General features: G+C 38.9%; 6 protein-coding genes, 1 long non-coding RNA gene, 1 other non-coding gene and 2 pseudogenes across 21 annotated transcripts; 4 read left to right on the plus strand and 6 right to left on the minus strand.

The window, feature by feature from the left end:
• The first annotated feature begins 21,313 nt into the window (after window positions 1–21,313).
• LOC131491100 (alanine and glycine-rich protein-like) lies at window positions 21,314–25,849 on the plus strand. Its single transcript, XM_058693611.1, has 2 exons — window positions 21,314–21,343; window positions 25,274–25,849. The coding sequence occupies exons 1-2, from the start codon at window positions 21,314–21,316 to the stop codon at window positions 25,847–25,849; spliced, it is 606 nt and encodes a 201-aa protein (XP_058549594.1).
• On the plus strand, window positions 24,027–67,599 carry SSX2IP (SSX family member 2 interacting protein). 9 transcript variants are annotated; one of them, XM_058716781.1, is made up of 15 exons: window positions 25,683–25,845; window positions 30,002–30,053; window positions 45,064–45,195; window positions 46,100–46,269; window positions 46,738–46,950; window positions 49,220–49,330; window positions 50,928–51,063; window positions 52,878–52,953; window positions 53,024–53,213; window positions 56,576–56,726; window positions 58,446–58,582; window positions 58,910–59,083; window positions 62,774–62,888; window positions 63,420–63,585; window positions 66,739–67,599. In XM_058716781.1, exons 3-15 carry the CDS (start codon window positions 45,153–45,155, stop codon window positions 66,911–66,913), a joined length of 1,857 nt encoding a protein of 618 aa, XP_058572764.1. In that variant the 5' UTR covers window positions 25,683–25,845; window positions 30,002–30,053; window positions 45,064–45,152; the 3' UTR covers window positions 66,914–67,599. The 9 variants fall into 9 exon arrangements, with proteins under 9 accessions (XP_058572767.1, XP_058572768.1, XP_058572770.1 ...); XM_058716784.1 differs by lacking the exons at window positions 25,683–25,845; window positions 30,002–30,053 and adding an exon at window positions 24,027–24,178; XM_058716785.1 differs by lacking the exons at window positions 25,683–25,845; window positions 30,002–30,053 and adding an exon at window positions 25,430–25,601 and having other exon boundaries at window positions 58,913–59,083.
• On the minus strand, window positions 44,115–44,221 carry LOC131505770 (U6 spliceosomal RNA). The gene has a single exon (XR_009258546.1). It is a non-coding gene; the product is annotated as a U6 spliceosomal RNA (small nuclear RNA).
• A 15,266-nt stretch (window positions 67,600–82,865) lies between the features above and the next one.
• CTBS (chitobiase) lies at window positions 82,866–153,127 on the plus strand. Of its 6 annotated transcripts, none has more exons than XM_058716791.1 (11): window positions 82,866–83,065; window positions 87,499–87,751; window positions 93,449–94,030; window positions 95,020–95,359; window positions 129,547–129,685; window positions 130,158–130,366; window positions 147,555–147,723; window positions 149,136–149,233; window positions 149,518–149,679; window positions 151,359–151,433; window positions 152,098–153,127. In XM_058716791.1, exons 5-11 carry the CDS (start codon window positions 129,643–129,645, stop codon window positions 152,287–152,289), a joined length of 948 nt encoding a protein of 315 aa, XP_058572774.1. In that variant the 5' UTR covers window positions 82,866–83,065; window positions 87,499–87,751; window positions 93,449–94,030; window positions 95,020–95,359; window positions 129,547–129,642; the 3' UTR covers window positions 152,290–153,127. The 6 variants fall into 6 exon arrangements, with proteins under 6 accessions (XP_058572774.1, XP_058572775.1, XP_058572777.1 ...); XM_058716792.1 differs by having other exon boundaries at window positions 87,499–87,735; XM_058716794.1 differs by lacking the exon at window positions 87,499–87,751.
• LOC131504471 (diamine acetyltransferase 1-like) lies at window positions 134,413–135,252 on the minus strand (annotated as a pseudogene).
• Window positions 146,955–209,262, minus strand: SPATA1 (spermatogenesis associated 1). The gene is given in 17 exon segments (XM_058716789.1): window positions 146,955–147,703; window positions 150,943–150,987; window positions 151,572–151,641; window positions 153,636–153,666; window positions 153,668–153,723; window positions 154,455–154,553; window positions 156,041–156,219; window positions 159,301–159,426; window positions 160,057–160,168; window positions 164,600–164,660; window positions 165,368–165,479; window positions 182,086–182,314; window positions 182,409–182,462; window positions 185,291–185,408; window positions 186,842–186,948; window positions 201,833–202,006; window positions 207,847–209,262. Coding segments are annotated over 16 exon segments (1,530 nt in total). The 5' UTR covers window positions 201,935–202,006; window positions 207,847–209,262; the 3' UTR covers window positions 146,955–147,674.
• On the minus strand, window positions 191,944–201,823 carry LOC131504470 (proline-rich protein 3-like; annotated as a pseudogene).
• Window positions 209,263–210,612: 1,350 nt separating the features above from the next.
• LOC131504473 (uncharacterized) lies at window positions 210,613–211,298 on the minus strand. The gene is made up of 2 exons (XR_009258006.1): window positions 211,187–211,298; window positions 210,613–210,737 (listed from the first exon to the last, which is right to left on the minus strand). It is a non-coding gene; the product is annotated as an uncharacterized LOC131504473 (long non-coding RNA).
• Window positions 211,299–211,390: 92 nt separating this feature from the next.
• Window positions 211,391–220,035, plus strand: GNG5 (G protein subunit gamma 5). Its single transcript, XM_058716798.1, has 3 exons — window positions 211,391–211,598; window positions 215,143–215,283; window positions 219,811–220,035. Exons 1-2 carry the CDS (start codon window positions 211,518–211,520, stop codon window positions 215,266–215,268), a joined length of 207 nt encoding a protein of 68 aa, XP_058572781.1. The 5' UTR covers window positions 211,391–211,517; the 3' UTR covers window positions 215,269–215,283; window positions 219,811–220,035.
• Window positions 220,036–220,634: 599 nt separating this feature from the next.
• RPF1 (ribosome production factor 1 homolog) lies at window positions 220,635–240,854 on the minus strand. The gene is made up of 9 exons (XM_058716790.1): window positions 240,593–240,854; window positions 239,033–239,089; window positions 236,251–236,331; window positions 230,293–230,388; window positions 229,546–229,699; window positions 222,811–222,893; window positions 221,962–222,143; window positions 221,647–221,773; window positions 220,635–221,057 (listed from the first exon to the last, which is right to left on the minus strand). Exons 1-9 carry the CDS (start codon window positions 240,818–240,820, stop codon window positions 221,016–221,018), a joined length of 1,050 nt encoding a protein of 349 aa, XP_058572773.1. The 5' UTR covers window positions 240,821–240,854; the 3' UTR covers window positions 220,635–221,015.
• Window positions 240,855–248,315: the final 7,461 nt, after the last annotated feature.

A 248,315-nucleotide genomic window follows, 5' to 3' on the forward strand; every position in this document is an offset into this window, starting at 1 on the left:
TTCATATATTGAAAAAAAAACTCTAAGATCGCTTTCATTAGATTTTCATATTTGCTAGTCAAAAATATGAAGAGGGTAAAACTGGAGGCAGATTTGTTGCCTTTTCAGGGAAGGAAGAACCAACTGCCAAAAATGGAGGAAAGCCATAAATCTGGGCAGTGGCCTAGTGGAGAAAATGGGAAACAAAATAATCGATTGCAATTTAGTCAATGTATTAAAGGCTATGATGGTAACATAATGTGTGTTACCGACACTGTATAGAGTCACCTAAGAGTGACCCAGTTTGACCTGCAAGGGAGCCCTGACTTTGTGGCAAGGTACCTAATCTGGGGGAGAGAGGAAGACCCTGAGTCAGCAAACCATCTCCCCCTACCAGACATTCTGTGGTTCCACTTGTGCAGACTGGGACATGGTTCCCCAATTACTTACAAACACCATAGGGAGGTGCTTTATGGCTCTTAGTCAAAGCAGCTGCTTTTTCCCTCATTTATACTTTTTCTTGCGTAAATTTGCATGGACATAGTTTTCATCTCCTAAGAGGTTTGAATAGAGTGTGTCCGTAAAAAGGGGTAATCCTTATACTACACTTTAAGTATATGAGAAAAGGTATTTCTTCTTTTGTTTCATATATTGAATTTTCAAGATCACTAATCCCCAGAAGAAAGCTCACCTGAATACCCACTTTGTTTAAGTTTCACGTGGAAATAGTTTTGACCCTTAACTGTTGAAACATTATGCCATAGCAAGAAAAAACTCCCAGTAATTTCTATAAGAGAATCTTTCTTTTTAACCAGCGACCTGATTCAACTGGCTATAAACCCCGTAATTATCACTAATTAACAGAAATGTAACAAAGAACGTTTCAGCTTTTCATTTTGATGGAGAAAATGAGTGATCTTTAAAGGGAAAAATAATATTCTTTACCTTCGGTGAGCTAGAAATTCTGGGAATACATGAGATTGTGAAGTAAGGTAAATGCATGACCTTTTGGTCCCTTAACTGTTAGAATACAATGAATTCTTTTTCTCTTGGTCTTTAACTTGGGTTAAGAACTATAAGTTCAAGGAGATGTTTGTTGTGAGGAGGGAGTTTCTAATGGATCCAACGTGTAACCCAGCCTGAGTGTATGCCTGTTTAGACAGTGCCTTGGTAGTGGCAATGTTTTCAGCTATGGCAGCAGAATTTCTTTATCTTTGTAGGTCACCGGATTTGCGTTAGAATGATACTTTTAAAATTCATTAGACCAGTAATAACGCATTGGCATTTAACCTGATACTCAGATAGCACAATGCACTCTCCCCACCGTGCTCTGTTCACACAGTTACACACCAATAAAGGGCCTTTTCACTCTATTCTTTGCCTGTTAGCTGAAAGCCACCGTTTTTTTCTTAGTCACACATCTCCTAACTACACATTCTTTAGCCCATGATAACTAATGTTTCTGGCCAGAACCCTGGTTTAATGGTTTCCCAAACTCATACCCATAGACGGGTCAGGTTGGATTAGAAGACAAAGCACAGCCATATATTCCTCACTCTTGGTTGTGCCTGAGCTCATAGCACAGTGCCTGGCACCTGGACACTCGCAAATATTTATTTACCGCATGCACGAAAGGGTAAATCCATGCAACCGCCAGCATGGCATGATTGCTAAATGTAAAGCAAGGTGAGATGGCTCAGAACCAAAAGAACAAAATTTACTTTTACTAAGCTTCTATTTTGTCTTCCCAAACAAGGCCTTCCTCAAAACATGCACCTCCACCCAAAATTAGAAGTGCAGCAATTGGCGAATGCTATGTGGTTACATTTCTCTGGTCTGCCCTTACTAGTTTTGTTGGAACAGGTTTTATGTCTTTTTGGAAAATATTGAGGCAGGAATCTCCTTTGTACCTACAAGCCCACACTGACGAGTTCATCATTCTTTTGAGGGCTGAGCTGAAGGCAGACACCCAATATGATCCTCGTTCTGCACATTCTGAAACACGGCCAAGGCTGTCTTAACTAATTATGAGAATTTGAAAAGGCTAAGTAACTCAGCTATGTGGGGTTTTTTTTTTTCCATTCATACATTGTTGGAATGGAAGGAAAAATAATTGAAATACTTATGGACATCTTCCCCCATCATTTTCCTTCCCCCATTTAGTTAGCTACTCTTTCTCTATTGCCTCAGAGAAAGAATATGACTGGAGGAAGCGGAGAAGAGGGTAACTTTTTTCAGTATTTGAGTTTTAAAAGGGCACAGAAAAATATGTGAGGGAATATGGTTGAGTAAGAGCAAGGGCTCCCAAGGTTGCAAGAGGAGGCAGTGTCGAAAATGATAGATCTGTGGGAAACTGTCTTCCTAGGTCTTGAAGAAATGAGGCCCTGCATCAGCTCCTGGCCTCGGCCTGGACTGGGGGGGCAGTGGAGGGAGATGAAGCTGGACAAAACTCAACTAAGTTTTTAAGGTTCAGAAGAAGAGATTGGTGTCTCCTCTCCCAGGGAGAACCTCAGAAAGTAGGAAAATCCCAGGGAAGAAATGGTCTTGGAGAAACTCACAGATGGCTCACTGTGGTGGGAGAAGCAGTATGAGTTCCAAGGGCCTGAGATTGACCTAGAAGTAGGCTAGTGACCCACCCAATCTGAAGATGGGGAAAAGAGAGGACACAAAGGTGAATGGGTTAAATGGGATGATGGATGTCTCAGCAGATGGAAAGTGCAAACAGAAGACCTGAGGGTCAGATAGCCGCCCCCATCCCACACTGCCTGCCTCCAACACTTGGATCTCTAGACACTCTGCAACTTAGATACAACTACAGGGAACATTTTGAGAGTATCTTAGCACTGCCTGAGGTTCTTTTCTTGATTGCCTTGATAGAAAGTGGGATTAAAAGAGACATGTTCAGTTGTACAAAAATAAAGCTCTGGGGGTACATGGCTGGTTCAGTTGGTTAAGCATCCGATTTCGGCTCAGGTCATGATCACACGGTTCGTGGGTTCGAGCTCCACGTCAGGCTGTATGTTGACAGCTCAGGGCCTGCAGCCTGCTTTGGATTCTGTGTCTCCCTCTCTCTCTGCCCCTCCCCGTCTCATGCTCTGTCTCTCTGTCTCTCTCAAAAATGAATAAACGTTACCAAAAAATTTTTTTAAAATAAAGCTCTGTTTCTTATACACTTGTATTTGTAGGCTAAGATTTAGAACCAATACATTTAAGAAAATAAGAATTGGTTAACACTTATTGAACGACTTGTCATGTAGTGTACTGGGCATCATTTTAAGGGCTGTATGTGGGTTAATTGGTTTACAAGAGAGCTTCTTTGTGAACTTTGATTTGACTTTTATAATGTTCTTATATAAGAAAACTTTAAAATACTATAGTGTATTTCTTTTTATTTTATTTTATTTTTACTTTTATTTTTTTGTATGCTCCACACCCAATGTGGAGCTGGAAGTCATGACCCTGAGATCAAGAGTCACATACTCCACCAATTGAGCCAGCCAGGGGCCCCACTATACTGTATTTCTAACAAGAACAATTTCCATTTTATTATTTAGAGCTGGCTCATTTAAAACAAAGAATTTTAGGGGCGCCTGGGTGGCTCAGTCGGTTAAGCGGCCGACTTCGGCTCAGGTCGCGATCTCATGGTCCGTGAGTTGGAGCCCCGCGTCGGGCTCTGTGCTGATGGCTCAGAGCCTGGAGCCTGCTTCCGATTCTGTGTCTCCCTCTCTCTCTGACCCTCCCCCGTTCATGCTCTGTCTCTCTCTGTCTCAAAAATAAATAAACGTTAAAAAAAAAAAATTAAAAATAAATAAATAAATAAAACAAAGAATTTTATTATAGATAAATTCTAACACATACAAAAGTAGAGAGGATAATATGCAAAACCCCATGTACCCATCTCCCAAGTTAAATAATTATTAAGCATGACCAATCACGCTTTGTATTTTGAACCAAATCTTAGAAATCATATCATTTTATCTATGTTTATATTCGGTATGTGTCTCTAAAACATGAGGCTTCACTTCGTGAAATATCCAGTGTTCAAATATCCTCAATTGTCTCAAAACTTTTTTTAAACATTGTTGAAGTCAAGATCCAAACAAAGCCCACACATGGCATTTGGTTGATAGGTCCCTTATGTTTCTTTTATTCTTTAAGTTTCCCTTTCCTATTGTATTTTTTTCTTTTTTCTTTTTTTCTTTTCAGGGGGTGGGGGAAAGTCCATGTTACCCGTCTTGCAGATTTTTCCACATTGTGGGTTTTGCAGATCTCCACCTATTCATTTAGCATATTCCCATGACCACCGTTGATTCCTGAGTTATTGCTCATCTTCAGTCTCATTCTTCTGTCTCTTCACTCCTTCCTTCCAGCTTTACATATACCTACAATATAATAGAGCCCTGACTAAAACCAAAACCAATCTGTAACCACGGTTTGATGGTGGGAGGAAGTCATCTTTATTTTCAATGATTCTAGAGCTTTCACCTGTGAAGTCTAAATCTCATGTGTTTTACTGAATGAGAATTCCCCACTTTCACCCAACACTGTTGTCTAACCAGACATTTATTTGCAGATGACTCACCACTTGTCTCAAAAATCTACATTTAAACACAGATAACCATTAACACACCCGCAAAGCATTAATTTGTCTTGGCTTTTGTGTCCTACTCCTGTGTTTCTAATTTCATTTTGTTTACCAGACAATGTCTGGTGCCCTGGGATCTTCGATATGCTAATCTGTTCCCCATTCACCGTGGGATTGAGGTCATCCCTCAGGGAACAGGCTTTCATCTGATTAGACATATTGAATGGCTGATTTATTTCCATTCTGGTCTCCGTGGAGAAGACAGACAGCAGGCTTTCCCTTGGGAGAAGGTGGGGCTGGTTCTAGACAGCATTTGATATACTCACAGCTGAGAACTCTTGAGAACAAAGCCAGAGGGAGGGAGGGTGTTGTGTTTGATTCAGAGCAGGTAGTTGCAGTGTAGTAATCAGATAAGCTGTCCACCAGCTGACGTATTGTAGTTCACATGTGTGAACGCTGAAAGGTACTATTATTATTTTAGCTTTGACCTTGTGGGTGACAGCAGCATTGACTTCTATCCACTCATTTGGCCTCGAAGCTCTATTATCGCTAATGCTCTTCAAAGCCTAAATGAACTGTTATGTAAGGCATATATGTGCTAGTTGGCTAAATACGTCCTTAAACTGGCTTTGTTATAAATAATCCCCAGTTGCATATAGCTTCAAATCTATGTTATCTTTTTGGAGAGTACAGTTATTTTTATTGCATCTGAGTTCGGGTTTATAACAAGCGAATTTGCAAGCAGAAAAAAGCTTAGAGAAATGAAGACCCAGAACCATGTGCCTGGAGAAAGCACATTTCGTGATTGAATGTTAACTTTTGAAGGAAAATGTTGGTGCACTCAGAAGCAGAAACTGGTAAACATTGCTGGATCCACCAGCTAGGAGGACTATCAGAAGGTTGTTAGTCCATCTAAAACCATTGTGAAAATGCCTTTAAAGATTGGAGCGGAATGGAAAGGATGCTGCTTGGGAGGAGGGGAAGAATTCTTAACTTTACAGGCGTGGTGGTTTACAAAATGCTCTGTCTTACATTTTCGTATTTGAACTTCATGACCACCTTGTGGAGTGTGATACTGTGCCCACTGTTAAGAAAAGTAAAGGAGGTAAAGGGAGAGTAAATGACCTGCTCAAAATCAAAGTCAGTAAGTGGCAGCGTTTGAAAGTAGGTCTTTGGATACCATCTGCATGTCCCTACACTACAAAGTCAAGACCTTTGCCTCATGGGGCTCTGCCCCGTGCCCTTCCCATTGCTTCCCAGTGAGCTGTGTGCTGCCTTTCCTGGTTTCTGTAAAGATGACAGGAAGTGGCTTCTGTCCTTACTTTCTCTTGAAATACAGCTTATTATCAATCTGTTGATTTAGCAAGGCATGCTTGGCCAAGTCGTTTCTCCTCACTGGGCCTCACTTCCTTAATCCTTAAGATTTCGTCTACTTGAGAGAGAGGGGGACAGAGGCTGTGCTGTGAGCACAGAGCCCGATATGGGGCTCAAACTCACAAACTGTGAAATCAGGACCTGAGCCAAAGTTGGATGCTTAACCAACTGAGCCACACAGGCTCTCCTCTATTTTTTTTTTTTAATTAAAACTTAAAGCTTAAAGCAAATGTAAATAATAGCTACCATTTCTTGAGCACTATTTGGAATTAGGTACTGCACTTAATCTCTTACAGGAATTGTTGCTAACCCAGCACAGCTCTGCAATATTAACTATATTTTATGGTAGGCTTCTAAGCCACAGAGAAGCTAAGTAGCTCTCCCAAAGTCTAAACACCCCATCATCTCTCTCCTGTACCATTGAAATAGCCTCTTTTTTTTTTTTAATGCTTATTTATTTATTTATTTATTTTGAAGTGGGGGAGGGAGGGGCAAAGAGAGGGAGACAGAGAATCCCAAGCAGGCTCCATGCGGTCAGCACAGAGCCCACTGTGGGGCTCAAACTCACCAACGGTGAGATTATGACCTGAGCTAAAATCAAGAGTTGGATGCTTAACCAACTGAGCCACCCAGGTGCCCCTTTTGTGATAGCCTTTTAATTGGTCTTCTGGTTTCCACTTTGGCATCACTACTTCCATTTTCCACACAACACTCACAATAATCTTGTTAAAACTTTAACCAGATCAGGTTCCTGCCCTGATGGCTTCCCATCCCGCTTAGCCATCCAGAGTTCAAACTCTCAACCACTTTCCTCCTCTATACTCTCTGGTATTTAGAATAATGGCCCCCCAAAGATGTCTATATTCTAAATCCTGGAGCCTGTGAAATTGTTACATGGCAAAAGGGAATTTACAGGTTGGATTAAGTTAATGAACTTGAGGTGGAGAATGGCCTTTTGGCTTACCCTGGATTATCTGAGTGGGCCCAATGTAGTCACAAGGGTCCTTATGAGGAAAAGAAGGTGGCAGGGATGGGGTGGGAGACAGGGAGAGGTCATGGAGGGATTTGAAGATGCTAGGCTGCTGGCTTTGAATGTAGAAGAGGGAGTCACAAGCTAAGAAATGCCGGCAACCTCTAGAAGCTAGAAAAGGCAAGGAAACAGGTTCTCACTAAACCTTATGGAGGAAGTGTGGCCCTTCTGATACTTTGCTTTCAGCCCCCTGAACCCATGTTGGATTTCTGACCTCCACAACTATAAGATAATAAATGTTTGTTGTTTTAAGTCACTAAGATTCTAGTAATTTGTTATAGCAGCAATAGGAAACTAATACATACTTTATATACTAATACATACATACACATCAAGCTTGTTCTGGCTTTAGGGCTTTTGCATTTGTTCCCTCTGCCTGGAGTCCTCTGCCCTAAGATTTTAGAATGACCACCTCACCTAAGGCATCCTGCCTGCATGGCACTCTCTGTCACATACTTGGTGTTATTGTCTTAACTAATTTGTTTTCATTTTGTCTCACCCAACAGCAGATATAAGCCCCATGAGAGAAGTGTCTTTATCTGGGTTTATTTGTTGCTATATCCCTGATGTCTAGGACATTGTCACACAGTGTCCCTCTGTCCTACGAGAGGCAGACAGTAAGTGATTTTGGAGGAGAGTTAGCAACAGAAGTAATGGAGCATGTACATAAACTCAGGTCAGTTCACTTCTAAATATTTATAAGATGGAACTATTTTTAAGCCACCTCCTCTCACTGTAGATGATTTCTTCTTGAAACTTGCCAAATTTGGAAATGAGGGAGAAGTGAAACACATTCAGAAAAAAAAAATCTCACCATGCCTTTGTCTTCATGGTTGGCATTTTGTTAGTCGCCATGGAAGACTTCCAAGAAGGGAAAAGGACTAGGATTCATTTTAGAGGTCCTCGTTGACTACGACACTCTAAGATCTGTATGGTACATAGGTCATCTTTACTGTATACAGAGCAAATTCAGTATTTATATTTTACATTTATAATTAGAAAACTTGAATGTCCATTTAGCTCCTTTCCAAGAGGCCAAATAAAAAAAAAATCAAGTGATTCCTTACAAATAGAGATTTCTCTTTTTTCAAAACTCCCTTGTGAGAGTATTAACAGAAATATTAATATCATGCGTTTACATAGGGTAACATGGCTCTTCTAGAACATGTCTTCTGGCATTTGTCTGGGAAATATGGGAGTCGGCGGTTTATAGATGCCAATGAATTGTCCTAGGGTATCTCCAAAAGCTAGAAAATGTTAACAAGTGGAAGTGTTGCTTGGCCCTGAAGGCCTGGGCAGGAGTCTACACAGGCATTCCCCAATCTCAGCACCATATTGGTTGACCTAAGTGAGAGGTGGGGGGTGGGGGGGGGAGTGCAGAAAAGAAGGGGGAATGGCCCCAGGCATATAGCACTCTCCACTGCTAGCTTCCCAGGGGAAAGAGTACTTTCTCTTTCTCTGTCCTTCCATACGAAATCCCATGAATGGATATCATTGGGTTCTCTACCTGTCCCTTAACCAACTGCTATGGCCAGAGGGTGGGGTACTCTGCTTAGTCAAGATCAGGTCTCATGCTCACCTCCAAATTTAGGGTCAGAATCAATGCCCCTTAACTGCTTCAAGGAGACCTAAGGAGAAGTGCTTTCCTAAGAAAAACAGGATGTTGTTACCAGAAAAAGAAATCAATGCTGGGCAGGCAAAAGCAACATATGTCCTCTACCTTCCCCAATTGCTAAAGGTGGAGTTTCAGCCACCAAGACTTGAATAAGGGAGATATTTTTGAAGTGCTTTTTTTGGGTCCTCAGATAACACCATGCTACCACCAACCTACTTAAAAAGCATTAAAGAGCCATCTGGTCTGGGTTTGACTATTCTATCCATATTGCTTGCAGTTCTAGCTTAAATCCCTTGGCTTGTAAATCAGGTAGCAACATTTAAATATGCTGAATTCTGAAAATGCTGGGATTATAAATAGTTCATCATCTCTTATAATTGCAAACAGCAGTTCTGAGAACTTTAGCATCTCAAAACCTCCAGCAGGGTTTATGGGTTTTCCTGTTTTATTTTGTTTGTTTTGTATAGTTTAAAAAAGAGGATGTTTCATTTAAAAAAAAAATTACTCTTAAACAAACCATATAGCAAGACTATCTGTACAAATAAAACTCCAAATGCTTATTTTTTGTTTGTTTCTTTTTTTTTAAAGTAATCTCTACACCCAACATGGGTCTCCAACTCACAACCCCAAGATCAAGAGTTGCACGCTCTACTGACTGAACCAGCCAGACACCCTTGCTTATTTTTGTTCCTTAAGACTATGTTCGTTTGAATATTTCAGAATGTATTCATGTTTTTTGGTTGCCTACCCTAGTTTTGCGGAAAGTGAGTTAAATTTAAAGTGCTATTTCTCATGCAAATGAAAAGTGAAGGCTATTAATTGTATATTTTTGAAGTGCTTTTTTCTGGGTATTGCTCTGATTTGGATATGCATTTCATGTGCTGCTGATTTGCAACATATAAATTAGATCCCTCTTATCATTTTCTAAATTTTACTTTATAGGGCCCTTGCTTAATATTATTCCTTAATATTTTCTTTTTCATTATTTATATCTTATTGGATGAGGCATTGAAATTTATTTCGCAGATTTTACTTTGGTTATGGAATACATTTGTAATCTAAATATGCTGCAATCATGTCTTCTATGATTTGCCTGCCACCCACTTTTCCAGGTTCCAATACCACCTGAAGAACTATATTACAGGTATCCGTTGTTTTCATTTATCCTTCATCTCTTTTTCTTTGGTAAAAGCACCAGCTTTTTCACTGCTCCTCCTCTACTCCACGTGGATCTGGCGGGACTGCTGATTGTGGTAATGCTGCCTTGCTGAGGATTTTAGTAGGTGATCCAGGCTAGGCTAGTTGACCACATTCCTTAGAACACAGTAATTGGTCCAAGGTGGGCACATCATCTAAGCTGAAACAATCAAAACCTCTTCCCAGCACTTTCTGGAGTAGATACCATTCTCATCTCTCTTTGGTGACAAGCAATCAGATGTCACCCAAGAACTACGTGCATCCATGTTCCCTGCTTGATGGAGAAATTTTGTCTGCAGTCGGGTAGAATGAAGTCAAAGGTACTGAAGGGGGAAGAGGTGAGAGAAGGAGACAAGGAATGCAGACAAATATCTTTTCAGGACAACATAATGGAAACAATAATGGGCCAAGAGAGGTGAGCATATATTTAAAGAATTAATTATAGTGCAAGACCGTGGACTCTAAGCTAGGTAAGGAGGAAAAGAAGGTCTGGGGAATGGAGATAAACAGAGTGAAAGAGCAGTAGGGTCAAATGAACAAAGTGCCTAGTGGAGTAGAAGAATTTTTTGAGCTGAGGTATGAAGAGGCATGCACTGAAGTATAGAAGTAATATGCTTGAAACTGAGATGACTCAGGGGGACAGTTATAAATGACAAGGTGTAAGGATAACTGGCTTGGTGGCTGAAGTGATGTGGCAGAAGAAAAGATCACTGCAAATAAAGAGATTGGGGGAGGAAGAGGCCATGAGATTGGATAGACCATTCACTGTAGGAGAATGGCAGAGAGAAAGACAGTGAACCCGCTATTGCAATCTCCAAGAACTGTGTGGGAGTGATCTGGAGGACAGGAGAGGGCCACAGAGCAAGGGGGTCTGGAGAGAGGTGCAGTCTGATGGCATCAGTTTCAAAGCAGTTGATGGGGGACAGCAAGAAAGGGACAATGGTTTGGAAGTGGCAGGGAGAAGCAAGAAGTCTGCCTGTACCACCTTCTGGCCTGGTGGTACATGGAGTGTGAGAGAAAATGGCTGCCACTCATGAGTGCTACAGGGAATTCAGTGTCCTCAGAGAAAAGCCAGGTTTCCCCCAGAGCCAGAAGGTGAAGAGACTGGTCAGAGAAGAATGTGGGTATAGGGGACTTTCTGATGACAGAGCCATATGGGGATTCGAATTTGAGTGATGAATTTGACCTGGGAAGCTTAGGCATCTTGAATTCACTGAGATAAACATCTAGACAAGACGGGGTGCCCTGGTGGCAGCTTAAAGGAAAGGGATAATTAATTCTAATTATTCTTGGAACTTGACTCAGCCAATTCTTAGATGAGGAGGGAATAAGAATTCAATTCATTGGAATCCAATTGATTCTATAATGCTGTTCATCCTTTTTCCTTAATAGCTCAAGTTGGCCCTCTTCCAATCCCCACTGATTCTGTACTGACTTAGGTCTTCAGTATCCCTTCCCTGGGTTATTACAGTTGCCCCCTAATGGGTTGCTCTCACTGATCTTGCTTCTCTCTAATTCATTCTCCATATTTCTGCCAGAAGTCACTCATTTATTTCTAAGTCATTCATTTATTTTTTTTAAGTTTGTTTATTTATTGTGGGGGGTGGGCAGAGAGAGAGAGGGAGAGAGAGAATCCCAGGAAGGCCCTGCACTGGCAGCTCGATCTTACCAACAGTGAGATCATGACCTGAGCCCAAACCAAGAGTCAGACGCTTAACTGACCGAGCCACCCAGGATCCCCTCTAAGTCACCCATTTAATCAGGTACGTTCTCTGCTCTAAATCCACTGAGGGCTCTTCTAAATGCTTCAAGATAAGATCCAAACTTCTTAGCATGGGGATGCCCCTCAAGGAGCTGACCCTCATTCTGTCCTGCGGCCTCATGGGCCCCAATTCTCCCACAGGCTCAGGCTGTTCCCTTTGTCTGCAATGCTCAGTCCCCCATTTTCATTTGATTATCTTATATTCATTCTTCTCAGAGAGAATTCAAATCTTTGAAAGAATGTACAAGAAAAAATGGCAATCCTGGCTGTTCTGAGAAGGGAAACTGGGCAGCCTGGTAGGGTGGGGGAGGAGGGTAGAAGGGAAACCTTTCCTAGCATTCCCTTTTGTACATTTTGGATTTTATACTATATGAATGTATTGCCTCATCTTTAAAAGTAATGCAAATTAAAAAAACAAACAAACAGTTAAAGCATCAATAGACCAAATAAAAGATACATGTAAGTGTTTCCTCCTCTGTGAAGTCTTCCCTAACTTCACACTTCCTGCATTGAGCTATCACTGTGCTTTCCATAATCCTCTAGCACAGCATTTATCATTCTGTATTGTAATTATCTGCAAACAATTAAGCAGTCATAATACTCTCAGAACCTAGAAGCTCCTGGAAGAAAGGGACTTGGTCTTACTCTCTTTTGAATCTCTGGCACCTTCCACAGCTCTGGTACATAGCAGGTGCTCAGTAAATGTTTGTTAAATTTATGAGTGCGTAGAACTTCTGTGTAGAAGGGAAACCAAAGATATGGAAATAATCCTGATCATTTTATAAATGATGAAATGAGGCCTAGAGAAGTTACTTATTAAGGATTGGTAGCAGAATAAAATGAGAATCCAAGCTTTCTGGGGTCTAATTTTGGCCCTAGAATAAATTATAAGATTTTCTCTTTAAGATAGTGAACATGGTGTGAACTGTATCTAATTTGACCTGAGGCCCTGGATTTTCAGGAAATTTCTGATTTTCAGTAAACTACCGGTTTAATCTCCAAAGGACACTTTGGTCTTAAATTTGGTTTTAGAAATCATGTAACCTGGGCACCTGGGTGGCTCAGTCGGTTAGGCTTCCGACTTTGGCTAAGGTAATAATCTTTAGGTTTGTGGATTCGAGCCCCACGTTGGGCTCTGTGCTGGCAGCTCAGAGCCTGGAACCTGCTTCAGATTCTGTGTCTTCCTCTCTCTCAGCTCCTCCTCTGCTCGCACTCTCTCTCTCTCAAAAATAAATAAACATTAAAAAAATTTTTTAAATAAATAAAAATAAACATTTAAAAAGAAAAAAAAAAGAAATCATATAACCCAAGTAGTTCATAGGCCTGGCTTATATTAACAGAAAGTTCACAGGAGAATTTTGTAGTACATTTCTTTATCTTAAATGTGCTCTTAAAAGTTGTGTTTTAGGGGCACCTGGGTGGCGCAGTCGGTTGAGCGTCCGACTTCAGCCAGGTCACGATCTCGCGCTCCGTGAGTTCGAGCCCCGCTTCGGGCTCTGGGCGGATGGCTCGGAGCCTGGAGCCTGTTTCCGATTCTGTGTCTCCCTCTCTCTCTGCCCCTCCCCCGTTCATGCTCTGTCTCTCTCTGTCCCAAAAATAAATAAAAAACGTTGAAAAAAAAAAGTTGTGTTTTATGTTATGTTTTCTTCAAACACATAGTGTGGTAGGCAGAGCTGTACACAGTGTCCTTAAAGACGAAAGAAGGGCATAGAAAAAAGTGCCCGCGTCAACTCAAAATGGTATATTCAGTTCTCATTTGTTAACATTTATTTGCTGAATGTCCAGGGCATAAGAGCAGTGACCAAGGGCATTTTATTTTACATAGCAGTCATGTTTTTATGTGTAAAATGGTATTGTTAATGACTACCTGGACCAGATATTAAGTACCCTAGGGAGATCTTCTCGGGCTTCCAGATCAGTGGTCTTCAAACTTTTTGCTCATATACTTCCCTGAAAGAATTTTGAAAAACTTGTATCCCTCCCACATATTTGAATAAAGTTTATTTATCTTGAGTGTGTGTGTGTGTGTGTGTGTGTGTGTGAGAGAGAGAGAGAGAGAGAGAGAGAGAGAATCCCAAGCAGGCTCTGCACTATCAGTGTAGAGCCTGATGCAGGGATCGAACTCACCAACTGCCGCATGACCTGAGCTGAAATCAAGAGCTGGACACTTAACTGACTGAGCCACCCAGGCACCTTCCCTCCGACATTTTTATGTTGCCACTTATAATTTTTTATCATAAACTTGTAAAGGGTGTGGTTTCCAGCATAATGCAATTCATGATGTTTTAACATAAAGTTGTGAGGTGTTTTTAAAGGTGTCCCTAACAGCAACATGCAGAAGGTTGAAACTAGACCACTTTCTCACACCATTCACAAAAATAAACTCAAAATGGATAAAGGACCTGAATGTGAGACAGAAAACCTTCAAAACCCTAGAGGAGAAAGCAGGAAAAGACCTCTCTGACCTCAGTCGTAGCAATTTCTTACTTGACACATCCCCAAAGGCAAGGGAATTAAAAGCAAAAATGAACTACTGGGACATCATGAAGATAAAAAGCTTCTGCACAGCAAAGGAAACAACCAACAAAACTAAAAGGCAACCAAGGGAATGGGAAAAGATATTTGCAAATGACATATCGGACAAAGGGCTAGTATCCAAAATCTGTAAAGAGCTCACCAAACTCCACACCCGAAAAACAAATAATCCAGTGAAGAAATGGGCAGAAAACATGAATAGACACTTCTCTAAAGAAGACATCCGGATGGCCAACAGGCACATGAAAAGATGCTCAACGTCGCTCCTCATCAGGGAAATACAAATCAAAACCACACTCAGATATCACCTCACGCCAGTCAGAGTGGCCAAAATGAACAAATCAGGAGACTATAGATGCTGGCGAGGATGTGGAGAAACGGGAAGCCTCTTGCACTGTTGGTGGGAATGCAAATTGGTGCAGCCACTCTGGAAAACAGTGTGGAGGTTCCTCAAAAAATTAAAAATAGACCTACCCTATGACCCAGCAATAGCACTGCTAGGAATTTACCCAAGGGATACAGGAGTGCTGATGCATAGGGGCACTTGTACCCCAATGTTTATAGCAGCACTCTCAACAATAGCCAAATTATGGAAAGAGCCTAAATGTCCATCAACTGATGAATAGATAAAGAAATTGTGGTTTATATACACAATGGAGTACTATGTGGCAATGAGAAAGAATGAAATATGGCCCTTTGTAGCAACGTGGATGGAACTGGAGAGTGTGATGCTAAGTGAAATAAGCCATACAAAGAAAGACAGATACCATATGTTTTCACTCTTATGTGGATTCTGAGAAACTTAACAGAAACCCATGGGGGAGGGGAAGGAAAAAAAAAAAGAGGTTAGAGTGGGAGAGAGCCAAGCATAAGAGACTCTTAAAAAGTGAGAACAAACTGAGGGTTGATGGGGGGTGGGAGGGAGGGAAGGGTGGGTGATGGGTATTGAGGAGGGCACCTTTTGGGATGAGCACTGGGTGTTGTATGGAAACCAATTTGACAATAAATTTCAAAAATAAATAAATAAATAAATAAATAAATGAAGGTGTCCCAAAGAATTTAAAGCCCACAGTAATTTGTTACCCAACATTATTATTTCAATGTATATACACTAGCACTCCTTTAACAGTTAGAAAATTTAAATTTTTGCTTTTTATCCTTGAATTCGTATTTTCACTCCATTTTCCCCACAGAATGGTATCTTATTGTGTATTTTCATGCATGAAAAATTTTTCTTGACCATTACATCATTCTTTATAACAGACATTTTAACTATATATTGACATAATTTTACTTCCAGTGACTCTCTAGGTTCTAGGTGTTAAAAATGTCTCTGGATGGAGTTATCATTAAAATTATTAGTAGTACACAACTGATCAAACAGTGGCTATATTACAAATTGATAACTACCTTGAAACATTACAAAATGAGATTTTATTGAAAATGCATGTGTTAATGAAAGGGATTTCAAATCCTGTGGATTTGTGGATGAATATATTTATATTCTGCTTGTATGATTGGGTTCTGCTTCAATTCTATTCAATGCATTTGACACTGTATAGATAGAAACGCTGAAGTACTTTATCCACAGAAATGAGTAGATGGAAATGGGAGGAATTTGCTGTAGCAGTGTTACTCAGTTCTTCGAATTCTCAATTATATGCCAAGAGTCACATGATGATTTATCGTTTGAATTACTTGTAATGCTCTATCAGGCAACAGTTCTGTTCCTCACATTCCCTCTTTCTCAACACTAACACGGTCTTCAGATTTCCTGTGTTTTGCAAACCTGGGGTTAGTGCACCATAGGAAGAAGTGGGGTGTGTGAGAATGACTTTCTTTTGTTAAGTGGAAAAATGGCAATTAATTGTGGGAAGGGGGTGGAAGAGAGACTACAAGCCAGTTCTCAGGCAGATACATTTGAAGAAAAGTGTGGAAATGGAGGGTGTGGAATTGATTCCTTTCAAACTATCCATGTTCTGTACCACATGGAGAATCTTTGTGCCTATAGGCAGAGGGTGGTTACCTCAGTTTAAAAATTACCCCTGGGGTGCCTGGGTGGCTCAGTCGGTTAAGCATCTGACTTCAGCTCAGGTCATGATCTCACAGTCCCTGGGTTCGAGCCCTGCGTCAGGCTCTGTGCTGACAGCTCAGAGCCTGCAGCCTGTTTCAGATTCTGTGTCTCCCTCTCTCTCTGCCCCTCCCCCATTCATGCTCTCCCCATTCTCTCTCTCTCTCTCAAAAATAAACGTTAAAAAAATTTTTTTTAATAAAAAAACTACTCTTCACTAATTAGCAGCCTTTTGAACAAAAATGATAGGAGAGCAACAGAGATAAGGGCAGTCCTAAATAGGTTGGTAATGACATGGTGGTTAAGAAAAGAGCCCTGTGAACCCTAGCTCTGAAATTTACTTGCTGTGTGATCCTGGGCAAATTATTTAACCTCTCCCTGCTTAATTCCTAATCTGGAAATAAAGGCAATAATGATATCTACCTTATAGGGTTGTTGTGAGGATGAAATACATTCATATTTAAGGCTCTGAGAACAATGCTTAATCATTCAATAAATCATTAACATTAATACTAGGAAATTATTAAATCTTACATACGCATAAAGATGATAACTCCTAAGTAAGTTAAAAACTTGATATATACTTTGCTATGACTGAAGTGAACTGCTTTAATTTGTAAATTAAACGAAAACTGAAGTTTCCACAGCAAGTATGTGACAGAGCAAAGCATATATTTTTGCTAAGGGTTTGCATAGTCTTAACATTCAGACTATGCTGCCTTTTGAAACACAAGTGCACCAAAAATAAATGAAATAGAGAGTGTATGAGTTGTAAAGTTATTCTTCCTAGATCAAAAAATGGCCTATGTTAGGCAAAGTTTTAATATGCTTATTTCCAGCATATATTTCCAGGACTGAAAAGTGTTTGATATGTTCTCTTCTCATCTTCTATAACCACAGAAAATTTCCATTATTTCCATCTAGAATGCCACCCCTCCCCACTACACATATACTTATTACTAAATATATCATCCAACTTTCGGTCCTAGAGGTTTGGGGGTTTTGCCTTGCTACTGTTACCGGGGCCTCAGGCAGATCATGTTCATCAGTTGTATCTTTGTTAAATAAAAATTAGAGGGTTTTTTTCAATATTATTTTATTTCTCTAGTATTGCTAATTGCCTCCCCCATCACCCCATTCTAAATTTGGGTTTTATGTTTGATAGCATACACCATAAGTTGCAAAACATAACAAAGAGCTTGAAACCCCTCATTTGAATAACATCGACTTCAGGAACAGCTGTTAAGATAAAATAAATCCAAGAGAGCTCAGCAACCAAAATGCAATTGCTTTTCTTTTTAAAGGGACAGGCAGATTCACATATGATTTTCAGTCTTAAGCTGTTACTTTAAGTCAATACCATACTTTAATCGACATCAACGTTTTTGAAATCTGAAATTTTATGTGGGCAGTGTACCCAGCATATAGAAGATTCTATTCCATTATATTTCAACTTGAGCACTTATGTGATGACATCATTGATAGAGGTTTATAAAGCGAGAAATAAAATCAGGAGGCAAGCCTCCAGATTTCTTCCTCGCTAACAATGCAGGAAAAGAAATTTTGTCTGGCAAAATATAAATAATGAAATCAAAAGGAAATTTAAAAGTAACGTAAAATTGAAATGCTAGTTGCAGAATAAAAGGATATGAACTGTTCATTTCAACACCTCAGCCTTCTGTAACCCGATTCATATTAGAGAAAACTCTTCATTAAAATAGTTACAGAGGGGAGCCTTCGTGCCTCAGTTGGTTAAGGATCCACCTTTTGGTTTCAGCTCAGGCCATTATCTCATTGTCCGTGAGATTGAGCCCTCGGTTGGGCTCTGCACTGACAGTGTGGAGCCTGACTGGGATTCTCTCTCCCTCTCTCTGCCCCTCCCCTGATCATTCTCTCTCTCAAAATAAATAAACATTTAAAATAAATAGATAAATAAATAAATTAATAAATAAAATAGTTATATAAAAGTCTGGGTTTAAAATGAGGATAGGTAAAACCCTTTTAAGGATATCCAGCATATTTAAAATACTATCTTATAGAATGGATAAGTGATAAAGAGATTATTTGTTCTACAAAGATGTCATTTACCATACAAAAAGATTTATCATAATTTTCTTTGAAACACCTAGTTTCACTAGGAGCTTACATTATTTACATACGACTTTTCCTGGAAAATATCTGTAACATAAAGCAAGTACTAGGAAAAAAAAAAAAAACATAGTGTGGCCTAAAATTTTCAGAATAACAAAAAATTTTGTAAAAAGTTATATTTATCAATATGTTATAATTTTTCTGGCCTAATTAAGAAATAAAATATAATGTAGAAAAATGTTAATATCCTAGATATATATTATAATTCAAATGACAGAAAGTTCCATATTTTTGCTACTTTAATTATTCCACTCAATCAGTCCTTTGTAAATAATTCCCATACTTCATTTTTCACTGACTTTTTGCTCACTTGACTGTTTCCACTTGTGACACTTGAGTACATTTGTACCAATAAAATGAAATATCATACCCTCAGATTACTTTATGAGAATACTATCAGGATGCTTTGGGCTGCAAGGAACACACAGCCTAACTAGTAGCGACTTAGACCACAAAGCATTTATTGTTTACTAAACTGAATGTCCAGGGGAAGGAAGCCTCAGGCTGGTTTGGGAGCTCAGTAATGTCAATATGGACTCAGGTGGCTGGGCAGTATTTCAGCCCAGAAAGTCTGACTCAAGAGCCTGTGGTACAGTCTACTTCTTCCCTACAGGACTGTCATTGTCCTGTGTTCCTGGGAGATTCTGAGTTCCTGTTGTGAACAGGGACCTTATATCCCTCAATGCTTGGTCCATGGTAATCATTCAATAAATATTCACTGAGCCATTACGGAAATTTTCAAATAAGAGGAGGGAGACCAGGACTATGTGAAATAAAAGGGTGCGTTGGTGCAGAATTAAATCAGAACTGTTCAAGTCAAGGCTGGATTTTTGTGCTCTGTGGTTTTTAAATAGGTTTCAGTATAACTAAAAAGCATTTGGGGTCATTTATAGTCCCTCCACCCCCACTTCCTTGGAGGGTGTTTTGTTGGCTGATCGGTGCTCTGGGTTTAAATTTGCAAGTTTAGAAGAGTAGAATGAGCCAAACTGCTCTGAGAAAGGCTTAGAAGTCACCACAGTTTGCAAGGTTAGCTTTGTGCATGAGTGTGTATATGTACTGGAGGGGATGGGGTAGAGGGCCCGAGTAAAAACAAGGTGACCGAAGGAGAGACCCAACAAGAGATATGTGTGATTGGTAAGTTTTAATCTTTTTATTTTGTTATTATTTTTTAAATTCCAATACGGTTAGCATACAGTGGTATATTAGTTTCAGGTGTATAATATAGCAATTCAACAGTTCTAGACATTACTCAGTGCTTATCATAGTAAGTGAACTCTTAATCCCCTTCACCTATTTTACCCATCCCCCCACTTACCTCCCCTCTGGTAACCATCAGTTTGTTCTCTATAGTTAAGAGTCTGCTTTTTGGTGTATCTCTTTTTTCTTTGTTTTATTTCTTAAATTCCACATAGGAGTGAATTCATACAGTATTTGTCTTTCTCTGACTGACTTATTTCTCTTAACATTATGCTGTCTAGATCCATCCATGTTGTTGCAAGATTTCATTCTTTTTGTAGCCAAGTAATATTCCTTTATATATATATATATATATATATTCAGTAAAAATATAAAAAACGTTGTACTTAGTATGAGTAGATACTAAAGAAGATGAGTTTGTGTCAACGACTTATGTTAATGTGATCCAAATGTTTTATATCAGAATTCAAGACAGTCCCTATTAATGCTCAAAATGCTTGCCCATTGTGTGTGTGTGTGTGTGTGTGTTACACGCATGTTCACTGTATTTACTAAAGGAGGTATGTTTCTTTCCCAGAAATAAAGGTTTTGAGAACTACTCCAGTTGATATCTTACAACCTTTCTTGATAATATCTTATAATTGTTTGAGTGATTTATGCATAATCAAGTTTTGCATGGCATATTTTTAAATTAACAAATTGATTTGGGGACAAATGGGAGAGTTGGAAACCAAAGTGTTAGAGCTTAATAAATTCATCAGGCATTCTTGCTCAAAAAGAACCATTTCACCAAAAAAAAAATACTAGGGGTGCCTGGTTTGTTGAGTGTCTGACTCTTGATTTCAGCTCAGATCATGATCTCACAGTTTGTGAGATTGAGTCCCACTTTGGGCTCTGCACTGACAGTGCGGAGCCTGCTTGGGATTCTCTCTGTCTCCCTGTCTCTCTGCCTCTCCCCTGCTTGTGCTCTCACTCCCCAAGTAAATAAACTATTTAAAAAAAAAAATTAAAAAAAATACTAGAGCAAAACACTCAGCAGACTAGACAAAAATCTAAAGCACTAAGAATGGAATACCTGGAAGATTGTCAGGCATCAGGTAATTGCACACTGTTCTGTACGTTTGTATGTGGCAGAGTAGGGTGGGACAGGTGATGTGAAGGGACAGTTTTCTTTTCTGGAGATTTTCACCTGAGTGGAGATGAAAGGAAAAGGGCACCACAGCGGTCTGTTTCCCTGCAGACTTAGCCAGGACTTTGCAAGTGGCACAGGACTCTCATTTCAAGCCAGACTACAAGTGGCCAAAATCCAAAGGGATTTGCCAGGAATGAATCATGTTTGGAAATGCGGCATGATGTAGAGATTCAGTCAGATAGCTAAGGGAGCCAAATCCAGCCAAGTATAAGGCCACCTTTTAGAAGTCAGAAAGCAGAGCTGGTGGCTGGTCTCAGCTTTTTGTCAAGCTTGCAGGGTAAAGACTGCCACAGTTCTCTCTCCTCTATGGAGGACTCCCAGACCACTGAGCCCACAAGGAGGACTCTGAAGTTTTTGGGCCTTGGAACCTGTCCTACAGTATTTTGCAGTTAGTTACAAACAGCCTTAAATTGATCTTGTAAATAAAATGAGGCCATGGGTAAGAGAATTGCTAGCACAATATCCAGTAAGATTTTGTTTATCCACCCTGCCACCCCTGGAAAGATGGTCTTGTCCAGAACACAGAAATAATAAAAGTGTAGCCATTAAGAAGTGACTCAGCCCATCTTCTCATCTGTTACAGCCTACAGGCTCTGACAAGAAATATTCTCCTCTAGGTCCAGAAATGGCTGCTGTTATTGAAATAGTCCAGATGGTATGAATTACAACAGAAAGGCTTTATAAGTTTGTCCATTATTATCCAGATTTGAATATACACATTAATAGAAGCTGTGTGGCCTGAATGTTTGCTGTGGTATTTGAAACAGTGGTTTCTAAGGCATGCGTATGAGTAAATAGGGAGTGAATTATTAATTTTATACATATTCTAAAGTCAGAACCTATTTATTTCTGTAAAATAGAAATATTTTAAAGTTATAATAATACATTGTAATACTCGTAAATTTTTGTAATTTACAAGTAAATACTTGTAATTTCTTGTAAATACTTGTAATACTTGTAAAAATTCATGTATAACAGAAGCTAATAAAATGTAAAGCAAATGTTCCTTCCCTCCTATCTCCCTCCTTCCCTCCCAATCTCACTATTAATAGTTTGGTTAGCAACCCTCCAGGGCAGGCATGGAGGGGCTGCAAAGGCGAACACAACCAAGATCACTGTCTTCATGAGGCTTCCATTCCAGTCGGGGGGAGACAGACCATAAGCAAGGAAACAAGTAAACAAATAGAACCAAGCCCAAAGAAAGATTACTTTATATTTGAAAGTGGGGTCTGAATGATGAAAAAGAATCAGAGTTTTAAACCTTGTGGGAAGAAAACTGAATGGCAGGTTCAAGGGACAGAGTGCCACAAAGGGCACCACTGTGGCTGGGACTTTGTGTGCCATAGTGAGATTACCAAGAGGGGGATGGGAGCCAGATCGTGTGTGTATAATTGGTTAGGAAGTTCATGTCATGCTAAATACAACAAGAGGCCATTAAACGTTCTTAATCGGGGGTGGGGGACAGAAAGGATCTGATTTTCATTTTTGAAAAACTGATGTAGTAGGGGCATGTAGTAGGGGCAATGTCTGTAGTCTGCAGACATTTTGGAAGAGGTTCATTCACACATACACACAAACACATATACATTTAAATATACTTTTTCTGCAACTTGTTATTGGTGTACATTTTTAGAACTCCTCTTTGCAATTATGTTCCGAGTCAGTTTACTGCCTTAGAAAATCAAACACATCTTGTTTTTTGAACTTTATCTACTCAAATGCAGCAACTTAGTTGGAAAACACAGGTTTGGCATTTTAGCATGGCTCCAGAATGTGTTCATCAGATTTGGCTCTGAATAACTTTTGGATTGTCTCAAAAATCAGGTTTATTCTCAAAAAAAAAATTTTTTTTTCAATAAATTCAGTGCCTACTGGTGTGATACTTTTCCAGCAGCATCAATGGAATAGGTCATGTATACGGCCTGCCAAAGTGATTACTTTGAAATGAAAACCACTCATTTGAAGTTATGTTTATTTATTCACCCAATAAATATTGAGCACCAACAACTAAGTACCAGGCACTGTTTTAGGCACCGGGGATACATCAGTGAATAAGCATGTGAGGAGTATGCAGGTATGCAGAGCCCTACTCAGTGATGTCTGGGTTCTGGGTTGCTTTTCCTGAATTCTTCTTGTTTTTCTCTCACTATTGAGGGATATACCACAGCAGCTCCAAACACATCTTGCTCACTGGAGGATGGCCAAGGCAAGAGGTAAGGAAAAGAATTCTTATGGGTTCTCAGGGATAAAACTCTTCCTCCAAGTCCCACACCCTCTTACTTCACATTATTACCAGAATTAGGTCACATGCTCAGGTCCTAAACCAGTTAACAAAGAGGGACAGAGTATCGAGACAGGTTTAGACCAGTTGTTCTCAAAGTGTAATCTTAGGAACCCTGGAGGGGGGTGGCAATCCCCAAGACCCTTTCAGGAAGTGTGCAGTCAAATCAATTTTAATCATAATGCTACAATGTTATTTGCCCTTTTTACTACCATTCTTTTATGAGCGTGTAGTGAAGGTGACCTGAAATAGTGCAACAGATTGAACTCAGCAGATGGAATAATCAAACTGTCTTCCATTAGGCCAGACATTAAAGATATCTGCAAACTTTCAAATTAATATCACTCTTTACTATATTGGGGGAATATATACTTATTTTCCATTAAAATGTGCTTATTTGTTAAGATGTAATTTTTATTTTTTTAAATAAACATTTTAAATTTCTGTTTTAATTTCTAGTACGTTAAGTGTCAATATAACCTATATAAACAACAGCTCTTTGGGCCCCTCTATCATTTTTAGGAATGGAAAGAGGTTCCTGAAACCAAAAAATCGAAGACCACTGTTTTATTCAGACTGACCTGATTCATCCTTGGGGGTGGGGGCACGACTGAATTTCCAGACCTCAGCCTGACCCAAGCCTTCTTTTCTTTTTTTTTTTTTTTTTTTTTTTTTATTATTATTATTATTTTTAACGTTTATTTATTTTTCAGACAGAGAGAGACACAGCATGAACGGGGGAGGGGCAGAGAGAGAGGGAAACACAGAATCGGAAGCAGGCTCCAGGCTCTGAGCTATCAGCCCAGAGCCCGACGCGGGGCTCGAACCCGCGGACCGCGAGATCGTGACCTGAGCCGAAGTCGGAGGCTTAACCGACTGAGCCACCCAGGCGCCCCTCAAGCCTTCTTTTCTTAGAATCCAAGTCTGTTAGTGATTAGGTCACAATAGGGTGTGCCAGAGGCTGCTTTTTGAATTGCTTGAGCTCAACTCTTATACCTGTTGAAGAGTGAGCACTCCCTTTTTAACTGTGAGGGGAAATGGCCAAAATGAAGCCTTGGTATTTCAAGGAAAAACTGTCATATTAAGTTGCTTCTTAGGATGGGGAGGGGTGTGGGATTTTGAGGGATAGATAGTTGAAATTTCAAAACCCTTCTTGGGAACAGGACTAAGCCCCTCGCCCCCGTATCGGTAGCCTGGGTTAGGGGATAGGTAAGTAATCTTTGGTGATAATTGGTTTCTTCCTCCCCATCAGCCCTGCGCTAATAGCGAGCTTGCAATGATGGCCCCTAACAGGCTATTTGGCTGTCATTCACCTATGCTTAACAACATCTAGCCAGCCTCCTGATGGCTTAGGCCAAAAGCAAAGAGGATTTCATTGGACTCTGAAGCTGTCACCATGGTGTGCTCACTTTCTCGCCTTGATCTTTCATCCAGGATTGGGGGTCTGTGCGTGTACATTGGGGGCGGGGGAGGTGGGAGCACTACACCCTCCCTTGTTCTTCAGTGTTAATATTTGTTTTTGTCTCAATTTAGGTTTCCAAGAGCTCTCAGGAGCCTCCTTAAAATACCAAACCTGTTTCTCTCCTCTTGAGTAAATCCATTGGCTCCACTAAAAACAAACAAAATCCATCAAAGCACATCTTTGTGTTTTTTCTAACTCCGCTCCTATGCCTGCGAGCGACTTCACCATCTGATCTCTTTCCTTTCCCCGGCCCCTCTTCCTCCCTGGAGAATTTTAGGCTGCTATGGAAGAGGGGAGGAGCCGGTTTGACCCCCGCTACGGGAGCAACACAGGCATTCATTTTCTCTGCACATATTTTGCTGAGTGGGTGTGGGACATTTCTGCATAAACTTCTAGTTCACGAGTGCCATCGTCAGTTTTCTCGCTGTCTTCTGCCCAGGTCCGTTTCTTTGCCCTAATTTTACATGTAACTTTCCCCGGGTTGGGTTGTTTGCATCCATGATTCCCCCCACTTGAACCTCCCTTCCCCTGGGCCTGACCTAATTCTGGGTGCCGGCTGTTGTTCGGTTTATTTCTCCACTTTTGCCAGCGCACGTGGCTCTTCTAGGATGCTTCATTTCTGCTTCTAGGGTGGGTGTTGGGGTTCACTGGGGCTCGGAACACGTGCCTTGAAGCAGCCACGACCCGCTTCCCCCACGGAGCCCAGGGGCCCCAGCCCCGCGGGCGTAAGGAGGGGGCGGGGAGCAGGGCCCGGGTGAATCACAGGGCGTAACAGGTGCCGCAGCCGCAGCTGCGCCCGCATCCCTCTCCGGCTCTAGGGATAAGGTTTTCTTTTTCTCTAGGTTTTTTTGGAGGAGACTCTGGGGGCCAATGCAGGCCGCGGTTGTTCATCGCCTAGCAACCGGAGGAGCCAATGGGAGGCGGCTGAGCCTGCGGCGCCGGCGGCGCGGGGGCGGGGTGGGAACCTAGCGAACCTGCCCAGGCTGGGGGTGGCCACGAGGGGAGGAGCGGAGCCCGGCCAAGGGCGGGGAAGGCGGGAGCCCGAGGCGGAGGCGGGGCCGCCGGCGCGGGGCGCTGCGTGCCGCGGCGCCTGTGCGGGCCCCCAGGGCTGCGAGAGTCGGCTTAAGACGGCGAGCGGTGCCTCCCCCGCCGCTCTCGGGGGCGGTGACGGTGAGAATTCTTCTCCCCCCGCCACGCGAACGGGGATTGTGACGCGCCCGCCTGGAGAGGGGCGGGGGCACCGGCGGGGCCTGGGGTGGGCGCCGGCTGGGAGCCAGAGGGCGGGTGCGGAGGTGAGCGCCGGCACCTGGCTCGGCGCCCCGCTCCTCTGCGAGAGGCTTGGCGCGGCCGTTGGGGCCGTTGGAGGAGGCGGGCGAGCTTTGACCCCGGCCGTGGCTGGAGGAGGAGGTGGGAGGTAGGTGCCAGCGCGGGTCCGCTCCCGCCAGCGGTCGCAGCGCTGCGCCCCCGGGAGGAATCCGGACCGCGGAGCCCCAAATCCTCTCCCGGATGGAGAGAGGGTGGCGCCTGGCGTGGGATGACGAGCGACGTGGGGGAGGAGGGGATGGCCAGTTTGGGGCTGCGGTGTGTCGCTAGCGGAGGCTGCGGGGCATGCGGGCTTCGGGATTTGTTGGGGCGAGCCGCAAGAGGCAGTCCTTAGAATGAGTTACTGACTGAGCGGCCCGTGGCTGCTGCGGGGGAAGAGATCCCCGATAGAGGTCTAGTTAAAAGTCAAGGGGAAGAGCTTACATCATCCAAAAGGCAGGCAAGTGTGAAAATATTTTGGTGTAGAATTTTAACAGTAGAGAACGGTAAGCCGAATTGTGAGCTCCCTGCCCGCTTTTGAGCCTATGCTGATCGCCCTGTTTTGCAAGCCACTTGGGCCCAAGAAATGGAATCTGCTAAATAATTTGTTCCTAGCACGTGTAATGTGGCGATCTTTAGATTATTAGCTCATTTCAAGGTCCGTAGTTGTGATTGCCAGATTGTCATTACTTGCAACTCTGATACAGTTCTTGTTGAATCTGAGAGAATCGAGATTTCCCTTTCGTGGGTGGGGCATAATGGGGGAGAGGATTAGAAGAGGCACTCCTCCAAGAGTGGATCTAAACTGAGTGGAAGCGGCCTGGAGTTTGAAATTGCTAGGGCTTCCCTAACACAGATTAGAGTCTGGCTGTAGAGTTGGTGGTGAAAGATGGATGCCTTGGAACATTGCATGGCTCAGGAGGAATTGGTTTACTCTTTAGGTAGAAGAAAATTCTGGTAGCTTGATCTTGAGCTGAAAGGTAGGTATGACTTGACACATTTAGGAGATTGAATAAAACTTGAAAAGAGTGAGAGATCTGGAGAGTGACAAAAATGCTTTTAGAGTTAAACTTGAAGTCAAGCTATCTTGAAATTTAGAAGAAGTTAGAGGTAGATTTATGAACTTGGATTCAGAGAGAACTTCCATCAAAACTCCTCTCCTATAGCTATCATAACACAGAGGCCTAGGAATCTTATGTTATTCAAACTAAACAAGTAAAAAAGCTAATGACCAATTTGACCCACTGTTCTGTTTGCTGTCAGTGAAAGTTCCTCAAACAAAATGGTTCTTTGAAAAGAGGATTAGCAGCTGATAAAATGAAGGCTCGTTTGGTGACTTTGCAGGGCCTCTTCAGCCAAGTAGTTTTATCCCTTCCTTCCCTCCTCTTTCCCCATCTGTGCAATGAAGATAATAAAGCCCTAGGATTAAGTAACATGGGTGAAGCAGCTTGAAGATAACTGCAAAGACTGTTATTCTAGGCTGAAATGTGAAGATCTCCTCATAACACATTGTGCCTTGTGACAAGACTTGTTAAAGTACGTTCTGTTCCAGGCATGCCGAGGTGGCATATATATGAGAACTAAAACGTTAACTGTTCAGATGATTTGTCAGAAGCCTCAAGACCGGCACAAAGATTGTATATACTCATGGGTTCTCCTAAAAGCCCACCTAGCTTCTCTTTGACAAAGCAGGTTTTTAAAAGGTGGACATTATAAAAGTAGACAAAAGTAGCCTTATATATGTAGTATGTGCCTACAGATAAAAAGGTCAAAGACATTGCCCCACAAGTGTGTAATTTTAGTTCGTTTCACATCCTTAAATCGGAGCCAGTCCAAAGCTTTTTAAGTAGTGTTTCTTTTCATACATTTTGCAATAGCTGTGAATATGCCTTGTTGGTTTGTTGCGCTCAAGACACAAAGGGTTTTGATACTGTGAGGGGCTTTTTGTGTCTTTAGTGATGGTGATTATGATTAGCTGGTAATGAAGGTAGATGTTAATCTTGAATTCAGAGGTGACCTAGAGAGGTGCACCATTCACTCTTGCTAATGGAAAACAACCTAAAATCATTACTTTTGATAGTGGGTCAGTAGTATACATAGTACCAGCAGATGTACTGAATTATGCTTTAATAAACACTGAGCTGCTGCTTGCCAGACCTAAGGATAAAAAAGATGAGTGTTGCCTTGAGGAGTTTGTTTTGTAGGAAATTAACAGTGGAGGGAGGGAGAGAGCAAAAATAGAAAAGAAAAATTGCAACTAGGAATAGGCTTCAGAAAGGAGAATTTCGGCTGTGTTTTGACAGAGAAGGAGTTCACCTGGTAAGTGCATGGTGTCAAGTTCTGCCCAATATACTGTTGGGGAAATACTAGTGGATTGGTTGTTGGAGTCAGGTGGGGTGTGTTAGTGATAAGGTTAGAGAACAGAGCTATGACCTTTGACCAGTAGATGCTAGGGAGCTTTTAAATGGTTTTGTTTGGTTTTTTATACATTTTTTTTTTTAGTGTTTATTTATTTTTTGAGAGAGAGACAGAGTGTGAGCAGGGGAGGGGCAGAGAGAGAGGGAGACACAGAATCCAAAGCAGGTTCCAGGCTCTGAGCTGTCCGCACAGAGCCTGATGTGGGGCTCGAACTCACGAGCTGTGAGATCGTGACCTGAGCCGAAGTCAGACGCTTAACTGACTGAGCCACCCAGGCACCCCGCTTTTAAATGGTTTTTATCCAGGAGAATTATATTAGATTTTTAGAAGGGTATTTCTGCCAAAGTCAGTAATTTGAATGATCTGAAAATGTTGTGAATGTAGATAATCTAAGTAGAATCTAAGAGACCTCAGCCCTACTCAACAGTTAAATATAGTTAAAAATAATTTTTGAAGCCCCCAGAAACTGTAGGAAAGAAAAGTGATTATTCATAGAACCAATTTTTATCGAGGATGTTTTACTTTCAAGATTGGGGGAATAGGGATACAAAGATAAATAAGATATAGCTCCATTTTCAAGCAACTTGTAGTTCAGTAAGAGAAATAAAATTATAATGCAGTACAGAAACTAAGTGTCATTAAGGGCTGTTAAAAAACAAAGGCCCTAGCACTGTAGGATTCCGAGATGAGAGAAGACACAAATTGCCTTTTAAATTAAAAATAAGTTCTTGGGACACCCGGGTGGCTCAGTTGGTTAAGCTTCTGACTCTTGTTTTCAGCTCTGGTCCTGATCTCAGGGTTGTGAGCTTAAACCCCTAGTCGGGCTTCTTGCTGGGTGTGGAACCTGCTTAAGATATATTCTCTCTCTCTCTCTCTCTCTCTCTCTCTCTCTCTCCCCCTCCCTCCCTCCCTCCCTCTCCCCCTCCCTCTCTCCCTCTCTCCCTCTCTCCCTCTCCCCCCCTCCCCCCTTCCTCCCCTCTCTCCCCCTCCCCCTCTGTTCCTCTCCCTCTCCCCCCCATCCCCATCTCAAAAAAAAAAGTTCTTAAGTAGAAATTAAGCTACAGCCAGTTAGCCAATAATATTTACAGCTCTCATCTGTTAATTCTTGCTTCCTATATTCCCTTCCCTCCCTCTTAACTCTCCTGAGTCGAATTTTGGTTTTGACCATTCTACTACTACTTTGACCTTGGGCAAGTTATTACTTGACCTTATCTTCTCTGTCCTTAGTCATCTTATTTGTAAGTTAGGAATAATACATACTTCATAGAGTTGTGATTAAATAATATGTTAATATCCATAATGGTGCCTAGAAAAATAACTTACATTTATTATTTAGTATTTCTATTTGATATAAAAATGCTGCAATTGAATAAGAACTAACTTAAGGACAGAATGTTTTTATTTTTTTGAGTTGCTAGCAGATCTGTGAGCATCTAATAAAGTCTCCACATGTAAGGAACTCAGTTTTCACATTCTGGGAAACTAACCTTGAGTAAATGATTTATTGTCTCCTTTTCATATTTGCTCATCACTTTTCTGAAATCTGATTTCTTCACCTTTGTCATAAAGTCACGAATTGCCAAATCCACCATATTTTATTCAGATCTTGCCCTTTCATGGCCTTTGCTGCTGTTCATTACCCCCTCTTCTTTAAAAATTTCTTTTCCCTTAGCTTTCCTAGAGTCCACCCCCCCTACCCCAGTATTTATCTCCCCCAGTATATATCCAGGTTCCCTTCACTCACCTGCTACATGTTAATGTTCTTTAGAGTTCTTTCTGCTGCCTCTTCTTTTCTGTACACATATGTGCTGACGACTCCTAAATCTGCCCTGATGTCTTTTGATCTCCAGGCCCTAGAGTTTATCCCCGTTTGAATGTCTCATGAGGGCATCTCTAAACCCGGTAAGTTCTACACTGAGCTCATTATCACATACTTAACTACACCTGATTTTATTAATCTTATTCCTCTGTTCTCTTTAAGTGACACTGTTACCTGCCTAGTACCAAAGACAGATTTTCGCATAAGAATAAATGCCTCCCTTTTGTATACTTGTCATCGTGTTTGTCAGTCCAACTTCCAAAGTGTTTATCTGTCCTTCATGATCCTCATCATCATGGCTAAGTCCATCAGCCGGGCCCTGACCATTAATTGTGTAGTTGGCTATTAACATTTTTGTGCCAGGGCTGCCGAGAATGGAACCTTAATGTTTTGGAAACATCGAGTTGGGTTGAGATTGCTAGAAGAATATTGCTCTAAAGGAATCCTAGCACTACATACAATCATGTATAGGGTTTTAATGAGTGGCCAGTAGCTACTTACAATCCAAGATGAGTACCAGCTATTGCATATGCTTTTCATCTGAGAGTTAGTCTAGGTTGTAAAGGTCCCAGTCTTGAGTGTGTCAGTCCTTTGCCAATAGATTGTCATCTGCTTGTCTGTACTTTCCTGTCTAAAGTTTGGCACCTTCAACATTATTCTTTCTATTCTGTACCCAAGTCTTAGAAATATCCCCACACAAAAGATCTAGAATATAAAATGCAAGAAGACATCTTAGAAATCATCAATAAGTAAACCCATCATCAGCTGTGTTATTTTATAATGAAGAGATGGGCCTGCAGAATTCACATCATTTGCTTGGGATACGTGTTGAGTGTCAAGAGGAGGCCAGGATCTGTGAGGCTTTGGAATCATGAATAGCTAGTTTTTATTCTTACCTTCCATATTATTAAATAGCTGGATTTTCATTCCTGCTCCCAGGTTTGTAACTGGGCAAGTTAGTTTAATCTGTGTCAGATTCTTCCATCTATAAATGGTGTTCTGTCTGCTCCTTTCTAGAGCCATGGTAAGGATGGCATAGCTGATGAGCCACTCGGCTGAGAGTTGTTCTCTCCTACTGGTTTCTTGTAATTAACTGGCATAGGAGTTCCAGTTCTTCACTCCCTGTCCATGCATCCTTTGTAGATCTGTATGGCTTCATACATCTTTGAAACTATAGCCAAAACTGCTTGTTTTTATACTTTCAGGGGGAAGAATCACTAGCTTTAGATCCTGTGACTCAAAACAGCTTAATCCCTGCCTTAGGAGTTGTCAGGCTGAGGACCCAGGGCTCTTGGTGCCTCATAGCCAGACCAGGTAGAATTTAGTGTTTGACATATTTGAGGGACATTATATATTTAAAAAAAAATTAAAGGACTTCACATACAAAGAATTAGTTATATTCTTGGTTCAGGACACATTCTCATAATTAGTCTATTTATTTAGTTTTAATAATAGGCACCACCTAACATAACAGTAGTGCCTTGACAATAACCTCTGTATACCCATATAGGCCCTTCCAGCCCTTTTCCCTACCTGTCTCACCTGAGGCAACTGTTTACTGAATCTTATATTCATCATTCCCTTGGTGTCTTTTAAAATACAGTTTTATGGCATCTATGGGTTTTCCAAACACATACACAATTAACAACTATGTTACGTGCCCTGTCTTCTGAGACTTTTTTTTCACTTACTATAATGCAAAATTCATCCATGTGGTATTGCTGAGACTCCTCTATGTTGTGTGTCTCTGGGATTTTCTGATTGCTGCCTAATACTCTGTTTTGCATACATGCCCCACTTTTTTTTTCATTCTGTTGCTCTTGGGTGTTTGGGTTGCCCCAGGGTTATGCTCTTGTGCTACTTGGCTCATAAAGAATGTCACTATGGGGCGCCTGGGTGGTTCAGTCGGTTAAGCGGCCGACTTCAGCTCAGGTCACGATCTCGCAGTCCGTGAGTTCAAGCCCCGCGTCGGGCTCTGGGCTGACAGCTCAGAGCCTGGAGCCTGCTTCTGATTCTGTGTCTCCCTCTCTCTCTGGCCCTCCCCCGTTCATGCTCTGTCTCTCTCTGTCTCAAAAATAAATAAAACGTTAAAAAAAAAAAAAAAAAAGAATGTCACTATTTATGTTCATGCCCCTTTGCACAGAGATGCACAAGTTTCTCTTGGATTTATACCTATAAGGGGACTTGCTCGGTTGTAGAGTATATGAATGGGATATATGAATTTCAGCTGCCAAACTTTGTTTTTCAAAGGTTCTTGCTACCTTCCAAGGTTTGTTGAGCCTTAGCCAGGTTCTCTAGGACTGTTATTTTCAACCCTCATGTAGTACTCTGGAACACTTTTACATTATTCTCAAAAATCCATTCTGTAGCACCCATAGGTAAGAATTCCTTTTTGGTATTCCATATTCTAAGTGCATAAATAGAATACTAACTTACACTGAAACACATTCTGTAGAGTATAAGCCACGTTCTCAGGCTTGATGCATCAGAATCCTGTGGAGTTTCTGTTAAAACACTGATTTTCTGTGTCCCACTCCCACAGTTTCTGAATCTTTAGACCTGGAATGGGACTTGAGAATTTGCATTTTTAGCAAGTTCTAGATGCTACTGATGCCCATCCTGAGACCACAATTTGAGAACTATAACCAATGACTGAATTTGGGCTGAATCATTGAGAAAGCTCTTATACATGATTACACTATTACAGATTCATGAATTATGGTGGGTTTTTTGTTGTTGCTGTTTCCATTGCCTTTACTATGTGTTGTTACCGTAATTATTTTAGGAACAAAGTACTGATAAATGGTAACTTTTTTATTTGGACTTCTTAGCTGACTTTAAACCTTACAAAGTAAGATAAATTTTAAAACAGTGCTTCTCTTTTGTTCTTAACAATCCTCTTGTAAGAATATGATTGTTGCTTTCCTACATGTATACTGGAAGAATTTGAAATTGGTATACTGTCTCTAAATTAGCATGCTCTTTTTTTTTTAATGTTTTATTTATTTTTGAGACAGAGAGCATGAGCCGGGGAGGGGCAGAGAGAGAAGGAGACACAGAATCCGAAGCAGGCTCCAGGCTCTGAGATATCAGCACAGAGCCTGACGCGGGCTTGAACTCATGGACTGTGAGATCATGACCTGAGCCGAAGTCGGAGACGCTTAACCAACTGAGCCACCCAGGCGCCCCTAAATTATCATGCTCTTGATTCGTACACTAGATCACCTTGCTGCTTCTATGAGCTGGCACCAATCAAGATTGAATTGAAAGCCATTCTGAGATGCACTATGGCTTAAATGTGGGTTCTTGTCTGTCATCATACTAAAGTAGCATACCTCACACTAATATGTCATTGAACTAATTGACATTTATTCAGCAAATGTTTTACTGGATCCTACCTACCATGGCTCATGTATGATACATCATAGCAAAGCAGAGTACAAACAGTACAATGCCAGGCCTCTTGACCAGTAGGTCAGTTTAGGTAGTGGGAGACAAGTTTCATTACAGTGAGATCTGTGTTGTAAAAGCTAATGCAAAGTGGGGGCACATGGGTAGCTCAGTCGGTTAAGCATCCAACTTCAGTTCGAGGATTGGAGCCCTGCATCTGACTCTGTGCTGACAGCTCAGAGCCTGGAGCCTACTTCTCTCCCTCTCTCTCTGCCCCTTCCCTGCTCACTCATGCTCTGTCTCTCTTTCTCAAAGGTAAATATAAAAAAAAAAAAAAAGTTAATGCAAAGTGACCTGGAAACACAAACAGAAGGGAATGGCAGTTCCAGGAAAGCTTGGCAATTTGGGGTCTATATTCACTAGATTAAAAACAAAATTTTTGGGGGCGCCTGGGTGGCTCATTCGGTTAAGCATCCGACTTTGGCTCAGGTCATGATCTCGCGGTCTGTGGGTTCGAGCCCCGTGTCGGGCTCTGTGCTGACAGCTCAGAGCCTGGAGCCTGTTTCGGATTCTGTGTCTCCCTCTTTCTTTGACCCTCCCCCTGTTCATGCTCTCTCTCTCTCTCTCTCTCTGTCTCAAAAATAAATAAACATTAAAAAAAATTAAAAAAAATTTTAATTGCTATAACATGGAATGTTTTGTCTGTGCTTATATATTTCACATCCCAGTTGCTCAGTTGGAATAATTACTATCTTATTGTAATGTAGTCTCAAGGTGACTTGGCAGAAAAGTGAGTACTTATGTTTGTGTTCAGTTTGAAAAGCAGCTCATATACTGTGTTTTCCCTCCTCTCTTACAATAAAGACAGTAAGGTGTAATAATTCACGTGTTGGACTACTTGGGTTTGAATGTTGGCTTTGTCAGACTCTAGCTGTGTGACCTTGGGCAAGAAAACCCTCTGGGTCTTGGTTTTGTCATCTGTAATGGGGTGGGGGAAGATAACTATTTGGGCTGTTGTGAGATTGAATGAGTTATTATATTAAAATGCTTTAAATTTTTCCTAGTTAATGGTTTATCCTTAATAAATTGTTATTGTTGTTAGGGGCACCTGGTGGCTCAGTGGGTTAAGTGTCTGACTCTTGATTTCGTCTCAGGTCATGATCTCACAGTTTGTGAGTTCAAGCCCCACATCAGGCTCTGCACTGACAGTTTGAAGTTTGCTTGGAATTCTCTCTTTCTTCCCCTTCCGCTCTTTTTTCTCTCTCTCAAATAAATAGATAAACTTAAAAAAAAAAAGTTAATCTTGTTAGAATTAGGTAGAATCTCTTTTGCTAAACATACGGTTATGAAGACCATGTGTGCACATTTTTATAAAGAGGAAATTTTAATATGAATAGCTGTACTCAACTCCATATTAGGTCCCATGAGAAATGTAAAAAAATATAGTTAATAGACTCAAAATTCTTTAAAAGTCACCTAGTTCAGCCTCCTCATTTTGCAGATGTGGATACTGAAAACCAGAGAAATGATGACTAGGTCAAGGTTGCTCAGTGAATGACAGAAGTGGCCCCAAGAACCTTAGCCCCTGACACCTGGTCTAGTGCTGTTTCAATATCCTGTGCAGCTTCCTGAAGTGACACTGTCCTGAAACAAACTAACAATTCGATTGGGGAGCCATGACCAGAACAGATAAAAACATAAGCAGTGCAAGTCAGTGTATAATGAAGTATCAGGTGATGGGGAATATCTCTGAGTACATACCTTATGTAACTTAATAAACTGCTCTCCTGACGCAAGGAAGTACATCTTATTGCTGAGTCATAGAAGATCAATAGAGTAAGAGCATTCTTTTTTGAAAAGAATCTTAATAGTTATAAATCCGTGTCAATCTATTTCCCTTCTGTCTCCTACCAAATTGAGACTATAACTGAGCCAGAGGGATAGTCCCTTTTGCTAGGTGTGCCAGTACTCTGTCTTTACTCTTCACAGCAGTGCAGTGGGGGATGGTCTTCCCTGATGGGCTAGATCCCCATGGATATACTCCAACAAAGCAGGGCATCATTGTGAAGACTGCGTCACCGTTGCTCACTTGTACGTGTGAGTAGGTGGGATAGGTGCTAGAAATGTAACTGATTGGTGGAGAGAGCTTATCATTTGTCTAAGTTGATATTTCCACTAAAGGGTAGGGATGCTACCATCTGGGATTGAGGTGGGAGTACTTCCTCATACATTATCATTAATTGTGCATGAGCCCACTGCTTTTAAAGATACTACAAAATAATCCATGCTCCTAAAACACTCCAGCTATATCAAAATGTCCTATTAAAGAAGTGAATGGAGGTAGGGTCCACCCCGCCCTACACCCAGCCATCTCATCCCACAGGATTGTCATGTTAGTAACAGTTTGTAACTTTTCTAGACCTTTCTCCTAGAGTTGGGTAGTATTTATATAGTTTGATTTAATGAAACATGGTGATCATACTATTGATATTATCCATACTGGGGTTTTTTTTCATGCTGTACATGCAGATCTTCTTGAATAATCCCAAAGTAGCCCATCTTTTGGCTAAACTATCTGTATTGGCATTTAACTGCTTATTGACGGACGTTTAGATTGTCTCCAGTTTGTTGTCATTATGGTATGCTTGCTCATTTGTATGATGGGATATGTAGTAATAGAAGCCTTTTACAGATTGCAAATTTTTACAGACTGATAGATAGCCATCTAAAACTACAAACTACTGACCACTGCTAAAGTTCTGTTTCCCTTACATAATTGATTATCTGAGTAGCTGTAGGACTTTTGTATAATTTCTCACTGGTTTTTGCCCAACAGGGCTGCTTGCTTTTGTTTGTTAAGATACTACAGATGTTTATCATTGTAATTGCCTTTTAAAAACGTGGATTTTTTTTTCATCATTGTAAGGAAAACACATTCACTTACAGAAAACTTGGAAGACACAAAAAACTAACGATTACGCATAAGATCTGTGTGTAAATGAAAGGGATAAAGTCTGGCTCTTCCCCCTCCCTTTTCTACTCACAGGTTGTTCTCGTTTTCTAGTTTTTTCTGTTATAGCAAATTTCTATCTTTATAGAGCAGAATTTATATCTATCTCTATATACTCATATAGTTTTGGGAGTTTTTTAAAGACCAAATAAGGTCATGTTAGATAATTGTTCTGCAACTTTTTTTTTATTATTAACAAAATATCGTAAAATCTTTCCAAGTTAGTAAAGTATCTAATAATAGCTAACGTTTATTGAGTACTTACTGGGCACTTACCATGTAACCAAGACCTTATGTGAAGCCCTGCACATGCATAAACTTTTAATAAGGCTATTAAATAATTTTTAAAACTAAATATATTTACCCATCTAATAATCTTTTGAGACTAAAGACTCTATACTCTCCTTTTGCAAATGAGGGAAATGAAGTTCAGAGATTTCTGTCCAGGGCCACTTAGTTTGTGGGTGGTGGAACCGGGGTTTGAAACCCGGTGGTCTGGCTTTGGATCCTGTGCTCTTAACCATTATACCATACTGTTACTCATACTGCAGCAACAGTTAGTTCAAGGGTGTATATAAGAAGTTTAAAATATAGCATGTGGTTCCCTGCTTCCGAAGCTACTAAGAGGGTGGCTTTCTAATGGCAGATTCTGGCTTGGAGCTTCACCAAGATTGTATCCTTCAACCCAAAAGGATATGCACGAAATATTTGACCATAATTTGTGTCTTCACACTATGTTGTGCAGTCTTTGCCCAGTTGGAGATGTGGATTAATGAGTGGTGGCCTTTAATAATTGGTAGGAGTATTGCTTCCTGAGCCTTTCATCCACTAAAGCAGCAGCATGTGTTGGTTAAGAGAATGGGCTCTGGAGTCTAGGGAGGGGGTGGGTAGCCTTTCTGTGCCTTAATTTCCTTATCTGTAAAAAGGAAATGATACAGGATTGTTGTGAGAATTGACATATGTAAAACATTTAGAACAGCCTCTGGCACATGTTTGTTAAATCAGTTCCTTAACTACTAGCTATGCTGTGCTTAGTTCTTCACCTATTATGTCATTAAATACCCACAACCACCCTCCAAAAAGAGAGTGCTACCCCGTTTTCCAGGTGAGGAAACCAGCTGGAGAGACTTGGTCAGGATGTGATCCTAGTCTGTCTGGCTCAGGCCTGTGAGGCTTTCCCTGTTGGCACTGTACTCCCGAACTCTCAGGCCTCCTCGTAGCCACAGACTCAACAGAAGGGATGGTTAAGGGAATGCCACGTTTGGAGTTTCAGCCATCCAAATATCTATTCAAACTTAAGTTATGAGGAATTTGTTTCTGTGGAAAATTTCTATACTTTTAAACTGTGCCACTCAGATGAGTTACTTTAGATTTTAAATTTGTAAAAGATAGATTTTCTAAGTTGAATTTGGTGTGTTTCTACACTGATATGCAAACCTCAGTGGTTTTATGTAAGGTAGTAGAAGTATTTATAATGGAATTTAAATCTGTAGTCTTCTTTGGAGCAAAAATATAGATAGTAGTATTAGTTTTTAAAGTAATAACATTTGCTTTTTGAGAGTAATAACATCTATTTAAAATATGCTGATAACTGAATTTTTAATTTTTATGAGTGAATTTGTAAGATAGGACGAATACATAAAGACATAGTTTTAACAGTTTTCTTAACCTGACAATTTGGTGACTCTAACTTTGTGAGATATTAGCGAAGACTTTAATTAGCTGTTTGTGACAAATCCTGTGCAATATTTAGAAGCCTAGATGGTATAGTGAGTGTTACTACATTCCTGTAATGAAAAGCTATTATTTTCTGACACTTGATTGAAGTTTTAGAATTCCGATTAGGTAGGCAATTGCACCTTCTCAAGCTTGAATTTCAAGTGAACTTGAAAAGAACACTTAAAATATTGTACTGTGTGAAGGAAATCTTGTAATCAAGATACTACTTATGTTTCTGCTGAGCTCTTTTTCAGTTGGTAGTTGTGTTAGAGATTTGGGGGATGAAGAGAGTAATACTTTTCTCTGAAGGACTCACATCTTTTGCATCTTTTCCATTGCTGTTTTCCTTTGCTTCCCAGAATGAACATGTTAATTTATCATCAGTTATTGAGTATTGTTCTGTCTGTTAAGATCAGTGGAGGGAATACAAGAATGTAAAAATTGTAGTACGTGAGAGTCTAGCTAGGAACGATGACACAAATTAGTAAGTATACAGAGGACCTAGAGAATAGAGTTTCGTGAGCTGTGCAGAGGGGATGATGGTGGTTGTTCTGGGCTTTGAAGAAGCGTTAGTTTGGGGTTAGGTGAGAGACGAAAGCCCAGGTGGAGCACACAGGTTGGAAGTGAGTGGGCCGAATGTGGGATGCAGTTCATTATGAACATTTATTGAGCACCTGCTTTGTTTCAGGCACTGTTTGATACAAAGATCCCAACCCTATAGGAAAGTTCATAACTTCCTGTAGACGTTCATAAACTAGTCGTGGGAGGCATCTGCCTATAATAATATGGACAGATGAATTGCCCTACTGGATGATATTGTCGTAAAGGTGATTGTTGCACTTGTCGTATATGATGTCACTTTAGTTACGTTTCAGCTAGAGACATGTAAGTTATAGGAGGGACGCAAAATGTATACATATTTTTTTTACTTGCATTAGTCATCTATTGCTGCATAACAAATGACTCCAGAACTTCACAGCTTAAAACGACAGACATTTATTTCCCAATTTCTATCCATCACTAATTTGGGTGCCTCTGGCTCGGGATCCCTCGCTAGGCTGCTGTGAAGATGTTGACCAAGGCGGCAGTCATCAAGGTTTGACTGGGGGAGGATCTACTTCTAACCTCACTCCTGTGAGTCTAGGCAGGCTTCAGGTCTTCACTGGCTATTGGCTGGAGACATTGAGACATCAGCTCCTTGCCACATTGGCCTCTGCTCACAATATGACAGAAAAAGGGATCCAAGAGGCAGTGGGTGGTAAATGATCCTATACAGAAGCCACAGCCTTTTTATAACCCAAATATGGAAGAGAAATCTTGTCACCTCTTGGTGTATTCCCTTTGTTAGAAGCTAGCCACTGAATCCAGCCCACATTCAAGGAGCAAGGGTGCCCAAAGGTGTGCACACCAGGAAGCAGGGGTAACTGGGAGTCATCTTAGAGGTTGCCTACTCCCAAATTTTACAAGTGATTATTGTATATTGAGACCCCCCAGAGTCTTTTGTATAAAAGGAAGAGCAATAACCAGCCAAGGAACTTTTCTGATGGAAACAAAACAACAAAAAACAATGGGTGTAATTAACCTGAACTACAAATGTTTTTGCTAAACATCTACAAACTTTTGGTTTTGATGTTGTCTTAATATTTACTCTAGAATACAAAATGGTAAGATGAGTGATTCCACCCTCGTTAAACTTTCTATAGAACTGAATTCATTTCTGAGAATTGTTTTTAAGCCTTTTGAAAGCAGAGTATTTCTAAATGAGGAAAAAAGCTGTTGTTTATGGCATAGCAGAAAAGTTTACGCATATGCCTCAATTTAGGTAGTAGATATGTTCCTTTAAGGACTGTATGCTCTGAGTAGAATGATTTCAGGTGAACTATGGGATTCATTCTCTTTAAGAAATTTGATGGAAATCTTTTTTATTCTATTCTACTTTTAACTCTTGTCTTTCTATAGAGGTTTGCGTGAACAGTGTGGAAAGGTTACCTGGTGACAGAGTGAAAAGAGCAATTTTGAAGACAGATTTGTGTCCAGGCTTCACAACCAACCAGAAATGTGGCCTCAGGCAATCCTGTTGGCCTCTCTGAGCCCAAGTTTTCTGTCTGTAATATAGATAAATATATATGAAAGAAAATGCTTTGACATGAAGAATGATAAACTTATGAAACTTACTAAAGTCTTCATTTTTCATAAAGGGTACAGTTAATTTCAGATGTCTTATTATTTCCCAATTTTCTGTTAGGATTCTAACCTAGAAAATGCCACTAGACAATTCTTAAGTTCTGCATAATCATTTTACCCAGGAAAGACTAGAGTACCCTTGCTTATTTATACCCGAAATATGGCATTGGTACTTTGGCAACATATTAAGGAAGTCAAAGTAGTTCTTCAGAAAAGAGTAAGGTAACATTTTTACAGAAATTACTGCAGTTTTGCTGAAATTAGTAAGATTTTTTGTTATGTAGACTGACTTACTGGAATGTACATTGAGAAATACTTGGAATCAAGAAAGTTTTTTAGATGTCTATATATATATATGTTACCCACGAGGAGGGAATAAAACTCTCTGATGTAGAGGATAGGAGAAAGAATTTTTATGGATTACTTTATAGATGTTTTCTTTCTTTAATTTATTTCAAGGTTATTCCTCAACAATTTTAGATGAATGAAAGGACTTTTACGGGATGGTTAAATTCTTTAATCTTCAAGATTTGCTCATAAAATTCATTCATGAATTTCATCTGTCTTGGAATCCAGACAGCTTCCCTAACCAGTGGTATATGAAGAGAAATGGGGGTTGCAGTTTACTTGAATGTGAAATGATTTACTGTAGACCTTTTCCTTTTCTCCTTCTATAGTGAATCTATAATAACAATGCTAGTATAACCAAGTTTGTTCTTATGTGACTTGTCATGGGTGCTCATGGTTCACTGTGTAATGATTTGCTATGACTTGATTTATCTATTATGTGGAACTTTTCATTGTGTGTTTCAGCACTTGGCTTTAATGGGGTCCTTCTGGCTGCTTTTGAAGCTTTCAAAGTTGAAATACTTGTGATGGTGTTAGGTTTATGCAGAGCAGAGATATTCCTGTTAGCTTTTTTCTTTATCTTTTGAAGTTAATACTAATTTATTATAATATCTTTATAAAAAATAGTTGGTAACCTTACTGAAATTTAGCTGTGGTTGAGCTAGAAATAACTTGCTTAACTTAGTCTCTTGGTTTGGGGATGTATATTGATTAATAGTCTGGTTGGGCAACTTCTTTTATTACTAGCATTCTGGCGTATAATTTGGTGCATCATTGAACAGAAGAGGATACTTAGAAACTTTTAGATTGTGTGAAGTCAGATACTGTTGGTTAAGTTCTTTTTTTGGTAGAGCTTCAAAGTGGAATTTTGGTTTTTATTGTGAACATTTAACTAGACCTGAATATTTCACAGTTGGTTGTTTCTTATTGTTTTTGTTATTTTAATTAACAAATTCACTCTCTAAACCTGTAGACAGTGGACAGAGCTACATTCACAGAAGAAGAATAACTGACTTAAATTACAATTTTAAAGAATGGATGTATAGCAAACATTTTGGTGTTTGATCTTTCTGTTATGTATGAAGACAAAAGGTACTTAAGGCAGTATTGTGTCTTATTTAAAAAAAACAAAACAAAAACAAGAAGGGCTTGGGAAAGTGCCTATTTTCTTCTGATATGATGCCTCCCCTCTATGTAATGATTACAAAGAATTAACCCACTGAAAATTTGTGTTTTTATGAGGATATCTGCCTCCACATTTTCTCAGGATTTGTGTTCAGCTTTTATCATTAAGAGCAACAGTGCCTTTTGTTACATAGATTATGGAATCTCCTGTCATTTATCTCAAGCAGTCCAGATCTGTGTCCAGATGATGGTGATGGTGATGGTGATGATGACAACTCATAGTAATTATGTGTGTCCCATATGCCGAGTCGTGTGCTAAGTACTTCTTTATGTTCTTGAGCTCACTTAATCCTCAGGGAAAATCATGAAGTAAGCCATTATTATGTCATTTTACCAGTGAGGAAAGTAGGGCTTGGAGAGGTTAAGTAACTTAACCAAAGCAGAGCTGGGCTGGTATAGACGGGTTTATTGTCCCTTAGATCCTGTTTTGTTTATGGCTGCTAGCTCTGAAACCAAAAAGTGAAATCATTGTCTTTCTTGGTGCAGACCTTTATCCTGCTTATCCTGTTCCTGAAGGCACCCATTTAAGGACAGAGGGAAGTGCAAAATAGTTCAAGGTGCTCTTACTAAGGCACATGAGTAGAAAAATAGCAAAAATTGGTGCCGGATTGGGTACCACCTGTATGTGTGTGACATTGTAACATGTAATACAGCAGATAACATAATTTGCATTAGTATGTATTATAGGCTGCTATTATGACCTAGAAATCATCCTTGATTTCTCTTCTGTGTATTTTTCATCCCATCTTCCAAGTCCTGAAGATTCTATCTCCAAAACACATCGCTAATTTATCTACCTGTGTCTATTTCTGTTCAAGCTGTAATGTAAAAGTGTCTTCTTGCCTGAACTCATGCAGTAGCCTCATATCTTCCAGCCTCCATTATTGCCCACCTGCAATATATTCAGGGGGTAGAGGAGCTGAGGTGATCTTTTTCAAAGCCTAGAGAAGATCCTGTTGATTTACTGCCTAAATGCCTTCCATGGCTTTGCATTGCTCAAAGTATTTGAGAAAATCTACCTTCCTACCATCTGTCCTTGTGTACTTCAGAGATACTGGCCTTCTTTATGGTTTTCATTCTTACCAAGTTCGTTTCTTCTACCTGGGCTGGAACATCTTGTGGCTGACTGTGTATCATTTAGGTCTCAGTTTAAATGTCAACATTTCGATGCAGCCTTCCTTGATGAATCTAGATACCCCCACTCCAGGACCCTCAGGTTACTGTGCTTAGCTTTCTTTATAGTTCTTATCACTCTGTGTTAGGTTAATTTATTGTCTCATTATCTATTTCTACCCCCCCCCCCCCCCCCCCAGAATGTAAACTTGAGAGCAGGGCTTCCTCTGTGCCTAGAAGAGGGTGCCTGGCACACAGTAGCACAATTAAAAATATATTGAATGAATGAAAATTTTCCTCTCATTTCAGTATTACATTATGAATATTTCCATAATCTTAAATATTCAGAACGGGCTGCGAACTCTTTGTTTCATAGTCCAGATCCGGCCTTTTATTTGGCTTATTAAAAAATATTGTTTGGAGTGTAACTTACATCCAGTTAAGTGCACAGATCTTTAGTGTACAACTTGAAGGATTGTACTAATGTGTATACTTGTGCAGCCATCTCGGATCACTGTGGAAAAGGCTCTTTCACATCCTCCTTCCAGCCACTGCCCCTTCCACAGGGTACTTGCATAATTTTCTAATTAGCTTCTAACATTAGGAGATTACACAAAATTTCATTTGAATTTTTTTATGGTGTAGAAGTATTTATTTCTTCCATTTTTCTTTATAAAAAAGTGGAAATGATGGTAGGCTGAAACTTATATGAAAGGTTCTTATACTTAGTCCACCTCATTCATACATATTTCTGGCCTCTCATGTATTTGTTAACCATCCTAACTCCACATGGTTGTGTTTAAAGGTGTTCTGTTGTATAAATGTGTCATTTATTTAACCAGTCTCCTGTGGAACATACAAGCTATTACTGATTTCAAGAACAACTTGTAGATGAATCCTTGTACAAATCTTTTTTCTTTTACTTTCAGGTTTTTATTTTAATTCCAGTTAGTTAACGTAGAGTGTAATATTGGTTTCAGGTGTAGAATCCAGTGATTATCACTTAAATACAATGCTCAGTGCTCATCAGAAGTGCCCTTCTTAATGTCCATTACCCATCTAGCCCATCCCCCCACCCACCTCCCTCCATCACCCTCATTTTGTTCTCTGTAGTTAAGAGTCTTTTTTCCTGTTATGCCTCTCTCTCTTTTTTCTCCCCTCATGTTAATCTGTTTTGTTTCTTAAATTCCACATAAAAAATATGGAATGTTTCACAAATTTGTGTGTCATCCTTGCACAGGGGACATGCTAATCTTTTCTGTATTGTTCCAATTTTTGTATATGTGCTGTTGAAATGAGCATAAATCATTATTTTATCAGGGTGAAACTTTACAAGTAATTTTTCTAGGTCAAAATGTGTTTTCATTTTTAAGATTTGGTACATATTGCCAGATCGCTGGTAGTTGTATAAATTGGTGTGATCTTTGTGGCGAGCAGTGTATGGGAGTATGCTTTTTTCTACATCTGTGCCACCACTGGGAATTGCAATTAAAATTTTTTTTTTTTTGCTAATATAGTTAGTAAAAACAAAAAATGAGAATGCTATCTAAGAAGTTTTTCTTTCTCTTATCTGTATAAATGCTTTGTACTTTATCTTAGAGAATATAATATAGAAATATCTATTAGTACAACAATGCTGTACCTAGATTTATATTCTGAGTCAAATCATGTACTGTGTACTTTGTATATGAAAAAATATGAATACTTTACTAGAACTCTTTATTCCTGATTCTTTTTTTAATTAAAAACATTTTTTTTTAATGTTTATTTAGTTTTGAGAGAGAGGCAGACAGTGTGTGAATTGGGGAAGGTCAGAGAGAGAGAGGGACACACAGAATCCGAAGTAAGCTCCAGGCTCTGAGCTGTCAGCACAGAGCCTGACGCAGGGCTCTAAGTCATGAACCGTGAAATCATAACCTGAGCCAAAGTTGGATGCTTAACCAACTGAGCCACCCAGGCATCCCTCTTTACTCCTGATTCTTAAACACACATACACACACGTGCATACATGGCCACAGATTATCATTCTGCTCTACCATGGGAGTGCCAGAGTAAATAATGCAAAATGCTTCTTTTTACACATTGATTTTATATTTGCTTTTATTTTTGGTTAAATGCTGTTATTTTATGATTTGCTTTTTAAGGAGATGCCTACATAGAAGAGTGACAGCAGCTGGACTGAATGTTTCACTGCTGAACTGGTTCCTCAGGTACCCTGGCTCTGGTGATTGCTATGGGAGAGTGGATGACTGTTACAGATCCAGATCTGTCTTCAGGTACCTGAGTCTAAAATAAGTATAAGCTAAATCAGTAATTGTAAAGGTGGATTTTTAAATGAAACTGTAAAATGATTTACCACAGATATTGAAGATGTGACTAGAGAGAGACATAAATAATTGTAAAATATCTAAATTTTTATTTTGAGAAAAATTATCTGGGAAAGCTAAGAATTGTGCCATACTTAAGTGGGATTAAATGCCTTTGACGGATGATGAGTTTGATTGTTACTATTTTTGAGAGAAATGTTTATGCATTTGAAATGAGTTTATTGGCTACTTCAGTACACTTTGATTTATTCCTTTAATATATAAACTTTGACATAGGTGGTTTTTTTCTGTTATTTTTATAAATCTGAAATAGTATAAACTAAGAATCTATTGTATCTTAACATGCCTCCTAAGGGCACTTGATAGTTGTATCTTTTTGAAAAAAAAGTACAGTTGACTCTTGAATAACATGGATTTGAGCTTTGTGGGTCCACTTATACAAGAATTTTTTTTGATAAATGTACCATGCTGCATATTTATTTTCTCTTATGGTTTTTTAAATAACACTTTTTTTTCTCTAGTTTCCTTTTTTGGAAGAATACAGTATATAATACATGTAACGTACAAAATATGTGTTAACTGCTTATGTTATTCGTAAGGCTTCTGGTCAACAGTAGGCTATTAGTAGTTAAATTTTGGTGAATCAGAAGTTATATACAGATTTTTCAGCTGTGTTGGAAGTCAGTGCAGTGTTCAAGGGTCAATTTTGTGTAGTTTTCTTACAAAAACCAGCTTTGTCTGAATTTGAAAATTTAAAAAAATATTTATATAATTCAACATCTTTGGTAACGGAGATAGTTTTCTTTGCATGTGTTTTATAAATTGTTTAAGTAAATACCTTTTATTCTTTCAGAAAGCAAAAATATCTGTCAATATACCTCAGAAACAAAGATGTCTCCATCAAGTTTATACTCACAGCAAGTGCTATGTTCTTCAATACCTTTATCAAAAAATGTGCACAGTTTTTTCAGTGCCTTCTGCACAGAGGAGAATATTGAACAAAGTGTTTCATATCTTGATCAGGTAAAAAAAAATGTTTTGTGAGAAGAATAGCATAAATCATGTTATATAATAGAACATATCGAAGTTATGAGAAAAACACTTGTTAAGCGCATGTATGTTGTTATGTATCGGCCTGGGACTTAAACACACTAGAAATGCAGAGAACCACCGTGATCATCTAGTCTGGATACATGGTAAATGTTTTTGTCAGGAGCAGGTTGGCCTGCACATCACCCTAGGGGCTCTTCCACTTGGAGTGTCTCCCTTATTTTACTGATGCAGAAACCTGAGTGCCTTGCTCCAGGATACAGGCAATTGCAGAGCAGAGGCTAAAAGAGCCCAGTTCTCTCTGTTCTTTGTCCTTTGGGATATTTACAGTTTTCTTAACTCAGGGTAGTTTTTATGATTTCTCAGAAAATATTTCTGTCTTTTGTTTCTATACTTAGTTGTCTGATAACCAACTTTGAGGAAAACATTTTCTCCTACCAGGAATTGACTACTTTCGGTTTTCCTTCATTATATGAAGAATCCAAAGGTAAAGACACAAAGAGAGAATTAAATATAGTTGCTGTTTTAAATTGTATGAATGAGCTACTTGTACTTCAGCGGAAGAACCTTCTAGCTCAGGAAAATGTAGAAACACAGAATCTGAAACTGGGAAGTGATATGGACCATCTGCAGAACTGCTATGCAAAACTTAAGGTAGAAATTGCATGTCAACCTGTATTTCAATAAGGCAGATATCTCATAAGCTAAGCCAAATGATAACAATGTTTTCTGTTTAATATTTTTAGGTCTCTGTACATCCTATGGTGCCTACAGGCTAGAGATTATTTTGACAGGGGAGCTGTGGTGGGCTGGAGGGGGTAGTTGGAATACCCTCCAGGTTATAAAAAGGCTGTGGGTTGTGGATAGTACTTTAATTTTAATCAGAGAGGCCTATGGAAGGTCTTATGAATTAGAGTGACTCAGAGTTGTAAGCCTAAGAAGGCAGTAATTCTGCATTAAAACTTTTTATATCTGGATAACCTTGGCTGAGTGTTTTTTAAGTAGATAGTGAATAATCGTGCAATGATATTGATAACCGGGGGCTGTTTAGCCTTTCCCCTAAGGAGTGTTCGCTTATTAGGACAGCCCAGAGTATAGAGTGTTTTCCAGGAAGTCTTCTAATTCAGGGTTTGACCTGGGCCAAAATCAGGTATTTCTCTGTGGACAGAAGTGTGTTCAGTGGCAAAAGTTGCTGATCTCTCCTAGTATATGATTCATTCAATTTGTTGAGGAGAATTTATTGAGTATTTTGTGTGCTAGGCTCAATGGGTTTACAGAGGAGTGAACCCCAGTCCCTGCTCTCAAGGAGATTGTAGTCCAGTGGAAGGCGATACATTGAACTAAGATTATTTGCATCATTAATTGTTCTTGGAGGTAAAAGGAGGCTTCACAGAGACTTAACACTGATCTCAGGTTTGAGGAATAAGTAGAGATTTGCTAATGTTTGGAAAAGACATTCTAGGCAGAGGGTGCAACCTGTTTAAAGCATAGAGGTATGAGAGAGGATTTTACTTTTAGGAAACAGATAATAGCCCTGTAGGACCTGAACGATATGATTATAATGAAGACGGATAGGTGAGGCTGGGACCCAGGCGTCAGATGATGTGAGCGCATTGTGCAGAAACCTGGAGGCACCAAGGAATGTAAGAGAAGGCATCGTGGGCATCATGTAGAGATACCAGTCTGGCAGTAGGGTGGAGAAATTATGGGAGAGGTGTAGATTTGTGTTTGGGGTGGAAGTAGGGAGCCTAGAAGGCATGGTGGAAAGGACAGCTGTTAGCAGGCCTTAGCAGCTGCTAAGGCCAGAAAGGTTTTGCCAGTGGAGATGGTAAAAGGGAGATATTAAGCAAACTTAGGAGGTAAAATGGGTAGAATTCTATGAAAAATTGAATTGGGGGAGTAAAGAGAGTCATGAATTAAGATACCAGCCAGGTCTCTGTCAGCTTTACAGAGGATGATGGTATGATTTACTGAATTAAGTGATATAGCAGGGGGGTATACAGATTTGCAGGGATGATAGTGAGTTCAGGTAAAGCATTGATAATTACTCAGAGTGAATCTGATTTGACATATGTGGGACATGTCAACTGGCCCAGTGCCTTTAAGTTCAGCCATTCCAAATGGTCTGGCATGATAGGAAGCTTTCAGCACTCCAGAGAAGAAGGTGCCAAAAATTCTGACAGCCTTAGTTATCCAAGTTGTATTCCTAAATTTTATAAATTCCTAAATCATCTTGAGATCCATTGTTAAAGAGATTGTGCAAGTTGTCATTTATGGTCACTTATGCCATAAGTTGAGTGGGTTTCCTATTTTATAAAGATAAGAGGCTTTTAAAAATATTCCAATGGTCTCATGCAGAACTTGGCACATTTCCTCACGGAATGTGTGGAATGAATTCAAAGTGAGCATCTTATCCCATACTGATTCCAGCAATGCTGCCGTTCCTCTCTGGAGGAAATCTTCAGAGGTTCCCACTTGCAAGGGAGAACTAGTATTGTGCTGAGCCTCACTTTTTTTGACCTGAAGGGTTGCTGCTTGCTTGGTCACCCATCTTCTTTAGACTTAGCTCCAAATCACTTTGGTTCTTTCTCAAAGAGTGTGCTGTAGCAATGTTACAAAGTACTAAAAGGAAATTTTAAAAGTGTCCAGTGGCAGCATCACTTGAATAAGTAAAGAGCCTTTCAGGGGATCCGCTTTGAAACTCTTTTGTCAGATACATACAACATTTTGGAATTTAAATAAATTTATAACTTTATAGTATTGTTTGAGAATAATTGTTTTAACTAAACATTTTGTGTGCCATTGAACTGCAGTTTTAGCTAGCGAACCCTAGTATGTGTACATTGTTTAGACTGTTCTTCTAAAAATTCATTTGCTCTGAGTCTGTGTTAATTTTAATCAGGATTGCATGTGGATGTTTTAGGAGCAACTGGAAACCTCCAGGAGAGAAATGATTGGGCTTCAGGAAAGAGACAGACAGTTACAGTGCAAGAACCGGAATTTGCATCAGCTACTGAAAAATGAAAAAGATGAAGTGAGTTGTCAGTTATTGAAGACAAAGTTTGAGTGAATTTTTTTTTTCTTTTTTGATTTGAGGTGACCATAACGGCTACTTTAAAACAAGTATCATTAATTCATCCTTTGTCAAATTGGTATGGTGGACCTCTTTCTACAGCACTGCAGCATATTTAACTGAGGTCAGGAACTCTCTGTGTCATCCCTGCTCCAAGAGGATTCATTTGGTTTAGTGTAGTGGTCCGTAGCTTGTGACAGCCAGTGTCCTGTAATGTCTGCCTGGACTCAAATGCATTGATAGTTTTTCCGAGGGGCAGGGGTGCTTTAAATGCAGATCTTTTATTCTCTGCTATATCTCTGTTTAATATCTGGCATCCCTCTTCTTTATCTTAAATCCATTATTCATACAGTCAAGCAGTTACTTGACTAAATGGACACAAGAGTTATTGGTTTTTAAAAAAAGGAATTCACATTTAAAAATCTTATTTCTGGTTGCTAATGATACCATAATTATAATCTCACTTCTGCTATAGTGGTTACTTAGTATTTAGATCTATAGAGTTCATGCATTTGAAATTATTTTTTAATTTATATATGAAGAAACCATTATGTTCTTGCTCTGCAGTTTTTGATCCCTGACCACTTGATAACTGTAAAAATACAATATTTTCAGTGTTGTGTATGTTTTTTTAAACTATAATTAAGGACTTCTAAGGGAGCATATTTCTTTAATGACCTTATAGTGATTTAGACAGATTTTATCATATTTGACTCGTAATATATTCCGTTAGTGGATAATGAAATATCTTAGTTAAACTGCAAGATTGCTTATACATTTTCTTGAGTTATTTCCCAGAAAATGTTGACTTGATGTGCTGATTACACTTAAGTGGTTTGAATGTAGTTAGTCTTTAGTAAGGATTGAGTTAAATGTGATCATCTTCACCGGAGATTAAAAATGTTATTATAGAATAGAACATGCTTTCTATCAAGGGTTGCCTGAGAAACCATAGTAGATCTAAACATTGAACAGTAGGGCATGGCATATCGTGGGTACTCAGCAAATATTTGAACTGGATTCTGTCTGCTATTTGGGCTTACTCTAATTTGAGAACTGTTTGTGATCAGATAAATGAACCTGTTTAAAAACAAAACAAAAAAATAAACCTGTTTACATGCTGTGATGTGCTATGGCTAATTTGTCACAGATTTATAGGGAATAAAGTGGTTCAAGTAAGTAATGTAAGGAAGTCACTACAAATGATCAATTGATTCTTGTTTCAGATGAAGCTCTGATCACTTTCATACTTCTGTAAGAGTTTCTGGCTTCTAAATGATCAGACTCTAAATGTAGAGTAAAAAGGGTAGAAAAAGATAATTTCGAAAGTTATGAGTTCTGGAAGTTTCAGAATTAAACAATAAAAACTTTGTGGTTCACTTAATGATACTTTTCAAAGTGATTTCCAGTGGTTATTGAGAAGAAAGAATAATCCTAGAGTAAGCTATTTTATGAGGAGGTGAATGCTAGGACTTCTATTCTCTTTTGAATTTATAAATTTTAACTGGGGGATTGTCAATCATAAAGGGACTCATTTGATGGAAAATGCTTTTTTCAGGTACAAAAATTACAAAATATCATTGCAAGTAGAGCTACTCAATATAATCATGATATGAAGAGAAAAGAACGTGAATATAATAAATTAAAGGAGCGTCTGCATCAACTTGTTATGAACAAGAAGGATAAAAAAATAGGTAAGAAACAACTGGCTGAGATAGAGCAAAGTAAATGCATAAGCTAATATCCTAAGAAAGAAATGTGAATAGACAGAGCACAACAACCCATGAAGTGTTATTTTTATGCTTTATGCATAAAATGTCTCTAGACGGTATATATCCACATAAACTAGAAATTGAGACAACTCGTTAGTGAAAAGTAAATAATTTTGCTTTGCTTCCTTAGTTGCATATAAGAATTACGTATTTTTTTTTAATACGGCAGTTGTGGTTCCATAGAGAAAAAACTAAGCCAGAGGATATTCTAATCTTCTATAGCAAAGAACTGATAATATGAAAAGGCAAGATGAGTTTCTGAGTACCAAAAAAAGTATATGATTTTAGAAATAACTTTGCAAGATTATTCTTCACATCAAATCATCTATGTCATTTCCTTTAAATGTAGCTGTGCATTTTTGAAGCAGCTGGTCTAAAGAAGGGACTGTGGACATTATGCTTTTGTTTGTGCCTACGTTTTTTTTTTTCTTTCTTTCTAGTGTTACTCTTGTGAAAATTAATTTACAGCTTACGTCATCCAAGCATAATTTCAGGTACATGACATAGATTACAAAGTAGAACCATGCACACAAAAGTCGAGCTACACGCAAGGTTTTACTGGCCTGGTGAGATGCAGAACAGGAAATGTGTGCATTTAGTTATTGAAGAGTGGTTCCCACATGGGCTGCAGGTTGTCCTCTAACCTGCATGCTACAGTAATACCCTAAACCGTGGTTTCAGAAACGGAGCTCAGTTGGATTTGCTGACATGACAGCTGATGAGCAGATGTCCCAAGCTGTCACATGGTGGGCCGTGTCCGCTGTCAGCAGGCAGCTCACTATTGACTCAGTTATTCAGCTATCTTATTTTAAACATTACTGAAAAATGGAAGTGTGGTAAGCTATTAAGACAAGGTGGGAAATCTTTAGGTAATCAAACTTAAACTTCATTGGTTAACCTCACGTTCATCCGTGAATTAAATAAAGAGCAAGATGAAATGCCGGCAGTATGAAGTGTACTAATTAGAGAAGTTTATTGAAGATTTAACTCTGGTAACAGAGCTCTTATTTGGTGGGAATCTGGCTGTCTTCTAGTCCAAACCTAACTGGAAGTGGTATTTTCATAATGATTTTATTAAGCCTAAAGCTACAGTAACTTACTGTCATCCTCTTTCCTTCTTATGCCAACTGCTTCCGTCTCCCCCTAGGATAGAAGAGAAATTAATACTGTCAGGGGCTTTGGCTCCTTTGATGATGATGACAACGCGGGGCTTGGCAGACTTATTCTATAAAGATTCTAATAGTAAATGTGTTCAGGTTTGTGGAGTCTGTGGCCTTTTGTCACAGCTATTCATCCCTGCACTTGTGGTGTAAGAGTATATAAACAAATGGTGTGGCTGTGTTGTAATAAAACTTTATTTCAAAAATCAGGCATCTGGCCTGCAGGCCATAGTTTGCCAACCCCGAAGATAAAATTAATAATGATAATGTAATATTTATCAAGTACTTTAAGTGTTTTAACAACATCTTTTACTCTTCACAACAACTCTTTGGTAGATATTTTCATTATTCCCACTGTATTGATGAAGAAACAGGCTTAGCAGGTAAATAACTTGTCAAGATCTCAGTGTTTATCAGTAATGGAGAACTGGAACTTGAAATCCTGGACTTTCTGAGCCCAAATCCTAATCTGCACCAGGTTGACTTAGGTCTCCAGTATGTATATAGTGTGTTAGGGTTTTATACACTTATATGTATGTTAAGAATTGGTTTTGTTTTGCATGTTCATGTTTGTAGCTATGGAAGTTTTAAATTATGTGGGGAGAGCTGATGGAAAAAGAGGCTCCTGGAGGACGGGTAAAACTGAGGCCAGGTAAGTTCCAATTTAAATTGATACATTTCATCAGACTTTTCTTTCTATAACTGCATTTTCATGCTGACAGTTTCTTTCTCAGGAATGAAGATGAAATGTATAAAATTCTCTTGAATGATTATGAATATCGTCAGAAACAAATCCTAATGGAAAATGCTGAACTTAAGAAGGTTCTTCAGCAAATGAAAAAGGAAATGATTTCTCTTCTTTCTCCCCAAAAGCAGAAACCTAGAGAAAGAGCAGATGATAGTACAGGAACTGTAAGTGGCTCTTTCCTCTCTAATACAGTTTTGGATTGCTGAGTCGAACAATTAAAACATTAGATAGGTATTCCCAGTGGGGGACATTACTGGTGTTTTGGACAGGACACTCACTGCTGTACTACCCCCAATCACTGTGACAACCCAAAAAATTGTCCGGTATGTTTCTAGACATGCCCTGGGAAATGAAGGAGATGATTTTCCAAGGACTTGATCTTTTCCCAAAACACTGTGTTAAGCTCTTTATGAGCATTGTCTCGTTTCATTCTTAAAATTTGATGCTTTTCATATTATAATTATCCCCCATTTTATAGCTGAGGAAACTGAGGCACCTTAGTCTAATTAACCTAGTATCACACAGGACAAAATCAGGATTTAAATCCAAGTCTGCCTTACCCCAGAGTTCATGTATTTAAGTACTGTGCTGAATATCCTCTAAGTAGTTTAGTTGAGGTGTTATGTGTTTAAGCATGCTTTGCTTTCCAGAGAGTGAAACATTTATTAACTTTGGGAACCAGCTAATCATTCAGTCCATAAATTTGCTGTCTGGTCCCTGGAAAGAAAAAGCTAAAAGGACTTTGACTTTTTCCTTTGTCTTAGTTAGGGCTGTTATAACAAACTACCATGGACTAGGTGGTTAAAAACAACAGAAATTTATTTTTTACAGTTCTGGAGCCGGGAAGTTCAAAAATCTAGGTGCCCATAGGGCCAGTGTCTGTGAGAGATGTCTTCCAGGTTGCAGATTGCTGACTCCTTGTACCCTCACATGCCCAGAAACAGGAGGATTGCTCACCAGAATCCCTTTGTAGGGGCACTCCTCCCATTCGCGAGGGCTCTACTTTTCATGGCCTACTCACTTCCCAGAGGCCCCACCTCCGCATACCCACACATTGGGTGTTAGGATTTCAACACAGATTTGAGAGAACACATTCAGTCCATTGCATTCTTCAGAAGCTCTTCTGGGGAGAAGGGGCATGTAGAAAAGTAACTGTTAAACTTGTTAAGAGCTATAATAGGGTGGTGCAGTGTGCAGAACAAAGCAAGTGAGGCAGTCAAGGAAGGCATCAGAGAGCAAGTGAATTTGAGTTGGTTCTTAAAAATAAGTAGGTGTATGTTTTAGGAGTAGAAAGCATGTGATGCAAGGGGAATGATACGTGCAGAGGTCTGAAAGAACAAGTCACATCGTGGTGAAAACTTCTTTTAACTTAATTGCTTTCCATGTTTAAATTCCGGATTCAACCAAGTAACTAAAATCTGAAAATAGCAATGTTGATGGAAAATGCTAATTGTCAGCAAGTCCATCAGAACTTGTTTTTAAACCTACATTTGGGGACTGTTTACTTTGTGGTGTCACAGATCAGTCCTGCTGATAAGCCTACCCTCTTCTACCTCTTTTTTTCTTTCTTTTTAAAAAAAATCATTATCTGAGGCACCTGGGTGGCTCAGTCATTAAACATCTGACTTCAGCTCAGGTCATGATCTCACAGTTCATAAGTTCGAGCCTTGATTCTCTCTCTCTCTTTTCTGCCCCTCCTGGGATGCTCTTTCTCTCTCTCTGCCCCTCGCTCACTTGCACACATGCGTTCTCTCTCTCTCTCTCAGAAAAAAAAAAAAAAAAAAAATCATTACCTAGATGTTCTTTTTAAACTCTCCAGTTTGGGACCTTCTTGACCTTTATATTGAGTTAGCCTTTTCTCTCAAAGTCTATCACTTTTTGGTTCATTGTGAAAATCCACAAATGCCTTCCCAGAGCTAGCATAGTTTCTGTTACTCCTGTAGTTTCTTCAGGTTTTGGCCCAACCTTTACAAACAGTACCAGCTTTCAGTCAGCAAGAGTAAGTAGTAAATCAAGGAGACCTTCCTCAGATACTTAAATTTCCCTCTCCTCACCGCCACTCATCCAGTGGGTTAGTATCCTGTGTAATTCTTAATAATGCAAATGTTTAAGTTTGGAGAAGTACCCTTAATTAAGTAGATTTCTTGGTTTTAAAAAGTCTGTTTTTCTAGATCTTTTTTCTCTTATAATTTAAATCAGTCCTTTTAAGGACTTTGGAGCATTTTAGTAAGGGAGTAAGGTATAACCTTAGAATGCCTAGGTACCATTCAGGTTTCACTTATTAGTTATTTTCTTACTTAATTGTAGCCAAAATATATACCCAAGATTCAAGGTAACTTTTTATTTTCATTTTGTGGTTTCAGCATTTAATTTAGTCTGGGGAGTGTTAAGCGATTATTATTATTAATGTTTTAAGTAATGGATTTATAGTATTCTGGTATGCTTTAACACATAGAAGGTATAGCTTCTTGGAAGAATTACTGGCAAGTAGCTCCAGAGGATTGATTGGCAAGAAGCAGAGTCATAGTGAGCTCCACGCTGGGCCCTCCCCCAACCTGCTTCCCCTGGGAGACCTTGACTTTGGCAGCCATTGCTGACCTCACACTATTGATACAGCTCTCCACACTGAGTCACTCGCTCATTCCTGCTGCATCTGCATGCAGGAACAGCCTAACCAGCATTTCTTCTCATCTTCTATGTTTTTTCTTTTTTCCCCCAGCAAGATATTTACTGTTCAGTTTAGTAAAGTAGATCTCTGTCCACTTTCTTGGATGTTAATAATAAAATAGGACCATGCAGATTGTTATGCAGACATATATATATATCTGCATATATATATAATATATGTATATATACCTGCACATTATATACATATTATTATTGTCTAATAATATATATTATTGTTTATGTAGCTATAGATTATTTCGATATATTTTAATACTGTTTTCCTATGTTCTTTATCCTGCTTTGATTCTGTGTGATCATATGTCCGTGGTTGCTGTATTTTCCTATGATTAATGTGCTGGTAGAGTAAAAAGGAAAATAATCTCTGGTTTTATTTTTTAAAAATTATACGAAAAAAATAGGATTCACAGTTACTTTGTAGATAACTTCACTGGTTTATTTATTTAAACAGCCTAGGACTGGAGATAAGTTGATCTAACTTCAGATCTCCAATCTGCCTCTTGGCTGTGTGATATCGGGCAGTGTGTCTACTTCTGAAAGCCTCATTTTTCCCACATTATAACATGATTTGAGGGTTAATTAATATATGAGAGCATCTAACACATCACTGGACAAGTAATGAATAACTTCTTCACACAGCTCCTTGACTCTCATCACTAGATTCAAATTCACATTTGAAGAGACTTGAATTGGACAATTTCTATCTTAAATATTAGGTCACATATGCTTAAGATATGGTGCAGAAATGATTTTGATAAGGATCTCTGATAATTACTACTGCCTGAGTATCTAGAGCCATTTTAAGATACTGGTCTTTCCCTTTCACCTCTCTCGCTTGTAGGTTATCTCTGATGCTGAGGAAGATGCTGGGGAACTGAGTAGGGAGAGTATGTGGGACCTTTCCTGTGAAACTGTGAGAGAGCAGCTTACCAACAGCATCAGAAAGCAGTGGAGAATTTTGAAAAGTCATGTAGAAAAGCTTGATAACCAAGGTAACTTACTGTCTCAGTGCATGCAAAGTGAGTTGACACTCAGCTGTTAATTTCAGTCACTTAGAAAGCCACGTTATGGGCTCAGCTGTGAAGTACTCGAACTCAGTTTGGTAGTTTGATAATCAAGCTTCTATCTACTTCTAGAGGTGAGGTTTGAACCCCACTGAGAAAATACTTTGCCTTCAGAGTGAATCTTTCTCTGAGTGCAGTATACAGTTGAATGAAGTGAACTGAGTGTCTTACTAAATCTTGGAAATTAAGAATTATTAATCATGATGTGGTATAAATATAAACCTGTTGCTTATTATTTCTAGATACTTGCATACTTCTAGGTTCCTAATAATTTATTTTTAAATTATTTTCAAGATAATAGAGGTTTAAAGTATCAATTAGGAAGTATATGAAGTAGAATATTCAGGTTTCTGTTCCCTATAGCTAACACTCAACAGTTTGGTGCATATCTTTCTTGATTTTTCTGTAGGCATTTACAAAATTTATTTAAAAATATATAAAAAAACAGGACACCTGGGTGGTTCAGTCATTTGAGCGTCCAACTCTTGATTTCGACTTAGGTCATGATTCCAGGATTGTGGGATCAAGCCCTTGTGTTGGGCTTCTCTTGTGCTCTCCCTCTTTGAATAAATAAGTAAATAAATAAATAAGCAAACAAACACATGAAAAAAATATATAAGTATATGAAAAACAAAAACCGAATACTATGTATTCTTTCTACACTTTTTTTCACTTAAGAGTGTATTATTTTAGACACCATTTCCTGTCACCGTAGATAGTATAAATTTACATTGATGAATGTATTCTTAACATTTTATATTTTTTGAAGGTTGCATGCTTTTAAACCAAGAAAATTAAGGTTTCTGCTCAGTAAATGAAGTCTGTTGAAAGAAAATTTATTCTAAATGTCAGAAGTCACAAACTCACTGACAGTTGTCTTTAGTAGTAAAGACTAATCAACAAAATTCTGTACCAAAATTAATTTACATGAGATTTTGTTGATTTCAGTCCCAGTCTATTAGTAAATAGCAAGTATATTTGGACTTTTTATTTGTTAAATTTAATACTGGAGAGCAAGATTTGTAGTGCTGCATTGATCTTTGAAGAAGTGTTGAAAGTAGTTTATGAATTTGTTAATTATTTTTCTCCTCTGTGAATATAGGTTGTCCGTTTTTAATTAGGACATAATCTTGAATAAATACAGATTACAAATTAAATGTTCATAGCAGAACTAGTAAAGATATCATTTGAGTCCAAAAATAGTATGAATTTGTAGTTGTCCTGAATCCCTTATAGTTGCTTTGCTTTTTAAATTTTTTCATGGTGGTAAAATACCATAAATTTAATTTTATTATTATAGCTTATGAAATTTTTAGAGGGCAAAGGGAATAGGTACCTTTTAGAAAACCTGTTGAGATTCTAGAAAAATTCTGAGAGCTTTTTTTTTTTTAAATTTTTTTAACATTTACTTTTGAGAGAGAGAGAGCACCAGCTGGGGGAGGGGCAGAGAGAGAGGGAGACACAGAATCCTAAGCAGCCCCCAGGCTCTGACCTGTCAGCACAGAGCCCAATGTGGGGCTCGAACGCACCAACTGTGAGATCATGACCTGAGTTAAAGTCGGACTATTAACTGACTGAGCAACCCAGGCGCCCCATAAACTGAGTGGAGGCTGTAAAACCTATGTCAAATTACTGGTTTTATGTTAGTTTCAAAGGTACACTTAGAAGGTTTCAATGATGAAGACGTAATCTCACGACAAGACCACGAACAAGAAACTGAAAAACTCGAGTTGGAAATTCAACAGTGTAAAGAAATGATTAAAACTCAGCAGCAGCTTTTACAGGTAAATGTGAGTTACCTTTTAAAGCTGTTTTCCCCTGTAAAGGGCCAGGATTTTACTGAATCTTACTAGATTTTTATTCCTTTATTTCAGAAGATACGTAGTATTTGACATTTTTCTGCTTTAAACTAAGTTCTGGGCTTACTAACAGGGACGTTATGTACAATTCCTGAGGCGGGGCTTTGCCAAGTGGAAAATGAGAGTCCTCCATTAACTTGCTGATTCTTCATCATTTCTGTCCTTCCCCAAAAGTTTGACCTGCCATCCCTTGCTTTAACTGGGGGTGCTGCGGGGATCTTCTGGAACTTACTATGTTTTAAAATTTAATAGCAGCAGCTTGCTACTGCATGTGATGACGACACCACTTCACTGCTTCGAGACTGCTACTTGTTGGAAGAAAAGGAGCGCCTCAAGGAAGAGTGGTCCCTATTTAGAGAGCAAAAAAAGAATTTTGAAAAGGAAAGACGAAGCTTTACAGAAGCGGCTATCCGCCTAGGATTGGAGGTATCTTAAACAATTAACTTTCCTTGTAGAGCTTTTGCAAGTTCTGGGGAGGCCCGGCAGAATGTATCGAAGTTCTGCTTTCATTGTTTTTTTGCCATCCAGTTGTTCCCTAAAGTATTTCACCAGCGATCTTATAAATAACAAACTGGAAAGGATTGTAAGCATGTGAACTATTATAGAAGGGTGTCGTTTTGCCTTTACCAGATTTGGGAATTGAAACTTTTTTTTTTGGAAAACTCTAAGCATCCATTATCCCCTTCTGGTTGGCTTTCTACTGGTCAGTGTTTAGCTTCACACAGGAGATCTCTCTGGGACATTTGTTATCTTCCCACTGTCCGTGGGCATCAAAAAGCAGTACAAAAGTTCTCCCTCTCCCCCTCACCCAGGGATGTGTGCATACACCTTCTACAGCTTGCTTTTTGACTTAACGATATATTAACCTACGTATTTCCCTTTCAAAAGTTACACAAGTAATGTGTGAACATGGTTTAAAAAATAACTCCTACAAAAAACCACAAACTGAACTAATGTCCTCCATTCTTACCACCAGTTTCATTCCTCAGAAGTCACCACTGTTTGAACTTCGTAGTTCTTCTGAGAAGTACTGTTTTAACCTTAGTGTATTTCAGCTTTTGTTTTCTTGATAACAATCTATTGATTCCCGGCTATGAAAGATAAGGAATGTAGTGTCCTTACCGCAACTCCCATCTATGCTGTTCCTCATCTCTATATATGACTTCTTCATACATACTTCATACTTTTTTAAAACCACTTTTAAAAAATGGTTTCTTTTGGTTGACTTTTTTAAATAATATGTTTGATGCTTGCATTTCACGTGTGCTTGACTTGAGGCAGTACCATATCCCCGCAATGAAAGATGAAGACATTCTTGTACTTACCCTTGTTCCCCTTCTCTTGCCCTTCTACTTCCCAAGTTTTGTCTATGGTTATTATTTCTCATCGTTGGGTGTTACCACATTTGTCCTCTGCCCTACAGTGTAATCCAGGTGTATGTACTTTAAGGTTGAGACTTAAAAATGGAAAAACATTGATGACATCATGATTCTGTAAATACTATTCATTCTGTAACCTACTAATATGTTTGATCACATAGAAAATACTCTATGTTAGTAAGACTTTGCCACCTTGGAGAGAATCTTTCGTGTACCACTGTGTAGTGAATCTTTTGACTTTCTTTATAGCTTAGGATTTCCTGAATCACATTCAGTTTGTAGCTCACACTATCTACTTTCTTGGGTTCCTTTTTCAATTTGCTGTATTAGCTTCTTGAGTAATTTTTTTGTAAGTATTGTATGAGTAAAAAATATTCTGAATTCTGCACTCATAGGTGATTGGTTTGGCTGCATATAGAATTCAGTTTCCCATTATTCCATTTCTTCTGCTGTTTGGTTTGGCTAATAAGCAGCCCGATTATCATATAACTTACAGGCAATACTTTGTAGATAATCCTGTGCTTTATTTTTTTCCTTCTCTTCTTCTTTTCTCCTTTTTATATTCTTAAAGTTCCAAAATTTTATGAGGATATATCTAGGTAATTTAGCCTGAAGACACTGTATTTCTTCAATTTGGAATATTTTCTTTGATTCTGTATTTTTTCCCTTGCATTCTCAAACATTTCTATTAGACAAATGGTTGGCCTTCTGACTACATCCATAGGTTGACTTTATGTCCTGAATTTAAGGGTATTCTCTCACCTTTATCTTGTACATCACCAACCTGATATTCAGCACCATCAGTTTTAACCTTTCATTTCATCCAAGGAGTTTTTATTTTAGAATTTATCTTTCAAGTCTTTGGTGTCCTCATTTTTTTTCTTTTTGTAGAGCATTATATTATTTTACAGGTGTTCATAAATCTGGTCATTTGTGTTAGAATATTTTTTCGAAAGGCTCTTGAACTGTTACCTATAGTCAGGTCTCTTTATGTTGGCTCTTTTTCTTTCATGCTCTTCGTTTTCTTCAAATGTCTGGGGACGCATGATTTTGTATTAGTGTTTATGAATGAAAGATATATGCTGTTTAGCTGACATGGGTTTCCTCCACACTTGTGAAAATTGATCTTATCAATAGCTACCTTTCTCGGAAAATAAAATCCGTTTGCGCCAGCATTTTCTCCTGTCTTACAGGACCCTTTTTCTGAATCCCTGTATCCGTCCTATTCCGGGAGATCCTCTAGCTACTTTTTGTACCACTCCCAGTTCTCTGCAAGACAGTCTGTCTGCCTCTGGTCAGTGGGGCCAGTGAAGGATGGGAAGGAAGCACGAGAGACCTGAGGGATGAGGGAGAATTGAGGATTATCATTGGCTGTTGGGAAGGGGAAGGTCTGACGTGTGCCCTCTTGTGGTTTAGTGGTGGTGGCTGCCGGTGCTGGTAGATGGTTGGAGGCTGAGAGCGATGCCTGGTGAGGTCATAGCTTCTTTTTCTCACGTGATTAATTTACAGTGGGTATTTTTCTGTCATTTGTAATTTTATACTTACAATGTTCTGTGTGTTCAAAAATTCTAATGTGCTATCTTTTTTCTTTGCATTATCCATTTGAATTTATTTAAAATAGATGTGAAAATAACAGTTGGTTTTTAGGTGAGATGGGTAAATTTTTATTTTTATTTTATTTTATTTTATTTTTTTTAATATATGAAATTTATTGTCAAATTGGTTTCCATACAACACCCAGTGCTCATCCCAAAAGGTGCCCTCCTCAATACCCATCACCCACCCTTCCCTCCCTCCCACCCCCCATCAACCCTCAGTTTGTTCTCAGTTTTTAACAGTCTCTTATGCTTTGGCTCTCTCCCACTCTAACCTCTTTTTTTTTTTTTTTTTTTTTTTTCCCTTCCCCTCCCCCATGGGTTTCTGTTACCTTTCTCAGGATCCACATAAGAGTGAAACCATATGGTATCTGTCTTTCTCTGTATGGCTTATTTCACTTAGCATCACACTCTCCAGTTCCATCCACGTTGCTACAAAGGGCCATATTTCATTCTTTCTCATTGCCACCTAGTACTCCATTGTGTATATAAACCACGGTTTCTTTATCCATTCATCAGTTGATGGACATTTAGGCTCTTTCCATAATTTGGCTATTGTTGAGAGTGCTGCTATAAACATTGGGGTACAAGTGCCCCTATGCATCAGTACTCCCGTATCCCTTGGATAAATTCCTAGCAGTGCTATTGCTGGATCATAGGGTAGGTCTATTTTTAATTTTCTGAGGAACCTCCACACTGTTTTCCAGAGTGGCTGCACCAATTTGCATTCCCACCAACAGTGCAAGAGGGTTCCCATTTCTCCACATCCTCTCTAGTATCTATAGTCTCCTGATTTGTTCATTTTGGCCACTCTGACTGGCGTGAGGTGATATCTGAGTGTGGTTTTGATTTGTATTTCCCTGATGAGGAGCGACGTTGAACATCTTTTCATGTGCCTGTTGGCCATCCGGATGTCTTCTTTAGAGAAGTGTCTATTCATGTTTTCTGCCCAATTTTTATTTTTTAAATACGATTTTCTTAAATGAAGTTTTTCTTAGTTTTTTAGGTTAATTCATTTGACTTACAAAATATAGATGGTAGCCAGAAAGCAAACACCAACAGCTACAGAAATCATGGGAAGTGGCACCGGTGTGAATGTTGAAATACTGATCAGTATTTCTTTGGTTTGCTTGTTATGACAGAGAAAGGCATTTGAAGAAGAAAGAGCCAGTTGGTTAAAGCAACAGTTTTTAAATATGACTACCTTTGACCACCAGAACTCAGAAAATATGAAACTTTTCAGTGCCTTCTCAGGAAGTGAGTACTCCATTAACCCTTTAATCTGAAAGTGCATGTCAATAAAATACTGTAAATTATTAATATAAAACTTTGGGGATCACCAAATACTTAAAAAAAATTTTTTTTTTAGTTTATTTTGAGAAAGACACAGCGTTAGTAGGGGAGGGGCAGAGAGAGAGAGAGAGAGAGAGAGAAAATCCCAAGCAGGTTCTGCACCATCAACGCACAGCCCAATGTGGGGCATAAACTCACAAAACCGCAAGATCGTGACCTGAGCCGAAACCAAGTCAGGCACTTAACCACCTGAGCCATCCAGGCACCCCTGGAGATCACCAAATATTTTTAAAACTAAATCCTTCTAAATGTTTATGGAATATGCATAAGAGATGGCAAGATTAACAAGACTAGAGTCAAGGGCTCGAGTGAACACCCACATTAACTTGTTCTATCTCACACCTCACTACCCTTCAGGTGATCATAGTTAATCACCTTCACTATATTTGATACCTCACCATAGGGACTGCCTTTTTTTCTTCTTTCTTTTAACAGGTTCTGATCGGGACAGTCTTACAATGCACTCAAGGCCACAGCAAAAGAAGCCTCAGAATATGTCTAACGGGTCTCCAGTTTGCACATCTAAACTTACTAAGTCTCTTCCCACTTCTCCTTCTACTTCAGACTTTTGCCAGACTCGTTCCTGTGCATCTGAACATAGGTATTGGTCTATGGGTGATCTTTGCACATATCTGTACCATTGCTAGAGTTGCACTGCTGAGGGAAAGGTGGCATATCTGTAGTGTTAGCAACAATAGTGGCTTTGGAGAGGAATTTAGTAGATTGATTCATTCTACAAGTATTTATTGGGTAGCCATTATATAAGGGCAGTGTTAGGTGCTGGGAATGCAGTAGCAAACAAAGTAGATCCTGGTCCCTGTCTTCTGGGAGCTAAAAAATTTGTTCCCTATCCCCAGGAAACCCACATACTTCTATTACCTGATGCATTTTGGTATTTTTCTCTGTCTCAAATTGTTAAATCATATTCTAAGGTATAATATCAATATTCTACCTCAGAGCCTGTTCCAAGATTAAGTAGATAGAACATTCCTAGCGACAGAGGAATAGCAAAGAACAAAGGGATACCTTGGAAAGTGTGGTGGTGATCTTTCCTTTTTAACCAAAGCAGAGGACAGTGGCATGAGGATGTGCCAGTTTGGTAGGTGCCCCAGAAAGCAGGGGCACACTTGCCTGTGGTAGTGAGATACTGGTGTGGAGCTAAGTGTTGAAGAAGCCTACTAGCGCTCGGACCAAGAATTGTTAAATAAATGAATTTCAGAACAAAAATATGAAGGTTAAAAAGGATAAGACACTGTACATATTGTTGAGTTTTAAAAGGTTTAAGACTCTAAATATTGAGGGGCAAAAAAGAGCCTGGGGAAGAGTCCTCCAGGCAAGTGTAGGGACCCCTGAGGTGTAGGTCACTGGTGTGTTTGTGGAGGGCAAGTGTTGTTAGCTAGCAAGACCAAGAGGTAGGAGGTAGTTAGTAGTGGGAGGTAGGCAAGGATCACATCCTGTAAGGTCCTGGGGGAGTAGGGTTAAAAAGTTTATTATGCAAGAGTTCAAATATATACCAATGTAGAGAGAATAAGGTCATGGTGCCCTTTATAGCCATCACCCGGCTTCAACAATTACCAACTTATGACCGTGTTGTTCATACATAACCCCACTCTGCTGCCCCCATACACATACACACACCTGGCAGTTCATTTGTAAGGTTTTTTTTGTTGCTGTTTTTGTTTTTGTTTTTGAGAGGGAGCACGCATGAGAGCAGGGGAGAGGGGCAGAGGGAAAGAATCTTAAGCAGGCTCCACCCTCAGCACGGAGCCCAACACGGGACTTGATCCCACAACCCTGGGATCATAACTTAAGCCAAAATCACAAGTCAGACATCACGAGTTAGACGCTCAGCTGACTGATCCACCCAGGTGCCCCTCATTTGTAAAGTCTTTCAATCTCTATTTGTAGGTCAGATACTGTTCTAAGGGCAAGAGATAAAGCATTGGAGATTTGTAAGCAGTGGAAAAGATATGTTTTGAAAAGATGACTGTTTTATTGTTTGGAAAACAGACTGTAGGAGTGAGTCCTGTAGGTCAGGAGATGCAGTTAGGAGACATTAATGGAGTCAAGGTGAGGTGACGGTAGTTTAGACAAGGGTCATAACGTGAAGGTAGAAATGACTGGATTTGGGATATATTTTGCTTTTCAGCCAACAGACTGACTAATGGGGGGAGTATCGGAAGTGAAAGTTGAATTTACAATCAAAAGATACTGTAAGTTCAGAGTATTTTCTCATACGGAGTGTTATTAAGCTCCCAAATTTGACCAATTAGAGTGCTCTATGTAAATAACAAATTCTAGTCACCATTTTCAAATAATACATTCTTATATCTGAGAGAGAACATAGCATTTGTCTTGGTTATTTTTATGTGTCTAAAATTCTTTTAAATCTAATTTTTAGTTATGAAATATTTGACATAACATTCCTTGAAGACATTATTTTGTGTTTAGTAAAGATAAGTCCAACATTTAGTACCTATATAATAGGGGGTTATGAGATTTCAGTGATGATACATATAAAGCATTTAAAACAGTACTTGGTCCATTATAAGCCCTCAGCAGGCTATAAACATAAAAATATATGTAAATATAAATGGTTTATAAAAGTGCTTTTCTGTTTCATATATTCCAAGGGCTACACTAAACAACATCAGTGGCATAGAAATAGAACTTTTGAGCATCAAGAAGCTCCATTGAGCTATTAATATTTGTGGTTACTGGCCTCTGAATATAAAACACAGAAAAGAGTTGTGTAACTAGTTTCAGGAGAGAAGCTGTTGCAGCTTGACATAGTTCTTAAAATTTTAAGTTATTTGGAAAATTTGGACTCCTTGCTCCTGAAGCACCTTAGATCTGGGTTTGTAATAAGATGATTGCCACATCGAGGTTGAGTTAGTAAACCAAAGTCACAAAAAATGCACATTTAGGGGGGAAAAACCCGTTTTTGGGGAAAAAAGATACTCAGTTGATAAAAATATATTATTTGTTGGCTTAACCCTTTAGATTCGAAAGTAATCATTTAACCAGCTATTTTTGTTTTGAGATGATCACAGAGCATAGCTCTCAGATTGTGTCATTGAAGGGTAGCAGCTGTGTCCACATTCAGAACCTAAGAGTGTTACTCCCTGACACTTACAATTAATTCAGCACTGGTGTATGCACTTAATGTGTGTTAACTCAGTTCCATCCAACCCTGTGAGATAGATACTATTATTATTTCCATTTTACAACTGAGGAAGCTGAAGAAACAGTGACATAGTAAGTGGTTCAGCTGGTGTACGGACCTAAACCATCTGACTTCAGAGTCTGGACTCCTTACTACTTTTGTAGGCACTCATTAAATAGCTGTGTGGGTAAATGGGTGGGTAGAGGAAAACGTGCGTGTACAAATGGATGTGTATATAAAAAAACAGATTACAAAATAGTGGCAGGAAGATGGGGACATGGAGGGACATTGGCTTTCAAAGCCCACGTGTCCTGTATCTGACTTAGGCATTAGTTGGGTAGAGCGCTTCAGAGTAAACCAAAGAGATAAATAAAATAAGTGGGTAAACAGAAAAATAATAGCTGGATAGATACGATAAAAGTGATAAATTAGGCCATTTTGAAACATCTCTTTGTTCCCTATCTGTGTATCTTCACAATTGACTTAGCATCGGACAAGGGAGCAATCTGACTTTAGACATTCAAGCCTAGCTTAAGTATAAAAGAAAGAGGAGACGATTATTAAGATCTGCCTTTCTTTTCCTAATAGTTCAGTCAACGTACCGAATATAACTCCTGAAGAAACTAAACCAAATCAGGTTGGAAGAGAATGTGCAAATCAGAAGTGGAGCATGGCATCGAGACCTGAGTCACAGGAAGGTTGCTATAGTGGGTGCTCCTTGACCTACACCAACTCCCATGTAGAAAAAGATGACTTACCTTAGACGTGTGGACTGGAACTGTTTTCATTAACACGTTCATCAGATTTCACATCTAAGTTGCAACAGGGTGTGTCATAAAGTCAGTCATCTCTACTAATTTAAGGTGGTCTGAGTTGTTTGTTTGGACTTTCCTGTTCCTCCCCCAAAGAGCTAAAATGTTAAATCTATTTAAAAGGATATAAAAGCTTTGGATAATGTATTTTTAGTAACAGAAGCATCTGGTTCTGTGAATAAAGGAATGTATATGTTTGGTCGAAAACAGAAGCACTAGAATGAGTTTCCTCTTATAGGTATTAAAAATAGCACTTTTAGGAAACTGATTATTGTAAATGTTTAATTTTGTCTCCTATATAGTTGGCATTGGAAGTTTAGCCTTTACTTGAATGTATACTGTAGATTTTTAACAAAGCAAGTTCTATATTTATTATGTTTAGTGTGATTTGAAATTTCCTCTTTCATATGTTTTAAATAAAGTGAAATTTATGTATGTTTTGTACATAGATATACATGATTATGTTAAGAGGCTTTAAGATTTAAAAATTTTACACATCCATAATTATAGTATTTCATGCCAATAAAATTTTTTTAGTGGTATTCTGTTTACAGATGTATTAGAGCCATTGCCACATTATGTTTAAGAATTTTTTGAATGCATCTGAGCAATAAATACTCAAAAGCTGTTCCATGAAGCTGACTTCTTCAGATAAATAACATTACTGATATTACATTTTTGAGATTTCTACAGCAGTAGACTTTTATATATGTAGGATATTATAATTTTTCAAAGGACTTTTGATTATAGGATAATAGAGGCAAGATAAGTACCCTTGAATAAAACAAGTTAAGAATATTGGTTTAAGATACGTGGGATGATAGAAGATATTTAAGATATCAGAATGGTGATCTTCTCTTTACTGGATGGGGACTAGCACTGCAACATCTGTACCAGCTCGGGCTTTGTATAGTTGCCAGTAATTTTTAAATAATTTTTCAATGGAGTGTTTGCCACTAATGATAAAGAAATCTGACAATGTAAAAAGCATCAGATTTTATCCAAATATAATACTCTGGATAAACTTGTGTCATCTCATTTCCAGAACTGATTGCATGTTTCTTCTTGTTATCGATGATAATAAATGTAGGCCCAGGTTCTTTCCCAGAATTTGTATCAAAAAGCTTCAGTGCCTAACCCTGTTTGTCTTTGTACATAGAAGCCTATACAGATCCCAGTTCTAGCTAGATACTGTAAAGCTTATCTGCCTTCCCATTTTCTAGTAGTTCAACCACTTATATACACTCACCCTGTTATGGGTGTTCCATTTAAATCCATCATGCTAAGAAAAGAAACAGTCTTATTTTTGTCATCGTTCACTGGATCTAAGAGTTTGTGTAGCAGCCTTTTTTTTCAGGGCTGATAGAATATCTTATAAGACAGTGAACTACTTGTAACACAATAGCCACATTTTATAGTCTCAAAAAACTGGCTCTTAGAAAGCAAAGCAGTCACTGCCTTCCGTTCGATGCATGGTCACTTCTTCACAGTTTAAAGTATTAGAAATGATACAAAATTTCTGAGATTGTACCATATTCCAAAGGAGGAAACAACTGAGTTAGTTTGTTTTTTTTTAACTATTGAGCAATAATATGATCAAAGAAAGGCAATCAAATTTAGAAATAGTCATTGATCCATTTATCAAGAATTTTTTTGGCAGGAGTTTCCATGATCTACTTTGCCAGGAAAGAACATTTTAATTTTTAAAATAAATCTTACTGCAGAGAATAATGCACTTGACAAAAATGGATTTCTACAAAGCAGCATCTATTTTTTGTTCTGTTTCCATTCTAAGCTGGTTGAATTCTCATATTGGAAGGAACAATCTCATGAGACTTACTTTGAAATAAAAGGTGTGAAAGAAACAGTAAAAGAAACAGTAAAATGAAAGCCAGGTTCCTTACGTATTTAATAAAAATCTGCATAGATCTGCTAGACATTACAGCTTTTACTGAACAGCATCCGTTTTTGCTTTACTGTGAGTTGCAACTCCCAGTGATTCCCACTCACGCTTAACTTCCCCGATGATTGGAATGCCTTCTGTGTTGGAAAACTCCTGACTTCACACATACAACTCCTAGAATTTTGTTTCCCTTCCCCTTCTCTAGGTATTTGCAAGGTACTAATAATTCAGCTATGCTTCGGTTTTACATTAAGCCATGATTACATGATGGCACCACAGGGAGCCTCAGCTTCAAAGTCCTCCTGATAAATGTTTTCTTGTTCATCAATATGTAACTGAAATCTTGTTTGTTTTTACATGGCATATCCATTTTGAATTTTCAAAGGACAAAAACGGTAAAGAAAATTTAAGAGAAAAATTTTATTTCCTACTCTTAAACTTTTGTATCTTGAATTTATGATGATGAGAAATTTAGAAGAAGAATCATAGCAGAAAATTAAGATTAAAATTTAACTTAATAAGTAGGTTTTTTGTTTTCTTGTTTTGCTTTGTTTGTTGAAGCAATGTATGTAAAATGTTTAGATGCACAGAATAGTCCACAGCAAATTGTTTTCCTTCTGGTGCAATTAAAAACAGTTGTTACTTGAAAAGAGTTCCACGTTTCCTACCTTTGCTTACCAGACGTGTGTATAGGCTTGTGGGAACACGGCTTTTGTAGGAAAACACATTCCATGGTGCATGATGAGAGTGCCCCAGGAAGCCAGGAGAGGTTGTGTGTGTATAACCAGAACGATGTGACCTAGGAAGCCCTTCATGCGATTGCCCTATTGTAAAAATCTTCAAAGTATGTTTCTAGGTTTGGATTTAAGGTAAGTATGGCTCATGAAGGCTAGTAAATATATTTTTCCCTATATTTGTCCTTAATTTTTTTCAATCTTCATAAGCATTTATGAAGTACCTGTTGTATTCAGGGCTTACTCTACTACATTCTTAGATACTGGGGTAGGAAGACAAAGTGCACGCACTCTGCCACCAAGAGCCTCTGAGCTGAATGGAAGACTGGCTATGTAAACCAAAATTATAATAAAGAAATAGCATTTACTGCTATTCATTCAGTCTCAATAAAACTTGGACTGGTGGTTCTGTTGCAGAACCGTATATGTCCATTTCACGACAGTGACATGGCTGGGCTTCTAATTAAAGAGTCTGCATGATTTCCTATGGGAAGTACTGTGTAATTAATACCGTTTTGTTTTGCTGGGTTTCCATTTTTTTTTTTTTTTTTTTTTTTTACAATCAAAATACTGACCTGCAAAGCGGTGTAAGATTTTCTGCCCACAAGACCATTTAGTACTATATAATAGAAAATGCATTTGCAAAGATTTGGGACATGTTGATAAGGGTCCTGAAGTAGGTCATTCTGGTCCCTTTTCTAAATATAATTTTTCAGGCTGGATATGAAAGTGGAGTGGATAAATTGTTATTTTGATAATTGATAAATTATTTAATACCAAACTATAAATTGATTACTGATTAATTATTGACAAATTGATAATATTTGATGGATTATTTGATTAATATAAAAACTTTCACTTGACTGGTTAAGATTGTAAATTTTTAACATTTACACAAAACTGAATTCAGAGGGGTTCAGAAGGTTTTGGAAGGTTTGTGATTAGACGCTGGTAAAAGGTCCACCTCAATATTGATATATTTAAGATTCAGAAATACTTGTACCAGTATAATGCTTAACACATGGTAAGATAATTTTTTAATGAGACATAAAATACTAAATTAAATGTATCACAGTACTTCATTGTCAGGAATACACTATAAAATTCTTAAGAATGTAAGAACCTTGTTTTATGATTGGGGCCGGGGGGATGGGGTCCTATTTCCAACCCCATCTAGCTTGATTCTTAGCACAGACTATTAGACCATCTTACAAATAAAAAACACTAAGTCGGTATGGCTCAATACAAAAGCTTAATTATTGGTCAACATGAAATTCTTGTTGATGTGAATTGGGTAGTCTTCCTCCATCTTTAGGTATGCCATCTGGAACTCATGGCCTCAGATGCTGTCAAATCAGGAAAACCACAGTCTAGCAGGTGGTCGTGGATGTTTTTACAGACCAGACCTGAAAAAGACCTGCCTTCTACCTACATTGCTTTGTCCAACACCTAGACGTCTGGAATCAGCCTCACTACCAACAAGACTAGGTGGTATAGAAAATGCAGCTGTTTGATGGGCATTGATGGTTTGCTACCTAATGCAGGTGTGTGTGTGTGTGTGTGTGTGTGTGTGTGTGTGTGTGTGTGAGAGAGAGAGATATTTCATCCATTCAGTCATTTACTTCAAAAAATAACCAGCAAAACCTATTACCTGGTGCAAGGGGTTTATTGCTGATTATTAAAGTCACATATTGTTAATTTTGGGGAGTGTATTTTAAGGAATGTATTTAAGGCTTCTTTTATACTCTCTATAAAGAGAGTATATATTTTCATACTATAAAGTTTTAAGGAATTCAGATGGTAGTTTTACAGTTATTAAAATATCCACATTGCACAGAACATTCACAATTTCTTTTGATTCCTTGAGAGAATATTAATCTTTCTGTTTTTGAACAGTTAGTAAGAGACTCAGAATCTAAGATCATGTAGCTAGTAAGTGGTAAAATTGGAACTTAAAACCCAGATTTTTTTTTTAATATTTACTTATTTTTGAGAGAGAGTGTAAGCAGATGAGGGGCAGAGAGAGAGAGGGAGACAGAGAATCCCAAGCAGGCTCTGTGCTGTCAGCAACGAGCCAGACACGGGGCTCAAACTCACGAACTGCGAGATCATGACCTGAGCCGAAATCGAGTTGAATGCCTAACCAACAGCCATCCAGGTGCCACAAAACCCAGATCTTTCTGAGCCCTAAATTTCCAGCTTATTCTAGACTGCTACAGGACTTTTTGGTATCCGTTTTTAGGTGAAATTACTCGATTCTTTACCCATAATTCGCCACTCTATAATTTTCTGCACTAAAGTGTTGGTCATTCATTCCCAGTGCAAGGCTCACTTTTGTTTTTGTGAATGGTTACCATGGCAGTTATTCTGAATTGGACATTTACCTTTTCAAGACAGGGGCATTAAGGATCTAATTCAAATAGCTCATCCCATGTAAATAGAGGCCACTGAGGAATCCCAAGATATACCTACACGGCCTGCTTTTTCTGCCGTCTTTGTTCACTCTTGGCAATGTTAGTGTTTGTGTGCCATGTCCCTCTGTGACTACAGTCACAGTGACCAAAAACACTTTTATTGTGCACAGGTAATAGGTTTTTTATTTATTTATTTTTTATTTTTGAGACACAGACAGCATGAGCCCGGGAGGGGCAGAGGGAGAGGGAGACACAGAATCTGAAGCAGGCTTCAGGCTCTGAGCCGTCAGCACAGAGCCCGATGTGGGGCTCGAACTCACAGACAGTGAGATCATGACCTGAGCTGAAGTCGGACGCTTAACTGACTGAGCCACACAGGCGCCCCGGTAATAGAGAGTTTTTAAATGTCACTGTGTGGTGAAACGTGGGGCATTTGTGGTTACAAATTTGTGGCACCGCAGTTACAACTGGCGGTGGTGCAAAGCAGTGGGAACATCACATATGGTCCCTCTTCCAACTTCTCGGCTGCCACCTTAGCATGAAAGCTGTCATAGTAGGCAAATAAATTAAAATGATTGCATTAGCATAAAACTTTATTATGGTCCCGGAAATTGAATTTCATGCATTTTTACATGCCTCAAGATACTCTTCCTTTGAGGGTGGCAGTAGTGAGCTTGACCAGGCATGGGCTTGACCAGGCACCATCCCAGCTGCTAGAATGGTGTGCCAGGGGCATAACCAGCAATTCCAATCCCATCACGGCAAACTCATGTTTGACCCTGTAGATAAGTGATGGAAACCCAATTGGAAGTAACTGAGGCAAAAGAATTTGGCAGCCTATCTTACAAACCACCGAAGAAACACTGGTGACGTGCCCCAACAGAACAGGATGCCAAATCCGCAGTTGGAAATACAGGGCAAAGGGTCCCTCCCATCAGGAGAAGGAGCTGGCAAGGCCTGTGGAGGCCGCCGGAACCTCAGGCCCATGGGCAGACTCCAGTCCCCACAGCATGTGAGCAGAAACCCAGTCTTAGGGACCAGGCCAGTGTTTCTCATCCACAGCTATGTGGGAGAAATCAGTGACAGTAAAGTATTCATGCTCGCAAATGAATTCCTTTTATCAGTGTTTCTTAGAGCAAATTCGAGCTTATCCCTATTGTCATTCCCACACACTTGAACTTCATTACGTTTCTTGACAGCAACAGAGGCTGACTGGAAAAAACACAGTAGCCTGGGCAGCAAGATTGCTATCAAGAGAAGACCACTGCAGGAGCCCACATTTCACCACCTCAAAGACTGGAGCACATACAATGTGCTCTCAGGCTACCAACGGGCTGCTGGTGTTGGTCAATTTGCCCCAGAACTAGATGGTTCTCAAGCTACATGTTGAAATTCATCACTTCTGCCTCAAAGTCATAGAATATTCTTCCCATTGAGGTTTGGAAAGAGTCGTCCAAAGCTTTTTGCTTAGCCTACATTTTCTCCTGGAATTCCTCAGAAAGATGGTCTGACCCATTGCTGGCTAACCATGGGCAGTAGGAAAGAGGTCTGAAATGAGGTCGCCAAAGTCAGGATATTGGGATTACGTTATTTACTTTCTGGAAGCGGCCTGTGCACGCTGCCCTCTTAGGAGACACCGGGGCAAAGTAAAGCGAGATGAATGGGGGCAGTGGTGCTGATGGCAGGTGACAGAAGCAGGCCGGAAGATTGTAGCTCTAAAGTCCACTTTGTGCTCTGTCGACATGAAGAGGGGAGAACAGGCCTACCTCTTCAAATAATCACCTGTGCAGAAATCCTGTCTTCAGCTCCCCAAAGCTGAGTGTGTGTTCAGAGGATGAACTATTGTTACAGAATTGGCTCAATTTAATATCCGGGGAAACGGAGCTAGCACTGGTTCAGTTTGGTGAGGCTCTTTCTTTCCCCAAGGGCAGGATTATATTTTATGACATCTCTGTATTGGCAGAGTTCTCTGTCCCAACAATTACTGCTGCAACTAGACAGGAAGCTCTGGAGAGGAGGGTCTCTGAGAAGCCTGCAACAGAAGGGCTGTACCCCAGGGGTCCTGCAGGGTGGCTTGAGCTCCAATCCCAGACAGTGGTCTTCGGAACTGCTCCTTGAACCTGTGGACCCAGGGACAGGAACTGCAGCCTGCAAGATTCAGCCCTGGACACCCTGCATCACTTGCCTGGGGAGTTTAAAAACTATCTTCCTTCACACCTGGGGACTTACTTTTTCTCTAAGAGAGGAACCTAATGTGAAAACTCTCACTCCTTTGTTTTGTTTTTGTTTTCTGTTTTGTTTTTCTTCTAAGATTTTGTTTATATTCCAATTAGTCAACATAAGTGCAGTATTGGTTTCAGGAGCAGAATTTAGTGATTTATCACATATATACAACACCCAGTGCTAATCACAAAGTGCCCTTAATGCCTGTCACCCATTTAGCCCAACCCCCCCCCCCATCAACCCTCAATTTGTTCTCTATAGTTAAAAGTCTCTTATGGTTTGCCTGTTTTTATCTTGTTTTTCCTTCTCTTCCCCTATGTTCATCTGTTTTGTTTCTTAAATTCCACATATGAGTAAAAGCATATGCTATTTGTCTTTGACTGACTGACTGATTTCACTTAGCATAAAACGTTATAGTTCCATCCACATCTTTGCAAATGGCAAGATTTCATTCTTTTTGATGACTAATATTCCATCGTGTGTGTGTGTATACATGATGTGTATATACAATGGAATGTATGCGTGTGTGTGTGTGTGTGTGTGTGTGTGTGTGTGTACCACATTTTTATCCATTCATCAGTCGATGGATATTTGAGCTCTTTCCATAATTTGGCTATTGACAGTGCTGCTGTAAACATTGGGGTGCATGTACCCCTTCAAATCAGTATTTTTGACTCTTGGATAAATATCTAGTAGTGCAATTGTTGGATATAGGGTAGGTAGTTCTATCTTTAACTTTCTGAGGACACTTCACACTGTTTTCCAGAATGGCTGCACCAGTTTGCATTTCCGTAAACAATGGAAATTCATCCTTGCCAACATTTGTTTTTTCCTGTGTTGTTAATTTTAGCCATTTTGAAAGGTGTGAGGTGGTATCTCATTGCAGTTTTGATTTGTATTTCCCTGATGAGTGATGTTGAGTATTTGTTCATGTGTCTATTAGCCATTTGTATATCTTCTTTGGAGAAGTGTCTGTTCATGTCTTCTGCCCATTTCTTAACTGGGTTATTTTTTGGGTGTTGAATTTGATAAGTTATTTATGGTTTTTGGTGCAACTGTAAGTGGGATCGATTCCTTGATTTCTCTTTCTACTGCTTCATTTTTGGTGTATAGAAATGCAACAGATTCTGTATGTTGATTTTGCATCCTGTGACTTAGCTGAATTCATATATCAGTTCTAGCAATTTTTTGATGAAATCTTTCAGGTTTTCCATGTAGAGTATTGTGTTGTTTGTGAAGAGTGAAAAGTTTGACTTCTTCCTTGCCAGTGTGGATGCCTTTGATTTCTTTTTGTTGTCTGAATGCTGAGGCTAGAACTTCCAGTACTATGTTGAACAACAGTGGTGAGAATGGACATCCCTCTCATGTTCCTGACCTTAGGGGGAAGCTCAGTTTTTCCCCATTGAGGATATTAGTTGTGGGTCTTTCATAGATGGCCTTTATAATGTTGAGGTATGTTCTTTCCATCCCTACTTTCTTGAGGGTTTTTATCAAGAAAGATGCTATATTTTGTCAATTGCTTTTTCTGCATCTATTGAGGGAATCATATAGTTCTTATCCTGTCTTTTATTAATATAGTGTATCATGTTGATTGATTTGCTGATATTGAACCACCCCTGCAGCCCAGGAATGAATCCCACTTGATCCTGGTGAATAATTCTTTTAATGCATTGCTGGATTTGATTTGCTAGTATCTTGTTGAGAATTTTTACATTGATGTTCATCAGGGATATTGCTCTGTAATTCTCCTTTTTAAGTGGGGTCTTTCATTTTCAAATCAAGGTAATGCTGGCCTCATAGAGTGAGTTTGGAAGTTTTCCTTCCACTATATTTTTTGGAACAGTTTCAAAAGAGTAGATATTAATGCTTCTTTAACTGTTTGGTAGAATTCCCCTGGGAAGCCATCTGACCCTAGACTCTTGTTTGTTGGGAGATTTTTTATTACTAATTCAGTTTCTTTACTGTTTATGGGTCTGTTCAAATTTCCTGTTTCTTCCTGTTTCAGTTTTGGTAGTGTATGTTTCTAGGAATTTATCCATTTCTTCCAAATTTCCCAATTTGTTGGCATATAATTGCTCATAATAGTCTCTTGTAATTGTATTTCTGAGGTGCTGCTTGTGATCTCTCCTCTTTCATTTGTGATTTTATCTATTTTTGTCCTTTCTCTTTTTGAGAAGTCTGGCTAGGGGTTTATCAGTTTTGTTAATTCTTTCAAAGAACAATCTCCAAGTTTGGTTGATCTGTTCTACTGTTTTTTTTGTGATTTCTATATCATTTATTTCTGCTCTAATCTTTATTATTGCCTTCTTTTGCTGGTTTTGGGATTTATTTGCTCGTCTTTTGCCAGTTCCTTTAGATGTAAGGTTAAGTTGTGTGTTTGAGACATTTATTCCTTCTTGAGAAAGGCCTGTATTGCTATATACTTCCCTCTTAGAACCAAACTTTGCTGCATCCCAAAAGTTTTGGACTGTCATGTTTTCATTTTCACTTGGAATGTGAAAATGAAATGAAAAAATGTATTTTTTTATTCTTTGATTTCCTGGTTAACCCATTCATTCTTTAGTAGGATGCTCTTTAACCTCCATGTATTTGTGGTCTTTCCAAATTTTTTTCTTGTGGTTGACGTCAAGTTCCATATCAGTGTGGTCTGAAGATATGCATGCGATGATCTCAGTCTTTTTGTACTGGTTGAGGCCTGATTTGTGACACAGTATGTAGTCTGTTCTGGAGAATGTTCCATGTGCACTCAAAAATAATGTGCATTCTGCTGTGTTAGGGTAAAATCCTCTGAATATATCTGTTAAGTGCATGTACTCCAGTATGTCATTCAAGGCCATTGTTTCTTTGTTGATCTTCTGCTTAGATGATCTGTCCATTGCTGTAAGTAAGGTGTTAAAGTCCCCTACTATTATTGTATTATTATCAATGAGTTTCTTTGAGTTTGTTATTAATTGATTTGTATATTTGGCTGCTTTAAAGTTGGGGACATAAATATTTACAATTATTAAATCTTCTTGTTGAATAGACCTTTTTATTATGATATAGTGCCCATCTTCATCCCTTATTATAGCCTTTGGTTTAAAATCTGATGTGTCTGATGTATTCCAGCTTTCTTTTGATGTCCATGTAGCATGATAAATGGTTCTCCACCTCCTCACTTTCCATCTGGATGTGTCCTTGGGTCTAAAATGAGTTTCTAGTAAACAGCATATTGATGGGTCTTGTTTTGTTTTTGTTTTGTGTTTTTTTTTTTTACCCATTATGATACTCTCTGTCTTTTGATTGGAGCATTTAACCCATTTACATTCAGAGTCATTATTGATAGATATTTACTTAGTGTAATACCTGTAAAGTTGCTGTTCCTATAGATTGTTTCTTCCTTATCTTTGTTGCTTTTGGTCTCTCTTTCCCACTCAAAGAGTCCCCTTTAATAATTCTTGCAGAGCTGGTTTAGTATTCACAAACTGTTTGGTTTTTGCTTGTCTTAGAAACTCTTTATCTCTCCTTCTATTCTGAATGACAGCCATGCTGGATAAAGCATTCTTGGCTGCATATTTTTCCCATTTGCACATTGAATATATCATGCCACTCCCTTCTGGCCTGCCAAGTTTCTGTGGACAGGTCTGCTGCTAACCTTATGTGTCTATCCTTTAGGTTAAGGACCTTTTATCCTAGCTGCTTTCAGAATTCTCTATCATGTATTTTGCAAGTTTCACTATAATATGTCTCGGTGTTCATCTGTTTTTATCAATTTTTAGAGGAGGTCTCTATGCCTCTTGGGCTTGAATGTCTGTTTCCTTCCCCAAATTAGGGAAGTTCTCAGCTATATTTTGTTCAAATAAACCTGTCCCTTTTTCCCCTCTCTTCTTCTGGGATGCCTATGATATGGATATCATTGTGCTTTACGGAATTGCTCATTTCCCTAAATCTACATTTGTGATCTAATAGTTTTCTTTCACTCTCCTTATTGGCTTCATTATTTTCCACAATTTTATCTTCTGTATCACCTATTGAATCCTCTGCTACTTCTGTCCTCATTGTGATTACATCCAGTCGGTTTTGCATCTCAATTGTAGCATTTTTTTAAAATATTAGCATGAATAGTTTTTAGGTCTTTTATCTCTGTCACAAGGGTTTCTCTGGTGTCTTCTATGCCTTTTTCCAAGGTCAGCTAGTATTCTTATGACTGTTGTTCTAAATTCTTGTTGAGATATATTATGTATATCTGTTTTAAGTTCATCCCTGGCTGTGGTTTCTTCTTGATCTTTCTTTGGGGGAAAATTCCTCCATCTTGTCATTTTGTCTAGGTTCCTGTCTTTTACATGTTATGAAACCTTGCTATACTTCCTGATCCTGAGAGTAATGCTACATTACGAAGGGGCTAAACACCATCCAGGGCCTGGTGCTTCAGGAAGTGTCTCTGGTGTATGCTGTGTGCGCTCTTCTGCTGTGATGTGGCTGCTCTTTCCCTCAAGGCAGTCTTCTGCAGAGCTCTCCTTGCTTGCACTGGGGAGCGATTGGACTTGAAATTGGTGTGTTTTGGTTTTGAAAACTCTCACTTCTAATGTGAAAACTCTCACTTTAGGTGAATGACTTCGATAAATATGTGAAAATAAAATCCCCAACAGGATTCTAAAAGAATTCTCCTTTCTCGGATTTTTTTTTTTCTCCCAGGGATGGTGTATTCATTCACCTTGTCCTGTCCCCCAGCAGTCATCTCTAAATGATTCCACTTCCTCTGTTCAAGTCTGGGGAACCTATCTCCTCCTGCCCATGTACATCCTAGGGGGCAGAGGACAGTGCCCTGGCAGTCCAGTTTGGCCCCCGAAAGGGGTTGGTCTGCCCTTTTCTGATAATAAAATCAAATTCAGCTAACAGGAGGGATGTGATTCTCTTATGTTTGAGTGTGTGCTGTATACACAGCCAATGTATGCACAAATAAGGAAAGGACAAGGCAAACTGTGATTAATCAAAAGATTCTTTTTTTTTTAAGTTTATTTTTGCAGAGAGACAGAGACAGAGCATGAGTGGGGGAGGGGCAGAGAGAGGGGGAGACACAGAATCCGAAGCAGGCTCCAGGCTCTGAGCTGTCAGCACAGAGCCCGACGCGGGGCTCGAACTCACAGACTGAGATCACGACCTGAGCCAAATTCGGATGCTCAACCGACTGAGCCACCCAGGCGCCCCATTAATCAAAAGATTCTCACTGCTTGGTCAGGTCATCTTTTCTGGGATCACGTATATATATCCAAGTCTTACAGATTGCTTCCGTGTCCTAACCTAGCTCAGTGCTCAGTTTCTGAAGCTGATCAAGAAAGCAGCAATGTGCAGACCAGAAGGTGTTTTGTGTCAAACTGACCAGTCAGTATTTATAAAGTCCAGGTCAGAGTATCTCTCCAAACAGTCTCTTAGTGACTACCAGTTCTGAGACATACAGAAAGAATCTTAATTTCAAGTGACTCATTTAACATAGAAGCAGCCTATTAAGTTGTCTATTTTGAAATTTCAGTGTATAAAATTTTTAAACGGCGTCTAAATGAGTGTTCAGCTCTATTATGGCATGTGAAGAACATTGCTTTAAAAAAAAAAAAGATTCTCAATGCATAAAGAATAATGGGGTCATCCTCCCACTACCAAACATTTAGAGCAGAGCCTAAGATCCTCTACCCCTTTCTCCGTGTCTCCTACGTGGGGACACTCACACCCTGGAACAATTCCAAGGGAACTCTCTTTTCCCATCTCCTGCTGGAGATGGGTGCAAGGACAGGTTGGTTATGGACTATATTCCAGTCCTGGGCCTATCATGGCCAAGCTGTGTGCCTTCAGGCAAGTTTTCCAACTTCTCTGAGCCTTGTTTTTTCAACTGCCAAAAAGACGATTCCAGCACCGTCCTTGATTGACAAGTACGAGACACTGCCACTATGGTGGAAGGATCATCTAGTTCAATGTTGAGTCATGTCTCTGTCAAGCTGCCCATACCCCTCACTCAGAGGTTTCAACATTAATGCAGGAGAATCAAACATAAGGAGGTACAGTGCTTTCAAGTTGAGAAAATTTGCAAATGTAGCTTCAAGGCTCATTTGGGCCCCACAACAATCATGGAAACACAACCTCCGGGTAACATTACTATCCCCTGCTAGAGATGAACAAACTGAGATTAGGTGAGGTCAGGTAATCCACTCCTGAGCACAATGCTAACATGTAGCATAAGAAGAACCCAGGCCTTCAACTCTGGGTATTATAGATTTTCTCTTATTCTCCAAAAAAGACAGGTCAGACCAGGCATGGCCCAGCCAGTTTTATGAGTGTCAAGTAGGTGGTGACTTTTACTTCCTAAAGCCTTTATTTCACCCAAGCAGAACTAGAAGGGGAACTCGGTCCTTCTTTGTGTTTCCACGGGGAAAACTCTCTACTAGGCATTGCTGAGTAATGTGGATCTCATGAGATTTTATATCAGTTTGAGATGGAGATGAAGGCCTGAGGATTTGACCTTGTACCCCGATGCCCCACAACATCCTCACCTCCACAGACTAGTCTCTTACAATCCCGTCTCTCTGCCTCAGCCTGGGCCAAGTAGTCCAGAGACAGGGAGGGAGTTTACATGTGATGTCACATGTAAGCACTGAAGTTGATTCTCTACTCCCAAACCAATGACTGTAACCAACATCCAATCACACCCAGGAAAGAGGGACAACTTCAGACTTCCCAGAAAGAAGAGTTTTGCTTGACAACAGATGTTGGCGAGGATGCAGAGAAAGAGGAATCCTTTTGCACTGCTGGTGGGAATGCAAACTGGGGCAGCCACTCTGGAAAATAGTATGGAGGTTCCTCAAAAAATTAAAAGTAGAACTACCCTAGGACCCAGCAATTGCACTACTAGGTATTTGTCCAAAGGACACAGGAGTGCTGTTTCGAAGGGGCACATGTACCCCAATGTTTATAACCGCTCTATCAACAACAGCCAAGAGCCCAAATGTCCATTGACTGATGAATGGATAAAGATGTGCTATATATACAATGGAATATTACTCGGCAATCAAAAAGAATGAAATCTTGACATTTGTAACAATGTGGATGGAACTACAGTGTATTATGATAGGTGAAATTAGAGAAAAACAAATATATGACTTCACTCATGTGGAATTTAAGATACAAAACAAATGAAGATAAGAGAAGCAAAACTAATATAACAGGGAGAGGGATGGGGCACCTGGGTGGCTCAGCCGGTTGAGTATCTGACTTTGGCTCTGGTCATGATTTGTGGGTTTGAGTCCCACGTTGGGCTCTGTGCCAACAGCTCAGAGCCTGGAGCCTGCTTCGGATTCTGTGTCTCCCCCTCTCTCTGCCCGTACCCCTCTCATGCTCTGTCTCTCTCTCAGAAATAAGAAAACATTAAAAAAAATTGTTTTTAATTAAAAAACAGGGAGGGGGACAAAACATAAGAGACTCTTAAGTACAGAAAACAAACTGAAGGTTTCTGGAGGGTTTGGGGCGGGAGGACATTAAGGAGGACACTTGCTGGGATGAGCACTGGGTGTTATATGTAGGTGATGAATCACTGGATTCTACTCCTGAAATCATTATTACACTATATACTAACTTGGATATAACATAACATAACATAACATATAACATAAAAAAGAGGAGAAAAAAAAAGGAGTCTGGCTTGGAGGCCCAAATCTAGCAGGAAGGGGGTGGGGATTGTCTTGAAGCTACATTTGTAAAGCAAGCATGCTGTTTTCATGATGGGACAAAGTGTGTGGAGGAAAAAGAAGACAAAGTGACCAAAGAGACTTCAGCATTCTTCCAGGTGCAAGAAATGGGGCCAAGATATTCCTGCTCTCTGGGGCTCACAGCCTAGAGGTGGGAGATCACACAGGATGAGCCAAACAACATGGAATAAGCTTGGGAGAAGGTGCCAGGCAGGGGCTGGAGCCGCACCACATGACAAAATACTTAGAACCTTCTAGTTATTTAAAGCTAACAGACCAATTTTCCTTTCCTTCCAACCTCACTGGCCACCACCATCTACTTCCCTCCTGTAAAGGGGCAACTTTGGCTCATGTGAAAAAGACAAGCTTCCTTAGGACTAGAATAACTGGTTTATCAAGCCAAGAAGCAGCCAGGCCTGGTTTTTAAGGGCAGAAGGCCCTTCCTCTCTTGTCTTTTGGCCTGTCTTCTCTTCCCATGGGCCAGTTCAACACGAGGCCTGACTCCTCAAATAGCATTAACCAGTTTGTTTAAATACACACTCACCATTATATATAATATTGGGTACAGAAAAAAAGACTACTAGAAACACTTTTAAACACATGCTTATCTTTGAATGGTGAGATTACAGCTGTTTTATTTATTTTCCTTATGAGTTTCTGTGCTTTCCAAATTTTTATTTACAATGAATAAACATTACTTTGGAGAACAGAAAATAATTGGTGTTGCAAAAAAAAAAAAAAAAAAGCCAACAGGAGTGGAGGGAAATATGAATACACAGGCAAGGAGGTGAGAAATGGAAACCCAAACCCAAACCAAATCTTGGAAAACCAGGGCAGGTCCCTGAAGGGTGCAAGTTCTTCCGCATCCCTGCTAGACAAGCCTCCGGCCCCTCCTGCTGCCGCGCGCCCCGCCCCTCGCGGGCCCGCACCTGTTCCGCCAGAGGGCACCCTGGGACCGCCGCCCGGCGTCCTCGCCCCAGCAGCTAGATCTCTTGCAGGGGAGAGTCGTCCTCCCACCGCCGCGGACCCACCAGCGGGAAGGCGGGACACCCGTGCACAGCGAAGCAGGCTCTGTACACAGTGGTCATTGGCGCACCACACCTCACTCTGCCGGCAGGTAAACACCGTCCCGCGCAGCTCAAGGGCCGCCTGCGCCCCCGCCCCCGGGGCCTTTCCAGCGGCCCGCGGGTCCGGGTTGCCTCGGGCTTCTGCGCTGGAGTCTTCCTTCTGGCCCTCGCACCAGCCTCCTGCTTGGAGGCAGGGGAGCCCGGCCGGCCGGGTCACCTCTGCGCCCCCAAGGCACACGCGGGGCGGGGGAGGTGCTCGCGACTGGACTCCACCGCTCCCAAGAGTGATTGCTTTGTCTTTTGCCATTAAACAAAAATCAAAATTAGCTCCTGGGGGGCTCAGTTGGTTAGGCACACGACTTTGCTCACATCATGATCTCGGTCGGTGGGTTCGAGCCCAGAGTTGGGCTTGGTGCTGACAGCTCAGGGCCTGGAGCCTGCTTCTGGATTCTGTGTCTTCCTCTCCCTCTGCCCCTCCCCTGCTCACACTCTCTCCCTTCTCTGTCTCTCTCTCAAAAATAAACATTAAAAATTAAAAAAAAAAAATTAGGGAAGTAAAACATAGTAATATGTCGTTATGGCAAATCCAAATTATGTGTATATTAAAAAAATCGGTCTCCCTTCACTACCACTTTACCAACTCTCCTCTCCATAAATAACTAGCAATAGGTTCTTATAAATGCACTTCTATACATGTAGTAAGTATATCGTTGTGGAGATCTGTATGTTTGTCCGTGCGTCCATTCGTGCCTGGAAGATGGATCAAAATGTTAACCGTGGTCATTTGTCGGTGGTAGAATTAGAATGATTTCTATTTTCTCCGTGTTCTGCAGGGAAAATGTTTGAGGCAGGGGAGTCGTTACCATTTTTGAAACCCCTCCCCTCTTAAGACCGTCCGCACCTGCACATAAACAGACCTAACTCCCGCTGGCAGCTCTGAGACTCTTGCGTGGAGAGACTCCTGGTGATCCTGTCCTGGCTTCACCAAGCAGCGCTGTGGGTCCCCTAGTAACAACTTGAGGGTTGTGTCTCCGTGATTAATGACTATGATGGACTAGGCTAGGCTCCTGCCTACATATTTACCAGCTTTAAGAGCAGATTCATCCGGAAAGTGTGGGCTGCTGGTTTCTGCGAAATAACAATAGAATCCCAATGATAGTTTTATCAAAACACTGTGGATTAAGAACCCATAGGAAGGGGCATTTTTTTTTTCTTTGTGATTCTTGAAAAGCGATTTTGAAAGTTTTCTGTGATTTTGGAGGCCTGAGAACCCAAGTTCTGAATTCAAGCTTGTTCTAACTAACGCTGACTCTTTATTGTCTTTGAGCGTCATGTGGTAATTACCAGTTTCCTCCTTTCTCCTTCCTGGTTTCTGAAAAGCAGAAAAGGGTTTGGTGCTGTGTTCTAAACACACGGAGCCTGACCAGGTCTTTTGAGGATCTTTGTGAGGAGTAGATGTATAAAGCCGAGAGGCTCCCCTTCAAGACTGCCTTTCAAGGGTGGTCGGATTTGAGTTCTGTAGATGTAACCAATATTAAAAATACATATATTTTGTTTATTAAACATTTTTGTTAATGTTTGTTTATTTTTGAGAGAAAGAGAGCACGATCAGGGGAGGGGAGGGGAAGAGAGAGAGATACACACACAGAATCCGAAGCAGGCTCCAGGCTCTGAGCTGTCAGCACCGAGCCCGACATGGAGCTTGAACTCACGAACTGTGAGATCATGACCTGAGCCAGAGTCAGATGCTTAAGCCACTGAGCCACCCAGGCGCCCAGCACTACTGTTTTTATAAAAGAAAGGATGCATTGATATAAAAGGGACATGATCTCAGAATAAAGGACTGTCTTAAAGAGTAAACTTTGCTTTGTAAAACGTTTTACCGTATTTTCTTTAATTTTTCACGTTTCCAAAGTGAAAGTGTCACCGGCTTGCATTTTGCCCATTTTCATGTGTTAGCCACTAGAGCACAAGACCTGTAGTTCAATCTTTATTTGATCAGAGCTTTTCTTGCACTATTTTAGGGCAGTCATGCTGAGTATTAGTGAACATTGTTAAGTACATGGAGGTGAGAAGTAGTAGACATTTGGGTGAGATTATACTAATTAGAACTTTACACGAATCCTATGATCCTATACTAATCCTGGATCCAAACCTTCCAACTTAGACAAGTGTACCACCATTTAGTATTTCAGTTTTAGATTGCTTTTGTTGTTTCTGTTGGGGTTGGACTTTTAGTGCTTGCTAGATCATTGAAGGTCCTTCTACTTGGATTCTCCTCAGTTGAAGGCATTTTGCTAATGATCACCCAAAGAACTGAGTCTTTTGATACCATATTCTTTGGCGTAAAGTATTTTCCAAATTATAATCAGCGAATTTCAAGGAAACAAGTTTTGAAAGTGGGTTATACTAGCCAGCTGCTTAAAATCAGAAGGGGAGGGGAGGGGGGAGAGGAGCAAGGAGTGAAGGCAGAGGAGAGGGGAACAACAAGAAGAATCAATTAAAATGAAAGGGATGCTGTATGCCATTTTTTTAACCTTTTCTAGAATTGAAGCAGATATTAGGACCAACAATCAACCTCCCATTTCTTTTTTTTTTTAATTTATTTATTTAAAAAAAAATTTTTTTTTTTTTAACATTTATTTATTTTTGGGACAGAGACAGAGCATGAATGGGGGAGGGGCAGAAAGAGAGGAAGACACAGAATCGGAAGCAGGCTCCAGGCTCTGAGCCATCAGCCCAGAGCCCGACGCGGGGCTCGAACTCACGGACCGCGAGATCGTGACCTGAGCTGAAGTCGGACTCTTAACCGACTGAGCCACCCAGGCGCCCCCAACCTCCCATTTCTTAAAAGTAATCAGGCCATTAAATCACCCTGCAGTTGAAAGCAGTTTGTAGACGAGGCGCCCTCTGATCTGCATCCCTCACCACACATACCTCAGCCTGCTGACGTTGCCCAGCCCCAGACCTGGTGACATAATGACAAGGCAGCTCCCTGGATGTCGAGGGAGGCGGGAGGTTTTCCGGGCACAGGCTCTACTGTATTACAGAGTAGTAATGGAAACCACAACCTTCAATATGACTTTTCCCCCCGAACCTAGCATTAGCTGGTGTTAAAATATTTCAGCCAGGGAAAGCAAAAGCTTTTAGTGGTTTTACCTTGTCTTGAAAGGGAGAGTTTGACCCAGGTCCTAGATGTCTGGGAAGAGGATGCATTTGCAACTTCAACTCTCTTGAGCTTCAATTTCCAAAGAACCTTCCATCAGAATAGACTTGCAGAGAACTCACACCACATTGGCACTCTCCAGTCTTCATCCTCGACTCTGTTCCCTCATTCTTTTCTGGTCAAGCCATCCCAAACTGTGTCTGCAGCCGTCACATAGACGCACACTCCTGAGTTGGTACTTTTATCCCTGACTTGTTTCCAGAGCTCCAGACGTATATTTGTGTCTGTTTGCTGAATGTCTTCTACCCAACAGGCACCTGCAGCTCAGCATATTCCAGATCAAACCAATCAATTCTCTCCATCACTGGGAGCAGCCTCCTTCGCCTTCTCTATCCCTTTCTTTATTTTGGTGAGCCACATCGTCATTTATCAGATTGTTCAGGCTGAAAACCTTGGTGTCCTCCCCCCCCCCCCCCATTTCCTAATTGTCACTAAGGTCCATCCTCCTGTACCCTAGCGTGTCTCACTCTCCCTTCTCTTTTTCTCCACCTCACTGTCACAGCCCTGGTCCAGGCCTTCATCAGCTCTCACCCGCACTGGGAAACTGCCTTCTAACTGATCTTGGGGTCACAGTAGCATCTCACCAGAAGAGCTCGCCTGCACAGCTGTCAGAGGATCCCTGGAAAACATTGCTCAGTTTCCATCTGTCTCTCACTTAAACCTATCTGATGGCTCTCATTGCCAGTATGATAAGGTCCAAACTTCTGGTCACATCACATCAAGTTCTTCCCATCTGGTTCCCGGCCATCCCGGTGTCTTCCTGGGACACCCTCTACCATGTGTCATGCAGGAGAGACTACGGTCTGCCCGCCACCCCACCCCCCCCCCCAATTTATGTTCTCTCCTGCTTCTGGATTAAAATAATGACAATTGCTGGGGCTCCTGGGTGGCTCAGTCAGTTAAGCATCCAGACTTCGGCTCAGGTCATGATCTTGTGGTTTGTGAGTTCGAGCCCCGCATCAGGCTCTATGCTGACCGCTCAGAGCCTGGAGCCTGCTTCGGATTCTGCCCCTCCCCCACACTTGCTCGCTCGCTCTCTTGCTTTCTCTCTCTCTCTCTCTCTCAAAAATAAACATTTAAAAAATACAATGACAATTGCTAATTCCTGTTACAGTCTTTCTTGCAATTCAATGTGGCCAGGTGACAAAGTTCTGGATAGTGGAATGAAGCAAAAGTATCATGAGAAAGTTTCCAAGAACTTTTGCAGGAGGACATGACCTTTACCCCTCCTCTGTTCCCCCTTTTTCCATCCTACAGTCTGGAACAACAGTGTGACAGTTTCCATCTTGGACCATGAAGATGCGGGGGACACCCCAGGGAAAGGAAAGCAGCAAGCCGGGAGGTGCCACGGAGCAGAATTGCTACAGCCCTGACTGCCTACATCTGGAATTTTCAGTGATAGATGAACTTCTAACTTGGTTGACCCACTGTTATTCTGAGTCTCTGTCCCTTGCTGCTGAGCCTACGCCTAACCAACATCGAATCTGCTAGTAGGTAGAAGATGCTCTAGGTAACCTCATGTTTGTCTTTTCCTTTCTCTGCGCTCCAGAGAAGCCAGCCAACCCCGTGGTCTTTCAACTTTTCACTCTTTCCATAAACGTTTATTGCCATAGCATCTTGGCTTTCCGATGTTTTGGTTTCCATAGACACCTTTTGTCCCAGGTGACCTCCAGTGATCATTTAAATAATGCTTTTGCCACTGCGCACCGTAGACAGGTGGGGTTTGCAAACTCTATCTGACTGGCAGAGTTCCTTCCGGAACCATAACTTCAAGGCCTTCTGGAAATGCGGCTTCGTTCCCAGTTCTGCAGAACAGGCAAGCACACCGGGAACGGCTGTGGCCTGGGTCAGTCCGGAGTGTCCAGCTCATTGTTCTCTGTCCATCCCCTGCGACACCTCTCCCTTCCATAGACTTCCTTCCATAGACTTCCCAAGGTGTTTCATGCCTCCTTTAGGTCACTTCTGCATTTTCCCTCTGCCTTGAATCTTGCCCTTCCCCCACCCTCACTTCCTGTGGGTTTATGCTCATCTCCTAGGATCCAAATCCAGTGCCACCCTTGGCAGAACAAGTGGGTCCTGCCTGCTGCGCGGTCTAAGTAGCACTTTGGACATCCTTCGGAAATTGTCCTGGCTGAGTCATGCTCCCTGGCTTACAGCTCTCTCTTCTCTACTAGAGCGTGAGCTCCTCGGGGGCTGCGTTATCGGCACCCGTGTGCCTGTGCCCTTCTCTGCATTCCTCTTTGTATTCTCAGGCACAGGGCAGGCACTGAGGAAATATTTGCTGAACTAGTGAATACTGATGAGGGCTCCAGAAAAAGCTATCTCCTCCCCCCAGACCGTTTAGGGTTGACAGTACAGACTCCTGAGCACAGAACTGCTCGTGTAGTCATCTCAGCTCCTCCACTTGCCAGCTGAGGGCATCTCAGGCGCATTATGTAACCTCCCTGTTGAATGAGTTCAGTAAACCCTACAGGGTTCTTGTGAAGATTAAGTAACAGTTTCTGTGGAGCACTTAGCACACAGTACCTGGCCCACAGATAGAACTCAGCAAACACCGGCCATTATCGTTTTGTGGTTGTCTCTCTCTTTCATGCTGGTTCCCTCTTCTCTCCTCTGTCTGTACTTTGCTTTTCAATAATGTTTTGACACAACAAACATCTTCTGAGCCCCAGGACTGTGCCAGGACAAACAGTCACCGTGCTGGGGAGCACACTGGCTTTGGGGGAGGTAGACACATAAACCCTGAGCTGCAGCAAAGCTGAATGATGGAGGTTCTCCCCAGTTTTTGTGGAAGCACAGGGAAGGGGAGAGGGCAGGTCAGGAAATGATTCACAGAGGAGGTGGTCCTCCAGTTGACGCTCGAAACGGGAGTGGGAGGGAGAGGTACCTGCTGGGCAGTGAGGGGAGTGTGTAAAGGTGTGCAGATGGCCAGCACAGTGTGGCCTGGGGAGCTGCCAGTGGTTCAGAAGACTAGGCCCACGGTTCTCACACTGGAGCGTGCATCACAATCCCCTGGAAGCCTTGGTAGATTGCTTGGCCTCTTTACCAGTGTTTCAGATTTATCAAGTCTGGGGTAAGTGCATTTTTTTTTTAATGTTTATTTATTTTTGAGAGAGAGAGGGAAAGAGAGAGAGAGACTGAGCCGGGGATGGGGAGGGGCAGAGAGAGAGGGAGACACAGAATCCGAAGCAGGTTCCAGGCTCTGAGCTGTCAGCACAGAGCCCGATGCAGGGCTCGAACTCACGAACCGTGAGATCATGACCTGAGCCAAAGTAGGACGCTTAACCCACTGAGCCACCTAGGCACCACTGAGATTTTGCATTTTTAATACACTTCTGTGTTGCACTCCTGTTGCTGGCCAGGGACCCCCTCTGGGTGGGGGCGAGGCACAGGGATGGTGGGAAGAAGAGAGGATTTAAGACACCAGCTCAGCAGTTTAGTTTTTTTTTTTTTAACTTATTTATTTTGAGAGAGACAGAATGAGCAGGGGAGGGGTAGAGAGAGGAAGAGAGAGAATCCCAAGCAGGCTCCGCACTGTCAGCACAGAGCCTGATGCGGGACTCCATCTCCTGAACCATGAGATCACGACCTGAGCCGAAATCAAGGGTCGGACACTTAACCAATGGAGCCACCCAGGCATCCCAGGAATTTAGATTCTATAACAATGGTGACAGCCAGAACTATGAAAGCGTTTTAAGGGGAAGAGCATCCAATCAGATCGGTGTGGCGCAAGTAGGTTTTAAGGGCACACGACTTCAGAAGGGAAGGCAGGTGAGCAGTTGAATCCTGGTGAGTTGTGGGTGGTCTGGGCCGTGCTGGGCATGGAGCCCGTCTGTGCAGAAGCCCCAGCCTCCCAGCCCCGGCCTCTCTCCCCTTGCTGCTCTTTTCTCCTGCTCACAAAGGAAGAGGTGCATCCCTCTTTTCCAGGGCCACCATGCTGTCTCCTCCGGACAGACCGTCTTCCAAACATCTTCAGTTGTTCCCCGACCTCTTCCTGTTGGGCGTAGTTGAAGCCAAACCTTCACATGCACCCCAGCTTCTAGAATCACACTACCCATCGGCTCCTTTTGGCTGCTATTCTTGCTGCAAAATTTATTTATTCTGTATTTCGGTATAGTTGATATACAATGTTCCATTAGCTTCAGGTGAGCAACATAGTGATTCTACACGTTTATAGAACATGCTGTGCTCACCATCTGTCCCCATACAGCGCTGTTAAAGTACCGTTGACTATATTCCCTGTTGTACCTTTCATCCCAGTGACGTATTCATTCCGTAGCTGGAAGCTTGTACCTGCCCCCTCCCCCACCCTCCCCCCCCCCCCCACCAATCTGCTTCACCCATTTTGCCCCCCCATCCAACCTCCTCTTTTCTGCCAGCCATCAGTTTGTTTTGTAGTTGTGGGTCCATTTCTGCTTTTTGTTTGCTTATTCATTTGTCTTTTTTTAGAGTTCACATATTGAAATGTGGATAACTTTGTTTTTTTAACCAAAAACTTCTCAGTGAATGGTCATGCCCGCCCCATTTCTTCACCCCAGGGCTTGACTGCCTCAGTCTCATTTGCACCTGCCTAAACAATGAAATGCAACTTGTTTTTCTTGTTTGCTTTAATAGCATCACCACTACTCCCACCAACATGTCTTTTTTTTTTTTTTTTTTAAGTTTTACTTTATTTGAGGGAGACAGAGAGAGTGTGAGTGGCGGAGGGGCAGAGAGAGCAGGGATAGAGAGAATCCCAAGCAGACTCTGAGCCGCCATTGCAGAACCCAAGGCAGGGCTCGAACTCCCGAAACTGTGAGATCATGACCTGAGCCGAAACCAAGAGTCGGATGCTTAACCAACTGAGTCACCCAGGTGCCCACCCCAACCTCCCCGCCACCAACATGTCTTAAAGAGAACCCACATAAAAAGCTCTGACAAAAATAGTTAATAAATGTGGAAAATGCCTGAACAGAATTGAGTTTTTAGTCCTCCAGGCCTTTGTCAACCTTTCTACTGCAAAACAGCTTACAGGAAATCTGTATGTGGTGGGAATATTTTATTGTCCCTGATTCAGCCGACACAATCCGATTTGTCTGAACTGATGAAATCAGAAGAAAATGGAGACTTATGTTAAGTGTCATTCCACAGAGACATTATGTCTTATACTCTCCTGGTCTGTGTACAGCCCAGTTCCTTAGAAACACGATTTCTTCACCTTTGCACTAACGACGGTAAAGAAGTGGTCATGAATTGTCCACCATTTGTTTCTACATTCTAAATTTTTTAAAGGCTTGAAATAAAAATGGGGCCTTTGGGGGTCTGGGAGCAGAAGCTAAGACTGCTCTTAAAGGTTCTTCATTAACAGTTCTGCACTGACAGTGCCTGGGATTCTCCCTTTCTCTCTGCCCCTCCCCAACTTGCTCGCTCTTGAAATAAATAACCTTAAGACAAAACAAAACAAGGGGCGCCTGGGTGGCTCAGTTGGTTGAGCGTCGGACTTCGGCTCAGGTCATGATCTCACGGTTTGTGGGTTCGAGCCCTGTGTCGGGCTCTGTGCCGACAGCTCGGAGCCTGGAGCCTGATTCGGATTCTGTGTACCCCTCTGTCTCCATCCCACCCCTGCTTGTGCTCTGTGTCTGTCTTTCAAAAATGAATAAACATAAAAAAAAAAGTTAAAAAAAAAAAGGCAAAACAAAACAAAAGGTTCTTCATTCAAATGTTGTAACAAAACACGAAATGTTCACTGAATCCAGTTCACTCTCTTGAATGTGTAACAGGGACTGGCTTCCTTCCTGAAGAGGCTGTTTTCTGAGTGTTGCTTATAGCCAGAGATCTCACTTTTCTGTTTTGAACTTTCCCCCTTCTACTGGACCATTTCTCTTTTTGCTGTAAATCCTTGAGCCCATGTAGTCTTTTCACAGGTATCTTCCAACAGTGAGGGAGCTGAAATATCCCCCAAATAAATTTCTGACTCATAATGTCAATGAATCTGAAGAGCTGGGAAGTTACAGAAAGCAGGCAGAGAGGCCCTTCTCTTATTAGTAAGTGTTCCCCTTTAAATGTTTCTCCTCCACTTTCTTCCTTCTGTGGCTTTGCAAAAATCCACAGCTTTCTCAGCCATTCGTGTTCTTCCCTGGGAGCAAAAGTGAAGATTCTATTTTTCTAGTCCAGGAGAGCACCAGCAACTCTTCCTTGTAAGCATCTTCTTGGGTGAAGGGCTTCTCTCTTTTTTAAGCCAGCAACTTCCTCTTTTAAACACAATTCTGGATTTACTCACTGTATTTGTTGAGAGGACACAGAGCAAAAACCCTGTGATCTTAACCCCCAAGCTCTTCCTCCCCAGAGAGCTCCCAGGGAGGCAGGAGGAAGGGTAAGAGACTCCCCGGGAATCCGTGCTGGGAGAGCAGAACCTGGGCTGTGTTCCTGGAGGGAGCCCCGGAAGCCCAGTGGGACAGGAGTGGAGGAGGGGTGGGGAGAGGACAGGGAGGTGTTTGCCCCCCTCCAACTCTGGGGACCCTCTCCAAATCAGAAGAGAAGATTGGTCACATTATTTTATGCTTGAGGCAACCCGGTGAGATCCACGTGTTCATGTTTCTGGTCTATTTGTTCTCTCAACTGGAAAGAATTTAGAAGTCTGAAAAAAACTGCCAGAATATTGTCTCCTTCACTCTGGCTCCTGCCAACTTAATTTGAAATTGGCTTTCTCAGTTCTCTCTTTCCCATCTGGGAAGAACCCAGACAGATTTCTGCTTGCAGATGGTAAAACTCTGCCCCACATCCACGCGAGATCTGCTTCTTCTAGTCCAAATTAGGAGGTTGGCTCAAAATGATGTTGGTGACTTTTCGGGCCACACTGGGGATTGTCCCAAGGGCAATTAGACGGCTGCCCAGGGCCTGATGGTTTTCCTAAAGACTTGCAGTTTTTCAGAAAGGGCGCGGTAGGGAATTGGAGAGAAACTATAATAAGAGAAAGTCTGAAATACCCTGGAACGTCTTCAGGTATGACATCATGGAAGTATTGCCAGTTCTTAGAAAGTTATCCCAAGGCTGAGCACACTATAGGCTCAGTCAGACACTTGCTAAATATTTATAGGATGAATGAATAAACACACTACTAGAATGAACTAAATAAACACTCAATAAATACGAGGGATGTTCTTTATGTTTTCTTTCATTTGTTTTGATCGAAAACTATCTTAGCCATTTCCCACAATTTTGTTTTCAGATTCAATCTTGTTTCCAAATTGATGAATACAATGGCTGCTGGCCCAAAGACCCCTTCCCACCATCAGCAAAGGTGACTGCTACGATGGCATTCCATCTCTCTGTCCCTGTTAAATTTGAGTATACCAGTGGGAAGATTGGAAAACATTTCTGCCCCTGAAAATATATCAGACACTATGGTGTGCTGAGGATTCTACAGGCTGCATGTGACTATCAAGAAAACAATCAATCTATGAACTGCAGAGGTGGGTGTGAACACCACTGCCCTGGGGCTGTTTACATTCCTCCCAGCTGCCAGGTGAAGGCGATCAGATGGAAGGCGGAGATGTCATTCCCTCTTCGATGCCAGATGGAGGTGGTCAGGTGACATTCCTCCCAGCTGCCAGCTGAAGGTGATCTGATGGTTTTCTTCCTTGTTTGCAGTCAGCATTTCTGGAGTTTGCCCCCCAGGTATGCCATCCAGGAAGACCACGAGCACAACGGGGTGATTGTAGGCAAGACCGAAGATGTCAGCCCTTGCCAAAGGAAGGTTATGGAGAGTGGTGGGGTTGTGTACATGAATGACCTCCCAGTCTACACTCAGGTGGGTCCCAGGACCAGAGCTCCTCAGCACCTTCCCCAGATCAGCACCCCAGGGGTCATGGAACCCAATGCCTACTCTCCTGAATCAATGCGGTACTGAGTTGCTCAGTGATTTTCTTTTCTTTAAAAAACAATTTTTTAAAATTTTTTTGTTTATTTTTGAGAGAGACAGACCGCAAGCAGAGGAGAGACAGGGAGGGAGACAGAGATCCGAAGAAGGCTCCAGGCTCTGAGCTGTCAGCACAGAGTCCAGTGCGGGGCTTGAGCTCACAAGCTGAGAGATTCTGACCTGAGCCTAAGTCAGACACTTAACCGACTGAGCCACCCAGGCGCCCTGCTCAGTGGTTTTCAAACTGTGATCTGCACAATCTGAGATATTCTGCCCAGAATGAGCAAAAATTCAAGCATTCCCACTTCTAAACTGAAGAGCTCTACTTTTTTTTTTTTTTCTTATTGATTTTGTATTTTAGGCTTCCATGCTTTTATTAGAAGGGAATGCTGCATTCTTCAAGCAACAATGATAGCCAGTGAGGCCAAGGATAAGGGGTCTGACGGTTCTAACATAGGACCCTGTTTCCTATAGGCACTTAATGCATGTTCATTAGATTGAAGAAGCACCGCTTTCTCTGAACTTCATTTCCAAATTGAAACCTTTAGGACTGAGTCTGCATTCTTGTGACTTTCACTGCAGGGAAACTGAAACCAACCTGAAGTTGGACCGTGTTTATTTGCTATCCTTTAACCCAACCAACACCTCTTGTTTACAGAACACCCAGCTCATAGGGAGCACTCAATGAGTGTTTGTTGAATGGATGAGTCAAATGTAAGATGTGTAATCCTATGCAAGGGACTTGCCCTCATTTGTAAAATGAGCCTAAATCCACCTTCTTTGTAGTTTGTAGTGAGGATTAAATGGAAGAAGATAGGTGAGTTGTTTAGCACATAATAGGATCAAGAAATTTTATTTTATGCTCTTCTCTTTCACATAAGCAATAGATATACCCTGCGTGTACTTGAGGGAGGTGATCTCATAAGTGAAGAACCAGGCAGTGAAGAACATGCTGGTGGCCAACAGCAGCGTAATTGGAGGGGGAGGACAGCCAGGTGCACCGGGCTGGTATGTCTCCTCATGGTCTCCGGCTCTGTTTTGCTGGCAGAAAAGGATCGTCCACCATTCTGCCCTGTCTGGGTTTTCATCTGCTGCTCTGGACCTTCTTGCTGGGGTTCAGGCAGAGGCTGTGATGACATCAGGAAGATTGGCCAGAATGATCCTATCAAAAAGTAAGCTCTGCATGGGAAACGTGGTGGCCAAGACAAAAGTTGTCTTTCGGTGAGTTGTTTTTATTTTATTATTTTTTTTAACGTTTTTATTTATTTTTGAGACAGAGAGAGATAGAGTGTGAACGGGGGAGGGGCAGAGAGAGAGGGAGACACAGAATCGGAAGCAGGCTCCAGGCTCTGAGCCATCAGCCCAGAGCCCGACGCGGGGCTCGAACTCACGGACCACGAGATCGTGACCTGAGCTGAAGTCAGACGCTTAACCGACTGAGCCACCCAGGCGCCCCTCGGTGAGTTGTTTTTAAAATCTATGGAACGTGAAAAAAGGGGAGCATTGCACAGAAAAAAAAAATCTGAATAAATATATGAACACACAAATAACCTAATGCATGATCTGTCTGCAGACAGTAAGGGGACCCGTAGAAAAGTGACAGTGATTTCCTTACTCCATAAAGGCCTCTTCTTGCTCTGGACACAGCCATTCTGAATGCTCAAAATTGACCATGTAATTTCCACCTTGTTTAGGGCTTCCCCTGCATTAAAGCTGGCACTTTTTGTCATAATCTAGGTTTCAGCATAGGGTGAACGGATATACATTAGAAACATAGTATTTCCTTCCTACTGAGCGTTGCCATCTTCAGACAGCACACATCACTGTCCTTCAGTGAAACCTTCTGCCTCTCCGGGCTGATTGCACGGACTGTACATATACACTTTAATGTTACTTACTTCACGGTGAGGAGAACTGGGGAAGAATTTCCTGCTAGTCCTAAAAGATTTCCTAGGAGTTTTAAAGACGTTGTGTTTTACTCATAGACTTTGCATCCAGTCTGGATGTAAAAATCGCTCCTCTCTATGCACTGCGACAACAAGAGTGGTTTTATAATTTGAAGGGGATAGGTTAGCATCACTACTGAGATGGAGGGCGACATGTATATTTCAGATACAATGTAGGGATCTAGGTGTGTGGTTTAAGTTGGGTCAAAGTGCCAGTAAAATGTTAAATTATTTTTATATGATATTCTTTTTTTTAAATGTTCTTATCTATTTTTGAGACAGAGAGAGAGCGTGGGCAGGGGAGGGGCAGAGAGAGAGGGAGACACAGAATTCGAAGCAGGCTCCAGGCTCTGAGCTGTCATAACAGAGCCTGACGCGGGGCTCAAACCCACGGACTGTGAGGTCATGACCTGAGCCAAAGTCGGATGCTTAACCGACTGAGCCACCCAGGTGCCCCTATGATATTCTAACATATCATCCTTTTCCTCTCTTTGAGCTGATGTGGGCACACCACCGTAATGATATCTGTCAACAAACAAACTGACCTTGAGCTGCATAGAAAAACACACGATAGCTTTGTCTATGGGATCGACATCAAGATAAACAAACAAAGCATTTCGGGTTGGGCATGTCCCCAGCTCAACATAAAATGGACTCAAGGTATGAGATGTTTTCTAGTTATACTCCAGTCTTTGACAAACCTCATTTGGTTGCTGTCCAAGAGACAAGAAGTAAACTTTAAGAGAAGCCTGCTCCACAACTCTCACGTCAGAGTGGTTAATGACCGTCATTGTCAAGTCCTTATTTCCTACACCTCGGCATAGTGGTGTGCTGATAAAATGCCTCTCAAAACCAAAAACCAAACCCAAATATCGGATGATTGATTTGTGATATTTGCCAACTTCCGTAATGTAAATACTCCTGCTGTGGCTGATTTTGAGCTACCAACAGTTGCTGGTTTGCAAAATCCCTGAATACTTAGCAGTTAGATCTGGTGAGCTGTCACAAGGTGCCTCTGATGCACCTTTGTGTCTGTTTCTCTTCCATGCTCTCCTACGTCTGGGGCTTTATACCTGCTCTTACTTCTGCCTGGAATGTGCCAGTGACCCTACTCCTTACTCTGCAGTCCGGCTCTTCAGTTAATGTTGTTGGAATCCTTAAGGGAATTAAACAGTGATACAAAGCACTTGGAAGAGTGCCGGTTGTACAGTGAATGCTATTTAGGGGATGTTTATTAATATTCTTTTCCTTTAGTGACCATCAAGACTGAATTAGGCATTCCTCTTGTGTGTGCCCGTCTGCTCTGCTTCTCCTCCTGTGCTACCCCCCCCAGACTGCGTCGTACTGGTTTCCTTTCTGGCCCTTGTTGGGTCAAGCTTCATAATGGAAGCACTGACCTCGTTTTCTGTTGCATCCCTGGCAAGCATAGTGCCTGGAAACTGGAAGACACTCGATGTATACTTGTTAAGTAATAACCTGTTAGGGCATTGAATCTGTTGTTTACTACCAACTTAAATTAGAAATTAAGAGGGTAAGGAGCACCTCGGTCGCTCAGTCCATTAAGCATCCAACTCTTGGTTTTGGCTCAGGTCATGGTCTCACGGTCCGCGGGTTTGAGCTTGGTTTCCGCTCAGGTCATGATCTCATGGTCCGTGGGTTTGAGCCCTGTGTCGGGCTCCATGCTGATAGTGCAGAGCCTGCTGAAGACTCATGCTCTCCCTCTCTCTCTGCCCCTCCCCCCTCAAAATAAATAAATAAACATAAAAAAAGACATTTAGAAGGTCAGTGTGCATGTCAGAAATGATTATGAGGAAAGGGTGGAGGGGAAGATACAGTGATAGCTAAAGAAGATGTATTTTCTGGGGCTGTAGTAGGCTTTATTTGTGCTGACAGAAAGGGTGTTCCATTGATTGGAGTAGCCAAAGTAGGGTCTGATTCAGTTTGTGGTCTTCTGGTGCTTCCATGGACAACTGCATTATCATGGAGGGTAGCGACTTCTTGGGCATCATAAGAACACTTGTAAGTTCAGGAACTCTCTTTCTATTTAAGACCCTTATACTGAGTGTGTGTCTTTGTCAGGGAAAGGTGGTAGGGAGAGGTTGTCTCTAAAACAGCTCTAATGAAATCCTTTTTTTTTTTTTTTTGATTGACTGTAAGTGCTTCTTAACCACTTTGAGGTTACAGATCCCTTTTAAGAATTTGATAAAAGCTTCTAACCAAAAGAATGCTCTGTGTACATAAATACATAAATCTTACACACAATTTATTTGTGTACTTCCAAAGAACCCCAATGTAATGCTCCTGTCTTCATGCATTTTGTCTGATTTATCTTCATAATATTTCTTTGAAGTTGGTAGGGGTGGAAACGAAGAGTGATGAGTTCATTTGCCCAGAATACATAATGGTAGCAATTGCATAATTGATTAGGATGGCATAAATAACGTCACCTGGCCATCCGGAGTGACTACTGGAAATTGAAGTGCTATTTTAAGGGAACTTGCTTTTATTATGAGGTACTATCTTTTATTTTTTTATTTTTATTTTTTATGTTTTATTTCTTTTTGAAAGAGAGAGAGAAAGACAGAGTGGGAGTGGGGGAGGGGCAGAGAGAGGGAGACACAGAATCCAAAGCAGGCTCCAGGCTCAGAGCTGTCTGTCAGCACAGAGCCTGATGTGGGGCTCGAACCCACGGACGTGAGGTCATGACCTGAGCCGAAGTCAGACGCTTAACTGACTGAGCCACCCAGGCGTCCCCATGAGGTAATATCTTAAACATTTAATCAAGTCCTGGAATCTTCTGCAGTTTCATCTGGTCTACGCCATGTTGGGAATCATCATAGTCATTCTTGTGTTCATTACTCACCATTGCAAACAGACAATTGGATGGGTTTTAAGCTAGCCTGAGACCCAATAATCACCTAAAATTCTATCCTTTCAGTTGTATATTATGTAAGAGCTGGACTCCAAACACAGACATTAACAATGAGATTCTCTGAACTTTCTCATGTTTCTGCTAATGGAGGGTGGGGTGCGGTAGAGGAGGCTAACAAAAACCAGTTACTCTGTATTTGCAGTACATTTGGAAAGCCAGTTTCTTTTCCTAATTTTTTCTTGCCCATGTGAATAGTTTAATGCATCTCTATTTCCTGGAGACAAACCAGGCCAATGGAAGCAAGTCAGGTCTTCTCTAAAAGGAGGGATTAAGTTTGTAGTTTCCAGTGTCTCTTCTGTTCTAACATCCCATGGTTGTCTGAAGCTGTCTTGGAGACTCTGGGGATGCAGAAAAAGGCCAAGCAGGATTAAACATGTTCTTCAGATAATCAACTGTTTTCACTTTAGCAATTAAATATGAAAAACTTCTGGGGTACTGGGTGGCTCAGTCAGTTAAGCATCCGACTCTTGCTTTTGGCTCAGGTCATGATCTCAAGGTTCCTGAATTTGAGCCCCACCTTGGGCTCTGTGTTGGCAGTGTGGAGCCTGCTTGGAATCCTCTCTCTCCCTTTCTCTCCGCCCCTCCTTTGCTCTCTCTGTCTCTCAAAATAAGTAAATAAACTTAATATAAATAAATAAGTAAGTAAGTAAGTAAATAAATAAATAAATAAATAAGAAAAACTTACGTTCTCAATCTCTTGCCAAGTTTCACAAGAACAGTGAGAGACTTATTTCTAACAATGTTGTAGACCAGTAGAGGTTTGAGAAATGAAATACTAAGCCTTATATAATGATACATATTTCAGGAAGAAAAATGGGATATTCTCAAACAAAATATCCATGTGAATGACTTTCCAAGGGCAAAAATATAAAGAACCTCTTCACCAGCATCAGAATATTTATTGGGCAGGAGTTGACAATGTTATAAGCATCTTGGGAGGTAAGTGTGACTTGAAAAAAACAGCAAGATCATCAATGAGTACAGCACCATCAAGCTTCTTTTCTCTAGGAGTTAATTCTACTTGGTTAAAAGTTTCATCTAGGATATAATTTTGAATGCTGTCGGGAACAACAGAAGTTTTCTTTCCTAAGCCCAATTCTTCTAAATTCCTGGAGACAGAATTAATATACAAAGTACATTGTACACCTGTGTGTTTGTGGGGATGGGGTAGGGGAGGGGGGCCGGGGGCTGGGGAGTAAAGCTTGTTCACTCACATGTACCAGATATCTGAATTAATTCTCTGTAGGTCCTGTGACTTACTTTGTAACAGTAAACAAATTACACTTAAGAATGGGAAAATCTTAGATGAGATAATGGAATTATCTGGAGCTTTGGCTAAACAGCTTGAAAGGTTTTCTTAGAGCTGTTTTAGAGATAGCTTACCCCTATCTTCCTGCCCGTGCACATACACAAAAGATAAGGAGCTTGAAAAAATAGGGAGAGAGCCCCTGAGTATATGCCAAACCCAAAACAAGGAAAGATATCCCCAACAAAGGGGTAAGTCCGGCACAGGCTGTGATGGCTCCTTATCTCCACGCGAAGGAATGCTCCGGGCCCATGGTACTCTTCAGCAGCTGTGCAAGTGTCAACAAATTGCTGCCTTTCCCAACACAGATCTATCTCTTCCTAGCGGTGTTGGCCAAGTTATTGAACCTTGCTGAGTTGTTTCCTCATCTGTAAAATAGGAGATAGAAATAATAATGTCAATAAGAATACCTACTTTGTACAGTTTAAGGATTAAACATGATAATGAATATACGGGGGGGAAAATACATCAGTATTATGCCTAGCACATAAGTGCTCAGTAAATGGTATCAAAAAGTCAAGGAACCGAACTTCAGTCTGCCCATGGTACTGTGTTCCCTGGGTGGGAAGGAAGTGGAGACATTCAGTTACCCATTTCAGAAACATTAATTGAATGTCTTTTATGTATCAGACACTATTCCAAGTGACAAGACTTCAGACATGAATAAGAATCTCTTCTGATGGTTAAGTTAAGCCACTCACCAAATAAATGTAATGTTGGGGTTGATGAATGCTTGAAGAAAAATGAGGCCAAGTAGGGTGATTTCATGTGAGAAAGAGTATTAAAGAGAGGCTGATCAGGAGAACTATGTGGAGGTAACAGATGAGCAGAGACCTGAAACAAGTGGTGGGAAAAGCCTCAAGAAGCTTGAGGAAGAGTGTTCTAAGCAGAGGGACCGGTGACTGCAAAGGCCCTGAGGGAAGAACAAGGTAGGATGTCAAAGAGTGGGAAGAAGCCACTCAGCAAGAAAGACTGAAGGCCAATGACAAGCAAAACCCAGCAGTCTAGAGCATTAGAGGTCCTGGTAAAGACTTTGGGTTTAACTTGGAATGTGTTGGATAATAATACAATGAATATGACTTACAATTTTGAAAGATAATTCTGGCTGCTTTCGAGGGGACAAGAACAAAAGCGTTCAAATAGGGGCTATTGCAGCACGTTTGGAAAGAGTTGATGCTTATTTGGACTAAGGTATGATGGAGGAGGTGAGAAATCTTTAGGGGGAGAGCTTGAAGTTGATGGGTTAGACATGGTATGTGGGAGAGAGAAGGGGCTTTGCCTGAACAGTCTGGTGATTGGCTAGGGGATTACTGAGATGGGGAACATTGGAGCAGGAACAGGTGTGGGGGGAGGGGGGAATCGGGAGCTCATCTTCCACAGGGTGAGTTTGAGATGCCCATTTAATGCCCAAATGGCAGTACGAAGTGGGCCATTAAAAGTGCAAATCTGGAGCTCAAGTGAGAGATTAGAGTGAAGATATAAAGCTGGGAATCATAAGCATATAGATTGTATTTAAAGTCATGGGATTGATTGAAATTATTCAAAAAGTGAGCATGGATTAAGAAGAAAAGAGGTCAAAGAGGTAGCCCCGGGACACTCCAGCACAGGGATCAGGAAGATGAGGGCATCCTGCAAAGAAGGCAGGGAAGGAATAGCCACATCCCCACTTGACGATAGAGATACTGAGCCTTGGAATGGGCTCCTTTCTGGCCCACAAGTCCCCCCACTCATCCCAACCTTAAGCCCAGTGCAGCCTTCTCTTCAGCCAGCAATGCATTTAAAGGGATTAATCCAGAATCAGTTTAGGACATTGTAACACTCTACACATATTCATTAAATAGTATGTACAAGTGGATGAATAGATGACTATTGACAGATTTTATTTTATTCCTCCTTAAATACTTATTTATAAATATTTACTTGCATTTGATTTTTCTCCCTGGAGAAAAGATTGCACTTGCTTTGTTTTAAGGTCTATCAGAGAAAATTTTTGCTGAAGCCAGAAATCTTTTCTGCTAGCTTTGATGGCATAAACCTTGGAGAACTTTTATAAAGTAATAATGAAAACATTTGTTCTTAAAGAAAGGGATATGCAAATTTTAAATCTTACAATTTCACTGGATAAGATATTAGAGGTACCATCTATTAATATTCATTTACTGATTTCATTATGAAACCAAAACTTATGTAATGCTTATTTGTTCAAAGCATACGATTAGCTGCGTGTAGGATATGGTAATTGATACTCCAGTAAGAACAGTAATGAAAATTAGTAGTAATATGTGTCAGGTCCAAAGGCTTTTACATGCATTTAGTTTTGTTTTGTTTTTTAATTTTTTTCAATGTTTATTATTGAGAGACAAAGAAAGACAGAGCATGAGCATGGGAGGGGCAGAGAGAGGAGGAGACACAGACTCTGAAGCAGGCTCCAGGCTCTGAGCTGCCAGCACAGAGTCCGACGTGGGACTCGAACTCACACAAACTGGGGAGATCATGACCTGAGCCCAAGTCGGACGCTCAACCGACTGACCCACCCAGGCGCCCTGCATTTCATTTTTGTTCATGATTCCCAAGGCATCCTGTGAGAATCATACTGTTATTACCTGTTTTGTACAAAATCAAAATTCTAAGAGTTAAATAACATTCTCGTAGTCAAATGATTAGAATTGAGCAGATTTGAACGCAGCTCTGTGTGTTGACAGAGCTTGAACTCTTTTTTTTTTTTTAATGTTTTCAATGTTTATTGATTTTTGAGAGAGAGAGAGAGAGAGAGAGAGAGCACGAGAGAACACAAGCCACGAGCAGAGGAAGGGCAGAGAGAGAGGGAGACACAGAACCCGAAGCAGGCTCCAGGCTCTGAGCTGTCAGCACAGAGCAGGAGGCAGAGCTCAACCCCACAAACCGTGAGATCACGACCTGAGCCGGAGACACCCAGGCGCCCCAACTGAGCTTGAGCTCTTAATCACTCTGCTCTGGGACCCCTTTTCACTAATCAACATCATCATCTTATTCATAGCTTAAAACTGAAAACATCATTAACAAGCTTGACCAACATAAATAAGCATGTGTTTCCAAACAAACAAAAATACATAAGTGAAATTCTGAAATCCACATTGAAGCAAGAGAAAAACCCATTCACGTTTCTATAAAAAATGGTAACATTTTCTGTAACATCTCCTGGAAAGCGCAAGCCCCAAACTGGAACTTGGGTGTCCCAGCAAAGCGCAAGGGCAATGCAGAGGCTGCAGGGAGGTGCCCCAGCAAGGACCCTGGCAGCCGCTGTCCTGGCGGGAAGCGCCGTGGAGGCCTCGGCAGCAAGAGCGGAAGCAAACACACTTGGAAGAAAGCAAAACCCAACACAGATGGTCTTGGGCTATACGAGCAGTGGTACCAGAGCCCCGATAGCGGCGGTGCAGCCTCGGCAACATTATGCACGGAGCCAAAGGAGCAAAAACCCTAAGGGACAAAGAGAGAGGAGGAAGAGGAAATTCCCTGGCATCTTCACAAAGGCAAGGGACTAACGTTGGTAGTAATCATGCCACCAAATTCAAGGACTGAACTTCAGATATCTATTTGGAATATGCTAAAGAGACACAATGATCTGAATCTGTGACTGATCATCTGCTGGATGTGTTTTAATTAGGATCATACATACTAAAGTGCATTGTATACAGCAACATGGCAACTGACAATAATTACTTATACTATTGCTATTGATGATATAATAATGATCACAAATATTATTAGTAAATAAATGGGTGATTTTAAAAACTCCATACCAAAGAGGCTTTTGTTATTTTGCCATTATTAATTCAATCTGTAATTTAAATGGCCCTATTTTCTATGTTTTTGTTTCTGTGGATAGTCACCATATGGTAAGGTTCTTACGTTGCCAGGATGACCAACTGGTTGTTATCTGATAAATCTGAGCTCAAGGACGTTAATCATTCTGTTTATGATTCCATTACTTCATTTGCCCGGGCCCTTTGCTTTCCCATAGTAATTCTTCCTGTCTTCAGAATTCTTAACATGATCATTTTAATTGTTCCCCATTACTTCCTATTTTAAATTTTGTTAGATGGCATTTAATAAGGCTTCAGTTTTGATTATAGAATGGACGCTTTTTAAAAATTTTACGTGGCTCTGTTTCTTCACTTAAAATCACAGCAGTAGGGTTCTGTTTCCCATCAAAAGGTATCTATCCTACATAGCTTATTTCCCTTGGTTCAAAGATTCCACTGGAGAGCCACCAATTAATTTCAGATTGTCCCACACATATAAGGTAGGTCTTACTCCTCTACCAATTCTGAAAGAACACATCTTCCAATTGTGTGAATTCCAATCCTGAAAGAACACATCTTCCACTGATGAAGAAAAAAAATCTCTAACTAGGGTTGCCCAGGCAATAGAGATGGGATTTAAGGAATGTACAATTATGGCCACGGCTGTCTGGTTCTCGTTCATACTAGAACAACTCATGGTACTTTTTTTTTCTTGCACTGGAAAGGAATATTAAAAAAAAAAAAAAAAAAAAAAAAGCTAAGAGCCAGGGTTAGATAACTTGTGATTTTAATCAGAATTTTCAACTATAAAAAATAAGAACTTGAAGATTGGAGTTTGAAACAAAAAGTTATGACATAATATTGCAAAATATTCTTATTGCTTAGTAAAGGCAAACTGTAAATTATAAACCTTTTTCCACACATTTGATCTTGTATCAAGTCAAAGCCCAATTATTTCTGAGGAGTGGGTCTTCTTTCAAAATAAGAGATTGTACTCTCAAAGCTTTAAAAACACCCCCCTCCCTGACACGTACACATAAACTGTCAAAGAAACATTTGCAGAGAGTCAGAGACATTTCTGTAAATGCTATGAGAAGATTGTGCATCCTAGTGTCTTCTTGACACATATTCTGCTTGCTTTGGGATTCAAAAACGAGAGATGTGAAAAGCAAGGAGAGGCAAAGCAGCAATAATAGCAGCAGCCCCCAAAGGAGCAGCAGCTGCAGTGACACCTCTGTCCCTGTTGGTCTCCACTGTTTGGCAGCTGCTAAGTGGACACCTTTTTGGTGGCTGTCCATGCATGCAGACAGAAGCCTTTTTTTTTTTTTTTAAGTTTATTTATTTATTTTGAGAGAGGGGGCAAGGGAGAGAGAGAGAAAGAGCAGGGGAGGGGCAGAGAGAGAGGGAGAATCCCAAGAAGGCTCCAAGCCATCAGCGTAGAGCCCAATATGGGCTCAAATTCACCAATCATGAGATCATGACCTGAGCCAAAACCAGGAGTCATGCTTAACTGACTCGCCACCCGGGTGCCCCTGAGAAGCCATTTTAAAAAATCAGGCTTTACAGGTTGTCACGTTTTTCCTAAACTTCTCTCATTGGAGTACACGAGGACACATTGCTTTTGAGTCTCTGCATTCAAGATGGACTGGCTCAAATAAGGTAGGATTTTAAGAGATGAATGTAAAATTCTTTTTTCATGAAACAAACTGACTGCATGGATAAAAGATGAAAGAGACCTGGCTGAACAATATTTCCTGTCAGACATAGCAAGGAGTTTTAGTTGATCATGAATTCATTATGAGCCAAGAGGTATATCACTGCCTAGAAAGCTAAGACATGGTTAATGCCCAGAAAGCATTAAGGCATGTCAGCCCATACGAGGTAACAATTTTGCTATATGCTGCATTGGCCAGACCATGCCCGACCTGGAATGTACAGATTAGCTTTGCACCACATCCTTCAAGTTCATCAAAAAAGGTTATGGGTGATGGGGCACCTGGGTGGCTCAGTCGGTTGAGCATCCGACTCGGCTCAGGTCGTGATCTCGAGGTTTGTGAGTTCGAGCCCTGCATGGAGCTCTGTGCTGATGGCTCAGAGCCTGGAGCCTGCTTCAGATCCTGTGCCTCCCTTTCTCTCTGCCCCTCCCCCACTCATGCTTTGTCTCTCTCTCTGTCTCTCTCTCAAAAATAAAAATAAAAAATAAAACATTAAAAAGAGGTTATGAGTGAGATGGCAAGAAGTCTGGAAACTATGTTATAGGAGGAACAGTTGAGGGAATTTGATTTATTTAGCCCCAAAAAGGAAAGCTTTGGAAAGCAGAAGAGGAGGAGATACTGGTTGTTCATCTTCGATGCCTGAAGAGTACCTTGTGGAAAAGCTATCATAGTTGCTCTGGAGGTTCCCAAGGGAAAACCTAGGAACAGTTAGGGTCATAGTAGACAATTTCCAGCTCAAGGTTAAGAAGCTTTTTGTAATTACTATTTTCCTTAAAGTATGCTGGGCTGCTTACTCAATGGGGTGGTCACCTTGTTATATCTGGAAGATCCCAGTAAAGGCTGAACGCTTTTGCTTATAGGAGGGGAAGATGGATGTAAGATGGGACTCTGAGAGTTTCTATTCAAAGTGTGGAAAGGATGGCTCATGGAGAGTTTGGAAGCCATCCTGGCCCACGCTGCACCCTCTCGTGGTGGAGTCTTAGACTGTGTCACCCTAATGGTGACCCTGTTTTTTCCATCACTGCGAACCAGACTGTGGTCTTGTTATCTAATTTAAATTACCATCTACCAAAATCACATTGCTATGGTTGTTGAAAACGGCCCTAGGAGGCTGTGTTCCTCCATCTGAACTGACGATTCTTGCTCAAAGGTGGTGAGGGATGAGGCTTCCAGGCATCTGACCAGCCTGAGCCTTGTTCTTCTTGGGGATGGAGACTGAATAGCATGGTGAAGATCCTGCCTTTGGAGCTACACTAAGTTCAAATCCTAGCTCCACACATTACTATCTGTATGAAACTATTTAACTTCTGGTGCCCCTTCATCTGTAAACTAGAGATGACACTAGTTTGAGTCTGTCTCGTGGGTTGTTGTGAGAATTAAATGAGCAAAGGGGTATTACCTACTGTGAACAGAGCCCACTGCTACTTTCATATTTAATTTTTAACCCGTATGCCTCAGGCTGACACCTGCATTGAAATGTTTGCTTGAGCTAGCCTCAAAAATGATTTCAGTACGTGGAAACGCCACTTAGATTCAACCCTAAGGTGTCATCCCACCAAGCTGTAATCAGTTCTTGAAAAACAAATCGGGTTTAGAAGACCACCTAAATATTCAAGTTCCAAAGGACAGGATCTATTGAGGCAGTGGTTCTCAGAGTGTGGTCCTTACATTGGCCGCATCAGCCCCAGCTGGTGCCTTGGTCCTCTCAGGCTGCTATAACAGAGGTAGCAAGGACTGCGTGGTTTAAACAACAAACACATATTTTTTACAGTTCTGGAGGCTGGGAAGTCCAAGAGCAAGTCCCTGGCAGATTTGGTGTCTGGTGAGAGCCCGCTTCTTAGCTCAAAGATGGCTCTCTTCTCATTGTGTCCTCACAAGGCAGCAGGAAGGTGATGGGACTCTCTAGAGTCCTTTTTATAAGGGCACCAATTTTATTCAGGAGGATGCCTACTTCATGACCTGATTACCTCTCAAAGTCCCCGGCTCCTAGTGCCATCTCCTATTTTCTGTACCCCTCTTAGTCTTTCATGGCTTGCTTCCTTGTTTTGGTAAAACACATTCTCTAGTGGTTGCTTGAGCAAGACTGTATGATAGGTAAATATTTTGATGTTTGAAATGACTTTCCCACTTGACTAATAATTTTAGGTGGAAACCATACTCTTAGAATTTCAAATGCATTCCTTCATTGTCTTTGAGCTTCAAGCGTTGCTGTTGAGAAATCTGATGATATTCTGATTCTTGATCTTTTGTGACTTGTTTTTTTTTTCTCTAGAAGCTTTTAGGATCTATTCTTGGCCTTTTCATTCCGAAACCTCAAGTGCTTCAGTCCTGGAAGTTTTTCTTGAATTACTTAATTGATGATTTCTTATCTGCTGGACTGCTCTCCCAATTTTCTTATCTTTCTCCTGGAAGGACATTAGAGAATGTACCCACTCCAGAGAATGAAACCTCCAGACTTCAGTCGAGATGGGAGAGAGATAGTTGCCTAGAGACATAAGCCTGGAGAAATGATCTGCTTGTTAAGCAGCTTTCACCATATTCCCCTTATTTTCAGACAGCCTCTCCCTATTCCCCCTTTGCTCTAATTCTTGAGGCACCTCTTGCAGTTCTGGAACATTTTAAGGATTCTGTGGTTTAAACTGGGTTGTTTCTCAGCTTTCCATACTTTTGGGGTTTGGGGTACTCACCTCTCATGCTTTCCAGCTTCCAAAATGAGGTTGCTGTCATCTCCTTGTCCTTGTGGGCTTAAGTTTTTACTGGAGTTTAAGCATGAGAGGAAGCAAAATTAGATGCTTGTATTCAGAACAAATATCTGTATCTTAAAAATCTTTTAGCCATTCACTGGGGGACATGATCAAAAAAGATGTTAACTGCCAGTTGACCCATGAGCTGGACCCAGGTGATTGGAGGCTCCTCACCCGCACCCCTGTCCTTGGAATACAGGTTCCGCTTGCCTTTCCTGCTCCCAGAGGCTGCTCCAAGGACATAACCTTGAGGTGGTGATGTGGTGGTAAAAACATCTGCACAGTATTATGTGCAGGGAGAGAGAGGGAGGCACAGAATCTGAAGCAGCAGTTCTGTTTCTGTCTGAAACAGAACGTACAGCCTGAGAGAGAAGAGAAGATGGGGGTTCCTCTTCTGGCAAATCCTGTCCTCGGTCTATCTCGTCACACCTCACAGTACTGCCCCCCAGGGCCAACATGTGTAGTGTGCACAACTAAGTCAGGTTCCTAAAGCTGCCAACCTCCCTCTCCTCAAGGCCAGGTAGACACTGTCTTTCACTGGTATGATTATTTGGCTACTGTCTTTGCTCCCTCCATAGGCCTGGAGGATGTTATAGCATACACAGAAGTCCTTACTAAATTCAGTCAGCACGCCCTGAACGATAGCCAAAAAATCAAAACCAAAACCAAAAAAAAACCTGTCCTTACTGAACACTGAAATGACTCTAGTGAGAAAAACTGTCTTTTTAAAAAAAAAATTTTTTAGTGTTTATTACTTATTTTTGAGAGAGAGACAGAGTGAGAGCAGGGGAGGGGCAGGGAGAGAGAGGGAGGCACAGAATATGAAGCAGTCTCCAGGCTCTGAGCTGTCAGCACAGAGCCCGACACGGGACTCAAACTCACGAACCGTGAGATCATAACCCAAGCCGAAGTTGGACGCTTAACTGACTGAGTCACCCCAGGCAAAACCATCTTCTAAAATAGGATGTCCTTGGACATTATTACTACCTCACAAGGAGGTGCCTTGTGAGGCACCAAAATGTTCTGAGCTCATACCTTATGAGTATGCTAATGTAGATCTTTATCGAATCACATGAGGACACAGGTGAAAATGCCCTGAGTGATCCAACCCCAGGCTAGAAGATTGACTAAATCAATGGCTTGGATCCTAGGGCTCTTAATAGAAAGAGGTGTCACTAATTTGGGGAATTATTGTCTTAATCTGTGTTTTCTCTAACAGGTGCCTGTATTGTTGCTGTGGCATCCTCCTCCGATGCAGCAGATAGCCATCAAAAGAGCCACCTCCACGTTAATGAAACCCCTTGCTGACCCTTCAGGCATGTGAGATTGTAAGAGCCTGTTACTGAGGGTGGCGCATTGGGGAATGTCATCAAAAAGACATGCCCGCCTGCCCGTTGACCTGTGAGCACTCTGAGGCTCCTCACCCGCGCCCCTGTTCTTGGAATACAGGTTCCGCTTGCCTTTCCTGCTCCCAGAGGCTGCTCCAAGGACATAACCTTGAGGTGGTGATGTGGTGGTAAAAACATCTGCACGGTATTATGTGCCTGAGCCCAGTTAGGGCCTCTTGATAAGCTTTTTAAGACGTGGAGGGCAGCCACAGGGATCCATTCGTCTTGCCGCTGTCCAAGAGGAGCCTCGTATGTAAGTTCCCTTTGCTGTTTTGTTAAAACTGCCACCTAGCAACCTGGAGTGGCTGCCTCTGTCTCTGGTCTCTCCCTGCCCTCTGTGAATGGGGGCCGGTTTCAGAGCACCGCAGGAGAGCTCCCTAACCCGCACCATTCCAACCATGTTGCTCAGTCACCTCTTTCAAAGCCCCCTGCTTCTCATTTGGGGGACTGCTTCCACGTTTATACTGCATGAGGAGTACAAAGGCCACGACACAAAGACAGGTGTAGAGTGCTGAGGGGGTGTCTGTGAGTTTGAGGGAGTGATGATATTTACTTGATTGAGTCAGCAGGTCTGCTGGGGGCATGAGGCACTGGCTTGCCAGGGGAGATGTTCACCACGGCCTTTCTCCTTCACCCGACCTTCATGTCCCCAGTGGCCCAGACTGCTCAGCCCCTCCCACGCCATCACCTCTGCCCTGAAGCAGGGTCCGCCTTGCTGAGAGGCTGGACCTGAGCCACCAGTTGGAGGAACATACTCCTGCCGGGCAGTGACTGCCGTCATGGCCCTGCCGCTGCTCTGTCGCCTATGCCTCCTCGCCTGCCGGCCACGTGGCATTCCTGGGCTCGCTCTGCTGCTGCTGCTGGTGCTGCCACTCTGGGCAGGGGCCCGCTGCCCTTGCCAGGATCCAGCGTTGTGCCAACCCATCCGCCACCACCCTGACTTCGAGGTCAGTGCCTCTCCCCTGCCCCTCCAGGTCCGGTCCTCGTGGCCCTGTAAGAAAAGCAAAACTGAGCCCTAAGAAGAGGTGGTGTGGGTGTAGTCACCCACCTTGACCACTCCCTGAGGGCCTGCCTTCAGCCGATGATGAGGAAACTCGGAGAGGTTGAGTAACCTCCCAGGTCTCACAGTTAGTGCCTGCCCGAAAGAGGCAGGCAGGCATTCAAACCCAGGTCTGACCTCAAATGCAAATTTGTTTCATTGCCCTGCTGTGCCCCTCGGGTGGCACTCTGGGCACACTAGCAAGGAAGTAGGATGATGAGGTATTTCCCAAGCAGCACGTTCCATCGTTTTGCAAGAAAATGAATATTTAGTTTGAAAGAATCTCAGACCTACAACAGTACATTGGAAGGCAGGATGTTCTGCTTACCTTTGCTTTTCCCTATCTACCAGCCCTTTCTGTTAGGTACCTCAAAACAACCCAAAAAGGGCGGTAAAAATCGGTCTTTAATTTTTCCTTTCGCCCACCTAACAATGTCTAAGGCTTTTGGGAACTAATCAAACACCCTTTGGCAGGCAGGATGAAAACCACGTGACACCTAGAGTTTGAGGACTCCTGGTTCAACTCCTGTTGAACGAGGAAAGACTTAGTCCTGTGAAAATCAGAAGGAAACCTCCTTTGGAATGGAGTCAGGAGGCCAAGCAGGGGGAGCTCTCACACTGACCACTCCTTATCAACGAGGAGAGCTGGGGCACCTCGCCTGTGGATACCACTCTACTACCCTAGCAGGGGGAAGAAAGGCTTTCTTCCACCCTGGCAACAGCCCAGCCAATGAGAAGTCGTTACAACTTAGCCAATGAAAGGCCACTATACTTCAGACTCCTAGTTTACTCCGATTGACTGTTTTTAACAGCCTTCCTAACTTCTCCTTTTCCTCCATAAAAGAGTACTTTTTTTCTCCTTTGTTCTGTGGATCTGCCTATGGTTTTGCTGTAGCCTGTTTGTCCTGGTTTGCAATTCTCTGCTATTCCCGAAAAAACACTTTTTTTTTTTTTTTTTTTGCTGGTAAAATAGCTGGCAGTTTTATTTTCAAGGTTAATATTACTTAGTGAGCAGAAGTGGGATCTAGAGAAGACCCCCAACAGCTCTGAAGGTGGTGAGCAAATGCGTGCTGGTACCCAGAGAGCCTGGGTTCACTACTTTCTCGCCCACCCTGGGGTTTGAGGGTAAGTTTTATCCTGGATTTCGAGCTCCATGCTTTGTGTTTGAATTCTCCAGGCATTATTTGGGATTTGTTTTAAGGCCTTGGGTTTTGTTTGTTTGTTTGTCTTTTTTTTTTTTTTTTTTTTCTTTGTATGAGAATACTCATTTGGCCTTTGCTGGGACTCCTGTTTGGAACCGGACTGTTTCTACTGGAACTGTGCTGGCCTTTGGTTTGATTCCTTTTGGAACCAGGCTGTATCTACTAAAACTAATGTTTAGAAATTTTTCTCTTTGCTCTAGAGAAAAACCTCCATGAAATGGGATTCCAGTCATCAGAATGCTTTGAGGGTGCCCCCCCGACCCAGACTCTGGCTGGTTTTGTTTTAAAACAATGGTCCCTCCCTGCACGCATTTATAACTAAATGGACTGACTTAACCAAAATTTAGAACATCAATGGCTGTTATGGGGAATTTCTATCTCCCCAAACTGGTTTTACTCAAAATTAAATTAGAAAGCTGAGGCTCTAAAACAAAGCAAAAAACTGAATGGGATGCTTATATTAAATTGTACCCTGAGGCTCCCAGATATTTTCAGGATTCTAAGTTTGCCTCTTTGCAAGATACTATTTCTAATCTAACTGAGGCAAACCAACAACTGAAAGGAATCAAAATGGCTTCTGAGGCCCCTTTCCCCTCCCTCTTTGCAGACAGGAATCTCTCTCCCCTCCTTCCTCTCCTGAGCCTGTTAAAACCTTCCTCTTTAAAGTGAAGTCTTTTGAGGATCTAAATAAAACCCAAGTTTCTTATTTTCCCTGGACTAAGACCGAATTGTGTGTGAGTCATGAAGTTTCCTAAAGTGACTGATGACCCCCATAAATTTGCTGAAGAATTTAGCATCGTTTTTCAGACTTAACTTCATTTCTCAGATTTATATTAATTAGTTCACCTGCTTGGTGGTGAGGACCAGGCCAAAGATTGGATGAAACTAGCCCCGAGGTAACATCCTGAAGGGGATTTAGAGAAACCCCTAACTTTTGGCAACAGGGTAGAACACTCACTGGAAATCTCTACCGAGCAATTAGGGTAGCTTTTGTTAAACCTAATTGAAACAAGATTCAGGCTTCCACACAGAAGCCTCATGAACCTGTTCATGACTATTTACAATCAACTCCAAATTGTATTTTAAGAATTTTTTCCTCTTCCTTTAGATGTTGAGTCTACCTGGGTAGCATTTAGTTCTGTTTATTAATGGGCTTACCTGGGATCTTTCTCTTTTAGTTAAAAGGATCAGGATGAAACAGGAAACTCACCATTACAGATTTAGTTAATTTGGCAAATCTGCTCGCTCACATCTTAGACGAATCACCTAAAAGACTGCTAAAATTCTTGATTTTCAACTCCAGCAAATGAAGCCCCCTAAACAAAATGAAAACAAACAAAAAACAACCCTTAGTTTCTGTTGTTACTGCAGAGAGCCAGGACATTGGGGAAAAAAGATTTTTATGAATTTAAGTGTTGCAGGTACCTTCAGCCTTCTAGTTGGTCTTTCCAATGTCCTCTTAATTCCCAGTGACAGAGCTCCAAGGAATTATAGGGGCTCTTCTCAATCCTCCCTCTTAATTGGCTTCAGAGAAACCACTGCCCAGACTGGGAATGAAAATCTCTCTGTTCTTATTGACCCCAGAGCTACACTCTCAGGGTTTAACCCTATTGCTACAAAGCAGTGCCTTAGAGCACTAAAACAGTTAAAATAGTGGGTATCTCTAAAAAACCTCAACAGGATCCTATTTCTGAACCTTTTCCCTTTTGTCTAGGCCCTTGGAGACATACCCTTTTTCTCCTTAGTTATTCCACCCCTATGCATTTATTGGGCTGAGATTTCTTAGATAAGTATCATGCCAAAATATTTCCCAAAAGGGGGAAATAATTCTTGAATTTGACAATAGTAATAAAAGCCAATCAGGGAAATTAAATTAGCTTCTGTTGGCTGAGCTACCCTCCTTTTTATGGGCAAAAGCCTCAGTTGACATCGGCAAGATGCACAGTGAACCTCCCATCAAGATTCAAATAGATCTCTTAAACCCTCTCGTATAATTAACACCCTATAAATAAACCTCTCAAGGAGACATCAAGCCCATTATAGGATATTACAAGGCTTGGGGCTTCCTTATCCTGCTCTTGGCCTGTAATACCCCTCTTTACCTATGAGAAAACCCAATGTCTGAGGATGGAGGTTTGTCTAGGACCTGCCAGCAATAAATAACCTTGTTATTCCTTGGCACCCTGTGGCTTCTAACACCCACATGCCACTAACATCAATTCCCACTGATAGCAAATTCTTAAGTGAGTAATTGATCTATGCGGCATGTTTTTAGTATTCCAGCTGGTGAGGATAGCCAATATCTTTTGGCTTTTACTTGGAAAGAAGGGAAATATACCTGAACAGTGACGCCCCAGCGTTTCTTGAACAGTCCTTTTTACTTTTCATGAAACTTAAAAGCTGATTTGGATGTGATAAAGTTTTATGCAGGCTCTATCCTGTTAGAATATGTAGACAATTTGCTTTTCTGCTCCTCTTTTCAAACTTCTTCACAGGAAGAATATACCTGTTCAAACTTTTTTAATTTTTAATGTTTATTATTTATTTTTGAGAGAGACAAAGTCACAATGCAAGTGGGTTAGGGACAGAGAGAGAGGGAGACACAATTCAAAGCAGGCTTCAGGCTCCAAGCTGTCAGCACAGAGCACGATGCAGGACTCGAACCCACGAGCTGTGAGATCATGACCTGAGCCAAAGTCGGACGCTCAACCGACTGACCCACGCAGGCACCCCTTTTTAATTTTTTTAAAAAAAATTTTTAATGTGTGTTTATTTTTGAGAGCGAGAGAAACAGAGAATGAGTGGGGGAGGGCCAGAGAGAGAGGGAGACATAGAATCCAAAGCAGGCTCCAGGCTCTGAGCGGTCAGCACAGAACCAGATGCGGGGCTCAAACTCACAGACCGTGAGATCATGAGCTGAGCTGAAGTTGGTGGCTTAACCGACTGAGCCACCCAGAGGCCCCTCAAACTTTTGGACTTCAAAGGACTTAAAGTCTACAAAGAAAAACTGCAGTTTGCTCAAACTCAGGTTTGATCATTAAGGCACCTGATCTGAGAATAAGGACTACATTTGCATCCAGGCGAAACCCCTCATGACTGCTTGGTGCTGACAGATTACCTTTGAATCCCTGTGGCAATTTATATGAAACTGCTGTGAGTGCAGGTTTTTCATGGTTTACTGACTGATGGTCCTTACCTAAAGGATAAACATGATAAGTATGATACTGAATATCCTAGTGCAACTCCTTTTGAAGTCCTTGAAACAGCACCTTTATATTTTGTATACTTCAGCCCAACATGCTGACGCCTATGGCTTTACTTGAATTTCTACTGTAGCCAAGGGTAAAACCACAAGCATTTATACTGTTAGTTGGTATGACTTTGGAATATTATGGAAACAATGGGATGTCCTTACTTCCAATGGAAATAGAATTTAAAATGGCTCCTATGTCCAAAATGTATTAGATGCCATATTTTTGTCGACCCACCTGACTCTTAAGGTTCCTGGGCATTCCAGACTCACTCCCTGTAGGCCAAAGTAATCCACCTCACTGATATTTCTGCCAAAATTGCTACTCTCAAGGAAATCAATAGCCAAACCTCTGCCACAGCTCAACGGGCTGTTCTCCCAAATGATAATTTTGGAAAAATTGGTAAGAGATGCCTAATAGCTGGCCCTAGAGAGGGAAAAACAATATTGGCTCCATAATAATAATTGTTGGCTGCATAAAAATAGAACCCTGGTTTGAACCAAATAACAATCTGGCCTTACCAGAAATTCTAAAATTTCCCATATTTCCCTCTGTACATGCATTGAACCATGCTGACAGAGGATGGCATTTATGAACCAGTTTTGGTAAAGAAAAGTTAATGAGGCTGTCCAAAGTGCCTACTATCCAGAGAAACCTATTCCTACAAATGGATTTTATACAACCTCCCCTCTCATGGCTAAATGTGTTTTAGTAATGGTTTGTATATTTTCTCACTGGACCGAAGCTTTCTCTTACAGACAGGCTAATGCTTCTGTTTGAAAAGATTATACCTGGGGAACCCCTCTCAAACTTCATAGTGATCAGGGAACCTGTTTTACTGTTTTACTATTTTACAGATGTGTTTATAATTCTGTGTGGTTTGGCTGGTTTTACAACACTTCCATTGTGCATACCATCTTCAAACAGCACTATTTAGACCCACCTCTCAAAATTTATAGAGATCCTCCAAATACCTTGGCCTAAAGCACTGCTGTTGGTCCCTCTAAATCTCGGATCCACCCACACTGGAACTCTGAGGGTCTCACCCTTTGTAATAGCACAGAATACCCAGTGCACTTAGCCCCTGCCTCCTCTGACCCACAGTTAATAAAAGGAAATCCACTTCAGGATTGTAAAAGCCTAATTGCTTCTGTTAAAGATAACCATACTTTGTTGTTTTTTAAAAAAAATGAATTCCAGTATGATTAGCATATAGTGTTTATTAATTTCAGTTGTACAATACAGTGAGTCAACAGTCCTATACATTACTCAGTGCTCCTCGTAAGTGTACTCTTAATCCCCTTCACCTATTTTACCCGTCCTCCAATCCCCCTCCCCTCAGGTAACCATCAGTTTGTTCTCTATATTTAACAGGGTTTTTCTGTTTTCTCTTTTTTTCCTTTGTTTCTTAAATTCTACATATGAGTAAAATCATATGGTATTTGTCTTTCTCTGATTTATTTCACTGAGCATTATACCCTTTTTTAAATTCATAGGGAATGGGCTCCTTTGGAGCTCAATGGAGCTCAAACTCCTTTCCATTGGTTCTCACAAAGTATGCTTCTCTGGGTGGGGCAGGCTGGTGCCTTTTATCAGTTGAACCCAAGTACCTTTCTCTTTGGCTTCCTTCTTTTTCTGGTCATTTTCCTTCACACACTGTAGGAAGCTATCTCAGCTCTTTGAGTGCTTAATATGCTCACTACATGCATTAATTTCTTGGTAAGAATCTTGCCCTTGTTTACAAAAACGCCAATAACATGCTGGCTAACACTGTAGACTCTTCCAGTTTTGCCATGGTAACGTTTGTGGGGTGTTCTTTTTTGAACAGTGCCCATTCCCTTGATGTCCACAATATCACCTTTCTTGTAGATTCCTATGTATGTGGCTGAGGGAACAACTCCATGTTTTCCAAAAGGTCTAAAGAACATATAGCATGCACCTCTCCTTTTTCCCTTTGTGTTGGTCATTTTGGTGAATTACTGGAAGATGGTTGTTCTGGCTGAAAGGCAGCATTACACCCTTTAGATCCTTCCATGTTGTCACAAATGGCAATATATCATTCTTTCTGATGGCTGAGTAATATTCCACTGTGTGTGGTGTGTGTGTGCATGTGTGTGTGTGTGTACACACATCTTTTTTTTTTTTTTTAAGTTTATTTATTTTGAGAGAGAAAGAGCGCACACAAGCATGAACAGGGGAGGGGCAGAGAGAGAAGAAGAGAGGGAATCCCAAGCAGGGTCCATGCTGTCAGTGCAGGGCCCGACACTGGGCTCAGTCCCACAAACTCTGAGATCATGACCTGAGCTGAAACTGAGTCAGATGCTCAACTGACTGAGCCACCCAGGTGCCCCCCACACCACGTCTTCTTTATCTATTGATGGACACTTGGGCTTCTTCCATAATTTGGCTATTGTAGATAATGCTGTAATAAATGTTAAGCATGCACATATCTTTGCAAATTGATGTTTTCATATTATTTGGGTAAATACCCAGTAGTGAAGTTATTGGATCTTATAGTAGCTCTATTTTTAATTTTTTTGAGGAACCTCCATACTGTTTTTTAACAGTGGCTGCATTTCCACTAAGAGTGCATGAAGCTTCCTTTTCCTCCACCACCTCACCAACGCTTGTTGTTTCTTAGCTATTCTGACAAATGTGAGGTGATATCTCTTTATGGTTTTGCTTTGTATTTCCCTGATGATTAGCGATGTTGAGCATCTTTTCATGTGTGTGTTGGCCATCCCAATGTTGTCTTTGAAGAAATGTCTGTTCATGTCTTCTGCCCATTTTTTAATTGGATCATTTGGGATTTACGTTGAGTTGTGTAAGTTCTTTATGTATTTTGGATACTAACTCTTTATCAGATATGTCACCTGCAAATATCTTTTCCCATTCTGTAGGCTGCCTTTTAGTTTTGTTGATTGTTTCCTTCCTTGTGCAGAAGCTTTTTATTTTGATGTAGTCCCAATAGTTTATTTTTGCTTTTTTTTCTTGCCTCAGGAGACATCTAGAAAAATGATGCTATGGCCAGTGTCAGAGAAATTACTGCCTGTATTCTCCTCTAGGATTTTTATGGTTTCAGGTCTCACTTGTAGGTCTTTAATCCCTTTTGAGTTTATTTTTCTATATGATTTGAGAAACTGGTCCAATTTCATTCTTTTGCATGTAGCTATCTAGTTTTCTCAACACCATTTGTTGATGAGACTCTCTTTTTCCCATTGCATATTCTTGCCTCCTTTGTCAAAGATTAATTGTCTGTATAATTGTGTGTTTATTTCTGGGCTATATATTCCCTTTCATGGATCTATGTGTCTATTTTTTGTGCCATACCATACTGTTCTGTTTTGATTACTACGGCTTTGCAGTATATCTTGAAATCTGGGATTGTGATACCTCCAGTTTCGTTCTTCTTTTTCAAGATTGCTTTGGCTATTTGAAGTCTTTTGTGGTTCCAGAGAAATTTTATTATTCTCTTAGTTTTATGAAAAAATACTGTTGGTATTTTGATAGGGATTGCATTAAATCTGTACATTGCTTTGGGTAGTATGGACATTTTAACAATATTGGCCCTTCCAATCCATGATCATGGAATATCTTTCAATTTTTGTTGTCTTCAGTTTCTCTCATCAGTGTTTTATAGTTTTCAGAGTACAGGTCTTTCACCTCCTTGGATGTTTGTTCCTAAGTATTTTATTATTTTTGGTGCACTTGTAAATGGGATTGTTTTCTTAATTTCTCTTTTTGCTACTTTATTATTAGTGTTAGAAATGTAACACTAATGTTACATTTACATGTAACACTAATGTTACAGTGTTAGAGAAATGTAGTTTCTCTATGTTGATTTTATAGCCTATGATCTTACTGAATTCATTTATCAGTTATAGCAGTTTTTTTGGTGAAGTTTTTAGGGTTTTCTTATATTTAGTATCATGTTATCTACAAGTAGTGACAGTTTTACTTCTTTATTACCAATTTGGGTGCCTTATATTTCTCTTCCTTGTCTGATGGCTGTGGCTAGGACTTCCGGTACTATGTTGACTAAAAGTGGTGAGAATAGATACCCTGGTCTTGTTCCTGATCTTAGGGGGAAAGCTCTCAGTTTTTCACCATTGAATATGATGTTAGTTGTGAATTTTTCTTATACAGTCTTTATTATGTTGAGGTACTTTCCTTCTAAATCTACTTTGTTGCCAGTTGAATGGATGTTGTACTTTGTCAAATGCATTTTCTGCATCTACTGAAATGATCATATGTTCTTATCCTTTCTCTTGCTGATGTGATGTATCACAGTGATTGATTTGTGAATATTGAACCATACTTCCATTCCAGGAATAAATCCCACTTGATCGTGAGGAATGAATTTTTTTAATGTATTGTTGGATTCAGTTTGCTAATACTTTGTTGAGGATTTTTTGTGTCTGTTCATCAGACATATTGGCCTGTAGTTCATTCCCCCCCCCCCCCCCCCTCTCTCTCTCTCCTTCTCTTTTGGTAGTGTCTGTCTGGTTTTGGTATCCAGGTAATGTTGGCCTTATTGAATGAATTTGAAAGCTTTCCTTCCTCTTCTATTATTTGGAGTAGAGAAGACTAGATATTAACTGTTTTTTAAATGTTTGGTAGAATTTACCTGTGAAGCCATCTGGTCCTGGATTTTTGTTTGTTGGGCATTTTTTGATTACTGATTCATGTTCATTGTTAGTGATTAGACTGTTCAAATTTTCTATTATCTTCTTGATTCCATTTCAGGAAGTTATAGGTTTCTAGGAATTTAATCATTTCTTCTAGGTTTTCCAATTTGTTGGCATATAAGTTTTCATAATATTCTCATAATCCTTTGTATTTCTGTGATATTGGTTGTTATTTCTCCTCTTTCATTTCTGATTTGGTGTCCTCTCTTTTTCTCTTTCTTTCTTTCTTTCTTTCTTTTCCTTCCTTCCTTCCTTCCTTCCTTCCTTCCTTCCTTCCTTCCTTCCTTCCTTTGATAGTTCTGGTTAAAGTTTGTTAATTTTGTTGATCTGTTTAAAGAACTGGCTCTTACTTTCATTGATCTGTTCTATTGTTTTTTAGTTTCCATTTCACTTATTTCTAATCTTTATTATTTTCTTCCTTCTACTGGTTTTGGGTTTTGTTTGTTCTTCTTTTCCTAGCTCCTTTAGGTGTAAAGTTAGGTTGTTTGAGATTTTTCTTCTTTTAAAAAAAAAATTAAATTTTTTTTTTTTAATGTTTATGTATTTTTGAGAGAGAGAGTGCAAGTAGGGGAAGAGCAGAGAGAAAGGGAAACACAGGATCTGCAGCAGGCTCTAGACTCTGAGCTGTTAGTACAGAGCCTGATATGGAGCTCAAACCAGGAACTGTGAGATCATGACCTGAGCCGAAGTAGGATGCTTAACCAACTGAGCCACCCAGACACCCTCCCCCATTTTTAAAAAATTTTTATTTATTTTAGAGAGAATGAGAGAGAGAGAGAGAGACAGAGTGTGAGCAGGGGAGGGGCAGAGAGAGAGGGAGACACAGAATCTGAAGCAGGCTTCAGGCTCTGAGCTGTCAGCACAGAGCCAGATGCAAGGCTGGAACTCATGAACCATGAGATCATGACCTGAGTCAAAGTTAGATGCTTAACTGACTGAGCCACCCAGGCCCCCTCTTTCTGAGAATAGCTTTTGCTCCATCCCAAAGATTTTGGATGGTTGTATTTTCATTTTCATTTGTCTCTATGAATTTTTAAATTTTCTCTATAATTTCTTGGTTGGCCCTTTAATTGTTTAGTAGTATGTTGTTTAATTTTCATGTATTTGTGGTCTTTCCAGATGTTTTCTTGTGGCTCATTTCTAGTTTCATAGCATTCTATTCAGAAAAGATGCATGGTATGACTTCTATCTTTTTTAATTTATTGAGATTTGTTTTGTGGTCTTACCTGTGATCTATCCTAGACGATGTTCCATGTGCACTTGAAAAGGATGTGTATTCTGCTGTTTGAGAATGGAATTCTGAGTATATCTATTAGATCTATCTGGTCCAATGTGTCACTCAAAGCCACTGTTTCCTTGTTGATTCTGTTTAGATAATCTATCCATTGATGTAAGTAGGGTATTAAAGTCCCCGCCTATTATTGCATTACTATTGATTACTTCCTTTATGTTATTTGCTGCTTTATGTATTTGGGTGCTCTCTTGTTGGGTGCATAAATGTTTATATTTGTTATATCTTCTTGTTGGATTGTCCCTTTTATTATTATATAGTGTCTTCTTTGTCTCTTGTTACATCTTTTTTTTAAAGTCTTTTGTCTGATATAAGTATTGTTACGTCAGCTTTCTTTTTTCTTCCATTTTCATGATAAATGCTTTTCAGTCCCTTCACTTTCAATCTGCATGTCTTTAGGTCTAAAATGTGTCTCTGTCACCCTATATCTTTTGATTGGAGGCTTAAGTCCATTTACATTCAATGCAATTATTGATAGGTATGTCCTTAATGCCATTTTGTTACTTGTTTTACCCTGTTCCTATGTAGTTTTTCTCTGTTCCTTTTTTCTTTTACTGTCTTCCCCCAGTTTTCTGGTTTTCTTTAATGATATACTTGGATTCCTTTCTCTTTATTTTTTGTATATTTCTGGTTTTTTATTTGGTTGATCTGGTTACCATTAAGTTTATTTATAACATTTTTAGGCATATAGCAGTCTATTTTAAGTGGATAGTCACTGAAGTTTGAATCCATTCTGAAAGCACTAAATTTTTACTCCTCTCACCTCCATGTTTTAGGTATATGGTGTCATACTTTACATCCTGTTAGTTTGTGAATCCCTTGACTGATTTTTATAGATACACTTAATTTCACTGCTTTTGTGCTTCCTGCCTTTAATTTTTTTTTTTAATTTTTAAATTTTATTTAAATCTAAGTTAGTGAATAATAGTGTAATAATAGTTTCAGGAGTAGAATTTAGTGAGTCATCATTTAAGTATGACACCCAGTGCTTATCCCAACAAGTGTCCTCCTTAATGCCCATTACCCATTTAGCCCATCCCCCTCCAGCAACCCTGTTTGTTCTCTGTATTTAAGAGTCTCCTATGGTTTGCCTCCCTTTCTATTTTTATCTTATTTTTCCTTCCCTTTCCCTGTGTTCATCTGTTTTGTGTCTTAAATTCCACATGAGTAAAAACATATGACATTTATCTTTTTATGACTGACTTATTTTGCTTAGCATAATACACTCTAGTTCCATCCATGTTGTTGCAAATGGCAAGCAAGATTTCATTCTTTTGATCACTGAGTGATATTCCGTTGTATTTATATACTACATTTTCTTTATCCATTCGTCAGTCAATGGGCATTTGGGCTCTTTCCATAATTTGGCTATGTTGATAGTTCTGCTATAAACATTGGGGTGCATGGCTTCCTGCTTTCCTTGCTCTTCCCTATGGTCTTTCCTTTCCACTCAGAGTTCCCTTGAACATTTCCTGTGGTGCTGGGTTAGTGGTGATGAATTCCTTTAACTTTAACCTTTGTTTGGGAAACTCTCCTTCTATTCTAAATAATAGGCTTGTTTGATAGGATATTCTTGGTTGCAGATTTGTCTCTTTCGTCACTTTGAATGTATCATGCCACTCCCTCTGGCCAGCCTGCAAAGTTTCTGCTGAAAAATTAGCTGATAACCTTATGGGATTTCTCGTGTATGTAACTGTTTTCTCTTGCTGTTTTAAAAATTCTCTGATCATTACTTCTTGCCATTTTAATTACTAGGTGTCTTGATGTGGACCTCCCTGGGTTGGTTTTTTGGGGGACCCTCTGTGCCTCCTGTATTTGGATATCTGTTTCTTTCCCCAGATTCAGGAAGTTTTCAGCTAGTACTTCTTCAAATACATTTTCTGTTCCTCCTGGGATCCCTATAATGTGAATGTTATTATGCTTGATGATATTGTTGATTTTCCTTAATCTTCCTTCCTTCCTTCCTTCCTTCCTTCCTTCCTTCCTTCCTTCCTTCCTTCCTTCCTTCCTTTCTTTCTTCTCCTGGTCAGCTTGAATGCTTTCCATTACTCTGTCCTCCAGGTTGCTGATCCAGTCTTCTGTTTCCTCTGGTTTACTATTTATTCCCTCCAGTGTGCTTTTTAATTTCTGTTATTGAGTTCTTCATGTCTGATTGGTTCCTTTTTATGTTTTCTGTCCCTTTGTTGAGGGTCTCATGAAGGTCCCTCCACTTGTTTCCCAAGTCCAATGAATATCTTTATGACTATTACTTTAAATTCTCTATCAGGCATGTTACTTATCTCTGTTTCAGTTAGCTCTCTTGTGGTTTTGTCCTGTTCTTTCATTTGGGACACATTCTTCTCTGTCTTCATTTTGACTAACTCTTTGTGTCTGTTTCTATGTGTTAGGAAATTCAGCTATGTCTCTTGCTCTTGGAAGTAGTGGACTTATGAATAAGAGGTTCTGTAGTGCCCTGCAGTGCAACATCCTTTGTTCTCCAGAACCTGGCACTTCTCTCCTATGTGTGTTGCATGCACCCTACTATTGTGGCTGAGCCATGTTTGCCTTCAGTTCAGTCATCTGCAATGGCTCTTTTTTGCCTGTTGTGGGAAGGACTTAGTCCCTGTGTTGTTAGTGTGCCAGACTGGGGCTGCCTTTGGCTTGAGTTGAGTTTGACCAGGTATTTGTCAGGGATGCAGTAGCATGGAACTACAGGGTACTTGCCCTGTGTTGTCCCTTGAGAAGTTTTCTTTGGTGGGTGGGGCAACCAGATGTCTGTCCCTAGCCCACTGCTGGGCCGTGGTTGTGCTGGTCTGTGAAGTTATGTTCCTCTCTCCCCAGGGCAGGAGTCACTTTGGAGTGGTGCTGGCCTCTGTGGGGGGTGCTTGCACACTGCCAGGTTTGTGGCACTACTTTGGATGGGCTCTGAGTAAGGCTGTATGTACTGGGGGGTCTGGTCTACAGGAGAATGTGGGGGCAGGGGTGTGTTGTGCCAGCAAGACCTGTGCTGATCCAGAGTGGGAGAGGATCTGCAGCCATCCAGGAAAACTTCTGAGGCCAGCCAATTTGGAGGAGACAGATCTACAGAGACACGTGGGGGTGGGGCATGCTTTTAGCAAGCTAGGTGGAGAGTGTTCCTGCTGCATTGTTTTCTGCCAGTGTCTGTGTATCTAGGCAGGGGGAGGGAAATGGTGCAGGCCGGCTCTTTTGTTATTGAAGTCTCCCAAAGATCTCTGCCCTTCCAGCACACACTCTTGAGTTTATTAAATAAATCTCCTTCCTGTATACCCCTGGAATTTTTCAAGTTGCTGCTCTATGCTGGATCTCAGTGGGGCTGTTTGTTGTGCTGTCTCTTTAAGGGACAGTTTCCTATTGCCCTCTGGCTCTCTCAGAGCCAAGCCAGCTGATTTTTTAAGTTCAAAGTGTTAAGCCTCTTTGATTGTAAGAACTCCGGAAATTCAACCCTCCCATTTTCAAAGCCAAATGTTTGTGGGCATTTGTCTTCCCAGTGTGGGTCCTTTGTGCCTGTTGTGGGGTCTACTCCCCACCCTGATACCCAGACCTGCGGCATCCCTCCCTCTCATGGACAGTCCTGTGGGTCAGTTTGGCTCCTGACCACATCAGTGCTTCCTAACCTCCTTGATGTGGCCTCTTCTTTACATTTGGTTGTGGAGTCTGTTCTTCCAGTCTTTAGGTCATCTTCCGGGTTCAAAAATAACCATACTTAGGTAGAGCAATCTTTTTACCATGCACCCTCAGGGGAAGGTGACCTGAAACATCATCACATCTTGCAACCTGGAGATTTTGTTGGGAAAAAAACAAAAAAAGCCCACCTCCATAGAGAGTCTTCTACCTCATTGGAAAGGCCCTTCCTTATCAGGAACTGCAAACCAAGTCTTATGCCACAAAACTCCAGGGAATAGATTCACATGACATATCTAAAGAAAGCACCAAACCATGACCGGACCCGCATACATCTAATGACGTGAAAGTTAAGATTTCCTGGAATTAAAGCAGATGGCATCTGACAAGACAGCTTTCCCAAGATGTCTGGACCAGGCCTGTATACTTTTTTCTCACCGTTGTGTCTTCTGTCTTTTTTGTGGGAAGACAATACCTCATCTGTATTTCCCAAGCCCTTGTGGAAGGGGGAACCCTCTTCTTTTGATTATAGCTTTTTGGAAAGAGCCTTATCATGCTCCTGGGACAAGCTACTTTTTCACTTTATTTTTGAAAGGTAGGAAGTTCAGAATTTACAATTTCATCTGAACTGTTAACTGACATTGGATTCTTATCCAGATTCATGGTTTCTGAGTTTGCAGCCTTACAGATTCTTTTCTTTCTTTCGTTCTTTCTTTCTTTCTTTCTTTCTTTCTTTCTTTCTTTCTTTCTTTCTTTCTTTCTTTCTTTCTTTCCTTCCTTCCTTCCTTCCTTCCTTCCTTCCTTCCTTCCTTCCTTTCTTTCTTTCCTTTCTTTCTTTCCTTTCTTTCCTTTCTTTCCTTTCTTTCCTTCTTTCCTTCTTTCCTTCTTTCTTTCTTCCTTAGCTTATTTATTTATCTTGAGGGAGAGAGCATAAGCAAGGGAGGGGCAGAGAGAGGGGGGAAAGAGAATCTGAAACAGAGCCTGATGCTGGGCTCAAGCTCATGAACCATGAGATCATGACCTGAAACAAAATCAAGTTGGATGCTTAACAGACTAAGCCACCCAGGCGCCCCCAACCTGTATTTTCAGTAACATATTTGGTTCCAAACAGTCTTTTGAGATAAGAATACTGTTTTAAAACATCTTTCAAGTTGTGCTGTTTTACAAAAAATTCGTCAGCCCTTGCTTCAAGTTTACACCTACACTGTAACTTCTCAAGATGCCTCAGTTAATTCCTTTACTGTGGGCTTGCAGTATTTATGATTCTGTTTTCATGGTTTCTTTTTTTTTTAGTTTTTAAAAAAGTTTATTTTTGAGGGGGAAGGGGCAGAGAGAGAGGGAAACAGAGGACCCAAAGTGGGCTCCCCACTGTCAGTGCAGAGCCCAATGTGAAACTTGAACCCCAAACTGTGAGATCATGACCTGAGCCAAAGTCAGACGCTTAACTCAGCCACCTAGGTGCTCCTGTTTTCATGGTTTCTTTAAGTGGAGCCTTCCAGGAGGCGTACATGACTCCACCTCTGCCTACATAGGAGGAACCTTTCTCCCCTAAATTGGAATAAGTGTCAGTAAATATTTCTGTGGCTACTTCTAGACCTAGTGTCCTGGTTTAGAATCATTATACAATTTGGAGTTGTTATGCTACTTCCTCTTTGTATAATTAAATTTCATACTTTGTGGCCTGTTGGACTTAAAAAAAAAATGTCGTATCCAGTAATGTGATGCTGGCTCAACTCTTCGAGATTATTTCCAGTAGTAAGGACCTTGAATGGATACAGACTTTAGGTGGGAATACCTGAGTTTCTCTCTCCTAATCTTTCTTGTTACTCAAATGTGGCCTGAAGTGCTTTCCAACTATAGCAGTACTTTCCCTCTAAAACAGGATGTGACAATCAGGGAAGATCCTTCCAGGTATTAGGGACAAAATCACTAAATGTGGAAAACTTGCCTCTTGATCAGTGATGCTTCCAAAAAAGGATCTTGATCAAAAGTGGGAAGTGTGAAAATTAATAAAAAGAAACCTCATTTAGACTGGAGTTGGGAGACTGGCAGAGGGAACTCTGATGTCCTACCTGTCATCCATTGAAGACCCAATGGGGAAGAGCAGAGGTACCCTGCACATGGATACTACTTTAGTATCTTAGCAAGAAGGATTTCCTCCTGCCCCATTAATGCCCAAGCAATTAGACTGTCATAACTCAGCCAACCAAACGCCACCATCTTCAAGCTTCCAGTATATTCTGATTGACTTTGTGTTTATAATAGCCTTCTCACTTTCCTCCTTTCCTCTATAAAAGAGCATTCTTCTCCTTTGTTCTGCAGATTTACCAGTGCTGTTGCCATAGCTTGCTTGTCCCAGCTAAACGCAGTTTTTTGCTGGTAAAATAACTGGTAGTTTTTATCTTTATGGCTAACAGTGTAAAGAGCAATTCTATTGTAAAGATAGGGACAATTTCCAGTTCTTAATCTAACAGATTTTGAGGCAAGGCATTTAAATGCCAGTAAAAAGGCATATGTACATTGCTTAAGGTAAGTAAAGGTGGTCAAGTGTTTATAAAGAACCTACTCAGTGTGGAAACCTAACAACTGAAAGACTTCCTGTAGCACCCAGTACCTCTTCATGGATTGGGCAGTGTATGTGGGCATTTGGAAAATCAATTATGCAAAGAAGAAAAATTTTGTTCATTTGTAAGTTCATGGTTTTTTTCTTTACTGACCTATATTCTTCAAACACAGACTACATTGCTCTTTTTTCCCTTATACTTTCAGTTGATTCATCCAGCTATATTTTTAGGATTTGTATTATGTCACAAGCTTTCAGTATTTTTAAAAACAAATTCAATCTTAATTATTGGAATTAAAATAGGGGATAAGGTTTGTGATGTAAATATGCATCTAAAAACTCCAAAATATAATGGCCATTCCAATTTCACATTCTGTAATTTTTATTTTAGTGGGAAGTTACCTAGGAGAAAAATGGATTATACATAGTTAATTCTGAAAACAGAAATGAAATAATGAAATGAAATAACAGAATGAAATAACAGAAATGAAATAATTCTGAAAACAGAAATGAATAAAAATGAAATAATTTTTTTAAATTGAGAAAATTAAGAAATGTCTGTTTTAACTATTATATCTCCCCTCCCCCTTCCATTCTCCTCATAGTGGCCCAGTGATTTTTGATCTGTCCCTCTTTCTCATTTATTAATGCAAATTTTATGTCCCTCCCCTGCTTAAACACTCTAATGGCTTCCCATTACATCTCAGGGTAAAATACAAAATTCTGAGTATCTACAAAGCCCTACTTGATCTTGCCACATTGATCTTTTGGTTCTCTCCTGAGAACGCTCTTTTTTTTGTTCATAGGTAACCTTCCATCGTGTCCAGATCATTACCCAGATTTCAGTTTTCCCCCAAAGTGTGTAGCTCTACCCTGCCCTACCAGGGTAGCAGGCCCCCTTCATATGGTGTCATGGCCTCTTGCATTTCCATGCAGCCCTTGACACTATTGTAACTGAACAGCTAAAGGACCTGGTTTCTTTAACTTCTGTCACTAATGTCTAGCGAGGTGCATTCCCCATACCTTATTGGAATTCAATAAATATTTGCTAAATCAGTGAATTAAAACTTTATTTGGAATAAAATTATCAGTGAGACTTCTGTGCTTCTAGAATTATCTGTGAAGGGAAAATACTGGTGAAGCATAACATCCACCACCTTAGAACTTAACTTGAGGACTTCTTAAGAAGTTTGTTTCACCAAAAACCATTCGTAGTAAATGCAGTTATCTGGGGCGTTTGCATAGAGGCAGTGGCTCCAGCTGCTGCATCCAGAAACTTCAATATGAATCAACCTCCTTTCTTTTACTTTACTCATTCAATCATCACAGAATTATGTTAATTTTGCCCTTAGGATCTTCCAGATCTGTTCATTTATCTGGCTTATCTCTGCTGCTCCACAATTTTAACTGAGGTCACCTTCATCTTTTGCCTGGATTCTTCCAACAGCTTTCCTGTCAGCAGTGCTGCTTCCAGTTTTAGCCTCTCTTCCCATTTCAGCTTAAGGAATTTTTCTAAAATGCATATGTAAATGCATACTTAACATGTATACATTCTTTTAAAACCCTTTCTCTCAGGATAATATGCTAATTTCTCAAGAGGGCTTATAAGGCCTTTCATGAGTTAACCCTGCCTAGATCTCTTTGGTTCTTTACTGCTGTCTCCTTCCAAATCCTAGGTGTCAGCTATACTCAATACTGAGTTGCAGAATCACCATGCTTTCTCTGCCTCTAGGCCTTGGCTCTTTCCACATTTCTCTCTAGCCCGACTTTCGAGGCCTGGTTGATTTCCCCTGCCACCAATGATACTGGGACACCTATGTCTTGTTCACTGTTGTACTCTCAGTGCCTGGTATATGATCAATGTTTAATGTTATTTTGGGTGGTCAGCATTGTATTCTCTTTGATTTAAGCAATGATGCTTATCTTTGTTGTTTTGGCAGGTCTTTGTGTTTGATGTTGGATATAAAACTTGGAAATTTTATGACTGGTCACAGATTACAACTGTGGTAATTTTTGGAAAATATGATCCAGAACTTATGTGCTATGCTCATTCACACGGAGCCAGAGTAGTGCTAAAAGGTGGGTAACAGTTTTTCACTAGATGTGTCCAGCCAATCAGTAAGTTTACTTGCATTTCTTGTCATCCTGACTTTCCAAAAAATTCCCTTTTCGTGTTTATCTGGTATGTGCTTTATCATCCTAAAATTAATCTCAGATACTGTTTAATTCATTTCACAGATAGTTATTTTTTAAAGAATTAAATAAACCACTCTGATTTTGAGCAAAATGTGAATCCTAATTAGCCTGATGACTTTTAGCTAGTCAGTCTACAATTTCTACTTCTAATTTGAGAATGATTTTACTAGTTATTCATAATGGTTATTTTGGAGATTGAGTAATGACTTTCTATTTTGGTATATTATTTCTCTATTTGGCAAACTTAAATTGGGGGCTTAGTATTCCAAGATAATGAGATGTTTTAAGATGTGAAATAAATTTCATTAAACTATGAAAAGCACATATGCACAAAAGATGTATATTTCTTCCATAGGAGATATACCCTTAAAAGATATAATTGATCCTACTTTCAGAGCATCCTGGATAGCTCAAAAAGTTAAGTTGGCCAAAGCACAATATATGGACGGAATGAATATAGACATAGAGCAAGAAGCTAATTGTTTTTCACCTGAATATTATGCATTAACTGCTTTAGTCAAAGAAGCCACAGACTCTTTCCATCGTGAAATTAAGGGATCACAGGTAAAAATTCATTTGCTACTTTTTGGAAACTCATTTTCTCTATCAAAATGTATTCATGAAGGTATGACTAATAGAATCTCAGCTTTATTGAGTAGGAAAGAATTTCAGCACATATATCCTAAAAATATTTTCTGGAACTTTTGAGGTTCTTAATCAGAGAAGTTTTACAGAATTTTAAAGTGCTAAATCTGTTTTCTATTCATAGCACAATACAACATTGAGACTGCCCGACCTACTTGCCTTGCAGCAAGGTTAGAGATATTAAATAGGCAACTGGATTGGCAAGAATCAGAAAGTGCTTAGCCATCCAGGCCCTGCTTTCATCAGTGCAGGACAGAAATCCCTCTTGTCTAAGAGTAGAGGTAGTTTGGGGAAGTCACTTGCTTCATAGGCTCTGAATTACTTGCAAACTGAGGTCCAGTAAGTCTCAAAGGACTAACTCTATAGAACTTGACAGAGCTATGGCAAAAGGCTTCCCCACTGCCATAGTGAGCATGATTAGAGCAGATCTTTTAGCTTTTTGCTAAAAGAGCAAAAGGCATATTTACAGGCAATATATAGGTAACAAAAGATAATGTGGCCCTGGATCAGTGATCTCAAACCTGGCCTCATAACAAGATAACCAAGAGTATTTAAACACACATACACTCTCTCTCTCTGCAATAAAGCAAGTTAAATGAATTTTTTTTTGCCTTCTAGTGCATATAAGTTATGTTTAAACTATACTGTAGTCAATTATTAAGTGTGCAATAGTATGTTTGAAAAATAATGTAAATACCCTAATTAAAAAATACTTTATTGCTATAAATGCAAACCACCATCTGAGCTTTTCACCAAGTTGTAATATTTTTGCTGGGGGAGAGTCTGGCCTCGATGTTGATGGCTGTGACTGATCAGGGTGTTGGTTGCTGAAGTTTGGGGTGGCTGTGGCAATTTCTTAAAATAAGACCGCAGTGAAGTTTGCTGCACTGATCAGCTCCTCCTTTGATGAACAATTCCTCCGTAGCATGCAATGTGGTTTACTAGCATTTTATCCACAATAGAACTACTTCCAAAATTGGAATCAATTCTCTCAAACTCTGCTCCTGCTTTATTGACTAAATTTATGTAATATTATAAACCTTTTGTTGTCATTTCAACAATATTCACAGGATCTTCACCAGGAATAGATTCCATCTCAAACCACTTTCTCATCCACAAGAAGCAACTCCTCCACTGTGAAAGTTTTACATGAGATTGCAGCCATTCAATCACATCTTTAGGCTGTACTTCTAATTCTAGTTCTCCTAATGTTTCCACCACATCTGTAGTTACTTCCTCCACTAAAGTCTTACACCCCTCAAAGTCTTCAGTGAGGGTGGGTATCAACCCTCCTGTTCCAAACTCCTGTTAATGTTGATATTTTGTTTTTTTCCCATGAATCACGAATGTTCTTAATGGCATCTAGAATGGTGAATCCTTCCCAGAAGGTTTTCAATTAGCTTTTCCCAGATCCTTCAGCAGAATCATTGTCTATGGCAGCTATAGTCCTACTAAATATGTCTCTTAAATAATAAGGTTTGAAATTTGGAATGACTCCTTGATCCATTGACTGCAGAATGGATGCTGTGTTAGCAGGCATGAAAACAAAATTTATTTCATTGTCCATCTCCATCAAGCTCTTAAGTGACCAGGTACATTGTCAATGAGCAGTCATATTTTGAATAGAAACTTTCTTCAGTAGGTCTCAACAGTAGGCTTAAAACATTCACTAAGCCATATTGTAACAGGTGTGCCTTCATCCAGACTTTGTTGTTCCATTTATAGAGCACAGAGTGGATATAGCATAATTTTTAAAATTTATTTATTTTTTAATTTATGTCCAAGTTAGGTAGCATATAGTGTTATAATGATTTCAAGAGTAGATGCCAGTGATTCATCTCCTATGTATAAACACCTAAGGCTCATCACAACAAATGTCCTTCCTAATGCCCCTGCCCCATTTAGCCCATCCCTCCACCCACAACCCCTCCAGCAACCCTCAGTTTGTTCTCTGTATTTAAGAGTCTCTTATGTTTTGTCCCTCTCCTTGTTTTTATATTATTTTTACTTCCCTTTCCTTATGTTCATCTGTTTTGTATCTTAAAGTCCTCATATGAGTGAAGTCTTATGATATTTGTCTTTCTCTGACTGATTTATTTCATTTAGCATAATCTTCTAGTTCCATCCACATAATTGCAAATGGCAAGATTTCATTCTTTTTGTTTAGTAATACTTCATTATATATATATATATATATATATATATATATATATATATATATGCCACATCTTCTTTATCCATACATCTGTTGATGGACATTTGGACCCTTTCTATACTTTGGCTATTGTTGATAGAGCTGCTATAAACACTGGGGTGCATGTGGCCCTTTGAAACAGCATACCTGTATCCCTTGGATAAATACCTAGTAGTGCAATTGCTGGGTCATAGGGTAGTTCTATTTCTAATTTTTTGAGGAACCTCCATACTGTTTTCCAGAGTTGCTGTACCAGTCTGCACTCCCACCAGCAGTGCAAAAGAGATCCTCTTTCTCTGCATCCTCTCCAACATCTGTTGTTGCCTGAGTTGTTAATTTTAGCCATTCTGACTGGTGTGAGGTGATATCTCATTGTGGTTTTAATTTGTATTTCCCTGATGATGAGTGATGTTTAGCATTTTTTCATGTGTCTGTTAGCCATCTGCATGTCTTCTTTGCAGGAGTGTCTATTCACGTCTTTTACCCATTTCTTTACTGGATTATTTGTTGTTTGGTCTTGAGTTTGGTAAGTTCTTTATACATTTTAGATACTAACCCTTTATCTGATATGTCATTTGCAAATATCTTCTCCCATTCCGTTGGTTGCCTTTTAGTTTTGCTGATTGTTTCTTTCGCTGTGTAGAAGATTTTTATTTTGAGGAGGTCCCAGTAGTTCATTTTTGCTTTTGTTTCCTTGCCTCTGGAGACGTGTTGAATAAGGAGTTGCTGCGGCCAAGGTCAAAGAGGTTTTTGCCTGCTTTCGCCTCTAGGATTTTGATGACTTCCTGTCTTATGTTTAGGTCTTTCATCCATTTTGAGTTTCTTTTGTGTATGGTGTAAAAAATGGTCCAGGTTCATTTTTCTGCATGTTGCTGTCCAGTTTTCCCAGCACCAGTTGCTGGAGAGACTGTCTTTATTCCACTGGATATTCTTTCCTGCTTTGTCAAAGATTAGTTGGCCATGTGTTTGTGGGTCCATTTCTGGGTTCTCTATTCTACTGATCTATGTGTCTGTTTTTGTGCCAGTACCATACTGTCTTGATGATTACAGCTTTGTAATACAGCTTGAAGTCCAGGATTGTGATGCCTCCAGCTTTAGTTATCTTTTTCAGGATTAGTTTGGTTATTCAGGGTCTTTTCTGGTTCCATATAAATTTTAGGATTGTTTGTTCTAGCTCTGTGAAGAATGCTGGTGTTATTTTGATAGGAATTGCATTGAATATGTAGATTTCTTTGGGTACTATCGACATTTTAACAAAATTTGTTCTTCCAATCCATAAGCTTGGAATATTTTGCCATTTTTTTTTGTGCCTTCAATTTCTTTTATAAGCTTTCTGTAGTTTTCAATGTATAGATTTTTCACCTCTTTTTTTTTTATTTAAAAAAAATTTTTTTTTAACGTTTTTATTCATTTTTGAGACAGAGAGAGACAGAGCATGAATGGGGGAGGGTCAGAGAGAGGGAGACACAGAATCTGAAACAGGCTCCGGGCTCTGAGCTGTCAGCACAGGGGCCCGATGTGGGGCTCGAACTCACGGACCGCGAGATCGTGACCTGAGCTGAAGTCGGCGCTCAACCGACTGAGCCACCCAGGTGCCCCTCACCTCTCTTTTTTTTTAAACAAAGGGTAGTTTATTAAAAAAGAATCAAAACAGAAACTCTAAGTACCAGCGTGTACATTGTACATATTTAAATGACTCACAAGAATAAAGTTTTTTTCCTATACATTAAGATTATACCACCTTGCTATTATCAAAAGATGTTCAAGGAGAAATCTGACTCCAAACTGCATACAAGACTGCCATCTTAAACAGACCACATTTCAAACATGCAACAACACCACTGATAATAAAGCTTTGGAATGGGTGTTCATTCTATTCAACTACAAACAGGATAGAAAGCAAGATCAGTTGAGAATTTAATCTAAAATAGAATGGAAGCTGTCATTTTCTGCACCAGCACTCCTCACTCCTCTGCTGCCATCTTTAGTCAAAAATATTCCTTGTTGATCTTGAAGAGTTTCCATCCCTCTTCACTGGACAGATCAGAAGCACCTCTTTTCTTATAGAAGTTGATCGATGGTTCATTCCATTCAGCTACCAAGAAGTGCATGCTGCTGCAGCGACATTTCATGGCAACCTGGCTTAGGTTCTTCAGAATTTCTGATCCTATGCCAAAGCCTCTATAATCACTCATTCCGAAGAAGTCCTCAAGATACAACAGTTTGCCAATCCACGGGTCATAGGTAAAGTAGTACATGGTGAAACCAACAACACTGTGTCCTTCCGGAGACCAGTGCTCCTTGGGCACTTCTGCAACCAGGCAGTGGTAGAAAGGGTGCTCTCCGAAACCATCCTCTAATAGATCTTTTTCAGTTCATATTACTTGCTCTTCCACATATTCGTATTTGGCCAGTTCCTTGATCAGCTGCAGGATGTCACTGCAGTCCGTGGCGGTGGCCAGGCGGATCACGAATTTAGCCATTTTCGTCTTTTGTTTTTCTTCCCTTTGTGGACCAGGCCCCTATACTTGAACAGCAGGAGGAGGTGGTTCCTCATTCATCTCCCCAGAGCATCCTTTTCTCAGTCAGGCTGGCACCATGACCCGGTGAACCTTTGCAAGTGACAAAAAAGCTTCACCTGTCGGCGACTAGCGCTGCAACTCACCTCTTCACTTAGTTATTCCTACATATTTTATAGCTTTTGTGCAATTGTAAATGGGATCGATTCCTTGATTTCTCTTTCTGTTGGTTCATTATTGGTGTATAGAAATCAACTAATTTATGTGCATTGATTTTATATCCTGTGACTTGGCTGAATTCATGGATCAGTTCTAGCAGTTTTTTGGTGGAGTCTTTTGGGTTTTCCACGTACAGTATGTCAGACACGAAGAGTGAAAGTTTGAATTCCTCCTGGCCAATTTGGATGCCTTTTATTCCTTTGTGTTGTCTGATTGCTGAGGCTGGGACTTCCAATACTATGTTGAATAACAGTGGTAAGAGTGGACATCCCTGTCGTGTTCTTGACTTTAGGGGGAAAGCTCTCAGTTTTTTTTTGTCCATTGAGGATGATATTAGCAGTGGGTCTTTCATATATGGCTTTTATGATCTTGAGGTACGATCCTTCTATTTCTACAGTCTTCAGGGTTTTTATCAAGAAAGGATGCTATGTTTTGTCAAATGCTTTCTCTGCATCTATTGAGAGGATCATGTGGTTCTTGTCCTTTCTTTTATTGATGTGATGTATCACATTGATTGTTTTGAGGATATTGAACCCGCTGTGCATTCCAGGTCTAAATCCCACTTGGTTATGGTGAATAGTTCTTTTAATGTATTGTTGGATCCGTTTGGTTAGTATCTTGTTGAGGATTTTTGCATCCATGTTCATCAGGGAAACTGACCTGTAGTTTTCCTTTTTAGAGGGATCTTTGGTTTTGGAATCAAGGTAATGCTGGCTTCATAGAATGAGTTTGGAAGTTTTCCTTCCATTTCTATTTTTTGGAATAGCTTCAAAAGAGTAGGTGTTAACTCTTCTTTAAATGTTTGGTAGAATTTCCCTGGAAAGCTATCCAGCACTGGACTCTTGTTTTTTGGGAGATTTTTGATTCCTAATTTGATTTCCTTACTGGTTATGGGTCTGTTCAAATTTTCTATTTCTTCCTGTTTTAGTTTTAATAGTTTATATGTTTCTTGGAATTTGACGATTTCTTCCAGATTGTCTATTTTATTGGTGTATAATTGCTCATAATATTCTCATTAATTTCTGCAAATTCTCTTATTTCTGCAGTGTTGGTTGTGATCTCTCTTTCATTCTTGATTTTATTTATTTGGGGCTTTCCTTTTTCTTTTTGTTCAAACTGACTAAGGATTTATCAATTTTGTTAATTCTTTCAAAGAACCAGCTCCTGGTTTTATTGATCTGTTCTGTTTTTTTGATTTCAATAGCATTGATTTCTGCTCTAATCTTTATTTCCTGTCTTCTGGTTTTTTTTTTAATTTTTAAATATTTGTTTATTTTTGAGAGAGAGAGAGAAAGAGAGAGGGAGGGAGGGTGGGTGAGGGGAAGAGAAAGGGAAACACAGAATCTGAAGCAGGCTCCAGGCTCCCAGCTGCCAGCCCAGAGACTGATGCAGGGCTCAAACCCATGAACTGCGAGATCATGACCGGAGCGAAGTTGGGAGCTTAATCGACTGAGCCACTTAGGTGACCCCTGGGTTTTATTTGCTGTTCTTTTTCCAGCTCTTTAAGGTGTAAAGTTAGGTTGTGTATCTGAGACCTTTCATCCTTTTTTAGGAAGGCTTGGATTGCTATGTACTTCCCTCTTATGACCGCCTTTGCTGCATCCCAGAGGTTTTGGACTGTGGTGTTATTTTCATTGGCTTCCATGTACTTTTTAATTTCCTCTTTTTAACTTCTTGTTTAGCCCACTTATTGTTTAGTAGGATGTTCTTTAGTCTCCAAGTATTTGTTACCTTTGCAAATTTTTTCTTGTGGTTGATTTCAAGTTTCATAGTGTTGTGGTCTGAAATATGCACAGTATGATCTCGATCTTTTTGTACTTGTTGAGGGCTGATTTGTGTCCTGGTATGTGATCTATTCTGGAGAATGTTCCATGTGCACTCGAGTAGAATGTTTATTGTATTCCATTGCTTTAGGATGAAATGTTTTGAATATATCTGGTAAGTCCATCCAGTCCAGTGTGTCATTCAAAGTCATTATTTCCTTGATTATTTTCTATTTATGTGATCTGTCCATTGCTGTAAGTGGGGGTGTTGAAGTCCCCTACTATTATGGTATTATTATCAATGAGTTTCTGTATGTTTGTGATTAATTGATTTATATATTTGGGTTCTTCCACGTTTGGAGCATAAATGTTTACAATTGTTAGCTCTTGGTGGGAAGACCCATTAATTATGATATAATGCCCTTCTTCATCTGTTACAGTCTTTATTTTAAAATCTAGATTGTCTGAGTATGGCTACTCCAGCTTTGTTTTGGCGACCATTAGCATGTTAGATGGTTCTCCATCCCCTTATTTTCAATCTGAAAGTGTCTTTAGGTCTAAAATGGGTCTCTTGTAAACAGCATATAGATGGATCTTGTTTTCTTATCCATTCTGTTACCCTATGTCTTTTGATTGGAGCATTGAGTCCATTGACATTTAGAGTGAGTACTGAAAGATATGAATTTATTGCCATTATGTTGCTTGTAGAGTTGGAGTTTCTGGTGGTGTTCTTGGTCCTTTTAGTCTTTGTTGCTTTTGGAATTTTTTTTTCCTTTTTTTTTTTTCTCCCCTCAGAGTGTACCCTTTAAACTTTCTTGCAGGGCTTGTTTAGTTGTCACAAATTCCTTTAATTTTTGTTTGTCTGGGAAACTTTTTATCTCTTCTATTTTGAATGACAGTCTTGCTGGATAAAGAATTCTTGGCTGCATATTTTTCCGATTCAGCACATGAATACATCCTGCCACTCCTTTCTGGCCTGCCAAGTTTCTGTGGATAAGTCTGCTGCAAACCTGATCTGTCTTCCCTTGTAGGTTAAGGACTTTTTTTTCCTTGCTGCTTTCATGATTCTTTCCTTGCCTGAGTATTTTGTGAATTTGACTATGATATGCCTTGTTGATGGTCGGTTTCTGTTGAATCTGATGGGAGTTCTCTGTGCTTCCTGGAAAGAACAGAGTCTTTCCCCAGTTAGGAAAGTTTTCTGCTATGATTTGCTCGCATAACCCTTCTACCCCTTTCTCTCTCTCTTCATCTTCTGGGACCCCCTAAGATTCAGATGTTATTCCTTTTTAATGAGTCACTGAGTTCTCTAATTCTTATATCATGCTCTTTTGCCTCAGTTTCCCTCTTTTTTTCCTGCTTCATTATTCTCCATAAGTTTGTCCTCTGTATTGCTGATTCGCTGATCTGCTTCATCCATCCTTGCTGCCATGGGAACCATTCAAGATTGCAGCTCAGTTATAGCATTTTTTATTTCGTCCTGACTAGATTTTACTTCTTTTATCTCTGCAGAAAGGAATTCTATGCTTTTTACAACCCCAGTTAGTATTCTTCTTGTCGTGATTCTAAATTCTGGTTCAGACATCTTGCTTGTATCTGTGTTGATTAAGACCCTGGCTGTCATTTCTTCCTGTTCTTTCTTTTGGGGTGAATTCCTTTGTTTCATCATTTTGAAGGAAGAAAAAGAATTAATAAAATTAAAAAATTAAAAAATTTAAAAACTTAAAAACAACACACACAAAAAATCAAATAAAGGATGCTAGATATTAGGTATATTTAGGTCTGGTTGTTGAAAGAAGTGTGACAGAATAGATTAAAAAAAGGGAAAGAAAAAGAAAAAAAGGAAAAGGAAAATTAAAAAACTGAATACAATAAAATAGAATAAAGTGAAATGATGAAAGTAAAATAGAATTTCAGAAATTTACAAAAAAGTAAAAATATAGAAAAAAATTAAAGAAAAATCTTTTTTATAAAAACGGATAATAAAAATAAACCTTTTCTTTCTGTATTCAAGAATAAGAAAATAAAAAGAAAAAAAAATGAATAGAGGGACCAGCGAACAGAATGAAATACGATTGAAATTACATCCATTTTCCCCTAGAATTCAAACTATGAAGCACTTTATAATCTGTAAACTAAGCAGGTGGAGAGATTTGTGGTGTTCCTCTAGAGTGCGGTTGGCCCAGTTGGGCGGGGCTTGGTGTAATGGCTCTGTTGTCCACTAGATGGCACTGCTTAGTTTACTGGGGTGACACGTGTAGGCATATATGCCCTTACTCAGGAGGGGTGAAAATGGTGTCACCCAGCTACCTAGTCTCTAATATCAGAATTCTGTGCTCTTCACTGACTGGCAATCATGCACCCTTCCTTTGTCTCTGGCTTCTGTCCACTCCCCACTTCTACACAGTCCATGACAAAGCCGTCAACCACCAGGGGCACCTCCCTCCAGAGTTTTATCTCAGAGGGGGCTGTTTCCAAACCCCTCACTTCTGAGGGACTGCGGCTTTGACCCACTCAAACCCTCTGGGGGATGGTCTCGCTGAGCAATGGCCGGGTGCCAGCCCACCCCCTGGAATGTTCATGCACCTGTAACTGCTGCAGATGCCCAGAGACTGCAGCTGGGTGCCAGCCCACCCCAGAAAAAGTTTGCGTGATCATGTAGCAGCAGCATTTCAGGGATTATGGTAAATCACAACACACACCTGGTGCCAGGTTTCACCCTTAATGTCCTTGTTCCAACACCAGTGAATGTGGCTGCTCTCCAGGGTCTGCTGGGACCTTTGCCTGTGGGGAGGCCACACAGCCTCTACCAAATGTCCTCCCAGCAGGGGAATCACCTCTCCCCATGTTCCCTGAGGACCCCTCGGACCTTGCTCTCTGCTCCTGGGGATTTGCCCTTCCCACCAGAGCTCTGCCAGGTATTGAGCTGCAGAGTTTCAGACTCTGTTCTCCCCTGTTTATAGAGACTTAATGGTATATAAGCCCTCTTTCTACTTTCTCCCCACCCCCCCTTTTTTTTTTGGCTTGCAGTCCCTTTTTCTCTTTTTTGTTCAGTCCACTCTTTCTCCTTCTCTCGATCTGCTTTTGGGGGTTGGGGGGGAGTGCTTTTCCTGTATTCTCCCCTGTCTCTGTCCTCTCTCCACAAGCAAAAACAGCTCCTTACCCTCCGTGGCTTCTGTCTCTCCCCAGTTCATCTCTCCACACCATGTAACTGCTGAGTTCTGTGGTTCAAGTTGTGCAGATTGTTGTGTTAATCCTCAAATCAGTTTTCCAGGTGTGCAAGATAGTTTGGTGTTGATCTAGCTGCATTTCAGAAATAAGAAAGGCAAAAAAAAAGTTCCATGCTGCTCCAGCATCATGGCCCCCTCTTCCAGGTTTAGCATAATTCTCAAGGGCCCTAGAATTTTCATGACGGTGAATGAGAATTGGCTCCAGCTTAAAGTCACCAGCTATTTTAGTCCTTAACAAGAGACTTTGTCTGTCCTATGAAGCTTTGAAGTCAGAAATTGACTGACTTCTTTCTAGCTATGGAATTCCTTAGATAACATCTTCCAATAAAGGCTGTTTTGTCAATCTTGAAAATCTATTGTTTAGTGTAGCCACCTTCATTAATTATCTTAGCTAGATCTTCTGGATAACTTGCTGCAGCTTCTACGTCAGCACTTCTTGCTTCACCTTGCACTTTTATGTTATGGAGAAAGGTTTTTTTCCCCTTCAACCTCATGAACCAACTGCTGCTGCTTCAAACTTTTCTTTTGCAGCTTCCTCACCTCTCCCAGCCTTCAAAGAATTGAAGAGTTAAGGACTTTCTCCCTGGATTTGGCTTAAGGGAATGTTGTGGCTGGTTTGATCTTCCATCTAGACCATTAATACTTTCTCCATATCAGCAATATGGCTTTCACTTTCTTATAATTTTTACTTTCTTATAATTCATGTGCTTACTGGAGTAGCACTTTTAATTTCCTTCAAGAACTTTTTGCTTTCACAACTTGGCTGTTTGGCACAAAAAGTTTAGCTTTTGGCCTGTCTCAGCTTTGACATGCCTTCCTCACTAAGCTTGATCATTTCTACCTTGAGTTATTAATTGGCCTAATTTAAATGTTGTGTCTCAGGGAATAGGGGTGCCCAAGCAGAGGGACAGAGACATGGCAAAAACCACTGGGTGCAGTCAGAACACACACAATATTATGGGTTGTTTGCCATTTTATATGGGTATGGTTTGTGGCACCCTGAAACTATTGCAATAGTAACATTAAAAATAACTATTCAGAAATCAGAAAAATAATAAAAAAGTTGATTTGACTCATTTGTTGTTTAGTAGCATGTTGTTTAGCTTCCGTGTGTTTGGTTTTTTTCTTTTTTTCTTTTTTTTTGGTAATTGATTTTTAGTTTCATTCCTTTGTGGTTGGAAAATATGTTTGATATTTCAGTTTTCTTGAATTTATTGAGACTTGTTTTTGTGGCCTAACACATCCTCTATCTTGGAGAATGTTATAGATATAGATATAGATATAGATATAGATATAGATATATGTATAGATAGATATATGTTCTATATATGTATGTATATATATATATTCTATATCTATATCTATATATCCTATATCTATATATCTATATAGATACATCCGTTAAGTCCATCTAGTCTGATGTGTCATTGAAAACCACTGTTTCCCTGTTGATTTTATGTCTGAATGATCAATCCATTGATGTACGTTGGGTTTAAAGTCCCCTGCCACTATTATATTACTGTCCATTTTTTCCTTTAGGTCTGTTAAGTTTTGCTTTATGTAGTTAGGTGCTTCAATGTTGGGTGCATAGATATTTACAACTATTATATCCTCTTATTGGATTGATGCTTTCATCATTATGTATGCTCTTTTCTGTTTGTTGTTATAGTCTTAAAGTCTATTATGTCTGAGATAAGTATTGCCCCACCTTTTTCTTTCCTTCCATTTGCATGGGGTATTTTTCCATCCTGTTACTTTCAGTCCATATGTGGTTTTAGGTCTGAAATGAGTCTCTTGTAGGAACATATCAATGAGTCTTTTTTTTTTTTTTTTTAACCATTCTGTCACTCTGTCTTTTGATTGGAATATTTAGACTATTCACATTTATAGTAATTATTGATAGGTATGTACTTACTGCTATTTTGTTGTTTTCTGATTGTTTTGTAGTTTTTGTCTTCTTGCTCTTATTGTGATGGGGGGCTTTTTAGTGTTATGTTTTGATTTCTTTCTCTTAATTTTTTGTGTATCCATCATAGATTTTTGGTTTGTAGTTACCAAGAGGTTCATATATCTTAAGTATATAGCAGTCTATAATAAGTTGGTCAGTTATGTTCAAACACATTTTGTACGTAGTTCATTTTTCTCCCCCTCATTTTATGTATGTTGTCACATTTTATATCTTTTTACTTTGTGAGCCCCATCACTACATTTTTAGATATAATTGATTTTACTACTTTTGTCTATTAACCTTCATACTAGCTACATAAGTGATTGTTCTACCTTTATTGTATCTCCTTTTACTGGTGAAATTTTTCATAATTTTCTTCTAATTATGGCCTTTTTCTTTACATATAAAGAAGTCCCTTGAACATTTCTTGTAACTTTTGTTTGGAAAACTCTCTCTCCCCTTCAATTCTGACTGATAACCTTGCCAGTTAGAGTATTCTTGGAAGTTTTTCCCTTTCTGTGCTTTGACTAGATCATGCCAGTTCTCTCTGGCTTATAAAGTTTCTGTTGAAAACTCATCAAATAGCTTTAACCCTTGTATGTAACTAACTCCTTGTGCTGCTTTTAAAATTATGTCTTTAATCTTTAACACTTTGATTATTGTCTTGTGTACCTCCTTGAGTTCATCTTATTTGGAACTCTCTGATTCTTGAAATTAGATGTCTGTTTCCTTCCCCATGTTAGGGACATTTTTGGCTATTATTTCTTCAAATAAATTTTCTGTCCTCCTCTCCCTCCTCCTCTCCCTTTTCTCCTCCTGGAACCCCTAGAATGTGAATGCTTATTCACTTGATGTCCAAGATATTCCTTACCATATCCCTATTTAAAATTTTTTTTTTTTTTTGCTGTTCAGGTTGAGTGCTTTCCATTATCCTATCTTCTAGATTGTTGGTCCATTCTTATGCATCCTCTAATCCACTCTTGATTCCCTCTTGTGTATCTTTCATCTCCATTACCATATTCAACTCTGATTTTTTTTTTTTTTTTTAAGTTTCTGTCTCCTCTTAATGTTTTGAGTCTATCCATTCTTCTCTGGTGAGCATCTTTATGACTATTACTTTAGAGTCTTTATTGGGTAGATAGCTTATATTCATTTCATTTAGTTCCTTTTCTGAATTCTTTTGTTTGAAGCATATTCTTCTTTGTCATTTTGCTTGACTTTCTGAGTTTGTTTCTATGAATTAGGTAGAACAGCTACTTCTAAACTTGAAGGAATGGTCCTATGTGTGTAATCATCCCCTGTGTAGACTGTGTGCACCTGGTAATTTTGGCCAGCTGGCTGGAGTGGTGGCTAGCATGAGTTCCCCTGCAGGGTGGGGCCACCCTGCTGAGATGTCAGAGTTGAAGTGGGCATAGGCTGGGACAGTCCCAGGGTTCTTTGTGCAGAGGGTGCCTTGGCAGGACAGGTGAAGCTTAAGTGGGTAGACTTCTCAGGACATTTGTGCACGGGTACTCTGGCAGGGTGGCTGGAGTCAAGGCAGGCACAGGCCAGGGTGTCTCAGCATGCTTTTCTGGGTGGGGAATGCCCTGGAAAATTGCCTGGAGACAAAGCAGTGCAGGCCTGAAAAGTTTTAGGGTGTTGAGCACCTCTGTCACTTTGGTGAGACAGCTGTAACTATGGTAAATGCTGACCAGGGTTGTCTTATGTGCTCCGTATTTGATCTGCCTTATGGGACGGGTAGGGCTGGTGTGGACTAGGAGCCCAGGGCTTACTGAAGTGGTAAGCTGCCTTGGGTACCCACCCAGGCCCTGCTCCTGTTCGTGATGTCAAGGTAGTGAGGGAATGTAAACCCTGGTGCTTGCCAACCCTTCTGACCCAAAGATTTCTAGCAGCTCCCCCACTTTTTGACAGAGTTCTAGGGCTGGATTTTGTATATTCTAATTGATTGATTCATTATTTATTTATTTTTGAGAGATAGAGCACAAGTGGGGCAGCGGCTAAGAGAGAGAAAGAGAGGGAGACACAGAATCTGAAGCAAGCTCGAGGCTCTGAGCTGTCAGCACAGAGCCTGACACGGGGCTCGAACCCATGAACAGTAAGATCATGACCCGAGCCAAAGTCAGAGGCTTAACCAACTGTGCCACCCAGGAGCCCCTCTAATATTTTATTAAAAAGTTGCTTTTTTCCCCCTGTACCAAGGCAGACAAATCTTCTCATGGTCTCCCAGTATATATCCCTCCCCACTGCAAGTTAGCAGCATCAGGGGGGTGGGGACTTCCTTTGTAGCCATGTCTACATCTCTCTTGCTGTCTTCTAGGTGGTGTGTTTCTCTTCTGTTGTGCAAAAGCTGCTCAGTCAGTTGTCAGTTCTTTCAGAGGAACTGCTCTATAGGTGTAGATTTAGTATGTCTGTGGAGCAGGTGGTTTCTGGGTTTTCCTACATCATCATCTTGGACCTTCCCTCCTCAGACAAATACAGTTCAGATCAAGAATAGCAAATACCTGGTACACAGGTCAACATACTCCTCTCCTCACAAATTTTGTTCTCAGAAAACGTTTCCTTCATTTTCTAGATTGCTGTTACTAAGAGACTAGAGTTAGTGTAAGGGAAACAACCTCTTTGCTAGCCCAGATTATGCTACAGTGAAAGGGCAGGGAGGAAGAAATTGAACAGACTTTGCAATAGGAGTGTCTATTTCCAATTTTGAGGGGCAAGTAGAACAATTTGGCCTATTATGTCAAATTCATGTATCAAAATTAGTGGAAGGTACAGTCGCTAAGGCATGCCAGATTGTGGAAGGTCCAGAATGTCAGACTGAAGCATATGCATTTTATTCTGTATGTGGTGTGTTACATGGTAGAAAGTGTTTGGGGAAGGTTATTCCATAGTAGTATGTATAATAGTCTAGAGGAGAAATGGAAACCAGTAAATACTAATCCAAGTCTAATAACTTGAGATTTATAGTTTGGATTAGGATGATGGCATAACCCTAACACTCAGGAAGTCTTCAATAAATATTGAAAATTAATGGAAAGAAAGAAGCAGAACCAGTTATGAGAAGCCACCCAAAGGAAAATGGGAGATTAGTTATGGGGTGTGAGAGAAGTCAGATAATAGCCCTAAAGTTCTTAAACTGGCCACCAAAAAAAAAAAAAGACAAATAGAGTCTGGAAGGAGAAATGAGGTTTGGGGAAATGATGATTAAGATTACAGAATTATGCTCTTTTATTAATGTGATGTATCACATTGATTTGAGAATGGATAAAGAAATTGTGGTTTATATATGCAATGGAATACTATGTGGCAATGAGAAAGAATGAAATACGGCCTTTTGTAGCAACGTGGATGGAACTGGAGAGTGTTATGCTAAGTGAAATAAGTCATACAGAGAAAGACAGATACCACATGTTTTCACTCTTGTGTGGATCCTGAGAAACTTAACAGAAGACCATGGAGGAGGGGAAGGGAAAAAAAAATGTTAGGGAGGGAGCCAAAACATAAAAGACTCTTAAAAACTGAGAACAAACTGAAGGTTAAGGGGAGGGAGGGAGGGGGAGGATGAGTGATGGGTATTGAGGAGGGCACCTGTTGGGATGAGCACTGGGTGTTGTATGGAAACCAATTTGACAATAAATTTCATATTTAAAAAAAATTCATTTTGTTTATATAAATAAAAAAAAGATTACGGAATTATGGTCCTAGAATTAAAGAGCTAGAAATATGCCAGAAGAGTTCTTTCCACACAATGATTTTTTTACAGGTAGGAAAACCAATTCAGATGTTTTTAGAGACACAGACCTAATTATAACAGAGCCAAAACTAGAACCAAAATCATTTTGATTTGTCTAATATACGAATGCTGCTTTCTCAAAAATAGGAGATTAACCATGACAGGAAATCCAGGTAAAAATAGTCTTTCTTTTTTCTGAGGGAGAGAGAGGGTGCAAGTGAATGAGGGCAAAGAGAGAGAGAATCCCATGAGGGGCAGAGAAACAGAAAGGGAGAGACAGAGAAGTGAGGCTCACAAGAAGCAGGGCTCAAGCTCACTGGATGTGGGGTTCGAACTCACTAACCGTGAGATCATGACCTGAGCCGAAATCAAGAATCAGATGCTTAACCAACTAAGCCACCCAGGTGCCCCAGGTAAAAGTACTAATGCTCAGGAGAGGTAAGGACTTCTACAGTGGATTTGAAATTTTCCTTTTTAGAGGTGATCATTTGGTTTCTCTGTTACTATAGTATAGCTCCATTTTACAATAGGAACCAGTGATAAAATGGGATTGGATGTGTAAAAAATTCACCTTATAACCTATTTTGCTGTAGTGCTATTGAGGAAAGCTTGTACTTATAAAGCTGAGATTCCATTAGTGTTAATAGATAATTACAACTCTTTTTAGGACTTTGTCAAAATTCTATAACAATAAATTGGCCAAAGCGTAAAAATTTTAATTGCATTATCTTAATTTTTGTAATAATTAATGTGTTTAATGACTATCTAAAGGAAAAAGAAACCTTTAATGATGCTTTAGAACATTTGCCCATATATAAAATAATGCAAATTAATATCTGGTTAAGGCAATAAATATTTTAAAGAGACTCATCTTTGTTGAAGACTGGCTTACAAAAATGAAAGGTAATTCATCATTCAGGTTTTATTTGAATATTCCCATAAAATAACATTTAAGTGATTTGTTCAACATTTTGAGTTGATTAGTTTATCCCTACAGCCATAAACCACTTTCTTTAACTGTAATGTTGGATTAAACCTATCATGTAACATAATTGAATATTAGACTCCCAACCCAGGACAGTCAACTTGTACCAAGAGATGACCTATCTAGCCCACACAATATTTTTAACAACTTTTGTACTTGAATTATTTTAGTTGTGCTTACTCTTTAGTTGCTTAGTGACCCACCTACACCCTATTGTCATTACGTCTATTTCTTTCAATCAGTTGAGGTACCAGTCTAGCCTCTAAAGACATTTAAAATTCCTCTTCTACACAGTGCCCTGCTCCTGGTCATTGTATCTGTCCAAATATATGTCTGGGTTAACCCATCAGGGAAAAAATATCTTAGAACTGTTCTTCTTCTATAAGCATATAGAACCCTATGTTCATATATGTAAATAGATCTTTTTTTCTTGGGTAGTATGAAGCAAATATATATAATAAAAAACTGACATAATAAGCATATTTGATCATGTTACATAAAATGGTACGTGTTTTTCCACAGGTAACCTTTGATGTAACTTGGTCTCCAAAGTGCAAAGACAGGTGCTATAATTACACTGGAATTGCAGATGCTTGTGACTTTCTCTTTGTGATGTCTTATGATGAACAAAGTCCAGCCTTGTCAGAATGTATTGCAGCAGCCAATGCTCCCTATAAGGAGACATTAACTGGTAAGAGTCCACAAAATGATCACTTTAACATTAAGGTTATTTTAGTATTTCTAAATCATTTGTATACCTTTTCCATTTGTAAAGCTTTCTTGAAACATGAATATCACTTAATTTGGAGAGCTTTCAAGTTTACATAAAGTTTTCACTTAATTCTTCTAAAAATTTTGTGGGATAGACATATTATTAATCCTCTATTATAGATGGGATGATGAGTGTTAAGTTCTCTTTGTATTGCTACTAAGTATTGTTTAGTTGGGGCTCAAGCAGGTGTTCTAACTTCAAGTCAAAACTTTTCTCCCAAAGTTACATAAAGGAGATTATTTGCTTATCTAGAATTTGACATGATATTTTTGTTGAAATAACCAATGTTAGCTAATAGCAAAGATAGTTATAATGTGAGTAGCTACTGTGCATGATTGATAGAGGACTGTCTTATTTGGCATTTATTATTAGCACCCATGCTATATCACTATTAGAATTAAGAGTACTTCTGATCTATCATTCATATCACATCAGCCAATTCAATAAAAGATTTCTTGCTATCTTTTGGACTCAAGTGAAATTTTCTGAGATAATTGGCCCTGCTTTAAGTATTGATTAATAAAAAATATTTTTCAATTTAGAGAGAAAAATCTTAGAACCTAGCCTCATCATGTCCAAATTAATAATCTGATCATATGCATATGCCACTTATAATTTGGAAAATAACTGTTATAACTACAAAGTAATTCATTTTTCCAAACTGTGTTTCATAAAGGAGATAATGAGCCTAATATTGTTAGGACACAATTATCAAATATGTTTGTGAAATAAGGCATACTCTACCCCTCTCTTGGATATTTAACAGTACACAATAAAGGCTCTTAAAAACAGCAAATTTACTTAATTCAACTTTCTGATAATCTTGGAACATCTTTGGGTGGGAAAACATTTTGCAGCATTGGGCACAGCAGGGACTGACCAGGAATCTGTTCATATTTCTTTGTTTCCTAACTATAGATTGAATACAGAGTAATTGGGGGACATTTCTTGTCCCTAGCTGTAATTCATACTTATGGAAAGCACAATTGTTCCATGTTATAGAAATATGCCATATGAAATTCTGAGGCCATCCCTGCCAGAGAGTTATATCATGTCTTAGCAGTTAATACACAATTAACATGCTTTCCTGAAATGTGTCATTCTTCCTAGAAATAAATTTTATGAATTTTTTGCTACAATTTGATCTTGTTAATGTGTTCTAATATTCAAAACAAATCACTTATGTCATATTAGAGAAACACTCTATTGGTATTTTGCATAAATGTACTTGTTTTTTCAAACTTAGCTTCCGAATGGTTGAATAGCTTGTATAAACCCATTAGTAGAATATAAAGTGAAAAAATATGCCTTTTCCGTCCCAACTTGATTAGGGTATGATGACTACATCAAGATCGGCATTAACCCTGAGAAACTTGTAATGGGTATCCCCTGGTATGGTTATGACTATACCTGTCTAAAGCTATTGGAGGTAAGAACAGATTATTTCCTATATGATTTTTTTCTCTATTATATTTTTGGAGCCTGTTTTGTTTTGTATATGAACATAGTTTGAGACTAAAAAGGTAGCGTTTAATTATTTAATCCCATGGAAGTTTCTGAATGTTACATATTTTCTTTTTACTTTTATTAGGTATAGTCAGGTTACTTATAGTACATATTTTATTTCTAATAGTTTTTGATTACATTTTCTGATTGGGTTTCTAAGACTTGCTTAACTGATAAATGTATAACATGAACATTTTATATTTCTAGGATCGTGTTTGTACCATTCCAAAAGTCCCTTCCTGGAGGGCCTCTTGTGGTATTGCTTCAGGACAGCAGGTGCCCTATAAAATAATTATGAAGCACGTAAATAGTTCTATTTCTGGAAGCCACTGGGATAAAAATCAGCAGGCCTCTTACTATAACTATAAAGTAAGACTTTTCACAAGTTATGAACATTCTATTTTATAACTGCATGTTTTCATAATTACATATTTGATATTAAGAATTTCTATCAGTTTTCTTTTAGGGTACAACATAGCTTATAATCAGGTACTTTACTTTCCAGCTGAGCAGTTCAACTTATGCTAATAATATAATTTCTTTGCATGGGCCACTTGTCATGTTAGATAAGGTTATAAAAACATGCATATCACAAACAGGATCTCCTGTAATAATTGACAGCTATGTATAACTGTGGCTTTGGGCCAAAATAGGTTACCACTCAGTAAGCCTTCATTTCAGGGTAGCCTAAAGGTTCTGATGAGGCTGTTTTTTATAGGGAGGTATGAGGCTGAGAATAAAGAATGCATCATCATGGAATCAGTGGAAAATGGTATAAACTATGTGACATTAGACAAATTATATTACAAACAGAAACTTGAAGAAGTAGAGGAAATGACAAGAGCAATTCTGTCAGGTAGTGTTTGATAAATAGTAATTGCCATACAAAGAGGCAAAAGTAATATTTTTCATAATTTACCTTTAATATAATACAAACTTTTCCACACACCTCAATTACAAGCCATCTTTGAATTTACTTTGGATTCTGTTACTGTAAAAGGAGCCCTAAAATATGATGTAAGTTGATTCCAGTAGGAATTTATATTCCTTAATGGCCTGGTCCCAATTTATGAAAAATATTTAATAAATTTTGCTATACAGGCATGTACATATGTATCAATTATATAGAAAGCTTTGGTGTAGAGATTTCTATACCTTTATATACCCATTACACTAGGGTATATTATAATCTTGTCTTTGCCAAACAGTGTAATATTTTACACTCTGGGGTACTATTTTTTGTAGTCCCTGACTTATTTTTTTCCTTAATGAATACGACAAATTCTTTAAGGTTTTGCAATTCAGGAAGCCTTTTGATAAACCTTTTGAAAGCCATTTATTTAATGGCAATTTAGACAACAGTTTAGCTATAAAACTGTTTTGTTCCTCTTTTTCATTCATTGTAAAATTCCATAGCAACCAAAATCAAGTTTCTTGTGATTGAAGAGAATCGTTTTTGCTTTCTTATGCTGTTTGAGCCATAGCAGCCTCATCATGCACTCGATATTCCCAAAAGCATATGTATACCTTAATCATGAATAGATCAATTTTACATATGCTCAGTTTTTCATCCTTTCATCCTTCACTACTTTGAGGCATTTGAAATTTCTTAACAGTATCAAAAGGGCTCACTAAATAATGGCAAAGAGATATGTGTCTTTGGATTCATCCCTGAACCTGCAAAAATAAATATTTCTATATTTACATAGAGGTTGCCTTTTAATAGTGAATCACAGTTTAAAATTTTAAATAGAATATAAAATATGCTTGTAGTAAATGAGCCTACTATACTTAAATATGCCAGTTTATTCATTTACCAAGTGACTAATGTCCTGCAAAGTAGTCCTAATTCCAGTGGTGCTACCATAAATAAAATTATTACTGGCATCCATTGAGAATTGCCTTTAAAAGTTTCCCCGATGTATATAAAAATCAGTATAATTATTTAAAATCACAGTTGATTCTATTTTTTATTTCCTATCTTTTCCCCCTTTCCTTTACCCTTTGCCTAGTTTTTCTGTTCCTTTTCTCTTTCTTTTATCCAATAGCTTATCTACCTTCTAGGAGAGACTGTGTTAGTACTAGAGGCAGTTGATGCTGAGGAGGACTTTAAAGGGTGGAAGGTGAGCATAAGACCATTTTCAGATTTTCTCATCTACAAAAATGTGTGTGCATAAGTTACCCATGGAATCCACACCCGACAGGCTCTTAAAATCAATTCTGTAAGACCTGGAAAAGGAGATATTTTCCTCACCCATTACCTTTTGATATGACTGATTCATCACAGATGAAGTCATCTGCTGAGTTCTTAATTAGGTACATTTCCAGGAACTGTAGAAGAAAAAAAAAATACATAAACTGGCTTAGAGGACCAGAGCAGTGATCCTCCTTAACTGTGTCTGCATATCAGAATTATCTAATGGAATGGCAAAACACAAAACAAATGTATGCCCTGTCATCAGCCCTGAAGACTTTTTCATGTGGTGTGGGTCCCAGTAGTTTGTATTTTTTAAAGCCACACAAGTGCTTCAGATGTACATCTTGGTTGATAATCATCAGATCAGACCAAGGAAGGAATCTTAGGGCATGAGAAGGACTTTATATAGAATATATTATGAAGTTCATTTGTTCTCTTCTGTTGTGAACTCACCACAATCATATCTAGAAAGTACCACATACAGAATCATGGAAGCAGAAAATATTGTGCCCTAAAATCTTTATTTCATTGTATCATTTTTGAGTCATTGGATTTAATATTGTGCTGAATAGTTTAATTTCTTCTTCTAGGATTCTTCTGGCCATTTGCATCAAGTGTGGTATGATAACCCTCAGAGCATTTCTTTAAAGGCAGCATACATACAAAAGCATGGCTTACGAGGCATTGGCATGTGGCACGCAAATTGTCTTGACTACTCTGGAGATGCTGTAGCCAAACAGCAAACCGAAGAAATGTGGAAAGTCTTAAACCCAAAGCTGTGACAGATGAGCATCTTTTGTCAAACTAAGATTTAGAAAAATGATCTGTATAAATAGATCCGTTTCCTGAAGAAATGAAAATGTATACATTTTTGTCATATAATTTAGTTATATTTAAAAGCAATTAAAAGCAGATAAATGCTTTGGTTATCTAAAAACAAAGGTAAGAAGTCAACTTGCTATATTTATTCTTCTGTGTTTAATACTATAATTAGGAAAAATTGTTTTCAGAATTTTATTGCTGATTTTTAAAATATGTATAATTTGAATTGGAATTATTTGCTTAGACTAGATTTTTTAAAACCTAGTCTTTGAGAAGCAGTTAGCTCTGTACTTTTTGTTCCAAAAATTTTTCTGCTTCCTGATTTCATATAGTACTCAAATTCTCTGAAAGCCTCCAGAGGAAAAAATAAAATATAAGTCATATTTTGAATTAGTATGTTAGAACTACCTAATATTTTTTACCTAAATTATTTTTATGAGGTTATAGCAGAAACTTTCAGGAAAAACTTAGTGTTGAACATGATTCTATTAATATTCCTTCATTTATGAACATCTATAATTTCTTTCCATTGTTAAATTTTTTTCTATATGTGCATTTTTCCTTTAATTATTTAAAGACATTGGTTTTTCAACTTTTTTCTCTGCACAAAATCTCTCTAAAAGATAATTTTTCTAAATGTAAAGAGGTCTCTGTTCTTTTCCTCAGGGCAATTGTGTTACACTTATTAAAAATCTGCATCCTTGAACTCTGGACTTACATAAATCCTGTCTTCTCTGTACATTTCACCCTCTTCCCTCATTTGGAATAAATGATGATTCAGTCACCTGTTATTGAGAATACTTCCTATTTATCCAATTTATGACAGAGCGAAACCAACCATTTTCCATAGTATTTGTTGAATTACTATTGTCTTTGTATTTCTAAAATTTTAAAAATTTGAATTCTTAGATACTAATCTCTATCATAGCTCTGGATGTAAATTCAGTATCCCTATTTATCAACTATAATTTCTAGATTGCTTTTAATCAAATACAATGAATAAATGGTCTGTATTTAAATGCAGATAGATTCTTTAAATCATATTTTAATAAATATGAAATATTGCTATTAAACTTTAAGACTATTTTATAAAATATAGTACTGTAAAATGTGTAATAGACTTAAAAACTTCAAAAATAACCAAATAGCTAGTGTTTTGCTTTTTTACATCTAATAGTTCCTGAAACATTTTTTGAAACCCAAATGAAAAGCGAAAAAAATATATAACTTATGATTTATATAAAGTATCGCACCAAGAAAAACAATGGTTACATTTTTTTGGCAAATAGGTTTTAAATTAACATACCCAATTGAGGCTGTACAGATGTGTTATTTTTCTTCTGTGCCAGTTCAGTTTTCAGCATACGTAAATCTGAAACTGCTTGTTTTCTCACCTACAAAAACAATTACCTTTCAAAAATTAGCTTTCATTTTACTGTTCTAAAATTCAGAGAGTCCTAATTGAATGCTGCTAGTGAAAAGAATCTAGAACTGGGCTATTCAATACAGTAGCTCCTTGCCACATATAGCTATATAAATTAACAAATTATATGAAGATTGAATATCAGTTCCTCAGTCACACAACAAGCTACATTTCAAGTGCTCAATATCCTTATGTGGCTAGTGGTTGCTGTATCTGACAGTGCAGATATGGAACATTTCCATCACTATAGAACAATGGACAGTCTAGAAAGGGGTCATTATTCATGTCATAGAGCTATTTCTGATAAAGAAATGAATTTAGAGCATTAATTATATATACATGAAAATAATCAGAATGAGAGACTTACCCTAGAATGGGTTTAAAAAAAATTGAGCTCAGAGAGCTAAGTGGTTTGTCAGACTTTCATATATTAGAGTCATCCATAAATAAATTACTTTTAAAATATTGAGACTCTACTGATTCACAAGGTCCTTTTGCTTTAATTCTTAGTGAAATTTTACTTTGGCCTTGTTATAACAGGCATCTTTTCACAGGATTTACTTCTTGCATTTTTCTCACTCATGCTCTTGTTTAAGGTAATGACTTTAAGACAATCTGTACTATCTTTAGGCTTTTGATACCCAAAATTAAAACAATTTATTTCAAGATAAATGTTGTCTGATTAGGAGAAATGCAAATTACCTTAGCTTCCATTATGAGTTTCATTGTGTCAGTATCCAGTTTTCTCTTAAGTTGGTCAATAGCATGCTGTACCTCAGTGATCTGGATTATAAGGTAATTCTGTATGAAACAAAGACATTTAGTAAATTCATTTTTATTTATTTTTATTTTTTTAAGTTTGTTTCTTTATTTTGAGAGAGAATATCACGCATGCTCCACACTGTTAATGTAGAGCCTGATGTGGGGCTCGAACTCACAAACTGTGAGATCATGACTTGAGCCAAAACCAAGAATCAGATACTTAACCAACTAAGCCACCCAGGTGCCCCTATTTATTTTTACTTTTAATTGTCTTGCAAACTATCAAGTGATAACAAATACCAAAAAAGCAAATCATAAGAATAACCTATTGCATAAAATAAACTCATTGCTTTGGAGTAAATTAGAATTGACCTTTTTCTTATGTCTTAGGGACCACATTCCCTTCTGTTGTATTACATTTATTCATGTTTTATAAAAATAAGTAGATATTTGTGCAAGTTGACTTTGTGGTGCCAATTTAATGGTAAGAAATATTACTATAAAACGAATATACTAGGTTTAAGATACTAGCAAGGCTTTTGAAATTGTCGTAACAATTTATCAGCTGAATTGGATAGTATTTAAAATATTTAATAATTAAATACTATATATAAGAAAACCTATTTAATATAAGAAGCTTTTTTAGTTATTTTTGTTCAGAAAAGTTTATGAGGTATAATGGTCAACAAAAACTATTTAAAATTTTAAGCTACCTCTGTGAAAAAAAATTGTATATTGAACTTGATAAAACAAAAAAATCAGCTATGCAAGATAATTAGTATCAGCTAAGATGGATAATCCATTACTTGAGCCTATTTGAGTTTTACATTAGATTTATCTAAAATGGTAAACTTTTACTCATAGAAACAGAGAACAGATTGGTGGTTGCCAGAGGGTAGAAAATGAAGGGAAATGGGTGAAAGTGGTCAAAAGGCACAAACTTGTAGTGAAAATAAGTTCTGAGAATGTAATGTACAGCATAACTACAATTAACAGTATTGTATATTTGAAAATTGCTTAGGAAATAGACCTTAAAAGTTCTCATTACAAGAAAAATAATCTAACTGTGAGATGATGCATGTTAACTAAATTTATTATGGTAATCATTTCATAATACATACATACATAATTATGTTATATACCTTACTGAGATATAATTGGTGTATAATATTAGTGTAATACTGGAGAAAAGTTTTATATATTCTTCTTTAGGAGGCAGATAGCCCTACTTGCCATTGGCAACTCTATTGGTACCATGAGGACAAGCAGTCTTATAATGAAGCCAATGCTGAAAATAATAGGTAAGGAATGCCAGAAGCACATAGTCCCTTAAAGATCTCATTAAGCTCCTAATTGTATCCTCTCAGCACCCATTACATGAGATCATGAATTTTCTTATTGGTTAAGTCAAGTTTTTGTTACCCGTAGCCCAAAGCATTCTACCTATGATAATACTAGCAATGATAAAACATGTATTTTGAGTAGAACTTCTCTAATAGAATGTGAACACATTTAGTAATAAGTACCTTAGAGTCTGTGATGTTTGCCAAATTCTTTGGTCTCATCTTAATGTCCCTGGCTTCAAGCTGCATGAGCAGTTTTTTATAGTAAAGTTCTAAATCTTCTCGAAGTTTTGTTAAAACCTCCTCCAATGATGCTGTGATTTTCTTTGTTTCAAAGTATTTTTTCTTCCAGTCATCACAGGCTACAAAAAAAGCAAGGACTATAATGTGAGTCTGACTAAAGGATTAAACTTTTCAACTCGGAAAGGACCCTTGAGTTAATTTAAACCCTTCTACTCCCCCACTCTTCCTTCCTCATATGCTGAGGAAATTAAAGCAAAGACTGAAATGTTTATTAGATAATAAAAGGATTGGCCTACAAATATAGAAAATAGTGATGAATCCAGGAACCAAACCAAGTTCTTTAAGCTTGTAATTATTTCTGAAAAATCTTGATTAAAAATACTACCTATAGAAAAATGTGTATATTTATTTTGATTACTTTTTCCATAGTCTGATTTCAAATCATAATTAAAACAATGAAGAGAAAGGCATAATATTTTTTCATCCCCTTAAATGACTTATGTTTTATAAAATAAGCTGATTCTGATTTATCACTTATTAAAATTATTCCAAATATATCCCCAAATGTATGTAGGGCAGAATTTAAGCCGGAGCCCTGTAGTTGAGAAAATTAGAAATCAAATACTGCCAATTTAGGGAATCATTTTGACCCAATGAGATTCTAAATACAAACTTAACAGGAACACAAACTGCATGCTACTATATCAGAATATGCTTATATTTCTCTTTTAAAAAATTATCAAAGAGGGGCGCCTGGGTGGCTCAGTCGGTTAAGCGTCCGACTTCAGCTCAGGTCACGATCTCGCGGTCCGTGAGTTCGAGCCCCGCATCGGGCTCTGGGCTGATGGCTCAGAGCCTGGAGCCTGCTTCCGATTCTGTGTCTCCCTCTCTCTCTGCCCCTCCCCCGTTCATGCTCTGTCTCTCTCTGTCTCAAAAATAAATAAACGTTAAAAAAAAATGAAAATAAAAAAAAATAAAAAATAAAAAAATATCAAAGAAATGAAAACCCCAGATATAAAAGTTGATTTCATTAAAATTCTACAACTTTATGGGATTTTAACTCAAGATTTTAACTATTTATTTCCCTCATGTCCTATATCTAATCCCTCAGCAAGTTCTATTGGTACTACTGTAAAATACTTCCAGCATCTGGCACATTCTGTCTTCTTCAATGCTATGTCCCTAGTCAGTGCACAATCATCTTTTGAAAGTGGATTATGTTTCTAACTGTTCTCTCTGCTTCCATTCCTGCCCCTCTATGGGCTATTCCATACAGCAGTCATTCTGATGTTCTAAAAATATTTTTAAAGTCCTATACATCTCTAAAAATCCTCCAATGGCTTCTCATCTTAGAATAGAATCTAAACTCCTTAAATTGGCCTGTCTGTTCCTTCGTGAGCTTTTGATTTTATCTTCCTCTACATTCCTCCATATTAAGTTCCAGCCACACTGGCCTTATTTCAGCTCCTTAATACTGCAAGTTCACTTCCATCTCTGGACCTTGACATTTTAGTGTTCCTTCTGTTTGGACTGGTTTTTTGTTTTTTGTTTTTTTTTTTTCTCTTATCTCTTTAGATGCCTGCCTCCTTATTAATCACATCTTAATGATATCTCCTCAGTGATGCCTTCTTTGAAAATTCAAGCTAAAACATTTTTTTCTGCCCCATCACTCTTTGCTCTTTTAAAGGGACTTTTGAGCTCTAATCAGGAGCTGATATTGTCTTATTTGTTTACATCTCCTTTCATTAGAAGAAAGCTCCTTAAGGGCAGGGCCATGTTCATCTTGTTTACTGTATCCTCAGCATTTAAAACAATGCAAGGAATTGATGCACATAGTAGGCTCCCTACGTATTTGATAGCTGATACATGCCTTTTATCTTGAAACATTCCTGTTGAAATAAAAAGTAATCATTCTCATTTTAAATGTTTATTTTTGAGAGAGAGCAAGAGAGCACATAAGCAGGGGAGGGGGCAAAAAGAGAAAGAGATACAGAATCCAAAGCAGGCTCCAGGCTCTGAGCTGTCAGCACAGAGTCTGATGCGGGGATTTGAACCCATGAGCCATGAGATCATGACCTAAGCCAAAGTTTGACACTTAACCAACTGAGCCACCTAGGCACCCCTGATACTCTCATTTTATAAACAGAAAAAGGAAGGCACAAAGAGGAGAAATAACTTGTCTACATAAATCACTGATCTGGTATTAGAATCCTGGTCCTGTGATTTCTAGTCCATTACTCAAATTTGTCTGATAAAATCACTTTTAACAGTACGACAAAACTTAGTCATTGCCATCATTTCCAGGATACCACTTAATAAGGTAGAACCTGCAGAAATACCTCCTGACATTGCCTATAACATCAGTCAGTTCTAACACTGAAGTAATAATTTTGCTGCAAATTGAGAATCCTACCACCAGTTAATTCCATATATACCTTTTATTCATATAATCCTCCAATACCACCCAAAATGCAGTCCTCTCAAATCCTTTAACATCTCTCTACCCTGGCTTGTTTTTCCATTTCTACCTAGTCCTAGTAACACTTGTTTCTAATTCTGTTGCAGGAAAACTACCTATTTTCCTACTTAATTTCTCTTATTCATTCATTCATTTAGTTTGGCAAAACAGACACACATACCACAAAATTAAGCATGTAGAGAAGACTAAGGGACTCAGGGGATGATTCTAGAGTACTATCTAAGCTGAGATTGGATGATTAGTAGGAACTAGCCAGGTAAACTGGGAAGGGGTGGGTAGAAGGAAAAGGAGATGTAGATGGCAGAGGGAAAGCATGTCTGAAAGCCTACAGCCAAGAGGAGGCACACTTCAGATTTAAGCATATTTAACAGTTTTCGGGGAAGCCTTTCTTGATCTCTTCCATCTAATTTAGGTGTTCTTCTTCTGTACTCCTGTGCATACAATGCTGTAATTCCTTTATCACAGCATCATCAGGATGTATTGTTACTGTTTTCTTATCATTTCCCCAATGGACTATAAGCTCTTTGAGGGCAGAGACAAAATTGTGTCTGCCTATTATCTCCTCAGCCCCTAGAACAGTGGCTAAGTTCAGTAGACAATACATACTTATTTAGTAAATGAATAAAGGAATGTTATAAAAAAATTTGAACTTAAATTTTAAAAAACCTTATGTAAAGTATGTTAATGATAAAATAGTGATAAAAGATGTAATAAATTTTACCGTGACATTGCTTCAACTTGCTTTGTTCAAATAGTTTTTCAACTTTTTTAATTAGTTCTTCTCTAATTCTTTCCAGATATCTTCTTTCTTTCTTTACTTGTTTCAGTTGTTCAATAATCTTCTCTCCTAAAAGATTATAACCCGTCAATGTCCAAAAGCTAAAAGTTGGGAGTGTAAAACTTAAAAGTGCTTAAAATAGCAAGAATAAATTTTACCCGCAAATAATATTACTGATTAAATATATGCAGTAATTAACATATAATTCACATACTTTAAAATAATTTAACATTTTTGTGGTAAAATACACATAATAAAATTTACAGTTTTAACCTCTTTTAAATGTACAGTTCAGTGGCATTATGTACTTTTATGATGCTGTACAACCATCACCACTGTCCATCTCTAGAACTTTTTTATTTTCCATAATTAAAACTCTGTACCTATTGGACAATAATTCCCCATTAATATTTTTTTATTAAAAAAAAATTTTTTTTTAAATCTTCATTCACTTTTGAGAGAGAGACAGAGCGCGAGCAGGGGAGGAGCAGAGACACAGCGAGACACAGAATCTGAAGCAGGCTCCAGGCCCCGAGCTGGCAGCACAGAGCCCGACACAGGGCTCGAACTCACGAACTGTGAGATCATGACCTGAGCCGAAGTCGGATGCTCAACAGACTGAGCCACCCAGGTGCCCCTCCATTAATATTTAACTTTACCTCACAGAGTTATTTGTACTTACGGTATCATCATACTTACTTTCAATCTGTAATAAAGAGATATCAGTTATTACTGGAGAAAGAGCAGGTTGACAAGGAAGTGAAGGAAAATCAATAAGATCTGGTAGGGTGATGCACTCTTTCTTACCTATCTGTAAGCAAACATGAAAACCAGTAAGATCTGGTAGAATAACACATTTTTCACCTGTCTGTAAGCATGTGATAATGTACAACAGCAATGCATTTTTTTTTTTTTTTACTTATATGGTGACAAAATCCCAAATCTGTATTTATAACTATAGATTCTCTCTTGTGCTTCAACTTCTCTATTCCACTATTACTTGGACATTATACACAGGTACTTCAAACTTAAAAGGAAAAAAAATCCATTATTACTTTGTAAACATGATTTCTTTCCAAGATTTCTTATAACTTTAACATTTTTCTAAGATGACTATTGATTTTTTTTTATCTTGAGCCAATTTTGATAACTTATGTCTGCTTAGAAAATAAGAAAATTAATTGCATTTTCAAAACTTAGCATATATTTTATTGGCTCTGTATTTGTGTCACTTTTATCTTTCTTAACTTTTGTGTTTCTACCCTTTTATGATAAACTACCTCGAGCCTTACCAATGTGGATGTCTCTCCCACCATCACTTCATAGATCTTGAGTTGTTTTCAATTCTGCTAGTTTTTTACCTCTAAGTTATTAGTGTCTCCTTCTATCTTCATTAAGCCCTTACTCCTTTGTTTTACTGTTCTTTTTCTGGTTTTTAATGTTATGTTACATTATTAACTTATAAGTTCAGTCTCCTGCAGAATAATGGCAACCACCTAAATTACAATCTCTCCACATATCCTTCCAATTGCTATAAAAAGAGAGCAAATAATACCCATAACTTATGTCTACAGCATAACTAGGACACAAAATCCGTTAATTTACATATACTTTAATTTGCATATAACTGGGGAAATAAACACCCTAGACCAGCAGAGTGTGCTCAGGAGCCCACCTCCAAGCAGATGTGGACTGCTTAAGCATTAGAGGCCACTATACAAAGATAACACAATAAACATCAACCATGATTTAGTCTGGAAGGAGGGGGCTCCACATGCATAGGAGAAATCCTGAGAGTAAGGATAAAATCTTGTAAATCAGAGCACTTTTGATGAGGAGGCCAAATGAAAGGGGATTATAAAATGTAGGGGGCCTGAGTGGTAATCATGGGAAGACAGCTTTGAAGAGAGGAAAATACTTTGGAAGAGATATTCCCTCAGGGATAGCTGGTAAGAGAAAAGAAGAAAGTGGCCAAGATAACAGCTCTGCTGAATTACGTTAGTAGAAAAGAATTCAAAGAAAACAGACCCCAAAAGCCCCATTTATTTAAAAATAAATAAATAACTGCATTTCACTATATGAACAGAAGAGGGAGCACCCAACCTAAGAAGCAAAAGAAACCACCAACACAGGGCTCCCTGTTCCTCTATAAAAATAAAAATAAAAAATATATAAAAATAAGTTATTACTTAAACAGAAAAATGAACACAAATAAACATGAACAATAGCTACAAATTATTCAAGCATCCACACAAATTTACATTTTAAAAAAACCTTCACAATTGAGAACTAAAACCAGACAGCCATGAAGCAGAGAAAAACTTAATACTTCCAACACAGATTAAATATAAATAAACATTTGCAGATACCACAGACACAATAAATCAAGAATTTTAAAACTCAGAATAAAAATGGAAAAGCAGGAAGATGTGAAATGGAAGTTGGCTAAAGTGAAGAAAGAAATTTAAAAAATTGTCTCAGAAATGAATAAATTAGCAAGTCCCCAAGAAGCAACAAATATGACCAAAAATACAGTAAGGATAGTGGAGAATACAAATAAAAGATGCAAATGAAATGAAACATAAAAAAAAAAAAAGTGAAATAGATCAGAGAAAAGGTAACGTATATAAAAGGTAAAGAAAAAATGAAATAGATCTGCTACCTAAATTATGTTCTGAAATTATAATTTTAGGAAATGCTCTTGAAATATGTCTGGATTTTCATACTGCAAGGATCCACTGTGTATCCAGAAAAACCTGATCTAGAATTCTGAGCTAAGATTCAGCCTGGTAAAACTAGTACACGTTAAATGAATCCTCTGGCCTTCCAGACAAATATACCCAAGCTAGTTTACAAAGAAAAGAAAACCAGGCATCACACTTTTTAACAGTAACATATAAAACATCAGTAGAGCAACATTTTAAAGAAACTCAAGGGAAAAAAAGATGTAAGCCAAGGATGTGACATCCAATCAAGCTATCCTTCAGGTATCAAAACTTTAGACAATGATGAACAAATTTTGTAAAGGGCCAGAGAGTAAATAATTTAGGCTTTGTGGGCCACATATTGTCTCTGTCATGATTCTTTTCCTTAAATTCCTTAAAAATGTAAAAAACCAGGGCACCTGGGTGGCTTAGTCAGTTAAGCATCTGACTTCAGCACAGGTCATAATCTCACAGTTCGTGGGTTCAAGCCCTGCATCAGGCTCTGCGCTGACAGCTCAGAGCCTGGAACCTGCTTCAGATTCTGTGTCTCCCTCTCTCTCTGCCCCTCCCCCACTTGTGCTTTCTCTCTCTCAAAAATAAACAAAATAAAATAAAAAAATATTTGTAGGTCCAAGGCCTTACAAAATAGTCTGCAGGACCTAGTTTGCTGATCTCTGCTCTAGACAAAGTTTTAAATGTGGAAGAAGAGAATATTGTAGCTAGGTGCTTTTTCTAAATTGAATTAATCCAACCAAGAGATGATTGAGAAGTCTTCTGTAAAAGAACTGGCAGTGTGCTGAACATATTTAATTACAGATCTGAGACTAAAACAAAGGTGAGAGGTTAAGTCTAGAAGTATGGCATATAAATGTTATATGCTCTGACAAAATAGAAGTAACACAACTTAAAATACATTAGAGAAAAAAGATTTTTTTGATTACCCTGAATAGGACAGATCAGTGGATAGTTTTAGAGGTAACAAATGAAAAGCAGAAGCATAGATTTTAAAAAACTGGAAAAGAACACTAGTATACTAACATAAATGTATTACCGTAAACACTAGAACAAAAATACAACCTTCCTAAAACACGAGGAGAGGGGAAAAGTACAAATAAACCACATAGTAACTCACAGTAACTGTAATATAAAATGACAAATCTTAAGTCAAACACATCAGTCCTATCAATAACATAAGTTGACATAATTCATCTACTAAATAAAAAATATTTTCACACACTCTCACAAAACAAAACCCAACTCTATCTGGGCTATATGTAAAAGACATATCTAAAACAAAGCAATTCAGAAAGGCTGGGGGGAAAAAGTGTGAAGGAAGATGAGGGTATATCAAATAAATGTATGCAAAAACAAAGTACAGGTTAGTATCTTGATATGCAATAAAGGAGAATTCAGACCAAAAAAAGCACTTAAGGAGTCAAAAAAAGGATACTTCATAGCACAAAAGTGATATTAGTATTCACATAAGAACAACTTTGCGCCAAGTAACACAGAGAAATCTAAACAAACCAGAAACCACAGGAGATACAGGGATAAACAGTAACACACTAATAATAGCAGATGCCAATATACCATTCTCAGTCTAAGCAGCTACCTAGCAAGAGAATGTGGGAAAAAATAAGGATAAGAAATACTAAGCAAGGTATTCAGCAAGGTAGACTATAGGCACAGAGTAGGGGAAGATACAACATAAATAAGCATCAAAGAAATATCTCTAGAGTATATTAAAAACTTATACAAATCAGAAACATATGACAACCCAAAAGAAACACTTGAAAATGTACTTCCAAAAAAAGTTACCAAACTGAAGTCCATAAAAATATTAAAACATGATCAGCTTTATGGGTAACCTGGGAAATTAAAATTCAAACCACAAATAGCAGTAAGCATCCACTAGACCGACAAAAATTTTAAAGCATGAAGATAGCATATTTTATTAATATCTAGCAACAATAGGACAATTATTGCTGAAGATGGTGTGCCTTTTGCTCTGAAACCCAAGAGCTCTGAGCTGTGATTCGCCTACAGGACATGACGCAGACTGCACTCAGTACTCCAGCACTTGATCAGCTGGACATTAAAACACAAGTGGCAACATTGTTTGCAGTGTCTCTCAGATCACCTTGTGAGCCTTCACTTCCTTTGGGCCCAAAGTTGGCGGTCTTTTGGATTACTTGATTAAAAAAAAAAAAGACTGGAGCAGTACATCCAAATGTGGCAAATCTCTCTCCAAATTCCAAAGAGGTCCATCAAGTGACTCATTCTCAGTGATAAATGGGGCAAGATATAAAAACCTGGCTTTCACTTTAGGACAAACCTCAATATGTCCCATCCATACCACAGTATACCCAAAGATTTCACTGAATTGGTAGGCTCCTGAATTTTTTTGAGGCTTATCTCCCATCCTCTCACCTCTAAGATTAGAAAACTTAGACATTTTAAGCTGCAGTTTTGTTTCAATTTCAGTATAAATATTATGTTGCGATACCCCATTTAAACAAAAAGTATTTAAATCATACCTGATTGTTCTCTGTTCTAATGGTATTAACTCTATCATCTTCATTTTTCCAAAGAAACAGACTTAAAGGGAATGACAGATTTGAAAGTCATATTAAAAAATGATTCCATGAATATTAGCTTTTCATATTTTATCTTATTTGACATTCTGTAAACACAAATGTAACATTAAAGCCTCAAAAAGCCTGAGAACATTATATTTCAAGTTCATAAACTACATTTAGTATGAGTACTAGCTAAATTCAAATCACATTATAATAGCTATAGCAAAGTAAAATAAACTTTGGAAACACATTTTGTTTGTAATTCTTTTGTGAATGATTGTTTATAAAATCCCTTCTATTAATTTCAAAAGACTGTATGAAAAACTGTTGCCTTAAGTACTGTAATTCTCCATGAAATGACACCATGTGAAACTCAAGCATACTGATTAGTTTACCCATAACCAAGAATCTAAGTGAGGTAGAACAACTAATTCTAAGAAAGGCAAAGGCAAAATTTTCTGTCAGTAGGCTGCCCCTGATGACATAAGAATTATACTAGAAATAAATTTAAGCAATAATTATTCCTCATTATTAAAGATTAGAATCAAGGTAATTTTAATTAAAAATATCCCTAATTTCACTATTTATTTATTTATTATTATTAATTTCACTAATTTCACTAATCACTAATTTGTTGTAATTAGAAGTCCTTGTAACAGTACCCTGGTTATCTCATTCTTTATAGTTTAGATTATGACATGTAGAATCAACATCTATACTAGTTACCTTTTTTTGTTTCTTAAATCACTATTTGATTCTTCTGATGATCCTGGCACTTCAGAATTTCCAATTTGATTTTTTCCAGTTTGGTTTTCTTTTGGAGTGGCTTTTCCCTCTGCTGATGTTCATGTTCATCCATGGCAAATAAAGTTAATAATATTAAGAAAATAGTAAAATAAAATTTTATACAAATATGTATATATATGGACATACTCTAATCTTGTCCTGTGTCCTTTTCCATGAACTCTACTACACATGATATAAGGCAACAGTTTCCAAAGTAAATTTCATAAAACAGTTTATGTGAAAGGAGAATTCTTTGTGTCAATTCAGTTTGAGGAAAAGAAAGGATTAAGAAACCCTACCAGGAAAACAATCACACACCCCCTTGTAGGATTTCTCTGTTTTTATGTACAATGTGAATCTACAAGATGGGGGTAAGTTAGGTTTTACTTAAACTTAATTGTCTTTAGAAAGCTTTGGCCAAAAGCATCTTTTGAAATTGTATTGAGGAAACTTCTCTGAAAAAGGCTGATATAAATACAGAGCATATAACGTCATTTGTTATTTCACATACATTTCTATTTATAAAACCTCCCTTGATTTTAACAGGATTTCCCTATATAGGAAAACTATACAATGTCTTTAAAATGTTAACATTAATGTTCTATATGATCTATATGAACAAAAGATCCATGAACCTCACAATATTAATGCAGATATTTTTCCTTTGGATAAATCAAATTTTTTATTTTAGAAAAAATTAATGAGTCATGTTAATATTTGAAAAACCATTTTACAAGAGTTGCCACAGAATTTTGCAACCTGAAGCCTGTACTGGTTTAATTTTAGTCTAGCTGCTATATTTCCCAGCTGGTATATTTGAAATAGTCTTTTAAAGGCAATAAACAGGGATTTTCTAAAGGATATATTCAATGCAAAATGAACAAAAACCAGAGGTATCAGCTGCTTAAAAGTTAATAATAAAATACTACTCCCCCCCCCCACCAAAGAAAGAAAAAACAATGCAAAATTCAGTAGATTCTAAGTAATTTTTTTTTGTAGGTGCTCTTTATTTTTTTATTTATTTTTTTTATTTTATTATTTTATTTTTTTTTATTTTTTAATATATGAAATTTACTCTCAAATTGGTTTCCATACAACACCCAGTGCTCATCCCAAAAGGTGCCCTCCTCGATACCCAACACCCACCCTGCCCTCCCTCCCACCCCCCATCAACCCTCAGTTTGTTCTCAGTTTTTAACAGTCTCTTATGCTTTGGCTCTCTCCCACTCTAACCTCTTTGTTTTTTTTTTTTTTTTTTCCTTCCCCTCCCCCATGGGTTTCTGTTACGTTTCTTAGGATCCACATAAGAGTGAAACCATATGGTATCTGTCTTTCTCTGTATGGCTTATTTCACTTAGCATCACACTCTCCAGTTCCATCCACGTTGCTACAAAAGGCCATATTTCATTTTTTCTCATTGCCACGTAGTATTCCATTGTGTATATAAACCACAATTTCTTTATCCATTCATCAGTTGATGGACATTTAGGCTCTTTCCATAATTTGGCTATTGTTGAGAGTGCTGCTATAAACACTGGGGTACAAGTGCCCCTATGCATCAGTACTCCTGTATCCCTTGGATAAATTCCTAGCAGTGCTATTGCTGGGTCATAGGGTAGGTCTATTTTTAATTTTCTGAGGAACCTCCACACTGCTTTCCAGAGCGGCTGCACCAATTTGCATTCCCACCAACAGTGCAAGAGGGTTCCCATTTCTCCACATCCTCTCCAGCATCTATAGTCTCCTGATTTCTTCATTTTGGCCACTCTGACTGGCGTGAGGTGGTATCTGAGTGTGGTTTTGATTTGTATTTCCCTGATAAGGAGCGACGTTGAACATCTTTTCATGTGCCTGTTGGCCATCTGGATGTCTTCTTTAGAGAAGTGTCTATTCATGTTTTCTGCCCATTTCTTCACTGGGTTATTTGTTTTTCGGGTGTGGAGTTTGATGAGCTCTTTATAGATTTTGGATACTAGCCCTTTGTCCGATGTGTCATTTGCAAATATCTTTTCCCATTCCGTTGGTTGCCTTTTAGTTTTGTTGGTTGTTTCCTTTGCTGTGCAGAAGCTTTTTATCTTCATAAGGTGCCAGTAGTTCATTTTTGCTTTTAATTCCCTTGCCTTTGGGGATGTGCCGAGTAAGAGATTGCTACGGCTGAGGTCAGAGAGGTCTTTTCCTGCTTTCTCCTCTAAGGTTTTGATGGTTTCCTGTCTCACATTCAGGTCCTTTATCCATTTTGAGTTTATTTTTGTGAATGGTGTGAGAAAGTGGTCTAGTTTCAACCTTCTGCATGTTGCTGTCCAGTTCTCCCAGCACCATTTGTTAAAGAGACTGTCTTTTTTCCATTGGATGTTCTTTCCTGCTTTGTCGAAGATGAGTTGGCCATACGTTTGTGGGTCTAGTTCTGGGGTTTCTATTCTATTCCATTGGTCTATGTGTCTGTTTTTATGCCAATACCATGCTGTCTTGATGATGACAGCTTTGTAGTAGAGGCTAAAGTCTGGGATTGTGATGCCTCCTGCTTTGGTCTTCTTCTTCAAAATTACTTTGGCTATTTGGGGCCTTTTGTGGTTCCATATGAATTTTAGGATTGCTTGTTCTAGTTTCGAGAAGAATGCTGGTGCAATTTTGATTGGGATTGCATTGAATGTATAGATAGCTTTGGGTAGTATTGACATTTTGACAATATTTATTCTTCCAATCCATGAGCAGGGAATGTCTTTCCATTTCTTTATATCTTCTTCAATTACCTGCATAAGCTTTCTATAGTTTTCAGCATACAGATCTTTTACATCTTTGGTTAGATTTATTCCTAGGTATTTTATGCTTCTTGGTGCAATTGTGAATGGGATCAGTTTCTTTATTTGTCTTTCTGTTGCTTCATTGTTAGTGTATAAGAATGCAACTGATTTCTGTACATTGATTTTGTATCCTGCAACTTTGCTGAATTCATGTATCAGTTCTAGCAGACTTTTGGTGGAGTCTATCGGATTTTCCATGTATAATATCATGTCATCTGCAAAAAGCGAAAGCTTGACTTCATCTTTGCCAATTTGGATGCCTTTGATTTCCTTTTGTTGTCTGATTGCTGATGCTAGAACTTCCAGCACTATATTAAACAACAGTGGTGAGAGTGGGCATCCCTGTCGTGTTCCTGATCTCAGGGCAAAAGCTCTCAGTTTTTCCCCATTGAGGATGATGTTAGCTGTGGGCTTTTCATAAATGGCTTTTATGATCTTTAAGCATGTTCCTTCTATCCCGACTTTCTCCAGGGTTTTTATTAAGAAAGGGTGCTGGATTTTGTCAAAGGCCTTTTCTGCATCGATTGACAGGATCATATGGTTCTTCTCTTTTTTTTTGTTAATGTGATGTATCACGTTGATCGATTTGCGAATGTTGAACCAGCCCTGCATCCCAGGAATGAATCCCACTTGATCATGGTGAATAATTCTTTTTATATGCTGTTGAATCCGATTTGCTAGTATCTTATTGAGAATTTTTGCATCCATATTCATCAGAGATATTGGCCTGTAGTTCTCTTTTTTTACTGGGTCTCTGTCTGGTTTAGGAATCAAAGTAATACTGGCTTCATAGAATGAGTCTGGAAGTTTTCCTTCCCTTTCTATTTCTTGGAATAGCTTGAGAAGGATAGGTATTATCTCTGCTTTAAACGTCTGGTAGAACTCCCCTGGGAAGCCATCTGGTCCTGGACTCTTATTTGTTGGGAGATTTTTGATAACCGATTCAATGTCTTCGCTGGTTATGGGTCTGTTCAAGCTTTCTATTTCCTCCTGATTGAGTTTTGGAAGAGTGTGGGTGTTTAGGAATTTGTCCATTTCTTCCAGGTTGTCCAATTTGTTGGCATATAATTTTTCATAGTATTCCCTGATAATCGTTTGTATCTCTGAGGGATTGGTTGTAATAATTCCATTTTCATTCATGATTTTATCTATTTGGGTCATGTCCCTTTTTTTTTTTGAGAAGCCTGGCTAGAGGTTTGTCAATCTTGTTTATTTTTTCAAAAAACCAACTCTTGGTTTCATTGATCTGCTCTACAGTTTTTTTAGATTCTATGTTGTTTATTTCTGCTCTGATCTTTATTATTTCTCTTCTTCTGCTGGGTTTAGGCTGCCTTTGCTGTTCTGCTTCTATTTCCTTTAGGTGTGCTGTTAGATTTTGTATTTGGGATTTTTCTTGTTTCTTGAGATAGGCCTGGATTGCAATGTATTTTCCTCTCAGGACTGCCTTCGCTGCGTCCCAAAGCGTTTGGATTGTTGTATTTTCATTTTCGTTTGTTTCCATATATTTTTTAATTTCTTCTCTAATTGCCTGGTTGACCCACTCATTCATTAGTAGGGTGTTCTTTAACCTCCATGCTTTTGGAGGTTTTCCAGACTTTTTCCTGTGGTTGATTTCAAGCTTCATAGCATTGTGGTCTGAAAGTATGCATGGTATAATTTCAATTCTTGTAAACTTACGAAGGGCTGTTTTGTGACCCAGTATATGATCTATCTTGGAGAATGTTCCATGTGCACTTGAGAAGAAAGTATATTCTGTTGCTTTGGGATGCAGAGTTCTAAATATATCTGTCAAGTCCATCTGATCCAATGTATCATTCAGGGCCCTTGTTTCTTTATTGACTGTGTGTCTAGATGATCTATCCATTTCTGTAAGTGGGGTGTTAAAGTCCCCTGCAATTACCACATTCTTATCAATAAGGTTGCTTATGTTTATGAGTAATTGTTTTTATATATTTGGGGGCTCCGGTATTCGGCGCATAGACATTCATAATTGTTAGCTCTTCCTGATGGATAGACCCTGTAATTATTATATAATGCCCTTCTTCCTCTCTTGTTACAGCCTTTAATTTAAAGTCTAGTTTGTCTGATATAAGTATGGCTACTCCAGCTTTCTTTTGGCTTCCAGTAGCATGATAAATAGTTCTCCATCCCCTCACTCTCAATCTAAAGGTGTCCTCAGATCTAAAATGAGTCTCTTGTAGACAGCAAATAGATGGGTCTTGTTTTTTTATCCATTCTGATACCCTATGTCTTTTGGTTGGCGCATTTAATCCATTTACATTCAGTGTTATTATAGAAAGATACGGGTTTAGAGTCATTGTGATGTCTGTATGTTTTATGCTTGTAGTGTTGTCTCTGGTACTTTGTCTCACAGGATCCCCCTTAGGATCTCTTGTAGGGCTGGTTTAGTGGTGACAAATTCCTTCAGTTTTTGTTTGTTTGGGAAGACCTTTATCTCTCCTTCTATTCTAAATGACAGACTTGCTGGATAAAGGATTCTCGGCTGCATATTTTTTCTGTTTAGCACACTGAAGATATCGTGCCAAGCCTTTCTGGCCTGCCAAGTTTCAAAGGAGAGATCAGTCACGAGTCTTATAGGTCTCCCTTTATATGTGAGGGCACGTTTATCCCTTGCTGCTTTCAGAATTTTCTCTTTATCCTTGTATTTTGCCAGTTTCACTATGATATGTCGTGCAGAAGATCGATTCAAGTTACGTCTGAAGGGAGTTCTCTGTGCCTCTTGGATTTCAATGCCTTTTTCCTTCCCCAGTTCAGGGAAGTTCTCAGCTATAATTTCTTCAAGTACCCCTTCAGCACCTTTCCCTCTCTCTTCCTCCTCTGGGATACCAATTATGCGTATATTTTTTTTTTTTAGTGTATCACTTAGTTCTCTAATTTTCCCCTCATACTCCTGGATTTTTTTATCTCTCTTTCTTTCAGCTTCCTCTTTCTCCATAACTTTATCTTCTAGTTCACCTATTCTCTCCTCTGCCTCTTCAATCCGAGCCGTCGTGGTTTCCATTTTGTTTTGCATTTCGTTTAAAGCGTTTTTCAGCTCCTCGTGACTGTTCCTTAGTCCCTTGATCTCTGTGGCAAGAGATTCTCTGCTGTCCTGTATACTGTTTTCAAGCCCAGCGATTAATTTTATGACTATTATTCTAAATTCACTTTCTGTTATATTATTTAAATCCTTTTTGATCAGTTCATTAGCTGTTGTTATTTCCTGGAGATTCTTCTGAGGGGAATTCTTCCGTTTGGTCATTTTGGATAGTCCCTGGAGTGGTGAGGACCCGCAGGGCACTTCCCCCGTGCTGTGGTGTATAACTGGAGTTGGTGGGCGGGGCCGCAGTCCGACCTGATGTCTGCCCCCAGCCCACCGCTGGGGCCACAGTCAGACTGGTGTGTGCCTTCCCTTCCCCTCTCCTAGAGGCGGGATTCACTGTGGGGTGGCATGGCCCGTCTAGGCTACTTGCACACTGCCAGGCTTGTGGTGCTGGGGATCTGGCGTATTAGCTGGGGTGGGTAGGCAAGGTGCACGGGGGCAGGAGGGGCAGGCTTAGCTCGCTTCTCCTTAGGTGATCCACTTCAGGAGGGGCCCCGTGGCAGCGGGAGGGAGTCAGATCCGCTGCCGGAGGTTTGGCTCCGCAGAAGCACAGAGTTGGGTGTTTGCGCGGAGCGAGCAAGTTCCCTGGCAGGAACTGGTTCCCTTTGGGATTTTGGCTGGGGGATGGGCGGGGGAGATGGCGCTGGCGAGCGCCTTTGTTCCCCGCCAAGCTGAGCTCTGCCGTCCGGGGGCTCAGCAGCTCTCCCTCCCTTTGTCCTCCAGCCTTCCCGCTTTCTGAGCAGAGCTGTTAACTTATGACCTCCCAGACGCTAAGTCACGCTTGCTGTCGGAACACAGTCCGTCCGGCCCCTCCACTTTTGCCAGCCAGACTCGGGGGCTCTGCTTGGCCGGCGAGCCGCCCCTCCGCCCCGGCTCCCTCCCGCCAGTCCATGAAGCGTGCACCACCTCGCCGCCCTTCCTACCCTCTTCCGTGGGCCTCTCGTCTGCGCTTGGCTCCGGAGACTCCGTTCTGCTAATCCTCTGGCGGTTTTCTGGGTTCTTTAGGCAGGTGTAGGTGGAATCTAAGTGATCAGCAGGACGCGCGGTGAGCCCAGCGTCCTCCTACGCTGCCATCTTCCGGAACTCTCGATTCTAAGTAATTTTGATAGGGATCTGGCACATGTATCTCATTCGTAGTAACAGTCTAGAGCATGATGCACCGCACCATTCATACCTATGCAGTTTAATAACATAAAGAAAGCAGGCCTATTCACTTTTGAAAAAAATCATAATAGTGTCTTGAGAGTTACAGTAATATATGCATAAAATGTTATAGATTCACAGAAAAGGATATGATAACTGTGAAACTATGTTTTGAACTATGAGATGTTTGCCTGGCAAAGAAGAGAGCAAGAAGAATTTAAGCAAAGAAAATGGCATTTGCAAAATACACAGTACAAATATATGCAGCATTTTTGGCAATAGTGAAAAGTTCAGTGTGACTCTAGCATGGTGTTGCAAATAAAGCATGGGCTTTAGTCAAACACACAGGAGTTCAAGTCTTGGCACTGCCACAGCAGGTGTGACCTCAGCTAAGTTATTTTTTTAACCTACGTTTCCTTGTCTCTAAAATGGCACGGTGCATGGAAAGCATGCAGCACAGTACCGAATCCTTAGGAGTGTCTCGACTTCAAGTTCTGATTTCTGTTCCACCGCATTTCATATTTTAGATCTTTATCACCTCAATCTACTCTCCATAGTGTCACCTAAGTGGTTTTGCTAGAATTGAAATCCAATCATGTTACTCCTATTAAAACAAAGCAGGAAAGAATACCCACTGGAGAAAAAGACAGTCTTTGCAACAAACGGTGTTGGGAACATGCAAAAGATGTAACATGGTACATGGTAATGTGCAAAAGAATGAAACTGGACCACTTTCTTACACCATACACAAAAATCAATTCAAATTGGATGAAAGACCTAAATGTGAGACAAAAGAAACAAACCCTAGAGGAGAACACAGGTAGCAACTTCTTCCGACATGAGCCATAGCAGTAACTTACTAGATACATCTCTGGAGGCAAGGGAAAAATGAACTATTGGGACTTCATGAAGATAAAAAGTTTCTGCACAGCAAAGGAAACAATCAACAAAACTAAAAGGCAGCCAACAGAATGGGAGAAGATATTTGCAAATGACATATCTTTTTTTAATTAAAAAATGTTTTTAAGCTTTATTTTTGAGAGAGAGAGAGCATGAGTGGGGGAGGAGCAGGGAGAGGGAGACACAGAATGTGAAGCAGGGCTCAAACCCACAAACCACAGGATCATGACCTGAGCTGAAGTCAGATGCTTACCCGACTGAGCCACCCAGGTGCCCCTGCAAATGACATATCTGATGAAGGGTTAGTATCCAAAATGTATAAAGAACTTATAAATTCAACACTCAACAAATAATCCAGTTGAGAAATGGGCAGAAGACATGAATAGACATTTTTCCAAAGAAGACAGATGGGTAACAGACACATGAAAAGATGTTCAACATCGCTCATTATCAGGGAAATACAAATCAAAACTACAATGAGACATCACCTCACACTTGTCAGAATGCCTAAAATTAACAACACAGAAACAACAGATGTTTTCGAGAATGCAGAAAAAGGGGAATACTCTGACCCTGTTGATGGGAATGCAAACTGGTGCAGCCACTCTGGAAGGTGGTATAGAGGTTCCTCAAAAAGTTAAAAATAGAACTTCCCTATGATCCAGCAATTACACCACTAGGTATTTACCCAAAGGACACATGCACCTCAATGTTTACTGCAGAATTATCAACAATAGCCAAATTATGGAAAGAGCCCAAATGTCCATCAACTGATGAATAGAGAAAGATGTTGTGGTATATATATATACAATGAAATATTACTCAGCCACAAAAAAGAATGAAATTTTGCTATTTGTGATGATGTGGTTGGAGCTGGAGTGTATTATGCTAAGAGAAATAAGTCAGAGAAAGACAAATACTGTCTGATCTCACTCATATGTGGAATTTAAAAAATGAAACAGATAAACACGGGGGAAAAAGAGAGAGGCAAACCATAAAACTCTTAACTATGGAGAAGAAACTAAGGGTTACTGGAGGGGTGTTGGGTGGGAAATGGGCTAAAAGGGTGATGGCCATTAAGGAGGGCACTTGTTGTGATGAGCACTGGATGTTATATGTAAGTGATGAATCACTAAATTCTACTCCTGAAACTAATATTACACTATATATTAACTAACTAGAATTTAAATAAAAACTTGAAACAAACAAAGTTAATATGGCTTCCCACTGCTTAAACATTCCTTAGTTTTGGAACCAAGGCTCTTGCAGTTCAAGTTTCTACCTACTTCTCCAGTTGTACTTCATGGTACTTCTTCCTCCCCTTTATCCATAAACTATAATAATTATAATAATAATAAGAATAGTATTACTACTAATAATAGCTAAAAGTTACTGAACCAATTACCACATTAAGCAAATCCTGAAAGCCCCATTCATATCATGATCTATGTGAAGGAAGCCTTCTGGAATTAGGCAGTGAACAATCTGCATGGCCAAACATTTGCAACCCTGGGTCTGAAGTCTGAATATAAAGGGTTCTCAATGCCATCTTAAAGAACTTGGGCCTTAAGTAGTAATCAACGAGTCTTCCAAAGGTTTTTAAGCAGAGAGATAAATAATCCAGCTTGTAACAACAAGAATGATGCTGACTGCACTCTGCAGAATAGACTGGAAAGCAGATTATAAGCAAGGGGGTTACAATATGGTTTTTAAGGTTCCTTTATATATATACACACATATATATGTATACATATATATGTTAATATATATTATATATATAAACATATATATGTATACATACATATATACATATATATACATATATATATATATATATAAGTCTACAGTAAGGATTATTTCAAAGCTTAAACAACTAGAAGAGTGATGAAACCAAAGAAGTCAAGAAAGTACACTAGTTTGGGGGCAACAGTGGAGTCAAGTATTAAATATGTTAAGGTTGAGGCATGTCAAAAATGTAGAGGTGTTTAGCACAGACCCATGGGAAAGAACAGAAGACAACTAATGGAAAGAAATATGCACTTCAATATGAAAATGGTAAAGCATTACTCTTTCCTCCTTCATTAAAGGACTTGTAAAACATACTATGCACATTATTTTAAAAAACTTTTTTTAATGTTTATTTTTGTGGGAGAGAGAGAGAGAGAGAGAGAGGCAGAGAGAGAGAGAGAGAGAGAGGCAGAGAGAGAGGGAGACCCAGAATCTGAAGCTGGCTCCAGGCTCTGAGCTGTCAGTACAGAGCCTGACGTGGGGCTTGAACTCATGAGCTGTGAGATCATGACCTGAGCCAAAGTTGGGTGCTTAACAGACTGAGCCACCCAGGTGCCCCACTATGCACATTGTAACTGTCTATATTTGATAATGAAATGTTAGAGTTCAGATATTTTGCATTATCATGCACCACTAAAGAGTAATTTGGTATTTTAAAGAAACTATACAACTACCATCAACAAATGGAAGTGTACATATGGGAAAAAAATTAAGGAACTTTATTCACATCACACATAAAAATTTGTTCCAGGTAGATTAATAAACTGAATTGGAAAAGCAAACCAAGGCATGTTTGAAAGACAATACATGACCTCAGGGTAGAAAAGGGATTAAAAAAAAAAGACATAAATAACACTATCCATAAATGAAAGTATCAATAAACTTGACTATATTAAAATGTAAGAACTGCAGTTCCATTTGTGCTCAGGATTATAGAAAGATGAAACAATGCTCCCACTGGAACAAGAAGAAAAGGTAAATAATCAATAAAATAATAACTTTTCTTGAATTCATCAGAGAATTATGGTTGTGGGGAATTGAATTCCAATTCTCTCCTAGGAGAAAATGGTTTCATCTTTGGCAGAGCACAGGAGGAAGTGGTAACTGCTATTAAAAGAAATAAGAAAACAGCTAAAATTTTAAGTAATTCTAAAGGCCAGTGTGGGCTACGAGGATAGTTTGGAATCTCTGGGATCTTCAGACACAAAGGGAAGTCAATACTTAATAGCAAATTCCCTTCCAGGTACCTGTATCATATGCTCACATGAAAGACTAGGGGCAGGGCAGGAGACCTGGCAGGAGAGCCATCAGTGGCAAAAAAGTATGACATTCCATCCTTCTCAATACTCTTCTTTCACACAAAGCAAAAGCCTTAAGCCAATTGGGGAGGAACTGGAAACTCTTCCTTCTCAGGATCCAGGAAAAAATGTATTGGTTCTCAAGGAAGAACAGAGGCAAAAGCCATCTGCTTTGGAGGAAGAGTAAGTGACTCTTCTTTCAACAATATTAGCTTTGAAAAATCTTACCACTGAGGAAGGAGTGGAAAACCTCATCACCAGTCCTAGGCAAAGCCTGAAGGAAGGGTAGAAGCAAAAGCTGTAAGGATTATCTTGGCCCCAGGATCATGCACTGATCCTGTTTACTGTAGTAAACAAAGCATTGGTTTACTACCACTGGGTTGGGGGAGGGGGAAGAAACTCTCTCCTAAATATAAAAAATCATTTTTCCCTTACTTTAAAATTCTTTAAAAGATAACAGTGTAAAATAAAAATGGTAAAAATGTATTGTGGAGTTATATACAGAAGTAAAATATATGACAACAGCACAAAGGAATTGGGGGAGAAAACAGAAGTAATACTGCTGTCAGGTTCTTAAATTATATATGAAGTTGTATACAATTTGAAAGTAAACTTCAAATTTAAAGGCTCACTGTATATAGTTTAGAGCAAGAGTAGTAAACTTTTCCTTAAAAGGCCATATAATACATTTTTCAGGCTTATGGACCACTGAGTCTTTGTCACATCTCCTCACATCTGTCATTCTAGTATAAAAACAGTCACTGAAAATATGTAAACAAAATGGTATGACTGTGTTCCAATAAAAGTTTATAAAAAACAATCCATATGGCATGGCTTAACGTTTTTTTTTTTTTTTTTTTTTTTTTATTTTTGGGACAGAGAGAGACAGAGCATGAACGGGGGAGGGGCAGAGAGAGAGGGAGACACAGAATCAGAAACAGGCTCCAGGCTCCGAGCCATCAGCCCAGAGCCTGACGCGGGGCTCGAACTCACGGACCGCGAGATCGTGACCTGGCTGAAGTCGGACGCTTAACCGACTGCGCCACCCAGGCGCCCCAATATGGCATGGCTTAAAATAAAATAAAATAGGGGTGCCTGGTTGGCTTAATCAGTGGAGCATGCAACTCTTGATCTTGGGATTTTGAGTTTGAGCTCCATATTGATATTATAATATTAATATATATTAATAGAGATTAAAAAGTTTAAATCTTAAAAAAAATAAGTATAAATATAGATGTTTGATGACCTCTACCTTATAGCAACCACTAAAACTTTTCTTTTTAAAAAAATTTTTTTTTAATGTTTATTTTTGAGAGAGAGACAGACAGAGCATGAGCTGGGGAGGGACAGAGAGAGACACACACACACAGAATCCAAAGCAGGCTCCAGGCTCTGAGCTGTCAGCACAAAGCCCAACACGGGGCTTGAACCCATGAACCACGAGATCATGATCTGAGCTTAAGTCAGACAGTTAAACTGAGCCACCCAGATGCACCTAAAAGTTTTCTAAAATGAGAAATAACTAATGAGACAACAGTGGAGATAAAATTGAATCACAAAAAACTTCTCAATCAAGAAAGAGGCAAGAAAATGGAAAAACAGAAGATGGAAGAAATGAGACAAATAGAAAATAAATAGCAAGATGGTAGATTTAAGACAAACCACGTCAATAATAATTACAATGAATGTAAATGGTCTAAATACCCCTAGTAAAAGATATAGATTGCCAAATTGGACTGAAAAGTAAGATCTAAATACATGCTGTCTATAAGAAACCCACTTTGGATATTCAGTAACAGATAAAACAATGGAGAAAGATATACCATGCAAACACCAATCAAAAAAAAGCTAGAGGGGTGCCTGGGTGGCTCAGTTAAGCCTCTGACTCTTGATCTTGGCTCAGGTCATGTTTTCACAGTTCATGGGATCACCCCATCAGTACAGAGTCTGCTTGGGATTCTCTTTTTTCCTCTCTCTCTGCCCCTCCCTCAATCACATGCACATGCTTTTTCTCTCTCAAAATAAATAAAAAATAAAAGCTAGAATAATTATATTAATATTAGAGCAATTAACCTTTAAAATAAAAACTATTACCAGAAGTAAAGAGAAACATTGTATAATTACATTGGGGTCAGTTTATCAAGAAGACATAATAATCCTAAATGTCATTCATCTAATAACAGCTTCAAATATGTAAAGCAAAACTGATGAAGAGTTGATGTCAACACATTTCTTTGTAATTTTAGAGCATGTTGACAAAATTTAAGAATTCCTTTCATCAAAAGAATCATAAAGAGAATAAAAAGAAGCCACAAACTAAAATCTAGAATGAATTATATACAAACATACAAACACACACACACACACACACACATGCACGCACACATATGGTGGAAAAAACATATATGTATATAAAATGGAGCTATATTTAAAAGAAAGAAAATGGGCAAAACATTTGAATAAAGGCAAATCCAAATGGCCATAAACATATGAAAACATGCTCAACCAAAGGGAACCATTAGAAAAGAAAAGTAAAATATTTGGAATTAAAAATTCAGTGTAAGGATTTAATAGCAGATAAGACACAACTAAAGAGAGAATCAGTAAAATAGATTTGGAAGAAAAATCTGCAGAAATTATCTACAACTTAAAGCAGAGAAACAGAGACCGAAAATATCTGATAGGATGACAAGTTATGGTTCAATAGGAACTTTCAGACATTGCCAATGGGTACAACCACTCTGGAAAACACATGGGCATTATTTGTAAAGCTGAATATGTGCAAACAATGCCAACGCTAGTTACCTTCTCTGAGATCCTCATGGACCTATACATTTAAGAGTCATGTAGAAGAATGTACATATTTGTAATATCCCTAAACTGGCAATAAACCAAATGTCTATCATCAGAACAAATAAATTATGGTATAGTCTTATAATGGAATATTACACAACAATGAAAAAAATAGTATTATATGTGAAACATGACTGAATCTTACAATGTTGAGCAAAAGAAACAAGTCAAAAATAAAATATTTTCAATATGAGTCCATCTAAATTAAATTAAAAACATTCAAAACTAAACTATTGTTAAGAAATACATATTTAGGGGCACCTGGGTGTCTCAGTTGGTTAAGCGTCCTACTTCAGCTCAGCTCATAATCTTTCAGTCTGTGAGTTCGAGCCCCATGTTGGGCTCTGTGTTGAAAGCTCAGAACCTGGAGCCTGCTTCAGATCTGTATCTCCCTCTCTCTCTGCCCCTCCTCCACTCACACTCTGTCTCTGTTTCTCAAAAATGAGTAAATGAAGACAATTTTTTAAAAAAATAAATACATATTCAGTTGGTAAAACTATAAATAAAAGCAAGAAAACAATTATCTCAAAAAATCAAAGTAATAGGTTATCGGGGAAGAAATAAGATGTGACAGAGAAAGACACACAAGGTTGGAAAGTGCTTGTAAGAAAAAGAACAACAAAAAATACAACCTTAGAAACAGCCATTAAACTTCTAAAAAATAACAGGACAAATGCACGAAGTACTTAAAAAAATGTTGCTCGCAGCAGTATTCATAATAGCAAAAACACTAACACAGGGTTGGATACATAAATTATACCACAAGGAATTCTATAATGATGTGGATCTATATTTATTGATATGAAATGTTTATGACATATTCTAAAATACAAGAAGAGGCTTTAAGGGTTATGACATATTCTAAAATACAAGAAGAGGCTTTAAGGGTTCATATGTGCCCTCATTTTTAAAAGCCAAAAAATATTTATTATATACAAGAACTGAAAAAAAAATAACTGAAAGAATATATGCCAGAACACTAACAGAAGCCATCTCTGGATGGTGAAATTATTGTTATCTTCTTTATAGTTACTGTTATATCTAGAACTTTTTAAAATGAGCATATGCTGGCCTCTTATAAAGTATAATTAAACTTTTTGAAGTGAAGCACCAAGATATTAATACCATTTAAAAACTACACTTTCACAAAATTCAAGGGTTAAATATTCTCACCAAAGATTGTTTTGGGTTTTGTGCAAATATCATAATTCAAGAATCTGGCCAGTAGCCCAGGATATGAAATATGACACTACTCACAGCTTTATGTGGGGCAATTGCCTACTTCATCAATCACTTGACCTTGTACTTTTCAGGAATACTGGGATTCCACTCTGAATTTTTTTCCCAGGTATTTTTTCCCTTTAACCTTTTAAGTGATATTATGACTGGAAAGCAATATTTAACACTGTAGTAAGAAGACTCGATCAAGAAGGAAGTAAAGATTCTCACTGAGCATCTTGCTGACATCAAATAATAAAGTAGGTGGATCTCATCCACATTTCTCATCAGAAATAGTAAAACACATCAGAAGAGTAAATACTAAATGGACCTATGATTAAAGAAGGTGTTAAGTTTGAGTTGTCATTGGATATAGCATAAACTTAGAATATAAGAATGGTTATAATTGAAGATGGAGAAAAATGTTAGTGGTTAAGAACGTCTATATTTTGCAGCTGTAATGGATGTTGCCATTAACTGGGGGGTGGGGGTCATTTCAGTTATAAATATTTAATATATCTGCTTTTCCATCACAGTTTATTTCCCATAGGCATTATTTTTTTCAGTAGGTTCTTAGACAATAGTTCCACCTTTATGTATTTGTTTAATTATCTATCACTTTTTAAGAACTGAATTATCAGTAAATTGATGAAAGTAATGAGATAAAAATTTACAATTCTTTGAAATACAAATGTCGCCCAGCATTAAAATTGTTTTGCTTCTGTTTGATACTATTTTCGTGGCTAAGATCCTTCTCACTTATAGTAATAATACCAGGGTTCTATGCAGTAATCACTTCCTTTCTCCTTCAGCCTTAACTATCTGAAACTTATAAAAGAAGGTAGTGGAGTTTATTTATGTGCTATAAGTATTTTGACTTGATTTTTTTTTTTTTTAATTTTTTTTTTTCAACATTTTTTTATTTATTTTTGGGACAGAGAGAGACAGAGCATGAACGGGGGAGGGGCAGAGAGAGAGGGAGACACAGAATCGGAAACAGGCTCCAGGCTCCGAGCCATCAGCCCAGAGCCTGACGCGGGGCTCGAACTCACGGAGCGCGAGATCGTGACCTGGCTGAAGTCGGACGCTTAACCGACTGCGCCACCCAGGCGCCCCGACTTGATTTTTAACATAGTACTCAAATTGCGTTTTTTTCTCTCACTTGGTGAAACTTTTTTTTTTTTTTTTTTTAAACATTTTTTATTTATTTTTGGGACAGAGAGAGACAGAGCATGAACGGGGGAGGGGCAGAGAGAGAGGGAGACACAGAATCGGAAACAGGCTCCAGGCTCCGAGCCATCAGCCCAGAGCCCGACGCGGGGCTCGAACTCACGGACCGCGAGATCGTGACCTGGCTGAAGTCGGACGCTTAACCGACTGCGCCACCCAGGCGCCCCGGTGAAACTATTTTTAAAAATCCCCCAATGGACTTGTAGCTTTCCTTTTATACTGCCACATTTGTAAGGCTAGATTTGCCCAGAATTTGCTCACCGACCTGACTACTAAAATGTACTATAATAACCTCTTTGTTTTTCCCATTCCAGTTGAAATCACCTTCTTCTCGATTCTTGTTAAGAAGCTCTTTCAAAGTGTTTACTAAAAAACTGGGATCTGTTCCAGGTTCTTCCTTCACCAAAGTTACACTAACTGGTCTGTGGATTATTCCATCAGCCTCAGCAACACCGGTATTAGTCTGCCGCTCATCTAAAGAAACTGTTGATGCTGAATAAATATTTCCTAAGTGATCCATTATAGGAAGCAAATATAATTCTGGCTGAAGAGCCTAAAACACATAGGAAATTTAAAAAATTAGCTTGTACTTTAAAAAACAGTTAAGTTAAAAAATTAGCATAAGTTCAAAATGTCACATTACATACATATGGAGGAACAAATGACTTGAGTTTCAGTTCTGATTCTTGCTTTGCCTTCACCTAGAAACAAATAAATGAGGAAAAAGATAAAGCTTTTGTATGTTTTCAATTATTTTTAGTCCAACTTTTTTTTTTTTTTTTTTTTTGCAGAAGGCACACACATCTGTGACATACAAATCAAACTTAAAAGCTGATAACTGAGGTTAGAGTCTAGAAAATGTAGAATATAATCCTATTTCTATTCACTGTACAAAATATAAAAGAAATTCCATGTCATTTAGTCATAATGACTATGGCTATCACTTGCATGGACTCACTATATGCTAAGCACTATTCTAAGTGCCCTACACGTAATAGCTCAGTTAATCTCCACAGTTCCATGTGATGGGCACACGTTTTAGTTCACAGACAACAAGAGTGAGGCAAAGAGAAGTTAAATAACTTGTCCATGATGTTATAACCAGGAAGTTTCCAAGTTGGGACTCAAAACCAGGAAATCTGGCTTCAGAGTCCAAAGCTGTATACTTTATTTCCTAAATATATAACCCATGGAGTTCATCTGTTATTCATCCATCCATCCATTCATTCATTCAACAAATATTGAGGGCATACTATGGGTCAGGCAGTATTCTCTATGGTAGGAGATACAACAGTAAACAATGCAGAGTTCTTGCTTTCATGTAGCTTCTATTCTACTTATGAGAACAGATGTTAAAGAAACAAGATTTAGAACAGTGATATGTGATTTATGAAAACAAAAGAGTGATGGAATACAGAGTAATTTAAGAGTAAGAATATCTAAAAAGTAGGTGGTCAGAGAAGGCCCTTTGGAAAAGATAATACTTGAGCTTGAGACTTGAATTATGAAAAGATGAAGCAAGCTATTTGAAAATCAAGGGGAAGTAATTTGCAGGCAAGTTCAAAGAACATAAATCAGAACAAAGTTTGCTATATTTGAGGACCACACAAAGATTTTTGTGGTTAAAATGGAAAATCAAGGAGAAAAATAGCAGTAGACGAAATCTAAGAAGCAGCTTATTCCTTAGGCCCTCCATATCTCTGGCCTAACCACGGCAAGTCTCCTAGTTATAAACCCTGCCTCTAGTCTCTTAAGGCTCTCATCATGTCACATTTGATCAAAAACTCCAACGCTTCAGAAACAAACAAAACTCATTAATCTGGCATTGAAGAACTTCAACAAATGACTTTACAACTTGTTCTCTACTATTTCTTTTCACACCATGTTCCAACTAAAAAAAAAGAAAAACTCCACTCTTTCTTAGCTGCCTGCTTTTTCCACTTTGCTCCTCATTCTATTTTCTCTTCTCAGAAAGCTTTCCCCACCCAACATCTTTGCAAGATCAAGTATTTATCTTACAAACTCCAAACTGAATATATCTCTTCTTTGTCAAAGTTCTCCATCTCCCCTCTTCTCCTGCTGGAAGTAATCCCTTTTTCTTCTGAATATACAAAATATGCTAATTTAATTTCTCTCCACCACTACACTGAATACTCTTTAAGGGAAGGATCCATATCCAATTCTTTTTTCTCATTTTGTTTATAGAAAAACATCAATAAATATTTGTTGAAAACAGTAAAATATTAGAAGAATTTTGGAAGTTCACTTAAATTACCTTCCAACCTAGGATTCTGTGATTGATATTGTGTAATTTTAGATATCATGAAAAAGAATAAAAAGTTATGAGAACTGTTCTTATTCTTCTTTGAGAAAAACTTAATGAGTAAATTAAGAATCTACCATACTGAATAGAACTCAAGTGACAAAAACTTCAAATCTAGCTGCTGATCCTGAGAATTCCACATAGAAAATTCCTTAATAGTACTACTTGGAGGGAAATGTTTCTTTTTTTTCCATTATCATTCATTATTTGTCCAATAAACATTTAGATGTCTTTAAGAGCTAAACACCTTGCTAGGCACTGTATAAATACAATAGTGAATAAAATAAAGTCCCTGCTCACAGGAAGCTATAGTCTAATGGCAGAATCAGATGTTAAATAATCACATGAATACATAATAATGACATAATATGTTAACCAGAGTGGAATAGGAATATACTGACTTTTTGTTTAAACATGGAAAGTCTTGATTAAAGAAAGAAACCTCATGTTGATATGAGAAACCAGAAACTTTTGAGATCCAATGGCTTAAGAATTAAGAATTTCAGCTGGAGAAACTGAGAAAAGCCTGCCATTAAATCACAAAAACTACAAATAGGATTGTTCAACAGATAATAGCTGAAACCCCCGCTGGAGTCCTATCATTTCACACCAAATGAAGCTAGCTGTGGCCCAAACAATGAGGATCCATTTCTGTCCAGAACACAAGTACTTATTTAATATGTTTTTAAACCTATCATTTAAATTTAAAAATACATATTACTTATACAATCACATTTTAACTTTGTCTTCCTTTTCTTCCCAAGGAAACGCACACCTGAAAATATCCCCATCATTTTAGTGTCCAATAATATGCTAATAAGACCCATCTTTTTTTTTTAATGTTTATTTTTGAGAGAGAGAGAGAGAGAGAGAGAACGACTGGGGAAGGGGTAGAGAGAGAGGGAACAGAGGTTCCAAAAAGGGCTCTGAGCTGACAGCAGTGAGCCAGACGCAGGGCTCATTCTGAACTCAGGAACTCAGGAACCTTAAGATCATCACCTTAGCCCTAGTTGGTTGCTCAACCAACTGAGCCACACAGGTGCCCCACAACCCATCTTTTCTTAATGATCTATGTATTTAGTTATACTGTCATTTCATTATGATTGATATTACTTATGTTAAGAAGCTGAGTTGATAAGCATTTAAGAAACATAATTTCTTAAGGTATGCTTTCTTTAATCAAAAAGAAAAAATAAGAAAACTTACCACAGCTAGATTATTTCCAATGCATTTCAGAAATAAAAATTTTTCTGCAACAGCATCTTCACCAAGGAACTCACTGAGACGCTCTCTCAGGGCTTGTAAAGTAAGGTGAGGAGATACTCTGAAATATGACATTGCTTTATAATGTAAAATGAAATAGGTTTCAGCTATACTACACATTTGATAACATTAGTCAGCTATCTCAAAAATGAATACTAATTTAATATATCATATATGACTTAATATATTGTGGTTTTATATTGCCTGGCACTTTGTAAACCTTCAGGAAATTTTAAAAAATGATTATACAAATAAATACTGTTTATAAAAGCCCTTTCTGTACTGAAAGGAAAATGCTTGCCTATTTTTCTCATCCACATCTAAATGGTATTATTTTTTAAAAATCTTTGTTATGGAACTTACATATTTTTTACACATATATTAAAGAATTATTTACCCACAGATAATTATTTTGGAAGTTTGACAAGATTAGCTGGTGCTTAAAAATTTCCTTGATGATCAAATGTTGTCAGACTCTACACTTTTGCTCATTTAGGGATACTTCATCACTCAAAATCTAAAATTTAAAGCCATCATTTATGCTATTTTTTTGAGTTCTTGTTATTCTAGGATCTTATGGGAAACATTATATAACTAATTCATTCAACCAACAAGTATTTACTGAGCACCCAGTATGTGTCAGACATTGTTCTAAGGAATGGGAATATGGCAATCAACAAGAGAGACAAAAATCTCTGCCCTTACAGACTTTACAATCTAATGATGGGAAAGAAAAAATTAACAAAATAAGAAAAACATATAAATTATAAGACATTGCTAAGTACTATGGAGAAAAGTAAAGCAGAGAAGGAAGCATAGCTACAATTTAAAATATAGTGATCAGAGATCTAAACAAAAAAGTAATATTGGAGTAAAGACCTGAAGATGAGTGAGATAGGATACATAAGGGTTGAAAGAGCATTCTAGATTAAGAGAGCAGCAAGTACAAGTGTCCTGAGGTCCATGTCTGATGTGTTCCAGAACAGAAAAGAGACTGGTATGCTTGAAGTGATGGGGAAGATAAGGAATAATGTCATGTATGCTTCTGTGAATGTGAAAATACACATACATATAAATGTGCACACACATATACTTATATTCTGTTTCTTTTTGAAAAAGTCATTGTGGATACACTGGTTTAACCACTATTCACAGCTTTTCAACAGGTTTCTAATTTCAGATAATTTCTCTCTATATTCTTTTTGTGTGTAACCACAGTAATATACCAGTTATACCTTTTCTGGGTGGCAGTATTATGGTTAAGTGACATCTGTTCCTCCAGTACTTATTAACCGTTATATAACATTATTTATTGATAGTATTAAGTTAGAAACTGGATCCATAACATGGACCAGAATTTTTCACTTATAACCTAAATTTCCAAAAAAAAACCCCCCAAAAAAACAAACAAAAAAAACAACCCATTTTTCTCTGCAGAAAAAAAAAAGAGATTGCTTTTTCAGGCACATCACAACATGACCACAAAATACTTGCCTTATAAATCCAGCTGAAATGAATTTGTTAACAACTTCTATTGAAATGGTATTTAGCTTATAGTTCCATGATCCTTCAGGGACATAGAAAACATGAAGCTCCACCAACTGAATAAATTGAGAAGACATCAGTTAAAATATTTTTAAAATGGAAAAAATCAACTGATGTCCTCTAGAATTTTAAAGTTAATAATCATAATTGAAATAAGCATGGAATACATGTATCTTTCTGAACAAACACAAAAAAGAAAATGAAGAGCCAAAATTTTAAGTTGGCTACTTGGCACTTACAGCACATCTTCTCCCTAGAAACAATGTCATAGATGTGGTCTTAAGGTACCATAACATCCCTGACATACAGTGTTCTTTCTGTGGCTTGAAGTAAGAGTCACAGACCACCAAGATCAGTTTTCTGATTACCAACCTTTCCCTCTCTCTTGATCCCCACCTACTCAGTTCTGTTATAGTGATCTTGTGGAATCCTTACACTTTACATATTGTCTCCCTAACATTGTTGTGATGATTGCTAGTTCTCAGCAACTGCAACTGTGCAATTCTCAACTGTGGTCTGGGAAATATTTTTGTTTCCCAGAATTCTAGGAAGAACCTATTCCTGACAGAGATGGGGGAAGAAATGGTTGTTCTTATGTAGGGCATGTCTGCCAGCTTAGCTTATCTGTACTTTTAATACCATTTTCTTGGGGCACCTGGGTGGCACAGTGGATTAAGCATCGACTCTTGGTTTGGACTCAGGTCACGATCTCATGGGTTCCTGGGTTTGAGCCCCACATCTGGCTCCGCATTAACAGTGCAGGGCGTGCTTAGGATTCTCTCCCTCTCCCTCTCTCTCTCTCTCTCTCTCTGCCCCTTTCTCGTGCTCTCTCTCCAAATAAAGTAAATAAACTTTAAAAAATTAATAAATACTATTTTCTTTTTTTTTAACATTAAAAAGTTATTTTTAATGTTTATTTATTTTTGAGAGAAACAGAGCACAAGCAGGGGAAGGGCAAAGAGAGAGGGAGACAAAGAATCTGAAGCAGGCCCCAGGCTCCAAGCTGTCAGCACAGAGCCCGACATGGGGCTGGAACTCATCAACCACGAGTTCATGACCTAAGCCAAAGTCAGACACCCAATCGATTGAGCCACCCAGGTGCCCCAATACCATTTTCTTTTCTATTAATGTTTTGTTAAACCTCAATTAGAATCCTTCCACTTAGATGAATATTTAGATTACCACAACAGAAACAAAACAATTAGAGCAAATATAGTCTTATCTTTTAGTCTAATGAAGTTTGTTATTCATTGCATATTAAAACTCAAATGATTATACTTTACAGTATTAAATATCTGAGTAAAACTTTAAAAATTTGATTATGACCTACCATTAATATTAGTAATTTTTATAGGAGATAAAATTGGTTCTTGAACTGAATGTGTTGCTCAAGTTGTTTTTATAGACCAAGTAAATTACTTCTATACATTTGATGTGTGTATAGTCTGCTGTAGTTTGAAGTTTGCCATATGCTGTATTTTGAATACCAGAGCATTTAAAAGATAATTTCCTAACTATACTATACTATTCACAGCTAACACTACACTATACTATTTTTTTTAAGTTTATTTATTTTGAGAGAGAGAGAGTGCAAGCAGTGTAGGAACAGAGAAAGAGGGAGAGAGAGAATCCCAAGTGTTGGGCTTGAATTCACGAACTGTGAAATCATAACCAGAACCAGAATCAAGAGCCGGACACTTAACGACTGAGCTAACTGGGCACCCATACACTATACTATTAATACTATAATATTTAATAGCTACATGATTAAATATTTGTAAAACTTTCAGAAGTCTTTAGTAAATATGACCTTATCCTTTATATAAATGCATTAAAATTTTACAGGAGAAAAAATATTTATTGAACTAAACATTTTTACTTTGTTTTCATAAACAAAGTAAATTCTGTCAATATTTCTATAATTCATGAACTATAAATCAAAATGCCTGTATAGATTTAATTCCACAATTGAGTAGGCAATACAGAGAAAATATAGTTAAAACATTTCTTGGACTTTGAAACATTTTGTGATATAAAATAATTTATAGTGGATTTGTGTTCATTTATTCCCTCAACAAATATTTACTGAATGTCTACCATGTGCCAGCACTGGTCTAGGCATTAGAGATATGCAGTGAGTAAGAAAAAGATCCTTACTTGTGCATAACTCTACCTTCAAATGAGGTAACAGGACAAGAAGAAGAGTGAGGCAAGTGAGGCACTCACCTCAGATGCAAAATTTAAGGCTGCAACAAAACCTCCGTAATCAAGATAAATACAACATTAAAAAAAAAACCTATTCAATGTAAAAACTTTCATGATAAGCAAAATATCAAAAATTTAAAGAGAGAAATTAATACTACTATTACAGCCTTAAGCAAAAGGAAAAATATGAACCTCAATACATGTTTCTTAAAAGAAATACATTTCTGGGGGCACCTGGGTGGCTCAGTTGGTTAAGTGTCTGACTCTTGGTTTCAGCTCAGGTCATGATCTCATGGTTCATGGGTTTGAGCCCCGCACTGGGCTCTGTGCTGACAGCTCAGAGCCTGAAGCCTGCTTCAGATTCTGTGTCTCACTCTCTCTCTCAAAAGTAAATAAAACAGAAAACAAACAAAAATTCTTAATGGTTAACTTTTTCCAGAATAACAAAATAGTTGAAAAATACTGAGAATTTTAAAAGTATATACTAAAACTCACAACATTATTTTAAGGTTAAATATTCTGTTTATACCAAAACATGAATTTATTATAATTTTACTTTTCTGGCTTTCATGGAAGCAGCTCATCAGTAATATTTTCATCAAAACTACTAGCCATTAAAAAATACATTAAAAGGTGTATTTATAGGCACATATTTTTGCCTTTTGCCTCAGGTTCCAAAATGGCCTATCAGATTCTGTTTCTCTTTAAAATGCTATTAGGATTTCTTTTGCATCAATTTTTTCATTAAAAAAACTTGTATTGAATTATTTATCTTAATTATGGAGGGGTCTTTTGTGTGTGTGGGGGGCTTAAATTTTGCACCTCAGGCAAGTGACTCATTTGCCTCAGACTAGACCCAGGTCTGTGAGGGCACAGACAATAAACAGTAAATATAAAACACCGATAAATTATATAGTACATTAGAAAGTGGTCAGTACTGAAAAAAAAGAATAAGTAGAGCAGGGTGAGGAAAACGGTGAAGATAAAAGAGGAAGTAGGTTTCAGTGTTTTGTTTTGTTTTGTTTTAATTTGAGAGAGAGAGAAAGAGACTCTCAAGCAGGCTCCAACACAGAACTGTGAGATCATGATCTGAGCCGAAATCAAGAGTTGGTCGCTCAACTGACTGAGCCACCCAGGCGCCCCAGAAAAGGTGAGATTTAAGTAAAGACTGCAGGTGAAGAAGAAATTAGATGAGTGATGATGTAGAAGTAAAAAGTTCCAAGAAGAATTAAAGCAAAGGTCTTAAGGTGAGAAAGTGCTAGTATGCTTAAAGCAGAGAGAGTGAGGGAGAGAGTAGTAAAAGATCAAGTAAGAAAAATGAGGAGGACAAGGAACAAATTAAATAGGGTCTTCCAGGCCACTGTAAGCTCTTTATCTTAGAAAATGAGAAGCCAATTCAGGGTTTTAATAGAAGCACATCTGACATTCATTTTAGATTATTATTTTAATATGAAAAATTCTAAACATACATACAAATAAAAGGAATACTATAAACACCCAAATACTTACTACTTAGATTCAAAAGTAAACATCATGCCACATTTACTTCTTCTCCCCCCCCCCCCCCAAAACCTCTTTTTTTAAAGGCGACTGCCACATGCAGCACCTTATTTGGATGTGTCTGAAGTCTTGGAAACTTGACTACCCTGCCTTCTACAATCAGACCTTGAGAGATTGTTTGGAGGTTCTAGCAGGGGAGCAGAACTACTTGTATACCCTTTGACTGAAGAATGATCCTCCTCTATAGGGAAGGTCGTCCTCTTCAACCCAGCACACGACTTTTGGAGGGACACATATGGAGTTGTGAGAGAGAAAGGGGACACCCACCTGTCCAGCCAGATCAGTCCAATCAACCTTGGTCATCAATGGGGTGACAGATGTCACAACCAGATTGTCCTCAATCCTCTCTCCCTCCCTTAACAAACCATTCAAAGTAATCAGACATCATGAAAATATAATCCTAAGTACTTTTGCATCCATCTCCTAAAAATAAGGACTTGTCTAATTTTTCACATTTTCACATTTAAGAAAATTAACAGTTCCTTAATGTAAAATAATATCCATTCCACATTCAAATTTCCTTAATTGTCCATTTGTTCTCAGAATGTTTTTCAGTCTAGAATCCAATCAAGGATAACACACTGCATTTGGTTTGTCACATCTTTAAAAATCTTAATCTGCAAGTTTTCCAGACCTTCCCCCCCCACCCCCTCTTTTTTTTTTTTTTAAATTTTTTTCAACGTTTTTATTTATTTTTGGGACAGAGAGAGACAGAGCATGAACGGGGGAGGGGCAGAGAGAGAGGGAGACACAGAATCGGAAACAGGCTCCAGGCTCCGAGCCATCAGCCCAGAGCCTGACGCGGGGCTCGAACTCACAGACCGCGAGATCGTGACCTGGCTGAAGTCGGACGCTTAACCGACTGCGCCACCCAGGCGCCCCCCCCCCCCACCCCCTCTTAATGGCATTGACTTTTTAAAGAGACTGGGTAGTTGTTTTAAAGAATGTTTTGCATTCTGAATTTACCTTATTAACTCCTTAGGATACATTTAACTTAATTCTCCAATTCCTCTCTTTTTTTAGCATAGTATAGTTTCTTTTTTTTTTTTTTAATTTTTTTTTTTTTTTCAACGTTTATTTATTTTTGGGACAGAGAGAGACAGAGCATGAACGGGGGAGGGACAGAGAGAGAGGGAGACACAGAATCGGAAACAGGCTCCAGGCTCTGAGCCATCAGCCCAGAGCCTGACGCGGGGCTCGAACTCACGGACCGTGAGATCGTGACCTGGCTGAAGTCGGACGCTTAACCGACTGCGCCACCCAGGCGCCCCTATAGTTTCTTTTTTTAATCTTTTTTTTTTTTTATCATGAAAAGTATATCCTGTAATCTCCATCTCCTATTTTCCTCATGCCACCCCTTCTGTTTCTATAGTTTTTGTTTTCTATAGCTAAGAGTCCGTTTCTTGGTTTCTTTTTTTCCTTTGCTCGTTTACTTTGTTTCTTAAATTCCACAAATAGGATCACATGGTATTTGTCTTTGACCTATTGTGCTAAGCATTATACTGTCTAGCTCTATGCATAGTGTTGCAAATAACAAGATTTCATTCTTTTTAATGGCTCTATAATATCCCATTGTACATACACACACACACACACACACACACACATATAATCACTTTTTTATATATGTAAAATCACTCCTTTATCCAATCACCTGAGCTGCTTCCATAATTTGACTATTGTAAATGATGCTGTAATAAACACAGGGGTGCATGTATCCCTTTGAATCAGTGTTTTTGTATTCTTTGGGTAAATACCCAGTAGTGAGATTACTGGATTGAAGGATAATTCTATTTTTAATTTTTTGAAGAATCTTCATAATGTTCTGCACAGTGACTGCACCTATTTACATTCCCACTAGCACTGCAAGAAGTTTCCTTCTCCACCTCTCCAACACTTGCTGTTTCTTGTGTTTTCGATTTTAGCCATTCTGACAGGCATCAGGTAATACCTCATTGCAGTTTTGACTTGTATATCGCTGATGATGAGTGATGTTGAGCATCTTTTCATGCCTCTGGTGACCATTTGGATGTCTTCTGCCCATTTTTTATTAGATCATTTGTTTGGGGGCTATCGAGTCATATCAGTTCTTTATATATTTTGGATATTAACCCTTTACCAGATGTCATCTGCAAATATCTTTTCCCATTCCATAGGTTGCCTTTTAGTTTTGTTGAATTGTTTCCTTCACTGTGCAGAAGCTTTTTATTTTGATGGTAGTCCCAATAGTTCATTTTTGTTTCCCTTGCCTGAGGAGGCAGATCTAGAAAAATATTGCTATGGCCAATGTCAGAGAAATTACTGCCTAGGTTCTCTTCTAGGATTTTTATGGTTTCAGGTCAGGTCTCACATTTAGGCCTTTAATCCATTTTGAGTTTATTTTTTATGTGGTGAAAGAAAGTGGTCCAGATTCATTCTTTTGCATGTGGCTGTCCAGTTCTCCCAACACCATTTGTTGAAGAATTTTTTTTCCCATTGAATATTCATTTCTTCTTTGTTGAAGATTAACCATATAATAATGGACTTCTGGCTTTCCTGTTCTATTCCACTGATCTATGTGTCTATTTTTATGTCAGTACTATACTGTTTTAATTGCTACTTCTTTATAATATGACTTGAAATCTGGAATTGTGATTCCTCCAGTTTTGTTTTTGTTCCTCAAGATTGCTTTGGCTATTTGAGGTCTTTTGTGGTTCCATACAAATTTTAGGATTGTTTGTCCTAGTTCTGTGAAAAATGCTATGGGTGGGGCACCTAGGTGCCTCAGTTGATTGTGCATCCGACTCTTGGTTTTGGCTCAGGTCATGATCTCACAATCTGTGAGTTTGAGCCCTGTGTTGGGCTCTGCAGAGCCTGCTTGGGAGGTGGTGCAGGCTGGTGGTGCAGAGACTGCTTGGGATCCTCTCTCCTCTATTTGCCCCTCCCTCCTGCTCGCTCGCACGCACTGTCAAAATTAAAAAACATAAAAAAAAAAACAATTTGAAAGGGGCCTATAAAAAATTGCTATTTGTATTTTTATGGGGACTGCATTATAAACCTGTAGATTGCTTTGGGTAGTTTAGACATTTTAACAATATTTGCTCTTCTAATCCATGAGCATGGGATGTCTTTGTGTCTTCCTGAATTTCTTTTCTCAGTGTTTTGTGATTCTCACAGTACAGGTCTTTCACCTCTTTGCTTAAGTTTATTCCTAGATATCTGAGTGTTTTTGGTACAGTTGTATATGGGATTGTTTTCTTAATTTCACTTTCTGCTGCTTCATTATTAGTGTGTAGGAATGGAACAGATTTCTATACATTCATTTTGTATCCTGTGACTTTGCTTGAATTCGTTTATGACTTCTAGTAGTTTTTTTTTGACGGAGTCTTTAGGATTTTCTATATATGTCATTTGCAAATAGTGAAAATTATGCTTCTTCCTTACCAATTTGGATGCCTTTTATTTATGTTGTCTAATTATTGTGGCTAGGACTTCCAGTACTATGTTGAAAAGAAGTGATGAGAGTGGATATCCTTATCTTGTTCCTGACCTTAGGGGAAACGCTCTCAGTTTTTCACCATTGAGTACGATGTTGGCTATGGGTTTTTCATATAAGGTCTTCATTATGTTGAAGTATGTTCCCTCTAGACCCACTTTGCAGACAGTTTTTGTCATGAATGGATCTTGTACTTTTTCAGATTTTTTTTTTTTGCATCTATTGAAATGATATGGTTTTTATCCTTTCTCTTATTGATGTATCATGTTTACTGTTTTGTGAATATTGAATCACCCTTTCATGTCAGGAATAAATCCCACTTGATTATGGTGTATGATTTTTTTAATGTATTGTTGGATTTGGTTTGCTAACATTTTGTTGAGGATTTTTGCATCTATATTCATGAGATATATTGGCCTACAGTTCTTTTTTTCTGGTATCTATTTCCTTTTAATATCAAGGTAATATTGGCTTCATAGAATGAATTTGGAAGTATTCCTTCTTGTATTTTTTGGAATAGTTTGAGAAGAATAGGTATTAACTGTTTAAATGTTTGGTAGAATTTGCTGGTGAAGCCATCTAGTCCTGGACTTTGTTTTTTGGGAGTTTTTTGATTACTGATTTGCTTTCATTGCTGGTAATTGGTCTGGTCAAATTTTCTATTTTTTCCTGCTTTAGTTTTGGTAGGTTATATGTTTTTAGAAATTTATTAATTTAATTTATCCAATTTGTTGGGTGTACAGGTTTCATAATATTCTGTTACAATTGTTTGTACTTCTGTGGTGTTGGTTGCTAGTTCTCCTTTTTCATTAGTGATGTTGTTGCCTTGGGTCCTCTCCTTTTTAATGAGTCTTGTTAGAGGTTTATTAATTTTGTTGATCTTTTCAAAGAAAAAGCTCCTGGTTTCATTGATCTATTCTATTTATTTTTGTTCTATATCATTCTTTTTGCTTGTGTTCACTACCTTTATTACTAATATTAAAAAAAAAATGTTAAAAAGAAAAAAAAAATCATTCTCTGTTCTCCAATGGCTCTCATCCTTCTCTCCTGCTCACACAATTCCTGATCCATTTCCTCAGGGCCAGTTCAAAACTGAGCCTGTACACTGCCATTTTCACAGAAAACAACCAGTGCCAGGGATGGAGGGAAGAAAGTTAGATGAGGGTGACAGTACTGTCCAGGTTCTACCCAAAGGTAGGCTGGGTGGAGATTCACAGAATTCAGATGAAAGGGCTGGTGGCCTCACAATGACATAGTCTAACTAAAGTGGGCTGGAGAGGAGAGGGTAACCCCTCAGAAGCTTTAGAAGATGCCTCATGGGCTTGTGTCAAACCCAGAAAAACCAACCCCAGAATGGGGAGACCAGGGAGGCTGTCTTGCACAAAGTTTCACAATTCTCCCACACTGGGAGGTACGGAAAGTCTAGAGGGCACGAAGTCTCACTCATTGTGGCAGAAAAACTTAGTCTAGTGTTGGGAAGTCACAAAGCCACGGGCAGAGAGAGGCTACATACAAGGGGATGAACAGTTTCACAAAGCACTGTGGTCAGACCAGACCAGAGCAGTGGGGATCATGCTACTGATGCAGAAACTACAAAATCCAAAAGCAGGGAGAGTGGCCTTTCAGGGAGTAACTGCACCAGTCATCCATACTTGACCCCAGGTCAACCTGGTGAGTTTCACAGAGCAACTGGCAACTTTGGGGGTAAGGGTTGTCACATAAAAAGGACTCAAGCAGCTGGAAGGGAATGGTATGAAACTGCTCCAGGGCTCTCAAGAATCGAGGGCAGTACCGGGGGCTGGGTGGACAGATGCACAAGAAACTGCACCAAAGAGGTTTCCTGTTCAGCAGTGAGTTAGTGAGGGGGAAGAGGATCTAGGAGGCAGTTGAAGTGAGCAAAGATGGGGTCCTGAAGACAAGTCTCTAGAGGCTGAATCAGACAAAAGACCACACACCGGGCACCAGTGATGAAACACAACTCTGGACCCCAAATGGGGAGGTCACAGATGGGGGTGGGTGTCACTGTCTGAGGGCAGTGGGTGGAACAGCCTCACAGTAGCCATCACAGGGCCACAAGGAAATATATGGCTGTTAGGTTACAGAGGGCTCCCTTCAGCCTCGATGGGAAGGCACAGTCTCACAGAGGAGGTCCATTGACACCTGGATGGCAGAAGGCACAGAGGTCCTCATATTGACAGTGGCCCTTTTTGGCAAAATGTCAGCAGACAGGGTGGTAGGATTTGTCTTCCATAAGTTGGGGGCCATACTTGGGTGGGTAGGTATTTTTGATAAGAGACCAACTTTTGAGCCTTTGAGGATTTCTCTGCTCTTTGTGAAAGCCTCCCCTGAAAGGACCTCCATGGCTTGGTCCAGGAAAAAGGAGGTTCAGTATTGGCCCTCCACCAACCACAACCACATGGGCCACACCTGGGGCCTAGGCCTCCCCAGACTGGGCCTCTGCCCCAGGAAGGAGGTGGGAGACTCAGCAGTGGTTGAATCATTCATCCCCTTGACCCTGGAAGACCTCTGTGAAGAGCTGACTTAGAGTCACCAGGCTTTCCAGTGGCCATGGGAGTAAGGCCCAGAAGGCTGGGTGGTCCAATGGGACTTCCATGCTCCTCGTCTCCAGTCTCTTTCCGCTCTGGCAGCAGAGGCTGCTGCAGTGGTGGCTGCTGCTGCTAATTCTGCTTCTTTTGTTTCAACATCATGGTTGTGGCAATGGCTGCCTAAATCATTTATTTCTGCTCTAATCTTTATTATTTCCTTGCTTTTGTGGAGTTTGGGTTTTGTTCTTTTTCTAGCTTGTTTAGGTGTAAGGTTGAGATTTTTCTTGCTTCTTGAGGTAGACCCGTATTCCTATAAACTTCCCTCTTAGGACCACACTTGAGGAAAAGATTTTGGACTATTGTCTTTTCAATTTTCATTTGTTTCCATGTAATTTTTGCCTTCTTTCTTTGTTGATCCATTCGTTGTTTAGCAGCACGCTATTTTAACCTCAATGTATTTGTGCTCTTTACAGATTTTTTTCCTGTGGTTTTCTAGTTTTAGAGCATTGCGGTCAAAAAAGATGCACAGTAGGACTTTGATTTTTTAAAATTTGTTGAGACTTCTTTTGTGACCTAATATTTGATCTATATGGAGAGTGTTCTGTGTGCACTTGAAAAGAATGTGTACTCTGCTGTTTTAGGATAGAATGTTCTGAATATATGTTAAATCCATCTGGTCCAGTATGTTATTCAAAGCCACTATACCTTTGTTGATTTTCTATTTGGATGATTTGTCTGTTGATTTAAGTGGGGTGTTAAAGTTCCCTATTATTGTATTATCATCAATTATTTCCTTCATGCTTGTTATTAACTGTTTTATGTATTTCTGTGCTAAGTTGGGTACATAAATATTATTATATAGTGTCCTTTCTTGTCTTGTTACAGTTGTTTTAAAGTCTTATTTTGTCCAATGTAAGTATTGTTATCCCAGGTTACTTTTGACATCCATTTTCATGATAAATATTTCTCTGTCCCCTCACTTTCAACCTGCAGGTGTCTTTTGGTCTGAAATGGGTCTCTTGTAGGCAGCATATTGATGGGTCTTGTTAATTTATCCACTCTGTCACCGTATGTCTTTTGATAAGAGCATTTAGTCCATTTACATTCAAAGTAATTATTTATAGGTATGTATTTATTTCCATTGTTATTTGTTTTATGGTTATTTCTACAGATTTTCTTTGATCCTTCTCTTGTTCTCTTTTATAGTGTGTTGGCATTCTTTAGTGATAGACTGGATTCCTCTTTATTCTTTGCGTATGTATTACTGGTTTTTGATTTGTGGTTATTATTAGTTTTGTATATAACATCTTCTGCATATAGCAGTGTATATCAAGTTGATGGTCAGTTTAAGTCTAAACCCATTGTTTATCCCCTCACCCCATTTTAGGTATATGGTATCATACTTTACATTTTTTTATTTTATGAGTCCTTTGATATTTATGATATCAATATTATAAAACAGAAATATTTATTTTTACTGCTTTTCTGCTTTCTACTTTCCATACTCTCACTTATGGTCTTCCCTTTCCACTCAAAGAGTCCCCTTTAATATTTCTTGTAGGGCTGGTTTAGTATTCATGTACTCCTTTAGTTTTTGTCTGAGAAACTCTTTCTCTCTCCTTTTATTCTGAATTATAGCCTTGCTGGATAGAATATTCTTGGTTGTAGATTTTTCCTTTCACCACTTTGAATATATCATGCCACTCCCTTCTGGCCTGCAAAGTTTCTGCTGAAAAATTCACTGATGGCCTTATGGGGTTTCCTTTGTATTTAACAGTCTTTTTTTTTTCCTCTTGTTGCTTAAAAACTTTTTTCTTTATCACTACTTTTTGCCATTTTAATTACTATGTGTCTTCATGTGGAACTCCTTGGGTTGAATATTTGGAGAGCTCTCTGTGCCTCCTGGATCTGGACATCTATTATCCTCTTCAGAATAGGGAAGTTTTCAGTTATTATTTCTTTAAGTAAATTTTCTGCCCCCTAACCTCTTCTTTTTCTTCTGAGATCCCTTATGACTATTATGCTTGATGGAATCACTGAGTTCCCTTGCACTATTCTCAATTTGCATAATTTTCTTTCCTCTCCTTTGCTCAGCTTGGTTACTTTTCATTACTTGTCTTCCAGGTCACTAATTTGTTCCTCTGCTTCATCTAGCCTGGTATTTATTCCATCAAATATATTTTCAATTTCATTTACTGTGTTCTTTATCTGTCTCTCTCTTTTTTTAATCTCTTTGTTAAGGGTCTCACTGATGTCTTCAATCTTTTCTCAAGTTTGGTAAGTATCTTTATGATCATTACATTCTCTATGAGGCATATTATTTTTAACTGTTTTGCTTTGGTCTCTTTTGGTGGCTTGGTCCTGTTCTTTCATTTGGGAGATATCTCTGCCTCTCTATTTGTCCGACTTTCTGTGTCCATTTCTCTGTATTAGGAAAGTCATCTACTTCTCTTGCTCTTAACAATAACAGTCTTATAAAAGAAGAGGTCCTATAGTACCTTGCAGTACAGTGTCCCCTGTTCCTCAGGGCCTAGTGTTTCAGGGAATGTTTCCTACGTGCATTGCATGTGCTCTGCTGTTGAGTCCTAGCATCTTATTTCCTTCAGTCCAGTTGTCTGCAGAGGCTCTTCTTTGCCTATTGTGGTCCTCAGCAGGAGTGGCATACATTTTAACATGGTGTGTAGTAGTCAGCTTGTGAAATGGGATCTGCCCCTCCTGCTCCCAGAAATGAGGCCCACCAAATGTATGTGTCAGCAGATTTGGTGTTGGCAGGGTTTGCACCAGTCTTCTGGGGGAGGAATGTGCAATGTGGGGACTGAGGTAGGTGTGACTGGGAAGGGCTGATCTGCCAAAGCATGAGGGGGCAAGACTCAGTGCAAGCAAGTTAGGTAACGAGTGTACCACCCTGGTTCCCACAGGTGGCCAGTATTTATTCCAGAGGAGGGGGAACAGGGAAGGGAAATGGTGCCTGTCTGCTCCTTTTCCTGGAGGCGTCTCTCAGCAATCCCTGTGTCTCTGGGTCAACTCTGTGATGACAAATCACTCACCCTCCCACTTCCCCTGATATGTCTCAAACAGCTGGTTCTACCCTGTGTCTTCATGGACTGTTTGTTGTGCTCTTTATGGGTGGGGCTTTCTACAGCCCTCTATACTCTTCCAGAGTAGAGTATGCTGATTTTTTAAAATTCCAGGCTTTAAGTCCCTTTGGTTGTAAGAACTAAGAAATTTGGCCCCTCTCCTTTTCAAAGGCAAATATTATGGGGATTCATCCTCCCTGTTTGTAGGTGCCCCAGTGTGAAAGTCTGTTTTCTGCCTTTCTCTACACCTCTCCTTCTCCACCAAAGATGGCCATAGTCCCTTTTGCTCCTAGACCCTGTCTTTGCCCTTCCTACCTCCTTCGATGTGGCCTCTTCCCTACCTTAGTTGTAGAGTTTGTTCTTCCAGTCCTTCTTAGGTAGTTTTCTTGGTTATTTTCAATGATGTGTTATCTAGTTGTATCCTTGGATGAAGCAGGCTTAGGGTCCTCCTACTCTACCATCTTCCTAGCCAACCTTGTTCAACAAGCGTTTTTGAAACAAAGACTTCCCTCTTGTAAACAGTTAACTGTGTATAGTCTTCAACTGACACAAATTAGTCAGCTGGGGGCAAGAATACTTTATAAATGGTGCCCTGTATTTCATTTTGCCTTTCAATAGGACACATACAATGTTCTATTTCCAAAGTCTACTATATTCAATAACTATTAAAGGGTTAATACAACAGGCTGTAAGGGTCAAGAAAATGGAACCTGTTATGATGCTATCTGAATAAAGTGTGAGATGATGGTGGCTCATTCCAATGTACTAGCAGAAGTGATGGGAAATGGTCATATTTTCATATAATTTGAAGCTATAGTTAGTCCATTGGAAGTGAAGTTTGAGAAACAAACAAACAAAAATGACTCTAAGGCATGTGGCCACAGATACTCAAAGGATGGATTTGCTATCACCTGAGATGGAGAATGTCATGGGGAGAACATGTTTAGGGGAGGGAGAAAAGATCCATAATTCAGTTTGAGATATGCTAATTTTAAGATGTGTATTGGCCATCCATGTGGGATGGAAGCTGAAAATATGAATCTGCAGTTTGGGAAAGAAGACTATAAATTTGGGAATCCTTAGCCTAAAGATGGTATTTAAAGCTATTATACAGAATGAGACCACCAAGGAATGAGTGCAGATGGAGAAGAAACAAAGAGCTGGCCCCTGAAATTCTCCACTATTAAGTGATCAGGAAGAAGAAGAAAACCCAGCAAAGAAGACTGAAAATGAACAACAAGGAAAGCAGGAGGAAAACCAAGATGTGTATGCTAGAAGCCAAGTGAATTAATTATGTTAAATATGAGTGATCAACAGTGTCAACTGCTGCACACAGACAGACCAAAAATATGCAGGATAAGAATTAAACAACAGATTTAGTAATGTAGAGGTGAATTTAACAAGAGCAATTCTGGTGCAGTAGTGGAGTGAAAACTTGATTGGAGCTGGTTTAAAGAGAAAATGGAGAGAAGGTACTGGGGGTTTGAGAAGGTATGAAATAGTTGTCTAGAACAGTGGAAAAGTAAATGAGTGAGTGGAAGACAGTCTGCCTACCAGCAAAAGGTTCCAGTTGAGATTCATGGTCCTGAATTTAAAGTGAGAACAATGTTCATGCTGGTATATTTTTCTCCAGCCACATTCTATTGTAGGCATAGGTATAGCATAGGTGAAGAATTAGATTAACCAGGGTTTTTGTTTTGCCAAGCAGTATAATGAAATGAGAGAGGGCCAAGGAGTCAAAAGTATCAGAAAGAGAGTAATCCAGATCGTTCTATGGTATTTAAACTGTGGAGGGCATCAAAAGGTGATGAATAAGATAAACAGACAAACAAAAACAAAAAACAGGTGATAGGATCAATGCACTGGGAACCCAATAAAATCAGAGTACTTAGAGGAAATGAACTACAGATAAAAGAACTGGGATAAAATAATTGTAATCAGACAATGGGATACACAGTGGAATTAATATCTAATACTTTATATAATCCATATTTTGCTTTCTCAGAACTTTTCAAAAACAATATTAAGCAAGCTTTTCTTATATTTTCTTATATTTTAGTTTACAAGATTTTCTTACCTCTGATGAAGAAGGTCGGCTTGGACTGAGGGACATATTCATCAGTGTCTGAATAGGGTGATTATCAGTTGGAATTTTGTGGGGTGTTTTACCTTTCTTCATTTAAGTAGTATATGTAAAGGTTATAACAGATTTTTGACTTGTTTAAGATAGCATTCCACTCAATTCTGGTCTCTGATTCATTCAAAAAGTGAAAAGAAAAACACAAAAGGCTTTAAAATACACTGAAAATGAAAACTTAGGAATGTACACAATCTCATAATTTAAAAAGACCTATTACTAGTAAGTCTGTGTGTGTGTATATACATATATATACACATCTATATATGTATACATATATATATATATATATCTTCAATACAACTAAATAAATTGTTAAATTACATTATAAAAGACTTGTGACCAGGGCATATTTTACTATTCTAAACAATTTTCTCAAGGTTGAAAATTAACGTTAAATATATATGGTATTTTATATACAGTAGAAATATGTTTCTGGAAGTATAAAGACTAAATTTGTGCAAATGGCTATAGAATGATGAAAACTGTTTTACCATAAACATTTCTTCCTGGGCTTGGATATCTCAAGTATAACATGAATAATTATTCCAGATGAAAATGCCAGTTTTTAAGTACTTTAAGCTATGTTTGTGTTGTTTCCTGTATTGTTCTCAGAGGATTTAAAACAGTTTACAAGAATCCACAATAACATTTAAATTATATAATAAAAATTGAAAAGTAAGGTAGCTGAATCACTCTAAACAGGAATTATTAAAGTAGGACAATCCTTAAGTAAACGATGTGATACCAATACCAGAACAGAAGCCTTTTCAAGATTTCAAAGCATTGTACAATCTTGATTTATATTAAAACAGTAAGTGCAACAAAATTTAAAATTTTTGTTATTTGGTATTGATTACAGCTCTATGAAATCATATCAGAGACCACTAATTATTCTAATGGTATCAAAATTAAAAAATTACATCCTGGGACATAACATCTTTTAAATCAAGTTAGTTTCACATATTACTTCCTATGCAAATTTCTTACAATAATTAAAACTTAAAATGTTTTGTTATTTTAACCATCTCAAACATTATTTTAATTACATTAGTATTTTTTTTAACTATTTAGATATTTCCATTTCTATACCTACCCAAAGGCTCTTTCTGCTATTGTATTAATATCAGCCTATATTATAAACCTAAACACAACTCAGATACATATATGGTAATGTCTTTATTATATAAAAATTATTTGTAATAACCTATGAGAATTACAGTCCATGGGCATGCAAATTGCTACTGATGTGAAAACTGGGAGGCTGGGATTAATTTCTGTGCATGCATTAAAAGCTTGTCATTTTTGGGGTGCCTGGGTGGCTCAGTTGGTTAAGCTTCTGACTCTTGATTTTGGCTCAGGTCATGATCTCACGGTTCATGAGATGGAACCCAAGATGGGCTCTGCACTGACAGCACGGGCCTGTGCACATGTGCACATTCTCTCTCAAAATAAATTAACATTAAAAAAAAAACTTGACATTTTCATTCAGAACAAATTTTTAATTAAGCAAACTCAAGTCATTAACCAAGACCCGCTTTAATATTGTCCTCAGGTAAACTGCCCCATTACATTATCCCTTCTAAAGGTATAGCAAAGAAGCCATATTTTGAATGATACCTCCATTTTGTCATTTCTGACTGGATTAATGCTGAAGACTAAATCCTGGACAATAAAATGGCATTGCATATAAAGATGAGACCTTAGAAATTAGAACTGGGAGAACTCAAGATTCAGAATTCTCAAAAATAGATTATCATTAGTCAATTATGGGTTTGAGAGGGAGTAAGTGCTCGTAGATATATCACCTGTCATCTTTGATCTGGTCTGTACTTTAAAGAGAATGACCTATTGTACTTTCTCTGCATTATTCCAAAAATCATTTTGGAGTAAGCAGCAGAACTAAAAATCAAGCTCAAAAATTTCTGACACTTGATGACCTGGTGTTGAGAATCCAGGGTACTGCCAGCCCAGGCCTACTTCAGCTCTAGGCATCCCACTGGGGTGGCCCCGATGCAGCATGCTACAAAACTCCCAGTCTGTGCCCACTCTAGCTCCAGCCAGCCAGCCAAAGTCACCAGGCACATGCAGTCTACACATGGATGGTTCCTATACAACACCATTCCTTCAAGACTGGGATAGATTGCTGTTTCACCTAATTCATAGAAACATACACAGAAAATGAAACAACATGAGAAGACAGAGGAATATGGTTTCAAAGAGAGGAATATTTGTTTAAATGAAAATAAAACCACAGAAAGAACTAAATGAAATGAAGATAAGAAACCTATTTCATAAAGAGTTCAAAGAATGGTCAAAAAGATGCCCACCAGGCTGCAGAAAAGAGTGAATAAATCAAGTGAGTTTCAAGAAAGGGATAAAAACATTCAAAAGAACCAACCAGAGTTGAAGAATATAATAACTGAAATGAAAAATACACTAGAGGAAAACAATAACAGATATAGGGAAACAATAAGAGATTCAGTGATCTGGAAGACAGGGTAACAAAAAGTACCCAAGCTGAACAGCAAAAAGAGAAAAGAATTAAAAAAAAATTTTTTTTAATGTTTATTTTTAAGAGACAGAGTACAAGTGGGGGAGGGGCAGAGAGAAAGAGAGAGCAAGCAAGCGAGCAGGCAGGAGAGGGGCAGAGAGAGTTACAGAATCTGAAGCAAGTTCCAGGCTCGGAGAAGTCAGCACAGAGCCCACGCAGGGCTTGAACTCACAAACCGCAAGATCGTGACCTGAGCTGAATTTGGCGCTTAACTGACTGAGCCACCCAGGCGCCACAAGAGAACAGAATTCTTAAAAATGAGGAAATCTTAAGAGAATTCTGGGACAATATCAAACATACGAACATTTGCAGTGTAGTAATCCCAGAAAGAGAAGAGAAAGGGGCAGAAAATTTATTTGAATAAATAATAGCTGAAAACTTCCTCGACCTGGGTAAGAAAACAGAGAAGTAGGCCCAGGAAGCAGAGAGAGAATCCCAAATAAGATAAACCCAAAAAGGTCCACATCAAACCCCTAATAATTAAAACATCAAAAACTATAAAGATTGAGACTTTCAAATATAACAAGAGAAAAACAACTAGTTACATACAAGGAAAACCCCATAAGGCTATCTATCACCTGATTTTTCAGCAGAAACTTTGCAGGCCAGAGGGAGTGGCATGATATATTCAAAGCACTAAAAGGAAAAAAAAATACAACCAAAAATACTATATCCAGCAAGGTTATCATTCACAGTTGAAGGAAAGATAGAGTCTCCCAAACAAAAATTAAAGGAGTTCATCACCACTAACCTTACAAGAAAAGTTAAAGGGACTTCTTTAAGTGGAAAAGGCCATAACTAGAAGAAAATTATAAAAGGATATAATTTCACTAATAAAAGCAAACATATAGTAAAGGTAGTCAATCATTCACTTACAAAGCTAGTATGAAGGTTAAACATCAAAAGTGGTAAAATCAATTATATGTAAAAAAAAAAAGTAGTTAAGGAAGTCACAAAATAAAAAGGTGAAAAATGTGATATCATATACATAAAATGTGAAGGGGGAAAGAGTAAAAATGTCATGCTTCTAAAATGTGTTCAAGCTTAAGCAGCCATCCACTTATCATAGACTGCTATATACTTAGGATGTTGTATATGAATTTCATAACCACAAACCAAAAGCCTGTAACAGATACACAAATATAAAGACAAAGGAGAACATTAAAGAAAGTCATCACAAGGGAAGAGATCAAGAGAAGAAAGGAATAGAGAACAATAAAAACAACCAGAAAACAATGAAGAAAATTATAGTAAGTACATACCTATCAATAATTACTTCAAATGTAAATGGACTAAATGCTCCAGGTAAGACACAGCGTGACAAAACGCATATAAAAAAAAAACAAAAAAACAAAACAAAAAAACAAAAAAAAACCCTCCAAATGCTGCCTACAAGAAACTCACTTCATACCTAAAGACACAAACTGAAAGTAAAGGGATAGAAAAAGATATTCACACAAATGAAGTGGGAAAAAAAAAAGCTAGGGTAGAAATACTTATATCAGACAAAATAGACTTTAAACAAAGACTGTAACAAGAGACAAAGAAGGGCATTATGTAATGATAAAGTGATTAATACAACAAAAGTATATAACAATTGTAAATATCTGTGCACCTAATATAGGAGTACCTATATATATAAAAGAATATGAACAGACACAAAGGCAGAAATTGACAGTTATATGATCATAGTAGGGAACTTTAACAACACCGCACTTACATCAATGGATAGATCATCCAGACAGAATATCAACACAGAGACTGGCTTTGAATTATGCATTAGACCATATGAACTTAACAGATATATACAGAACACTCCATCCCCAAACAGCAGAATATACATTCTTTTCAAGTGCATATGGAACATTCTCTAGGATTGATCATGTTAGGCCACTAAACAAGTCTCAATAAATTTAAGAAGACTGAAATAAAATCAAGCATCTTTTCTGAACACAAGAATGTGAAACTAGAAATCATTACAAAAAAAAAAAAAGGAAAAAATACAAATGTGGAGATTTGAAAACATGTTACTAAACAACCAATAAGTCATAAATCAAATAGGAAATCAAAACCAAGAGATAAATAAAAATGGAAACACCATGGTTCAAAATTTTGGGGATGTATCAAAAGTAGTTCTAAGAGGGAAGTTTATAATGATATAGGTCTGCCTTGAGAAACAAGAAAAATCTCAAACAATCTAACCTTACACCTAAAGGAACCAGAGAAGAAAGGAAATCCTATCAGAACAGAAATAAATGAAACAGAAGAAAAAAAAAAAAATCAGTGAAACTAACAGTGAGTCCTCCGAAAAGATACACAAAATTAATAAACCTGTAGCCAGATTCATCAAGAAAAAAAGGGAGAGGCCTCAATAAAATCAGAAATGAAAGAGAAATAACAAGCTTCATTACAAAAATACAATGAATTATAAGAGGCTGCTATGAGAAATTATATGCCAACAAATTGGACAACCTAGAATAAATTCATAGAAAAACATACAATCTTCCAAGATTGAATCAGAAAGAAATAAAAAATCTGAACAGGCTGATTACTAGTAACAAAATTCAGTTGGTAATCAAAAAGCTCTGGGGCACCTGGGTAGCTCAGTTGCTTAAGCATCTTGACTCTTGATTTTGGCTCAGGTCATAATCTTGAGGTTTTGAGAGTTTGAACCCCACATCAGGGCTCTGTGCTGACAGTGCAGAGCCTGCCTGGGATTCTCTCTTTCCCTCTCTCTCTGCCCTTCCGCTGTTCATGCTTACTCTCTCTCTCTTAAATTTAATAAATAAACTTTAAAAAAAAATTATTTAAAAGGGGCGCCTGGGTGGCTCAGGCGGTTAAGCGTCCGACTTCAGCTCAGGTCATGATCTCGCGGTCTGTGAGTTCGAGCCCCGCGTCAGGGTCTGTGCTGAATGCTCAGAGCCTGGAGCCTGTTTCAGATTCTGTGTCTCCCTCTCTCTCTGACCCTCCCCCATTCATGCTCTGTCTCTCTCTGTCTCAAAAATAAATAAACGTTAAAAAAAACAAAAAAAAATAAAAAAAATAAAAATTATTTAAAAAACCACAACTATTAAGACTGCACCAAAATAAAAAACTTTTGCACAGCAGAAGAACCATCAACAAAATGAAAAGACAACCTACTGTATGGGAGAAGATTTCTTTTTTTTTTTTTTTTTTGTAATTGACATATCTGACAAGGAGTTAATATGCAAAATATATAAAGAACTCCTACAACTTTACACCAAACCCACAAATAATCAAATTAAAATATGGGCAGATGATCTGAATAGACATTTTTCCAAAAAAGACATATAGATGTCCAACAGACACATGAAAAGATGCTCAACATCACTAATCATCAGGGAAATGCAAATCAAAACCACAATGAGATATTTATTACCTTACACATATATAAATGGCTAGAATCAAAAAGACACGAACAAGTGTTGGCAAGGATGTGGAGAAAAAGAATCCCTCATTCACTGTTGGTAGGAATGTAAGTTGGTGCAACCACTGTGGAAAGCACTATGCAGGTTCCTCAAAAATTAAAAACAGAAATACCATATGATTCAGTAATTCCACTACTGGGTATTTGCTCAAAGAAAACAAAAACATGAATTCAAAAAATATATGCATCCCTATGTTTATTGCAGTATTATTTTATAATAGCCAAGATATGGAAGCAACCCAACTGTTCATTGACAGATGAATGGATAAAGAGGTGGTTTATATAAACAATTGAATACTACTCAGCCATAAAGAAGAATGTAGTCTTGCCCTTTGCAACAACATGAATGGAACTAGAAGGTATTAGGCTAAGTGAAATAAGTCAGACAGAGAGAGACAATCACCATATGATTTCACTTACATGTGGAACCTAAAAAACAAATGAATGAGCAAAACACCAGACCCTTAAATACAAAGAAGAAACTGATGGTTGCCAGAGGACAGTAGGGCGATGAGTGAAATAAAGGGAATTAAGAGGTACAAACTTCCAGTGATAAAATAAGTCATGGAAACAAAAAGTACAACATAAGAATATAGCCAATAATATTGTGATAATATTGTTTGGTGAGAGATGGTGAGTATGCTGATTGTGATGAGCACTGAGTAATGTATAAAGCTGTTGAATCATTATGTTATACACCTGAAACTAATATAACATTGTATGTTAATCATACTTCAATAACCAAAAAACAATCTGATTAAAAAATGGGCAGAGGACCTGAACTCCCATTTTTTTTTAAAGACAACACACAGATGGCCAACAGACATATAAAAAGATCCTCAAAATCAATAATCACCAAGGAAATGCAAATCAAAACCACAAGGAGATCACTTCACACCCCTCAGAATGGCTAGTTTCAAAAACACAAGAAATAAAAGTGTTGGCAAGGAAGTGAAGAAAAAGGAACTCTCCTGCACTGTTGGTGGGAATGTAAATTGGTGCAGGCATTGTGGAAAACAGTATGCAGGTTCTTCAAAAATTAAAAATAGAAACACTATACCATCTAGTAATTCTGCTACCTGATATTTAGCTGCAGAAAATGAAAACACTAATTTGAAAAGATATATGCACCTCTATGTTTACTGCAGCAATATTTACAACAGCCAAGGTATGGAAGCAACCCAAGTATTCATCAATGGATGAATGTATAAAGAATATGTAGGGGCACCTGAGTGGCTCAGTCGGTTAAGCATCCAACTTCGGCTCAGGTCATGATCTCACGGTTTGTGAGTTCGAGCCCCGCGCCAGGCTCTGTGCTAACCGCTCAGAGCCTGGAGCCTGCTTCGGATTCTGTGTCTCCCCCTCTCTGTCTCTGTCCCTCCTCTGCTCACACTCCATTTCTCTCTCTCTCTCTCAAAAATAAATAACACTAAAAAGTTATAAAAAAAATGAACATGCAGAATATCATTCAGTAATGTAATATTACTCCTCTATAAAAAAGAATGAGACCTTGCCCTTTGCAACACGGATGGGCCTAAAGAATATTATGCTATGTGAAATACATCAAAGAGTGACAAATACAGTATGATTTCACTTATAGGTGAAATCGAAAAAATAAATGAAGGAACAAACAAAACCGGAAAGAAACTCATATACAGAGAACTTACGGTTGCCAGAAGGAAGGAGGGTGGGGGGATGGGCACAATGGACGAAGGGTAATAGTAGGTACAAGATTCCACCTATGGAATGAGTAAGTCTCTGGGATAAAAGGTACAGCGAGGAATAGAGTCAACGGTACTGTGATAGCATTGTATGGTGACAGCAGCCACACTTGTGGTGAGCATAGCATAATGAATAGAGTTGTCAAATCACTGTTCTACACCTGAAACTAATGTAACATTGTGTGTCAATTATACTTCAATTAAATTTTAAAAATTCTGGATAGATTTATTACTTCATTATGAAATGGGGAAACAGTGGCTCAGCAAAGTTTAAATGGCTTTGGCTTGCAGGAGGGGGTGGGGAGGGGTGGTGGTGGAGAATACCAAGGTAAGTGGTAGAGCCAGAATTTAAACCTTGGTTTTTAACCCTAGTTATTACATCTATTGTGTGAATTAAATAAACTACTAAAGCACCCTGTACATTTTTGTAAAGTGATTCAAACTGTTTAGTAAATAATGTTTTATTTGTCAATTAGAGCAAATTATATGTGGATTTTCTCACTACACAAAAAATCTGAAATGTCTCAGTGATTATTCACGTTTATAGAAAGAAAACAGTAGTGTATTCCTTGATGTACTTAAAATTTTTTTTTTCAACGTTTTTGATTTATTTTTGGGACAGAGAGAGACACACAGAGCATGAACGGGGGAGGGGCAGAGAGAGGGAGACACAGAATCGGAAACAGGCTCCAGGCTCCGAGCCGTCGGCCCAGAGCCTGACGCGGGGCTCGAACTCACGGACCGCGAGATCGTGACCTGGCTGAAGTCGGACGCTTAACCGACTGCGCCACCCAGGCTCCTTGATGTACTTTAATCGTTGAATAGGAAACACTTATCCTAAGCGCTGTGACATAACAAATAAGTTTCCATGGGTGAGACATTCATTGGCTGAGCCTATTTTGCTTGATTAGATACTACTGTTTGTCTCTCCAGCAACTCCTCTGAAGGTCAATTTCAAGCAGCAGGTAATAAGTTACCACTGAAATGCAAAACAAACTTTCCGGAAGCACAAAAAGTTGTTTTATTTTTTAAGGTATAATAAGCGTTAATTCCCCAAGTGAAGTGGAAAACAAGATGAGACGGGTGTAATCTTCTGCAAGTACTTTGGCTTCTTCACCACCTCTTCGAGAAAACCAAGAGATAGGCGAGAGAAGCCGAATCCTGAGAAGACGCGCTTTCCCCTAGCGAACCAGCACCCCTGCTCCCCCCTTCCCTCGGTCAGTTACGGCGACCTCCGAGCTCTAAAGAGAGCTTTGGGCCTCAGGGGGGGGTCTGAGGGCCGGAAACTGTCTGAAGACCGGCCGCCCCACAAACTCGGGTAGCGTTTCAGAGACGCGTCTCTAAGGAGACGGGGTGTCCGTAACTCGCGCCGGCTACTTCAGGCTCCTACTCCTCGGCTGGGCCCTTCTCTTCCCACAACCTCTGCCGCCAAGGCCAACAGGAAAACTGGAACCTCTTTGTCACCTGTCCAGCAGGCCTTTTATAAACTCCTTCAAGCACCCGCCTTTCCTAACCAGTCCTTTTCAGGTTCCCCTCGAGTCTTGGCGGCTAATGAGGAGCTTTTTCTTTACCTCTCCTAAGTCGGCCTCTCGGGAGAGGAAGATGGGCGACGGGTCTCGCTGGCGTCCCGCCGCTCCTCTGCCCAAAGCGCGCTCCTCCCCTTCTCACTCCCTTCTTCCCCTCCCTCCGGCTCCGCTCCTGCGTGGGGAGAGGAGCTGGAACTGAGGGCCGTGGAGGACACGCATGCGCGCCGCGGGTGGAGCCGCTGGGCAAAGAACCGGAAACTTAAGAGACAAAGTTCGGAGCCCCGCCCCCCGCCGCGCTGCCCCGCCGTCAGACCCCGCGGACCCTCTACCGGACCGATTCCCGCAACGACGAATCTGCCCGGCTCTCGCGAGCGCCATGTCGGGTTCCTCCAGCGTCGCCGCTATGAAGAAAGTGGTTCAACAGCTCCGGCTGGAAGCCGGGCTCAACCGCGTGAAGGTGTGCGGGGGCGGGCGGGCGGACGAGGGGGAGGGGAGGGCGGCGGCGGATGGGATCGGGCGGCCGAGGTGGCTGGGGCGAGCGGCACTTTCGTCCCGCTCCTGTTTCCTCTGGGGAGGACGCGCGCTCGGCGGCGACGACCCGATCCGGGAGGGCCAGCTTTAGAGAAGTAGCGACGCGGATCGGCGCTGTTGTTCGGGGGTCGGTTAGTGCGCCTTTCCGCGCCAGGACTTTCCAAGGCAGGCTGGCCCCGGGGCTGAACCACGGCTTTCCGCATTCCGGTGGCCCTTCTCTCTCCCTCCCTCCGCCGTGACTCCGCGGCTGGCTTGGGCAACAGCTGCTCCTCCGAGCGCCGTCCGCACCCTTCTAGTCCTTAGTTTACCAGACTCCACCCTTTATTTTCACTGGACAGAGTTTTACCTGGCTTTTAATTCAGAACAGAACCTATTTGCATGTCGGAACTTTCCCAAACCCACTCCTTGCCAGCTCCTCTTATCCACCGAACACAGACTTGAAAACGAATTTTTGCAAACGCAAACTGTAAGTTAAAGAAGCATGTTTGTTTTCGAAACGTCCCCGGTGCCTAAGGTTACCACTGGTGTGTTGTGTACAACCTCATACAAAGCGTGCATTTCATACTTAGTTGGCAGTTTACTGTGTCTGACCTTGGAAATATCTATTGGTTTGCATACCTTAGTGATCAGAGTGGACCATTCTTACTTGTTTTGCCGTCTAGTTAATACTGACCTTGTCTTGGGGCATTTACCTTGCAGGGAGAAACCTTTGTGTGTGTTGGCAGGACAACCTGACATTCAAGTGCTGTTCCAAGTTTCTCCTGATTTTTAAAATCCTAAATGGATTGGCTTCTTTCTGATGCAGGTCATCTTACAAGTGAAACACTTCTTGTAATTAAAAAAAGAAACAAGAATATAAATCATGCCCTCTGTTGAAAGAAGCAGCCAGTTTTCAAGATGACTTGATTGTGTACTCATCTGGCTAAGTGTTTACTTCTCCCTGAAATGTTTTATGGAGTAAGATAGCCTCCCATTTACCTACTTCCTTAAATAGAAATGTCAGGGACCTAGCTTACTCAGTTGTGGTCACCTCAGGAGGGAAGGGAAATTCCCATCAGTTTGGTGTGGGATTCCCCGCCCTGTCCTTTAAGTGCTGTAGACTACATTGCTGTTTGGAATCCATTTCTCTCATCTCCAGCTTCTTAACTCATCCCAGTGATTTATGGTCAGTCTCGGTTGGATTTAACTCTGAAACTTGAAATCCTATGTTTCTTAACCAACCATTACATTATCACACATGTGCGCCTTTATCACAGGTTAGAGTGGCCCAGGAAAGAAAAAAAATGGGAGTGGGATGCAAAAAAAAAAAAAAGCTGGCTGAAAGTAGTAAGTGTTCACTGGGGGTACTTAGTTCCTTGTCTCGAAAGAAAATGAGATGAAGGCCTCAGATTAAAGTACTCTGAGGGTTTTACTATGAAAACCCCGGCCACTCCAGTGACTCTTCCAGGTGATGCCTGCCTCTTGGACATAATTCTTCAGGAGGCTTCTGTTCTGGAGCATTAAAATCACCACAGGTGGCTTTGGTTTTAGAGTTATTTCATCTCATACTAGGGATGTAGCAAGGAGGGGAGGGCGTTCCACCTTGGGACTTTAAATGAACTTTAACTCTGTTGTACAAAGTGTGGTTGGTTTGATTTTATTTTGTGCACCTATTTTATCCATGACTCTGTGCTAGATGCTTTTTTTGGTGATATTTTAAACTAGCACGAGTTTACTGTTAAACCTTTATGTTTAACCACAGTCTAACCACAGTTGATAGAAATTTTCACAAATGCTTGACAAACTATACCATATGTAGGGTGACCATGCATTGTATTGCCAACCAGGGCACTTTGGAGAGTGAAAGAGGGCACTAATAATTATGCCAGGATTATAAGGTTTCAGTCTCCTCGATGGTGATTATTACTGTGCTTTGGGGGCTAGCAGCTTGTTTGAGTTTAGAGCCTTTGTCTCAGTTCACCCACTGCTTGGAATTCTCACTGGTGGTTGTTTCCCACTGATAGTTACTTGGCTGGATCTCGTCATTGAGATGTCAGTTTAAATGTCACCTCCTCAGAGACACTTTTCCTTAGGTCAAGATCTAACCACTCTATTTCTGGATAGCTCCTTGTCTGTATTTTCTCCTGAACTGTCACCTCCATAACAGGAACCTGGCTATTCTTATGTATTCTCAGTGCCTAGAAATATATTTGGGACATAGTGGTGCTTGAGAAGTTTGTGAAAGGGAATTAATTAAGTTGGAAGCCTGCCTACACTTTAGGCAGAAAGTTGTCAGATACTTACTTTATCCTTATTGCTAGTTAATGTGAATGAAACCAAGTTTTCAGATTGCGTAAAATGATACCTTGCACTCCCCACTTTAGCTACACCTTCTCTTGGTGGGTAAGCAGGGTGGCCACTTGTAGCACTTGCTAACAGGTATTTACATATTACTTTACACAGTTGCTAACCTGTGGATAAACTGTTGTATAAGTGGATAAAATGCTGTATAATGTACAAACATTTCAAGGCTTGAGATTCATCTTGGGATGATGTATCCTTTTACCAGGTAAATGTCTGGGTTACAGCAGTAATCTGCAGGATTTCTTAGAGTATTTGTGATGCTTTCACCTCCCTTTCAAAATGCCCAACTGAACTGGACACCTGCTCTCACCCTTCTTGGGGATAGTTAAAACTGAAAATAAAATGATTGTTTTTCCCATCTTCCTAAACCTCAAGACTTAGGATCTTGTATTCATTTGGAGCATCTTTTATTCATGTTCTACATCTGAACCGTTCAGTTCACTGTTCTGGTATTCTGTATCACCTAATCAGAATATATACAAATCGTAGGTGTTTAAGTGATACCTAATTCCTTAAGTGCTGTTTGAGTGGCATTGCATACGTATATGAAAATTAAATCACATTTAAGCAAATACACTGCTGCTTAAAGGCAGGCTGCTTGGTGAAGTGGCTAAAATAATTCAGTGTTTGCTATCGGCTTTTCAGTTACATGACACTGAACTGTCCAGTTTTGTAACATGAAACAGCAGATGGTACATAATGCCAAAACAATGAACTGAGTGGTTCAGATTTAGAACATGATGTTCATTTTCTCAGTAATATATATGCTTTCAAGACAGTTAACACCTTTTGTTTGCATCTTGTGTACTGCTTTTAGTAAAAAACAAGATGTTGAGTAACCTGAAGGTTGAGTACGTCTGAAGTTTAATAAACTACCCAGATGGGTTTTTCTTTGCAGATGTACTAAATCATTTGATGCTTTTAATAAGCAAGCAAAAGAAAGCATACTATAAACTAGTCCACTGTATGTGCAGTGTTTTGAGTATGATGAGCTCAGTATGACTCTTTATATATGTCTTCTTTTGAGTTAAGAGAAGTGTTTATTGCGGGTATTTCAAAGATTTGAGAAAACCTCCCTGAAAACATTCTCACCTCCTCCCACTACCCCCTCCTTTTGTCTTGTACAGGTTTCCCAGGCAGCTGCAGATTTGAAACAATTCTGTCTGCAGAATGCTCAACACGATCCCCTGCTGACTGGAGTATCCTCAAGTACAAATCCCTTCAGACCCCAGAAAGTCTGTTCCTTTTTGTAGTAAAACGAATCTTTGGTAAGTTTCTTTAATATTTAGGGTTTTTTGTTTTTTTTTTTAAACTGCAGTGTTTATGGGGACAACTTTGAATACGTGTACTACCAATTGATTTGGATTCTGATGTCATTTCTCTAATAGAAACCAGCTGTAGCACAGCATAGCAGAGAATTGGGAATTGGGAATGCAAGAGAAATTCAGGATATAGTTGAATAGACTGACATGGTGTGGACATTTGTAGTGGGGGATAACAGGTTTTACTCTTTATTCTTAGGTAAAGATACAACAAGAGAGAAATGAAGTGTATGAGAGTTCATGGTGGCAGGCAGTGGATTTGATTTCAGATTTCAGATTTCAGGATGGGCTGGTTTAAAGCATGTATCCATATGTTATTCTGTAGCTTCCATTTCAAGTGTCAGTGTGTGCAAAATTGTATAATGTTAATCCAAGAGAGATTTGACCAAAAAAACATGCTGTGGATAATTTAATATGTAATCCAAGGGTGCTGCTACCTTTTATAAATTCACAGTACTTAAGTCAGAGGGTGTACTCATATTGACCTATGAGAAGCAACCAAACTAATGGTGTTAAAAAAAAAAAAAAAGACTATGGCACACACCCTTTACAAACATTCTAACTCCTCAAAGTTCAGGAAGCCAGCTTCTTAAAATACCATGTTACATAGTTGGTGCCCTCCCTAATTAAAGCTTTGTGGATTTGGGAGTATCCAGGAAGTCAGCATGTTTCCAGTAAATACAATGATTGGTAAAGATTTTGAAACACCAGAAACCACCTTTGAGTAACAGGTTTTCCATAAGGAAGTAGCTTTTTTTTTAACAGCCTAACATGTTTGTATTTAATAGTTAATAGTTCTTTGCTTCAGCAATATTAATTCATGGCAGTTTTGGGGTATTTCATATTTTTATGGCTTATTAAAGATTCTTTTTAAACCTCTGTTCCCCATTGTATTCACTTTATAAAGTGGTTTATTTTCATTTGATATAAAATACTGTTAAGAAACGTGGCTTCTTACCTAGCTGTAAACAGTTTCATTTTGTAGGAGTCTGCAGATAAGTATTTAAATGACTTGCTCAAAATTATAATATAGCTAGGATAAGAACCCAGATTCAAAGTAAAATAACAGCTACTAATCCTGGCAGTTTAATAAAACAGGTTTATGGATATGATTTTAAACACCTTGGGCCAAGAAAAGGATGTTTGGATATAAACGTATTTCTTCTCGGGGCGCCTGGGTGGCGCAGTCGGTTAAGCGTCCGACTTCAGCCAGGTCACGATCTCGCGGTCCGTGAGTTCGAGCCCCGCGTCAGGCTCTGGGCTGATGGCTCGGAGCCTGGAGCCTGTTTCCGATTCTGTCTCCCTCTCTCTCTGCCCCTCCCCTGTTCATGCTCTGTCTCTCTCTGTCCCAAAAATAAATAAAAAACATTGAAAAAAAAAAATTAAAAAAAAAAAAAAAAAAACGTATTTCTTCTCAAACTTGAATGTATCTGCAAATTACCTTGTTAAAATGCAAATTCAAATTCAGTAGGTCTGAATTCTAAGGGCTGAAGGATTTTTTTTTTTCTTTTTAATGTTTATTTTTGAGAGTAACTGCACACAAGTGAGGGAGGGCAGAGAGAGAGGGAGACAGAATCCAAAGCAGGCTCCAGGCTCTGAGCCGTCTGCATAGAGCCTGACACAGGGCTTGAATTCATGAACCATGACGTCGGATGCCCAACCAACTGAGCCACCCAGGCATAGGGCTGAAGTATTTCTTACAGATGCCCAGATTATACCGATGGTGGTGGTCCTGGGCCCACACTGAATGGCCAGGATACATAGATTCATTCTATATTTGAGTCTTTATATTTACATCTTTTAAAAATATATAGTTTAAAGAAAGACAGCATAGATAACTTAGCAATAGGTTAGAATACAAGGAAAATACAAAGACCATGATCAGCGGACATAGAGACAATCATTATTAATCTAGATTTCCTTTTAAGAGGGAAAAAAATGTATATGCTGGCTTACAGACAGTGAGTATGTACAGTTTTTATTCTGCTTTTAAAAAACCTTTATGGATGCCTGGGTGGCTCGGTTGGTTAAGCATCTGACTTCGGCGGCTCAGGTCATGATCTCACGGCTTGTGAGTTTGAGCCCCACTCTGTGCTGACAGCTTAGAGCCTGGAACCTGTTTCGGATTCTATGTCTCTCTCTCTCTCTCTCTCTCTCTGCCCCTCCCCCTCTCATGCTCTCTCTCTCTCAAAAATAAAAATTAAAAAAAACCCTTGAACTTTATTTCATTAAAAATTCTTTGTAGGGGCGCCTGGGTGGCTCAGTTGGTTAAGCGGCCGACTTCGGCTCGGGTCATGATCTCGCGGTCCGTGAGTTCGAGCCCCACGTCGGGCTCTGTGCTGACAGCTCAGAGCCTGGAGCCTGTTTCAGATTCTGTGTCTCCCTCTCTCTGACCCTCCCCCGTTCATGCTCTGTCTCTCTGTCTCAAAAATAAATAAACGTTAAAAAAAAAAAAATTAAAAAAAAAATTCTTTGTAAATGAAATTTTTAGTGGCTGTATTATACATCATTAATACAGCTTAAACATCATTAAATATTGCTACACTGAGGCAAATATCTTGGTACTCCTATGTATAGTTTACCTGTTTTCTTTAAGATAAATTTCTAGAAGTAAGATTATTCAGTAAGGAATGACATTTAAAATTTAATAACACTTGCTAACTGGGAACAAACTTTCCACATGGAGCCCAAGAGTGCTTTCTCTTGAGCCCTTGCCAAACAGACCTCAGCCTATTTGCTACTGTTTTCTACTGATCTAGTTTTTTCTAGTTTTTCTACTGATCTAGTAATTCAAATGTTAACTGAGGTTAAACATTTTTTTTCACCATTCTGTTTAAACCCCTTGAACATTCTCGTTCTAAGACAATAGAAATTTCCAAATAAGTATAGAGAACCATGTATCTACCATCCTGAATTAAATAGTTTACCTTACTAATTTTATTTTTTTTTTTAATTTTTTTTTTAACGTTTATTTATTTTTGAGACAGAGAGAGAGAGACAGAGCATGAATGGGGGAGGGGCAGAGAGAGAGGGAGACACAGAATCGGAAGCAGGCTCCAGGCTCTGGGCCATAAGCCCAGAGCCCGACATGGGGCTCGAACTCACGGACCGTGAGATCGTGACCTGAGCTGAAGTCGGACGCTTAACCGACTGAGCCACCCAGGCGCCCCGTTACTAATTTTCAAAAAGAAATAAAAGACACTTTTTCTACCTTTCTGTATAGGTAACTTACTCTGAAGTGGGTATACCCATGTTTTTACTTTTTACTACGTTTCTTGTGTTTTGTAGTTTTAAAACATAGTTACTGTTTTTTAAGGACCAACTATTATGTTTGAGATTTGTGTTGATCCTTGTAGATTGTTTTACCTGCTCTCTATCTCTAGTATTCAACGTGTGTATAAACCTCGGTTTGTTTATCCATTCCCCAGCCGAGTTACATTTAGGCTATTCCTAGTTCTTCCCTCTTTAAACACCACGATAGTCAACATCCATGTATGTTTCACTTTATGTATAGGTTTATCTAGGTAAATGTTAAGTGGGGTGTCTGTCCAGTTGAATGGGGGCCCCCACATGTGAGGCAGTGATCGGGTGGAAGTTGATGGTGAGGGAGGTGAAAGAATTTACCCAAGACAGAACAAAGGAGATAGAAATTTATTGCATACACCGTAAGGGACTGGGAAGGCAGGACAGCAGAAAGGCTTGTGCCATGAGGCAGTGGGAATGGAATACACCTTAGGGGGAGCTTTGGGCAGGACAGCAAAGGAGAGGCTTTCTGCAGTGAGGAAGCAGGTAGGGGCTGTTTTTAAAGGGAGAACATGAGGCGGTATGGCGATGTATGGAATCTTCCTTTTGGTAACTGTGTCTAGTTGTAAGTAGCCCATTGGTTAGTTGGGGCCTAAGGATATTTTAATGTGGATCGCCTGATGGGCCTGTGTGTATTCAGGCAGGGGATCCATGTGGGCACTTTTTACATTCCATGGCTCAAGCCTGTTTGCCTAAAAGTGGCCTCTACAGTAAATACAAGTGGGATTGCATCTTCTACCTTAGTAGAATTTATCAAACTGCTCTCCTCAATGCTATTGCTTATTTTCTAGGGATATTCAGATTTTTCTGAATTTAAGAGATTTTTATGTTAACTTTTAAAAATTAGGATATAGAGTATATTTGGCAGTGATCTTGGCAAGTTAATCTATAAGTCTGTTTTTTATAAACCATGGGTGATTTGTACTTCAGAGTGGTTGTGAAAATTAAGAGAAAATTCTATTTTATACGCCACAGAGATCTATTTCTCATTTTTTCCCTTGAAACCCTGTGATATGTCTGCTTCCTAAAAGGCTTGGTTTAATTGAAAGCACTGTATAAGCTAACATGCAAATGAATGCCCTCAAAGTAATAGAAGATGTATTACTTTTCAGAAAAAACTATTGTGTTTTGGTCCTTTCCTCTAATCCACTCTTTTCTTTTCCATTTCAGGTTTTCTAAACCATTTTTCATGAACCAGTGCATATTCAAAGGAGAACTAAATTTGGAGCCTGTATGAAAGCTTATCCCTATAACACGTGCCATACTATATAAACTTCTACTTTTGTCAGTCCTTAACATCTACCTCTCTGAATTTTCATAAATTTCTATTTCACAAGGGTAATTATTTTATATACACTGGCAGCCACATACAATAAAATACTTAGTGTAAAAGTTTTTTGGTTAATTACTGGTATTGAATATACTATGTATTAATTTGTTTTGAACACGTAAGATAATGGCAATTTCGCAATGTTATTAATTTACGTTTTAGGGCTTGTTCTACAGCTCATCTCACATAACTGTATTCCATACATATGAAAGACTGTTAGAGAATTAAAGTAAGTTGCAAACTTTTTTCTTTCAAGGTCAGGAGGAGGCTGCTAATACTAGTTTCTACACGTGAGTTATTTGCAGGATTAACTTTGTTTTAATAAAAGTATTTAATAATAAATACTAAAAAACTCCCTTGTGTAGGGTATTACCATTACACCTAAAAATTAATTACTTAATAGACTGCTCTCCTAATAAGGACAGTAGAGAAAAGACATGGGAATATTAGAAGATGTTAAAAACTTCAGAGTTTTACACAATTCTTGAGTGGAATATTACAGTACAATGTAATGAGGTACAAAGTACCAAGAAAAATGGAACTGAAGATTAGCTTCAGTAATTTGCAATTTTGCCTTAAGTCCTTGGTAAACCATTTTGCTTTAAAAATTTGCCATTCTGAAAGGCTTAAAGAAATATTAAAATATCCCAGAAACCTGGCCTCCAAAGATGTGCCAGATCCAAGTTTATTCTGGTAGAAAGCCCCTGGGTTACACAGTATCTACCAAGGACTGTATTTTTTCTCTAGACCAAATGTTCCATGAAAGTACACATGAGAAACTTACTTTGAATCTTGATTCCAACTTATTCACAATACCTAGAAATTAGAGAATTAAATTTTAGGACTCCTAAACTGCAATTTCTAAACTCACCAAAATGACTTTTATTTGTATTTGCTACATAAACAGTGAAAGATAATTCATGGCACTTGTCCAGACATGAAAGGTTTATGAAACCCAACCAGTAGATGCCATTTTGAAAAGATGCCAGAGTTGAAATCCAAGAGGCCCTGTTGTAGCACAATCCAATACTATTCCTTCAGTACTTTATAAATGGAATTTTCTTCTACTTGTATCCATTTCCCGGGGCTGAAAATTAGAAGGAAAAAAAAAAAGTAAACAATGCTAAAAAAAAAACCTCTGGGTCCATCTCTGAGACTGAATAGTCTTTAGAAGTTACTGTTCTAATATGTATGTGTGTGTGTAATGAAATATAAAATTTTAAAGTAAGTACTTAGGTGAAATACTGCTTATTAGAAAAGAGATGGGTTTTAAAATATTTAAGTTTTCATTTAGGACTTAAAATGATCTCCAAACTTCTACGAAACCTCTATAGCAGTAGTTTTCATACATACAGCAGAATCGTAATGCTTATAAACAGTGCTAGGCCCCTAAGTTGCTGATTGAGTAGGTCTATGGCCCAACAATTTGCCTTCCTAACAGGTTCCTAGGTGATGCTGCTGGTCCCACTTTGAGGACCACTGATCTAATTTAGGATACTTCAAATGAACCAGTGTTAGTCATCAGACCCAAATACCTTATCAGAGATTGGTTCTTTCAAGCTCGTGGAGGTCAGAAACATAAGGTATAAGCACTCAAAGCTTAAAGTACAAAGTTTCCTTCTCATTCTATACTTTTGAAATGATATAAATGGCTCTTCAAAGAATAAGGCACATACCTTATGGACCCATTCATATTCTCCATACTTAGAATCAAACGTTCCTTTCTGAAGAGATCTTAATTTTAAGGTAAAACGTGGTCCAAGTTCCTGAATTCCCACTTTCTTTTCACTCTTGAATATGTACCTTCAAAGATAAAGAATTAGGGAAAACAGTCTGAATAAGCCAAATGTAATTTCTTTAATGTGACAGAATTCAAATGATACTTATTTCTCATCTACAATACTTGTCACAATACATTAGAAAACATTTTATGTTGAAAATGTATTTCATAATTGAAATCAGAGTCCATGGAGTTAAAGAACCTTCCTCACCTGTGAAATCTGAAGAAGATATAGTCCCGTTGATTGTGGAATGTGGCAACTTGCCTTCCAATAAACTGAGGATTATGGGGAAAGAGAGATGCAAACATACGTCCCACAGAATGACCCAGCCGTGTTGTGAAGTTATTCAAAATTATTTCTGGTACGTGTTCTGTAGGGTCTTTACCTCTTCTCTAGAAAAATTATGAAAAAAAATCACATTAAGGAATTAATATCCTTATTGCAAGTTCAAGTTTCAGAATTTACCTGACAAACTGATAAACTTTAAAGGTATCTTTCTTAATGATCAATTACCACAGATAACTTATCAATTCCATGAAATATAATACTTCTAAAATAACTTTAACATGTAGTGGGGCGCCTGGGTGGCGCAGTCGGTTAAGCGTCCGACTTCAGCCAGGTCACGATCTCGCAGTCCGTGAGTTCGAGCCCCGCGTCGGGCTCTGGGCTGATGGCTCGGAGCCTGGAGCCTGTTTCCGATTCTGTGTCTCCCTCTCTCTCTGCCCCTCCCCCGTTCATGCTCTGTCTCTCTCTGTCCCAAAAATAAAAATAAAAAACGTTGAAAAAAAAAATTAAAAAAATAAAATAACTTTAACATGTAGTGGTTGTACCAAAAAGTCCTACTAGAAAAGAAACTGGTTTCGGAGTAATGAAGGCTATTATTGCCTGTCTGCCATAACTCAATTACAATCTCATAAGAAAACTACTGGTAGATAAAACTTGCTTTAACCAGGAAGGCAAAGGCCATTATAAAAGCAATTAGATCTATATAAGTTACAGAGTTTACTAATCAGAAACTGCAAGGAGACCAATGCCAATTAAGGAACACGTAAAACTTACCTTAATTTCTTTACGTAAACGAACACTACTCATTTTAAAATGAGCGGTTGGGCCACTGGGCAAGTGACTTAGAATTAATCCATCTGTTCATAAAGCTAAGAACACACTGAACTCGGTTATTTAAATCTTAAATTGCATAAGTAACTGATCCTGTGTATGTCCAAAGGCTCCTAAATTCTGTAGCTAGATGAACAGGTAGATACATGTATTTCTCTGGGTAAAAACAAATTTTCTTACCATACCTAAAACTAAAGACCATAAGTCAACCCAAATATTTCAGAAAAATAGATTCTATTAGTCCCCCTATAGTAGTCCCACTTTGTCTCTTCATGGTATGATAAATACCTCATCACTCTCAAGAGGGTATGTTGCATATTCAACAAAGTAGGTTTCTTCAAAGAGCTTATATACACTACCCTACTAGGAATGATAGACCGGATGGAATTCTAGTATAATGTTTAGGCCTTATAACCCTAAAAATGCATACTTACACATTTGTATGTACATTTTTTTGTACATTTGTAAGTATATGCTGTCAGCTTTGAAATATTGTCCCATAAACCAGAGACTCGGCTCTCTTCTTAAAATCAAGGTTATTAGTGTTTCTCAAAAGACCAGCTCTTACTCTTGGGATTACTGTGCCACAAATTAGAATCAACTATTTAATAACCATTTACTGATTGTCTACCACAAACAGACTTGGTGCTAGACACTCTCAACTACAAATGAAGTATAAGAGCCCCACCTACAATCAGCAGGGATAGCAGTGCTAGGGCTTTAAAAGTCTGGAATGCAGCTAGCTAAGATAACATTCCTCAAATTTTTGTAACAACTTGATTTTTCCAAATACTGAACCTTAAAAGGAGGTCATAATCAGACTACTTATTTCAAATCTAACTGCACAGTTTTACAAAACAGAGGTTTCCATTTTTGATAAAGGTATCAACATTCTCCCATTAACCCAGATTAAAAACTATGGTTATCTTCAACTTCCTCCTCCTTCCCTTCCTTGCCAAATCCTATTTACCCTCATAAATTCCTCACTTCCATAACTTCCTCTTCACCCTTACTGCTATTGTTAGTTGAGGTCCTTGAGATTTTCCAACTAGATTAAAACAGGATCCTTGCTGGCCTGACGTCTCTCCCACCATTCCAAGTACATTTCTAATACAGACGGTAAATCGAGTTTGTATAGTAGGCTATGGGATGTGACTCATTGTATCTGGACCACTGTTTCTCATGTGCTAACTGAAAAACAAACTAGATAACCTTGAGTCTTGATAACTGTACCTAATTTCAGAATACTCTCACAACAGCTTATCTACAGAGTAAAAACATCACTGTAACACTCTGTGGCCCCAAACCACCTTTCTAATCTGTATGCCTTCCCCATGTTTCCTAACTGGTAGACACTGACACAATCTTATACACCATACATATTAATCCTATCATGTACTTTTGTTCATGCTATTTGAAACACCTGCAATATTTAACTCCTCCATTAAGGCTCACTTCATCAGTGAATTCCTTTATGACTATTATACATCTGGGTGCTCCCATGTTGGGGGCATATTTACAAATGTTATATATTCTTGTTAGATTGTCCCTTATATTATGATACAGTGCCCTTCTTCATCTCATTACACTCTGTTTAAAAAGTCTGTCGAATACAAGTACTGCTACTCTGGGTTTTTTGACCTCCATTTGCATGATAAATGTTTCTTCATCCCATGTCTTTCATCACTTGAAATCTGCACGTGTCTTTAGGTCTAAAATAAGTCTCTTGTAGGCAGCACATAGATGGATCTTGTTTCTCTACCCATTCTGACACCCTATTTTTGTTTTGCTTTTTAAGTAGGCTTCACATCCAGCGCGTAGCCCAATGCGGGGCTTGAACTCACAACCCTGAGATTAATGAGTCACACACTTACTTAATCAACTGGGCCACCCAGGCACCCACTCCCCCTGTCTTTTGATTGGAGTATTTACTCCATTTACATTCAGAGAAATTATTGACAGATATGCCTTTAGTGCCATTTAATACTTGTTTTGTCATCGTTTCTGGAGATTTTTCTACTCAGTTCCCTTTAATAATTCTTTCAGGGCTGGTTTAATAGTCACGAACTCCCTTTAATATTTCTTTCAGGGCTGGTTTAATAGTCACGAACTTCCCCGTTTTGGGGGAAATTCTTTTATCTCTTCTATTCTGATAGCCTTGCTGGACTATTTTTGGCTGTAGATTTTTCTCATTCAGCACTTGGAATACATCATGCCACTCCCTTCTGACTTGCCAAGTTTCTGTTGAGAAAGCTGCAGCTAGCCTTATGGGTCTTCCCTTGTTAAGTCAGGGACTTCTTTTGTCTTGCCGCTTTTAAGATGTTTTTATTAGTGTATTTTGCAAGTTTAATTACAATGTATCTTGGTGTTGGACTGCTTTTGATTTTGATCAGAGTCTTTCATTTTCTCAACCCCAGTGAGTATCCTTATGATTTTTGCTTTAAATTCTCCAGCAGACATGTTACTTATATCTGTTTCACTTATCTTGTTCTTTCACTTGGGATTAATTCCTCTGTCTTGGCATTTTTTTTTCTAGGTCTCTGCCTTCTTCTCTGTGTTAGAAAAGCCCTTTAGGTTTCCTGCTTTTGAGAGTAATGGCTTTATGAAGAGGTCCCATAATGTCCACGGCCTGGCACTTCAGGGAATATCTCGTGTGTGCTGTGTGCGCTCAGTTGTTGTGTTTTGGCTGCTCTATCCTTCAGGCCAGTCATCTGCAGAGGCCGGCCTTGCCTGCAGGGGGCAATGTTTAGTACTTGGCCAGAATGTGGTCAATTTTAACTAGGTGTGCTCTGATCTGCTTATCAAATGAGACATGATACTACTTCCACTAGAACTGAAGCCCTGCGGAGCAATCAGATAGGGAGATGTGGTATGGGCAGGGGTTTCTGTTGGTTTACTAGGGAAGGGGCTTGCCGCCTTGGGACTCACGCAAGCTTGACCAAGAAAGGCAGTACTGTTATTAAGGCTCACTTCAAATGCCACCTCTTTTTACACAGTTAACATTAAGCTTTAAATCTCAGCCGTCACTGTTACTTAACTATATATAGCACTTGTCACTGATTTGAGTTATAATTATGTAAATGACTTTCTTCCCAACTAATCTGTTAACTTTTGGAAGATACATTTGTTTCTGATAAATACTAGTGCCTACCACATATCAGATTATCAGTAATGTTTGAATTCCTTCTTTTCAAAATTTCCTTCTTTTCAAAAATTTATCACAGGTTCAACTTCTTGAGGTACAGCCAAAAGTATTTCTGGATCATTTGCACAATGAAAAAAATCATACTCATGGGAGCTAAGAGAGGTAAAGGTAACTTCTTCCAACCTAAATCAACACTTCCAACCTAAATCAAATCTGCAATATCAAATTGCAGATCCCCAACTTTCTAGGACATTGCAACTCAATTGTGGTTTGTCAAAACTACAAAATCCAAAATAATCCTTTCCTACGTACCCACATTGTACAAAAAGCTTTACTTATTCCTAACATAAATTCCTAACATAAATCCTGAAGAATAGGAGTTCATTATCCCTATTTTAGTAACAATGAAAAGAGGTTGAGAAAGGTTAGGTAGATAAGCTCAAATTTCAGAGCTAGGTGGCAGATCGTAACAGGTGGGACTACACCTGTGCCCAAGCCCTAATGCATAGAGGTATTTTGTTATGATGACTGAGGCAAAAAGGACTTTTAGTCCCCAAAGGCCAAGAAAGCAAAACAGCCTACAAGCTGCCAAAAGTACAGGACAAGGATGTACCTAACTCAAATTTCCATTTAGAAATAATCAATAGAAGATGTTAGGTGTCTCCAGGAAAAACTTCCGTGCTTTCCCCTATACCATAACATTTACTAAAATGCCCACACCAGGACTAAGGTATTATGCCTTAAGAAATATAATACCTTAGGGGCACCTGGGTGGCTCAGTCAGTTAAGCGCCTGACTTCAGCTCATGTGTGATCTTACCATTTGTGAGTTTGAGCCCCGCATGGGGCCTGTGCTGATAACTCAGAGCCTGGAGCCTGCTTCAGATTCTGTGTCTCCCTCTCTCTCTGACCCTCTCCTGGTCACACTCTGTGTCTCACTGTCTCAACAGTAAATAAACATTAAAAAAAAAAAATTAAAAAAAGAAACATAATACATTTAATGTGGTCTTTGTGGGAAACCTGAAGATTTAGGTATCATTTCCTATTTTAAAAGATGAGGAAACCAAGTGGCTAAGAAACTTGACAAAAGTCACACGTAATGAAGTCTGTATTTAACATTACATCTGCCTGACCCAAAGCCACCAGACTCAGTTTAGATAGTTGACAAAGCTCTTTTCTAGAGTTAAGTTGAAAATTTATAAGCCATTCCCACCATTTGGCACTACTCTTACACAGCAGCCCTTCTGTATCTTGTCATGCCCCATATTGTAATTTCCCAAAGGCTGTACATCCTCAATTCTTTCAAGTTTTCTCCAAGTGTCATCATTAGGGGTCATGATTTGTTATTTGTAAGCCCATGTTAAGTCCCTAGGAATCATACACCATTTCTATTATGTGCTTACGGATTAGTCTCCCTTTAATTATTTGACATGTTTTTTTCTGGATCATGGCATATATTAACCAGCAGTCCTCTTTCTCCCTCCTTCCTCCACTTGCCTGTCTCATATATCTTCCCCCAGAGTAGCAAAGTCTCCTTTACAAGTTTGTGCACATAGTCTTTGAAGCCAGGATATCTAACCTTATTCAGAGTTTCTAGGCCTTATCTTACAAACATTTTATCCAAGATGGACTTCCAGGGCCCCCCAGCAATGTCCTCATTAGTCTTGAAGACCATTCTCTGTTAACAGAGAACACAAAAGCAATTTAGGAGGTCTGCTTTCCTAGCTTGTTTCACCAATAATTTCCCATTAACTCATTACTATATATCAATTAGAAAAGAAAATGAAATATCTCTGAAATTATAAAAATCAACATCTAGGCAGGATTATACTGATACCAACTCTATTCATTAGGACTTTTAGAAACTGCTGCATAATTCTATACTCAAAATTTATAATCCTGGGACACCCATACACACCTGTGTGCATATATATTTACGTGTATAGGAGAAGCAATCTCATATTTGGATTACTTCATTAGCCTAGTTATTTCCTTAATATAAATTTGGTCTGTGTACTGATGGTAACTTAATGATCTAATGGTTAACTTACCCTACAAGGTGTCCAATATGGTAATCAGAAAAATATTAATACATTTTGAGTAAAAAGACAATACAATTTTATAAGGAAAAGAGAACATAGCTTTCTAAAGGCAATAGATGGTGTAAGCGAAACGTAGTATCCATATAAAATAGCTCAGATAAAACAAGGATACAATGTTTATTGAATTGATGAATACCTGCTGGCAGCCTTAAAATAATGATGATTTTTTTAACTGCCAAAAATAAAAGAGGAACACAGACCTTGCCACTTTATTTTGGGAGGTGGTTTTAAGAAGGCAGCAACTACATTTTTAAAAACAGACCTCTTCTGGAATAGTTAAGTATTCAAGAGATTTTAGTTATTTTGGTACATTAACCCACAATCCAAGCCAACTTATAATATGGCCAAAAAAACATCACATTACAAAGCTAGCTTTAGTCTATTTTAGTCTCTAGAAAGCAACTCGTACAAGTGGATAACGTCTTTAACTTCTATTGAAAATAGTAAAAACCATAAAAGTTATCTAGATTTTTAAAAAATAGCTTTGACACCATTTTTTTTAAAGCAGTGTTCATTGATTAAAAAAAAAAAAAAAAAAAAGTTATCCTGGCAGCAGGAAACTCATGTCCCCATTTTTTATGAATCCTTAATAATTTTAAGAATTTGACCCATTCAGTTGATCATCTTTAAAATTAGTGATCTCACAGCCACAATTTGATAAATAAGTGAAACAATAGCAACAACAACAAATACAGGCATTCTTTATATGATCTCATTTCTGCAAACAGGAAAAAATACCTTGGTTTCAAGTGACACAGTCACCTAGGATCTGAGACTCACAGAAAAAGGATAGAGTATTCTTGGCATCTGAAACAGTAGTAAATACATAAAATGGGCTCATATCTGCCTCAAAAATGTAATCCTGTGATACCACCTCTGGTAACATAAAACATAGCCATATCAAACTACTTGCAGATCCCCAACTGGGTCTGCTCCTTAATGCCTCTGCCGTTACAAATGGTCTCTCTGCACTGGGTACTCTTCCTCTGCCTTATTCACCTCATTCGCCCATATTCACCAAACTGAGTTAAGCATTTTTTCCAGTCAAGTCCTTCCTCCCTGATATCCCCAGGGCAGATTTTTACCAGAGTGTGCACTGTATCCTGTATTTCTCTTTAACTGTACTACCCACTCTACATTTTTGTTAGTTTACATGTCTGTTTTCTCCTACTAGATTATGAACTCCCTAAAGCTCTTGTTTATCTCTGCATCTTTTACTAAGGACTAAAGTAATGTCTTGCCTGTAGCATTTGCTTGAATGAATATTTGCTAAATGAAAAAAATCGTTTATAGATTCTTGGATAGAGATACATAATTTTCTCATTTAAAAAATTATGTTCTGAAAGTTATAGAAAACATTTCCTTATTCTTTTAAATATGTTTTAAAAGGGGGTGAAGGTGAGACAGGAAAACTTTAATAAAGAAAGGATACTTGGTGTTTTACGATCTTCATTAATAACGATCAGATCTGTGAAATCTCTTGAAATGCACTGTGGAATAATTTTTTTCAGAGCCAATCCCCTTCTGTAATAAACATGTGAGTTTGGTATAACTGTGGAGAGCTGTTCACAGAGTCGTACTGTTCTCTGCAAAACAAAACAACAGAAATCTTCTGAGGTGAAAAGGAATAAAAATTTTAAGTTGGTATACATTAATAAGGAAAGGAGCAATGATTAATATGTGTTATTAATAAAGAGCAAGGGTAGGGAAAAAAATGAAATCTGAACAGTATTTAATCCTTTATCAAAGACTGACCATCCTAAAGCAGTGGTTCTCAACTGGGGGTGATTATGCCCCACTAGAGGACATTTGACAATATCTAGAAGCATTTTTTGGTGGTTATGACTGGTGGTAATAGTAGGGGACAGCTGGCAGTGGTATCTAGTTGGTAGAGGCCAGGGATACTGCTAAATATCCTCTAATGAACAGGGCAACCCCCATAATAAAAAACTACCCAGCCCCAAATGCTAATGGTGTTGAGGTTGATAAACCCTATCCTGAAGAATCATGCTTAGAGAACCTACATCACATCACCAGTATTCATTTTATTTAGCTTACTCACAGGCATTATCTATTAAATTACTAATTAACTCAGATCTTCTGAAAAGAGTTCTTTTAAATAGTCTAAGTAATGTAAGAAAATTAAGAATTCGTTAACTACACTGATAGATATGTTTACCCCATGAGGTCTATCTGATGTTGTGATGAGAATCTTGGGAGAAGTTTGTCTGTTGAAGTAAGAAGCAAATTCATCTGTAGCTTCATCATAAGCAACCTGTGAACAGAAAAAGGATAATTTTGTATCAAACACTCTACTGGGCCAGAATTTTAAAAGTAGCTCCAGCAGTATCCTATGACACTGACCTCCTTCCTGGCTGATAGGGGATTTGAAGACGGCCAGGAGGGACTTATATTAATGGTGACATAAAGAGGTTGGGTGATTTTCTACCTGTAGAATACAAGTATAAAACTGGAAAAAACTGTCAAAAACAATTTCAAGACACAAACTGAGCTGTGTTTATTCTTGAAAAATGGCTAGGGCTGTGGGCAAGAACATCAGGAATCTTCCTTAGAGCTATTCCATTTCTTCCATCAACATGGCTACAAAAATAGTAACTTTATCAACTTCGGGTCTGATGGTAGGCAAGAACCAGCAATCTTGAATCAAAGGTGGTAAACTGGATTTGGGGAGAGGTGGGTTTGAAAACCCTAGCTTTGCCAGTCTAAAGTTAACTGGGCCAGTTCAGGGTAGGTGTGGATCAGCCAGAAATTTAAAGGAGAGCTCTGGAAATGTAAGAGCCATAGAGAAGCTGAGATAATCTCTCTACAAATCCCTGGCTGACAGCTGAACTATACATGGGAGAGACCTAAAAAACCAGTGCACACAAAAGGTGAGGGAGACTTGAAAACTGGTTGTAACTTTGAATGCAGTCCTCAACCCACAGGTAGCTCAGTTGACAGGGGCTCAGAGGCTCAAGGTATCTCAACAGAATCTCTGCCCGAATCACTGGCTTACGACTGAGCCACACAAACACAAGGACAATCACTCAGGAGGCAGGTTAAAAATAACAATCAAACAAACAAGGAGAGACACAGTGCTGTTAAAGGAAATTCAACTTTTAATGTTTGTGGGCCTTGCTCCTGGGCTCCCAAGGAAGTTATACTTTTACCAAGGTCAGAATGATTTCACCAAACTTCAAAGCCTGGGATCTATTTCTACCCCAAGCAAATAACCTGGAAGAAATACTTTAAACCAAAGATAAGAGTAAAAATCTCCCGGGTGCCTGGGTGGCTCAAGTTAATCAAGTGTCCAACTCTTGATTTTGGCTCAGGTCAAGATCTCACCGTTTGTGGGACCGAGCCCCACTTAGAGCTCTGTGCTGACAGCACAGATCCTGCTTGGGATTCTCTCTGTCCCTCCCCCACTCATGCTCATGCACACCCACTCTCTCTCTCAAAATAAATAAACAAACCTAAAAAAAAAAAAATTTAAGGAAATCCTACAAGCTGAAAGAAAATGACATCAGATGGTAACTTAGATCCAAGGAAAGGAAAGAAAAGCACTGTAAATGGTAAACACGAAGTTAACTATAAAAGATTTTTTGTGTGTGTTGTATGTGTAACTTAATTTCTTTTTTTAAAAAACAATGAGATATTTAAAAAAAAAGTTTTTTTTAATGTTTATTTATTATTGAAAGACAGAGAGACAGAGCATTGAGCAGGGGAGGGGCAGAAAGAGGAGACACAGAATCCGAAGCAGGATCCAGGCTCTGAGCTGTCAGCACAGAGCCCGACGTGGGGCTGGAACTCATAAACTGCAAGATCATGACCTGAGCTGAAGTCGGACGCTCAACTGACTGAGACACCCAGGAGCCCCAACAATGAGATATTTTAAAGCAGAAATTACAACACTGGATTTATAACACAGACAAATGTTATATATGACAACAGCATGAACAAGAGTGAAGGAACAAAGCTATACTGGTGGAAACCTGCTGTATTTACCAGAATCATGTCAGTATGTGCTGGAAGTACACTGTGATAAATTAAAGATGCATGCTGTAATTCCTACAGAAACTACTAAGAAAACCCTTAAATATATAACTTAAAAGATTAAGAGGTATTAAAATAGCATAATAAAAATATTTTTTTAATATAAAAGAAAGTCAAGGAGGAACAGAATAAAGGTATAAAATATAGTGGGTCACCTGGGTGGCTCAGTTAGTTAAACGTCTGACTTCAGCCCAGGTCATGATTTCACGGTTTGTGAGTTTGAGCCTTGTGTCGGGCTCTGTGCTGACAGCCCAGAGCCTGGAGTCTGCTTCAGATTCTGTGTCTCTCTCTCTCACTCTGCCCCTCCCCTACTCATGCTCTGTCTCTGTCTTTCTCAAGAATAAACATTAAAAAAAAGTATTAAAAAAATATATAAAATGTAATGAAAAAAAGTAAAAGGGCAGATGTAAATATGACTGCATCAATAGTTAACATTAAATATTAATTGTCAGGGGTGCCTGGATGACTCAGTCAGTTAAGCGTCTGACTTGTACTCAGGTCATCATCTCACAGTTCATGGGTTTGAGCCCTGCGTTGGGCTCTGTGATGAGAGCTCAGAGCCTGGATCCTGCTTCAGATTCTGTGTCTCCCTCTCTCTCTGCCCTTCCCCCACTCACACTCTGTCCCTCCCTCTCTCAAAAAAAAATAAACATTAAAAAAAAAAATTTAATTAAAAAAATACATACTAATTGTCAGGCTGAATAAAAAAGCAACATCTGTGACACTTTATTATTATTTTTTTTTAAATGTTTATTTTTGAGAGAGAGTGAGAGAGCAGGGGTAGGGGTGGGGAGAGAGGATCCGAAGCAGGCTCTGCACTGACAGCAAAGAACCCAATGTGGGACTTGAACTCACAAACAATGAGACCATGACCTGAGCTGAAGTCTGACACTTAACTGACTGAGCCACCCAGATGCCCCTGTAAGTGACACTTTAAATTCAAAGATATAAACTGGTTGAAAGTAAAAAGAAGAAATGAAGAAAGTAAAAAATGAAAAAAGAAGATATACCATGCAAACAGTAACCATAAAAGAGTTTAGGTGGCTATGTGTATATGAAACAAAATAGACATTAAGAAATATGGCTATGGACAATCGAAGGGATGGGGCAATATGGGACACTGGATTAAGGGTCAACTGAATAAGAAGAGATGAATCATTCAGCAATTATAGTTTGAGGTTTCAATACTCCTCTCTCAGTAACTGATAGAAAATTCAGCAAGAATATAGAAAACATGAACACCACAATCAAACAACTTAAAACAACTCTTAATATACTTCAAAACGGCAAAATATACATTTTCCAAAGGAACACAGAACATTTTCAAGAATAGATCTTACCCTAAAACACAGAACAGTTCTTTACTTGAAAAGGACTAAAATCAAAGAGTATGTTCCAGAACCACAATAAAATTGAATTAGAAATCAACAGCAGAAATATATGTGGGAAATCCTCAAATATTTGGAAATTAAACAACACACTTCTTGATAATCAATGAGCCAAAGAAGAAATAACAAGAGAAATTAGAAAATATCTTGAACAGAATGAAAATGAAAACACAACAAACATATCAAAAGGTATGAGATGTAGCTAAAGCAGTGCTTTGGAGGAAAATGATAGCTTTATCAGATTATATTAAAAAGAAAGAAAGTATAAAATCAGTAATGTAAGCTTCCATTTTAAGAAACTAGAAAAAGAAGAATAAATGAAACCTTAAATAAGTAAAATAAACAATATAATAAGAACCGGGGAAAACAATGAAATAAACGTCAAGCAAAGAAAAGAAAAAAAAGAAATTACCACAAGAAATGAACAAATCTCCCATTAAAGGAGATACTTAGATTTGAATAATAATGAAGAAACACATCTTAAAACTTGTGGGATATACCAAAAGTGGTATTTACAGGGAATTTTGTGGCCTTAAGTGCTCACAATAGAAAGGAAGAAATAGAAAGGAAGATGAAAAATGAGTTAAATAAGAAGAATAAACTCAAAAGAGTAACAGGAAATAAATTATAAAGATAAGAAGAGATATAAATAAATTAGAAAACAAAATTTCAAGAGATGATCAAAGAAAAAAGTAGTTTGAAAAGAGTAACAAAATAGATGTATCTCTGGTGAAAAGCCCAAATAAATAATATTAGGAATGGAAAGGGACATTTCTGCAGTCTCACTTATAAACATAGATGTACATATTCTAAACAAAGTACTGACAAACCAAAACGTGTAAAAGATAAAACATTGTAATTAAATTGTATTTACCCCAAGAATGCAAAAGAGATTTAACATTAGAAGATCCATTTCATTTCCTACATTGGTACTATAAAGGAGAAAAACTACATATTTATCTCAATATTTGCAGAAAAAGTACATAATTATCTCTATTTCCAGAAAAAGCATTTGATAACGTTTCACATTCATTCATGATAAAACAAACACCCCCCTCCCCGCAGCAAAAAAAGAAATAGATTTTCCTTAACATATAAGGAGAATCTACCATTAATGACACAAACATTAAAGATGGCATGTTAGAAGTATTCTCTTTAAAACCAGGACCAGGGCATAGATGCCACTATTGCGTTTTCTATTTGTTTCACATTATGCTGGAGGCTCTAGTCAGCACAAAAGAAATAAATGATTAATGGATTGAAAGTTATTTGTAGAAATGATTAGCTAAACATGAAATGAAAACAATATTTAGACAAATTATTGGAGACGAATCTAGGTGATCTACTGTTTAGAAGATCACAGTCCAAAAATCAATTGTATTTTTATAAATCAACAAATAAAACAATTCTCAATGAGATGGGATTTACACTGATAAAAAACATAAGATAGCCATCAATAGCTCTAAAAAGATTTATATGTACACCTTGCATGAAGAGAATTATAAAATTCACTGAATTACATTTTTAAAGACCTAAAAAGAGCAATATATAAATAGATCCCCTGAGTGATCTACTTTAATACAATTTTTATAATTTTATATGGCAGACCAAAGGTCCAAAAAGAGAATGAACATTCCTGAAGAGAGATTTGAGGATGGATGTGGGGAGGGGCATCTTGCTCTAATAGATAAACTTACCATGAAGATAAGTAATTATAAAAATAAAGAAGTGATACAGTGACAAACTGACCAAACTGACCAATAGCCCAGAAAAAGGCTGATATTTTGTGTGTATATGTGGCACGGTGCTTGGTGCACTGACAGATGCCAAGTTCCTAAAACAGATCCCAGTACACAGCAGGCAGTCAATAAACATTTGCCAGAAGACTGACTGACTGAATGAATGACTATATGAGGAAATAGGAAAGAATGTCAATAATAGTACGGTTTGAAAGCAAACAAACATAACCAAAACCAAATTCCCTACACACACACAAAAAAAATTTAAAACTTGATTCTCTCACCATACTGTAACAAACTATTTAAAGGGAAATGTGAAAAGTGACAAGCGGATGATTATCTTGAAACCAAGAGTTTTATGAGGACACAAAAAATATCAAATGTTATCCTTATATCAAAATTTCTAGTACTATAAAACTCTATAATGAGAAATGCTTTTCAAATGATATTAAAATTTTTTTTTTCAACATTTATTTATTTTTGGGACAGAGAGAGACAGAGCATGAACAGGGGAGGGGCAGAGAGAGAGGGAGACACAGAATCAGAAACAGGCTCCAGGCTCTGAGCCATCAACCCAGAGCCTGACGCGGGGCTCGAACCCACGGACCGCGAGATCGTGACCTGGCTGAAGTCGGACGCCCAACCGACTGCGCCACCCAGGTGCCCCTCAAATGATATTAAAAACAACAGAAGTACTATAAATTAAATGACAAAAAGTTTACCTGGTCATAAAATATAATACATTTCTATAAAATGAGTAGAATCAAGAGTTTTTCCTATAGCATTATTGAGAAATTCAGTTATGAAACAATCTATAGCAAATAATATACCAACATTATAGCTGAATCAGTCCATTATACAACTTCACCAGCCATGGTGATATGTTAAATATCAACATATGAACAAATAATTTGTCAAATGTGGTCATCCAAATTTATTTAAGACTTCCAACATTACCTCTTCATCATTAGGATCTACTATAGTTTCATCATGCACTCGCTGGTTGTCAATGGTCTTTGGTACAGGCTTTGGTGGAGCCTAAATTAAAAAAAAAAAAAAAAAACAGATTAAGTTTTAGAAGGATTTTACGTTAATAATTTTGCATTTGGGTTAGGGAAGAGTAACAGAAATCTGTAAATAATCCAAAGCCTCAATCTGTTCCTCATTTCCATTGCTGTATCAATCCTAATAATAATACTGAGTAAGAGGTTTTTTTTTTTTAACTCTAAGCCGAGACCTAAACATACTGGAAGAATTGTTAACTGAATGAAATGGTCTAAAACCATTCAGAAGTAGCAGAAAGAAGAAACTGCGATCAAAGTAATTATACACTAAGAAAAATATCAAATAGATTGGAAAAATTATAGTGGACCCTTGATCAACATAGATTTGAACTGTGCAGGCCCACTTATATGTGCATTTTTTATAGTACAATACTATAAGGGTATTTTCTCTTATAATTTTCCAAATAATATTTTCTCTAGCTTATTTTATAGTAAGCATACAAGGGCGCCTGGGTGGCTCAGTCGGTTGAGCGTCCAGCTTCAGTTCAGGTCATGATCTCACAGTTTGTGAGTTCGAGCCCTGCGTCGGGCTCTGTGGTGACAGCTCAGAGCCTGGAGCCTGTTTCGGATTCTGTGTCTCCCTCTCTCTCTGCTCCTCCCCTGCTCATGCTCTGTCTCTCTCTCTCTCTCTCTCTCTCTCAAAAATAAACATTAAGAAAAAATTTATAGTAAGCATACAGTATATAATACATATAACACATAAATATGTGTTAATTCACTTTATGTTATCAGTAAGACTTCAGGCCAATAGTAGGGTATGGGATTTTCACGTGTGCAGGAGTAGAGTTGGTATTCTGCACCCCAAACCCCATGTTGTTCAAGAGTCAAATGTACGAAGGTACATATATATGGAGCTTTGTTCCAATGCTTTCAGAAAGCTCTTCAGAAATAAATAACAAGGGTTGCCTGGGTGGCTCAGTTAGTTGGGCGCCCAACTCTTGATTTCAGCTCAGGTCATGATCCCAGGGAGGGACTAGGGATTGAGCCCTGTGTGGGGTTCTACGCTAAGCATGGAGCCTGCTTGGGATTCTCCTCTCTCTCTCTCTCTGTCCCTCTCCCCACACGCATGCATACATGCACACTCTCTCTAAAATTAAAATTTTTAAAAAAATTAAAAAAAAAAAATTTAAAATTAAAAAGCTTTAATAACCAAAGCTACAAATCTATCTGCTGAACTAGTAATTCCAGTTTGAGGCATTTATGGTAAGGTATAAAAGAGAAAAGCAATTTATGAACAGCAAATACAGCAAACATCCAAAAACAGGGTAAAGACTGTGACACTTCAACACAATGGAATATTGTTAGAATTGGCAATCATGTATACTCAGCTTAGACCAAAAAAACTGTGTAAATGAAATGCTACAGAGCAGGAATACAGAACTGTAAGCATATACTAACTAAAACAAATTCAAAACATATGGTTTTGAATGTTAGCAGAGATAGGAAGAAATAAGAACTGCTAAACTCTTTAGGATTTCATTTCTTATTACTCTATGAAACAAATATTAAGTTTTAAGTAATTTTTTAAAGGAGGCAGTTCTAGGAATTCATTTTTTCAGTCCAAAAACAAGAATGGTGATATATCCAAAGGTGATTGGCATATTTGCTATAACTGGCTGATTACTGAGAGTTAAAAGAGAATAACTGCTGATAGAATTCTGCAGGTTAAAACAGTCTAAAACTGGCAATTTCATGTGATTTAACCTAGTCCTATTAAGAGAAGGCATGAAAAGGCAGAGTGTTTAGTTTGCATATAATCTTTACATTTTTCATTTTCCTCAAAAATGCTTATCATTCCTTGGTACCTTATCTTAAGAGACAGTAGAGGAGGAAGAGTTGTATGTTCTAAAAATTTTGCAAGCATAAATCAAAATCTAATACTAGCTATAAATAAAATTAAATTAAAGGAAAACAGCTTAGTTGTGGATGTGTTTAGCAGTTCTTTTAAAAATTTTCAGTAGGGTTCATTTCTTATCAATATCACAAAAGTAGCCAAATCGTTTTTGGATGTATTATCTTTACTCTCTACTTTGCCATAGTCCATCCAAGTATCTCACTTTCCTCCCACGTGCCATTCTCAGTCTTCAAAGGGTTAATATCCTCTGTATCAGCTTTCATTCCTACACACCTCAATCCTACAACAGAACAGGCTGCATCCTGCCTTTCCCCAAGAGCCTTTGCTTCAAGTCACAAAAACTCCAACCACAGGCCTAAACTGGGAAGCTTCCCCAAAAGCTTTCCAAAGTCAGAAAGATAAGTCCCTATCTCTCAAACACGTAAAATTAAGTAAAATAAGCAAGTTAAAGTAGACATACCATTTACACGAAATTTTGAAAAAAATGCAAAACATCACTATTGTGTTCATTGTTTAGGGACACAAACCTAAAGGTAAGAAAGAAATGCATGGGAACAAGAAAATGGCAATTTCATAAGTGGTTAGCTTTGGAGGGGAAAGCAATCGGTAAGAAGCATCCAAAGGACTTCGAAAATTATTTGCTAATGCAATGTTTTCGAAGCTAGGTAATGAATGGAAAGGGGTTTGTTATTTTATTTTCATATCTTTTATATATTGGAAATATTTTATAGTAAGTTTTAAAAGAAAGCGATACAACATAAACATGAGGGAGCATTACTCAACATAAGACAGAAAGCAGGTGGCTAAAAATGTTATTTACCTTATCACCAAGAGCTTCTCTCTCTTTTTTAAGTTTTTTCTTAATTGCCAACTTTTCCTAAAAGGTTTAAAAAAAAACAAAACAGAAAAATATTGAGAAACCACCAGTTATATCACAAACACATACTGAAACTACACATTACTAATGCTATGGCCACTTTATCTCGGCAATCTTTGTAACGCATTAAAGCAAACACCCTGACACAGACTTTCATACCAAAGTGATTGTAAACCAAATAAGCTGGCTAATCAATAAACAAAGGTCTTTCTCCTTCAAAAAACTGAAATTGGCAAGTATGAATATTTAAAGTTTGCCTTTTTACTTTTTATCTTACTATAAAGCCTCAAATTAAGTGAAAATGTGAAACGCCCATCTAAACTAGTTAACACGTTTTTGTGGCTGTTTTATTTTGCATTCCTAACAAGTTGCATTCTAAAGAAAACCATGATGGCTATGCCGGTTGCTTCTCTTGGAAAATACTACAAGTAAATGAGAATGGGAGATGCGTTTTCAGATTGCTTCCAATAAACCACCATTAGTTATTCATAAATTTTACAATCAAAATATGCTTTTAAAATTATTAAGGACTTGCAAAGTGAGTTACATTTATACTGTAAATTTGTACTGCTGGAAATTTCTGAACAGAATGCTCACTTACACACACAGAAAGTGCTCTCCCGGCCACGCCCTCCCCCCCCCAACGCCTATAGACCCTCCATACATCAAATCTCAGATTATAGTGTTAAGAAGTCTTCGAGGAGGCCCTTCCCGCAAACGCGCTCACCAGAATGAGTTAGATTCTCTACGTACTCCAAAAGCACTCTGGCGCTTATGAGTAAGGCACTATTCAGGGCCTCAAAAGATGTAGTATCCAATAAGGGGAGACAGGCAAGTAAAAAGAATATTATGTGCGGGAACTTTTATGATGTACAAAAATAAACAAATGCTTGCTTCCGAGTGCAACGTAACCACAAATAGGCACGGTGATCTTGAGCTTTATTTATCTCCTCATATCTGTTTATCTCCTAGAATAGTATGAGGACAACGCTACAAATATAATTACCAGAAACTTCACAGAAATACTTTAGGTAAGAGTTGCTGCCCAGGAATCAGAAAAGCATCACTGGATTGACGTACTGCCTGTATTACAGGCTCTAGAAATTTGCCAACGTTAGGTGCACGGGTCGAAGCACAGAGATGGGAGACTTTCTCCTTCCAGGTCAGGAGGGGGATTTTTTTTTTTTTTTTTTTTTTTTTTTTTTTTTTTTTCCCACTGCTAGGAGAGCGGGACTTCTTGCTTTCATTCTCAGCCAGGGAACGTAGGCAGGGGCTGGAAAGGAAGAGAATCCTCGTCGCTCAGGCAAAAAGCTGAACCTAGACAGAATCCCCAAAGCAGTGCGAGGGGACCAGGACATTAGAACGTCAGCGTCATCCTTCTAGATTAATTACCGCCTCCGGGACGCCAAGCCACGGGCACCACGCAAGTGCTATTCCCTTCCCCACAGTCGTGCGCGCGCGCGGATGCAGCGCATGCGCCCTGCAGCCTCGGCCCCGTCATACCTTTCGCTGCTGCTGTTTCCACCGCGTGAACATTAAGTGTCGCCGTTGTTTGTTCTTAATTTCTGAAATGCTGAAGCCTGGGGGAAAGGCAGCCGTTTTCGGGGGTTGGACCCCGCTTTCCGTCGCCCCATCCTCAGCGACTGCGGCCTCTTGAGGTTCTTCGGCGGTTGCTTTCCGCTTCAGGCCTTTCTTTCCTTTAGTGCCGCTCTTATCCCCGGCCTTCGCCATGGTGTTTGCTCCGTAGCGTCTGTACGGAAACGGAAATAGCTTACCCCTCCGACTCCCTTACCTAGTCTTTTACTTCCGGGGTCAGGAAGTTCTTAAAGAAAAACGTGGACTACTTTGTGATTTTCAGCAGTTTTAGAAGGTGCTGAAATTTAGTTTTGAGGAAAGTTTAGGGGGGCTGCCCAGCTGTATGAATAGTGGAGTGATGAGTTCGCAGCAGTCTTTATTAAGCATCTGCTATCTGCCGAATCCTCAAAATACTGAAACAAAACAGTCTTTGCTGTATAAAATTTACATTCTACTGGAGAAAGACCTGAAATGAGCACACAAATAGTGTGATGAGCTATAAAGTAACACATGGCAAGGAAAAAATAGAACAGGATAAAGGAAGAAGAGAGGGTAGAGGGGCAGTTGCAGCTTTTAAATAGGATTGTTAGAGAAGCCTTCTGGAAAAAGTTACATTGAGCAAAGATTTGAAAGAGGTAACACATAAACTATGCAGTTATTTGAGAAAAGAGCTGCTCATCTGAGTAAAGCTTTTATCTAGAAAAAAAGCTGTCCATGCAACGGAAACATACAATTCCAAGACTCCTAGTCTGCAGCAAGCATGGTACGTTTGGGAAACTGTGGAAGCCAGGAGTAATATGAGAAAGGAGGACAGTGGGTAGGGGAAGGGTTTAGAAGTAAGAGATTGTGTAAGATTTTGTAAGAGCTTTGGCTTTTATTTTATGTGAGATGCACATTTCCTGGAGGATTTTGAGAAAAGAAATGACACGATTTGACTTACATTTTGAAAGTATCATCCAGGCCCTTCTTTGGAGAATAGACTTTAGGGGAAGGAAAGTGAAGGAGGGGAGAAATGACAAGTGGCCTGAACCAGAGTGGTTCTAATGGAGGTGGTGAGAAGTGATCAGATTCTTTTGCAAGGTAAAGTTCCTGATGATTGAATGAAGTGCATGAGAGAAAGAGAAGAGTTTAGATGACCCCAAGACTTTTGAACTAAGCAACTGGAAGGATGGAGTTATCATCATTTGAGATGAGACAGACTTAAGGTAGAGCTAATTTGAAGGGTAAGATCAAGATTTCAGTTCTGGAAATAATTGAGTTTGAGGCACTTAGTAGTCAACTGATTGTTGTTGTTGGTTGGGATGTAAGATTCTGCAGCAGGAGACAAAGGTATGGGCTAGAGATAAAAATGTAGGAGTCATTGGAATATAGATAGTATTTTGAATCATTACAGTGAATGTGGATAAAGAACTGAAAAGAAGAAGAGGACCAAGGACTGAGCACTGGAACGATCCTGCAAAAGAGCTGGAGAGAAAAGGAGGACCCAGTAAAGGAGAATGAGAAGGGAAAATGAAGAGAGTGTCATAAGAGCCAAGGGAAGAAAATGTTTCCCCAATGGTTAAATTTTTCTGTATTCTTCATTTTAATTTCATGAAAATTAAACAGAGGCAAAATACTTCCTTTTGGTTTACTGTTAGGAGTTAGTTTTCCAGAAACTGCCTTAATTTGAAATTATATGTTTAAATATTGACATTGAATGTTTTGATAATCCAATATTTTGATGTCCATACTGCATTTTTTACCCATTTAAGTTCTTTTACGCAGGATGTTGAAAACATCAAAACTTCATCTTCCAGAATACAAAACCTGCTATGAAGCCACAAGTCCAAAATCGTGATTAGAAAACTAAAGTCAGTATATTTAGATACAAAACTGAATTATGCAATATAATAGAAAGGAAAAGATGTTGAGCTCTAAAATTACTGACATACTTTGGTTTGGCTGCAGTAAGTCATAAGATTTTATGTAACATCTAAAGAGGAACAATCAGATCAAGAACGAGAGGAGGGGGAAGCAAGAGGAGACAAACCAAACTTTATCTAAAAAATATAGACTGCAAAAGTATTTTGGAAATGTCTTCTAGTCTTTTTTTTTTTTTTTAATTTTTTTTCAACGTTTTTTATTTATTTTTGGGACAGAGAGAGACAGAGCATGAACGGGGAAGGGGCAGAGAGAGATGGAGACACAGAATCGGAAACAGGCTCCAGGCTCCGAGCCATCAGCCCAGAGCCCGACACGGGGCTCGAACTGACGGACCGCGAGATCGTGACCTGGCTGAAGTCGGACACTTAACTGACTGCGCCACCCAGGTGCCCTGAAAATGTCTTCTAGTCTTAATATTTTATTTCCCTACATATAATATATACTTTCCTCATAAGAACACAAAATAATCCTGAAATGTATTATTTTTTTAAATGTTTATGTATTTTTGAGAGAGAGAGAGAGTGTGAGTGGGCGAAGGATAGAGAGAGAGAGGGAGACACAGAATCTGAAACAGGCTCCAGGCTCTGAACCATCAACACAGAGCCTGATGAGGGGCTCGAACTCAGGAATGGCGAGATCATGAGCTAGGCCAAAGTCAGATGCTTAACCAACTGAGTCACCCAGGCACCCCAATCCTGAAATGGATTTAGATAATTGTCTTAAGTTTATTCAGAGGTACTATACAAATGAGATTATAAGGTGATTAATATAGAGACTTCCTATTTTTTCTTCATGGCTTATTTGTCAAAACAGTTGTGTGAGTTGAATGAAAGGATTTCTGTTATCAGAATAAAATCCATATTCTGCAGAAGTCACAAAAGCATTGATCAGTTCTGCCAATATATATTTAAACTGCTCAATAAAGGAACAGTGTGAATGAGTACGATTGAAACAGTGGGCTCGGGGCGCCTGGGTGGCTCAGTCGCTTAGACACTATAAAATCTCAATTAAATCGCATAATCTCTGTGAGCCTCAATTTCTTGATCTGTAAATGGGGCTAATTATATTGTCATGTAGGTTGTTGAGATAATGTATACTAAAGAAACATAGCCAATAACTGCTAACTAGCTGTTTTTATAATTCTGGGTATAAAAGACTATGACAAACAGTGTGGAGAAAAAAGATATCATGATTGCCCTCAAGTAGCTTATAGCTTAGAAAAAGTTGAAGCATAATTCTAGTATATGTATTAAAAAGTGGTTCATGTTGAGTGCTCCTTAACTTGATGTCCATTTTGGCCATTTGCTTTTTCTCAGTAATTGCTTCATTGTCTGATATTCTCAGGGTACATTCCCGATATAGTATATGTTGTTTTAAAATGAAACAATTTAAATATTTAATAAATATGTTTTGCTTATCTGTATTCATTCTGACATATGAGATACCCTGAAATAGAACTCTTGGACACCAGATGAATTCAATGATCCAAACTAACAAATGACCAAGAGTCTGTTCACAAAATTGGATCTATTATTTTACAATATGACTTAAGCTCTTTGTATCACAAAAATTATTCCAGAGGCACAAAATATTAATCCATTGCATAAGAATAAGGGGTACCAGTTTTGGGATTGGAAGATGTTTTATTTATAATGTGGTATAAACGTTTGACAAACCTTTGTTTGACAAACACTAAATTAATGCTTCCTGAACTTGAATTCTGCCATATAATTTGTTGGTAAGAACTGTTAAAGAAAAAACAAAATGGGGGCCACAGTTTGAAAATATCTCTAGACTAACCAGCACTCATAGTCACATAACCAACACTTAAACTATTCTGATTTCCCCCAAATACTGACTGACCTAAAGCAAAACTTGAGCTTTTTTTTCAAGTCAGTGTCACTTTGTAGCTTCCCAGCTAATCAGCTGCACACAATTAAGCTTGCACAGTGCTACTACACTAAAAAGACTAAGTTTTTAGTTACCAAACACATTAAACAACAATGTACTCTCTCATTCATGCTTTATAAACTGAGTTGTAACTGCTAAAAGCTGAGCTCCTAACCCCTTTTAGCTTGAAATCTCTCTGCAAAGAGTTTTGTTTCTTGCTCAATAAAATGTTCATATCAAACAAAGCTCTCAGAAGTTTCTTTTGACAAAAACAATAGACCTATTACAGAAGTAGCCTGTCAACTGTGGGTGCTTTCATTGGTACTCAAGAGCTGTTATTGGTACTTAAACTACTTATCTCAAGGAATTTTGAGAATCCTCTTTTTTTGTTTATTCTAGACTTCAAGCTGTCTACATGATTAAGGAGGTTTGTTTCTCGGGCTTTACTGACCAGGAAGTTGGTTGAAAAGTTATTACAGGGATTCATAGTGTCAATAGAACTGTCACAGTGGCAGCTTTCCTGTGAAGTTAACATCAGCAAGAGTATAATCAGTACAATTTTGTGAGATGTTAGAACCACACCCCCTCCTACCTGAGGCTCAATTAGTGACTCAAACATGAAGATTTTTCAGATATCAAAGACCTGAAGAATAATTGTATGGTGAATGCTGTCATCTTGGTATACTCCACACTGTGAAAGAGACATAATGCATGTGCTACCCTTTCCAGAAACTAGAAATATATTAGGAGACCAGAAGTTTTCTTCCAGAAATAAGTCTTCAGATCATGCCTTTGGAATAATTTCTAATCGTTTCCTTGAGGCATTTAACTTTTTTCAGCATATTCTAAACTCGGCCATGATGCAATAGGATACAAGGGCAGTTTTTACTATATTTCCCGAGTGACTTGATGCTAAGCAATAAGCTTAGTGAGCTATTTGGATAAACAGATTCTTTTCTGCCTGTTAATATTTCCAGAGTGTAGGGGTGCCTGGGTGGCTCAGTCAGTTGAGTGTCCCACTTCGGCTCAGGTCATGATCTCACAGTCTGTGAGTTCGAGCCCCACGTCGAGCTCTGTGCTGACAGTTCAGAGCCTGGAGCTTGCTTCTGATTCTGTGTCTCCCTCTCTCTGCCCCTCCCCCTCTCATGCTCTGTCTCTCTCTCTGTCAAAAATAAACACTAAAAACATTTAAGAAAATATATATTTCCAGAGTATATATAGTTCCACATGTGTCTTACCTGGTGATACACATTCTTGACCCCTACTTGACCAGGGAAAGCAACACCACAATCAAATTGCAGTTTCACTAAAATATCATCTCCTAAAATGATTTCTGGTTGTTTGGGTCATCAAAGGAGATTTTATGTATATCTTTGGAATGCATATGGTGCCTCTGGCTTATGTTTCTGATAATGGAACAACCATAAATATAATTTAAATAACAGCCTGGAATGGCTTTTATGTGTCTAAGAACTTTTTCTGTTGTTTCATTCATTCAACACATATTTATTAAATCATACTTCATGCCAGATCCTTTGGTTCTAGCAGTCAAAAAGACACTATTCCCTTCCATCAAACAACTCCACTTGGGAGAGACCAACAATTACACAAGCAAATCCAAAAAGTAGAAGAGATTCTATGACTTCTACCTTATTGTGTAATCAACACCAAATTTAGAATGATACCTTCTCATGTCTTCTTCAAAGAGCCAGATTAGATGCATTTGTACATCCCTCGTTGGTAGCTGAGAATATATTTTCCATAGAAATTAGCCCAAATGTAATGACTAGATCACCCAGACTAGAGACACGATTATTCATTTGTTTCTTTTGTTTTCAGCTGTTTAACTTTTCTCCATACTTATGTTTTAATTTTCCATAATCTTAGAAAGAATTACTATGTGAAATAAAATATTCTCTACTATACATTTCACAAACATAAAGTATAGCAAACATTGGGCACAATTATCAGAAACACAATATTTAAAATGAAAGATTATGAAGCATAGTCCTTGGCTTAAGAGTAGCAGTTCTCAAACTTTTTGTCTCAGAACCCCTTTAACACTCTTAGAAATTATTGAGAACCCCAAAGAGCTTCTGTTTATTTAGATCATATCAATATGCAACATGTAGAAATTAAAACTGAGAACAAATTAAATATGCATTCATTTATATAAAAATAACAAATCCATTATATGATAATATACACACTCTATGAAAATGACTGTATTTTCAAAAACAAAAAAATTAGCGAGAAAAGTGGCATTTTTTTACATGCTTTGCAAATTTCTTTTATGTTTGGCTTAATAGGAAATAACTTGGTTTATACCTACTTCTGCGTTTAACCAGTTGTGACATACTATTTTGGTTTAGGTACATGAAGAAAATATGGCCTCAAAAATGTATGTGATTGGGAATGGAAGGAATATTTAAGAGCTTTTTCAGGTAACTGTGGATATTCATCTTTAATATTACACCAAAAATTGAGAAGTTTTAAGTTTCTTAAAGGTTAGTTGCAATGTGTAATCTGAAATCATATCAACAGGATATATGTACTCTATCACATTAAAATCTATTGGTCTAGCTTTCATTTTGAATGGATTTTTTACCCATGCATGACTTTGTAACATCATGCATTATAGTGGTCATTTGGAATATATTGGTGCACTGAGTCGTGCGTATCTTCCAAAAGTTGACACATTTCATTATACAGTATTAAAAAATCACGTTTGTTAAAATCACTGCTAATCTCATCAGAAAAGTCTTCAAATACTGGCATTGGTAAGCTGTCCAGCTTATGGTGGTGGGCAGAGGTTACCCGAAATTCTGATTTTCACTGAATGGGGACTTCCTTCCACCCCCACCCCCTGAACCCTCTGTCACTGATGGCAATGCAGGGGGATAGAAACAGGGGTTCAGGGGAGTCATGTGTGATGGGAGCCTCTTCTTGATGTATACTTCCCAGGGCTAGGTCATGTCCTTGTTACCTTTCTTTTTTATCTGTGGACCCTGAAAGTTGGCTGACTTTTCCTTTGCCACCATTAGTTAGCAAGAACAATCTTATCAGAAACCCTGAATATATTTGGAGTGTACTTGCAGAGGAATCCAAGGAGTGCTTTGTAGAAGTTCTTGTACCCTATTAATTTGTGTAGGATGTAAGCTACCAACCCACCATATGAAGGATCCTAAGGCAGGGTCTTGCAGGATCTAAAGTTTGTACTATTTGTTGCTTCTGACAGAGGATTTTTTCTTTTCTGACCCACTGTGAAAAAGAATGTGTTCTCACATCTTCTCTTCTTGTCCTGAGGCAATCAGCATACCTTTTCAATTTTTCTGAAGTTTCCTTTTTCTTTTTCTTTCTGTAGCAACCAGATGAAATAGAAATAAAATGCACCTTACCCTTTATCTCTTTACACTCTAATAGGGATGATGAGGTCTTATATAATGTTGGTCTATGCCTTCACAAAAACTGAAAAATTGCTAAGCTTCACTTGGGGGAAGTAACAAATGTCAGTAGCTTTCCTGGAATTTCCATCACAAGAGTCAGGAAGGCTTCTGGGAGAGAGAGAGGTAAGGATATGGAAGAACAGTTTGAGGAACTGAAGATATGTTTATGAGATCAACACTAACATTACTTATTGATACAAGGGTGAAAAAGTGGAGATTAGGGATAAAAGACCTCTCAATAAGTAATGTTTCCAAAAATTTCCACCATGTGCCAGTACACCCCAGGAGATATTACTAATTTAGTTTCCTTACAATTATCCCTCAGTCTGCTGAGTGTCCAAATCTTGATTTTGGCTGAGGTCATTATCCCAAGGTCATGGGATCGAGCCCCG

This window comes from Neofelis nebulosa, chromosome 2 (genome assembly GCF_028018385.1).
Source record: "Neofelis nebulosa isolate mNeoNeb1 chromosome 2, mNeoNeb1.pri, whole genome shotgun sequence".
Classification (NCBI taxonomy): Eukaryota; Metazoa; Chordata; class Mammalia; order Carnivora; family Felidae; genus Neofelis; species Neofelis nebulosa.

Bases quoted from the DNA above. Each gene is read 5' to 3' on its own strand.
- LOC131491100 (XM_058693611.1), top strand. From the start codon at position 21,314: ATGGCTGCTGTTATTGAAATAGTCCAGATG. The intron at 21,344-25,273 runs GTATGAATTACA...CTTTTTCTCTAG, and splicing joins TTATTGAAATAGTCCAGATG to GTTTTTTTGGAGGAGACTCT.
- SSX2IP (XM_058716784.1), top strand. From the start codon at position 45,153: ATGGGAGAGTGGATGACTGTTACAGATCCAGATCTGTCTTCAG. The intron at 46,951-49,219 runs GTAGAAATTGCA...TGGATGTTTTAG, and splicing joins ACTGCTATGCAAAACTTAAG to GAGCAACTGGAAACCTCCAG. The intron at 59,084-62,773 runs GTATCTTAAACA...TTGTTATGACAG, and splicing joins CTATCCGCCTAGGATTGGAG to AGAAAGGCATTTGAAGAAGA.
- CTBS (XM_058716797.1), top strand. From the start codon at position 110,731: ATGGCCCTGCCGCTGCTCTGTCGCCTATGCCTCCTCGCCTGCCGGCCA. The intron at 149,234-149,517 runs GTAAGAACAGAT...TTATATTTCTAG, and splicing joins CCTGTCTAAAGCTATTGGAG to GATCGTGTTTGTACCATTCC. The intron at 149,680-152,097 runs GTAAGACTTTTC...TTCTTCTTCTAG, and splicing joins CCTCTTACTATAACTATAAA to GATTCTTCTGGCCATTTGCA.
- GNG5 (XM_058716798.1), top strand. From the start codon at position 211,518: ATGTCGGGTTCCTCCAGCGTCGCCGCTATGAAGAAAGTGGTTCAACAG. The intron at 211,599-215,142 runs GTGTGCGGGGGC...TGTCTTGTACAG, and splicing joins CCGGGCTCAACCGCGTGAAG to GTTTCCCAGGCAGCTGCAGA.
- RPF1 (XM_058716790.1), bottom strand. From the start codon at position 240,820: ATGGCGAAGGCCGGGGATAAGAGCGGCACTAAAGGAAAGAAAGGCCTG. The intron at 229,700-230,292 runs GTAAACATATCT...TTTGTTTTGCAG, and splicing joins CATCAGATAGACCTCATGGG to AGAACAGTACGACTCTGTGA. The intron at 221,774-221,961 runs GTGAGGAAGGTT...TTATCTTTGAAG, and splicing joins ATCTTCTTCAGATTTCACAG to GTACATATTCAAGAGTGAAA.